This window comes from Diadema setosum, chromosome 1 (genome assembly GCF_964275005.1).
Source record: "Diadema setosum chromosome 1, eeDiaSeto1, whole genome shotgun sequence".
Lineage (NCBI taxonomy): Eukaryota > Metazoa > Echinodermata > Echinoidea > Diadematoida > Diadematidae > Diadema > Diadema setosum.
Window position 1 is genome coordinate 46,032,407 of NC_092685.1, and position 234,375 is coordinate 46,266,781.

At 38.7% G+C, this 234,375-nt stretch overlaps 12 protein-coding genes across 13 annotated transcripts; 5 read left to right on the forward strand and 7 right to left on the reverse strand.

Moving 5' to 3' along the window:
• Window positions 1–10,970: 10,970 nt before the first annotated feature.
• Window positions 10,971–65,904, forward strand: LOC140236459 (apoptosis-stimulating of p53 protein 1-like). Its single transcript, XM_072316387.1, has 12 exons — window positions 10,971–11,113; window positions 20,826–20,973; window positions 24,301–24,417; window positions 34,914–34,972; window positions 46,171–46,308; window positions 55,296–55,425; window positions 57,325–57,503; window positions 58,466–60,505; window positions 61,022–61,155; window positions 61,753–61,919; window positions 62,680–62,876; window positions 63,747–65,904. Exons 1-12 carry the CDS (start codon window positions 11,069–11,071, stop codon window positions 63,777–63,779), a joined length of 3,387 nt encoding a protein of 1,128 aa, XP_072172488.1. The 5' UTR covers window positions 10,971–11,068; the 3' UTR covers window positions 63,780–65,904.
• A 10,673-nt stretch (window positions 65,905–76,577) lies between these two features.
• On the reverse strand, window positions 76,578–85,313 carry LOC140231324 (mediator of RNA polymerase II transcription subunit 29-like). Its single transcript, XM_072311481.1, has 4 exons — window positions 84,971–85,313; window positions 81,743–81,801; window positions 79,419–79,503; window positions 76,578–77,265 (listed from the first exon to the last, which is right to left on the reverse strand). The coding sequence occupies exons 1-4, from the start codon at window positions 85,187–85,189 to the stop codon at window positions 77,047–77,049; spliced, it is 582 nt and encodes a 193-aa protein (XP_072167582.1). The 5' UTR covers window positions 85,190–85,313; the 3' UTR covers window positions 76,578–77,046.
• A 23,288-nt stretch (window positions 85,314–108,601) lies between these two features.
• LOC140239773 (uncharacterized) lies at window positions 108,602–109,573 on the reverse strand. The gene has a single exon (XM_072319629.1). The coding sequence runs from the start codon at window positions 109,571–109,573 to the stop codon at window positions 108,602–108,604; it is 972 nt and encodes a 323-aa protein (XP_072175730.1).
• Window positions 109,574–120,131: 10,558 nt separating this feature from the next.
• LOC140231334 (uncharacterized) lies at window positions 120,132–130,042 on the forward strand. The gene is made up of 3 exons (XM_072311493.1): window positions 120,132–120,406; window positions 121,853–121,972; window positions 129,593–130,042. The coding sequence occupies exons 1-3, from the start codon at window positions 120,195–120,197 to the stop codon at window positions 129,849–129,851; spliced, it is 591 nt and encodes a 196-aa protein (XP_072167594.1). The 5' UTR covers window positions 120,132–120,194; the 3' UTR covers window positions 129,852–130,042.
• Window positions 130,043–136,062: 6,020 nt separating this feature from the next.
• LOC140231347 (damage-control phosphatase ARMT1-like) lies at window positions 136,063–142,598 on the reverse strand. The gene is made up of 5 exons (XM_072311497.1): window positions 142,430–142,598; window positions 140,759–140,864; window positions 139,925–140,163; window positions 139,396–139,546; window positions 136,063–138,680 (listed from the first exon to the last, which is right to left on the reverse strand). The coding sequence occupies exons 1-5, from the start codon at window positions 142,516–142,518 to the stop codon at window positions 137,895–137,897; spliced, it is 1,371 nt and encodes a 456-aa protein (XP_072167598.1). The 5' UTR covers window positions 142,519–142,598; the 3' UTR covers window positions 136,063–137,894.
• Window positions 142,599–143,407: 809 nt separating this feature from the next.
• Window positions 143,408–146,204, forward strand: LOC140231363 (N-alpha-acetyltransferase 80-like). The gene is made up of 4 exons (XM_072311498.1): window positions 143,408–143,565; window positions 144,567–144,700; window positions 145,203–145,381; window positions 145,875–146,204. The coding sequence occupies exons 1-4, from the start codon at window positions 143,450–143,452 to the stop codon at window positions 146,202–146,204; spliced, it is 759 nt and encodes a 252-aa protein (XP_072167599.1). The 5' UTR covers window positions 143,408–143,449.
• Window positions 146,205–150,330: 4,126 nt separating this feature from the next.
• LOC140231378 (putative glutathione-specific gamma-glutamylcyclotransferase 2) lies at window positions 150,331–155,758 on the reverse strand. Its single transcript, XM_072311506.1, has 3 exons — window positions 155,059–155,758; window positions 154,353–154,388; window positions 150,331–152,829 (listed from the first exon to the last, which is right to left on the reverse strand). The coding sequence occupies exons 1-3, from the start codon at window positions 155,191–155,193 to the stop codon at window positions 152,422–152,424; spliced, it is 579 nt and encodes a 192-aa protein (XP_072167607.1). The 5' UTR covers window positions 155,194–155,758; the 3' UTR covers window positions 150,331–152,421.
• Window positions 155,759–160,321: 4,563 nt separating this feature from the next.
• On the forward strand, window positions 160,322–186,092 carry LOC140236467 (sorting nexin-6-like). Of its 2 annotated transcripts, XM_072316395.1 has the most exons (14): window positions 160,322–160,343; window positions 160,449–160,496; window positions 162,057–162,164; window positions 165,540–165,578; window positions 171,467–171,577; window positions 172,578–172,699; window positions 173,821–173,944; window positions 175,899–175,994; window positions 176,939–177,044; window positions 178,053–178,128; window positions 178,917–178,956; window positions 180,461–180,547; window positions 181,231–181,476; window positions 182,576–186,092. In XM_072316395.1, the coding sequence occupies exons 1-14, from the start codon at window positions 160,338–160,340 to the stop codon at window positions 182,630–182,632; spliced, it is 1,266 nt and encodes a 421-aa protein (XP_072172496.1). In that variant the 5' UTR covers window positions 160,322–160,337; the 3' UTR covers window positions 182,633–186,092. The 2 variants fall into 2 exon arrangements, with proteins under 2 accessions (XP_072172496.1, XP_072172501.1); XM_072316400.1 differs by lacking the exon at window positions 165,540–165,578.
• A 2,294-nt stretch (window positions 186,093–188,386) lies between these two features.
• Window positions 188,387–192,002, reverse strand: LOC140231387 (E2F-associated phosphoprotein-like). The gene is made up of 4 exons (XM_072311517.1): window positions 191,684–192,002; window positions 191,000–191,178; window positions 190,295–190,534; window positions 188,387–189,396 (listed from the first exon to the last, which is right to left on the reverse strand). The coding sequence occupies exons 1-4, from the start codon at window positions 191,767–191,769 to the stop codon at window positions 188,837–188,839; spliced, it is 1,065 nt and encodes a 354-aa protein (XP_072167618.1). The 5' UTR covers window positions 191,770–192,002; the 3' UTR covers window positions 188,387–188,836.
• A 17,598-nt stretch (window positions 192,003–209,600) lies between these two features.
• On the reverse strand, window positions 209,601–210,371 carry LOC140239876 (V(D)J recombination-activating protein 1-like). The gene has a single exon (XM_072319723.1). It carries the CDS (start codon window positions 210,369–210,371, stop codon window positions 209,601–209,603), a length of 771 nt encoding a protein of 256 aa, XP_072175824.1.
• Window positions 210,372–218,753: 8,382 nt separating this feature from the next.
• On the reverse strand, window positions 218,754–231,799 carry LOC140231399 (tetratricopeptide repeat protein 8-like). Its single transcript, XM_072311528.1, has 12 exons — window positions 231,787–231,799; window positions 228,937–229,057; window positions 228,409–228,529; window positions 227,499–227,719; window positions 227,048–227,137; window positions 226,357–226,487; window positions 225,610–225,808; window positions 224,732–224,871; window positions 223,610–223,784; window positions 222,083–222,205; window positions 221,388–221,471; window positions 218,754–220,321 (listed from the first exon to the last, which is right to left on the reverse strand). Exons 2-12 carry the CDS (start codon window positions 229,036–229,038, stop codon window positions 220,205–220,207), a joined length of 1,503 nt encoding a protein of 500 aa, XP_072167629.1. The 5' UTR covers window positions 229,039–229,057; window positions 231,787–231,799; the 3' UTR covers window positions 218,754–220,204.
• A 270-nt stretch (window positions 231,800–232,069) lies between these two features.
• On the forward strand, window positions 232,070–234,145 carry LOC140231410 (MAD2L1-binding protein-like). Its single transcript, XM_072311538.1, has 2 exons — window positions 232,070–232,254; window positions 233,621–234,145. The coding sequence occupies exons 1-2, from the start codon at window positions 232,075–232,077 to the stop codon at window positions 234,143–234,145; spliced, it is 705 nt and encodes a 234-aa protein (XP_072167639.1). The 5' UTR covers window positions 232,070–232,074.
• Window positions 234,146–234,375: the final 230 nt, after the last annotated feature.

A 234,375-nucleotide genomic window follows, 5' to 3' on the forward strand; every position in this document is an offset into this window, starting at 1 on the left:
TTATTCGAAGGTTCGTTATTCCGAAGGTATGTTAATCCGAAAATGAAATAGGGTTCGTTATTTCGAAGGTTCTTCAATCCGAAAATGAAATAATTATGGTTCGCTATTCCGAAGGTTCGTTAATCCGAAAATCAAACATGGTTCATTATTCCGAGGTATGTTAATCCGAAAATGATATAGGCTTTCGTTATTCCGAAGGTTCGTTAGTCGGAAAACGAATAAGGTTTGCTACTGTGTATTCCGAAATGAAATGAAGTTCGTTATCCAGTATCAGGATCCTTCCAAACGGGATGATCAGTACACGTACGCATGTGTGATTTCTTCCCCCCCCCTTTTTTTTTCTGCCCTTGAGTAGCGTCATAATTGTTTCTATGTCATGCATGGCTCATCCTGACGATGATGTAGAAAAAGGTTGAAGGGTTGCATACGGAGAAGGAAGAGAAAATACGTAATTTTTCACCAATATCACAAGTACACATTACGCTTGTTCATTCAGGTGTATTCCATTTCGTCAATAAGTATGTGTGTACATGTATATGTGTGTGCATGTTTTCATGCAATTTTCATTGCGCTATATCCTACCATTTTATCATTATTATTATTATTATTTTAAACAATAGCGTATTTTGTCACTAGATCACATTTATTTCATTTTCGGAATTACGAACCTTATCATCTTTATTTTCGGATTAAAGAACTTTTGGAATAACGAACCTTACTTCGTTTTCGGGTTTACAAACCTTATTTCATCTTCGGACTAACGAACCTTCAAAATTACGAACCTTATTTAATTTTCGGAATAACAAACGTTTTGAATAACGTTCAACGAACCTTATTTCATTATTCAGATTAACGAACCTTCGGAATGACGCACTGTAACCATTTCCCACCGTTCATAAATTCATGAAGCATGTGTGAACATTAGAGATAATGCATTTCATTCTTCTATAATAATGTAAAGCACGATAATCCCGACTCAAACTGATGGGCTGTAATAATAATAAAAATAGTTTCGATAGTTTGTAATATGGATAGTGAATGACAATTTCTGACAAGGAGTAGTTAGATAGGAGTGGTAATTCTTCGCAAATGTATATGCGTAGGTTGGCATTCTGCGTCATGTCCCAAACAGCTCTTCCACATAACTTTGATAAGAAATGATCCTAACTTCATATTTCAGAAGAAATTTTGAAATCCTACTAGTTGTAATGTTCATTCGTAAAGAACATTAAATTCCAGTTTTTCGTCAAATCTCGTTATTATTAATGTCCAAGGACTGAAAAAAAAAAACCCAACGCGTTATCATTTAACCATCTTACGCACATTGTGCGGAAATTTATTCTGAAGTTTAGCACGTGAATGTTAAATATTTCCGATTAAATCGGCTATAACGCTTATTTCTGCTATATTTGGTAACATATTACACTAAAAAGAAGTGAGCTTTTATGATCATTTTTCTTTATATCGTTAATATTGTTCTGCAGCGATGTCACAAACTATTCTCATCCAGTGACAGCGGCAATGAAACTTTAAGACTTCACAACTTTTGAACAGATTGTTCTATTCCCCCTCAAACTTCACTGATATATTCTACAAGTATTAGTATTGTTGCATTCACTCAATCCATGAAATGTAGGCAATATTGAATTTTATGAGCATGGTTTCTGTTGTATTTCATTATCGTTTTCGATATTATCATATTATTCTCTTCAACGGTGCTGGTTGATATGAATTGGCAGCGATAAGTATGTCAACATGTTACTTGTTGTAATCTTTATACTCTTGGTGGGAAGTTAACATGATCCTGGAACTGGCAACAGTCGTATTCCGGAAGAGACGAAAAGTTATTTCCGCGGCAAAGGGCTCGCGGATAGGTCACAGAACTCTACACGTGTATACAATTTAGACTTCTGTGCTCGTGGTATGAGCGAGGCATATGCAGTCAGTCAACGCTGAGGGCGGACTATCGAGACGCGCTGCACGGTTTCTTGTGACAGCTTATACCTTGGAAGTAGGCATTTAAAGTTATGCGTTTATGAAAATGAAGTGTTATTTCATAAGAATCCCGTTTATACTAAGATTTTCGTAAGATTATTGTTTTTGACTTGTTTGTTTTGATTCTGTTCTGCATTCTTGAGAACAACTGGCCACAGCTTTTTTTTTCCTTTTTTTTTTTTGAGAGAGAGAGAGAAGAGGGAGAGAGAATTTATATTTTAGCCTCTTAGTGGAGAATCTGCAAGATTCCAAATCTTGTGGGCAAAAAACACGGCTTGCGACGCTTGCTCAAGTTGTTTGCTACGTTTTGTGACAACATGCTATAAATCGCCACTGCGCTCTTAGTCTGTTCTTGTACATAAATGGAGACACACTACTGATAGTATCACCTCAGTGGCGGATCGGGGGTGGGGGCGCACCGGGCTCGCGCCCCCTTTAATTTTTCTTTAAAAAAGAAAGAAAGAAAGAAAAGAAAATGAAAGGGAGAGCTTGTGAAACCCTTTTATTTTCGATCATAGTGGCTCCACAGGGGCGGATCCAGGAATAAGCCAGTTCGGGGTTCCACTTTGAGCATGAGCAGAAAAAGGTCATCAGTACCGGCAGAGCATGTTGGTTTTTTATTCACTGAGATAAGCATCTGTGATGTAATGATTATTCAAGTGATCATTATGAGTGGTGCTTGCTAGTACATCCACCTGACAGCAAATGCGGTATTTGACAATATCAATAGAAAAAGATTGTTAATACATTCAATGCGAAATAATGAAATGGATGCTTTCCAAAGTGCTAATTGATGGATCATTCTGGTCACCTGGTCTACGCAAGTTCATTCTTTCTTTGAACATGACTGATGAATTCCAGAAATTGTTACGTCGGGTAAGCTGAAATACCTTCTCTCGCTTGAAAACTCGTGGAGTGCCTAATCAACTGAGAAAGAAGAAAGGTCATTTGTACCGATGTGCCCATGAGCTAACCCCGAACTGGCTTATTCTGTAAAGTGGGGGGGGGGGGGGGGGGGGGGGGGCGTGACTAATATTTCTGGTGCCACTTCCGGGTTTCATTTTATTTTTTTTAATTTTTTTTTCTTTTGTTTTTAGAAAAAAAAAAGAGGGGGGGGGGGCGTGCGCCGGTTGCGCCCCCCTCTCTGGATCCGCCACTGCTCCATTTTCAGTACTGAAAGAGATAACACTCAACGTTCTTTAAAGCATTCAAACTTCAGTTTAATTTGTTTTTACTGTAATATCTTTATGTATGAAGAGAAAATGTATCATAATCATTTCTATTAACATATCACATTTTGGGGGAACAGAATACTGATGAAAAAATCATTTGAATGTGTCATGACAGTCATTTGATAAATAACACTTGGACTAACTTAAAACAAATAAAAAATGTTAATGATAAGTTATTCGGCAAAATATGACAGAGAAATTTGGGTTCGTGAGCCCCGCTCCACTCGCGGTGGAATCCTGGACGTTCAAAAATGAGGACAAGCGGTCATATCTCTTGTCCAATTAATGGTGGACATTTTATGACACTTGCCTCAACCGAGAAATTGTAATGATTCTTGTACATGACATTCTATCTGTTGCTGATTTCAAGTTGAAGCTGTTCATTCAGCAGATGTGAGTTCTACACAGTGGCGTACCGTGGGTCAAGACATTGGGGGGCACCTCATGGCAGCAACATCAGAATTGCATAGCGTAACAATTAAATGCGAGCGAGCGGAGCGAGCGAGCTTGAAAATTTTGACATTTACAGTCCCCAAACTGCGTTTGTAGCTATATTTTTTCGCTTTGGAAATTCAGGGGGGGGGGGCACGGGTGCAACTGCTGGCAATTACTGGCAGTAATATCAGGAGAATGGCATATTAACGTTTAAATGCGAGCGAGCGAAGCGAACGAGCTTGAAAATTTTGACATTTTACAGTCCCCAAACTGCCGTTTGTAGCTATATTTTTCGATTTGGAAATTAAGGAGAGGGGGCGCACCGGGCGCAACTGCTGGCAATTACTGACAGCAACATCAGGAGAATTGCATAGCGATTAAATGCGAGCGAGCGAAGCGAGCGAGCTTGAGAATTTTGACATTTTATAGTCCAAAACTGCCGTTTTTAGCTATATTTTTCGCTTTGGAAATTAAGGGGAGGGGGCACCGGGCGCAACTGCTGGCAGTTACTGACAGCAACATCAGGAGAATTGCATAGCGATTAACTGCGAGCGAGCGAAGCGACGAGCTTGAAAATTTTGACATTTTATAGTCCCAAAACTGCCGTTTTTAGCTATATTTTTTCGCTTTGGAAATTAGGAGAGGCCTGGGCGTACCGGGCACAACTGCTGGCAATTACTGACAGCAACATCAGGAGAATTGCATAACGATTAAATGCGAGCGAGCGAAGCGAGCGAGCTTGAAAATTTTGACATTTTACAGTCCCAAACTGCCGTTTGTAGCTATATTTTTTTCGCTTTGGAAATTAAGGAGAGGGGGCGCACCGGCGCAACTGCTGGCAATTACTGACAGCAACATCAGGAGGAATTGCATAGCGATTAAATGCGAGCGAGCGAAGCGAGCGAGCTTGAAAATTTTGACATTTTATATTCCCAAAACTGCCGTTTTTAGCTATATTTTTTCGCTTTGGAATTAAGTGAAGGGACGCACCGGGCGCAACTGCTGGCAGTTACTGACAGCAACATCAGGAGAATTGCATAGCGATTAAATGCGAGCGAGCGAGCTTGAAAATTTTGACATTCTACAGTCCCAAAACTGCCGTTTATAGCTATATTTTTTCGCTTTGGAAATTAAAGAGAGGGCCTGGGCGCACCGGGCACAACTGCTGGCAATTACTGACAGCAACATCAGGAGAATTGCATAACGATTAAATGCGAGCGAGCGAAGCGAGCGAGCTTGAAGATTTTGACATTTTACAGTCCAAAAACTGTCGTTTGTAGCAACATATATTTTTCGCTTTGGAGGAGGGGGCGCCCGGTGCGCCCCCTGGATCCGCCACTGGTAGTCAAGGGTGTCGGTTTATGTTTATGATTGGGGAGGTATATGACCAGCGAGGGGCGTCGAAGTGACCAAGCGGGAGAAGGATGTCCAAAATCTGCACTTTATATAGAGCATCCCTATTTTTTTTTTTTGTGTGTGTTTGTGAGTGTGTGTGTTTCATATAGATGGAAAAGTTAGGAAATAGCCAAGGTCAAGTCGTATTATTGGCAATACAAGGCATTTTAATATAGACTATTTGATAAGTATGTAAAGCAACACTGCAAAATCAATGATCAAGCTTTGATAGCACATGTGTACAACCTATCAAACATCACATTGCGCAACATTGCAGCGACTCTTTTTGCCATTCCGATGTTCTGAGTACACTGCGCACATCCTGCTTGTATTCAAAATGCCAACCAGGAATCACACTAGCTGATCACACTGAATCACAATCTTTTGTCGTCTCCGGGCTTTTTGAACAATGTTTCACTATAATACCTCTTTAATTATATGGTTAAAAGAAATCTTAGAAAAATATCTTTTTTTCTTTATCATCCTTTCATGTCAATTTCAAAAGCAGTTTACTAACCCTTGAATTACCATTTTGGTAGGTTTTTTTTTCTTTTTTCTTCTTTTTTTTTTTTTTTTTTTACCAGCGGATTGGGGGGCACGTGCCCCCCCATGCCCCCCCGTAGTTACGCCACTGGTTCTACAACTGTATGTGTAGTGTATAACAGTCTTCTTTGTCCATTGAGGGACACAGTGAGCAGAAACATCTTGTCCTAGGACGAAAAGGCACTCGACGGGATTCGAACTCCGGACTTCCGCTTGCGAGTCAAGAGCCTAAAACACTGCGCCATAGTATATCCCCCTCCTCCCCCCCCCCCCCCGGCCGTAATTATTACTGCGGTATAAGTAAAGAGAACAACTCTATAGCACCATCTTCATGTTGACTCTGACTATACGATATAAACACACAGACAGTGAGGCTAAATAAACAAGTAGAAACGGAACTGGATCTTAAATAGGAATGGGATGTTATAATTACACGGGGGAATTTGTGCCATATATTTACCACATACATAACTTTTTAGTAAATGCAGATATACTTACTTTTATAGTAGAACACATAAGTTTTAGGAAAATCATCGGACAATCTGTTAAAAAAATTCTTACATCTTTGGTGAAATCCATGTATCACCATTGTTTGAAGCAACGGCGGAAATCCATACTGAGGAGTGGGGGGATGGTCACCATCACCACGATTACAAGCCCATAACCGGACCGGCGCAGCCTTTTTTTTTCGGGGGTGGGGGGGGGGGAGCTTTGTGCCCCCCTCCCCCCCCCCACACACACACTTTACAGGGATCGGATGCCCCACTCTTTTGCATGAAATATAAAGTGGGAGAAAAGTGGCATCAGCAACATAAAGACTTTTTGTTCTTGTTGCTTTTTTTTTTTTTTTTTTGCTTGTCAGACGACTTTCGGCGGAAAATCAGACCTTAAAAGTATGAAAACATTTTTTTTTTTCTTTTGGGAAATATCTGTGAGAGGGAGCGGAACGACCGAACGGGGGAAGGGTGTGTATGGGGGGGTATCCCTCTCCCACACGAGGAAGATTTTGCATTTTCAGACCTGAAATTCAGCGATCTGGTGCTCACTTGTGGTGAAAATTTTGTTTGTTTTCTTTAAAAAAAACAATAAGAAAATGAAGTATTCACAATATTGAATGACAAAATCGTGGTATTTCAGCTCTTGCTGTGCGACATCACTGTGAAGGCCTACTAAATAATGGGGCCTATCATCGGCGTAGACAGCGAATCTAGCGAGGGGGAGGGTATGGTAGGGGGGTTTCCCCCTCCTACGGTGAAATCTCTTTGCGTTGAAAATTTTGACATTTTTCAGTCCAAAAACTGCCGTTTGTAGCTATATTCTTCGCTTTGGAAATTAAGGGGGGCACACCAGGCGCAACTGCTGTCAATCACTGGCAGCAGCATCAGGAGAATGGCATAGCGAATAAATGCGAGCGAGCGGAGCGAGCGAGCATGAAAATTTTAACATTTTACAGTCTAAAAACTGCCGTTTGTAGCTATACTTTTTCGCTTTGGAAATTAAGGGGAGCCGCATCAGGCGCAACTGCTGGCAATTACTGGCAGCAACATCAGGAGAATGGCATAGCAGTTAAATGCGAGCGAAGGGGGCGAGCGAGGTTGAAAATTTTGACATTTTACAGTCCAAAGACTGCCCGTTGTGGCTGTATTTTTTCGCTTTGGAAATTATGGGGGCACACCGGGCGCAACTGCCGGCAATCGGGCAGCCACATCAGAATGGCATAACGATTAAATGCGAGCGAGCGAAGCGAGTGAGCTTGAAAATTTTGATATTTTACAGTCCCACATGTCCTTTGTGGCTGTACTAGTATTTTTTCGCTTTGGAAATTAAGGGGGGGGGGGGGCGCACCGGGCGAAAACTGCTGGCAATTACTGGCAGTAACATCAGGAGAATGGCATAATGAGCGAGCGAGCGAAGCGAGTAAGCTTGAAAATTTTGACATTTTCCAGTCCCGAAAACTGTCGTTTGTGGCTGTATTTTTTCGCTTTGGAAATTAAGGGGGCGCACCGGGCAAAAACTGTTGGCAATTACTGGCAGCAACATCAGGAGAATGGCATAATGATTAAATGCGAGCGAGCGAAGCGAGCGAGCTTCAAAATTTTGACATTTGACAGTCCAAAAACTGCCGTTTGTAGCTATATTTTTCGCTTTGGAAATTAAGGGGGCGCATCGGGCGAAAACTGCTGGCAATTATACTGGCAGCAACATCAGGAGAATGGAATAATAATTAAATGCGAGCGAGCTTCAAAAATCTGACATTTTACAGTCCCCAAACTGCTGTTTGTAGCTTTATTTTTCGCTTTGGAAATTAAGGGGGCGCACCTGCTCACAATCACTGGCAGCAACATCAGGAGAATGGCATAGCGATTAAATGCGAGCGAGCGGAGCGAGCGAGCTTGAAAATGTTGACATTAATATTTTACAGTCTAAAAACTGCCGTTTGTAGCTATACTTTTTCGCTTTGGAAATTTAGGGGGCACACCGAGTGCAACTGCCGGCAATTACTGGCAGCAACATCAGGAGAATGGCATAGCGGTTAAATGCGAGCGAGCGGAGCGAGCAAGCTTGAAAATTTTGACATTTTACAGTCCAAAGACTGCCGTTTGTGGCTGTATTTTTTCGCTTTTGAAATTAAGGGGGCACACCGGGTGCAACTGCCGGCAATTACTGGCAGCAACATCAGGAGAATGGCATGCTGATTAAATGCTAGCGAGCGAAGCGAGTGAGCTTTAAAATGTTGACATTTTCTAGTCCTAAAAACTGTCGTTTGTAGCTATATTTTCGCTTTGGAAATTAAGGGGGCGCACCGGGTGCACCTGCTGTCAATCACTTGCAGCAACATCAGGAGAATGGCATAGCGGTTAAATGCGAGCGAGCGGAGCGAACGAGCTTTAAAATTTTAACATTTTACACTCCAAAAACTGCCGTTTGTAGCTATATTTTTCGCTTTTGCTTGTCCCACTTTTATTTGAGAACCATCCCCCCCCCCCCAATCGACGCCTCTATACATATTAGGTTGCTTTTGTTAAGTGAAAGATCTGCTGCACACTCTTTGATGAATTAGGGACTATACGTCTATGTCAAAAGTGTACAAAGTTTATCCCTTATCCTGTATAGCGGACCTTTTGCATGTTCATGATTGCAATACAACGATCTGGTGCATAGTTCTGGCGATATTTGGACAATTTTCCATTAAGAAAGTTCGAGATTTGTCCTCATCTCGGGAATTGCTTGGGGGATAAATGATCTGTCTGTCTAAACACTTCCTTTGGGGCGGGGCAAATGCCCCTTTGCCCCCCATAGATTCGACGTCCCTGGTCTTCCCTTGGTATGTCCATAGATGTATCCTGACTGAGTCATCAGTCACTGTCGTTTCTCAGGAATGATTCAGGAAATGGAGGGGATTCAATTATGGCGATAAAGTTGTTGTTATTGTTTGTTTGTATGTTTTCGTACATATTTTGCAGATGGTCCCCAGTTACTCGCGTCATAGCATGTTTATATGTAGACCTATACTATTTGACGTTGTCAACGCCTGAGCCATACCTTACAGTGTATGTCGATGTTACTTTCTTCGCGAGCGAGCGAAGCGAGCGAGCGCTTGAGAAAATTATACATTTTCCTACAAGATAGAATACTGTTCAGCTCTGTTACCTGTCTGAAGGCCGGCGTACAAACGTCATGCAATATGCCAAGATTGATACAATCACATCTCTGCTTCCTTCATTTTTCCCCTCAAAATTCAGGGGGGGATGATTCTACAGGCCATCCCCCCCTCCTCCATTTCAGGGGGGGATATATCCCCCCCATCCCCCCCGGGATTTACGCCTATGGTTTGAAGGGATGGCCACAGCAGTTCCTGATATCACAAGTAGTACAAATGCAAACAGAAGGAAACTGACCAGAAATGAATTGTATAATTTATTAGTGATAAGTAGTACAACGTGATAAAGAAGATGCATATGTATATATATATATATATATATATATATATATATATATATATATATATATATATATATATATACATGTATATATGTATATTATTATGATATTATATACATATTATATATATGTATGTATGTATATTTATTTATTTATAAGGAGAAGTTACTGCATCTGATTTTTTTCTCCATCTAACAAAAAAGCCTTTGACTTACCTCTTACAACTGTATACAGAAGGCAGGAGAATGTGTAGTTGAGGGAATGTGTCTTTTTCAAAGAAAAAAGTGAAACAATAATAATAATAATAATAATAATAATAATAATGAGACTTATAAGCGCACATTTCTACCTAAAAAAGATACTCAAGGCGCTATAGAACAGAGTACATATTGTGTCACGTTACAACAGTATCACAGAAAATAATAAGACAATAAACCAACAAACAATAGGCCTATATACGTACACATACTATACATACAACATATACTATAACTATACTAATTAATAATAATAATAATAATAATAATGATGATAATGATAATAATAATAATAATAATAATGATAATAATATTAATAACAATAATAATGATAATAATAATAATGATATTAATAATAACAATAATAATGATAACAGCAACAACGACACTAATACATAATATAGGTCCTACATGTACCACTACCTGTACTAGGCCTACTACTACTACTTCTACTACCTCTACTAATGATGGTTTTAAGAAGAACCTCAAGACCTACCTTTTTGATTTAAATTGACAATTGTTACCTGTATGTATATGTGTACGGATATTGTTTGTTTGCTTATTGTTCTTGTTATCTTCTGTGACACTGTTGTATTACAAAACGTGATACATTATGTACTCTGTTCTATAGCGCCATGAGTATCTTTTCAAGTAGAATGAGCGCTTTATAAGAGTCTCTCTATTATTATTATTACTACTACTACTACTACTACTACTGCTACTACTACTACTACTACTACTACTACTACTACTACTACTACTACTACTACTACTACTACTACTACTACTATTACTACTAACTACTTCTACTACTGCTGCTGCTTCTCATGTAAACAATGAATTATTCATGATTTACAATAAATACTAGCAGATACAGATATCTTCACTATCATTAACGAAGATCCCTATTTTCCAGGAAAAGATAAGCATAAAACGATGTGTACAATTTTAGTGTTGAATGAATGTGAATGTCCGGTCTCTGATAAAGACTACATTCTTTAATTGACCTATATGACGTCACTCTGTATACATTTGAACGGCTTGGGGTCCGTGTGTGTGTGTTTGCCTGACACGAACTGCCTGTCCGTGGTGTATGCATCATGCACTAGGATCTCGGAGATCCCGTGCCTTTCACGTACGGATTGTATTGAAGACATACACACGCATCACTATCGTTCGTATACTACGGCACCTTTACTGTGGAGGCTGGGCATACTATTTTAACCTTCGTGTGGGACTAAAACGAATTGAAGTTTGACAACACAATCTATGAGCAGGATGCCAGATATGGATCACCTTGGCCTACCCGGTCAGGTAAGAATCGTTAAACCTAGAATGTCGACATGGCTATAAATTTCGTCTCCGTACCACCGCATGAGTTCGTAACTAACAACGTGTTATCTAGAACTTAGTAGAAGGCACCTTTCTTATCAGCATTGATTCACACAGTGCAGGGAGGTGAAACATGTCATTGGCATTGGCTATTGCATGCCACCACTACTGCACTGCCATGCCTGGCACTAGCTACAATAATGTATTTTCTTCATGATGATCTATTGTATGTGATGGAGACTAGATCTATAATTTGTATATGCATGCACAAGACATGATGATCATGCCAATACCACTTTTGCCGTTTAACGTTAATAAACTTAGAACTAGAGCCCTAGACGTCTAAGTTTACTTGAACTTGGGTTTTGGTGCATTCAGTGGTTGTGCTTCTTGTGTGGTGAAACCAGAGAATGCGAGTCCATTATTTCTAACTTAGACACTGGTTCATTCATATTCAAGTCAAGTCCGACTGGTGAAAAGTGTGAAACTTCTTTTAACGTTAAGTGTGTTCACTCACTGTAATGCACTGGCCGCGCCAGTGCATGCGCTGTACCAATCAACATCATCAGTGTCTGCATCTCTCCCTCAGTGCAGCACTGCCATAAGTATCATTAAATGCCACTGTCTCTGTGTAAATTTTATTTTATTTTTTAGCATTTTTAGAGTAGAGTCTAGAGAATCTAGTATCTCGGGGCTGCTGTGTTGTGTATAGAACATGGTGAGATTCCTAAGATGCAGTAAGAAATGTTGCTAATGTTTCTTCAACGATTGTCCAGAGAAAATGCTTGACTGAAACAAAGTGAAAGATTGGTCTGTATGTGTATCTTGTTGTAGACATTAACATAGGGCCTAGGGGATATGGGATATGTTCCGCGGAGACTACTGTCGTATTGTTTGTATGTTTGGCTGTACAGAATCCCCTCCTGTGAAGTCAAAAAGTGATTAAAAAAAAAGCAACAACTTTCATATCCATAGTTATATCTTGAATTCCTCACAATGAAATTGCACCATAATCACAGGAAATTCTGATTAAATGTTAAATTTGAACCAAGTTGCTTATCAGAAAGCGTCGATATAGCATAATGTACTTTAAATTGTATCCGTGTAGAGTCTGTGTTGACTTTCATATGGTCGCTCAAATCAACTCGCTCTTCGCAAGCAGTCACGATCGCGATGTCCGCTGACTGCACAATCTGAAATTAAAATTAGCTGATTACGTGATGTATCTTTCAAGTAACCGGGAGCTAACAATCAATGTACATTTGTACGAATTATTTATGGCAAGTTCAGTGAAGCCGGTTGAGAAATGCAGTTCCAAGAGCACACGTCAACACACACACACACACACACACACACCATTTCTCAACCAACTTCTGCCGACACGCTATAATCATTGATTTGAACAGTGATTTTTAGAGCCTCCCTCTTAGCTTTACTTGAAAGATACACTTGTACGTTGCACGTCACACAATATTGACAGGTAACTTCAATGCTCAGTTTCAGATTGTGCAGGCAACATATGCTGCGATAGATACTGTAGCTCATGAAGAGTGAGTTGTTTTGAGCAATGATATGAAAGTCAACGTCAATATCAACACTTCCTGGCAACTGATTTGATTCAAATTTTTGCAAGTGATTGGTAATTGGTAATCTAAGCTATTGAGTATTTCCTGTGATTTTGATGCACTTTTGTTTTGTAGAATTCAAGATATCTGACATGGATACAAAAGTATATAAGCACCTTGCATACTACATGTAAAGTAGAGAGGTAGGGTCTAGGAAATAAACAATGCCAGAATGTGTTTTAATACATGTGTGTATACATGTATGATATCACAGACTATTTGCAGTGCCCAATTCCCCAAAAAGACACCAACTGCAAAAGATTTGTACAGTGTATGAGTATGATGAGAGTAGAATGATAGCTGTTTTTGATGAGCAGAAACCTGAGATGGTTATTTTGGCAATTTTTTCAGTCTTTGTGTGCATGATGGAATTGTGTGATGGAATGTTCCTCTTGTCAACCCATTTTTTCTCTTGGAGTGCAACAAACACAATATGTATGGCGCACCTGTGAATTTTCCCCCCTGGCATATCTATCAAAGAACCCTTTTTTATTTTTTATTCTTTTTGTTTTTTTTTTACACTTGGTTAACTTGGTCACAAAATTCTGAGTTCAGTGCACTTCAAAGTGTGCAAACAATGTGGACCAGCATTAAATCTGTTTGACTTCCTCTTTCTTACACGCCTGCAGATAACGTACATGTAATCATAATCCAGGAATTATGATCTTGATATTTGATGCATGAAATCAATATTATTTGAGGAAGTGGTAACAGGTTCATGCATTCTTCCTCATCTTCTTCATGATATTATTATTATTATTATTATTATTATTATTATTATTATTATTATTATTATTATTATTATTATTATTTATTATTATTATTATCAAATTTTGATTGATGATGTTGATTAAAAATGAAAATATGGCTGGCAGTGGTGAAGCACACAGTTTGGAGATAGCACTTTTCCATTAAGCTAAACTGCTACCCCAAGGACATTGAGGAAATATTACACTCACATTGTCCAATGTGGTATCAAAGTATTTTGATGCATATTTCAGACTGCCTCAACGGTTGTTGTCAAGCCAATTCAGTGACTCCTGCTGTATCGAAAATACAACACAGCATGAAATGACGAAGTCCCAGTTTGACGTGGTTGTAGTTTCTCTGACCAAAGCATGGATTGGTTTACAAGTGTCAGAAATATGCAATAATAAATCAGCAGGACGTCAGTTGCATATCAGAAATTATGAATATCAGTGATACATGTACATTGTACATGTATTATTCATTGATTGTAAGATTATGAAACTTAACATTATTTTGTAGATGCATCATGCTACATACAGTACATATACAAATCACATGCACTGTTGCAGGGCTGACATCATTCCAGCAATCAAAATTACATGTAGGGGGTTTTCATATAAAGCAAAGTGCAATTTGAGAGATCCTTGTGTTTTACACCATACAGTGTACATATGTACAAGTTGTAGGGCCTACATGTAAATGTACACACATCTCGGTGGGTGATAATGAATCCCAAATTATTATGTTATTTCTGCAAGAATACAAGGATTGTCAGGTTGAAAAAAAAAGAAGAAAAAAGTATGGCATGGTTGCTTACGTACTGCTCAAAAATACAAAACAGATACAATCATAGTAAGAGCATAATGGTCAATAGCACAATCAGGGTATGCAATTGTGTAACAGGGCAAAAATGAAAAAACTTGGTGAAAATGCTTTTTTTGTTGTTTGTTGTAGCTGAGTGTTCAAATTTTCATTTCATGTAAAGAAAGAGTCAAAATTTTGCATTAAACTGCGCATAAATTAGCATTTAAATTAGGGGTGTCGAATTACATTGAAATGACTAATATATTGGAAAAATTCATTAAAAAAAAGGAGAATGCTTTTTTCATCTGATATTGCTGTTAGATATTCCTGATAAATATCCCTTTCATTCACCACCAGCACATAGCCATGACATATCACAAAATATGAATGAATTTCATATTTTCACTTCTCGAAATGGATGATCAATTTTGTAGGCATTATTTTGAATTCAAATAAAACCACTTTTACATATTTCATCATATTTCACTTTTGCCAAAGAGTGAAGAGGCGAAACTTTCAGGAATAGGTAACAGACATATAGTGGCCATTATTAAAAATTTTTATGAAATTAGGGCTGGTACTTTGGAAGATATTATATTTTTCATCTAAAAAATTATCTGTACAGTTTGACCTTGAATGTGCGCACAGTGTTTGGATCAATTCTCATATTTGTAGACACAGATAGAAGAATGAATGTGAGATTTATGATGACTTGAGTTGATATCCAAGCTGTGACACTCAAACAATGACATATTAAGCCAAAATACTATGTTTTTGCTTATGATATCTTTAGAAATTGAACAAGCATTGAAATATGAACACGGAACACTTATCATATGACCTTCATGCAGTATTACATGGGCGTGTATCGGTCTTATTTATGCTCAGCAATTTGTAAAAATATGAAAAAATAAGTTCCTATTGCTCAAATTTGCTAAAATTTTCACACAATAGATTTCTACATATGTACAATTCATGGTTAAAAAAACAAGGATATTCAATAAGGGGAAAAGATTCTTTAAAGTAGTCAAATCAGGATATACCTAACTGAAAGCACTGAAAAACGGCTGCACTTATTTTACTCAGCATTTGAAAATGGCTCAAAACTCAAAACTGGCTGAACATTTATTGGCAAACAGCACACCATATTGTAGTGTGTCTTCAGTACTTTCAGGAAAAGCGAAAAAATAAGCTGTTTCTCCATGTATAGCTGTACAGCATGGGTTAAAAGGTCACAATGTCACAAAAATAAGCCAGCATTACACTCCTACCAGGATGGGATTTCAGACCTTATAACTTTCTCCAGCTGAAAGAACCACTGTTTTCAGCTGAAAGAACCACTGTTTTTTATTGCATGCAAGCAATGCCAGGAAAAAATCCATTAATTTGATACCAAACACATAGGGGTAGACTTAAAATATGGACCTCAAATCTTGATTTTACGTAAGTTGTAAAACGCTTTTTTTGACGCATTACGTGGGTTTTGGGGGACTTTTTGGTAATTAATCTTTAATAATTAACAGTAAATGAGAAGAAATTAGCTATTGTCTTACCACATGTGATTACTGATGTCTTGGCATGTTGCATGTGAATTTTTAAGTCAGTTGGTGCATTCTTTTAGAAGTTACAATTTTTTAAAGTGAGAAAGTCATGATTGCATACCCTGATTGTGCTTATCACCTAAATTCAATAGCTATCAAATACATGTACAATTGTAGTTTGCTTAAATGCGAACTTCTGTAGTGCTTGTATGTAATACAAGTCTACTATGATAGCTATGTGACTTGCACTAAACTGTTGCCCTGATGAGTCTCTTCCAATAGTTTTATATATTTACCAAAGAATATATGAAGACGGACTGCCAAGACTGCTTTTTTAATGTACATTTGTGTGTATCTGTTGACATTGTATTTTGTTACAGACTACTTGTTCTGATTATGCTGCAACAAGGAGTCTGAAGTCTATGTTGGTACTGTATCTTGCCAAATTTATAATGTGTAAACATTTGTAACATTTAAACAGTGACAATGCTTGCGTTTGGAAATGTCATACAGCTTGTACTTTGTATTTTGGCATTGCTGAAGAAGAACCATCAAAAGGGGTTTGGTTGGTGCAGTGATAATCCTTGTCAGAACAGGGAACCTACCAAGCTGCATAGCAGTGAACAATTTTATTCTAAATGGCATGTGAATGTGCAGAGATGCCATGCCCCTCTTTTTGAGTCCCCCCCCCCCTTGTGAAAAAGAAGAGGAAAAGAAGTACAGATATATTTGAAGTAGAAAAAGCTTTCCAACCTTAAACCCAAGCATTCTATTCAAACCTGTTGTGCGGAAATGATCAACATTCAAAAGGTGTAGAATCCCACTGATCCTTCTGAGCTGTTACTTTGTGATGGTACATAATGTAGAGCCATTTGCACTTTGTGGATTATAAACAACTCTTGCATGGGAGAATAGGGTATACAGCTGTTTCATTTGCAGAATGCCTGAATTGAGCATGCCCCACTTGGTGTTGTAATTGACTTGCGGAGAGCCAGAGGGGACCAAATGAAGCAACTTATCAACCAATTGTGGGATTGGACATCTACAACAACAAGAACAACAATATCATGTTGAGACCATTGCCAACAAATTATTGATGGACTTGCTGGGTCTAAACAAAGATGGAAAGGATATTTAATGACTTGGAGAAGCAAAGTCAAAGTACATAATTACTGTACAAGTGTATAAATGCTACATGTACATACAGTCATAAAAAATGCACATACGATATCTTTCATTGCAGTTTGAGGCACCTTTGTCCTAGTATACACTGAACATGAACCGTACAGACATACATGTACAAGCTGTACGTTTGGAGAAATTTTTACATCTCTGTGCCTTTAGTCATCATAATGTTTTACAGCTGACTCAGGGGTGCTTAGTCATGAAGACCCGCCCCCTCCATAGCCCACCCCCCTGTGCTCACTCCTGTACAGTTGCTTTATTGTTGTTGGGTTATGATGAATTGTTCAGGGTATTTAGAATACTAACTACGATATGGATGAATACACAGACATCTGTGTTGTTGGCATAGTCTTGTGCTTTCAAGACCAACCTTGTAAAAAGTATTGAGAAGTAGGCTACGAGATGTAAACAGGCTAGAAATTACAGCTTGAGGAAATCATATTTTTGTACATGATTCCAGGTAAATCAGACTACACTGTCCTGAAATTACACAATTTATGTGATGAAAAGTCTCCTATTTTACAGCTCTAGTTTTGTGCAGAGATACTCGATGAAAATTACACATGTACATTACATGTACCAGGTATCTTTCTGAATATTGCATGCCTGTAACTTTACATGATATGTTTACTTTTTAGAAACAAAATTTATCCTAACTTTGAATGATTTCAAGCATTCCTTACCTTAAATTAAGGGAATAGTTCAAAGCAGACGAGCATTAATGAAGCAGGGATTTATGACAGTGTAGAAAAAAAAAAAAAGAGAGAAGAAAACCCATTGTGGAACATGGATCTCAAAGGCAGTACCTGGTATGTTGTAGTTGTCTGCTGCCATCTCCTGTGTGTGTGTCTCTGTGTGCATATTTTTCTAAATCAACTCTGAGGTCACTGGACCGGAAAAAGGTCTAGATCAATGAACAAGTTCAGCAAAAGAATTTGATCTATGATGAACGTTATGCTCAGTGGATAAACATATTTCATAAGATATAGCATGCACAAACTACTAGTATACACATTGGAAGTCACAATAATATGTTCCCTAAATTTCTTTTACTTCACCTGTATGAGGCATTCTGCATGTAGTACATCATGTCGAGCAGTGGAATACCCAGAACAAAGGGGATTTCAATTGTTTGTGTGATTGTTAACATCCTGATCTTGATTAGAATACTTTTTCATAAGTTTTTTTTTTTTTAAACATGAAATCTGTGTTTGCTTTTTTTTATTTTGTTTTTATTGCTTAAAAAGCTCTCAAAGGCCCGAATTCACGAAGGTGGTACAAATGAAACCATGGTCTAAACCATGGACAAAAACCATGGAGCGCCAAGTGTCAAACGGAATATTTCGTTACGAAATTGGTCATTTCGTCGACAAAATGACTGTTTCGTTAACGAAATTATCATTTCGTGGACGAAATGTTCATTTAGTTACAAAATGTTGTCATTTCTTTACAAAATAATCATTTCATCGACGAAATAACTGATTTCATAGCGAAATATCCCATGCGACACTTGGCATTCCATGGTTTTTGTCCATGGTTTAAACCATGGTTTCATTTGTACCACCTTCGTGAATTCGGGCCAATAAGTCCATACCTACTTGGTTCAACTAAAGCAGACCACAACCATGAAGAGTGACTAAAAATGCCGAAGGGCAAATGATACAAATGTACAAGCATTTCTTTTTTGTACTGCATACTTTTCAACGTTCATCATAACACATCGAGATATTCCATTGTTTGTACATTACAAGTGGGGAATCATTTTAATGAGGAGTTATTCCCGATTTTAAATCACAGTCTTGAAAAACCTGAGGGGGTGGGGGTGTTTGTGGAAAGCATGTGTGTATCAGCATGCTATGAAGTGTGCTACACGAACTGTACATGTACACTTACTGGTTGTGATATCACCTCTGGGGCCTATTCGTCTTCATGCTTCTTTTAGTATCTACATTGTATTTGATACAATATTATCAAAACTGTTTTTCAAGGCAAGTTATCAGTGTGTCACTCTCATTAGAATAAAGAGTCAAGTTTATGATCAAATTTCAAATCAACCTATCAACTTAAGCATCTGGATTTACCCTGTGTGAAAAGAAAGAAATACAACAATGATTTTAGTCAAATGAAATTCAATAAAATTTTTGTACTGCATTTGTACAGTGTATCAATGTGCCTGCAAAGTGTACCAGAAATAGCGTGCATGAGGAAACAGTGGTATTCATGGTATTCAAAAATTACTCATGAAGATGCAATTTTCAATGGTTTATGGCACCCAAGAGCATTGTGTGCGGATGTTATCTCTTGTGGCACCGTGAGTAATCCCAATGTCAAGGAAAGATCAAATGTCGAGCACCTTTGAGGAAACACCAGACATTGGAATTCTTGCTATCAATTGAAGGAATGTCTTTTATACACTGTAGTTATAGGGGAAAACAAAAACAACACCATTTATTTTGCTGCCATTAAAGATAAGCTGGGATATGAATAGAATGCTCAGGTTGACTACTAGTTTCGTGTGAATGATAGGAATCACAGACAAGTGTATTCCCCATGGGACATATTACTGACACATACTCACACAGATAAGTTGTTTCTAGTTGTCAGCCTTCATTACGGTGTCGTGGTGTTGTGAATAGAAGTGTGGGCTTCAGGCACGGCCAGAATGCAGCAGCAACCAAATCAGCTCAGAATGCATGACTGTTCTCAAGTCTTGCCAGCAGCGATTTGTACCCTCCATGTCAGAAAGATGTCTGTCAGAACTGATTTCAGCCTCTCAGCATGGACATGAGAGTTACATATTGTATTTGTAAAAGTTTAGACCAGTCCATTAGAACACACAAATTCCTTTTTTTTTCCCTTTTAAAACATCATAGCAATGATAAATATAGTACTGTATGATTTTGAGATAATTTTTACAAATCTATGTAGCTAGATATGACCCAACAAAAGGACCACTCAGTTGTACACATCTTTGGTGTCGGCCTATTAGATTTTGAAGTTATATTGTATATGTTTTATAAAAAGGGGAGGGGGTAATTTGCCTGAGCCATTACTCAAAATGATCAAATAATACCATCGATAAATCAAACCATACTACATTTTTTTGGCAGCCTTTAAAGTAAAAATAAAGCATTTGAAGTTTTATTTTGGTCATTGACATGGAATTTTGCACTGTAACGTCAACTGCTCAATTCTTTCTCCTTTTTCTGCACATGTAAAATTTTAATGTCCCTCCCCTCTTTGAATGGATTTGGAAGCTTACAGCCGAAGGAGAGAATGGCATTAAAAATTGTGAATCACTTGCTGAAAAGAGCAAATTGACTGTGAAATGTAACTGATGGTGAAGGGAGGGGGATAATCACAGCTACAAAGGTTCTTTGTGTAATTTCTTTCACACTTCGTCAATATCGCATCGTTGTAAAAAGCACCAGATTAATGCGACTGTCAGAAGAAATTAATTCTTTAGCATAAATGGATGTCCATGTACTGTATGAAGAGGCCTTAGCTCGTTGATTCATTGGAAGGGACGAAATTGTGTGTGTTGTGAGCACGAGATGATGGAAAAAATTTTCGTGACGAATTTCAGAAAGTAGGATGGCTGGCAGCTCGTTAAATCTTTTGGTTGAATTGTCAGCCTGTCGATGTGAGAGAGGTGTAGATCTATCCATCTCCCGATGGCAAATTACTAAACATGAATGACTCATAAGTCACTCTCCCAGCCCGGCATTCGGTATTCCCTCTCGGAGAGCATCTTCATCATCCCCCTTTCATCTTCATCCTCCCCTACAGATGATCCTGAAGGTTTACCTCAGCAACAGCCCGGATACGGTGTCGGATGTGCCCGTTACCCCGGAAACGACGTGCAAGGATGTGATAGAGTTCTGCAAGGAGCCAGGGGAGGACCAATGCCACTTAGCTGAACTGTGGAGGGGATGTGGTAAGTTAGAAAAAACAGAGAGAAAGAAAAAAAAAAATTCAAAAAGCGTCTGTACTGAAAATTCTTGTGTTTAGAAATTTTGATTGGCAACGTCAAAGGCTTAGGCTGCGTTCATGTGAAACTAGAATTGCGTTTCTAAACATGTTTAGTCGCTAAACGTGTTTGGTTGCGTTGCGTTCATGCGATTTTTCCATTTAAATGCGTTTCAAAAGGCCGATCTGAAACGCAGAAAAAAGGGCGTTTTGAATCATGATTCTGCTAGAATCACGATCGCCGAAACCGCATGAACGCAACCGTGATTTCAATCATGATTCTGTGACGTCATTGTGCGCTGTGCGCATGCGTGTCTCATGGGGTACAGTATCCCACAGCTTCTTGTTCTGTTCGCGTGCTTGTGTACGTCTTATGAATCGTGTGTTTCGGTACCATACTTGCACTTGTTTGTTTACATCAACGCCATACACCGATTCTATAGTATCTAGCTGTTTAATATTATAATACATGTAATTACTCTCCGACTGAGATGATAATAGTAATGGCTGCAGCGCTGTGTCTATTCAAGGGAAAACAATGGGAGAGACGAAGAATTAAGATTATTCCTCGATCTGTGGGCGAGTCTGAATGCCACAGCTTATTGGAAAGTATTCACCGAAATAAAAACGTAAAGGTCTATAATAAACTGACTGATCAGTTGGCATAAGGAGGTCTACTGGCTCGAGTTGCAGAGACATGGTCAAACTGCGCAGTGCACTGCGCAATGGCAAAGGATGAGCAGAGCCAGAATCAGTGTTGCGAAAGCCCGCATGAACGCTCTTCCGCCGAGACCGTGATTTGAAACGCCGTTTTGAATCATGATTCATGTTTGTGATTCTGGCTACGAAATTCGCATGAACGCGGCCTTAGAGATGGAAGGTACTGGCATCTGATATTTGACTATGGTGCTTTGTGCTTCATTCATGGAACAGCACATCCTGAAGGCACATTTTCTTAACAGATTTCTTCAAACTTTAATCCTAGATTGAAAGGGATTACAAACCTTGAATTTTCAAATTCTATTGTGTTGCATTACACATGTAACTCTTAAGGTTGAATATTGCTCTATTGGCAGCAGTAGGCATTAGGATATGTGCAGAATATCACATGGGTAGATCAAAGCACCCTTTATATTGGAAAGGGAAATTAACTTTAGACAAAAAAAAAAAAGAAGAAAAAAAGACCTGTGGCAGATGCACATGTTGCTATGACTTATCTACAATAAATGTACCGTAATACAGTCTCTTCAACTACATAAGTGTACTTGCACAAAAGTCACATCAGGATGATAAATTCAGTATTGCAATATGCTTGCACAATGAGGAATCATTTTAAGCTACAGTGAACCTCGTGCTATTCTAGCCTCCTTAGTTTGTAGACAATAAAACTGAGATTTAACACAAGTGAAACTCATTTCAATCAATTATAACATCAATTTCCAACATATATTTTACTCCATTACATAATTACATAACATGCATTATCTAAAAGGTCTGAAGGTGTAGGCTATTTCCTCATCAGTCAAGGCCTGAGTGATTCGGCCATCTCAAGAATATTATGTGCCACTCTAAACCTACTGTATACTGTAAACTTCAAGGGGTTTTGAGCCAACAGCTGCTGTGAAGACCCCTGGGTCAAACTATGTGAACTAATGGCTCTTAACTACTGCCTCCCTTTTGGTGGCCATTGTGCGGACTAATGGCTCTGTAATGAGGTCCAATTTGTGTTGGTATTTTGATGGATCTAGCAGACGTCCCATACACTTGAACTTTTCTTTACAGTTGTGTGGCTGCTGCGTGTAGTGTAGGGTTGTCAGTCTGCTGTAAGGCCCATTGCTCATACCTCTACCATTGGTATCACTATCAGTTGTTGTTGCTATTTGCGTACATGCATTCATAACTTATCAGTTCTTGAGGCAATTTTCTTGCATAAGTTGTCATTTTGTCCTTCATAACTGGCGAATCCTAGTTTTGCTGTCTATGGATCCATAGAAGAATAACTAGTGGGACTGGTCAATTTCATTTACACTGTACTTGTAGTGTACACAAATCAGAAAAATTAAAAAGAATTGCCAATTTGAGAATGAAATATATACTGTAAAAAATCTTCTCGATTGTGTTGCGTATTAAAGATGTACTCATACAGTGTAAGTGAGGAATTAAGAGGCTTTAGATATTTCTGCAACAGAAATAGACTATGACTGTGTGTGATTAAAACAAGCAACAGATAAAAGAGAAGATTAAGTCTATTTGATGAAATGCTAACAATGAATGGTAACTATCAATAATAAAGGGATATAGCACCAAACCACAGATTTATGTGATTTCAAGGTCTTGATAGGATAATGGTAGCTATCTGTCTTCTAGGATATGTGTCATCATTTGAATCATTTTCATGCTTTGATTTTTTTTTTTTTTTTTTTTTGGTGATTCACCATGTCTGTGTTGTTACATTTCTTAGACATATCTCTTGGTTTTTTGCCTGAATTTCTTTTCTTCTTTTTACTATTTAAGTGCTCTCAATGCTTCAGAAAAAAAAACCCAATTGTTCATAACCACACTTATAGACAGCATGCAGCATTGCTGTCAAAAACAGTTCTCCTGAGCAGTGGAGCATCCATGATTTTCAGGTGTTAGGCCTATATACTTTTCTCTTAGTATGATGACCGGACTATCAAATGTCATGATAGATGTACATTGTAACCCAGAGATCACACACATGTTATTGAATGGTATTAGTTACACTGTAAATAGGTCTACAAATGTGGAAGCAAATTGTTTATGAATTTAGCCGCATTTGGTCATGTAAACACTGTGTTTACAATAACATGCTTAGGTAAACCCTGTGTTTATGAGAAAGCAAATAAATATATCCTAAAATGCGGTTAAAACATTTCCTGAGAAGATATGATGGATTTGAAAACAAAAATCAAGAGCAAGAAAGGATATTATTCTGACCGTTAGTAGAGCACATATCCTGAGGAACCAAGGTCTGAGAAGAACTTCCTCCTTTCCCAAACATCAGTTCAAATTGCTCGTCTGGTCCAGTGTACACATGTGGTGTTGTGGCTCTGTGGTTTGTATGCTTGACTGGTTAGGTTGGATCTCGGGTTCAAGACCTGGCCATGACTCCAGTGTCCTCCTGGAACATAAACAACGGAGGTGAAAATAGTTTTTGCTGTGTAGGGCATTAGAACAGTTAAAACAAATGTGCAGTCATCAAGCAGAAGACCATTCGATCATATTGTATAAAAAGATATGAAATATAATGCCGTCTGTTTGTTTATATTGACAGAGCGGCCTGTTGGTGAAGGAGAGAAGATATACGACATTCTGCAGCAGTGGGGGATCCATTGCAACGAAGTCAAGTTCTTTCTCCGGCATGAAGGTGTCAGCGCGACTGATGATCCAGGTAGGTGTGGGCAATGTCAGGCAAGCCATCTTTGGTGTGTCACGAACTAGTCCAATGAACAAGTTTGTATAATAGTCATGCCCTTTTGCAAATGTGGTGTAACACTCACCTTTCCACTGGACTGTCAATTTCTTCTTGTAGAATTCTCAAATCTGTTCCACCTTCATATGGTAGCAGTAGGCCTACCTCTTGAAGTTGAGAACAGAGTTTTCCATGAGAGGCAAAGGCTTTATTTAAGATAAACAAGATTACCAAGCGTACTGGTCTAAAATGTATGAAATGATGAGCATATGATAAGTTTCCTTGTTTTACTGTCAGGGAGGCGTGGCTTCATAGCTGTGGGCGTGGTTAAGGGAGTGAAATAATGACTGGCTGTTTGTCACGTATGACAAAAAAAACAAAAAACAAAACTGCATGCCATATTTTATATATTGCTTGCTTGAGGGTATTGAGGACTTTGATAGGAGCAAGGACATAGTGGGACAATATGCCTTTCATGCAGTAATCCCATCTACTTTGTGAGGAATTTCCATTGACTAACTGAACTTGTGAACTCTAATTTACATCCTTTGTATTCAGCCTGGGTGAGTTTCTGAAGGCATTACTGTCATATCTTACTTTTACAATCCCATTATTTTATATCTCATATCCTGGTTTAACTTTATCTGAGCCTATACCTCTACAACTTTGATTGACATAAGAGAAAGAAAAAGAAAATAAAAAGATAATCAAGTGCCTGAAGCCGTTTCACATTCCTGTAATTCACATAGTTGATATATTCTATATATCCTGTTTCTTGAGACATGTTTTTAGTTAGTGAAAAGAAGTAATGCTACCTATGAGTGCGAGACATGTATGTAGTTTCACTGTAGGTGGCCTTGTCCTTGCTTAAAGCAGTTTGAACTTGGATTTCTGCTGTATAAAGTTGCAGAGCATGCATGCATGCACACTGTTGTTTTTCCAAGGTTGGTATCCAGCCCAACCCATGAAATGGGATATCTTTCCTTGGTATTGTGCTAGCTTAGGCTTAGAAGTTTACAGGTTGGTGACTCTGCGCCCCAATTACCCCCCCCCCCTTCTTCCCTTCTCTTCCTCTCCCCTCCCTTTACCCCCTTCCCCTCTCCTTCCCTGATATTAGGGAGCTTTAGATTTTAGACGCGCGGACGTTCAAAGAGAAAAAAACATGATCTGAGCGTGCGCAGTAGCGCGGATCAAGTTACTGCGCACGCTCAGATCATGTTTTTTTCTCTTTGAACATCCGCGCGTCTAAAATCTAAAGCTCCCTAATATTGTCTTTCACAACTTATGTGGGTATTTACTATAAGCAGCCTTTTTTTGACACACATTCAAATAGGGTTTTTTTTGTGTGTGTGAGCTGATGTAGTAGTAATATTCAGATACAATGCAATGTTATGCAAAATGATGATATGCAGTGAGAATACAATGGTATCTTAAGAATATCAGCAGGATTTTGAAGTTATTATTTGAATAAAATACATTTTGTAGTTTCTGTTTTGTAACTTATATAACCGCATTGCCAATAGAGAGAGGTTATCTTAGGGATGTCTTGTGGAGTCTTACCTTGATATTGAGTAAAGCTAATTTCCGGTATGACTAATCCATGAAAAACAAAAACAAAGGAAAGAATAAGAGAAGAGGTATGTCTAAAATCTGCCTTTTGGAGGGGAGACATGGGTAGTTGGTTTCATGCTAGTGTAATGTGAACTTGAGGTTAGCATAGCCAGTGAACCAGGTAATGAGGACATTTGTTAAGAATTTCAAAGTAGAATCTTTGCACATCTTACATATGAAAACAGTATCAGGTGCCGAGTTTGCCTTCTAATTAGACGCATCGGTCTTAATTCATGGTTGAACGAGGGCTTGAACGAGAATGGCACAAAACAAAACAAAGTCACTGAAGTGTAAGCATTTCCTGTATGTTCATTGTTTTTACCTTAGAATTTGTCTTTCTTGTGTGTCAGTGGGAGGGACTGAAAGATATTCTTAGGAAAGTGAAGAAGGATAAAGAAAGAAAGAAAGATAGATAGCTAGAGAACGAGAGAAAAAAGACTTGGAAACATACACAACCGCTTGACACATCAGGGGTAAATGGTAAAGGACAGTGGATTTAGCAAGACCAAAACATCCTTCTGTCAGACAAACAAAGTTAAATAGATCGATGAAAAGACAACTGTCAGATTGGCAGGTACAAGTGGATAGATAGATGGATGGATAGATAGGTAGATGGATAGATAGATGGATAGATAGATAGATGGATAGATAGATGGATAGGTAGATACATATGTAGATTGATAGATGGATGGATAGATAGATGGATGGATAGATAGATAGATAGGTGGATAGATAGATACATATGTAGATTGGTAGATGGATGGATAGATAGATAGATAAATAGATAGATGGATAGATAGGTGGATAGATAGATTGATGGCTGGATAGATAGGTAAATAGATGGATAGATAGATAGATGGATGGATAGATAGATAGATTGATAGATGGATAGATGGATGGATAGATTGATTGATTGATAGATGGATAGATAGATTGATAGATAGATGGATAGATAGATATAGATAGATGGATAGATAGATAGCTGGATAAATAGATGGATTGATAGATAGATGGATAGATAGATTGATAGATGGATATATGGATAAATAGATGGATAGATAGATAGATGGATAGATAGATAGACAGGCAAAGAGGGCAGTGACAGAGGGGGGAGGACCTGCAGGGAAAGTTTTTGCAAGAAATGAATGAGAAAACCATTGGAGATCATGGGGGGAGGGGAGGGGAGGGCAGAGGGTGGGTTGGGGCCGAGAAAGAGTGGTGAGCGTAGCAAATAATGACTTCCTCAAACTTGTTTCCGGGCCAACCAGCTGTTCCCAAATTCAGCAGCGCTTCTCAGTGGCTGGTGGGTTGTCTCCCGGTGACAGTTATGTCACCTTTCAAACTTTTGAACCAGACCACCGCAACCTTTTTTTTTTCCCTGTTCTTTTTCTTCTTTCTTTATGATATGCTCATTTTTTTTCTCTGTCATTCATACCTATTATGACATTTTCGTGCCATCTCAGGTTCAGCACACTCCCTCGGGCAACAGACTGTTTGCTATTTAGGCCTTACAAAAGGAAGTATTTGTGCAAAGGTTGTCTTTTTGTTTTTCCTGTATACTTCTTTTCCCCATCAATTTTTAGATTTTTCTGTCTGGGTGGAGACGGTCTGACTTTGCCACATGGGTTCATCAATCAAACATTTAATTTGAATGTGAATTGCAGCGGACTTGTCCTTTTATTCCGGCTGTTTACTGCATTCCTGATTCTTATCAAATACAAGGAGAAAGAGTGGCTGTATAAATAATCATTGCATATACCAACGGGCAGGGTTCTTGCACTTTTGAACTCAAGATGCAAATATTTCGGTAAATTTTGTGATATGTCTGTTATTTCGGTCCTTTTACTGAAAGGCAATGCTAGCTAATGAGACATACCTCTTTACAGTTTATGGGAGGGGATTAGCTCAGTATGTTTGAGAAGTTTGAGATGGGCTAGCTGTTATCACACATGTTTATGGACAGATTGTTTGAGAGCATGGAGAAGAAATGTTGGATAAAGATGTCTCTGATTCCTTCTGCTCAGACAGCCTCCCTTTGTATAGTTTGTCTTTCTTAACCTGTTGAGGACAAGTCCCGAGTATACTCAGGCAAGTGTCCATGGGATATGCTTGTTGTAGCAAAATTAGTCCGTCCTCCACTTGAAGAATTCCAAGCCCTGTAAAGAAACACAATTATAGATTTTCTTTTTTATTGTTTTCAATCAATTTTCTCCATATTATGTTTTGCACTTTCTCCACCCACACAGACTCAATCACACAAGAATGTTTCAGGGTAGTTTGACAAGTACTGATATGCACATTTAGCAATTTAATAAACAACCTATGAATTGAGGGTTAATTATTCAGTGTTGTACCAATGCATGTAGCCCACATCACTTTCAGCATCACTTCAGGCAACCACCAGTTTGGTCAAATCAGGTCAAATCAATCCCAACCCTGCTTCTCTGTTGTCCATCCATGACTGCAGGGAGGTGAGAGGAAAACCTCCCTGATGGCTGGTAGTGTGCCCGCCCTCTATGATGGCAGAGATATGGGGATGAGGAGTGAAGGATCAGTCATCATCCAGGGGATTTGATGTAGGATGACTCCACCTGGCATCGGTAGTCAGAGGAGAGGGGGCTTCTTGGGTGACCTCCCTGAATAAACCAAAGAGCTCCTACAGTAGCTCTTGGAATATACCAAGGAGTTTCTTGGTGATACAGAGGGTGAAGAAGTTGAACTGGCGTACCTGTATGCTGTAGGGCCTTTCAATCTTATCCTCGTCAGGTCATGTTACCTTTGCATTGCGATAATGGCTTTAAAAGTTGTCTTCTTTTAGAGAAGGAGGGAGGGGTGGAGTGGGGTGGAGTGGGGTGGAGTGGGGGTAGAGTGGATGGTTAGATGGGGCAGGGATGGATGGGCCAAGGGGGGGGGGGGGAGGGGAGGAATGGTATAGGGAGTGGGGGTGATGGAGAATGGTAGATCAGTGGAGTGGGAGGGTTGGAAGGGGAGATGATGGGGGGTGGGGTGGATTATTGGAAAGAGGAGTAGGTGATGGGGGGGGGGGGATGGGCAGATGGTGAAGGGGTTAATCATCAGATTAGGGAGGGGTCAGATAGGGAGGGAGATGGGCAGATTGGGAAGTGTGGGTGGGGAAGGGATGGATGAGTACAGTTGATAGGATAGGTTAGAGAGGAGAGTCCTTACTCTTGTTGTTTTAAAACTCCTTTTGAGCATGTACGAGTGATTTATGCTTGTATGTGGCAGACATATTGCAACAGTCATTTCCTGGTCAAATTATAACATTTGCCTCATAAATTCCACATTTTTATCCCCAGGCGAGTTGAATTTCCAAGGAGCAGTTAAAGCATACATAGAAAAAGAGACTTGCAGAATAGTTTGTTTGTCACTATTGGTGAACTTGATCATTGACTTGCACATTAACTTTTCTGACATCAAAACCATTCTTAGAAGTTTTAATTGTTGCTATAATTACCCACGTCTCTTTTTCTTTAATGTGAAGATGGCAAAATCCCCAATTTATAGGCCTACTACTCTGTACACTTGTGTTATGATTTACTATCATCTGCCAAGGGGTCTGTAAACTCAAATGGCCAATTGTATACAGTTGTGGTTGCATGAAATCCATGCGTTTATCTTTTTTATTCCTATAAAATGTCTTTATTGTATGGAGACCACCGCAGCAGGTGTTGATCAGGAGTGTTTATTTGTGTGGTATCATTGTCAAGCAAGCATGATATATTGGGAGCAAAAGGTGACCAGGAGAGCCATGTATTTTAGAGAAAGGTTGGATCTGAAGATACGTCGATGACAAACAGTATCACCTATCCTTGTCTACAGATTTTATTGGGAGTACTATACAAATGTATTACAAAATAGACTGTATAGGATTCTTTAGAGGCATTCTAGTTTTTAGATGGATGCTTTGATTTGATTGCAAGTTTCTCTGCTTTGAATTCCACTTCCTAAGCACAGAGGCATGGTGACCAAGGTTTATAAGCTCTGTGTAATTGATGCTGATGTGAAATTCCACTGGTAGAGAAGCTATAATACAATGTATGGCATCCACAAGATGTAGATAACAAAGAAATGAATGCAGTTTGAAAAGACAAGACCTTCTTGTGGTCAGTGAAATCATCTAACAACTCACAAATTTTTCACAGAGGTTTGTGAGGGGTGCCATACTGTAGCACATGCAGCCGGAAATGTTCTAGTCTCATAAAGTTCACCCGATACTATTAGGTCTACAAGAGAGGATTTCAGACTAAGTGAAAGAACTGTTTTTATTCACGTGTTTAGAATATAGTCTGAAAAGCAAGCTTGAATTTTACTTGTCCAGAACAGGCAATTCTCATATCACATTTTGTTTAACTGTTGTAATCCGGGAGTGTTATCCATTCAAGTTTGACATGATTCAGGGTGATTTGGTCTCTACAACATGATTGAGGAGGTGGAGCATAGCTTTACCTTGCATTTACTTCCACAGTAGTATTGTGCACATACTGTATAGATGTTATACACATGTAATATTGTATTCTATTGCAAGTATGCGTACACTGTGTGGATAGTGAGTGTTTGATTGACAGTTCATGACAGATGTGACAAAACTGTTGTGCGGAATGTCATTGGCAGTTCACTGTAGCTATCAGTGAAGAGACTGAGAGTGGATCATGACTCTATACACGTGACTAGAAATGGGTTTCAGAAATTCTGATCAGATCAAGATAAACTGTAAAGTTTTGTAGTCTGTAACACCCCTAGGAGGGATTTAGAGGAGACCAAAGATTTCTGGCAAGTATGTATACTACAAAGAATTCAGAAATATGGAAGGATTAGGTATTTCAAGCATAGGATACAAGTATTAGAATCTTGATGCCAAGTTTGTGGAAGTGCAGTTACCTTTTCAACAGGGGGATGGGGGGGGGGTGTTCTTCTGGGGCAGCATGGTGTCTGTTTGAATGGAAATGCTTTGTGACCTTTGACAGAATCAGCCTCACATAAGCTTGATTGTAGCTGCTCATCCTAATCCCCAGAGGGGCTGTTCAGTGAAGATGTGGAAACTTTGGCATTGAGGAGATTCTGGTCCCTTTCAAAATCTGATTTTATATGATGCAAAATCATAGGGGTCATTGATTTTGACCTTTGCCATGCCTGACCTGCATCTGTGTGATTTTTTAAAGGCTCAGCAAATTGCTAAAAACTGTCCAACTTTGAGCAAAAAGTTTTTGTTAATTTGATATCATGTTAGAAAATTCTGGTACCACGCAAGATGGAGGCCTACATTTTTTAGGACACTTAGAGACCAAAACTAGTCCAAATCTTTGTATGTTAATTTGCAAATTTTTACAACTTCTCTGTTTGTGTTCTGTAGTCTTTAAGTGTTTGCAACTACTTTACGATTGGTTAGACATGCTAAAGTCCTTCAGCCCTCTGATTTACAATACCTCTAAAATGTTTTGGAGGAAGCAAATAACACACTCTGCATTTGACCAGTGTACTAGTATTTGGTTTGTAGAGAGGTGTTCATATACATTGTAGGCCTAAGCCATGAAGTTATCTTGACTGGATCATCTTCCTCAATGACACTACTGAAGTATGTCGAATCTTGACTTCAAAATATAAACTGTTACACTGCAAGAGAGTTGAGTGACACATTCAGTTGAGTTGTACACCAGTGAGTTATCAAATAGTTTATTTTATTTGTGTTTCACACGGTAGGGAAAGCAAGGGGAGTGAGTAGATACTTAGTATACACGTATGTACACACAGAAACGAGAAGCATGATAAAATGAAGGCTTATGTCAAACCAATCAACTCATCAAAATGCAGTAGAAATTTGAATTATTATTGTATTTATACATACTGTCATCATTATGACTTTGTGCCTTAATTCCACTCCAGGTAATACAATGATTATAGGGCCAAATACAATGTGTTATGTGTTGAGTATTGTATGGTACAATACAGATTTCTAATTCAATAATTTTCTTTGCAGTCAACAAGCATAGAATAATTGACTGTTGTTTGCCTTTGTGCTACACAGACAGACCTAGCTGGTGTTAGTATGTCATGCCAGGTAAATGTGTGATAAGGCCACCCGGTAGTCATAACATCAATCCAAAAGTGTACTTCAAGCCAAAATTCATTTTCTATGAGTGACAAATATGCGACTTTGGACTGATATGCAGTACAAACATGGAATGATCTATGAACATGACTCAACATCAATGAAATAGTGACGTCACTATCAGCTTCAAAAGTTTCTCTGATGTTCAAGGCACAACTGGATGCAAGCAAGAAATCATATCACATGCACCTGACACTCAAAGGGGGCTCAGTTTTGGTTCAAATTTTAACCAGATGAAGAACTATTATCATTTGTATGCCACAGTTTAGAATACCAATACTGTATTTCTCTGAAAGGAATTGTACATTTTTTTTTTTCTATTGATGAATGGGTAGGCCTAATGCCATGGAACTAAACGTTTTGGAAGTGATGCAAAAGGCAAGGGATTGTGGTATTGGTTTGCTGGCATTGGCATTCAATGGCAATGGCATGAACGCGACATATAGCTGAAAACCAAAGAACTGATGGACCATGACTTTTATTACTGCAGGTCTCTGTGATAAGGTTGAGGGAATGTGAGTGGGTGGGGAGAATGGGGGGGGGGGGGGGAGGGGAGGGGTAGTTGACTGGTAGATGGGCGGTCCTTCCTGATCCCCCAGCCAGACTTGTTTAACCTATGAGTGAGTGAGTGAGTGAGTGTTAGAGGAATTTGTGTACTTAAATAGTGAGTGTATGGGAGGGACTTATTGGCATTGACTTTGCAAAGTTGCTGTCCCCCCCCCCCCCCCCCAAAGAAAAAGTAATGCCTTATGTCTGCGTATACATAAACAAGTGGATTTGACTGAAATCTAGCAGTTTTGGTTTGGAGGTTAGAGTGAAGAAGTGCAGTGTGGAGTCTAGCTTCATCTGTTTGAAAGACTGGTCCTTGTGTATTTGTAGAACGGTGTCAGGATTACTGCCAGTCTTTGGGATGGAAGTGTTACTGCCTGAACCGGCCAGATTCCACAGCGTCTGTATGTATTTGCCACCACGCGAGTAATCACCTCACTCGATTTGAGAGTTTATGTTCAGTTTGATTTTTCAGGATTTGTTACCTTTGAGTATCTTTCTCTCTGGGGATAGGTGCATTTCATGGAACACCAAATGTCTTTGCTTCTCGCGATGTACTAAGTTGCCATGGCTCTGAACTAAAATTGAGAAAAGGATTCTTTGTATTCATGCTGACCAGCATTTAAGCATTCTTTTTTGGTCCAAATGTTCTTGATGGCCTACATCCATTTTAGATTTTTTTTATTTTTTTTTATTTCAAACTTGAAATCTGCCCTGCCACAAGGCACTCAAGTTACCGATGAGCCATTTCTGCCTTTGCTTTGTGGTAGGCAACAAAAACCCCATCTGGAGATGAACTCTGCTCTCTACCTTTCCAAATGTTCAGAGTGAATACTGAGTTTAATCGCAGCCATGTACATAGAAAGGAGTAGGCCTATGTTGTCATATTGAATAAGGTGTGAAGGACACCGTTTTACAGGACTGTACTCTGAACTGTGCATATTGGATCATTTGGTTTATTATCTTTTCGTCTCTTTGCTGAAGACATGGATACTCTGATGATAATAATTTTGTCTTTTATAGCTCTTTTTTTTTTTTTTTTGCAGTAGTCTTTATTCCAGCATTTTTGTAATGGATTCTGTCTGATTTTTTTCTTTCTTTGCATTATGCATTGAACAATTGCATTGCATCATGATTTACAGAATGTTGCCCATACATTGTAACTGTTCCTGAGATATCCTTGTAAAGATGATGGATCGTTATACACTGTATGTTCGCAGTATTCATGTTTTACATCAAACTTGTAAGCCATGAGTGGATAATATTGTTGCAGTCATTTAGAATGCAGTATTGACTAAGGATATGATTTGGATGTCTTTCTCATTGTGATACTTGGAGCCATTATTTTTAATTTATTGTTTTACTCTTAGCCTAGGGTACTCTCTAGTGCTTCTCTAAAGTGCTATCAATTGATTTTTGTTTCAACACTTGTACACAAAATTCAGTACTTGTACAAAAGGAGGATCATTTCTTGGAGTGATAGTCAAAATGTTGTTTCAAACTCATGTGAATGAATATGTAAGCTAGATTCTTCTCTTCAAGATATGTGTTCAAATGAAGTTGTCAGTGACTTAAAAGGAACTTGTTTACTCCACCTATCACAAATCCTCAGAGACCCGCTCTTAAAAGTTGAGTGCCCCTGAAGAATTGGGAACTGGAGCAGGAATGCCCACTGCTTACAAATTTGGGTCCCGTGTTCACCTCTTTCTGCACTCTTTCTTACAGCTTCCCTTGTCCAGATTTGGTTTTTTAGCAATAACAGAAGGGGAAGTCTTAGTGACCTGAAGAGTCAACCCATAAACAGTTGTATGCAAACGAGAAGGGTTTCAGTTACAGCAAACAAGCCTGTCAACGACAGTGAATGAAAAGTGCGCTCTCCCTGAACATGTTGAGTCTCTGCCTCCAAGGATGATGGTGAACGGGGTCTAGTGCAGGGAATATTGCTTGCCAGTAGAAGCCCTGGTTGGAGTATGTTGTACAATGTCGCACACAGATTTCATGTATTTGCAGCATTTGGTGAACAAAAATATATTTTAAAAAATCAACCTTTTTACTTCAGTGTTGTAGGATTTGGATTGAGTTTGTAAAACTGTATGAATTTTACTAGGATGTGATCGTGAGTGAGAAATACTTTATATTCATGTTACAAGGTTTAAAATGTTTCTTTGATTTTCTTTTGATCTCACAGGGCGCAGACAGAAGAAAAAGCCTGGAATCAAAGATGGTAATTCTACTGAAGATCTAAAGGTAAAAACTAAATTTCATTACAACACAATACAGTACATGTATGTACACACTACCAAAAGGCCTCTATAGAGAAGAAACTTTGGGCAAGCTGGAAAATACTTGATTTCTGTTAGTTAGTTATGCTATTAATGGACTGTACCACTGAAAGCTTGTTTGGCTCTCCGGACATTGCTTTATTGCTCTTGTAACAAGAAAGCAGCCAAGAGACAATGTGACTGCCTTGATGACGTCGCCGTAGTCTTTTGTCATGATAGTAATGACCCACGGTAAGATACGGCTCTACAGCAAATCCCTGAAAAGGTTTGGAAAAGGATATTGTGAGCAACAAATCAATCTTCCATATATGAATAATAGAAATCAGGATTTCATTTCTTTGTAATTATGTGTGATGAATTACTTCCAGTACAGCATAAAGACCATGGGGGGGGGGGGGGGGATATTTCTTCCAGATATTAAAAAAAATAAAGGTTAAAAGAAACCACCCACAATCGAGCCGATTTACATAGCCTTGACTACTGACCACCCAGCCTTATTCCTGTCCACTTCGCTTTTCAATTTACCAAGGTCATACTCATCGAAATGAAAGATCCATTGAATTTGACCTTCTGTTCACAGGTATTCTGAGCATTCTTTCACTCTGCAAATTCCTCTCATTCTACTTGCCTGTTTACGTCAATTCTCTGGAATTCTTAGCGTAGCCTTCGCAGAAGCAAGGCAGTAAAGCTCATTGTGTCACAAGTTAAATTTCTGGGCTTCATTCGCTTGAAATGTTGACAAAACATTTTTTTGCAGTCCGTGCACCTCACTCAGTGCATTTCAGCATGTGCAAACATTCAACTCCGAAAGAGCGTAAGAAAAGATGGGCATAGTTTGGAGTTGACCTTTAACCCCAAACTCTCAAACACTTTGTGTGTGAAAAAGCATGTCAGAATTTCTTTCTGAGTGATCAAGAGGGTTTTATTTGCCCTCTGCAAACTACAGTGCATTCATTAGTGGCCAAGATGGTATGCTTAGCTTTGGCAAATGGCAGCTCACTCAGAGAGTTGCTGTTCTGAACTTCTGATCTAGAAAAAGAAATGGGGGAAAAAAAACCCCACAAAAATGCTCATGGAATGAGATTGTGAGTAAAGTTCGGATGGAAGAAAGCCCTCTTTTTTATGAACTGCCAATAATTTGTTCATTTCATTGGAGAGCAGTTTTCATTCTATCATGCCCAGTAGTCCTTCCTTTTTTCTTTTTTCTTTTTAATCTCCATACATACACAAATTCACACCTTAGAGCTACCATGCTCAAACACAGGCAGTTCCCTTCTCAGTGAGTCATACCTGATTTCATGCATTTCTTCAGTCATTAAAAAAAAATATTTATTATTTTTTGTTACACTGAGAAAGAGAGAGAGAGAGAGAAAGAGAAAGAAAGAAAACCCATTCTAGAGTTTTTCCACTGTCTTTGACCTAAAATAATTCCCAGTGATTGTTTTGGGTAACCGTATGGCTGCCCATTAGCGTTAAATCCTGCTGTAACGAGAGGTGAATGATTTTCATTGTGCCTTGATACTAGCACTGTTGATCGATGCCTGCACATCTTGATTAGCTGTAGGAAGATAGACTGTATGTTGGCTGAATACGAAGATACCGTGTAGGGAGATCAATAAATGGCGAAAAAGAAAGCAAGCATTGGCCAGGCTGCGCAATCAGTTGTGATAATAAACTTGGTTTAAATACCTTGGGCTGCTGTCTTTACCCTGTGGTCATATACAACATCGGTTTTTGCTCCCCTTTATCTATGCCAAATTAAAGATAAACATTTGCCATCTTGTGGTGGCAAACTTTCATTAAGAATTGCTGTATGAACTGGTAGTCACTATTCTGTAGAGATGAAAATGTGTTTGATTTTCTGATTTTTTTTTTTTTAATGTGTAGAGCTGCAAAAGCATCAATGCAAAGATGAAGCATGTATTGTAGGTGTATGTCTGAATGAGGAGGGAAGTGTTTCAGTGCATTATTAACTCAGATAAAAGACTATACAACTTAATTAAACATCAGACTGTATGAAGAGGCAAGTATTGATATAAAATTCTGCTATTGACTTCCAAATACTACTAGTTTTGTTCTTTTATCATCCAACAGATGTGTTTATAGTTTTCTTCGACAGTCGCAGCACTTGGCTTCTAAAATCATATTCCAGAGTCACTGCCTTTCTATCTACCGAACATGGGATAATAATACCCACCTACAGTTAAAGATACAATACATAGACTCGCAATGTTTGTTTTGTCACCAAACAATAATAAACTGTCCTTTGTGTGTGCATGTGTGTGTGTCTGTGCTTGTATCTTTCCTTTTCTAAATGCACGCTAGTCTTGGTTCTAAACCTCGCTTGTATGAAGCAAACGTATGAGGAGGTTTGATTACCGAGATTTATTATTCTCATTATTATTTTCACTTCAGATAAGTTTATCGAGTATCTGAAGATTGTGGAAAGATCACGTAAGAAAGAGACATCCAAAAACCAGCAAAATATGTGTTTGCTCTGTACGTGGGTTGTCTTTAACTAACCTTTATGGTGTAGTCAACTAGTCAGCGAGACCGGTGAAAACTACAGTCCTATATTTTTGTATAGCAGTCAAGCCACCAGGTACTAGGTAGCTCCAGCATATGAAGGAAAGCCCGTCTAAAAAAAAAAACGTCTTAGCATTATTCAATGGCTAAGCCAAATCCTGTGTGCTCTCATTCAGTCTTCCTGTTCCGTTTTATTTGTGGAAGTAGGGACTATTTGCATGTGAATGGGGTACAGTGTTGCCGCTCTGAAGAGTTTCATTCAGGCAGGTGCATTTAGCCTTGTGTTAATCGTGATTTGCAGCGATGCATGTTCCTGCGCATATAGTGGTCTCCCAACCAGCAAGGAAATGTATGCACACAATATGTTTATGAGCTCTTGTATGAAGAGTTTCTAGGCAGGGATGAATCAGTGCCTCGTTAGTGCTGTTCGTGTGTAACAACCATGCAGATATTAAAGTGAGAAAAGTTCTCCCTAGTGCCTTGTGCCACTGACAACCAAAAAGGCCCCATTTTCAGTACTAGTAGACATTCCCTCACGCCAAATTCCGTAAGGATTGCCTCAGTTTCATATAAATTTTGGTGGAGAGTGGCGAGAGGGGGAAAAATCCGATACAGGCGGTGGTTGATCGAGCAGCCTTTCAAATCATCAGCAGTACCAGTGATTAGCACTTCCAGACAGTAGTCTCCCTTGACTTGGGTTGTAAGCGTGGAAACCACAGAGCTCCTTTGTATAGAGTGTCAGGAGAACAGAGAGTCTTGACAGAGAAAAGCTTGAAAGGGCAGAACAGAAGGGGATAAAAAAAGAGTCAAGACAGCCAGAATAGAATATAGGTGTCGGTGTGAAACACTGCATTACTCAGACGATTGGCAGTTAGTCTGGAAAACTAGACCCCTTTGTCACATCTGTGAGAGAAAGTCAAATTGAAAAAATTCTATATTGTAATTATAGCCTATTTTCAGCATTGCACACAGGACAGGATTTTGAGAATGTCCGTTTTGTAACTGTGTTTGCAATATGAGCATTCATGATATCTTGAGATTCCTTTTCCACCAATAAGCACAATATCCACGATCAAAAGTTTACTTGTACGTTGTACATTACAATGTATAGCAAATTTTAGAGAGCATTTCATGGCACTGAGAAAGGGATATGAAGATCAATGATTTCACCTTAATTTCTTGAGAATTATCACGGCATGTGTGATTGTTACAGATATCCAGACGGAATTGTGAGTGAACATTATTTCCTTTGCTGATGAATCAAACTGAAGAGGTCTTTGGAATAGAATGGGGAAAAAATTTTATGTAGGAAAGATGCCTACTGGTATGCTTTGCACACACCAGAATCACATAGCAATATATGTGTATTTATTGAAGGACAGTATTGCAATCAGCATCCAAGAAATAAGAAAGCTCAATTTTCTCTGTGATTTTCCCCCGCTCACCGGCATCTCTCCCGCACTGCATCGTCTTTGATGGTCGCAATAAAAGAGACATTGGAAATCAATGAAGTCATTGTGTCGATTAAGTGAGCAAAGAGGCTGCACGGTGCCGGATGAAAAAGGAAAAAAAAAAAGCAGTAGATGTAGGATGGCTTTTAAAAGTAAAGTAGTTCAGCCAGACGTGGTCCTTGGAGAAAGGTAGAGCGATTGTTGGGAAGGCAAAGCAAAGAGACATGATGATTCTTTTGTGGAGTAGAGGTAAGGCCTAAGTTACCAGTAGCCATGGTGTCTTTGAGAGCAGTAGAAATTTCCATTTGATATGCTCTGAATCTCTGATCCTCTGCAAAGGGAAGATTATTAATATATTATAGCGATAACCAAACAGCAATGATACAAAAATTGAAATGAGGAGATAATTGATGCTCAGTGTGTTCTGTCTTATCTTGTGTGCACTTGATATGTTCTTAATACAATTTTGTCACAAATTCTGTGTGAGGATGATGCATATAGTGAATTTGTAGAGTGTCCATGTTTTGTGTTGTATATGAACACCTCAGAGCTGAAAGTGCCTGCAAGAAGAAGAACTGTATCAAAGTCTTGCAGTCACAACAGAGAAGCCACCATTTCTTCCCCGGCAAAATTAATTTTCTTGATTGCTTGCACGGAGAAGTGAGATTCACGGCAGTGCGTTTCGCGGCAGTGCAACTGTGATATGATGTTACATGCGAGGGTCACGAATCTACATTTCATTCATGAAGGGGGGGGGGGGGTCCCTTGTGCCCTGAGGGCTAGTGGCAGTGGGGCATGACAATCTTTTGAAATTAGCAGCCTTGGGCTTTGGACTGGCTCCCTGAGAGGTGGCTTGAGTGAAGCAAAAGAGCCTTGGTGGTTTTTGTCTGGCCTCATATTTTGCCTGTCACACTGCCTTGACTTGACACTAAAAATACACTTTGACTCTGACACTTTATGTCATTCTTCACCACTAGTTAATAAATTTTTCCCTGCTTATTTCCTGCAGCTCTGGTTTATTTTGCGGAGCTCCTTTGTCCAGCCAGCAATGTTTAGATAATATGTGCGTAATTTGTTTCTTTATGCAGTGTTATCTTGTTCTTCTATAGCGAACATGATATCGCTGGGTCAAGATCTTTCTGAAAATTGAAGGTTTCTAGCCCCAGTAGAGCATCAACAACTGTACTACCAGGAAAAAGCATAAACATACAATGTGTACTGTGTAAATCAATTCTTTCCTGCAAGCTGTATGTCACTGTGGTCTTCTTCATGTGAGCAGGTTGTTTCCCCCAAAATGGCTTTGAACCAAACATTTAAGTTTCATGTTGTACAAAGATACCACTGGTTTTGTTTGTTTGTTTTTTTTTTTTACAATGAACCACCCCCCCCCCGATAAACAAATGAACAAATGTATACATATCCATGCCAATCACTTTTGGAGTATATGGACTTCAGTAATTGTGCCTTACAAGTGGCAGGTTTCCCTTTTTCACTACTGTGCTAGGATCTGTTTGCATGGTATGTGCCGATACACTTGTGGCAGGTTCTTTGTAAACATGCCTCCTCCCCCCAAAAAAAAATGTTTTGAGGCAGCAGGATATGAGTAACAATGGTATTGCATATTTTTACCTCAAATCGTATTTCAATATCTAAAAGTTAGTGGAAACATTGGCATAGAGGGCTCAAGACTAGCTTTTTTTTTTCTAATGGCTCATTTGGGCTACCAAAATTTTAACATGTGAAATATTGGTGGCCGGAACCAAAAGGACACATGAACAGCTACAATGTATTTTGGATCCAATTGCCCAATCAGGCCATGAAAAGATAACCTTTTTAGAAGTTTGGTGGCCCAACAAATTTTTAGGGACCTTGGGCCATGGGGCCACTGCTAATCCACTGATGTTGAGCCATCTATTTAGCATCTATTAAAGACACTGGTCATATTGAAAATATATGATTACAAGTTGATTTCAAATACAAGTCTGCTCATTGCATAGATAAGTGTTGAATGTTGTACTCCTGGTATTAATTCTCATCTCTATAAAGTTTGGAGAACTGAATTTGATTTCCTGCTCATGTCTCAAAGTCTACATAAAGTCTGCATCTTTAACAGTTTTAACAGAGCTTTGTTGACATTCCTAGTTGATGAAACTGAAAGGGATTATTAACTGCATTCTTGAGGTGTCGCCCCAACAGAGAAGATGATACTTCAGATCAAATTTTAAAGATTTTTTTTTTTTTGGATTGGATTTGGAACCACACAAGTGTGGAAAAATGTGCTCTCCGTCAACGTTCAAAACTATTACGGTAAACTGTTTGGAATCGATTTGACAATTGGACAATGGATACCTATAGTGTGACTTGTGTACATTGTAATCTAACCGAATGCTAGTTCTTGAATAATTAATGGCTATAACGACGCTATTTACATTCCTTTTGAAACTTTCTTATTGATTTTTTCCCCTCTCTTCTTGCAACCATGTGGTCCATAGTGTGGTTGAGATGACATCTTGTTGATCTGTGCTGACACATTAAGCAAACATGCTTTCTAAGCTCATGTCTGTTTTTTTTTTTTTTTTTTCATTTGATTGACAAAAATTAGCCTTAGATGCAGCCTTTCATGATCAAACTTCTTGTATGAGGATTTCACATGTACAATGTAACAATTTATTTGTATGTCATTCTCTGAAGACCTCAGAACACAAAGCTGATGCCCAAATTGTGTCCAGCAGAAGCAAATGATAATAATAATTATGATAATGAAAGAAATTTAACATGATGAAAGTGAGGCACTTTAACAAAGCTAATCTAATGCTAGAGGTTCTTGTTTTGAAGATGAAGGGCTTTGTGGGGAAATTTCTCTTCCTTCCTGCTCCACCACTTGTTGTTTTTTTTCCCAATAATTATCCTCCTCATTTTACAGTCCTCATGAATATTCTATTCCACTCAATGCATTTGGGTGTAGATCTGACCTACAGTTTCTCAAGAAGTTGATGAATGATTCAAATGAATTAAACTTCCAGTGTCACTCAGAAAAAAAAAGCACCAAAAGTCCCAACTGGCAGTCTGAAATGTAGGCTAGCAGTGAGGAGGTCTACATCAGTTTGCTGCCACCAATGTTGGGCAGGATGTCCTCTCTGTTGCCATCATCCATAGCTGTCTGTCTCTGAAGGCAGGTGCAATTCTCAAAGCCTCCTAGTGTTTCACAGATGGCATCCCAGGTACCTCATAGCCTCATCTTTGATTAATGAGGCTGGCAGTGTCTCAGTCACCATGTTGTCCACTTTCTTCCAGGTGCACTAGTGACCACCCCCTCCCCCCCCCCCCAATTGACCTATAGTTAGCTCGCCTAGTACCTCCTTGAGTTAACCAGGCAGGGGAACATTTACATGCAGGAAAAAAAAATGACTGTACTATCTTTTTCTATCTTGGTGTTTGTTGCATGGACATATATGTACCACCACCAAATTGCTGCAAAGTTGCCTACCAAATTTGAGTGTGCATAGTGCATGAGCAACTGGTCTGATGTGTGTTCTGTGTGTGCCAGTATTCCCTTGTCAATATTTGCTTTCCAGAGCAATTACAATTCAAGAGCTTGCTCTTTTGAGGAGTTTGGCTGAGGTCAGTTGCATAGAGCTTTACAGAGCTTTTGGCCTGGTGCACATGGAGCTGCGGAGAGGCAGGCCGACACAACACACACACACACACACACACCCACACACACACACACACACACACACACACACACACACTCACACATACACACACACATAATGAAAGATAGATTGGAGAGACTATTGTTAAAACTTTAGAAAGGTTAAAGATGAACATTCTTTATAAAGAAAAATATGTGATTATGCTGAAGGCTGTATAGGCGCACTTGACTAAAAATCAATTAGAATGAATTTCAATGGACTAATTGAGGTGATTAACTTGTTTCTCATCAAACTGCTAGTATGGCCACTTGTTCACCATATGTAAAAACAACTCAGATCTGCAATGTTATGATTGTCAAATGGTATTTAGATGTAGGTGGTGTAGTTGCATAAAACTTTTTATCATTTTGTTGGGTAATTTTATATCCAGGCAGCCATGTTTCTGTGTCTGTTAATATTGTATGGATTCAAGGTTAATGTATAATCTGTTTTAAAGTGCTCAATAGTAAATCTGTCATTATGTTTATAAATGTGCATCTTTATATACTTGTGTTTTCATAAGGATTATTAGCATGGTGAAATTGACACAAGCAGCGTACCTTGAAGTGAAGTTAACCTCTACTCCTAATGATGAATGTCATTCCGTGGTTGATAACTGTCTTTTCATAAAGACAGATAATTTCAGTGACACAGGGCATTGAAGTATGTGATTTAACCTTTTTTTTTATTTTTAGAAGGAACTGTAGTTTTTGAAGGCTGCAGCTTGTTATGTTGACACATTTTACCATGTTTCATGTCATAGATGAAAAAAAACAACAACCAGTGACCTTAAAAAAAAAAAAAAAAAAAAAAAATTGGTATTGTGCCAACTGACCCTTTGACCAAGGGATAATTTGATAGTTTTAAGTGGCTGGTGGACAAGTGGCCTCCGTGTTTTGTTGTGACATCGAAACCGGTGACGCAGTGGTTGAAATCTAGTCAATGGGAGTGTATTGTTCATCACCTCCACCTGTATGTTACTGGCGATTGTAAGTTTTCTGTTTTGTTCTGCCCCACTGCGCATCCGATGGACTCCATCATTATGCCAAGCCTGCATAAATTTGATTCTGCGATATGAAAGCGCATAAATAGCTGTGAGCCACTTGTTCCGTGATTCGTAGAATCTTGTCGTTCAAGGTGTGGAATGTGATTAGCATAATGTGGATTGCAGTACATTTGGACTTCATTTCCAGTTTCCCTCTCTTTCTCTCCTGTTTCCTTTGTCAGGGTAGTTTCTTGTTCCCCTTTCCGAGACTCCACTGGGAGTGTGAGTCAGAGCTCCTTTGTTTTCTAACCGGTGTGTGTAGCACCAGATTGAATTACTGCATTACGTTAGCCAGCGTCTTACCACTCTCTGACCGACACAAACCAATCTCAGAGAATCTCTCTCTCCTCCTCTCCTCTCCTTCTCAACCTGATCAATGTGCCATTTGTTCTGTACCTTGACCTTATCAATCGCTAGGAAAGGATTTCTAGTTGCTGCTTTCTCCCGCAACTGGTAGCCTTCCTCATATTTCTAAGCATTACTCTCTCTATTCATTCCATCTTCCCCCCCCCCCCCCTCCATTCAGTCCCAATCCCTCCATTCTGTGTGATGTTGTGGATGAAATCCGGGGGAGTGCGCTGTTTCCCTCCCTTCCTCCTTCCTGTTTCCTCTTAGAGAACAATAGAGGGGTTTCTCTCAGGCAGTTGAGTGAGCAGTGGCAGTGGCTCGCTGCCAGGTTGGAGCTCTGCCTCCATTTCATTCTCTTGCCGGTGTGTCCCCCAGTCTAGACGTTGCATCGATAACTGGAGGAAAAAATTGAGTCGCTATGCAAGGCCTGACTTCAGCCAGGAGTATGGCTGCTCCTACAATGCATGTGGTAAGCTGGAAAGTCATGACTTGGTGTACATAGATGGTGGATATGTTGATGTTTCTGGTGGTTTCTGATCCCGGTTAGGTTTTAGGGCGCTTGTTGATGATGTGTTCTCCATCACTGGAGAGTGTTTTTTGATACAGGGGCAGATAGAATATTTGTGTTTTCATGACAAATGAGTTGTAGATTAAGGAAGGTGAGAGTTACCTCATCAACAACCCCCCCCCCTTGTGTGTTTGTGTTTGTGCGCACACAACATCATCTTTCCTGAGAAATTGAACACCTTTCTCGCCCTGAACTCTGCAGGAGGCTTCTCTCACTGCGTTGACATGACAACGAGATGCAGGGGCAGGACATGACAATAACTTTTCAGTGCTTCTCCCCTTTCCGTCATTTCCTTAACCCCATACCTGCCGCAGGAGTCCGGATGGCATGGGGGGGGGGGGAACCATCGCCGGAGGCTTGAGCTCAGTTGGTCCCTCTCTTGTTGGAGATACACAAACCTCCTCACCACCCCCCCCCCCTCCCTCTTGTGAGGGTTGCAGAGGGTCATTTTGTGTCAGCTGTCAGACTGTTTACTTAGAGTCCTGACAGTTCTTCTGTTTCACCCCAGAGCACCTCTCTTGTATCACTGCTTTGGCTGCTGCTGCTTCAGGAATAAGTGAAGTGTTCAGTTTTCTGTTGCCCCACACCCTTGTCTGGTCGATGGCGCAAAGTGTTGGTTTGGAGGGGAAGTCAACTGACCTGGCTACTCTGGATGGTGAGTATCATCCTTCGCTCATCCAGGCTCTCTTGGACCAAGGAGCTTCAAACTCCTTGCTTGGACATACATGGCCTGTGTGAAAGCGGGGTCAAGATGAGTTTGAAATTGTAGTCCTTGTTTGATTCTGTCGCATTCTGGGCTGTACATACAAGCCTTGTTGTTGTCTTGAGGGATTACCCTGGATAAGGTAGATAAGAGAATCATATAGATATGTGCCTATTATCGTGTATATCTGTGGTCTTGTTGTGGCTGATCAGTATAGCTTTGACTTTATATTCTGTTTATGTGTGAGTGTGAATGTGTGTGAGCTTCTTGATCATGTACACACTGAAATATACTCATTATCTACAGTATAGCAATGTAGCTGGCTGTCATTGTACTACATGATTAACAAACACTTCATGAAATTGATTTAATTGAAGAAAGTGTAGAAGGTTCTGTCAGAGACTTATATTTCTTTTTCGTACTTGAGATGAGTTCATGATTGTTTCTATATTTCGGAGAAGAAGTTTATTGCCCCCATGATCTTTGTTTTCCTTCTCTTCATATGGAGGTACATAAACATACAAAATTGTATTCTTCTGCATGCCTTGTTACTTAAGGTGTCAAAATATCATATTTTGCATGATGGAGTACAATAAAAATGTGTGAGTGGAGTGTATATAGTATTTGATGACATGAATTTAAGATTATCTCTAGCATAAACTTGTCAGAAGTCAGGGAAATTTGAAACTCATTGAATTTATATTTTACCCCACCAAGTATGGAGAACTGATTGTATTAATATTTGTACTTATGCAGTGATGCAGAACATGTTTGAAATTACAGGGAAAAATGATAATGTATTTATTTCTCTTTTTTTCGTATGATAGGGTGGGAGTGAGCTCAACCTGAACGAACTCAGAGACATGGCTTCCCGACAGCAGCAACAAATTGAGATGCAACAACAGATGCTGGTTGCTAAGCAACAGAGGCTCAAGTTCCTCAAACAACAAGAAGTGAAGCACCAGGTGAGTTACGTTTGGGGGTCAAAGGTTGAATTTTCCATGTCTGGAGTTCACTGGAAGTTGCTCAATCACCATAATCTGGCAGGCTGGCTGGAATCAAGCATTTTAAGATGAACCAAGTCGTCTTTCTCTCAAATCGATCAAGAGTTTGGAAAATTTTGTGACCTCGCTCCCGCTTATCAGTGGATTTTCTTTGAATAAACGAGAGAAAAATTGTGACTTCTTGTGAGATAATTAACAAAAGCACTGATTTGAGCACAAGAGGGGGGCTGAGGGTCGACACATGTGGCCGAGATTATTCAAAACAGCACTGGGTTCTGTCACTGCTCTATCAACTCCAGTCTATCCGAATGCTCAGATTTTATTGCATTGGCTATCGGTAAGGGAGTCATTGATTGACACAGAGTTTTGGGTAGAAAGTTCTTCATCTCTACTTCATCAACATGCACACAAGTGCCTGGGACATCATGCTTTGATAATCATGTGGATCTATACCATGGCGCATGATGATAACTTTTATAAGTTACTCCAAACTTGGGTCATGTGTGGTCTGTAATTGTTGACTCCAAAAAGAAGAGTTCATTCTTCTTAGCAGTCACATGTGCTGCAAAATAACCTGGGGGGTTTACTGTAGTCTGGTGTCCACATGTGTACGGGTCAAAGCTACAACGTCAAATGGTCATCTGGCCTGACACATGGAAAGTTCTTGAATATAATTCACTGAATTATTGTACATGCACTATATTTCATAGTGTTGTTATTTTGCAGATTTGGCAAGTGAACTTATATAATTGCAAAGTTGATAACTTGGGAAAATATTGCGTTCAGTGGCACAAATTCACTGTATATCGTGGTCAAAGGTTGGAAATCACTAATTTTTTTCCTGAAAAGGGAAAATACTTATTTCCCTTCCCCTCACTGTTGTTATCGACTGTGAATTCAATCACTTGCAAACTGGTCTTTACGCAGGTACTTGCAATGTTTAAAAATTTGCATGACATTGTAAGTTTCTGATTCAGCCATATTCATGATATTGAATTTCATGATAAAAACTTTCAGCACATGCAGTTGTACAGTGATCATCTTGGTATAACAAACTCCTTTTAGGACCAGTGAGATTTTTTATTGTATCAAGGTTTAAAAAAAAATACAAAGAAACTTTAAATTTTTGAGCAAGAAAGGTGAGGTTGTAGGTTCCTATAGCAATGAAAGTGCTCTGTGATATTGAAAATATTCTCCTTGTCCTTGGGTTCCTCCACATGAGAGACAGATAGCCACAGCAATTCTGTTCTTTTTTTTTAAATTTCTTTGAAGAAGGACATATGTATAGAATTGTGTGTGCAGGCGGAGAGAGTTTGTACAATTACTGAATAGTGAGGGAGATACACCATGTTCTTCTCTGATCAGGAAAGATTTTAGGTTGCGTTGATAAGAATTCCTTGTGTCTATTTAACTGATTGGATTCCGATCAGTCCTTCCTTTTCTTCCTAAGCTCTGAGCGATGGAGAATCGGATGAGACAGACTGACTGGTTTGCAAATTGAGGGGATTTATTGGTTAATTGTGGTCAGGTGGTGTAGTAATCCCTTCAAACCCTGCAAAGAGGCTCAGCATCTATAGAAAAAAAAAAAAATCATCATGTGACAATGTTTAAGTGTTTCTTCAGAGTAGTCTCTTTTTGTATGAATATCCTAGTGATCCTTAGTGAGTGCCATAAAGCTCACTATTTATCAGCATCTGCTTTTGGTCTGATTATTTATTTCTGTTTTATTGTTTCCCTGGTTTCTCAGGATCTACATTTTGGCCCTTTCCAGACAGGAACTTAAATTTGATCATCACTAGATCTGACATTTGTTTTTATCGCTACACCAGACCATTCTCTTAATTAGATGGGTTAACTTAATGTTTGAAATCTATCAAATATCAGACGTTACCTTCCTCTGAAAAATAGACAGAAGAAGTAAAACACACACACACACACACACACACTAGAAGTAAGGTCAACAAAAATATTTTGACGCAAAAAGCTAATTAGATATGTGGATTCCTAGACGTGCATCACCAGAGGGGACACAGTCGAGACTTGTTTGACATTTACAGCCGTAATAATTGTAATTTGATTGAAAAATCTGTGTAGGTGGCTTGGAGGGATGTTATCAGTAGACTGCAGCCAGGATCCATACGACTATTCAAAAAAATCACCAATTTCATGAAAAAAAATTGTAGGAGAACGGGGATGTATTCATTATGACGGAATGGATCACAATTCTTGTATGTCAATAGAGAATAGCCAAAGAGCTAATTTTCTAGTTGTCTTAGCTATCTTTTTTTTTTTTTTTTTTTCCGAGGGGAAGGAGAGAATTTAAAGAGTTGATGTGTTTATCTTCTTTGAGGGTTATCCCAAAAAGCATCGGGATTGATATGACATTTGTTGTGGCATTTCAATCATTCATATCAAATCATATTTCTACCTGGAAGCACTTCAAGGCAAATTTCCAGCAGGGGATATTCAATTTAAGGCTGCGACTCTGAAGCCTAGTCTACAGCATGCGGAATATTTGTCATGCAAGAGGATTTCTGGTTTTAATTTCTGTTGATGCAAGCATACTGTAGATAGCTGTAAGATTGCATGTTTACATGCCTCTCCTGTTTTTAAATCTCTGGTAAAAAGGAAATCTCACATGGCACTTGAAAACATGGTACAACTCGTGGAAAAGGATATTGCTTTGAAATGAAGGTAGCTCCTGAGCATCTGGGATACATTGAGCTTACTCGTAGGTCACACAGAATATAATGTTATAAAGGGCACTTTAACTGTGACTGATTTTGAAATAGGTCATGCTCATTTGTACTCCCTTTTCCTGTGAAGTTCATCTTGTTATGATATAACAACTTGCATCAGGGTGAAATATGCTAGCCTCACTACAAGAATAATGATTTGTATTTTCACCAGAAGTACAGTACATCACTTTTTGTGAGTCAGCACTAGAAGAAAAAAAATGAATGGTTGTATCATATAACATCCTGGCTATGACAGTTTGCTATTATATTTTGTAGATATGGCTTTGTAAAGGTAGAAACCCTGTGAGGCTAACCGGGGGAAATGAAACTATCAATTTTTTATTCGAAAGTTTTGCAAATGTAGCTGGGAATAGTCCTGGGTGTCTTTCCTTTGGGGGGAAAAGTGCATGTGCACTCTTGTTCAGCGTAAACCAACATACCTCACATATCCTGGGTTGATACTTTCTTTCCTCCATCCACCCCCCCCCCCTTTTGCCCTTTCTCAGCTTACCATCTTCTTTACCTTAAAATGAAAAGAATTTAAAAGCACCAACCATAATGGAAAAAGATGGGGAAGTATAAGGTGAATGCTCAAATCACGGTATGAGAAATGTACAGTCGTCCTCCTAATTTCCTCCTGTAATGACTCAGTGGTTTGATTTCATATGAAGCATACCGGGCACCGCTAGATGCATAGTATACAGATGTAAATCTTCCCATGAAGACCAAAACAAAGAAAATTGAGATATGTTTCTTTAAATACTCTACACTAGGATGTCTATAATCCATGTGCTGTTCAGAATGTCAGTGAGATGTTTGTGTAGTGAAGGAGGTTTAAATAAGTGGATTGTGGACGTAAGTAATCAATTTAAAGTGTAGGAGTTAAGTGGATATTAGTCTTTAATGGGGAGGGGGAGGGAGTAAGGCAGCTGTAGTGTGATGTGTGGTTGCAGAATAGACATGGTTCTTTGGCACGAATGGAATGATTTTCATCTGCCTCTGTGTAATGAATTCAGATGTCTGCATATATATACATTCAATTGACTTATTTCTATGGGTGCATAATCAATTGAAAGTCCTTGCTCCTTGCACCAGCCCTTGCAGTAATCTCCATTGCAGGTGCACAAGTGTACAAATTAACTCCTTGTACGCGAGCCAATCAAATCTTAGAAATGGTGCACAGCGAGATTTTACCGCATTTTCTCTTTTATCACACTGCACTTGGTGTGTGCATTCTGGTGATGGTGAGAATTACTCGTGGTGCTGGAGCAGCGCACAGAGGCATTTTATCAAATTGGCCGCTGACGTCTTGAGAGAACCGAGCTGGCAGTGAAAGGCGATAACCAGCTGTGATGCGCAGTGTATCCAAGAATTGCACAAACAGTGCTGCCCGCTGTTCCAGTCTCAATGCAATGCGAGGAGAATATTCAGGCAAAATAGCATTACCATAAGACTAGCCAGCTCCCTTTTTTTCATCCCCCTTTTTTGTTTTCTTTTTGACAGCCCCGACATCGAGATAGTGTGATGATTGCCTCTAGCAATCGTGGTTGTTATCAGCACAATGAGGTGTAATTTGTCCTGCTTGTACAAAGGCCTTTCCTCCTATATATGTTAACTGTGAGCGGAGAATTACAGTAAAGTGGTGTCATAGAAATATGCAGATATATGTATCCTGGCAACAAAACCTTGGGACAAGACTTTTCTGTGCTGCGTTATAACATTCCCAAGGTGATACCAGGCGCGGTGGAGCACCCCAATTATCTCGCAGAAATCCATCGGCAGCCGAGCCTCATTTGCATAAAGTAAACAACATGTACTTGTGTAGTTGAGAAAAAGTAAACAACTTCTCAAGCTAATAACAATTTAAGGAATCCTATTTTCGGATTAAAATTGAGTTAGTTTGAATATGAAAACATGTCCGAATATGCACATATAACATATCAAAGGATTTGACAATGATAAAATGTGAAATTTTAGCGAAAACCTGGCGAGCAAAATTACCAAAAATATGCCTCGAAAATCATCCTAAAATTCACGAAGTGTGATTGCGGAACCAAAGCGCCATTCGAACAAAGTACACCGAAATTTATTTATCTGCTTGCATTTTAAATTTCATACCGTAGTATTCCCGGCCATGGTTGTGTCGGAAAAAAACAGAAGGTGATGTCAAAGATGACACAAACGCAAAGCGTACAGGTCGGTCCCATGTATATATAATCGCGTCACTGTAGCGTTGCATGTCACAGCACACACAACGCATTGCTGCATGCAGCGTGCGCAGCAGCAGCTCAGCAGTCACCGCCGCGCGACACTCAGCAAAATTGACTGCGTCACATGCAAACCAACAATGAGCACGAAATCCTGAATCTCTCGTACCACGCATGCCCAATATTACGGGAAAAGAAATGACGTCATTTTCAATTGTTTCGCTGACTACAATTTTCTATTCCAAACCCTGTAGAAACAAGTTGATTTCTCAAAAAGTACAGGTGGAACCAAGCGAAAACTTTCACCATATATGGATTGAGGCCTGATGAACTTATGTTGCCAATTTCGGACACATTGGAGCCCGGCCATAGTCCAGTCGGAAAAAAACAGAGAGCATGTTTTGCGAGAGGGGATTTTCAAAGCGCTTTAATATCTCAAGTTCTAGTGCAGCAAATTTCATAATTTTTTCATCAAAAGGAAGGTTTTTAAAAACTTAGATAGTGTGGGAAGTTTGAGTTTACTAGCGCACACATAGCGGCACAAGGAGAAGGTAAAGATTTGACTTTTTCATGCACACAGTTTCAGGCAGCCGTGGATGCCCGTTGGAAATTCAAATAGAACGGGGCGATAATGAGATGCAAATTGGGGTGCTCCACCGTGCCTGATACTAAAGACACTTAAATACACTGTACCTCAGCATTTGCAGATGTTGTGCAGTAGTAATTTTTTCTCTGCACTCTATGGTGTCAAAAATAGAAAGAAAGAAAGACTGAAAAAGGAACATGTGTGAGGGAAATAAAGACAGAGATAAGATATGATCAGAGATGGTAAGCTCTGAGACATGAAGCATGTGGGGGGGGGGGGGACTTTGGACTTCATGTAACAGTGGTATTGAGAAAGAACCCTCATTTATGCCATCATATCAATCTTTGTTTGATACCGGTTCCTTTTCTGGCCCTCATTGTATGTGTTGTATGGGTAAAATTTGATGAAGATTACCTTATTCTTTGCCTTTTGAATATAACAGACTATTCCATCTGCCACATAATTTTCACAGGAAAGACAATAAAGCAGATATAATTAACAAAGCACATGTCAGGCAGACATTATTTTAGACAAATCTTGGCTGACTGTCTGTAAGATTATAGAAAGCAAAAACTATGAGTAGATTGCAGTGTACAGTCAAGTCTTTTGGTCATTTGGTCATTGCCCCTGGTTAAAGATATAAAGAAGAAGTAGGTATCATAGAGATGGCAAAGGAATCAGCAAGTTTATGTGAATTTGTCACATTTTACTTTGTAAAGAATTGCCATTAGTATGAAATTCAAGAGGTGGCTTTGAAGGATTTCTTTTTTCATTGTACCCCTTACTTCATGTTGTGCCGATCAGTAAAATTCTGAGCTTAATGGCTTAGATGATGTCATATGTTGTGGACATCGTACAGGCAGTAATGCCATGCAAACACTGGAACTAACACCCTTCTGCTTCTCAAACTATTTTAGTGTTTGTTTAATGCTATTTTAGTGTTTGTTTAATGCTAAGTTTGGTCATCCGGATTAGGTGTGGGCCATTTCCAAGCAATGCCATGACCGCATGACTCATGCCTTTAGATTTCCCATGAATTATTCATCTTGTGGTCAGCATCCCTAAATAGTAACAATACGGAGGGGTGGGGTAAAGTGGGGAATGTAGCATTCACTTGATCTAGTAGTCTTATTCATTATGTATGATTTCCTGTGTGAAAGGGTACATGTAGGTTGTTCAAAATGTGAAAGATTTGGAGCAGTTTTGTTTTTTCATATATTGATTACATGGAAACGTACTAGCATATACTGAAAGACAACTAGAGTAATAAATGGGTTGAGCAGTCCCTTGAGTACAGTAATACAGCAGTTTTGATGGAAGCTAATGAGCAGTACAGCATTCAGTCAAACTTTATGCAGCTTTACTTACGGAAATAATGCTTGCAACTGCCTTGGGACTATAAAGCATGCATCACAGGCAAAAATGTCTTATCATTGAACGTAATGGTGTTGAATGCATGTTTTTGGTCTGTAGATAGTTGCACTGAATATTCCTTTATTTTCTCTTAATTGCACTGATATACAAGGTGAGACTGTTGAAAAAAAAATGAGCAAACAAACTTCCAAGGATAATAGATGCGTCAAACCAACCTGCTTGAATGCTTTGAAATCACAAGCATAATACTCTTTGTTTGTTTACCTCAATAGCTACATTTCTGTTGTTCCTCATACTTCCTTGATTTTTTTTTTCTTTCCTCCCTACACATATATTGATGATTTAACAAAGCAGACATACAGAAAGACAGACAGACACACACACACACACACACAGACACACACACATTCAACCTTGTCCATGTACACCAGGATGCCAGAGTTAACCTATTTCACTGGACATAAAACAACAATTTATTATATGTCAGTGTATGGCAGGCCTGTGTACCGAGTGGTTATTATTTTTATGCCTCCGCCACGAAGTGGTGCCGGAGGCATTATGTTTTCGGGTTGTCCGTCCGTCCGTACGTACGTCCGTACGTACGTCCGTACGTCTGTACGTCCGTACGTCCGTACGTCCGTACGTCCGTCCGCTTTCGTTTACGCGATAACTTGAGTAATATTTACTGGAATTTTACCAAACTTGGTCCAAGTATGAAGTATGATGGGGCAACGATTTGATAAGATTTTGGGTGAAATCGGCTAAAGGTCAAAGGTCAAAGGTCAAGGTCAAATCATGAAATTGTATCCGTTTACGCGATAACTCAAGACTGTATGGAGCAAATTTCACCAAACTTTGTTGGAGGATGATGTATGATGGGACAATTACTTGATTAGTTTTTCAGTGAAATCGAACAGAGGTCAAAGGTCAAAGATCAAGGTCAAATCCTAAAATTTATCTGTTTATGTGATAACTCAAAACTGGATGAAGCAGCTTTCACCAAACTTGGTCCAAGGATGATGTATGATATGACAATTAGTTGAGTAGATTCAAGTGACATTGACAAGAGGTCAAAGGTCAAAAGGTCAAGGTCAAATGCTAAAAATGTTGCTATTTCCCCCATATCTATGCAATGCCCGCAGTTATTTTCTTGAAACTTAGTGTAGACATGTACTACTGCGTAAGGATTCTCCAGAGAGAGTTTCATGTCATAAGGTCAAAGGTCAAAAGGTCAAAGGTTAGGTGAAAATGTTGCAATATCACTTTTCTCGCAAATGGTTCAATGTATCTTCATGGAACATGGTACATATGCATGTACTGACTGGCAGGGATTATCTAGGGAATTTAGGGGTCATGGGTCAATAGTCAGGGGTTCAAAGGTCAAGGTCAACTCAAAATGTTACTACTGTATTTCCCTCATACATGTATACTAGTATATGCAATGATTGCATTATTAGTTTTAAAAGTGTTTAATATAATATGTACATATGTATTACTTGATGGAGATTCTCTTGGAAATTTCCAGCCAGAAGGTCAAAGGTCAAAGGTTAAGGGTCAAAGGTCAGGTTTAAATGAAAAAAAAATATATTTTGTACTGTAATTACACTCTTTCTTCATACCTTGAAAATTATACTCAATGCATAAACTTATAATAAGGTCGGTCAGAAGTCAAGTAAAAATTTTCAATTCCCCAAATATGTGTACCTGCACTCTTTAATAGACAATTATAGCAAACCCAGTTCGTGGAAAGTGAACATTCAAGATATTTCTGACAAACCTGTTATTTCGATATTTTGCCACTTATGTGAAACTGTCATCACACATTGTCAAGACATTGTACTATACACCTATTGGGAGAATCATGCATTATGGCGGAGGCATCAGTCGCCGTAGCGACATTTCTAGTTTTAATTTATTTTTTTGTGTGTGTGCTCATTGAATAGACTCGTATGATTCTTACGGCAATGATTATTTCGTTATTATCCTAAATGTGCATATTTGTAAGTTTCTTTTTCTTCCCTCTCCCTTTTGTGTGACATACAGCAAGTTGCCATAGAGAACGAGCGGCTGAGACGGCTGCGGGAGAAGGTGGAGCAGCAAGAGATGAAACTGCAGCGGCTGCGTGTCATGCAGGGGCAGGCGGACACGGTCAAGCTGACCAACACCAACCTGTGTAAGTACCGCTACACCCTCTCTGGCCGTCCACTGCTTGCTGCTGCAGGCTTGGTGTTTGTCCCCCATCCCTCTAGGATCAGCTAGGTGTGAGGACACTCAGCAGTAGAATATACCAAGTTGACTTGTGCAGTGCTATTTCGTTTTGCTGTTCATAAACCGTGGGAGGAAGGCATATGGTCTCTGTGTAGTTGTTCACTTTTAGACAAAGGCAAATGCTTTATGATCTAAATTGTAGCCTGCTCTCAATTGATCTAGAACATCTCTTAATTGGTTCAATCCTTTGTGCAATTAAAACATGTGTTTGTACATTTTCATCACGGAAAGGTATACTGTAATGGCAGCGTACATTGGATTTTACTAGAATACATGGACAGAGGCAATTGTTTTGAGACCCAAATTCAATGCTTTGATTAACAGAATTAGATAATGCAAAGATAACTGAGTGAGCTTTATTACTGAAGAGCCAAAATGCCAAATCCCCATCTTGTTTAAGAGCCAATTTTTACTGCGAGATAGAGAGACATATATATTTCATATTATTTTTGTGTTTAAAACATTTGTAGGTGTGGTTTTTAAACCCTCCGGGCTTTGTTTGTGTTTGTGTCAGTGTAAGAAGAATGGATGTGGAACCATTTGGTATTCAGAGCCATGTATGTAGTACAATGTTGCCTGGTGTGACATAAGCGGTGCTAAATGGGAGCTAAAACAATGATAGCAAGTGGTAAATGAATTAAGCAAACACAGGTGCATGTGCTGCTGGAGCATGGCTTTCAATCAAATGTAATCCTGGAGCTGGCAGAACTGTGTGTACCTGTCACATAAACTTGATGTCATCATATGGCACACCACTTTAAATTCAAGTGGGCAGGGATGGTGGGAGTGTAGTGTGAAGAAGTGGTACACACCCATGGAAAGAGCTCCATGTTGTATGGTGAGCAGAGGAATACCTGTGGTGTCTGTTTGGATTCCTAAGCCTGTTGAAGAGTGAGTAATGCCGACACATAACGGCATCCGGTGCAGGTTGCCATGGAAATATGTCACACTCCACGGCCTAGCTTAGGAGACTGGACTGAAGCCAGATTTGGAGGATTACTGGCCTTCAGTTATTTACTGGCCAGCCCTTTTTTTTTATCAGGGCAAACTGTTTCTTTTGTGGAAATCCCTTCCAATTAGCTAGTTCCGAACACGCCAACCATATGGACTAAAACATATCCTTGCAGCTTGACTGGCCAGCAGAGGCGTCAGTAACATTGTACACAAATGTCACATGCCAATTTTGAATGGGATTTTTCAGCTATTCTTTCTCACATACCCTTCCTACTTCTGTAAAATTCTTTAAAACGGCATCACGCTGAAGACATTCTTTTACTGTACTCCCTTGCGACTTGCCTAAAATAGAACTAAGTCTCCCTGATTCTCCAGGAGTCTGTCTGAAAAACCTTGGTACTGTAAAAGTGGATATTTTCGCGCGACTAATTTTTCGCGCTTGGCCGGGTAAGAAGAGTTTCGTGTGCTTTTAATTCCGCGGAATCAAGACATCACGCACAGGAACATATGGCAAGTAAAAATATTCGTGTGCTTTTAATTTTGCGCTAGTTTTTGGTTGGGCGAAATGCACGAAAATTTCAACACTGCGAAAATTTCCACTTTTACAGTATTTCTTTATGTCTGGATGAGGGGGTATAAAGATGGATGAGGGAGTAGAGAGATCTCCGTGATTTAGGAATCGTGTATGCCATCAAGTTGCATGTTACACACGGGTATCGTCATTATTGCTCTTTGAATCTTGGTAATTTTGGTGGGTAGCTGTTAGTAGCCCTGCTGTTGTTCCCTCAAGTAGCTCAAGGTACTAGAAGCATCCTGACTGTTTCTCTTCCCCGTCCTCTGCTCTCTCCAGCAGCGGAGCTGGACGACCTGCGAGGTCTCTTCAGGGAGAAGGAGCAGGAGCTGGCCAAGGCTGTGGCCAAGGTGGACCATCTGACCCAGCAGTTGGAGAACCTCCGGAGGGGCAACGGCAGCTCCCTCCAGTCTTCTGCCGCCTCCCAGGAGCTCGATCGGCTCCGCAAGGAATTGCTGGTGAGGACTTGGTTTTATACACGTAAATGTGTATATCCTGAGGGGTTATCTCACTGAGTGACGAACATTTGTGAATGTAATCAAGCACAGCAATTATCAGGTTTTGTCAGGGTTTATAGACCAGTGCAATCAAATTTGCAAACGGTTTTAATTGTCACAAATAGTTTTTCAGGTTGCAGAGACCGTATTTTCAATGTGTTGAAAAAATTCTTTGCAACAAGAAAAGCTGTTTGCAGTAATGAAAACTGTTTGCAAATTTGAATGCAACTATTTACAAAGTTGATTGCAACTGTTCACAAACCCTGAAAAAACCTAAAAATCTCTGTGTACACAAACATTCACTGCTCAGTGAGATATCCCTGTACTGCGCTTTGTTCACTAATTGGCATTCATGATGGAGCACTTTCCTCGCCAATTGGCACAGATGTCTGAAATATACTTGTCAATGAATAGATTTTACCTCATAATTCTAATCCTAACTGTGTTACCATGGCCTTCCCGTTTTACTGAAGCTTATCTGTCTCAAGTATCATAATAAAATTAAAGAGATTTAATGGAAAAGATTAGGCTCTCCGTAAGAGATGAAAATACTGTTGACATGAGCAGAGTTTCTTGTAATGTTGATATATGTCAAATGTTGATTTTTAGTATAGTCAGTCACTGTCTCTATCATCAGATTGGGCTAAAACTGTAGAAGTGAAAATTGGATTTGGACAAAAGATATGAAATCAACAAGTTTATAGATTAGATAGTGCAGAAACAACTTAGCTTTGTTTATAATCTTTTAGAAAATGAGTGAGAGTAAATAAGTTTGCTTGCCATTAAATTCTGAAGAGTATACTGCATTATTCTCTGTGCCTTATGTTCCTTGATATGATTTGATGTGAGTCTTTGTGTGTAAGTATATATTTCTGTGTGGCTGCCTTCCTAATGATGTCTTTTACTAACTGCATTTTTCACAGCATCGCAATAAGATGAATGAGCAGCAGAGCATCATGGTCGAAAACCAGAAGAAAGCCCTGGCTCAGCGCAATGGGGAGATGGTCCTTGTCGACAAACGCATTGAAGAGCTGACGGACCTGTTAAGACGTAAGAGGACGCTGCAGCAGCAGCAGCGTCAGTCACCGGTGCCCAGCAGCCAAAGGTCATCTCCTTCAAACAACAGCAACAACAACGCTATGACGAGGAACATGCCCAACGGCAACATTGGTCCCAGGCGGGCCAGTGACCATGGACTGGATCGCAACAGTCCCCACATGGACAATGGCGGTCAGTATCCAGGCCAGAGGCCCCCAGTGGCGCCACGACCCAATCGTCTTGTGAATGGTGATGGTAGTGATGCATTCCGCCAGAAGCCAGTGCCGGCCAACAAGCCTGTCCCAGCCCCCAAACCCTCCATGCTGCAGCACCCAGGATTCAAGCCCCGCACAGGATCGTCAGTTCCGGTCACAGGGCCACAGGGCACTCCGATGGTCATTCCTCAGTCTCAGATGGACGCTAGTGGTAGTGAGACATCGTCACTGACAGAGAACTCTAGTCTTGACAGCGTTCCCAGCTCCACTGGGCCATCCAGCATGCGGCAAGGTGGTAACTTGGCCTCAAGTAATCGCCCAGGAGCTGGATCTCCCAGCCAGGGCATCGCCAATCGATGGCCAGCACAGAATCGGGATGCACAGAACAGGTCTCCCATTACTATGTTGCCTGGACAAGATGGACAAATCTCAAATATCAACAAAGACCTTCGGGTGCAGGTCCAGAGGAATTTACCCATGTCCCAAAACGATCCCCGTGGGAATTATCTCTTTAATCGTCCTGCTGGTGACAGGTCACCGATGTACAGCCCAAGTGGACAGCCTTCTTCATCAGTGTGGGAGGCTTCAGAACTTGATTCTGGACCACTTCCACCCCAGCAGCCTCAGGGTGCCTTGAGGCATCCTCCTTCCCCTCAAGGCAAGAAGGCACCACCACCGCCACCCGCCAGAAGTGAGAACACGAGGTTGACTAGTTTTGGCAGCCCTAGCACAACTCCTTCTTCTTCTGTTGCTGGTGCTCCCTACCCCAATCAATCCTTTTACAGCCAGGCAACTTCCCGTGGTTCAGAGTCACCTTCTACTGTTCCTGCAGGTCCATCCACTGACAGCACGGATGCCACCAGGCCGCATCACCAACGATCTGCAGCCACTGTTGGCATGTATGCCCCTCCCCCAAATGCTCATGACCGCAACTACAATCGACCAAGCTTTGAGCAGGGCTTCTCAAACCCTCCCTACTACCCATCCAGACCAGCAAACTTCCAGCCCTCTGGTCTCTTCCCAATTAGCGACATGCAAGGAGATGAGGGTGACGACGCACCTATTTCCCCGAACAGACCTGCTAGTCCGGTCAAATTTCCAACGCTCACTCTCCAGCGCTACATGGACCCCAAGAGGATCCACAACATGCCACGCCCCCTCAAGAAGCGCCTCTCCTACACAGAGAGCAAGGACGAAAACTTCTCCTTCCTCAATGCGGAGCTGCGCAAGAAGCTTCCCTTTTTCCAGCCAGAGCATTCCCAAGCTCCTCCTGAAGCCGCCCCACTACCTGGACAGCAGCAACCCCAACAAGACCAGAAGCAGCCAGACCAAGGGAGTCAAGGGGGCGTCACTCTCACCCCAGTTGCCGCGCCAGAAGTGGATGACAACCAAAAGCCGGACGTGACTCCACCTGAGGATTCGAAGAGTGAGCCAGCACCGCCAGAAAGCAACAAAAGTGCGGAAGAACCCAGCAGCAAGTACCGCAATGATGCCATCCTCAGCCACAAGCAGTATCAGAAGGCTCTCTCGCAGTATTCCCGCTCGCCCATCCTAGACCAGACCAAGAAGCCTCAGACCAAGATCAAGGGTATTCTGAAGAACCCAAAGAGCAAGAGCAAAGGCATCAGGGTTCGCTTCGATCCTCTGGCTCTTCTCCTGGATGCCTCTCTGGAGGGAGAGTTCAGCCTTGTTCGTCAAATCATTCCCGAGGTTTGTGACTTTTGCAGCTATTTCTTCTAGATCATTTCACCTAATTACACTAGCATATCAAAGATTCCTTAGAAGTGACAATCTCTTTCTTCTAGGGGGTCCACTGTATGTTTGCCAAAGAACCTCAGCCTGTGCTCTTTTGTTTGAAAAACCCTCTAATGCACCATTCAAACAGCTTTAACAACAAACAGAAATTTTGCTGGATATCTACTCAGAAGTGTGATCTTTGACTTCAGTGAAAGGAGTTGTTAAATTATTCTGCTAGCATCTCGGTCAGTGAAATAATACAAAATCATACGTAAATGTAGCATTTTTTTGTGTTAAAGCATACTTAGACAGTAGGCAAGCCAGATTTTACTGACGTCAATGGGAAGATAATAAATTGGACCTTTCTTAATGACATATCAGTTACAAATGTATTTACCCAAGCTAATTTCATTCATGGGGCACATTTATGCTCACAAATTATGAAGCTATATGCAACAATATTTTTCCTGCTTAACCTCCACACCACAGGTGTCCAACCCAAGTGGTGCCAATGACGAAGGAATCACAGCCCTCCACAATGCCATCTGTGCCAACCACTACGAGATTGTCAACTTCCTCATTCAGTACGGAGTGGACGTTAACTCTCCGGACAGCGATGGCTGGTATGTATTTGGAAGGATAAGAAAACCTTTGTTCTTGGCTAATTGATTACGAGCTGATTTTGCCACGACATGCATTTCCTGTAGACACCTGCCCAAGTATACTCAGGACTGGTCTTCGACAGGTTGATACAGCTTTTAAGTAATGCACTTACATAAGCAGCTTATTCTATGTGATTTCAACCGTACAGACACTTTCTTGAATCTTAAATTGCAAACTCTGAATTTGCAACTGTTGCCTTCTGCCACCTTTTAACACTGCACAGTGTTGTAATCATGCTGTCAGTTTACTCTGCTTTTCACTGAACAGTTGCAACATGCTGCACACATCACAAAACAGACCTCATAAGATGCAGATGAAAATACACTGTTGAAGGGAGGATCACTGATTATGCTATATGCTATCTGCTAATATGAGAGACCTCTGTCCAATAATCTGTTGTCTGTAATGAATTTGTATTTTATGTGCTTATTGCATGGAATGGGGTGCCATGGGAAGTTCCTCACCAGAACTGGGCACTCTACATGAAGCATCAGTGCCTGAAAGCTGTGGTATAATGAAATTTATTTTTATTTTTCATGTTTTTGTATCGACTCCAGGACTCCTCTGCACTGTGCAGCCTCCTGCAACAACATCATCATGGTGCGGAACCTGGTGGAGCACGGCGCCTGCCTCTACTCCACCACCATCAGTGACCGGGAGACCCCCGCCCAGAAGTGTGAGGAGGATGAGGAAGGCTTCCAGGGTTGCTCAGACTATCTCTTTGGTAGGTAGCAGGGAACCTCTTTGGGAGGGGAGGGGATGAGGTCTAGGAAGGAGGGTTCCATGACATTTGCTCCTGCAAAAAAAAAAAATGCTCCTGTGCATTATCAGCTTGCAAAGCCAAACATAAATTCTACCCACAAGCATAACCCTAACCCTAATCCAAATCCTCAAAACTACTAAACCTGAAACCCTATCACAACCCTAACCCTAACCCTAACTCCTTGGAGAAAATAAGACCAGAGCAATTGTTGCAGGAGCAAATGTCGTGGCACTAGGAAGGAGGCAGAGATTGAGAGAGATATGAGAGAAAGCTTTAAGAAGAGAAATAGAAGAGGAAAGGGCGAGGGAAGGTAATATTGGAATTGGAGGCGCCGTGGCGTAGTGGATGAGACTCCCAACTCCCAATCAGATGTCTCAAATTTGAATTTAGCCCAGTGCTTGCATCCTTGGACAAGATGTCGTCACCCACCATGTCCCTCTCGACCTAGGTATATAAATGGGTACCTGGCAATGCTAGGGTAATAAAAATAGCAGGGCCCTCTGGTAGGGCAATGTCAACACTGAAGAGGCTACCGTGGATAAAGAAGATCATATCATTACTATCAATATCATATTCAATAAAAACCTTTTCCTCCACTAGAAAGATGTAGTTCTTTAGAATAATGTCTGTTCCTCCTTGAACAAGGAATCTTTCCGGTCGAATGATGTCTTGATACCTTGCCGAATCTCATTATCACACCACGTCTGTGTCCGTCTTGCAGGAGTGCAAAATAAGATGGGCACTGAAGGGAACCCGGTGTACGCCGTCTACACGTACAATGCCGAGAAGGAGGACGAGCTAGGCTTCCGGGACGGGGACGAGCTGCAGATCTTGCGGAAGGGTGACGAGGAGGAGAAGGAATGGTGGTGGGCCAAGATTGGAGAGAAGGAAGGCTACATACCCAGGAACCTTCTCGCAGTGAGTGTTTCTGTAGCTTTTCACGCTGGACATCATTCACCTAGTGAAAGGGCAATTCCAGACCACACTAGATGTTAGTCTGAGAAGAAAGAATATGGTTTTCATCAGTTCAACCCTGAAAATTTGATCAAAATTGGGTAAAGATTAGGAAAGATATGTATAGTGAAATTTCCTTAATTTCTGCCTGGCAGCTCTTGAACGGTTGATACGAATATGCAAATTAGTGAGCTGATGGTGTCATCATCTCACAGTTTTCCTTTGATTGTGTTAAAAAAGCTGACAAAAATTCACCTTTTCTGCTATGAAGTTGTAAATCATAGTGTTATTCCTGGTTGAATAACTTAAAAGTAATAATCAGTCAGATATAGTAGAATTTGATACTGGAGCATACTTGCATTTACAAAAAAAAAAATACTAAAAAATATAAAAACAACACATAATTTTACAAAAATTCATTTAAAAAATAAAAAGTACACATTTCCTCGACTTGTTAACTGACACATGTTCAGGGTAATATTGTTCTCCCTGCTTTGTGAAAAAAGGTTAGTCAAATGCTCATTCATTTAATAGAAATATTGGATACAGATTGGGATTTTATCTGCACACCTTGCCCTAATGATGCTGTTATAGAAAAAAGTAGAGATCATCATCCAGTTTCATCCAGTTTCATAAAATTGCCCATGTAGTCGAGGTAGAGGCACAACAGTTGCACCCATCTAAGTATTTCCTTGAAGCAGGGCCAGGCAGGTTCCAGGAGATGTGGGTATAGGAAGTTAATTTTTCTTTATATGGGAATACTGTAAGGAATGTGCCGTGTGCAGGTAGTAGACGTTCATGGCTGCGTTGCTTGTCCTCCTTTCTTGCATCTAGAGTCGCCCTCGTGTGAAGCCTCTCTACAGATGATGATGCTCCTAGCTTGGTGTGGTCTAGGAGAACACCGAAGCCCGATACCACAAAACATCTGACCATTGCTAACCATTCGTGTACGGACCCATGGATGCTCTGTGCTACATGGTTACCTGTGTGCTGAATAATCCGGACTGTCCGTGCTGAAGTGACCTACCCTCCCAAGTTGTAGATGCTTTCTGGTGCGTGGTGATGAGTTTGCTGCCCTCTCTCGCCTGCTCTTTTCCAACAAGTCCATGTTATGGAGTCTCATTTTTAGGCCTCTTGTTTCACAAGGATTACAGACAGTGCCAAACACATGCTGATTAATGAATGGACTGTTTGCATTGCCATTACTTCAGTTAATGAATTTGCAGCACTCCAGGCAATCATCATTTAAATGAGATTTGTGGACCAAGTGTGGAATGATAAACTTGTAAGATTTTTTCTCTTTTTCAAAGAATACTATGTGAATCCATTGTTGTTTTTAGGTCGGCTGTGACTAGGTTTAACACACCCAGGCAGAAGTTTGTGGAGAAGGCTTGGATTGGTATGATTTTCAAAGGATGTTTGCCATGAATTAGAAAAGAAAAAATAAGTAAAAAAGATATTACAAAAGAGTGTTGGCTAATATTACTTTAGGATGTGTATGTACCATAGGTCATTTTTGGAGTCAAGAAATTGTGAAGAGGGAAGGAGTATTTACAAGATGGAACTGAGCTCTGCTGTTGATACTTGGGATTTGTGGCATTCTTGTGATGGAAGAGAGTGGTGTAGCACTTTTTGGTTTGATCTTTGCGGGACAAACCTTGTTTATATTCAAAATGATTGAATTTGTGGTACAATCATTCAATATTTGTTATCATCTTTGAAAAAGAAAATGCAAGGGGGCAACGTGTAGCTGCCTTGTAATTCATGTGTCAGAACTTGTACATTTTGTATCATACACACCATGAAGTTTATGCACTCTAACTATGCTTTGTGACTATTTACCATTCTAAATTTTTCTTACGATTCTGCTGAAGTTGGGATGTGTATGTTACGTATGATTTATTTATTCATCATTAGTTTCATGTACCGTGAAATTTCAAGGTACATGCTTTGATATAGAAGGCCCGAGCAAAAATGCGAAGTGCTGTTGTCTACGTGGAATAGTTTAGTTTTAATGTAACATATTCTTTACATACACCACTATGATTTTTTATTTTTTTTTATTCATTCTTGGACAAAAATCTATGATCACAAATGTCTATGTGCTATTTCCGAATTCATGATAATGTGCAAAAATATGTGTTCTCCTGATTTGTTTGTTTTTTAATGATTTGTTAGCATCCAACACCTAACAACATAGAATCTTGTTCCATATTTTGTAACTATGCAACTCATGTTTTGGGGCATAGGAGAAACAAATAGAGAATAGGAGTTATGATGGGAGACCTCCCTCTTTGCTTTTTTTTGGGTTTGACATGTTCATATTCTCCTGTAAAACCGTTTCCACCCATACGTAGATTTACATCACACATTCTGAAAAACCATAGCTATTTTTATATGATTTTTATTTATTTGTATTGATAGCATTGCTGCATGTATGATTAATTTGTGTAGATTAAGGAGTTGTGATGATACTTGTATGAGTAAAGGAGAGAAATCAATCTTTCTTATTTCCTCCTATGCCCTATCTGTTTTATAAAAAGAAGCTAAATGTTTGAATTGAAAAAAAAATGTGTGGAAGGCTGTGATCATCAAATAAATGATAGACATGAATTTGTTCCAAAAGCAAGAGTTTTTTTTTTTTTTTTTTTTATTTTGATGGCATTATCAACACTTGTCATATGTATGCAGATTTGAAGAGAGCCACAATATACTGTTATATGTGATGTACAGTTATTCTAGAGAGGACTTCCGACATAGGGTGTATTTATTGACATCGCTTACAGAAATCAAATTGAAAATGAAATTTTGCTTGATAAGACCTCCTTGGGGCAAATGGAATCAGAAGCATACTTGTTTAACAATATTGTGCACTTTTAGTCGAAAGTTAGGAGAACTACCAGTATAAATTCCGTTGTATTCACAGTGTATTCATTGAATTGGGAGAAAGGTCAAGACATAAGACTGGCATTAGTTCATGCCTAATCATTTTTAGAAACAAGATGACCCCAAGTATCCCAAATGTTTTTTCGAAGAATACTGTTCACTTGGATTGTACATTTTAGGGCTAGAAATACTGTAAAAGTGGACATTTTTGCACTTGGCCTGGTGATAGGAATTGTGCTTGTTTTTGATCCGCAGAATCAGAATATGAAGTAATATCAGAAATAACAAGCAAAAAAAAAATGATTATAATAAAGTTTTTTGTTAATTTTTGTGCTTGTTTTCTGTCGCACAAAAATTTCCACACTGCGAAAATTTCCACTTCTACACCTTCGGTCACCACACGACAAACTTTATTCATCGAATCTGGTGCTCAAACATTTCAAATATCAGTGATACTTTTTTGTGCATTGTGATTTGAACTTGCATTTCCTTTGGCAGAGAAGTCAAACCCTATTCATAGATTTCGTTATCATTCCAAATGAGCTTATCCGATTTTTAGAATTCACGACTGGCCAACGCTTGAAATGTCACCTGTGTTTACTGGTAAATGCAGGTTGATGGATCAAATTAATCAGAATTACCTCACTTTATAACTGCTATGAATTTGAATGAGCCAATTTCATTCTACTGGAGTATTCTATATTTTGCGGTATTCATTATTCACTGTTCACCTTTGATATGTGTATTGTCAGCACTTTCATATTCACATTAGTCATACATAATTCAAGCGATATATTTGTTCCATGAGTTCCAGAGTATACTTTCTTTACATAATTACCTTGTATTCAGTTTGTGGAGATGTGAATCTGTGCATGCAATCAAGATGGTATTCACATTAGTCAAATTTGGTATTTATGTTAGGGTAGAAAAACAAACCCGCACAAACTGTAAATATAGCATTCTTCACTGTCTTTTCTTCTTTTTTTTTTTAAATTCTAATGTGAAATCTGCTAATGTTGGAATATGATGATAGTAATTATAATAATAATAATAATCCGGTGATACAGTTCTATACTGAAATTTGTGTTCCTGCCTTTTGTTCTTCTTTGGGGGAGGTCGTATATGATGTCCAGTCATTTCACAACTCGAGTGTGTCAGTGTTGGTGATTATGAGAGTGAGGTGGTCTTTGTTTCTGGAAACTCATTGCCACCAATGACAGTGCCGCACAGCATGAATTTCTTTCAAATGAACTCTAAGCAACTGAAGATATTTCCTTCGTCAAGCAAGTGTCCAAATGATGGCATTTAACTACATTGTTGTAATTCACCAATGAAAACAGCACAGAAAATATCAAATGACTTTACACATAGTGCCGTCATCAAGAAAAGTAGTTGTAAATATGTCGAGAGAGGAGAGAGAAGGGGAGAGAGAGAGAGAGAGTGTGTGCAACATCAAAACATGTTAGGGTACCATAGTTATGCATGTTAAAGGTTTTTCATACGGCATTATTCTAATTGTGAGGAATGCACAATCCAACACGAAAAATTTGTGTGAAGGAATCTCTGTGTGTGATGTATTTGTCTTTTGACTTTGGAAACAAATATGTGCATATATAATTATATATAATTATATCTATCTATCTCGTCTGCATGATAGATATGGTATCGGTGGTATGGCTCTTGAACTCATAACGTCATATTTTGAGAACAGGACACATAGAGTGGTTATAACTGACAATTGTAAATCTGGGGGGTGTTTCATCAACGAGTTCGTCGGAGGTTTTCACCGACGAATTTGCTATCAGCCAATCAGACGCAAGGATTTACACTGACAACTGTTAAAAGCTAATGAAATCCTTGGTCTGATTGGCTGATAGCAAATTTGTCGGTGAAATCTCCGACGAACTCGTTGATGAAACGCCCCCCAGATGCTAAGTTCTCCTCTGTCGGGGTTCCGCAAGGATCAGTTTTTGGCCCAGTTGCCTTCAGCCTTTATATTGCCCCACTATATGACATTATCTGTGCACACAAGCTAAATAGTATGATTTACGCTGATGACACACAAGTATATATTCTGGTAAAGAGGGGTAATCAGTCAGAAGCAATTTTGCAACTCCAAGCCTGTATGGTCGACATAAAACATTGGTCGGTTCACAATGGTCTTAAACTCAATGAAGATAAGACTGAAATTTTGCATTTTACAAGTAAATTCAGGCAATACGGTAGGATTGAAAGCATTTCATTTGATAGCAATTGTATACAGACAGTTGACTCCGCCAGGAACCTTGGTGTAAGACTGGATAAACATATGACATTGTCAGCCCATGTGAATCAGATTTGTAAAACAGCCTCGTTTGCTTTGCGCAAGATTGGAACAATTCGTCCTTTCCTTTCCAAAAAGTCGACAGAGAAACTTGTTCACGCTCACATAATGTCTCGTCTTGATTTCTGTAACGGCATTTTGTATGGTTTACCAAACAATGAAATCCAAAAGTTGCAGAGAATACAAAACTCTGCTGCAAGGTTGGTTACACGTACTCTACTCAATGAACATATAAGTCCAATCCTAAGACAACTGCATTGGCTGCCAGTAAAGCAACGGATTGACTTCAAGATCTTAATCATGGTATTTATGTGTTTGCAAGAATTAGGTCCTACTTACCTCCAACAGCTCATAACAAAATATCGTCCAGCAAGGAATCTTCGCTCTCAGTCCAAACTTCTGTTGCACACCCCCACAATATCAACACAATTTTATGGCGCAAGATCTTTTCAACTGGCAGCAGCAGAGTTATGGAACAAATTACCCACGTATCTTAAGCAAATTAACACAGTAGATGATTTTAAGCGTTTGTTGAAAACATATCTCTTTAACATGTCCGTGGACCAGGTTTAAAGCTAAGCAATGTTTGTCACAGCTCTGTCACTTTTCATCTTGTTCTGCCTCCTCTCTCTCTCTCACACATGTCTATTTTCCTTATTTCTATTTATTAGTTCCTTTTTTCCTTCAATGCGCATAGAGACATTAATATATTTTTGTGATATGCGCCATATAAATATGGTTTATTATTATTATTATTATCTATATATATATATATATATATATATATATATATATATATATATATATATATATATATATATATATATATATATATATATATATATATATATATATATATATATATATATATATATATATATATATATATATATATATATATATATATATATATATATATGTATATATACACACACACACACACACACACATACACACACACACACATACACATGCACAATATGCACTCAACACAACACACTTGGGAGGTCATACAACAAAACGATGGCTCTAAGCCATCTTCCTAGTATGGTAAGAACTCACAGGGCCAAATCAGACATGGGAGTCACTGTTACATCAGTCTCAGTTTCTTTTATTCCTCACAATTGAAAATATCATTTCAAAACAAAGCATGCTTCACTTGTGTCTCTAATGCTGCTATTTGATAAAACTACACTCATCATGTCTACAAAATGTATCATCACTACTGTATGAATCATCCTCAATGAAAATTAACTTTCAATCCAGAGGTAAATACAGCAGGAAGTAAGTCTGATATGCAAAGTCTGTTTGCAACATTTCGATTCTTCTCTTTCAGAAATGAAAGGGATTCAATTATAAATTCTCAGCTCTGAGCGATGTGGACTTTGTAAGTGTTTCAATCACACAGCCCTGGAGAGTCATAACAGCTGCTGTGATTCCAACAGAGTTACAGAGTGACTAAATTCCTATGCACATGAAAAATAATGATGGGAATTCCTTTGACGTGAATTCATATTTCATCAGGCTGACATGGTGGATTGTATATCACAGAACTCTTGAGAGAAATGAAGTCTAGATGCATTTCTGACGTGTATTCCTTATTTCTCATTTTCAACAGATAAAAAGAGTGTGTAGCACAATCACATGGCACAAAAGTAATACTTCTACATGAACACACAACTTTTGCCTCACAAAGAGTACAAGAGCAAGAAGAAACTTGTGAGAGATGCAGTCATTGTGTGTATAGCCAGCCATGGATTGTGCTTCAGGGTGGAATGTTTGGTCTTTTTTTAACTGCTGATTACGGAGGATGGCATGAACAGTACAATCATCCACCATATCTCTAGGCTTGTCCTAGGGAAAGGGTCAGTGACCAGCAGTTGAGGGAAAATATATACACTGCAGGCCTATACCCCAAATATATCACAAGATGTTTATTTTCACAAATTTCGTGAGTCAAGTGTCATCTTCAAATTTAAAGACATGCTGAAATATTAACTCTGACCCTAACACGAATGTGGTGTGTATGCATACATTTCCCCATTCAGTGTGTACTGTACTAGACAATCGCGAATTTAACCATTTGCAATATTGTTGGGAAGTCCCAATTTGCGAAAAATTAGACTCCAAAAATACATGGCATTTAAAGTTTATTATTCTAATTTCTAGTGGACAGGCAAACACGCACACACACACACACACACACACACACACACACACACACACAAACATAATGAACAGGAAAGGGAATCCTGAGGGCAAGAGAGTGCAGATGCTCGGATTACTGTAAAAGTGGATATTTTCGCGTGACTAATTTTTCGCATTCGCCAGGGTAAAAAAGAGTTGCGCACGTTTTTGATTCTGCAGAATCAAGACATCAACTACTGAAACAGAAGGCGAGCAAAAATATTTGCATGCTGTTATCTTTGCGCTAGGTTCTGGTTGCGTGAAAATTTCCTCTTTACAGTATTTGATAGTGACAAAATGGTTACATTGACCTCTGTATGTGCATTTGTAATTCATGATTTAGTTAAACAGGGCACACAAGGAAAGATTGGTTTTAAGGTTCCTCTTTAAGCATATCCCAGGGATAAGCGAATTTGTGTTTTGACGAGTCTCCAAGAATAGTTTGCCGCACCAGCCTGATTCGAGTTCAAGTATTTATTTGTTAGCTACAGAAAGTCATATCAGCAAGGAACTATGGATACTATCTCACGATGGCTTAGGGGGGTAATGACTCATGCCACAGCATAAATGTAGATATGTACAAGCCTCACTCCACGCGAGCAGCAACGAGTTCCCGAGGCCACGCGTAATTTGGTTCCCATGTCAGATGTTTATGTTGGCTGGAGCAGGGCTTGATTCGCTCAAGCAGTACATTGTGTACTACAGTAATTGTTCTTCTCAAATCTTGCAGATGAAGTGGACAGCCGTACTTACAATGTAGTAATAAAAAAAGGTGTGCTTGCTCTGTATCAGATTTGTTGATAATGAGCAGAATATCAGAGAGGAGTTCTTAGAATTTGTAGGACTAGTGAGAACAACTGGTGAGCACATTGCATCAGCAATCAAGAAAACCATAGAGGACATGGGACTGGATTTTGAACATGTCTGAGGGCAAGGGTATAATGAGTGCAGTGCTTTGTCCAATGAAGCAGTTGGTGGTCAAGCAGTTAGAAAGTCTTTCAAAGAACTAAATCCCACATCCAAAGATGGAGACGTATGAAACATTTCATACTGCTTTGAAGGATCCTCTGTTTGAAGCAAATAAGAATTCTTTCTCTCCATTGCCAGAGAAATTGAATCATTTCTGACAGACCAGCAGACAGTCATCCCAATGAGTCCCTTCCTGGAACAGACATTGCCAAAATCTTAAATAGCCTGATGAGGTGGTTTGTAAAAGATGATATCTTGGCTGCAGCAAGTTCATCTCTGAAGATCAGTAAGCTGGAGTTGAAAGAAGAGATTCTAAAAGACAACACACAAGCTGACAAAGGGTTTGCCACAAAATAAGCTGTCTTAAAGCCTTAAGACAAAGAAAAAAGCCAGTGACAGAGAAAGTGATAGAGTCATCTTTCACTTCAAAAGTGACTATCACAAGTTTCTACTGAATGTGATGAAGAAACTCTTAGAAAAATCACCAATCCAGCACCAGAGTATTGTTATGTAGACATATACTACTGGTGGTTATAGCGCAATAGCGCCACCTAGTGTCTATTGCATTATATCTGTGACTGGCACTACTGTTGATCAACATGAATAAAGCTATTGTTTACATGATCAAAGATCATCCAGTATTCTCTCTTTTATTGCGCAGTATACCCTTGACCACACTTCTAGAGGGACGGATCCAGAAGAAATATAGAGGGATGGAGCCACCTATGAAACAGCTCTTACAGCATGCTTGTAAGTGTTGGTCAATGGTCATTATGTGCATGACAGGGACTGTGACACAATATTTGGTGAATTTCAAGAAATGAAGGATGGAGATGTTGTTCACTTGAACAGTTTTAAGAGGAAGGACATGAGACTAGACACATTCTATGGAAATACTATTGGTGAGGGCAAGAAATTTCAGAACTTGTGGCCCATCATGAAAGTCTTTGTGTGTTTGTCACATGGACAGGCGGATGTAGAAAGGGGCTTCTCAGTAAACAAGGAGGTGGAAGTAGAAATCAAAAAGAAAGAATTCTAGTTGCTAGGAAGATAATTGTTGATAACATCCATACCTCTGGAGGAATTATGAATGTAACAATCAACAGAGATGCTTGCACGTGCCAAACAAGCAAGGCAATGGTACAGGACATATCCTGATGAACAGATGAAAAAGAAGATGGAGGACGTGAAAGGAAAAAAAAACAGAAGCACCTCGGAGAAGAAATACGTAGCATGAAGAAGAGAGGAGAACAACTAGAGAAAGATGTGAACTTCCTATATAAAGAAGCAGATACAATTGCAGAATCTGCAGAAAAGACTGGTGATCTTTCTCTCCTTGCCAAGTCAAATGCCATGAGAAGCTGGACCAGGGAGAAATCTGCCAAAGTTCATGATGCTGAACAGTTGATAAAGATGAAATAGGGAGAGCTTGCAAATTAAGTGGGTAAGTTAATAGATCACTTTGTTTCTTTGGGAATCAACTGAGTTGAATGTGTGTGTGTGTATTTTATTGGTTAGAGATACTTTAACGTAGTAAAGACTAAAGAGATCTTGGGATTTCATGAAATTACTGGAGAAATATAATCAAGGAAATTTAAAATCTTAATGGAAAAAGTCATGGAAATCATTTTTGTAAAAAGTGCAGGAATCCTGGATTTCAAGAGATCATCAACCAAAGCACTGGATGTACACTGCTACAGTCACTGCCTGCATTTAGTGCTCTCTCATAGCTGCAGACTTGCCAATGTAAGAAACATGACTGACGTCCTGAAGGAGACCTATCTGTTTTTCCTCCACAGCCCTAAGAGAAAAACTCTTCTGGAGAGAAGAGTTCAGAACGAAGTTGCCAAAAAGTCTAAAAGAAAAGCCATCCTGGACGTATGTAAAATTTGATGGGTAATGCGTCACCTAGTATATAGTCACTTCTACACAAGCTTTGTACATTTTGTAAGACTCTAGAAGCAATTGCCTACTCCCCCCAACAGGACACTATCTTCACCCATTTCATCTCAGGCTGGGACACTGACTCCACAGACAAAGCTGCTCTTTGTTCTTTTGACTTCATAGTACATGTAACACTTTTTGTCATGTACAAGATGCTGTCATATCGGAGTGGCAGGACTGTGAACTGTCAAGGAAGGTCTACAGACATACTGCAGGCATTTTTTTGATGTTGAGGAGATCAAGCCATTACTGTTTATCTTAACATTCAATGATCTCCCACAGGCTATCAAACAATGTAAAGTTTCTTTGTATGCAGATGACACCTGTTTGTATTTTTCTGCTAAGAATCCAACAATCTTAGAAGCAACAATAAATGCCAAACTTTCTTTACTCTGTGACTGTTTTTTTTTTTCATGACCATTTACTTCTCAATGTGAATAAATGTAATTTTATATTAACTGGAACAAAGGCAAAGTTGCGTCATTTTGAATCTGTTGACATAAACGTGAATGGCAACAAATTACGAAGAGTAACAGAATGCAGATATCTTGTGGTGACACTTGATGAAAACCTTTCTTGGAAGGCTCACATTAATCAGGTCAAACATAAGAGTATCAGGGGTCTTCAATTGTTTAAACGATCTAAAAGTTTTGTAAACGGAAAGTCAGCTCTTTTATTGTACAAAACGATCTTTCAACCACACTTTGATTATTGTTCCCTCACGTGGATGAATGGAAATGTGCACGACCTGCAAAGGTTCCAGACTCTACAGAAAAGAGCTTTACACATTGTGCTACGCGTTAATGCTCGGTTTAGCAGGGAGACACTATATAACACCCTGAAAATAGATTGTTTAAATGCTGGAAAAAGCACGCAGTAACTCAAATATATAAAGCCATTCATAATCTACTACCACAGAGTTTATGTTCATGTATCACATTAAGAGAATATCATTATAATGTACGTAATAATGATAGAATTGTATTTTTACCCAAACCAAGGACAAATTGTTTAAAGTGAAGTCCGTTTTATAATGCATCTAAGTTATTTAATAATTTACCCCCAAATATTTTAAATATTGATAATCTAAGTAAATTTCTAGATATTATATTAATTTTTTCTTGCCACTCATTTGTAACAAATCCCTGTGTTGTTTTTGTTTTAATTATGCATATTATTTTCATCACAGTTTGATTTTGTTGTTATCGAAATGTACTCTAAGTCATTTTATAATTTTATTCATATTTGTTCCAATTTTAGTTCTGTTCACTGTATGCTATTTATGTTGTGTTTCGTCAGTTTTTTTTAATCATCATTCTTGTACCTGTTCCTCTTTGTTTTTGATTTAGTTTTGTAAATTCTTACGCACGGCCTTGCTGAAAAGCAGCTTCAAAGCTGATAGCAGGCTTTTTTACCATGTTGAAATAAATAAATCAAAAATCAAATCAAAAGCATGTCTACTAGGAACTTAGATCAAACATTGACAACTAATCTCAGCAGACCTGTGAAAATGCTGAGAGAATGGCCTCAGCTGTGGACATAGAATCATCTCCATGGTTGAAGGGCCTCCCCACGGAAAGTACTACTTTGGGTGTCTTTTGGGATGCAGAGGCTGACAAGTTTGGATTTAAGGTAGTGCCAAGACCCAAACCTGCGATACCCAAAGAAATTCTATCAATGGTCAGCTCTCTGTATAATCTGCCTGGATCACACTCAACTGACAAGAACCAAAGATTCTATCAATGAGTTCTCTGACCAAGAATACTCTACTTGGACCGGCTTAAAGTGTGGCATGGCCTGGATACTACGCTCTATGTACTATTAATTGCTAGGTAGAGCAAGGAAGCTCAAAGGGTCCACCTAGCATGAGATCTTAGCAGTAGAGAAGCTAGTACAGACAGAGACAGACCTCGTCAGATGAATGTAGAAATGGGTTTTCCCTCAAGAATTCGACAGAAAGGATGGACAATCTTTTGAAGAACCAGAGCCATGCAAGCACACTCAGCAAGCTGAATGCAGTGTAATCTTAAATCATGTTAATTGCAGCATTGATTATGACAAATTCAATGATGTATGAAACAATGTAGCCTTGAAGTAAGGAGGACTCTAGAGGGACTGGGTTTTGAACAGTCAGCCTTACACCATTGGTTATGTCGCCCTCTTGTGTTAAGTGGCTCTATGTTCATTCCTCCAGAGAGTTACTTCACGTAGTAAAGTTCCTGGAGAACTGCAGTTAAATTGTGTGATTGTGTTCTTCCTTACTGGCATTGACTTCCCCTTCCACTCTAGTTACCTTCCGACCTTAATCAGACCCGGACTGTGAGTTTAATCTGACTGCGTGGTCACATGACTGACACATTCAACCCCATCTGGTGACTACGGATCCCCCATGACCTTGACACGATGCTTAATAACTGGACTGTATTACTCATGGATGAACTTCCCAACTAACCAAGGAAATCTGTCAGCATTGGTGCAGATCAGGCCATTTTTGAAGTGGGCGAGTACCTATTTTGGTAAAGGACGATGAATCCCACTTAACGACGTCGCCATATACAGTCTTTGCACAAGAAATTTTGTCTATTTCAAGGTTTCTGCTGCTTGCATTTTAGATTGAGTGTTAGTCCAGACATTTTTCAGTTGGATTAAAGGACAGAGTTCTAGAGGGCCACAAAGGAGCTGTTTGCACTGCAAATATCATCATCTGTGAACACACAACGGAGGAGCATGATCGTAACTTCCTGAACTTCAAGCAGGTTGCCGCTCAAAGAGGTCTTACTCTTCAAAAAGATTCCTTTGAAGAACTACGCAATACTAACAGTTTTGCCTGAACACCGACAACTACAGCTACACAGCTGAACCCTCCAAGGAAAGCACAGGGAATGTCCAACTCGAGTAAAAATCACATTAGACAGAACTAGAAATGTCACTATGGTGAGTGGCATGCCTCCGCCACATCAGATGGTTCTCCCAGTAGGTCTAGAGCACGTCTCGACAATAGAGATACTCTCACCCAGTAAAAACTAAAAAGATCTTTGGATTTCATGAAATTACTGAAGAAATAGAATCAAGGAAATTTAAACATTCCTGGGCATGTCCTTTAAAAAAAAAAAAAAATCAACAAAGTGATTAGACGCAGCAGACACTTGTTATGAAGAACATCTATAACACAAAATCTGATTATAACAGACTAGTTTTATCAGTAAAAAAAGTTTGTCTTTTCTTTGAATCTAATTGTGTTTGTCACCCTCATACACATGTCTAACAAGAACTTGGGATAAAAGAATTTATCCCAAGGCATTTTGTGTAGTCTCTTGTACTCTCTCACTTTCCACAGCAGTAAACCCTCTAACCTTTCACGTCTTTAGTGTACAGGCAGAAGTGGGTACTAACAAAGGATCAGTCAAACACTTATTTCATAATACTGAGTTGAAAAACATGTACACCAAAGACATGACTTATAGAAACAACAGAAATGTGGGTCGAGTGCTCACCCGAGCATAGCACTTCACCTTCATGGTACTCCACCTGAACCAAACTATCTACAAAATCATGAGATTCGAGGATTGCTGCAAGTCCCTGTGGCAACACCCTCATAAAAAAAGAAAATGTACTTGAAGACATTCATACGAGAATGTACGGCCGTGTTTTTTGTGGGCTGAGCAACCACGAAACACTGTCAAGAGCTTATTGCAGGTGAGTTTGGATACATGTGCTTGTTCACTCCAAACTTTCTGCAGCTGTACAAATTCTTTGCAGTGTCCTTTCCACAAAACTCAGCTCAGTTCATGCAGTTATGTACACTCCATCGCTGCCACAGCTCCGTCAAGTCTGACTGGAATGGCCTAGTTTATTGGAGCAGTCTGAGAGGGCGCTATGCACGTCGGCCATGCACTGCACCTGGGCCTTCACTGTGGCTATGTACTGTCCATAGGTCATTCCGGACTCCGTGCCCGCCATCTCCTGTTTGTGTGAGTGCATCAGTGGCACGGGAGTGTAGCGGGCTCCGTCCATGTATTGTGTGGCACAGTCATGGGCAAGTCGCTGGATTAAGTGGGCAGACACAGAAGCAGAAAAATAGATAGTACATTTCATTTTTTATCACTGAATTAATTGATACTTCCGTACATTATTCATCTGTTTGACAATGCATGTACAGAGTTACGCAGGTCATATCATAGTACAACATCATAAGAAAAGAAATGCAATTATTTGATTGATATATTGAAGGAGAGGGTTATGAACTAATGGAGAATTGTTCCTGTAAAGTGAAAGCTGTTGTGGAATTAAGGCAGTGACAAAGTTAACGACAGATCAAAAAAATTCTTGTCAAATCAGATACCGAGTTACTTGGAAATCACGACTGTCTGTCGCTGAAGTACCTCACAAGGCATCTTATAGCCAGTGTATCTTCAAACAGACTGGCAACATAAAAATACCACAAATATTTTCTTCTCTCTTAAAGACATAAATCTCAACAAGGAAAAGTAGAAATTACGCGGTGCGTAATATATGTCCCCGCCGGAAGTAGCATTTTGTAACAAAATGTGCAATATAGGTAAAAAATCAAGGTCAAAGGTCAAAGAAGTCAAAGGTCAAAATTCTGTGTAGAAGTTTTGAAGCCCTCACCTAGTGCCATCACATAAAGCAAATGGAATCGAAATTGGGTTAGAAATGGCGAAGGAGTAGCATTTTGTAGCCAATGTACAATATAGGTAAAAAATCAAGGTCAAAGGTCAAAGAAGACAAAGGTCAAAATTCTGTGTAGAAGTTTTGAAGCCCTCACCTGGTGCTATCACATAAAGCAAACGGAATCGAAATCGGGTTAGAAATGGCGAAGGAGTAGCATTTTGTAGCAAAATGCACAATATAGGTCAAAAATCAAGGTCAAAGGTCAAAGAAGTCAAAGGTCAAAATTATGTGTAGAAGTTTTGAAGCCCTCAACTAGTGCCATCACATAAAGCAAACGGAATCGAAATCGGGTTAGAAATGGCGAAGGAGTAGCATTTTGTAGCAAAATGTACAATATAGGTCAAAGGTCAAGGTCAAAGGTCACAACTGAAATTCTGTGTAGAAGTTTTAAAGCTCCCATGTAGTGCTATCATATAAAGCAAACAGAATCAAAATTGGCTGATAAATGACAGAGAAGTAGCAAATTGAACATTTTGATCACACACGGACGCACACACGGACGGACGCACGGACGCACGGACACACACACGTATGGAGCCCGTTTCATAGTCCCCTGCTCGAACTCGTTCGGCGGGGACAATAACTATGTTAAAATATCAGAATCATATTCACTTTACACACGAGTACTTTCCTTGTAATTGACATATATGCAACCTTTCATTTCAAAATAATGTATTCACAGAATACTGTGCATTCCATCTCATCACTTGAAGTGAATCAAAATCTAATGCAAAATTACATAAGAGGTCTCTGTTTACATTTTGTGAAATACCTCAAAGACAATATCTAGATGTCTCTGGAAACTACAAAATATACCAGCAGAGAAAGATGTCTTTTGAGGTAAAATGTCATGATGAATACAATTATAACTTTCTCTCAAAACTTGACACTCTACCTCCTGGTTTCACTAAGTACTAAGTATTGAACATCTTTATCTTACGAGTGAATTCTCTGCCTGCTTTTTCATGTTAGTTCAAAGGTCAAACTATTTTTTAAATGCATTACATGTAACTATTTATTCACCACTACGGGTAGAGAGAAGTAGTGTAGATTAAAGGGATCATATAGTTTTGGTTGAAACCTAATATCAGGTTTTTAACATTTTTTGCTCTGATAATAAGAAACCGCTTATAAAATGTGAAAGAGCATTCAAAAGGAATTCAATGTTTATTCGATGAAAATTGGTTTTGAAATGGCTGAGATATCCAAGACAGAGGGGTCCTAATAAAAGGTGGGACCCACCTTTTATTACAACTGCTTTGTTTTACTTTGTGTTTTTGGATGTCTCAGCCATTTCAAAACCAATTTTCATCTAATGAACTTTGAATTCCAATAGAATGGTATGCTCTGTATTATTTCATGAGTCATTTCTTGGTACCCATAAAGCAAAGTGCAAAGCAAAAAGCAAAGTGTTAAAAGCCCAATCCATCTCATCTCCACCAATACTATATCATCCCTTTAAGTCTTTTTCACAGACACTCTTTAGTTGAGAGGGGTCTACCTACCAAAGACAACTCCAGCTGGTCACAGAGTGAGTAGAATTCCTCCAGGCTCTTGTCAAACCTTGCAGCTATTTCCTCTGGCGTTTTGCTGTGGGCAGAATCAGAGCAGAGTGCTGACTACCAATTGATGCATTTTCAGGGTGAATAGGAGTATGAAATTCGTCATTCCATAGTTTGGTAGTGGTGTTGACATTGCGTGTACATGACATTTGACAAGAAGGTTTATATGATCATGAATATAAAAATGTTGATGTAAAACTATACAAATACAGTTTTGAAATGGTCCATATAAAAAGGTTTTTCAAGAGTATGGCATGACATTGCACGTCATGTGCTTCAAACGCTACAGTAGATAGATAAAGCCCAGTCATTTATAGTGCTGACATTCAATGTATGGCTAACTGTATTCAATGGCATAGTGATCAAACTGTGGGTCTGGGCATATCATTTGTATCACATGTCTCACAAGTTTAAATAGCTCATCAAGTGATTGTCATGCCTATTCCTTTTTTCCAACACCACTGAATGGGTTTCAGCAGCACAAATTATTTTGTTTTTGTTTTTTTTTTTCCCACTGTTAATCTACATACTTAACCCATTGAGGATGGGCTGAATTTGTTAAAACGTAACTTACAACATCCATTTCCCATAGACGTCTGCCCAAGTATACTTAGGACTCGTCTTCAACAGGTTAACTGCAGTGCATACTCCTTCATAGCTATAGCACCCAAGGGTGTAGTCTTCTTAAAATGTAAAATTGCAATCCCCAAAGTCCCCGATTCTCATAGATTCCTGTGCCCCGTATTGCCTTTGTATAACCTAGATGTGCTTTAAATCATTAAAAGTGATGTCAGTGTGGTTGGGGGTTAGTGGGCATGGGTGAACATTTAACCCCTGAAGGTAATTAGGTGTCGGAGTGCAATGGCTGGCTTTTACCACATGGAGATGCAATAAATGAGGCGTCAAAAGATGCTACAGCCATCAAAAAGCCATCAACAGCATGCTTCACATTGACCTGTCCATGCTTTGGAGGTGGCCAGCACTTTTGATCACATGAGCAGAGAGTCCAATGGATCTATATGGCATTTCTATTTTGGCTTGACTTGCTTTGTGAACACATATATCTGGATATGACTGAGTGGGTGCTGGAAATATTTGCTTATTTTTGCCCATCGAGGAAACTAATGCCCCCTCCTTTACAACATACTGCCTGTCATTTATAATGAGTCCCAAAATGTTTGGTCATAACTAAAACTGAAAAGCAGTGGGAAATAGAGAAAGGAAAAAAGAAAACTGTTTGGGAAAGATAGTATTTTTTTTTTATTCACTTTTAAAAGAGATGATAATCATAACGCTAACTGTATAAGAGAGGGTTGTGAACATTCCACTGTAAGGAAAAGCGAAAGAGGTTGGTGTGTAGATTGTTACACCGGAAGTTTCCCCAAACATACATGTGGATCGAGTAAATGCAGTGCTCAATATCACATAGTCGGTCACATCAGTGATTGTGGAAAAAAAATGGCCATAGTATTCAAAAGTAATGCATTTTAATAGTTTGGTGCCATCATTGCTGGATGATGAGACTACAACAGTATATGACGACATGGCAGAACAATACAAAGAAAACATGGAGAATTCCCCCAAATTTCATTTTTCAACCATAATGAAAGAGAAAATGACTTAACTTTTTCAGGAAGCAGGGTGAAAAATATTACCAGCAACATAATAATGTCAGAAGAAGTCAGAGGAATGAATGATAATTATCTTCTTAATGTAATAATGCTTGTGTGATATTTGACCTTAAGAGAAAAACTTTAGATGGTCACCACATGATGAGTAATGAATAGTGAAGAAAGAAAAGAAATGATATAATGCCAATGCATCTGCAAAAGAGATTGGTGGTATAGCCATATATGACCATGAAAAACCTTACTTTGAGCTACATGTATACATGTGTGACTTGTCATTGAAATAGTGAAGATGTACATAAAGTTGGTTTTTTTTTCAAAAACCCTTTTTTCTTTGCAGTGATTTGAAAATACCTACAAAACTTCAAGACAGAAATGAATGTCATTTTTTTCTCATTCTCAGAAAACCGTATCTGTAAATGTTTTGAGCAAAAATTAAATCACGCCATTTTTTAAGAGAACACCACTAAGTAATGCATAAATTGATCGGACAATTTGAGATGTTCATATAGGATAACTTAAACATTACAAGAAAGTGAATGTGAAGACCTACATATGTCATACTGCATACTGTATCTTCAGCCTTAAATCTGTTTGTGTTATTCAAGCTTTAGCAGTTCTCAATTCTCATATGGTTACCTTGAATTGTCTATTCCAGCAGAGTGAGCAAAGGCCTGGGCAGAAATCTTCATAAGATTCTGGTGGGATTGTGCAAAGAGACAAAGAGTGAAGAAAAATCTGAATAGAAAAGCTTTGATGGGTGAAAGGTAATATTTGTTTCATAATATGACAAAGTAGCAAATGGTATGGCTTTGGCAAAATATATTTGAATGATGCTTAAATTGTAGCAAGTGAGGGATGTTCACTGGAGTTGAAGTGTAGTTTACTCAACATCTACACCACTGTTAAACTTTCCACATGTGAACATACCGGGTACATGAAAAATAAATGAACTGTAAATAAAATGGGTGAGGAGGCACCATGTACACTGGACCAAAGACACTTGAAATCAATAATGCTTTAAAATGAATGACATACTACATTATTTTGTCATTTTCTTGAGCAAGTGAAATAGACTAAAAATCTACCTTTCTGAGGACAACTAGGAAGATTTACCTTTAGGAATCAAGCAGATTTCTGCACTTAATGTTTGTATTCAACCTAATGTTTGTATTCATAACTCTAATAACACTGGGATATGCATCCAAAAATACAAAATCTAAATTTTTCTTTACACTTGTACAATTACATGATACACATGTATTAGAGTATAAGATTGCAATGAAAAAGGTATCTTTCTTTAAAAAAAAGAGAAAAAAGTCATGATCAAATTTTGTACACACTTGCAGCAGCATGGATCAGTAAATATCTGAATGTACTGGGTATAGCAAGTTAAAGCAAATGTATGGAGTGTTTATCTTCTTTCTTTTTTTTTAATTCCTGCTTCATCGTGAACATGTTTGAACATGCCTACGTCCTCGCTGGCTACATTTGTCAAATGCCTGTTCAGTAAGAATGAATCAAAGGAAGTACCTATGGGTCTACTTGCTGCATTTCAGAGCAATCAAAATATGAAAGAAGAAATGAAAGGATTCTGACTAGTGTGACAGTAAAATGTAATGGACTGTGACAAAGTATGAGACAACAAGCACGCAGGCTCTGTAGCTGTTAATGTGTGACTACACAGTAAAATTTCATCACGAAAAACTTAACACAGAAGTCTTAGCAATATCTACCAAAAGACCTCTTTGAGACAAAAGTAAAGTCTGTTTTTATACATCTAGTATTAGCAACTTACATGTAACAATGGATTATCAAAATCAATTAAGATCATGAAATGCTATACAAATGTTTAACCTTTGATGTAGTTCTGGGTAATAATGATGGAGGGTGGAAGTGAAGTAAAATTTTTGGCACTTATGCATTCTCAAATCAAACTGCATCCAAATTGTGAAAGTATTGCACAGGTATAAATTCTTTCATTGAATTTCAGCGACTTTGGATAAAAGGGGGATTGCCGATTTTGTTGTGGTCTGCTGAAAGATTGTATGCAAAGTGCACACTTATCAATACTAACACAGCATATCAACTGTGAACATTTGTTATTGTACTAATGACAACGAATACAAAAGCCAAAATTGGCATTTTCCTTAATTCATGAGCTTCAAAGTTATGTGAGTGATTTAATTTGATATGTATAGCCATTACATGTGTTCTAAAAGACAGGGAATAATTTTCCTTCTCAAAATTGAATAGCAATTTTTGTCGATAGACGTACATTTTCAACAAAATGGTATACAAGTCTATGTAATGAAACTGCTATGCAAATTACATTTTGTATAGCAGTCATACAAAAATGCATACTGTAGCAAATTGGTTCAGCTAGAATTTAGGTGTCAGCTTTGATATCACACTGAATTAGCATTAATTTAAATGTTTGTTGAGTAATCACCACCGAACAATTGCACACAATGTCTGTTCATAAAACTATCCTTGCCCCTTGACTACTACACATACATTCTTTTCATACGTATAGTGAGTGTATTTGTCAAGACAGCACTCATGGCATACTCATGAAGATTTAGGCCAAGAAAGAGAAGTGCAGTGGCCCAAATACAGCAACTCTATCTGTACTGGGTATAGTAGGTGTCCAACACATCGACACTGTACATCGAAACTGACACCCCTCTACGCTGTAGCACTGTGCGTGGAGAACGAACTTTCATGCATGAGACTACGCGCAGTGGTTTTGCATTTTTCACTGGGGATTTGATGATGTCAAAATATTACTGAAAAAACCCCAGTAATAAACAAGATGAACAGCAAATCAATGATACCGTAGATCATGGCACATAGGAAAAGCATTACCATGGTCCGTGCATTTCACACGTATTGTCAATAGAGGGTAGGGGTGTTGGTTTCAAAATATGGCGCAACTGAGCGCGTCAAAATAGCAACCCACGTGTTTGAACTCAGTTATCTTGGAGTGTGTACCACAAATCGCATTTTCAATGCACGCTTGTGAATTCAGAGTATTTTTTTCCACATGTGAATAAAATTTCAGGCAAATTGTGAGATATTTTAATTATCTATTGATCGAAAAACATTTAATAGGGTGTTGATGTGTCGGAAACCCAACCATATATCCCAATTACCATATATTTACATTGCTCTTGAATGATGTAAACTTCAAACTGAAATAGATTAGGTAGACCCCAGATATAGATATGTAGAAGATATTTAAATATGATCAAAAGGTAGTGCCTGATTTAGGTCTGATAACAAAACGCACAAGAGGACATAGTAAAGAGTTGCATACAAACTGTAAAGTTTATTTTTAGATCTCACACCGGTACCACTACAAGAAGAGACTTGTTCTACATGCATATCAGGAAATCCTGGAATAGTTTACCAAATAACTTAATGACAATAGAAGCATACAGTGTCTACAACTTTGAAATTGCTTTTGGAACAACACACCCATTGCATAAGTTTAAGTTTGATGCCACTTCACCTGGCCATGACCCAGCTTACTTCAAGAAGGACCAAATCTGAATCTGATTATAGAGGCTTAAACACTAAGCCTGTGTTCAGAATCATTCATACGTAGGTATCCATATATAGGAAGGTAAGATATGTCTTATTATTCTTACATTTTCCTGAACAACACAACTTTGTTGACTTATAATTAAAGTTTACAGTTGGCCTACTTTACTGAAGTGAAGAGCAAATTTATTCAACCAGTTAAATTTATTTCATATTAAATTTAAATTCATTGCTAATTTTACTACCAGACAACTGCTAACATTACATGCTAGTGTCTGTGGCTCAGTCAGAACCAATAATCATGCAGTTATTTGGCCTAACCTTTAATGAATCCCGAAGAAGGGTAACCGTGGCCTTTATTTTGGCGACCACATCATGGTCTTGTTGATGATGGTGTGCCGTCTGTTGCGGCTGCTGCTGCTGCTGTGCTGACGGTTGTTGCACCGGCACCTGCGGGGCCTGCTGGCCTGCCATGGCCTGAGGATGTGGCTGCGGAACAGCTCCCATTGCGGCGACATTCGGTGGCTGCATTCCTGCCATGATCGTGTTTCTTCCGTCTTCCTTTGAAAATCGAAACGATGAAGATGCCGAATATACCCAAAAATACCGATTTTACTACAAATAAAATCGATTGCGTGTGACCATCAAACAAAATATACGGGACTACACAATAAAGGAAAAGACTGTTCTGAAGTAGTCTGATACGCTTCACAGGCGATGGGGCTAATATTAATTGTAAGATGGGATCACCACTCCGTTTCTTCTCGCACGTACCCTATTGACTCAAATCATGAACAGTTTGGTACAGGTCATGCATGTGATATTAATAATGAAGAATTAGGGAGATATCAAAGGATGAAGTTGTTAAGCAGATAAAAAGGCTGAAGAATGATAAAGCCCCAGGTGCTGATTTAATTTTGAATGAATTGTTGAAAGGTAGCTCTGACTCTTTAGTGGAAATAATTGTTAGTTTCTTTAATCTTGTTCTTGAAACTGGTTTGATCCCTTCTGATTGGTCGATATGAATGATTAAACCTTTGTATAAAGGGAGAGGCTCACCAGAGTCTCCTGATAATTATCGAGGCATAACATTATTAAGTTGTGTTGGAAAACTGTTTACAGCTGTCTTGAATGAGCGTGTAGTGAATTTCATTGAAGATAATTAGTTATTAGGGGAAGAACAGGCTGGTTTTAGGTCTGGTTATTCTACACTAGATCATATTTTTACTTTGCACTGTATTCTTGAATGGTACTTGAGAGTTAAGAAAAAGAGGTTATATTGTGCATTTGTTGATTACAAAAAAGGTTTCTTTTTTTGTTTTAAAGAATATTTTATTCTTCATCAATGGAAACATAATATACAAATAAATTGATACAAAAATCTCCGGACCAATTTTATAGTCCTTTTCAACATTGGATGCAACACTGATACCAAAACTTTACATCGGTTGAACATGTTTTGATACACTCTGGTACATTTTTTTTTCACAATCAATATATACAATCCATATAAACATCTCTTCTTTTCTGGTTTTACATTACTAATTCCTCAATCTCTTCAAACAATTTTTTTTCTTTCATTACATAATAAATTCTATTAACTGAATCACTTACCCCAAAAATATTTCTTTTCAGCTTTCATACAATCCAACCTAAAATATCAATATCCATTGATTGAAGTTTTTTGTTAAAAAACAAAACAAAAACAACCCCCTCGCCACCCCCCTACTCAATACCCCCGTCCATTCTCCCCCTTACTACCCCACCCCATCCCCCCTCCCCCTTCCAGAACCCCCATCACAACAAAACCTCAAAAGCAACTGAAACCTGTGTGTCCTGACTTACATTATAACACTTAATACGAGTGCGTGGAAAAGGCATTTCCTGGTGGATGTGCGGCAGACCATACTCTGTTAAATAAACGTAAAGCAAATTCTCAATTCTTTTTCCAGTTTTCCCACTTTTGTAAATGTATTGACAACGTATTACGTATAACTGCTAATTTTTCTTCTTCTAACCTATCCTGCTCTATAGACCTTTTAATGAAATATTCCGTTGGGGGTGTCTTATTTTTCCTTCCTAAAAAAAGCAATTTCTTCACCAAAATTATAACATGGTTAACTAACTGAGCTTTTCCTTTATCTGGTAGCTCTATACCAAAAAAGATCTCTTCCCAACTCAACTGTTGCAAATCAACATATTCAAAGAAAGTACTACATTTTCCCCAAACTTTCCTAGCAAAATCACATGTATAAAATATATGTTTATACGTCTCTTCCTCATTATGACAAAAAGAACATAAATTATCATTTACGAACTTAAACTGAAATAATTGATGATTTGTGTACACTATTCCATGCAATAATCTATATTGGAAATCCCTCAAAGCAGAACTCAAAGTGCTACTTCTTATCCTACTAAAAATACATTTTATATCTCTATTAGAAAAATCACAAAAATATAAATTTCTCATTTTTTCTATCACCGAAGAATCATCACTTACTTTCTTCACTAATTCAACATAAATGTCTTTAGAGGTAATCTTTTCCAGAGGAATTTCCTTCCCGTTTCTTATAAAAGTCATTTCATCTACATTTGTATTCTTCTCTATCTCTGTGTTCTCTGTATTCCTTTTCCAACCAACTGGAAGCGCCTCATATATCTTTTGAATACTCAAAATATTCAAATAATTAAATCCTTTATTATTAAAATATTCAACCGAAAATAATTTACCATTCCTATCCATTATATGTTCCAATCTAAAACATTTTTTCAAAAACAATTTTTCATCAAAACTGCATTTTCCCTCAATGCGAATCATTTTATTATTAAACAAAACTTCCTTCCTTATTTGATTATAATTACCCCTGAAATCCCTTGTTTTCACCCATGTTTTCAAGAGATCCCTGTAAAATTCCGGTATAGACAAATTCAAAAGATAAATAAAATAGTTACAACAAAATATAAATTTACCTCCAATATGTTTAGTAACAAACTGAAAATATTGTTTCCATTTCATTTCTTGTTTACCATAAAATAACCTTTTAACCCACATTACTCTTTGAGCGTCTATTAATGATGAAAAATGCATGTATTTTACTCCCCCGCGTTCATAATCTAATACCAACACAGTTTTTTTAATTTTTGGTTTCCCTTGCCAAATAAATTCCCAAACAACCAAATCCAGTTCTTTATATACCCATTCTGGCAAAGGAGTTAGAGACCCCACATATATCAATTTAGAATAAATAAAAGTCTTCAATAACTGAATTTTACCAACTAATGTCAAATCTCGTTGCTTCCACCATATTAATGATTTCTTTATTTTACTAAGTATTTCTTTATAATTCAATTTTTCTTTCACCTCTGGATCCAAAGTAAAATATACCCCTAAAATCTTTAACTCCGTCACTTTTTGTCCAAAAGAAAAATCATAAGCACTATCTTTACTACTTCCCAATTCCAACACTTTTATCTTATCTTTATTAAGTTTAAGTCCAGAGACCTGTTGAAAACAATCAAAAATAAATTCAATCCTCTTGATTGACTCAAAATCTTGTACCAAAAATGTAATATCATCCGCATAAAGCACTTGTCTAACTTCATTCCCTCCAAAACATAACCCTGAAATCTCCTTGTCTTTTCTTATCGAATGCGCTAACACTTCTATACATAAAATAAACAGATAGGGTGACAGTGGATCCCCTTGTCGAACCCCCTTTTCTATCTTAAAATACCCTGTCGATTTACCCCCGTTAAAAACACAGCTAAGAGCATTATTATAAAGAGTAGAAATCCATTTTCGGAATACAGGTCCAAAACCAAAATATATTTCGATCTGGTTGATCGATTATCACTTTGGTCTAAGTTACTTAATAACAGTATATCTGGGAAAAGTCTGGCTTTTTTCAGAGTAATGTTGGTGTAAGACAAGGGGAGAATCTTTCTCCTATTCTTTTTGCTTTGTATTTGAATGATTTTAATGATTTTCTTCGAAAAAGTTATAAAGGTCTAGATAATCTTTGTTCTGACATTAGAAATTCATTTTGCCAAAATGGAATGGATTATTATATTGAATTGTTTTCTCTTTTATATGCAGGTGACACTACTGTGCTAGGTGAGAGTCCGCAGGAGCTCCAACAAGCTCTTAATTCTCTTTTTGATTATTGTCGTATATGGCATCTCGCTGTTAACACATCTAAAACAAAGATTTTGATTTTTTTTTTTCACGTGGTAAGATTAAAAATATTCCAAAGTTTATGTTCGGCGGTGAGGAGTTAAGTATTTGCTACGATTATACTTATTTGGGTATTACTTTTAATTATAATAATTTATTTAAGAAGGCTATTGATAAACAGGTTTGCCAAGCATCACGGGCTTATACGCTATGAAAATGAAATTGGAGTCCTTATGTCTACCACTTGACTTACAATTACAGTTGTCTGATCAATTGGTTCTGCCTATATTATTGTATGGATGCGAGATTTGGGGATTTGAAAAGTTAACACAGATTGAAATTTTTTATTTGAAATTTTGTAAAAGTCTTCTTGGTGTTCATAGGAAGACCCCTAACTGTATAGTTTATGGTGAATTGGGGAGATATAAATAAGAGTATATTGTTGCAAGTCGTATGCTTATGTTTTGGTATAGGATAGTTCATGGAAAGCAAGATAAACTGGCTAGCATAATGTATTCGTTTTATTTTTCTCTTTTTGAAACTGGTACTTACATCCTGCCATGGCTTGGGAAGATTAAAAGTATTTTGATAGTTTAGGATTTTGTACATTTGGGATAACCAAGCACAAGATATGGAGTTTTCTGTTTTTAAGAAAATTGTGTCGCAGAGGTTGAATGATACACGCCAATTTGGCATAACGATATAAATGTGAATTCTCAATGTATTGTGTATCGAATATATAAGCAAAAGTTAGTGTTTGAAGATTATTTGGTGCACCTTAATCCATGTGAAAGGATTTTTTTTTTTTGGGGTAGATTTCGATGTTTAAATAATAAGCTCCCTATATAGTGACTGGAAGGTATGCAAATATTCCTCGAGAGGATCGAATATGTGAATGTTGCTCCCTGAATCAGATCGGGGATGAATTTCATTATTTGTTTCAGTGTCCAATATTTGAAAATGATCGTAAACAAGCCATGAAGATATTTTTTTTTTGAAACGACCTAATGTATATAAAATGGATCTTTTATTTAACCACTCTACGCAAGCAGTGATATTGAAATTAGTAAAGTTTTGTAAGGTAATTGTAGATTATTTTGATAAACTTTGAAAAGATTTCATTGTGTGTGATTATGAGCACTTATACATTAACCCTGTTAGAGGGTGATGACTATTTAGCTTACATGTATTGCAGGCACAGTGCCTGTTATAGAAAGTAGATATTCTGATGTATTCGTATATTCATCTCTATTCCATGTGCATGTATATATCTTCATTGCATGTTTTAGTATGTCATGTAGATTGTTATTCTTGCCAGTTTGTATCTTACATGTATTCATTTTTACTCACATACCCCAGGAGGGTGATTGAGTTAATAAACTAAACTAAACTAAACTAAATTAAACTAAACTAAACTAAACTAAACTAAAATAAAATAAACTAAACGGCTGCCCCTCACGTGGGCTGCCTTGGTGTGGTTCTCATCAGGGAGTTCACCTCCCTGGTGTGCTCAATGGCCGGGGACGGACACCAGCGTAGGGGGTGGGGGGGGGGGGGAGGGAGGGCGAAAGGGGCGCCGCCACCCCCCTTCTCCCAGAGATTTGGAAGGCAAATGAAGAAGAAGAAGAAAAAAAAAGGAAAATAAAGTTGCATGTATATGCATGTGAAGCCCATCCCTTTCAACCTTTTCTGAAGTAAGATTATTATTCAAATATTTCACCCCACTGCAGATCGTTGACTTTCAATTCTGAAAATGCAAAATCTCTCTTGCTTGGAATTAGGGGGCTACCCCAGGCTCCCCGTCTGTGCCAAGCCTTACTACACTTTTCAGATTGACAAATAAATTCTGAATAATTCTGAATGCACAAGACTTGTCACTTCAATTCCAAAACTCAAAAGTTCCCTCATGTACAAGGGGAATATTCCCTTTCCTTGCTCAGTTCTCGTCCATATCAGATTTAGTCCTTTTTTTTTTTTTGGACAATTTGCCGAATATTCCATCAAATATGCGTAGACGAGATATTTCAACTTCTGTTTTAAAAATGCAAAAGCTCCCTCGTATGGAAAGGCTGGGGATAGCCTTCTCCAACCCCTCAACCCCTGCTCGACCCAGCCCCCCTCCCCCCTCATGCATATAAGACTATGGCTACACTTTGAGGATTGACAATTTTCCAAATATGCCACAAAGTTTAATGTATACACCAGATCGTTTAAAGGGGAAAATCCAGTCCAAACATAAGTTAGTCTGATAAGAAAGAGTAAAATATTACGAGTTCAACGGTATGATTTTGATCGAAATCGGATGAAAAATAAGGAAGTTATGACATTTTGAAGTCTTGCTATTTTGTGGAAAACGGTTCTTGACCAGTCAATATGGATACGCAAATGGCAAAGAGATCGATGAGCATGCACCCCCTCGCAACTTACAGTTTGTGCAATGAAAATATTGAAATTTTCAGTTTTTCACTCAATCGGAATAACGCCCGAGGATCAAATCCTCGTATAAATTTCTGAAATTATTCAACCAGGAATAACATCCTGTTTCAAACTTTAATGACAGAAACATTGAATTTTCGTCATTTTCTTTTTGCACAGGACCCATGGAAAATTGTGAGGTTTTTAATATGGCATGGTTAGCTCACTCATTCAGGGGCGGATCCAGGAATTCCGTAAAGAGGGGGCGTGTTTACAAAATTAAAGGGGGGCGCACGCACCCCTCCCCCATTTTTTTCTTTTTATTTCTTTTGTTTCAACAAAAAATAAAGGGGGGGGGGGCGTGCGCCGGTTGCGGTCCTCCCTGGATCCGCCCCTGCTCATTTGCATATTCATATCCAGTGTACAAGAACTGTTTTGCATAGAACTTCAAAATGCCATAACTTCCTCATTTTTAATCCGATTTTAGTCAAAGTGCTTTTGTTGAACTTCGGTCCCATAGTTCACTTTGGGGAATGACAATTTCCGAATTTTCAAAAGAAAAATGTGCATCAGATAGCTTTATTTCAATAAAAGCTCCGTCAAGTGGGAGGTTATCCCCCGGTTATCCCCCTCTCACACCCTCCCCCTCTACCTCATTGGACCTATAGTACACAGTGATGTACGCGTGGAATAAGAGCTGAAATTTTGTGATTTAGCTATTAACACTTCACTGAAAAGGTCGTATTCATTTTCCTGACTTTTTTTTTTTGCTGAAAAAAAATAAAAACATACTAATCATCACATATCACCAAAAATTTGCCCCACATCGCTGAATTTCAGGTCTGAAAATGCAAAATCACCCTCGTGTGGGAGGACGAATACCTCCCTCCTACACCCTCGTGTTCAAGCTTTTTCTGTTTAACAGACAGTGTTCATGATATTCAATCATTGTAATAATAAATACAAGAACATTTATTTAAATCATATCCTTTTTATAGGTAAATTGTTAAATATAATTCATATCAAGACACTGCAACCTTACTCTAACCAGTTGGACTGTTTCAAGTTGATAAAACACACAAAAACATCATGCAAAATTGCACCATTTACAACATCAAAATGCTCACCGCGGGAAGGGGAGGAACCCCCTCCCACTTTCTCCCCAGGATCAAATCCTGGTTACGCCGGTGGAGTACGACTATGTTATGTTTAGTTTATTCAATTCAATTCAATTCAATTGGTCCGAGATCAATGAAACAGAGAGGTGAATTATCTTACAAAAACAATGACTGAGATACAAATGCAAAGACAAAAAGAATACAAGTAGGCTGGAATAGAACAAAAAATCAATAGGTGATCGGGCTTGTGTGAAAAAGGACTGTACGTTTACAAGCTTTGCCTTTGCGGTTCCATCATATTTCACATGCTATAGAGAATTATGCACATATAATATGTGTGTATGCTGACACACTTTCTATTCATGACCAGCTTTACATCATATTATTTTGTATCTTGCTTGTTTGTATTCTTTTTGTTTTCCTTTTGTATTATGTATAGATGTCGAGTAAAATGTGAAAATAAAATAATGTGCTGGAACTGTTCACTGCGTGTCTCGAGTGTAAGACCAGTGCAGTTTCAGTTATTCAATTCAATAAACAAAGCAAACGAAAAACAACAATAAACCTGGTACTGATGACGCAGAAAGTGAAAATATTTTCATATTGCTGGTAACATGATTATATATTTTGCTCACGTAGAGCATGATAGTACCTTGAATGTCTTTTCTTTTTCTTCGTGGATATACCTGTCCAGAGCACCTGTCCTATGCAGAGCCAACTGGACAGAAAATCTCGTATACAAGACCTATTAATATACTATATAAGGCCTACTGAAACTATTATATTATCTGTTCATCATTGTTTGGAACATTATATTCATTATTGATATCATTATCATTACCATCATCATCATCATCACATTATTACCACAATTAGCACTAATAGTCTATTTCATTATGCATTAGCACTGACATTTCATTTAATTTTTTTTATTTTTTCCGACCTGCGTATCTCAATATAACTACATGATATTGTATATCTTTACAAATGACTTAATTAATCTATATCAAATACAATATATGTAGTTATAAGAAAAAAAAAACAACCTCGAATGATATATTATTTACTCATTATTTATCTAGCGATCCACGTCCCACAAGCTTTGCCTTTTAGTGGATCACTATTTTCCATAAACGAATCTATTTTCCGCACGCCCACGAAGTATATATGCATTGTTCCTCCTAATTATTGTATATATAATGTTGTTATATAATTTCTCCCGGATACTACATGAATCTTTTGCAAATGTTTGAACAATATTATTTCATGACATGTTACTCTGTACTATGTTTTGATTTTCGTTGATTGGAAATAAACTATAATTGAATTGAATTGAATAATTATGATTATAAATACTATCATTATCATTGATATCATCATCGTTCTTAAAATCTAAATTAATCACTATTTAGGACCTACTATCGCTATTGCTGTAATACATCAATGTTCTTGTTATTGTGATGTGTAGTGGTGGCGGTCCAGTGGGTTATTTCCCTTTCATTAAAAAAGTTCGAGTCCTACCCCGAAGCAGTTTATTTGTTTTCTTTCAGCAAAGCACAATGAATATATCCACAGGCTATACTCTATACTCTACCCAGGTATATAAATATGTAACCAGACTAATTACAGTGTGGCCAGCGACCAGCGTGAAAAATGGGATTGTGATAGAGGCGGCCCAAAATTATGCCCAAATTGCCATGAAAAAAAAGAAAAGAAATATATTCACATTTTGGCCATCCGCATTCTTTCACCAATGTTGCTGACAAGCAAAAGAAAAAAAGATGGATAATAATAATAATAACAATAAAAATAAATAAGAAATAAAAAAATACTTGTTTCCACATTTTGACATTTTTTTTTTATCATGGATATTCTCGCCAAATCGGCTAACAAGAAAACAAGAAAAAAAAAAACAAAACAAAACAAAACAAAAGTTTAAGCCGCTTTCCAAGCGAAAAAAACCCCCCAAAACATGAAATGTACAAAAAAGGCCATAAGATGCTAGAATTGTGCTAAAAATAGGTATACATAATATACTATGAGTAATGCTCGATGCTTCAGTGGTCAACAATGATTATTCTAAAAAGCATGATTATGCTAACTCTGGCAACTATGAATTATGTATTCCAGTGGATTGATTTTATGACGTGTGCGCCGGAAAGTTGCAGACTGGATGGAATTCTTCGCAGGCATGTGTTATGTGCAGGCATGCGAGTCCCTTCATAAACAATGATAACATGACTACGCAGGCAGTTGATGAAGTATTATGTTCTAACTCGCATTGAGATCCACGCCTTGAGGTAGACGGGTCATGTTGACATGTATAATGATTAATCATTAATGACATGAAATTCGATGGATCAGAATGTATAGGATAAGGATCACGTGCAGGAAAAAAATATATATATATATATCAAGGGGGTAGGGGATGGCGTTAGGAGCGGTTCAGGGGCTCCTCATGACGCAATACCAATGAGTCCTTGGAAATCCTTTACTTCAATACACAATAGGTCTGCCCACTTCTCTTTCAAATTGTATATAATTTGTCCTTTTGTATGGAAATGTTTGTTATGTAGGTCATAGTGTGAATCCAAATAGACGGTATGCATGCAACTCTTGCGTTCTCGTAGGTTCTATTATTATTATTATTGTTATTATCAAGGCGGGGCAGGTGAGCATACAATGGCAAGGATATCTTCACACCTCCTATCGCTCCTCTTTCTCTTGAGCATATTCACAGTGTAACGTAGACAGGAAAATTGAACTTTTTCTTCATTAAAAAATGTATTGACGAAAGAGAGGGAATGATAACGTTAAAGTCCATGAGCCGGTGAGTTCACATAATGAGCGTTTTATGTAAGAGAGCGTTTTTGACAGAAACAAAGTGCTCATTGTAGTGATCGCTATTCCCTCCCCTGCATGGGAGCAGTATACACTCGCCACACAGGTAAACACAATCCGTGCAAAAAACTTATCAAGTCTCCGAGTTCGCAGGTTACCTACACAAAAAGTGCTAAAATTACCCCGTTTCCTGGTTATTTCAAATTTAACACTGAGCCGTGTAAAATTGTCCAGGAATTCCTGGTAAAGTATTTACCATGTTAGTTGGTGAAAGTTATGCAGATCCCGGTAATTTCCTTTTCACCAAGATATCCTGGTATGGCCTGGAATATAATGAATCAATTTATATATGCATATATATATATATATATATATATATATATATATATATATATATATATACATATATATATATATATATATATATATGTATATATATATATATATATATATATATATATATATATATATATATAATTATTAGAAGAAAGAGTCTCAAGTACGCCATGGATCCAACGATTACAAAAAATTTGTATTACAAAATTTTCGGTCTGCCTCAGACCTTCGTCAGTGCAAAGACAATTGTCTTTGCACTGACGAAGGTCTGAGGCAGACCGAAAATTTTGTAATAAAATTTTTTTGTAATCGTTGGATCCATGGCGTACTTGAGACTCTTTCTTCTAATAATTACAACATTCGAAGTCCAACACGTGGAAAATTCCAAGATGTATATATATATATATATATATATATATATATATACATATGTACATACATAATACTTTTACCATGAAATATAATTATGCTCATTCGTTATCTCACTACAGCTACTGCAGTCACCTATGGAATCGACCTAACAATAATATCATATTTCAACCAATGTTTTCGAGAAGTACTTCCATTAAGTATATTCAGAAGGTTATCTTCTTACATTCATTATTCTAATGGCATATAAATGCACACTGTAAACACTTTGTACATAAGCCTGTATTGTGTAATATACTAGGGTTCTGTGCCCTTGTAAATAATGTATATACCTATGGTGTTTTCATTTGAACACTTCGCCCTTTCTTTGATATTATTTTGTCTGTATTCTGTAGGGGGACGACATTTGTACATGTTGTAATTTTATCTAAAAAAAAATCACGATATTTTGTATATTTTATACTCTGTATAGTTATGATAATGTCCACTATGTGGAATATGAATAAATTTCATTTCATTTCATGTCATCATGCACGTGCTTGAAATAAACAAAAATTGATAAATCAAAATTTATTCTAATGCTATATTCGTCATTCATTCTCATATTCATTTCAAGTTTTGTTGAAAACATGTCACAGCATATGAATAAGAATGTCAGCAAATTTTGGTGCAAACTTAGATTCCTACACAGCCCAATGATGATGATGATACTGATTATATGATAATAACTTACTATAAAACAAGACTTTTAGGTTCCCCAATTTTTATGACATTCTTCTGTTTAGGGCTCTTTTTAGATTCTTTGGCTTCCTCACAATATCTCTCCCTCCATCTCTTCCGAATCTTTCTTTGTTTCTCATTCTATCTATATCCTGAACACTGAGCAGTGTTTTGTGTATTTTTTCCAGTAAAAATTCTAAAAGGTAAAAAAGCAACAAAAACAAACACCACAATTTTAATAATGAAAAAAAAAAAGAAATACGAAATGACTACATAAAGGTAAAAATATTACAACAAAAGTCCGAGTCACATGAACAAGTGGTTCTATGGAAGGTCTAATTTTGTCTGTATAGAGACACATGTTCTCGAGTGGGAATTAAAAGACATCAGAAAGGCGGAGAGGGAGAGAGGAAAACAGATGAATGATCCACCAAACGCATTTCAGGAGCAAGTCACCATAACCCACATTAGATGTGATTGTCATTGGGTGCATGGAAGGGGCACAGACCGGCGGAAAAACTTGCTTTCGTTCTGTTTTCTTTTTTTTTTTCAAATAAAAAGGGGGACAATTTGCATCCTTTCAATGAACCGAAAAGGTGTGTGTGTGTGTGTGTGTTTGTCTATGTGTATGTGTAATGATAAAAAAAGTGAACCAACTTTCAGGAACCGATGACAACTCACTTAGATGGGTGGAAAATGTAGTTGTTTTTATAGTTTTCAAATAAAAAAGTGTGGAAAGAAGATGATGAGGAACGTTCCTTTCATCTTTATTTGCATCATTTTCTTTGCATCATCATTTGCATCTTATTGTTCTTAGTGAGCCAAAAATGTGTGTATGTCTGTGTGTGTGTGTGTGTGTGTGTCTGTGTGTGTGTGTGTGTGTGTGTGCGTGTGTGTATGTGTGTGTATGCTTGCATAGGAGACTCTTTTCTTTAAGTCAAAGATGCGGGTGAATGACATATAGGAGAGATCAAGAGCAGTAATGTCAAGGGCACCCCCGGCTCTGCTTCGACGGAAGAATCTTTGGGTAGAAACCTCGGAGAGTCGCAGAAGTTCCCCCTCCAATTTCATATCTTTTGTTATTTTTGTGCCAAAAGTGTCTATGTGAGTTGGGGAGGGGCAAGAAGACAATCCACGGATTTCCACGAGTGCTGCTAACTTCTCAAAACCCAACTTCTGTGATATAAGCAAGTGGGGCTTAAGTCCCAATCAATGGAGCTTAAGTCCCAATTCATGGAGCGGACCCTCGGGTGTTAGGACGGGATGGTCATGGGTAGAAGAAGACGTAAACAAAATATGGAGAAATTATTGAAGTTCTTTCTTTTTCACTGATAAAAATGGGGCAAAAGAAATATGAATGGAAAACCAGGCCCTCGGACCCATGGATTTCCACTGGACCGGTGCTGCTATCAGTATGTATGGTATATGTATATGTATATATATATATATATTATATACATGTATATATATCGACCACAAAAGTGTGCGCAAAAGATAAATGGTTTGGAATTGTCAGTGGTACAGGATTTATATATAGTGAAAAGAATGATGGCCAAATAAACAAGTAAATGACTGATTTAGCACACCCTCTGAACCGTTACTGCCTCAACATCAGGGGGTTGTTCCATAAAGCTGTTCTTAAAGGGGAAATCCAATCCAATATATAAGTTAGTCTGATAAAAAAAGAGTAAAATCTTACTAGTTCAACGGTAAAAATTTGACTGAAATCGGATGAAAAATAACAAAATTCTGACATTTTGAAGTTTTGTTAATTTCTGCAAACCAGGTTCTTGTACAGTGGATATGAATATGCAAATGAGTGAGCTAACCATGTCATACCCTTACAAATTTCCATTGATCGTGTACAAAAAATGACGAAAATTCAATGTTTTTGTCATTGAAGTCTGAAACATGATGTTATTCCTGGTTGAATAACTTAGAATAGTGATCAGTTAGATATACCAGGATTTGAGCCGCACGCATAATTGCGTTTGAATGAAAAAAGAAATTTCAGAATTTTATGTACAAACGATATGGCAAGTTGTGAGGGAATGGCATGCTCACTTCGCCAGTTGCATATTCATATTGACTGTTCAAGAACTGTATCCCCCCCCCAAAAAAAAAAAAATAGTGAAACTTCAAAATGTCATAACTTCCTTATTTTTAATCCGATTTCGATCAAAATTATACCGTTGAACTCGTAATATTTTACTCTTTAATATCAGACTATAACTTGTATTTGGACTGGATTTCTTCTTTAAAGTTACGAACGACTTACGAGCGACTGGTGATCAGATTTTGTGCTGAATTATTGAAATTCTGATAAGTATATAGCACATCACAACATACTGATCACAAGTCGCTCGTAAGTTGTTCGTAATTTTAAGAACAGCTTTATGAAACACCCCCTGGAATCAGACTCTGTTGTCCTCCTTGCACAAAGCGTGCTCACTTTAAAAGTTCTTTTGTCCCGGATTCCATTCACACATAATAATGCCAGAGTATATGAGATAAGTTTTTATGATTAGTTTTTGTTGTATTTTTATTATATTTATATTATGTGTAGTTTTTTTTTTTTTTACTTTTGTAATTCGAATTTGTATTGGTAATAGTATTATGTAATATTACTAGTATTTTTTTTTGGGGGGGGCAGTTGGGAGAAAGTTGATAAGACAAGTATTTATACTGTTGTTTCGTATATAAAAGGCATTATTTATTATTAGATTAAATGTAATTTACGTGGTTGAATTATTATTATGAAATTATATCATGATATATAGTATTTTATTGAAAGATATTAGATAAGTTTTGGTATTTGGTGAAGTTAGATAAGGTTAAAAGTTAAGAGGTTAATGAAAATTATATATTGGAAATATAAAGTGGAATGTGTATTGATAGGTGAGATATTGTTTGGTGTATAGTGATGATGTAGAAAATGACATTAATGAATATATCTATGAGTTGGTATTGTATAAAGTGATATGTATTGATAGCTTTTGTATAGTTGTTTATTTGATTTTGATTTTGTTCCTGGTGTATGTGTTATTGTATGCTGATATGAGTTATTCTAAATCGCATTTCGTAATGTGTCGTTGGTCTACCTGTGATGTATTTAATGTTTATTTTGTTGTGATATACAATGTACAAAGAATTTCCAGAGTGGACAATAAAGTAATCAATCATCAATCAATCAATCATATATATATATATATATATATATATATATATATATATATATATGTATATATATATGATATTCATATACTTTACTTTATTTTTTCCTTCCGCTTGTACCCGAGGGTGTCGCGGGGAGACGTAAGCGTCTGTTTGCTGCAAGGCGGGTAGCTTGGAGAAGGGACCCTGGAGAAGGGACATGTCGTGGGCATTCGGGGTATTTATATGTGTGTGTGTGTGTGTGTGTTGGTGTGTTGATATATGTTGATGTAAATCCACGGAGCTTGTAGCTCCTTGGCGTATGTCGTCCAAGGTGACCGTAGTATGAAAACATACTTTTAACACGTGTAATCGACAGTCCTGAGTCTACACAGGATTTGATGAATAACTTATTAGAAACTTTCTGGATACGATAGAACCACTACAGAGAAAGTGATGCATGTAATCACTTTTAGTTACTTAGGTGAAGGTATGACGGTTTGCTCATTGGAGTTCCGAAAGCTCAGCCCAAAGGACTCCATGCAGCAGATACAAAATTCAACCGTTATTATAGGCTTGTACGTAGCACGCAAAAAGAAATCTGAAGACAAAATGTAATGCATAACACCTCTATCCTTCATAGTCACATTGGTTGCCGACAAGAGCTCGTATATCAAGTGTGAGGTTCTTACACTTGTATTCATATTCAAATGCCCATTCCTATCTCAGTGTACTCATTAAACCACATCAGCCCAGTCGTAATTGAAGCTCAAGTATAAAGAATCTGCTATCTGAAATAAGTGCGAATTCCAAGACATCTTAAAGATATATAGGGCTTTTGGAAAAATGGCACTAGCATTATAGAACGATCCCCTTTAACATATAGACGTTATATCACTTCTGATTACGATATCATGATGTTCAAATCTGTGTTAAAAACTCATCTTTATCAGCGTTTGCGACAATGTTTGCATGGTTTTTGTCTTTGTGTATAAAACGCGTATCGTATGGTATTATGCGCTTCTAAGAACTGATGTTATTGCTGTCATTTTGCGTTGCAGTGTTAATATCTAATGTCATAGCGGTATCAACAAAAACTATATCGTATGGTATTATGCGCTTCTAAGAACTGATGTTATTGTTGTCATTTTGCGTTGCAGTGTTAATATCTAATGTCATAGCGGCATCAACAAAACAAAGCATGAGTCAGTTTTATATATTGCTTTAGAATCATTTGCTTTTAGTTATTATATATTCATATATATATATATATATATATATATATATATTATATATATATATATATATATATGTATATATATATGTATATATATAATTATATGTATCTAAATATATATGTACATATATATTATGTATATGTATATATATATATATATATATATATATATATATATATATATATATATATATATAGGTATATATAGATAGATATATAGATAGATATTTAGATATATAAAATACCAGTAATAATTTTACACTCTCTGGACTTGGTCGTTATTGTAGACGGCAAACATCTGAACTAGATCGTGAACATTTAATAGACAAATTGAGCTTTAGACTAACTGGCCATTGATTATTTTGTGTAATAGACGAAGTGGCTATTAGACCAACTGGCCAGTATACTAACCATAGCTCAACTGGCTATTAGACTAAATGAATATTGACTAGACTGATTAAGTACATGATCTAGATTACCAATGTGGATATTAGCCACAGTAGATGGAGCCCATGAGTTGCGTATATTAGACGAACTGGTACATTTGTAACAAAAAACAAGATGAATATTAGACAAATGGGGAATACTAAGCAAACGGAAAATTAGACAAACAGGCGATTCCGCGATCTGGTAGATAGACTACGTGATAGTAGACCAACTGGCAATTAGGCAAGGTGGCAGTTAGACCAAATGACAATTATAGACGACCTAGTTGTAGACGTAACAGCTAGATGTATTAGACCATGTGGGATGAGACCAAACAGGCCGTAGACAAAGCTGGAACAGAAAAATCAAGCGGCAATATCCCTGGTGTGCGCTCACCGTGATCTATATGTCTTCTGAACATTCCTCGGAAACAGGTACATTCATGATTCATCAGCATATATACATTGTAGTGTATTACATGTACATCAAATATTTCATATATCTGCTATGACAGCAAAAAAGAAAAAAAAAAACCACCCCCAAAAACAACAACAACAAACAAACAAACAAACAAACAAACAAAAAGAACAAGAAGAATGAAATAACACGTAGTAATTTTGTGCGCTTTTTTATTATGCTATTGACAATTCAATCTTCAATGAAAGAACATACTCTAAACTTTTAACAACGACATGCTAGCTGGAAGAAATACAGATGGTTCTGTAAAAAAAAAAATTACGGATCATGTCGGGTAGAAGACAATATGTATCTCTATTATCTACACTAGGAACACAAGCTTTGGTTAAAAATATAAGACATGTACTTTCATTACTTCTCGATAAAAAGTTTGATATTCGACAAAAATGCGTAAAAAGTATCTTAAAAAAGTGGTGACAATTTGAAATCAAGTGAAGGACTACCGTGTCGGTATCGTCCTTAAGACTCTACTCCATCTCTAACGGATGAATATACACCTTTAACTTCAATATCAGTAATAATCCTCATGGCAACAATGACTGCAGCATTAGTAACTATACTTGAATTCACAACTATAAGACGAATTAGGTGATATGCAGAAATTTTCGGGTGCATGTCACGGGACCGATATGCCATCGAGTCATACAGCCCACGAGTCATGGAGCTCACGAGTCATACATCCCATGATTATGCAGCTCACTTTATACAGCCCATGAGTTCGACACTAAGCTAACAAGGGCCACGAGACCGATACATTAAGCCCCGTGTTGTCTGTCGAACTCGTGGGGTGTTTTTACCTAGTGTCGAACTCATGGGCTGTACATGACTCGTGAGCTGTATGACTCATTGACCTCTTTTCAATGTCGAACTCGTGGGCTGTATGACTCGTGGGTGTCGGTCTTGTGGGACGACCCTAAAATTTTCAATCAGTCACTCATGGGACTCGTCAATGCTAGCCTCCCGCTATAGCCCTTTGTACAACTGTGTAGGAGATATGCAATTTTCATCTGCCATCAAAATTATGATTTTCATGAATGGCACACTTAAAGGGGAAATCCAGTCCAAAAATAAGTGTTAGTCTGATTAAAGAGTAAAATGTTACAAATTCATCGGTAAAAATTTGACTGAAATCAGATATGAATATGCAAATGTGAGAGCTGACCATGTCATTATACTCTTACAATTTTCCATTGATCGTGTACAAAAAATGATGAAAGTTCAATGTTTCTGTCGCTGAAGTTTATAGCATAATGTTATTCCTGGTTGAATAACTTCAGAATAGTGATCAGTTAGCTATACCAGGATTTGAGCCTCGGGCATTATTGCGTTTGAATGAAAAACTGGAAATTCCTAATTTTTATGTACAAACTATATGGCAAGATGTGAGGGTACAACATGCTCACTTTGCCATTTGCATATTCATATTGACCTTTCAATTTGAGCCGTTTCCTGAAAAATTATCGAAACTTCAAAATGTCATAACTTCCTTATTTTTTACCCGATTTCAATCAAAATTTGACAGTTATAGAACTCGTGATATTTTACTCTTTCTTATCAGACTAACTTATATTTGGACTGGATTTCCCCTTTAAGACAGAGTGTATTTTCGGCTGTAACGTACTGAAATTCGGGATAAACGTCGACAAAGCATTGCAGAAATGCAGCTAAACGACCATAAATTTTTAAGACGTCATAGTTACAGAAATCCATTTGCATTGTTTAACTTGAAGCGAAACCACATACAGGAATGTTTGTCACGCATGATCATCAATATAACATAATAAGATACACATAATTATACAACTCATTTCCCTTCTGAATCTGATACTAAATTCAAGATCAAAATTAATATCTCGCAGGGTGAATAGCAGATCATCATAACAATGACATAATACTACCATCAAAACTAGATTTAGAAATTTATCAAGACTGACAAATTAGGTGATCCATTATTTTTATTCATGATTTAGGGCAATTTTTGGCCGTGTAATTCTTAGATGTTCACGAGAGAACAGAATCGAGAGAGAGAGAAAAAAAATCACCTGCATGGACCAATATTCGAACCCGGTATCCTGCGGGCGAAAAGGTACAGGTTCTGCCAACGCACAATATGTGTTACACAAAATCTCCCTAGATCGGAGCACAAGTTGCAATTTCAACCACATTTGAAGACATAATTGACACATTCAATCAAAAAATGAAAGGCAGATTACAAAAGTTTAAAGTGTTAGCTACATCTTACTAAAAACTGACAAAAAATCGGTTCGAGGATAAGTTAGCTATTGCTGAAGGAACCACGTCAGTTGGTAGTTCGAAAAACTGGACTGCCATACAGATATTAACTAAACGGTCAGACTTTACAAGCTTAAATTTAATCAACTTTTTTTACAGTGTTGACGTCATCAAATTGAAAAGCTGTGATATAACTCAAAAGAAAAAGCAATTTACCAATTAAGTTACAAAATACTGAAATCCGAATGAAAATTGGTCAAGGATAAGTGAGATATGGTATGTTCGAATACATATTTCAAATCAAATATGAATTTCATATTTTCCATTCCATACAAGAATTTATTTGATTTGATAGCTTTAGGCTACACTGTTTCCAGCCTCAACTACTCATCAGATGACATCTAAAAACTCCCAGGCTTTCAAATTAGGACTATGTACCAAAAATATGTGGGCCATTTTCGATTTTATCAAGCTATAATAATAACGGATTTAAATGTGATTTTTTTTTTTCACACACTTGCATTGCATATCGCACTGAATTTCAACTCTGACGGCCCGTATAGAAATTTGGTGAATATATGAAGAGCTTAATTGCTTCCAAAAGGCGTTAAATTCATTATTTTTCAATGGATTTAGCGCCTTCTGGAAGCAAGCTCTTCATATTCTCAACACATGTAATATCAATTAAGGACCAATTCTCTAAAAACAAAACAAAACAAAACAAAACAAAGCAAAACAAGACAAAAAAACCTTACGATCCCTCATATTGGTTCAAATGACGCCATCAAAATTTCAAAATGGTTTAAAACGCACGCAAAACAATTTCTGGCTCATTTCTCTAAATACAGACTGAGCGCTGCTGCAAGTGTGTATTAAAGCGTTTGCGAAGGATTATAGTACGTGGTGGTACGCCATGTTTTGCTTCGTCATCGACTGACGTCATCGACCGAAAGGTTCCGCTAATGTTATAAGTCATTGGTTCGGAGGCCGTGCGGCTGTCGGTTCTTTCGCTATATACACGACGGGAAGATCGAGAGGGCGCGGAAGCAATCAGCTGTGACGGTCCCCGCACTCGGACTCCCGTCCCCACTTCTAAGCAGTTTCGCTTCTCTGTGTGGACGGAGCCGTAGCAACGTGAATACTGATTGGCTGGCTGCTAAACCGTGTCCAACATAGGAAGGGAAGTTTTTTTCGGATTTGAGCACGCTTAGAAGCAAATCTTTGCACACAGCACGCTCAACTAGCGGCCGCGTCGTGCTTACGAAAGCTGCCTGGCAGTGGCAGCATGGCAGCATGCAGGACGTTGAAAGTGTGCCATTATGGCCAGAGCCTCTGAATTCAGCCCGTATGGAGGCTGAGCAGGCTGTCTCCCCGTCCCCGTCAAAAAAAAAAAAATGTTCCCAGAAGGACTCAAAATCAATCTTCTATCACTTAGAATCTACTTCCAATATATCGAAAGGGTCTACCAAGAGACTTACCTGCCTCTTGTCGACGGTCCTGGTCTCCTAACACGTTACTCAGACAGATCGAGGGAACCCATCTGGCTACCACCGCATCGACCGCATGTAGCGCGACACGAAGCACGGCAACAAAGGAGAGATTCTTGTTTCTTCTCCCTCTATTAAATACCCAAAACATAGTTTTCGGATGGGCTAAAAATCCCAACATTTTTATCGCTCAAAAATTACTTCAAACAAAACGAAAGGGTTTACCAAGAGACTTAGGCCTACCTTGCTGACGCGAGTTGCCAGGATGCTAGGTTGTTTTGGAGTGTTTTGAGATCAAAAGTGTAGAGTAATTTCGATTGCAGTACACGATTTTTTATTCCAGAAGAGCCCTTCCCGTTAACCGCACGTTCAGCATATCGTGGGAATTGATAGAAAGTAACGTCATGATCGATCGTACCCTTGCAATCGCATTTTTCCAAAAGATGCACGCGATTCACTTTGTGTTTGTGGAAGATCGATGAATATCGCTCTAGCCCTATTTGCCAATCACCGATGATGGACAGTGAAGAATTACGAAGCACGAATGGGTAAGCTCTGAGATTTCGGACCTCTCGCGAGCCTTTTCGGTTAATAATTCCTATTTTTGTCGTTGCCCTACTGAAATCGTGTCACACGGTCAGCGTTTTTTTTTCACAAATTTCCAATGCATACGTGTACATTGCAGAGCAAAAATTGACAGTTCAGCTGTGGCATAATATACTGGAGCTACTGTATGTTTGGCTTTAACACCTTGCTGGAAAGAGGCAGGGCCATGGGAAATTCCACCGTAGCTATCAAGCATACAACAGGTCTGTGATAGCTAATAGGTAGACCCTACTATTACAAAAAGTAACAAATACAAAAGAATGCAAATTCAATGGTAACAACTTCGTGTCAGTGAGAATGAGTCATACAGAAGCAATTCAAGTCTATATAGGGAATACAAATGGCTATAACTTATGTGTACTGTTTGTAAACTACAGTGATAATTAATCTGTTTATACACTAAAACTACACGACAAAAAATCTCTTCAATTTGTCCAGCAAGGGTTAGAAACCAGAATAGATACTATACACGAGTACACAATTAAAATTTGGGATAGGATAAATAAATGGAAATCACGGTAACGGGCGCACGCGCAGCCACCACCACCACCAATAAAATTAAATAAAGTAAAATAAAAATGGATAAAAGTGGCATTACACAGTATGGCGATATACTGGTTAATTTCCACAATATTCCTTACGTATATACATCTGTAATACAATTACATGCGTTACATATTACTTTCCATACAAGCGGTTAAACAATAAGAATAAACGTACAAAGCTTGACTGTTTTGCAACAGATATGAATATACCAACATAACATCAGTAAAGAATAAACCAAGGAGGTCCGACACGTAGAGGTATACTGCGCTAAACAGTCCAACATATGCTCGTGAAAGAATTAAAAAGAAAAGGAAGGAGAGAGAAAAAATAGACAGACCAGGGAGGTGGGACAATACATGTATACATACATTGCCTACCGTGCAAAGTTTGTCCGTGAAATGATATGTTTGCCTCCGCCGCTATTTCCCACAGGGCCGTGATTTGGATCAGTCGATAGCGCGTCCGCCTCACAGTCGAAATGATCCTGAAGCGATATCCGAGTCTAGCTGAGCAAAGCTGTGTCTAATCATACCGCCCCTTTTATAGTGATAGACGAGTGATGCATACTTAAAACAGAACTTCTGTCTTTTGTCATAGCAATTCATCAACAGCGCTGTGAAAAAGCATGTAACTTCTCTGCGGCACGAAGCATGGGTATAATGGAGAGATTCTTGTTTCTTCCTCTTTTCTGACACCATCCTGCTTGTACATACAGCGGCAGCGTCATGGGAAATTCCAGAGTAGCAGTCACACATAGAACAATAGGTAGGCCCTATATGATAACTGAGTGTTATTACACAAAAGAACAATCAAGAGAGAGAGAGAGAGAGAGAGAGAAACACACCACGTATGTTCTTATTTGTCCTTGAGATGTTCTGCCTCCGCCGCTATTTCCTACCGGGCGTAGAAAGAGAGAGAGAGAGAGAGAGAGAAGAGAGAGCGTGGGGGACCAGGAGAGAGGAGGTAACAGAAACCTACCGATACTACTCTTGCCAAATCAACTCGACGTACACACCACGTTGATACACTGGCCAGCATGCAATGTTTGTCCTAGTGAAGTTTAGCCTCCGCCGAAACTGCCAACCGTCCCCAGTTTGTCCGGGTGACGAGTTGTGCCTTCACTGCTATTTCATTGTCGACCGCGCACGATATTTGTCCTTGAGATGTTCTGCCTCCGCCGCTATTTCATAACGGGCAGTGATTTGGCTCACAATTTAAGACAGAGAGAGAGAGAGAAGAGAGAGAGCGTGGGAGACCAGGAGAGAGGAGGTAACAGAAACCTCCCGATACTACTCTTGCCAAATCAACTCGGCGTACACACCACGTTTGATACACTAGCTGGCCAGCATGCAATGTTTGTCCCCGTGAAGTTCAGCCTCCGCCGAAACTGCCCATCGTTCCAAGTGTGCCCGGGTGACGATTGAGTTGTGCCTTCGCTGCTATTGTCCACCGCGCACAATATCTGTCCTCGAGATGTTCTTATTTGTCCTTGAGATGTTCTGCCTCCGCCGCTATTTCCTACCGGACTGTGATTTGGTTCAGTCGGTAGCGCGCCTGCCTCCACATCGAAATGATCCTGGTCTGACATCCCGAGTCCAGCTGGGCAATGTTTTGTGTCACCATACCGACCTTTCTAGTAAGATGTGCAAAGTTTGTTATTGAGAAGACTTGCTTCCACTGCTATTGCCTACCGTGCAAAGATTGTCTTGATAAGTTATGCCCCCACCGCTACTGCATACAATGCAAAGTTTATCTACAATCATGTCTTACGTTCTAGTGAAACGATAGAGAGACGAGCACGTTCGATTAGAATTAATTGACGGGATACAGGTCTGTGGCAATCTGTGTCCACAAATGAAAGAATGGACTTGCCGAAAAGCGCTGCGCCCACATGAACTCCGTTAGATAGTCGCCTATCATTGCTCTGTTGCTCGGACCTTGCATTGCTTTGAACTTTGCCTTCGCTCTCTGCCACATTGACTCGACTCTGTTGGTGGTCACACCGGTGTTCGGGTCGACGAAGTTGAACGTATGGTTTACAACACCGTGTTGATATTGTTGGGGCAAGTTTGGTAAGTTGTTATATGCACTCCACATATCGGTCCACACAATGCTGCCGGGTGCTACCCATTGCTGGATGATGGGAAGCAGGGTAGCCGCGTCTCGCTGCTGGACCTCGACCAGAAAACCTATCTTGCGGGCGGGTTCGTAACCCCCGAGGACCCACTTTTCTGGTACTAAGCGTCCAACGTTGTATTTCCTTTTCGCAAACAGAGACTCATCAATCTCTACTACTACACCCGGTCCTCCGATCTGTTGCGGGTGGTTCTGGAAATACTGGACGCAGACATCTCGAAAAAACTGCATCCAGTCAACCGTCGTTTTGTTCGAGCAGACGCCGACTTCCTTCATCACTGTGTCCTGAGACATCCCTCGGGCACGACCGCAGTTTGTTGACCATATGTACGAAAGGGCAACTACCTGCCAGAGTTTAAGTTGGCTCCTCTCAAAGAAGCTGCCCTTTCTAATGTTCACCGTCTTCCGACAGCCTTGGGTTTGGCAACGCCACGTGACACCATCAATCCTGTTGTAGGGTCTTTCCTCACAACATGGTTGGCCACAGGCGGGACAGTCCATTCTTGTGGCAAGTAGTCCATGGTCCCGACACCAGCGAACCATGGCGTCGACGTCAAACTTGAATCGATGGCCAATCTCGGTGAGAGTGATTCTCTCAAACTCTGCCTGGTTAGGCAAATTTCGGCCCAGAGGTTGAGCAGCAGCCATCATATCAATGACAATATAAATCGAAGTGAAGCCCTTGATGTCTGATCAAGAAATGATCTGCCATTGCTATTCTTGAGGCTTTTATATGGAGGTGTGTGTGTTGTGTGTATGTGTGTGTGTGGGGGGGGGGGTAATTTCTTCGATATACAGTCAAACCTGCCTTAGCGGCCACCTGTCTATAGGTCTATGGGTTTGACTGTATTTTGGACTTTTTTTTTCATTCCATTGTCTCAGGATGAGGAGGTGAGATACTGTGGTAATTCTACTGTAAATATCGTCTTGAACGACGTGCACTGAAAATCGAAATGGGTGATAACACCGCGGACGCAGCGAGTGGACTACAGCCATTTGGACCCGCTCTGATACGAGAAGGGCGTCCTCGTCCACACAATCGAAAAGTTCATATTGCTTACAGGGCAAAGTAAATTTGTCCTTGAGAAGTTCTGTCTAGGTCGCTATTGCCTGCCGTGGAAATACTATCCTTGAAAAGATCTACCTCTGTAGCTACTGCCTACGTACCGTAAAGCAACATATTCCCAGAATCACCAGCACCAGAACGGAGGACAAGATGTAGTAGTTTACATTGATGAATGGACTCGCCCGCCCCTCCCTCCCCCCCCCCCAAAAAAAAAAAGGTAATGGGGAGTTACGAACCCTCTCGCAATACAGGCTTTCTGATCGGGGTCCAGCAGCGAAACGCGTTTTTCATTTGTGCCACAGATTGCCAGTCTTACATCCCGCCTGTTAATCTGATCTACCGGCTCCTCTTCCTATCGTTTCAATTTTTCGTTATGACTTTCGTTACTATAGTACAGAAGATGTTAATCAACGTGGTACACTAAAGCGCTTGCAAAAGATCATTGTATACTCGGATACGCCCTCGCTTGGCTTCTCTGGAGCGGAGCGACGGATGGGTTCGCTCTGCTACATGTATATGGTTTCAGGTTTTGATGCCGTGCGGCTGTCAGTAGGGGTTACGGGAGGGCAGAATGCGGACGCACAAGGAGCCAATCGCTGCGCCATGGCGAAAGTCACTGTGTTCGGCCCGTATGGAATCTAGCGGGCTGCCTCCCCGTGAGTCTGTGTTATATTGAACTTGGCATGTTTCATATGACTGTTCAAATGCAGTTACGCCATTGTTCTGCTTCGCTGGAACGGAGGCCTTACTATTATTGGTCGATGCGGTATAGCAGCTGGCCAATAAGTGACGTTAGTGACGGATGGGTTCGCTCTGCTATTGTTCTGAGCAGGGAGGCCATGGCGAGAGTCACTGTGTTCAGCGGGCTGCCTCCCCGTCCCCGTTGGGTGTAGCTTCATGTCGACTGCCCTGGTCCTTACTGGTACCCGTTGACAACTAACATTACTAAGTGGTCCTTACTGTGGTACCAGTTGACAACTGGTATTTACAACTGGTCCTAACTGGTACCAGTTGATATGTCTGGCCAACTGGACTTATAACTGGTACCAATTGACAACCAGTATTTCAACTGGTCTTACTGGTACCAGTTGACAACAGGTATATCCAACTGGTACCAGTTGCTCTTTCAACTGGATTTTTAACTGGACTGTGCTCAGCCCGCATGGAAGCTAAGCGGGCTGCCTCCCCGTCCCCGTTGGTGTAGCTTCATGTCAACTGCCGTACCCTCCGAACGACTGACTCAGAAAAGTGGCAGCGCGAACCCATTCGACGGGAACATAACTGGCGCAGTAACACCAGGGAGGTGGAAGAGAGACCACCTCCCTGGTACCACCTGGCACCTGCAAGCGCATCGCCTCTCGCGGACCCCGCTCCATCGCATGCATGATCATCGTGGAGATTAGAAGTTGTTTGTACGATGCGTGGTTTAAAACGAGAGGTTTACATTTCGGACAAGAGGTGTGTAAGCGCTCGCTCGCAAATGCAAACTGAGCGCTGCATGCAGATGAGAGTCTGTATTTATAGCACTTGCAAATATATTGATCTGCAGCTCCTCCATTGTTCCGATTCGTTGGAGCGGAGACCGTGATATTATTACTCGATGCGGTATAGCAGCTAGCCAATCAGTGACGTTACAGACCGATGGTTTCGCTCTGCTTTTGTTCTGAGTCAGTGGTTCGGAGACCGTCCTGCGGCTGTCGGCATGAGTGGTGTCTATGGATTTAGGACGTACAAACAGGAGCACGGAAACAATCGGTGCGCCATGGCGAGAGTTACTGTGCTCAGCCCATATGGAAGCTCAGCGGGCTGCCTCCCCGTCCCCGGGGACGGGGATGCGGTATAGCAGCTAGCCAATCAGTGACGTTACAGACCGATGGTTTCGCTCTGCTTTTGTTCTGAGTCAGTGGTTCGGAGACCGTCCTGCGGCTGTCGGCATGAGTGGTGTCTATGGATTTAGGACGTACAAACAGGAGCACGGAAACAATCGGTGCGCCATGGCGAGAGTTACTGTGCTCAGCCCATATGGAAGCTCAGCGGGCTGCCTCCCCGTCCCCGTTGGGCGTAGCTTCATGTCGACTGCCCTGGTCCTTACTGGTACCAGTTGATATGTCTGGCCAACTGGACTTATAACTGGTACCAATTGACAACCAGTATTTCAACTGGTCTTACTGGTACCAGTTGACAACAGGTATATCCAACTGGTACCAGTTGCTCTTTCAACTGGATTTTTAACTGAACTGTGCTCAGCCCGCATGGAAGCTAAGCGGACTGCCTCCCCGTCCCCGTTGGCGTAGCTTCATGTCAACTGCCGTATCCTCCGAACGACTGACTCAGAAAAGTGGCAGCGCGAACCCATTCGACGGGAACATAACTGGCGCAGTACCACCAGGGAGGTGGAAGAGAGACCACCTCCCTGGTACCACCTGGCACCTGCAAGCGCATCGCCACTCACGGACCCCGCTCCATCGCATGCATGATCATCGTGGAGAGTAGAAGTTGTTTGTACGATGCGTGGTTTAAAATGACAGGTTTACATTTCGGACAAGAGGTGTGTAAGCGCTCGCTCGCAAATGCAAACTGAGCGCTGCATGCAGATGAGAGTCTGTATTTATAGCACTTGCAAATATATTGATCTGCAGCTCCTCCATTGTTCCGATTCGCTGGAGCGGAGACCGTGATATTATTACTCGATGCGGTATAGCAGCTAGCCAATCAGTGACGTTACAGACCGATGGTTTCGCTCTGCTTTTGTTCTGAGTCAGTGGTTCGGAGACCGTCCTGCGGCTGTCGGCATGAGTGGTGTCTATGGATTTAGGACGTACAAACAGGAGCACGGAAACAATCGGTGCGCCATGGCGAGAGTTACTGTGCTCAGCCCGTATGGAAGCTCAGCGGGCTGCCTCCCCGTCCCCGTTGGGCGTAGCTTCATGTCGACTGCCCTGGTCCTTACTGGTACCAGTTGACAACTAACATTTCTAAGTGGTCCTTACTGTGGTACCAGTTGACAACTGGTATTTGCAACTGGTCCTAACTGGTACCAGTTGATATGTCTGGCCAACTGGACTTATAACTGGTACCAATTGACAACCAGTATTTCAACTGGTCTTACTGGTACCAGTTGACAACAGGTATATCCAACTGGTACCAGTTGCTCTTTCAACTGGATTTTTAACTGGACTGTGCTCAGCCCGCATGGAAGCTAAGCGGGCTGCCTCCCCGTCCCCGTTGGTGTAGCTTCATGTCAACTGCCGTACCCTCCGAACGACTGACTCAGAAAAGTGGCAGCGCGAACCCATTCGACGCGAACATAACTGGCGCAGTACCACCAGGGAGGTGGAAGAGAGACCACCTCCCTGGTACCACCTGGCACCTGCAAGCGCATCGCCTTTCGCGGACCCCGCTCCATCGCATGCATGATCATCGTGGAGAGTAGAAGTTTTCTATTCTATTCTATTGTTGTATTTAATGGGGATCTATCTATTGACAATTTTCCCCACAGTGTGCGTATTCTTTATATAAAATCATGTGCTGTTAATGAAGATGGGTGGATTGTTAGATGAAATGGGGGATGTAGCGATATGTGTTGGGTTCATAAATAACTGATAGGTTGGTTCATTTTATATATTGAAAATGTTATTCATAACAATGTATATATGGGTTCATGTTATATGAAGTTGTCTTTACGATGCGTGGTTTAAAACGAGAGGTTTACATTTCGGACAAGAGGTGTGCAAGTAAGCCTTCGCTCGCAAATGCAAACTAAGCGCTGCATTGTTGTTGTTCGTGTTTATTGGCGCTTTTCAATCAATCTGACTACTAGTATCTGCGCCACGTCTTCTCCATACTATGCGGAGTCCATGAAAGAGTCTATGAGCTCAGTTCGATTGATCACGTCACGCTCACTCTGTTCTAGGTTTCGGCTTACTTGTCAAGTGGCAGTGTGTGAGATCAATTTCCCTCCATGCCGTATGTGCAGTGTATCTATATACAAATATATATGAATATATTCTTTTTTCCCCATCTACTTAAAAGAACTATCATCATAAACTGTGTATATTTTAACAAAACGTATGAGCACACAAAGTGTGCGTATTGCTAATAAATGCTAACAATATTAATAATCAATCTTTATTACATCATTTATAAACGCTTTGTATTTTTTTAAATACACACACAAAGCCCTAAAATTGTCGTCTATACTAACCTTCATTCTTTTTCTAATATTCAATGCATCTATTTTCATCATTTTCTTTTACATTAATTTTCTTTCATTTTTTATCGTTTACATTCCAATAATTAATGTTCTAGATTGTTTCTAACACTTGGCATGAATCACATAATCCATTTTCGTGACAATTAATATCGTAAAGACAATAATTCAGCCTACATTTTCCCAGACGAATTTGATGCACTAACACTTCTTCCTTTCTACTCATTCCTTGTAACTGTATTCCCTTAGATATCTGCGATTGTATTCTGAAGAAATCTCTTCCTCTCTCAAATGTTTCCCATTCTGTTTGCCTGATATCTTAATACTACGACACCAGAATATTATATTTGGTTAATTCTTGTCTCGTATGAGCAATATCAACATCTATATTTTCTTTAAAAGACCCCCTTTTTGCTAAATTATCAGCTATTTCATTACCTTTCACTCCTCTATGAGAGGGTATCCATTCAAAATATACATCTATATCCTGCAATTGTAAACATTCCAATTTCTCTAAAATTTCTCTGCATGCTGAGAGTCTGTATTTTATAGCACTTGCAAATAATTGATCTGCAGCTCCTCAATTGTTCCGATTCGCTGGAGCGGAGACCGTGATATTATTGGTCGATGCGGTATAGCAGCTAGCCAATCAGTGACGTTACAAACAGATGGGTTAGCTCTGCTATTGTTCTGAGTCACTGGTTCGGAGACCGTGCTGCAGCTGTCGTTGTTGTTAAGGCGTGTATCACTCAGAATTGAGTAGTACATGTATTTACGCTGTCGGTAGGAGTGGCGGCAGTGTGGATACCGTTGTTGTTATTTTAGTTTAAAGGCGTGTATCATTCAGTTATGAATATTTACGCCGTATAAGGACGTAATAAACAAATTAGTAAGGACGTGTAAAGAGTAGTCTGGCTTCTAGACCCTCTGTTCATACTATTTTGACATACAGGATATTGACGCACTCAACGTCGAAAACTGGGGTAGGTTTAGGTGGATTGTTCTTTGCCTTCGGCAAAGGCGGCGACTTCGTCGTCACCGCGGAGTCCAGTTCGCAGAGGGTCTGGAAACCAGACTATATAAAGAGGAGCATGGAAACAATCGGTGCGCCATTACATGGCGAGAGTGACTGTTTTCAGCCCACGTGGAAGCTGAACAGGCTGCCTTCCCGTCCCCGTTGGTTGTAGCTTCTTGTCGACTGCCCTGGCCTCCGACCCATGCACTGACTCAGAATACGTGGACACAGTCGCCACAGCGTTACATCCCGTCAGTTAAATAAATCTAAATTGCCTCCCCCCCCCCCCTTGCTATCGCTTCTATTCGTCATAAATTCTATTTCTATAGTAAACAGAAGATATTTATGAACGTGGGAACCAGATGAGAGAAATTCATGTTAATCTATTGTCTCATGATGCGTGGTATAAAACGAGAGGGTTACAACGTTTCAGTCGCAAGTTCTGCTGCTACTAACCTTCGCCCTGCAATATAGACTAAACCCTACTGTAAGTGTGTAAAAGAGCGTATGTAAAAGATCATTCAATGCTAGGTAATACTCAGTACGCCATCTCTTGATAACTTTGGTTCAATCTCACAGGGTGTAAAGTTAACAAATCCAAAAGCGAGGGTATTTTCCTAGGTTCCCCCAAAAATACTGACAGACCTTTTCAGGATCAAGGTCTCACATAATGGAATAATCCCTCATTCACTATTTTCGGGATTAAATTTTCATTAAAATCTTCCTCAGCTTTTTGACTTAAATTTTACTTCCAAATTACTCATGATTGAACAGTGTTTAAATTGTTGGAGGTCAAGAGGTTTGTCATTGATTGGGAAAATTACAGTAATTAAGTCTCTGATTCTTCCTCAGTTTCTTTTCTTTTTCCACTTTGTGTTTAAAGATTCCAGAATCTTTCTTTTAAAAATTGGATCATCTTTTTTTTTCTTCAAATTTATATGGAATGTTGGTAATGACGGAGTAAAACGCTCCTTCTTATGCAACGATTATTCTTTAAATGGTATTAGAATGGTGGATACTAGATCTTTTTCACAAGCTCAGAAAGTGGTGTGGTCCAAACGCCTGCTTGACAATTCTGTTGATAGAGATAGGAAAATAATAGAGCTTTCAAATTTGTCAAATTTTAATATTCACCCATTAATTCTTTCTAAATCCAGTGCCCCAGAGTGTATTTTGAAGAAATTGACTTGTGAGCTTGGTGAAACGTTGAGAGCATGGTATGTGTTTAGAAACAAATTGAAACCACAATTGAACTTATATCACCCTCACTCCTCAGACTGTCTGTGGTTCAATGAAGATGTCCGTTTGAAATACATATATATATACATATATATATATATATATATATATATATATTACCCAGTGTGGTACGAAAAAGGTATTTGTTTTGTAAGGGATCTGATAACTCGCAATAGGTTCGATGAGGTTTTTTCTTTTTTTTTAATTAGTATTATACTTGAGTATGATATACCAATTTCTGACAGACGCAATTATTATTTCTTATTGAAAGCTATATCCTTGTCTTGGTTAGATCTCCCAGATACTGAAGATATATATATGACATTTGTAAGAGAAATCTTGTAAATACAACAAATGTGCCAAGATATGCATATGCCATTATTAAGGATGTGGTCACACCAGATAAGAAAATGGAGAAGTGGAGCAATTTACTCAACGTAGAGGTAACAGGTCAAGAATGGTCAGTGATTCATAAAAATAATTTTAGAAGTACCTGTGAAACTCAGCTGAGATCTTTCTATTTCAAAGTCTTAAAGCCATTGCAACAAAAGATTTCTGTTCAAAATCAAGAAAAGGGATTGTTAATTATGTGACTTTTGTAACAAGGAATCAGAATCTATTCACCACCTTTTAGCCATGTGCACAGTGGTCAATCCCCTTTGGAAACGTCTCACTTATTTCATCAAAATCAAAAAGAACTGTAATCTTTACAGTGTTGGAAGGCTGTTTGGCTGTAGTGATAATGCGAAACTTTATCCTGTAGGCCCCCTATTAATTTCTGTCCTCTGTGTACCAGGTTCTAAATCTATAGATGTAAATATAAAACATTCTCTTGATCATTAATTGATATCTTTTATTCGCATGAAAAACAAATCAGAACATCAAAAATTGCTTCTAAAAATGGTAAGATATGCTTACATTTTAAAAAGTTTGTGTTTCAGATTTAGTTCGACCAGACGCTATATACAGCACTGTTGTTATTCAATAAAAACATTTTAAAAATGGTTATGCAGGCTTGCAGGACATTCTGAGCATGGGCTTAAATCCGGGGGAGGGGGATGGGGGATGCATCCCACTTCCACCCCCCCCCCCCCCGCACTCTTGGAGGGGAGGGGGTGGGCTGTACAAACATTCCCCTCGAAATAAATATAAAAAAAAATCGGATGAAAAAGAAATGTAACTGTATTAATTTCGGCATACTGCATGGCGTTTGATCGCACGCCCGAATAGTGAGAGCTGAACAGAGCGTAACAGTATCTTTTAGGATTTGTATACATAATCTTCTCAAGCGCTAGGTCGCTTCGCTCTCTTGCAAGTAATCGACTTAAAGTATGGTTAAGATGTTGAAACGTACCATACTACGGGTCCATCTACAAATTACCTGCGGAAAACAAAACAAAACAACAACATGGCCGGCGGAACGGGGGGGGGGGGGGGGGGGGCTCGGGCCCACCACTTTTTGTGCACCATACAAAGGAATACATAAGATGTCATCACTTTGGGCCCCCACTTTTTTTTAACCCGGAAGTACGTAAGTGGCACTAAAAAGAAATAGATAGAGATCTTGAAGTGTGAGCGCGGTAAGGTTTTTTTTTTTTTTTTCCGAGCAAGGTATGACGACTCGGGATATGGACACACCAGGTATGATCAGGGACGATGATCCTACGGAGGCAAAAGGGCAGTTGCCCTCCTCCCCATGAAAATGTTGGGGGCGAACATAGGCCTATTATCATTTTGCCCCCATAAAACGCGAGATGAGGAAAATGCTCGAACTTTTTTGATGGAAAATTGTCCAAATATTCCACCAGAAGTATGCACCATATCGTTGAATTGCAATCATACATACATAAGTTTATTATGCAAAAGCTTCCACTCTCGGCCCCTTTCCATAGACTTTTTACACTTGTTAGATTGACAAGTTTCCGAATATTTTATCAAAAAGTGTGCACCAGATCTTCCATTTACCAAATGGAAAAGTTCCCTCTTATGGAAGGGGCATATTCCATCAAAAATGTGTATACAATGATCAATCCTAAAAATGCATTACCTCTCTTGTCTTGGAGGGGTTGGAGGATACAGAGACATGTGTGTGTGTGTGTGCGTGTATAGCGTGTGCGTATGCGTGTGTGTGTGTGTGTGTGTGTGTGAGTGTGTGTGTGTGTGTGTGTGTGTGTGTGTGTGTGTGTGTGTGTGTGTGTAGGCTCATGGAACATTACATCACAACTTTATTCCCTCATGTTTTTGATGGGTATTGAAACCAAATTACGGGGTACACCAACCGAGGTTGAATTTAGGCTTATTCCACTGATCAATGTGTTTTTATAGTCGAGAGTGTGAGTGTTTGTTTGTGTGAGTTTTTGTGTATCAGAAAGATTAAGTCTGCTATAGTATGAGCTCCAAATTTCATTAGGCCATACTAGATGCCAACAGACTCAGAAAGCACCCACTCCTTCACTCGCCCACGGTCGGTCGTTCACATACCACCCGTGGCTAAGCCCTGTGACGTAGGCACGCCATATTTGTCCATCGCTTGCCTAGTCTCCCGCACGCTTCCACTGATAACAATCGCAGCTTCGGAAAATTTTGCTTAAACAGTAAGCTCCTTTTGGCAGGATTTATACATCTACTCCAAAGTACACATTGCGTCCGTTTTAGTATATAAAAATAATGAACCATCACATACAATTTGGATTTTAATTAGTGCGGGTAGATTCTATGATTGCGTTGGATCAGTATCATTAGTTGTGTTCACATACAACAATGAGGGGAGAGAAATGGCGCCTCTTTATGTTTCACCACATAATAAGTATTTAATGCGATATCTTTGATCGAATTATAGAAGCTCTGTTTTCCCATAGTAATAAACAAAGAAAATAACTTCCAAACCAATTGATTTTACACATAGGCCTATTTGGCATGACAACGAAGATGGTGATGTTCACTACACAACAAATGCAGAAAAGGGGCGTCATTATATAAATTGATCGGTATGTGCTCGTTATGAAGTCTAATTCCGGTCAAGGTGAAGAATAGCATGATGGGTTGGTGTTGACCCGTCTACTTTGTCTCTGACAGGGAATAGGAAAGGTGTCACTGCACTGTATTCAATTCTGGGTTAATTCTCATCCATATCTCTGGCTGAGTTCCAAGCAAAGCGGGGTTTCTGTAACGCCGCCAATGTTGTCGGCTCCATTTTAATGAACCCCGCCAAAAAAGACGTGACCGTATGCAATTTTAGGGCATCACCCATCTCCATTTCCCCCCATGCCGTCCCCTTCATTATTTACAGGCCTGTCCCAAGCAGAAATAAACCGCCTGATGACAGACAATTACTTTTGGCCAACCCCAGAAGTGGTATCATCACCGTGGTATCGTCAGCTGCGCGCCAGGCACCCTTCGTATAAAAGTTTCCCCGCATCCCACTTTTTCCCAGACCTCCGTGAGCCAGCCTTCCTGAGGGGAGTTGTTCAGAAGATATACAAGGCAGCATCCCATGCCCACAGACTTGAGTAGAGTTCAGTTTCCATCCCGCCTGCCGACCCACTCCCGTTGCCTTAACACTGGTCCTAACCCCCTTATCTCCCCACGTACTATTAATACACATTGCATTCACCATGCATTCGTCACCAGCCCTGGAATGCTCGTTCGACAACGCGCACACGACGTACTCTAGAACTGCATTATACATCTACCTCTGTGGTGGACCTGACTTTTTCGATAAAATTCGCCCAAAGTTGACATGAAAATGCCGGAAGAAGAGAAACAGGAAGAAATGGAGGCTTGCACGAGCTACCTGATGCGGAGAAAACCGCGGAAATTCTTACTGGACTTTAGTTATTTGGATGTGATATGGGCAGAGGATACTAAACTGATTATACGGGCGGGAGAACATCCTCCCGTTGTTATCGATTCGCCGAGTAGAATGCTCTCAATTGGACGCAGGGATGGAGGGTAAAGTATTTCTCAAAACATTACTCTTCTTCGTCAATGTGTACAAAAGATGTAATAGGTATAAAAAATGAATATTATGATGTCACGTCACCAAGTTATGTTGCAATATAATACGTGTAGGTATGTATTCAATAAGATGATTGTCGAGTGTTGAGAAGCATTCTTACCCGGTACACCATTTAGACACAGTTGACCTTTTCTCTGCATTGTTCTGCTGCCTTTGATGTGTGGCGCTCTATAATCACAGCTTACTTGACGGACAGAAAGCTAGAGAGAGACAGGCTCCTCTATACACTAGCGTGTTTTGTCTGGTGTGAAACGCGGACACTGTCCAGGGCTGTGTTCATGTAAAACACGCAGAAGTATAAGTGCAATCTGATGGGGATATAAGATCACCTGTAAGCTGTTATTTGAGAACATTTGATTGATAAACTATATAGCACAAACATATTTATGTATTACATATTTCCACCACACCATTTACGAATGCACTATTTCCGAACCATGACCGGTGAAGGGTGTTTTTTTTTTGTCTTCAAGAAATGTTTGTATAAAATCGAGAAAACGATCGAAGCAGCGACCAATATTTGCACAGGGATGTCCACAGTCACGTGTATGGAGGACTGTTTTATTAATAACGTGAGGATAGTGCTTAGTAAATAACATTTGGCTCATTTTGGCCCTATAAGAACATGAGCAACCTTTCAAAAACTATACGATAACAAGTTTTTACCAAATTTAGAAAAGATGATGACCTGCCACCACATGCCGATGATCATAGTTTGGTTAATCATGTAGTTGATCGTATACTATAATAAACCAATTTGCTGTATACAGCAAACCAGTATTTCGTCACAATGACATGTAATGTACTATAGGTGTACACTCTAAGAAAAATAGGTTCAACTTTGCACCTTTACGTGTGACACAAGGATAACTGTAGCACCATACGGGTGCAACTGTGCACCTTTGGCGAGCACCTTTAATAGGTGCAATTTTGCACCTTTGTGGTCTGAAAGGTGCAAAATTACACCCGTAAAGGTGCTACAACGTTGTGTCACACGTAAAGCTCCAAAGTCGAACCTATTTTTCCTAGAGTGCAATCTACACCACCAACACCAACACCAAAAAAAAAAAAAAAAAAAAAAAAAAAAAAAAACAATGTTTATTGTACTTTAGCTGCTATACGATGTGTCACCAGTTTTAATGTACATTAAATATTGTACCACATGTAGTAACATGCAAAGCGTTGTCTTTATAGGACATTGTTTATGGCCTCTCATGTGCTACACTGTTTTATGTTGATGTTGTCTTTACCAGGGTTACACCAAGATAACTGTAAACTATAAAGTGAGTAGTTTACCTTGTTGCTGTGTGACATAGTGTCGTGAATGTCCTCCTACATTATTTTATTTACCAATAATGTTTCATCTTTTCCCTGATCAGCGGATTCCAAGCCTGCGACACGGTAGAGCTGAAGGCTGACAGGGGCTATCTCCTCTGGACCAACCCACGGGGCTCGATTGAAGTGCGTTTCAAATACGGCATACAGGGAGACGATTTCAGGTGACAGTGATTTTGTCAACTGTTGTTGCTTTTTATTTATGACAACAACAACAACAACAAGAACAACAACAACAACAACAACAACAAAGCAAATGGGGCCCTATAAAAAATAATTTGCCCAGCCCATGCTGATAGCAAATCGAGCGTTATCATAAACAGATCACATAACGATTGTTATCTATTTTAATGAGAATGTCTCCACGAGGGAGCTCATAAAACTAAACTTCTCCTGAGAGGAGTTTAGAATAAAGAAAGAAGGGGGTGGCCCGGGGAGTATCCACATGGTAGCTCATTACACAATAAATGAAATAAGATTTTAGTAGTCTCCACATCTGTGTCACTTAAGACGACACGGATTCTGTGTATACGCCAAAGGTGTTATTCATGAAGGAGGACTTTCAGATAAAACGTTTCAAAAAAAAAAAACGAAAAAAACGAAAAAAAAAGGAAAAAAAAAGTTAGCTAGAGTGAGGCTTGATGTTAATTTCGACTTTTTCTTCGAGCATATTTGCTATGCCATTGATTTCCCCTAAATTGTCAAATCAAGCGACTGTCGGTAAGAATGTCTTAATTGAAGAGATATTATCATACACACCTTTCAATCTTGTACTCCGTCACTTTTAACGTAACCTCTGGTTTATTCTTTAAATCAAAGCCATCGTAATATTTTAGCGACGCAAAAACAAACATTTCACATGGGAATATGATACGCGCTTATGGCCTTTGTATGTCGCTGTCGCATAGCATGATATTTTCTAAACAGATGTGACATATGATTCAAAATGTGTAAAGTTCATACATTGGGGGCATTCCAAAGACATCGTTCTATCCATATTATAGGGTGTGTAACTCTTTTTCTGACCCAAGAATAAAGGGACAGGATGGTGACGTAATCCCTGCTGCATGTGTTCAACGTGAAGACCCGAGGTTAGAATCTCGATGAAAAATAGAGAGCTCGTGTTTATAGAGCGCCACTTGCTCCTATTTTCATGACAGAAGTCATGCATAATAGAGAATTGTCTTTTTTATTGTTATCGTAGTATTAGTCCATCAGGAAGATGGTAAATATATATATATCTTATGCCTATTTACATTACAAGACCTATAGATTCGACAAAATACAACACATGCATTCATATACGAAATACAAAAAAAAAAATCAATGCGCGTATATATGTATATCAAAGTATTATTATATAATACAATACGAAACAAATATACGTAAGAAGGTTAAAACGATTCGTGATGACACATGTATTGAACCATGTCAAGAAAGTAAACATATTTTCACACAATTTTCATTTTTTACCATGATGAAAGAACACTTAATTTACCCATTATGATGATAGGAATAAAGATAATTCCCCGTATCGACGTCGGCAACAAGTTGAGGAAATGACTATATTGTGTGGTTTCTTAAAGAATTAAACTTTCGGGAATTCTCTCTGCAGTCGTTGCACCACTGTGAGTCACAACGAGTTGTTGTAGCCTTCTTTTATCCGGCCCTGGCGCTCCATGAATTATCCGGAATGAAAAGAAAAAGTCATAACTTTTGAGTGTGGCTTGTCCATCCAGTTACCTCAAACTTTGCTGATGTGTTACGCTGATACATTCGCAACACAGTCATAATTTTATATTTGGGGTTTCCCCTTTGCCGTTTAAGCGTCTATCACTCCTGTTCCTTCGCAACAAAGGCATCACAGCGAATAATAAAAATGATGTTCGCTAAAAAAAAAAAAAAAAAAAAAAAATAGATAAAAAAAATCAACCGACATGTACGTTGTTGTCTAATCATCGCATGGAACAAGAACAGGCTGTAGTAAAGAGACTTCTGCAAGTTTTGTTCCGCAATTGGCACGCCCTTATACGACTCCCTTGATTACCTAAACATCAGGATTTAATCAGACTCACTATGCACATTTCAAGTTCTGACATTAATGGAAAATTGGCCAGACACGATCAATGGCGTTCTTTGCAAGTTGTTATGCAATTAAGCATGTTAAGACCAGTGTGAACGGTCAAACATCGCCATCTTTTATTCATTAAGAATGCGCTATATGAATCCAATCAACTTAATAAATCGAATTTCAGACACCTATGATAGGCGAGGCGACGCTGTAGGATAGATGTATTTTCGGTCTGACACAGTCCAAGAAGAATTGAGGCTCGCAGAAAACGGCCCAAAAATAACCGCCCGACTGGCGAGAGTGGCATTCCACGAGGTACCCCGTGCTGGGAATGGAGTGACCACTAAACGACATTCCAACGTGCTTTCTGTGGACACAATGAACGGATAAATCAGGATAATTGGCTTCAAGTGCTACAAAGATGCTTTACGATCGAATAAAGATATATGCCAGGCGATTTCATTTGGCAAAGGAGAAGAAGAAGAAGAAATAAATATGAAAGGTTTCTTGCAGAGAATATAATCAGAAAAGTAAGTTACAATATTGTAGACGAAGACGAGGATGTTGGACAAGAAAATGTTGTGCAAGAATCCTTCTTGCACCGCGCCACAACACCAAGGGGAAGCGTACACAGCGTTTGCATTTTAAACGACGAGATAGCAGTGTCAAACAATGATAAACTAGTGAATCTACAGCGAAAGAGGATCTCAGACGTTTACAAGACAAAAGCTGCTCTTGCTTCAGTCATTTTTATCTAGTTGTGATGTATTTAGTGAGAACCGCACAACATTCAGACATCGGAAGACGTATAGATTCTATAATGAGGGATAAAATGTATAGTGGTGGTATAAGGTATAGGAGAATAATGCGTCATTAATTTCGACTGCAAACTAAAAGATCTCAGTATCATTGGAAAACAAAGATGCACTTCGCCCATTAACTCCTTCAGCAAAACTGCCTAAATCCATGATAGTGTACTATAGAACAGCTTTGGGATCTATATGAACTCATACAGTCTGTAAAAAGCCGACCTATACGAAAGAATGATGACTTGACTGTGGCACCACCAAAACGATTTGTGGTTGTTGTTGTTGTTGTTGTTGTTGTTGTTGTTGTTGTTGTTGTTGTTGTTGTTGTTGTATGTTTATTTACCTTAGCCTCATAACCATCCCCCTTTCCAGACATGTCAGAATTAAAGTTGATGTCGATTGCATCCGCGACAAAATTGCAAACATTCACCTCAGTTCTAAAGGTATAACTTCGTTTACAAAAAAAAAAGGTGCATGTTACAGAAGTCATTATCATCACGATGCCTCTTTTGTTAGTGCAAAGAACCAATCCGCTTGATTTCCAGTGTAAAGATGAACAAAGTACAAAAGAACAATTTGAAAGCTACCCAAACATGCCCATATAGAAAGTGTCTTCCGTATTGTTCGAGTATGAAAGGAATGCTGAACTACTTTTCCAAGATGGCCTGTCGTTATGAAGTAATGACCAATTTCTGTTCTAGACGCCATCAACTGGAGGGTTGAAGGGGAAGGGGGGGGGGGGGGTATGCAAGGAGGGAGCAGTCTTCAATAGAGAAGTGTCCTGGCCTAGCCATTTTCCCGCCATCCAGAGCGTCGAAAGCTCGACAGCATCCGCCCATCATCTCTGATTTATTATTCTGCTTGAGTGCAAGCGATTTCAGAAATGCTTTATGCTCTAATGTTAGACGGACTCGCGCGTGCGTGTGGTCGAGGCCACGGATGGAAATGCAGTAAACTGTGAGACTGGTATGCATATTATAACCCCATCTCTCAAACACTGATAAGCAGATGGTATGATCTAGATTTTTGTAAACACATACATACACACGTACACACGCTGACACACACACACACACGCACACATACACACACTTTTTAATGGTATTTTTATTGGAATTCTGTTTGATGTCACCATCGTGAAACGAATACAAACGTTCAACTAAATCAACGAAATCAAATCTGAAAAAAAAAACCTTCTGCTTAATCGCACAAATTAAACAAACGAAAGGACAGTATGACATGAGAGCCTGCAATAAACTAAAGTCTCATAAAGCATACTTGAATTTTTACATCAACCCGAATCATAAGTCATGTCCCTAAATCCACCCTAACCACCAATCCCCCACCCTCTTTCATGCATATCACTCTTATATTACCTACCTAAAAACCCATCCTTGTCCACCTACTTGTAAAGATAAGGTCCATGAATGCAGATATTTCAGGAGAATACATTAAAAACATCGGTTAACATGCTCTCTCTAAAAAAAAAAAAAAAAAAAAATCGAGTGAAAATATTCACTCTTAAAGGAGTGAATACAAAAAAGGGATCACTCCAAAATCTTCGAGTGATCCCTGAGGTCACTCCAAAATGAGTGAAAATGGAACATTTTCACTCAAAATTCACTCCAATTTCACTCTAAATTCACTTTTTTTTTTGTATTCACTCCTTTAAGAGTGAATCTTTTCACTCGATTTTTTTTTTTTGAAAAGTGCGTTCCAGTCAAGCATACCATTGGTTCCTCTCACAATGCACTGCCTTACGTTATTCTTCAATCAACGATAAATCAGATTTTTTTTTTTGCTCCCAAACGCGCACACACTCGCTCTTAAGCCACCCCTCCCCACACACACACACACATACACACTACCACCACCACTTGTACCAATACAAGCAGCAACACTGGGCCTGCAATGTGTGGTCGCGATTTGTTGTTATGTTGTTGTTTATACAAACGCAGGCTATGAACCACGAACGGCGGGGTTTGATGTCTTAGCCCTATCGCAGTTTATCGGTAGGCGTACCTTTAGCCCATAAATGGATACACCACGCCTTTGATCCTTCAAGGTACGCTGCGAATTCGCTGAGCGATAATGAAATGAGATAGCACAATACTTGTACGACGATATGATGGCTGTCCTAGAAGGATTAATAAATGTCAGAATTGATCTTCCACAGGCGGTGGAGAATTAGGAGACCTGGAATTCATGCGATGTAATAATAGGCCCTATACGCGCAGCACTGATTTATATCATCTCTATACTCTACTCATGTTACTCTGCTTACCAAGTGTGAATCTTGTTCATTGCAAAACCATATAAAGTAAAATTATCTCTTTCTGATCTAATTATTGCCGTTTTGCAGTAGACCATATGATGACGAATGCCAAATGATGACCAAAGTCATGTGATATTGATTTATGCAAGAAGTCATTCTTTCACAGTATCATATGGAGAATTCGTTTTTTCTTATTTTATGTTGATTTAAAGAAATCGATCTGACATAAACTTCTCTGGTAACTTTATAGGCATATGGAGTTGTATACATAGCAGCACAATCGAAAAGGCCACTCCTGATATCGCTTATATAACGCAGTGTAGTTGTGTGTATTTGTGTGTGCGCGCACCTGTTTCTTATGTTGTCTTAATGTTTTATGCCTCCCGTGATTCCTAGCTTTTGTTACTGATACTGAATAAGGCTCGTTTCTGATTCTTTCGAATGTTAATTACTTGCTCTGACGAGAAAGATGAAGATTCCATTATCATACCACTGACTATGCAAGAACATTATACATTATTGTTGTTTCGGGCAATGTCGCGATCTTCGTCAGATGTGGAACTATCGATAGAGCGAACGCAAAATTCCAGGATAGCATAGTTGGCATTCAAGCTGCGCCTACTGTCTCTATGTGTATAAAAGTTTAGGTGATTTTTTTTTTTTATATGTTTAGGCCTAAATGGGCAAAATTGTATTACCTTTTTTGGAGTGTCACCGGATGAATGCCCTCTGTAAAAGTTTAAGGATTGCAAAGAATAGCCTGCTGTTCTTCCATTGCAATTGGAAAGGTAATGAATATACACGATGCTAGAATATCTCTTATTTTCTAACTATTCATAAATCCTTTTTACTGAAAGATACAGCACATAATTTTATGTCTTTCTGGTCGAAAATTGATTAATTTGTATAATCAAGTCAAGAATATAGCATAGATTATGCAGCATAGATTGGCTATTTAAAGTGCAATGTCAAAACCAAAGAAAATGAGAGGTCATTGAGAAAATGTGGATATTGTCGGAAAACAAAATAAAAAACATTATGGCAGACAGCTCTACCCAAAAGGAAAAACAATTTTACCTCTATTATACTCTGGCATCTTAATGATAACGAACATTCTCTTGGATCACAGATCTTTGTATGGATCATTGTTTTTACTTAAAAAAAAATGTTGTCGAACTTAACAAATTAAATGTTTTCCTCTAGCCAGCTTATAACATGGGGAGCAAGCTTTAACGTTTGATCCCTGGTTCATTAGTTATTAATAGTAATAAGCTAAATGTGTTAGGTCAAGTTAAGTTTCCGCTCACCACCGACTGTTTGGCAATGCTACTTGAAGCATCTTCACTCATCGCTCTTCCATTTCAAAGCGTGATGCTATAAATATGAAACCATCACGTTTGTATCCATGTCAGTGCACGTGCGCATATCCCGCAGACGCAACGGTATGGATTGCATTAAAATCTTTTTGAAATGTATGCTAGGCTTCAAAGGACCGAACAGACAGAGCGTCAACAAGAACATTAAGGAGGGAGACGTGATGCCTCAAACTTTATTTGACACTTGGGGTTGGTTTGAACACCCCTTGAGTATAGTTGACGACGCCATAAACTGCAAACAATACGCCAGGGCGCCAGCTGCGAACTGTATATTAAACGTTGGTGGCATTTCGTCACGCGCGCGAAACCGCGCGACGCAGACAAAATAAAACGTCAACGCCAGAAAATAGCTGGAAAATGTGTTTATGCAATGCACATTCAACAATTCCGCAGAAAGGAAAATAAACGAGTGGTGAACATATATAATATTACAGGGGAATGAAGTAGAGAGAGGGGTGGGGGGGGGGGGGGAGAAGGGGGAAGGGAGAGGGGGAGGGGGAGAAAGTGGGGGAAGAGACGGGGCATAGACGTCAGAAAATCCCATTCTGGATTGAGATGGTTTACCAATCATATCACGTCGTGTTTATTCAGTTAATGGCATTCCTCTTTCAGACACGCCATGTTTTCAAATCCCCAGCCACACAGTGGTACTCTAAATATCCACCCTGCTTGTCATCCATCCGTATTTATCACGATCAAGGGTGTGATTTAAACCATTAGGAGCCTATACTCTACTTTTTTCGTCGTAAAACTCTTTTGGCTGCTCATATTATAAACGCATGATCTCAGCATATCGGCATGCATGCACCCTGGAACTCCATGCGTCATTAAATATCCCGTAAGATTCATCGAGCGAGGACACTGCAAGTTCAAATCCTTCCAAATTATGATCAGTTTCATTGACAATGACGATATATTAATATCAGTGTATAGGTCCTGTGACACAAAAGTTGTCGGCACGAAAAGGTTTCCAAAATGAAGAGAAAGCAATATTTGCAGCATTTAATAGCAATTGCTTTCACCTGCGGATAAAAAAAAAGTATATAAAAACGAGTAAATTGCAGTAATGTATAAATCTCTAATGCATACAACCCTTTACGCAGGATCGTAACTATGTGGATCACAGTTTATCTAATTTGACTGAATCTTTCTGCCATTGCTCTATAATACTCCTTTTTAACATGATATTTCGTGTATGACGCCAATATCATAAAATTGTTATTTTTCATCATTTTTGAATTTCTTTCTTCCAGATGCTACATAGATCCTCAGCACCTTGGGGTGAAGGTTTACGAGATTCGGGGCTACCACAAGAATCTTATTCTCGACGGCAAAAAGCCCATCTCACGGAGTACGGATCCCCACCACATGAGGACCCCAGTCCGCCCGGGGGAGAACAACTTCGAATTTCGCTCACTGAGTGGAGCGGTGCGACTGGAATTTGAGGTCATTCGGGACCCAGATTTCCCCAAACCGCAGGCCTTTAAGTTCAACTATGTACTCGCTCTGTAAACTGTCGTGATCGGCCTCTACAGTCGGCCAAGAACTGTTGCGATTTCACAGCTAACGAACTGCACTCACAGGCTTTGTATTCCTGGACAGTGAATTGTTAAAATAGGTTAATGTTGTATTTTTTTCTTTAAGACAACCAGTTGGTGTCGTTTGGGGGATGCGCAGTCCGTATTGTTGTAATGCATTCTAAGAAAAAAAAAAATAGGCTCAACTTTTCACCTTTAAAGATGCAGACCAATGTCACACTGCAAAATGGGCGCACCTTTACTGGTTCAACTTTGCACCTTTGAGACCAGAAAACCGACGGTTCAACTTTGCACCTGTAAAGGTGCTCTCACTGTGGCACTGGGTCTGAAAGGTGCATGTACCCGTCAAGGTGCTCCCAGTGTGGCATTGGTAAAGGTGCTAAGTTGTGCTGTTTTTTTCCTTAGAGTGTAAAAAAATTGGAGATGTACGACAATATAAAGTGATCGTTTTGTTTTGATTATGTACGGTACTTTGCCTCATGTGTTCTAGCCAGCTGTGTCTTAAAAATTGTGTCGAGAAAATTAATGCTATGCACAACTAGGAAAACGCGGTTTTGTTGTAAAAAAAAAGCAACAACAAAGATTTATGAGAAAGTGCATGGACGTGGTTAGTCTCAATGTCAAAATTTGTAATTGATTGCACTGACGAATGGAAAAAGTCCAATAATGCATGTACGTGTGGCTATAGATGGGAAGCTGTACAAATCTTTACATCGGACGTGCCTTTTTGGTGTCTTTGACTACTTTGGCAAAATATACATTTCAGGAAGGCTGTCAGAGATTTCAAAAAGTGACTCTTAATTCCCAACTTTCGTCGGCCATCAAAGGTATCAAGCCACGGCGGAAATTTGGAATATATGAACCGATGCCATTCCACTCCAAACTATTAAATTAATTAATTACAACATAACAGTACCCTTAACGCTAAACTTTAAATGAAATTTAACAGATATTAATAGTTCAACCCGTAGATCTTTTGTTTTTATATAAAGCAATGGTCTTCGGAGTATGAATGATTATAAAAAAAATACATAAGAGAGTATGTCATAACGACATTTTAATATCGATCAGTTTGCGTTCTGACATATAAAACTTGTTATTTGGTATAGAAATCGAACAATATTATACTCCATTTTGATCCGATTAGCACAAACTGGAAGATGTTTGTTCTAATTTTGTGGCCCGAGTGCATCTGCAGAATATAAGAAAATGCAGTGTTAGATTTGTCTATCGTATATTAGAATACTCCGATGTGCATACAGCCATGTTTTGTACACACAAGGCCTTGAATTCCTTTTCTCACTGTTAAAATTATATTTATCCTATATTCTTTAGTTTATAAGCAACTTCCTACGTTCCTCTCGGTAGGTATACATCTAATGTAGATGTGCTTCCATTTTCATCTAAACGTGGTCGTGTGAATTTCTAAATTCTCCATCAGTTATGAATTATTCAGAGAATAACCTTTCGTAATTCGGATCGTATCGTCGGACCTAATAAAAATGTTAAGTAATAATCATTTTGGTGTGAACATAAGCAGCAGCTTGACTCTCAAAAGGCATATGTACGGGCTATTTTTTTTTTTTGTGTGTGTGTGTGTGTGTGTACGAACACACACGCACACGCATGCACATGCACACACACGCAGAAACAAACCCAAGCATGGGCCTTACAACTTTTTTTTTTTTTCATACATGGGTATGAACAGTGCATGGTGAATTGTGTGCAGAATTACGGCTTATAGGTAAATAATAAAAAAAAAAAGAATATTGAGGTCAAGCAATAGTGTTTGCAGTTCAGAGCATAAAAGAAGATTACTTAGTAGATTTATCTACCCAAGCATTCCCTGCATAAAATTTGAGCTTCAGTATTGCTATGAAACAAAGCTTTAAACTCTTGTTTTGCTAGAACACACGCAGTATTTCCTAGGTTAGTAAACAATTGGTGCTAGTAGACGTTATCGTGCTTTTCAAACCTCGCTTATCATCTGCGTTTAAAAAAATAATATTGAATTGACTACGAGAAGTATGTGCATAGATATTCTATGATAGTAACAGAATGTTCAGAGTGTATGCTTTAATGGCTTGGGTATGACTAGTTAATTTCGTTTCTGCGATGTCGGTTTTTTTTTTCTTCCGAGGTTGAAAAATTAAATACGCCTAAATGTCCCTTAAACTGTTCAATTTCTTGTCTCTTCTTTTGACGATATAACTATTCAGAGATGATGTTATTACAATATATGTATATCTGTATCCGAGTGCAAACGTTGGGTTATAGTGTATAACATTATATGGATGATGACTGGCGGGGAGGGAACATACCGAATGTTCCATCCGAAGGGTTTGAAATGCTATTGAGGGAGGTTATAAGTCCCGAGACGAAGTCGAGGGACTTATAGCCTCCCGAAATAGCATTTCAAACCCTGAGGGTGGAACGTTTGGTACATGTTCCCGACAACAAAAGTCATCATCTGTTATAATACATGTATATGGGTCAGTCAAATACGTCAACGTCAACCACCAGCACAACGCACTCGATCGCTCGCGCAGAGCCAAATTCACTGTGCGCGGGTCCATCTGTCATTTTGTTACGTGAAAACGTTTTCCCATGGGAGAACATTACAAAAATGTTCTCCCATGGGCGAACATAACCAATGTTCCTCCATCACGTGACTGTGTTTAGCCAATCACTAATCGGTATTTGACTAACCCATTTAATATCATATATCTCTCTCTCCCTTGCTATATGAAAAGTGTCAACCATCTTCCCCAACACTTTACTATTGAACTTTATTGTCTTAATGTGTGATCGCTGACGAGGTCATTTTTTATTATTTCTCTGCAATATGCGCATTTTCTTATTGCTCTCCCCCTCTCCATCTCTCTCGCACTCTCATTTCTGTGACGTTTAAACCGGCGTTTGATACAACCCGACATCGTGCTGATTTATTATTCTTGACTGTGTATGTCATCATAGCTTGAGTTGCACATGAAACCACACGAAAGCCGACACAAAGACATTCTCATCCTTAACACAAGTTGTCAATAGACATACTCTTCAGTTGATATACATGTACATTCACTCTTCTGTGGAACGTGCATTCAGTTTGGCAAGTCTTCACATTAAAGGTAGGGGATACCTTTTACAGACCTCCCAAAATACAGCAAAACATTAAATATGAACCTCAGGGGACTTGTTTAGGCCACTGCTGAGAAATTTGGAAGTCAACAGTTATCTACAATTTGAATAATGCACAAAACTCACCTACTCAGTAGTTCTGTGTGTCAGCCACACTTAAGCCTTTTTGTTGCAGTCTTCTGTATCTTTTATCTATAAACACAAATCTAAAAGTATAAGAGCTGATGTAATAACATAGTGTGTGGCAAGAATGTATATAGAAATGTTTGTAAGTTTTGATGAACTTTCTTTACAAATTATTATGATGGACACACATGCAGTGCATGGGTCTGCAAAGGTAGCCTAGTAATGTACTGGAATCTACGGTGAGCCCCGAAAAAAATTCAATTCAAAATCTAACGGTCAATAAAAATGTACTAAATGTTACCTTCCACTTTCAATACTTTATGAGTTTCTAAAATGATACTCTCTTCAACATACCACTGTATTTATACAACTCTTCATTTAAGGCATGCAAATGGGATTCCCTACCCTTAAGAATCTGTGAACATCTACTGCTGCTGTCATAAATTGAGCTCACTTTTCACTTGTTCATCGTCTGAATCTACACCGCGACTACTGTTGATCGGGATGTCATATCTTTGCCCTAAAGGTGAAATTCCCTGCATAAGTCTGATTATCATGTGTTTCCGTTTATGTTTGTCATTCCTGTTCAAGTTGTTGGATATAACATTATGATGAGCAGTTGGTGAAAGTTTGAAACTACACTTTGTATGAGTGTCAGATACACATGTATGTAGAATGTGATCTATAACCACAGTCACAATGGGAAAAGATCTTGGAAGTATAGATCGCGATTTTTAAGATCTCGATCTTTTGCCAGTGTGGCCGCGGCTAGTACACAAGACAAGGACGCCCTCATGTGGAGAGTACCCTCAAGCTCACTAATGTTGAACACGAGTCACTGATCTCTACTCTCGATGAGACTAGTAACTCAAGTGCACCAATGGGTACAGGCGCAAAAAATTATATGCGCGTGTGCGCCCACACGCAGACAACACACACACACACACACACACACGCACAGAGAACTGTACTAGCTTATGAAGGCCACTCACTCATTGCATGAAGTACATTAATTTGTAAAAGCTGCAAAAACTTTTTAATTCAGCTCCCATGTACTCTAAGACCCTGGTAACAACTAAAACATGATTGCAGAGCAAAGAATAATGTCTCATCAATCTTCATTTTTCCCCTCACAAGAAATGTAATTATATTACAAAAATTGTCTAAACTTCAATACTGTAATTTAGATTTTTTTTTTCTATGTGACCAGCATTTGCTTCTCTCTCCTCGCAATGGAGAATAATACATGTATGTATTACTGGTATAGATACATATACTGCACGTTGAAAATGTATATGAGCTTATTAAAAACATATGCTGTGACTTGCAACTTTTCACACTTTTGAAACCTTGCTCTTTTAGAGAACAAAGCCATCATTATTGGCACATCAAGACGAGATGGGAATATTTCATCCGGGAACCCATTTCCCTTAGAACTCACCAGCCAACATCCATGCAGCAGTAAAACTGATAACTTCCTCTCTGAGCTCATATCTCAGTGTGACGATCACAGAGAAGTACAAACATCACACTATAACATTCCTTGTGCACTGTTGTCACAAGCATGCATCTATATATATTCTGACAATCAGATGCATTGAAACAGATATAGTTGTTATATACCTCATAAGTGAGATTCTTATCACTGATAAGAATATACATATCACATACCTCATAAGTGAAATTCTTATCACATACAGACCCTTCTATCAGCCCTCGGCTAACGCCTAGGGGTGATAGAAGGGTCGGTATAAAAAGCACCTTGGGAATGATAATTTCCATCATCATCCTCATGAGCAGTCAATATTTGTAAACTAAAAGAGATGCACATGAAAAGATGATACCATATTCTATTGATGATGTAAGAAGACCAGGGCCCTGTTTCATAAAGCTGTTCCTATAGTTACAAACGACGTACGAGCGACTGGTGATCAGTTCTGTTGTGCTATACTTATCAGAATTTCCATAATTCAGCACAAGAACTGATCTCCAGTCGCTCGTAAGTTGTTCGTAACTTTACGAGCAGCTTTATGAAACATCCCCCAGTAAGGATATACATCATCAACCCTGCAACCACTTAACCAGCATCTACTTACAATGACACTCTATGATAAACACTAACCACATTATGTATGAGTCAGACACAACTTACCAGTTGTTGTTAACCCTTTACGTACCAAGACACTTGGCTGTAACTTGGTTTTTCACCAGCATTCAGATATTTTCTCCAGACTAGACCTAACTGTAAGTTAGCCAGCCCAGCAGCAAGAACTGAAATCAACCTTGCTTAAGTCGACCTCGCATAAGTCAAATAATCGCCTAAGTTAAGGTCTCTACAAGTCCTCTTCTCTTTATATTCTATTGATTTTAAACCTGTAACTCGAATTTTCTTTATGTGGAAGCTATTTCTTCAGTCAAAATAGATTTGTCTGTGTGTACCTCAGTCCAGCAGGAAGGCAATGGTGACACTAGAGGGATTAAGGGGATTACATAATCTCTTTTCATTGGCAAATCAGTTTCTGGACATCTGTGCTAATGGGGAAAGAAAGTGCTCCTGCTGATGTGCCAATTGGTGAACAAAGCACAAGTAGGGATTAAATTACTACATGTATTATTATTATAATTATTATCATCATTATCACTATTATCATCATTATTATTGTTATCATTATTATTATTATTAATATTATCGTTATCATTATTACTATTACTATTATTATAATTATTATTATCATTATTATCATTAATATTATCATTATTATTATTACTATTACTGTACGAGCTGAAATTTTCGCGGTGGTTTTATTTTCGCGAATTTCGCGAATCGCCTTTGAACCGCGAAAATAACAACACGCGAAAATAACAACGCGCAAATAGTTACGTTCATTTAGACCGTCGCAACCGCGAAATTAACAACACGCGCAAATGTCCTCCTAGTAGTAATTCGCGAAAATATCTGTACGCGAAAATTTCAGCTCGTACAGTACTATTATTATTATTATCAATTTGGCATTTCAACATGAAGTATGAATAGAAAAACATATTACATGATCTAAAGAATGTGGTAATTCTAGGTGCATACTGCTGCTGGTTGCCAGAGGAGGAAAAGTTAAACATCACATTATGGTGTATCTCTGTTATATCTGAAATAACCTATCTACCAGGTAATCATTTAGTACTAATCCAGAGTTTATTTTGTGCAGTAGACACAGATTTAAGCTTTATTCTGCACATGCAAAGGATTGCATCCAACACTAGACAGTGTGAATAGAATTAATCTATTACTATCCACTACCTTGTGAAGTTCCAGGGAAAACATACCACTTTTTATATCTCTTGCTTGTATTTAACAGGACATACTGAGAGATGTAGTATGTTTATTAAGATTTTTACACAACTACTTCATTCAAAGTCAGAGTGAATGTTTCATACTTGAAGGTCATTACAAATGGGCAGATTGTAATAAACCTGTAAGATAAAGGTGTGTAAAATGCTCATTTTCCAGAATATTGGGATTGTGAAAGCACATTAACAAGCTGTATCAGGAAAAATCATATCACTAGAATAATGAAATACACTGTATAGTCAGTTAACACTTCAAAGAAATATTGTAAGCCATAATTCACAAAGCTCATATTGGCACTGATGTTATATTTGATTTGCAACTTTATATAAAATCTATGTCCATAGAATTTATACATACATGTATGCTGTGGGTAAGATATGTGTAATTCATACACAGAATTCAATCAATTCCTTCTGAATTCAACACTGATGTGAAATAATATATTCCTTACACTTTGCATCTTATTACATCCCACCTATTGATATACACCACATGTACCTGCTATAAATGCCCACACTTTGTGCTCTTTCAATGACATTTTATGTTATTTCATTTGATTTGATTTATTTGTTCTACTATATTTGTTACACCATAGTCCTATTGCAAGTGGACAAAATCTGAAAGAAGAAAATGCCTGAAACCAAGTACCATTTTGTGGCATCTCCAGATACAAAGTGTCATTGTGCATATTGAAATCATATAAGACATGCGGGAAAAAAAATGCTTTTCAATGAGTATTCTCTTATATTTTGTATCAGTTTTGTATCATAATTGCTTTTCTGCATTTTTAGAGTAAAAGTTAAATGAAAGCAAATATTTGAATTTTACAATACTTTTCACATTGTTATCAGCAGATGAAGAAAATATAGCAGTGTGCATGTTTACACAGAAAGGAAGAATTGTTAATTATGTTGCCAGCAACAAGCCCTAGAGCTTCTTAAGTCACTGGGTCTGGTATGTACATACTACCACAGTGTCCAAAAGAATGCATTGTGAATGAAAAAAAAAAAATGTGCTATCATCGTGGAAAGAGTAAATGTTGCCAGCAACACTATGCTAGAGTTTCTTAAACTTAGTAGATATGGCATACAGGAATACCACATTATTACAATACTGGTATTGTGCATTGTACGTGGAAAAGAAAAACTGTTAAAAAGTATTACTTACTACTGAATAAGAAGAGCTGGATATCCCCTGCTCAGGTGACTTGATTTGTGCTTTGAATGTATCATTTCCTACTAGGGTCCCAAATGAAAAGGTGTGAGCATATTTCTTGCCTCAATGATTATCATGCAATTCACGCCATCTGTGCCATTTATTGTGCGTGCCATTTGCTATCAAATTAAATCACACACATGAAGGAACTAATACAGCATGTGCTTACTGTACCAGCTCTTCAAACATACATCATACAGACTCAACTGTTTTGCCACTGAACTGTATGACGGCGTGCTCCCCAGTGACCATCCACTTCTCATTGGCTGCCCCCAGCTGTTCAGCCACACCCTCCCTAAGCCCAACCACCACGTCCGCCTTCAGAGTCCTGAGGGCACACAGCGCAGCGGGGTGGAAGCCACACAGAGCCTCGTCGAAGGGCGTGGTGTGCGGCCAGTACCGGTCAGCCACCAGCTTCCGATAGTTCAGGTCACCCTTGAATAGAATGAGGTCTGCCTTGCTCAGCTCGGCATACAGATCTGGTGCCACTGTTGCCATGCTGCTGAACTCACAGTAAGTCGTCCAGAACGAATGCTCTTGCAGTATGCAGGTCCCTTCGGCCACACGCTGCTTGAAGCGCTGCCCTAGAGACGTTATTGAGTCATTCACATTCCCTTGCAGCACATCCAGTGTCCAGTCGAAGTCGTACCGGATGACATCGCTGATAAACCACGGCATGGCCTTCATGTGTAGATTAGCCTCCTTGATGAGGTTGGTGCGAAACAGGAAATCGACCAGGACCAAGTCTGTGAACAGCTCAAAGCCGGCATTGTCCAGGACCACATCAAGTCTAACCTTCTTTCCAGTAGTGCTCTTTGCAGCCTCACCTGCGATACTCAAGACTTGCCAGAGATTCTGCAAGTTGTTAACCAGGATTTTGGGTTGGAGAGAAGATAGCTGAGCGACAGGACTCAATTTTTGGTACTGTTCTCTTCCTGCTGAGATGGAGAGGTCACACTTGTTTCCCCAAAGTGATATCTGAAATGCAAAACAATTTCATTTATTATGATTTAAAAACTCGATGGCATTCAGGTATTAGAGGTCTGATCTCTGCGTCATTATCTTCATAGTATTACACTTCGCATAACTTCACCAAAAATTTGTACAATTGAGATTTAATTCTTTTACTTTAAAGTCTCATTCTGCTATCATATTGACAAAATGTTTGTGCAGATGTAAGTGTATTAATTCCTGCTTTACCCAAGCCAACACTGAAACGTTTACACCAATGATTTATGAAACTTTGCCACTTCTGAATACCTTATCTACCCTACCACATCTGAATCTCACACAATGACATTATCTTTTCAGGGCATACCAACATACTAACCAAAAACTTGAAATAATCTACATTATGCTTATAAGTATATATCTAAAATAGTTTGTTACAACATTTAGTTATTTTTGAGGTAGTATAATTCAAAATGTGTTGAGACTGTTCATATGCATGTGTACATGTAAGACATACATGCTTTGATTGTTCATTACCTGAGATAGAATCAAATTGGCTGCTAACCTGTACACAGAGGCCACAGATTTATAAGGCCAACTATTTTTACTTTTCTTGAGCAATTGCTGTATGGAGGTTTGACCATATCTGATAATCTTGTGCACAAAATTCATGCAGATCAAGGATAAAGAATAAACAAGGAAATAACAAAACAAAGAAAAGGTGTCTGCATTTTGGCCTTACCTGGACAAACTCAGCAAAGCTTTCAAAGCAAGCCCCTTTCTCAGCCACTGCCTGGTCCAAGTATGCTGTCAAGGTGACCATGGCATCCTGAGAGGAGTGAAGGGATGCCTGCTTCTGGTGCCTAAACTGGTCAAAGTCCTTCAGACACTTGCTGCAAGGAGGAAAGGGATAGCAATGGAAATTTGATCTAATGTTGTCCTCTGTAATGACTTTCGGACATTGGAACCATAAACAATTTCTGAACATTTGTTCACTTTGCTTTTATTTTCACTCTCTCTAGATGATGCTGCTTCTCTGCAAACAAAAGAAATATTGAAAAAAATGTAATTTTGAGGTGAATTATTCTGTAAATACTTTCAAACATTAAATGATTTGACATAAGTTATACATGTCCTTGTGGAATAAATGCTACCATGAGTCTGGCCATTACATCGTATATAATAAAAACTTTTGACACGTCAAATGTTGACAATCAATTTAATATAAATCCCTTGATTCCAAGCAGTTTGAAAACATCACTATCACCAACCTGAGATGAATGGCCTCATTGATGGCTCTATACATGTAGCATTCAACGTACAGCCATGCCGACTTGAACCAGCTTGGGGCCACACCATCACATCGCTTTGTTTCCTCCTCAAAGTACTGATTCCACTGAGGAACGTCTGATCTACTGTCCTTGAGTAGAGCCAGGGGCTTGTCCGTCTGCATGTAGTTCTTCAGGGCCGAGAGTTTGCTAACAATCTGCTTGCAATCCTCTCCACCTTCCTGTGAATGCAATAATAGAAACGCTGTTGACCACTGCTTCCAGCCTAGTAAAACAGGACCAATGTGTATCAAACTGTCTACAAAGTTAGATGGAATACAATTGGAAAACAATTTGTGATTACTGTGCTACTGTTTGAAGTTTAACTTGAAAAGCATGAGGGAAATTATGAGAGAGATATTAAGCAAGCTTTCCCATTTATCATTGAGTCCCCTTATGCACCAGATTTGCATTACATGGTGCTCATCATCCTACCATGTGTGTTTAGAGAAAGGGTAAAGGCAACTCCAAAGTTTGCTATGCCACAGCAGCTTTATGTTCACTGACTATCTAGATTCAGTGTGTCTGTGACTGAAAGTAAGTGAAATAAAATCAACAAGTTGAACTACAGGAACATTCAACTTCTAATCATAAGATGAAAGGAAGGAAAGAAGGCTTAAGAATTGAATTATTTGTTGCAAATTACTTGCCAACTACTTGGGAATCACTGAAATTCTGAATGCCTTTGAGGTTGCCAACAGTATGTGTGACTCCTCATTCCCTTACAAAACATGCAACTTCAGCATTTCAAAGGTTTTAAACTACTTTGGATCTCACCTGACCATGCAGCTCAACCGCCTCCTTGCGATACTTGTAGACTGTATCAATCACTTGTGTTAGAATTACTGGTAGACGGCCACTTACAGTATCAAATGCAAAGCTCCTGTGCAGAAAAAAAAATAAAGATGAGGAAAACATGAGGAAAATAGTGGTTGACTACAGTTCCAGTGATCAGCTCTCTAAATTCCATTTGTCCCCCTTTTACAAAATTCTAATTCTGTGGCTTGTATTCAGCATAAACAGTGAAGAATATCACTTTGTTTTGGCTCAACTTGGCAGACAGCTGTAAATTGAAGCCCTCATCACATCTTTCTCTCTCTCACTTTATTTTTTGCTTCTGCTAAATTGTCTTTGCAATAATCAATTTGGCAAGTGTCAATCTAAACAAAAACTTCTGTTTCCTTCACTCCTAATAGCAAGAATACAACATGCAATATTTACCGAGTTTACTGAGACAGAAGTACCAAACGACCAAACTGTTAGTGTTGGTTGACTGAAATCTTAAACATTGATTGTGTTACAGATTGTTGGTGGAATGACAAACACTATGACAAACATTCTGTCCTTAATGACATTTCAATGACGTAAATGTTGAGAATTCAGTCTCCCTACAATGAAAATGATTTTATCCCCGTTACTATTCTTTCATGGAGGAAGTTCCCACAATGGTCACAAGAGGACATGAATATTTCACACTACGTAATTAATAGTTTGTGAGGACATGAATATTCCACACTACATAATTTATAGTTTGTTTGAAAAAACAATCAAAAGAAAGATTGCAGATAACAACTACATAAATTCCATTTTTAAATGCTCCTCAATAGTCAAAGAATGAATAAACAACATGTTCAATTCTGCTAAGATTGCAAATTGAAGTTTGAAATATTCATCTTTCTTTGAAATGCTGCTCATCTGATCTCAGCGATCCCTTTCAATCAGAATTGTTTCTTACCCACACTCCTTCCCTACAAGAAGTTCCATCTGATTTTAAAAAGAGCCGTTCTTGTTGCAGCTATAATATCCACTGTATGGCCGTTGTAGTGGCATAATCCCATCCCTAGGTAGCATTCAGCAAGGCCCCACCTAACCGCAACGGCAATCCCAACACATTCGTGTCAGCTAGATTGTTACTGGTTACAGCACCCTGTAGTTAGGCCCAAACTAATCCTTTTAGCACAAAATAGTTGTACAGAGCCTGGCCTCCCTGGGCCTAATGTACTACACTAATAAGTGGAAGTAGGGGCAGATCCAGGAATTCATCTGTAAAGGGGAGGTGCCTTCACAGAATTAAAGGGGGGTGCATGTGCCCCCTCCCCCAATTTTTCTTTTTATTTCTTTTGTTTTTAAACACACACACACACACACAAAATAAAGAAGGGGTGCACGCTCGGTGCGCTCCTCCCTGCTCTGGATCTGCCACTGGGAAGAATATAATTTGTAAGAGTTTATGGCACAAGGAAATACAATTTTCATAATATTAAGAATATAGGTCTATTCACTGCACTGATAAATGACGCAGTATTGACGGAGTGAGTTGACATTGATGACAGTTTACTGGTACAATATTAAAATATTCAGACTTTTCAAAGCATCAAGCAAATGGAATAGATTTCTAGACTCATATTCTAGATATTGTGCTATCAGTATCATACAACTGTAACCTACTCCCTGTACTTGGCAGATAGTCTTTCTGGTAAAGGGATCTTCCCCTTGTCTGCACATCCGTGGGCATGATCTCCTGTTGGGGCTTCCATGTTCTCCACCGACAAGATCAGACCTGGGAGTCTTCCTGTTCAGATATCTGCGGTTAAATCTATTGGAATGCAGATGAAGGCTAATTTAAAGCCAAGGTTTAAACCTGCATGAAATGAACAGTGGTGATGCGTTGTGCTACCTGCTGAATAGAGACCAGAGATACGCCGAGAGCGTCCGGCCGTGGATCTACTAGGCTAGGTAGGGAGCGAGGAGAGGCCACACCGTCCGGGGTCCGTGCGTGGTGAGTGCAGCGCGCAGCCTGCCGCATGTATAAATGTATAGTAGCCCTACTACATATCGACCACCCTTATTGAAACCGACCGCGTATAATTCGCGCACTGAACACTTAGTACGCACTTCTCTGCGCGCAAAGCACATAAAAATGGATCGGCTGTGAATGTAGATTAGGATGGTGTGGGAAAACGCGATAATTCACTGTTCATTAATGGTTTTAATCAAGGACAAAATTTCGAATGAATATTTTCACCGAATCGTAATGACAGCACAGTGTAATGTCTATGGAAGTTTCTAAAAGGCTTCTAAAAAGCTTCGTACAACACGGTGTTCAATACAACTCGGTTTACGTGCATTGTCAATGCAAAATCAGCGGTCGATCCTAAAAACGCGATTTACCGCGGGGAGCTGAAACGAGGCCACGCAAGTTCGTCGGCGATATTTTTGCACTGAAACTTCGAATCGAAAAGGGAACAACGGCATTTGATAGAGCTGGATTTTCTCAATCACGTAGGTCAAGTTTTTTACGTGAATTTCAGTGTTAAATATTCTTATCAAGCAAATAAACATTAGGCGGTCGATTAGTAGTAGGTCCAACCCTACATACATCCCATATGTACGTGATATTCCCCTGTCTGGAGAAGAGGTTGGGAAGACAGCAGACTTCTTTATTTGATTTGATGAAAACCTGTTGTGATGGGTGCTGTAAACTTTAACATTTTCACCATAAAAGCTTTACACGAAAACAAAGAGCTAACAGATGACTGCGTTCAACTTTTGAATGACGAATGGCCTCGAAGCAAAGCAGCAAGGTAAGCGTTTAAAGCGGTCCGGCGGGGAGATGACTGTCATCACATTGCTGTAGTCCCATCTATGTATATTTACGTTTTACATCTAGAAGCCCTACTACTCTCGAAAAATCTCAAAAGACCAAGGAAATTCATGATTACTTCGATCTGGTTACTTACAGAATCACAGGGCTGTTGCCCACTACCAAGGATTATAAGTAGATCAGATGTTCAAATACCCCTCTCCTATTAAAACTGGCCACTTCCAGACTCCTGTGAGACGTGTGTGTGTGTGTGTGTGTGTGTGTGTGTGTGTGTGTGTGTGTGTGTGTGTGTGTGAAATTGCCAGACATGCATTTGAATTTCAGTAGGTAGGCCTACGTCTCCGGGGCTAGCCTAGGGGTGTCTAAACTTAAAGAAAATGGGTGTACCAGTACGTAAATACTGTCTCAGTTGAGTCTCGTGTCGATGTGGGTATCTCAAGTTCTGTTGGACCAAACTGCCTCAAAATGGCACAAAATATTTCTCAAGATAAATTTATATCAAATCAATTCCTCATCAGATTAAACTCAAAGAGGATCAGAACTTATGCACTAAATTCATCTTCTGTAGTAGGTGTCCATTCAATGTCACAGTCACTTTGATTACACATGGTCAGTGTCAGTATGATTCAAGCTTATGAAGTGTCCAGCATACTAAATGCATAGTTTGTAGAAGTCTGAAGCTGTATTAAAGTGAAGTGTCTATATTTTTATACAAGCAAAAGTGAGTACTGTATATTGATACAATTTGTATAAAGTAAACCCATCATGAGAGACTGATATACTATAATACTAGTGTGTTCTAAAACCCAGATATCAATTTGTCCTTCTTAAAGACTGATATATGTCTAATCTCTTAGTCTTCTACATTATTATGGTCATTATAACTTCTTTAGCAATCAAGTATATGTTCTCATACACTGTATTGTAGAACTAGAAGACATTTGCAAACTTTAGTAATTTGTATCTATTGTTTTGTTCCAGATTGTTTTCAGTCAGCAAATCATGTTCAACTCTACCCTACTCCCTGGTCCTTGTTGAGCATGAAGACACAGTTGTTGGATACTGCAGACTAGCCAAGGTCATAAGTGATACAAGTAGTGTCCTTGTTGAATCAGGTAAAATGCATCTGACACTACAGATAAGTCAGATAAAATTTTTGTGTATGTGTACCAGAAACTGCTTAAATTCAATGAAGTATATTTAAGAATAGAAGATAGTAGATACCAGACCAGTCATGAAAGGAAGGAAATGGAATTCACTCATTTTGTGACTTCAAATTGAATCAGTTAGTGAGTTTTAAAATCAGTGATTTTAATTTTACCGTTTGGCCTTCATTGTTTGCTGTGTGTATGTTAACATGTCCTTTGTTTAAAGGGTCATATGGAAATGCTTGCATAACAATGGATATCATAAGAAAGTTTGCTTGTGAGTGTTATGTTACACATGATATATACAGTGTAGCTCCTCTAGAAAATACAGTAGGAACATGCGTAATGCTGATGTGCACACCCAACATTAAATACTATGGTACAATTTGTGATGAATCTTGCATTGTGATGTGTTAAACGCTGCACAAGAATGTGAAAGCCCTTGTGACCTTTGCCCTCATTCATTCAGTTGTAGTCGACAAGAACCGAAGGGGCCAGGGCCTTGGCAGACTTTTGATGGAGCTCTGTGAGAGACATGCCTCTGCATCTGGCTACAAGAAAATGTACCTGTGCACCAAAGACAAGCAGGGCTTTTACCAGCACCTGGGCTACTCATTCTGCAAGGCAGTAAACACACTTGGAGCACAGGTGAGTGCAAATGCAGATGTCTGTTCCAATAATACAGTCAACCTTGCTCAAGTCGAATCTATTTGGACTGAAGAAATAGCTTTAACTTCGAGAAAATTCGACTAATGAGGGATTTAAAATCAATAGAACATAAAGAGAAGAGGACTTGAAAAGACCTTCGACTTCGATAGGTGATTTACGTGTTTGACTTATGCAAGTTCAATTCAAGCAAGTTTGACTGTATGTGTGTATAAAACAGGGTACTGTGTTCCTTGCACTGCATGGCTTGTGTAAAATGTACAATTGTGAAGAAGCCAGCAGCAAAAAGAACTGCACTTTGTGATTTGTGACATGTTCAAGATTGCAAGAAGAAATGTTTATTGTGACCAGATATTTTTCTCATTATTATTCAAGTGAAGTAATTTTTCTCTTTCTGTAGTGCTTATCTTAAAAAATATAGCACATATTACAGTTTATGTATTTCAAAAACATTTCTCCATCAAATCATTTTCAGATGCTTGAAACCTGTGACTGCTTGCCATCAGAGACAAACACTTCTCTACAAGAGCAAGTGAGTTGTTCGAGCAGCTGCAGTGATGGGTCTTCAGGCTGCAATACTAAAACAACAATTGCATCAGATCGTATATCCTGCGATCCTCAAGCTGCCGAAAAACCCAGCGGCTGCTGTGAAAATCAAACTCGGGAGACAGTCAAATCTCAGTGCAGAGAACTTACGTCCTCTCCTGGTGGTCCTCCCCCTCCTCCGCCCCCTCCTCCCAAGTTGCTTGCATCTGCAAAGAACCCAGCTACTGTTGTATACTGGATGATGAAGGACATTGCATAGTGGCAACAGCATGCCGAACCAGACTATAGTTTTGGTAAGCAATTCATTTGTCATCATGGCTGAGACTGGTCAGATGAAACGTCAGTAGGAATTAGTAAACCTTCACAAAAATAACAGATTTTACAGTAGGTGGATTAGACCAAGTCACTTGGACAAATATCAAGGTTTCATACTGTCACAGTGATTGCATGTTTGTCACAAAGTTCTGCAATCTTCCCTATGTAACACCAGGTTCGCTGTACGTTACACTCGAGTTGGTGCTCACCTCAGTTCACTGTGTGCAAGCAGAATTAGATCAGAACACTACAGGGAGTTACATTCTCCCCACACTGGACATTCATTATCGCTGGTGAATAATGGAATGGGAGACAATACATCTGGAACCCTTGTACTATGCAGTTTTTCGGTATCATCTGGGCCAGCAGCTGCCCATTTTTGGAGGTTTCCAAGATGTGGAGCCTCCCACCTGTGCTCTGGTTGAGGTTCTGATCCTGACCAATTATGGCTGTCGCCTTGCTGCTCAATTCAATGTTAAGAACCTGACTCCATTTGCATTACGCTGCACTCTCTATGCCATTGATGACCTCTGGCAAGATCAATATCTCCTCCATATGGATTTCATAATCCCGAGCAACCAAAAGTATGGCCTTTGACAACACTATGTCCTTTTTACATACCTGGGTACATCCCTAGCTTGGCTAAAAATTACAGTCTTAAACTCAGCCATGACTGACCATAATATGCATAAACATGGATGTTGGCTCCTGCAGTTGTGTCAGTGATATTTAATTGACCCTATTAGCACTTCAAGTAAAGGGGCAAAGGAAATTTCCCTATGATGCAATAAAATATTAACAACCTACCAAGTCTCATGCAGCAGCATAAGGCCTTTTTTTTTTTAATGAGAATAAGCCACAATATATAATATATATACATGTATATACATATGCAGAAGGTCACACAATTCATAGCATAGATACTAAAGTTAAATTATAACCTTCCCCCGAACACTCCCTAAAAATGTTTCCCTTTCCTTTGAAATTATCATTTAGGATCTGTGTTATCAAATAGGCCTACCACATGTAATTATTACAATACCAACATGAGTTGTAGTTATTTAAGGTATTGGTGTTAAATGCAATTTATAATGTCTCAACTACATTTACTTCAGGGAAAATGTTTTCTGGAATACCTCAAATGCTTTGCAGATGAGGGTTTTTATAAGTTCGTAAAAGTTCAGAGCAAATACAGTACAAATGAAGTCTTCCAGTTTCTATGTTACCGGTATATAATACATGTATACTGTACTCTTGCTTTCTCTTCTGAAATACAGTACAAAGCAATTATTTAGACAACTATTGAGTAGTATGGGAATCATGGATTTATCTACATATGAATTGATTTAAGAAAGAAGAAGTAATAGCCATAATGTTGTAACCTCAAAATTGTGTATATTTCCTACTTGTAGGCCTCTGAACAAAATATTGACCAGTAACATGCAAATTTGTGATAAACAGAGGACAACATAAATCATGCCAATACTTATGTTCTTTTCGTGCAATCTATTAATGAATGTGTTGTGAGGCATGTAAACCAGAAAAATTGATATTTTTGGCCGGACTGTACTGTAGTATGTTTCATCTGTAGGACAGATTACAACATCTCACTTGCAGTCATAGCGGTGTGTGATTGCAATTGATATTCATTTGTGTGTATGTGTGTGTGTGTGTGTAAAACTGTTACTTGAGGCTTGCACTGGTTGTGATTGACTTTGATAATCATTGGTGCTCATAATTACTCAATGTATATTATGCAGAATTTTATATGATTTACTATAAACAGGTATTTTAAAATAAATGGTGCTGGTAACTTTCATGTAATGCATCTTTTGTTGGCAGTTGGTGTAGACACTGGTAAGTAAAATTAATCATCTAGTAGACTAGTAGTAAGACATGTTGATCACTACATACAGGTGTACAGAAAGTTTCAGTTGGTTTGTGTCTGTTGTAAAAGTGGAAATTTTCTTGTCAGTATTTTTTTTTTCCCTCAGCCGAGATAAATTTGTGGAATATTGACTCTACAGACTCAAAATATAAAGTACATGTATTATTAAGGATAACTAGCACAAAAGAAAAAAAATCTGCACGCTTTAATTTTGCCCTAAAACAAAGTTTCATGTCTTGCAAAACACGCGAAAATTTCCATACTGCAAAAGTTACCACTTTTACAGTACATTTGTACTGGTGTATTCATGATGACCTTCATATCTGAAATTTTAGCCAATGTAAGGTAACCCTGTTTGTATGCTGTATTGTTCTCAAATGTTCACTTCAGTATACAGTACATGTAATACGGTATTAAAGATGTCTACTGTTTATGAATAAAAGATGAGCAAGACTGCTTGAGATTTATTACAATGGCCGTGTCGACTATTTCTAAATACAGTGCGTACCGGCAAGTCCATAACATATTTTTTGAGTCCGATGTATGAGCATACTTTCTGTATGAAAGGTGTACACGCTTACACTGCTGATGATAATACTGCCATAACTATTATCCTTGTCTGATGAAAGATTTCCATGTTTGATATAAGTGATCCATGTTTGATATAAGAGATCCATGCCGGTATCACCAAGCGTTGTGGGACCGGACAGGTTGTGGGACCGGACTAAAAATTTTCTTCCACAAACACAATAAAATCCCATGAAATAAGCAAAAAATACAATGGCTTTTGAATAAATATTTCATACCAATTTTTGAGGTAACTTCTCTAAAGCAGAATTTGGCGATTTGTTTCATGATTAAAAGTCAACCAGAAGAAGCGTGCAATATTCTATCATGCACGCGATGTGAAACTTGTGCGCGAGTTTAAGTCAGAAACAACAAACTTCAGTGTTAATCCATTACCATAGACAATACACGGAGGCTGGCTACAACATTCAAAATATATTTGCAAGGGTTTCAGTTAAGTTCTCTAATTGCAACAAAAATGGATTTTGTTCGCTTTGCTTTGGAAGAACTGTTAAGTATCATTTTCAGAACCTCATCATTGTGTATTGGAATATTCTTTATTGAGAATGGCAATGTGAAAAATTCATCTAAATCTCAACTTCTTAAGTGTCCGGGTACACAACCCCCCCCCCCCCCCCCCATCATGCTACATTTGTACAATATAATATACCATTATACATATATTAATATTATTACTGCAATCTGCTGAAAATACAAGGAGATTCTCTGAATAGGGAATGTAACAAGAGTCTTGATTTTCTATGTCTCTTTGTACATTATTGTTCTCAAACCCTGATACAATGTACAGTGTATGACAAAATTTCAAGATGACCATGATTTCTCATGTCCCAAAAAGTTTGTTGGAAGAAGAGTCCACAGGACATATGTGGATTGAGTGAATATAGCAATATTAGATGAACACATCAGTGAAAGTTTGAGGAAAACCGGCCAATCCATTGAACAATTATGAATTCTTTAATTTTGGTGCTGCAATTGCATTACATCACATATGGAAAAATATACAATGTATAAAGAAAATATGAAGAATACGATGTACTATATTCCACAAAATTTTGCATGAAAGGCGCATATTTGTTTCCTCGACTTCATACTGACATACGACATTAAATGTTATGGGTAATATTACAGGTGTATTCCCCCTTTTCTAGAAGAGGTAAGGCATGTGATTTTACATTATGCTAGAAATGTGAAAATATTGTATGTATATTTTTTTTAATAATTTCTTTGTCATTTTCCCTGTGACATTACAAAATGTTGTAGTCTTTTCATCCAGCAATGGCTGCATCAACACTAAAAATTCGAAACATTTCAAAAGATTGTCATACATGTATAGTATGTTAGCAATATTTTTACATCTCTCAATTCACTTATACATGTATTTTGGTTTCATTTTCCTTTGTTTGGCACTGCCAGTGTATGCAAAAAACAGTGCAGAGTATAATGTTTTGTGATGTACCTGAAGTGTCCTTCAGTGACACTATTGTGTAAGGTGAGTTGGGTATGCATTGTAACAAATATCAATTCTTTCTTGAGATATTATTCTGAACTTTCAGATTGTCTAAGGAATACTATCACATAAAGTAAAATTGACACATTTAATGATATGTACTGATGTGTGGACTGTGAATTTCAAACACTTGTATCACCTTAAATTGTGCACAATTTTAGAAATACCAATGACTGCATCTGAATCACCTATAAAATATTTAGTACGTACCTCACTTGAGTTTGACAGTACGTGTGTTTATATCAGTTGTTATTCTCTCTCCCACCTTCCTGATTAAATTGTAACACCTAAGATACAAGATGATTTAATACATATATATTGTATACATTACAGTTATCAATATATTTGTTCTCTCACTTCAGCAGACACAATACATTCATATAACATATGATTTATTTTTTAATCACAAAGTCAAACATACATACATGTACCTCCATCTTCTAATAAAGTATTTCTTCTTTCTTTAGATTAAATAATGCATACAAACACAGTCTTATCTTCAATGTGCAATATGTCATCAATTATTGCTAATTAATTCATTGCTGTAATGCTCAATAAAAGAAATCATGTAAGCAAGAAAAAAAAAATTAGAGCAAACATACATTAGCATTTAATCAAATACTCAAATATGTGTAGCTATTGCAATCAAGTCAACTTGGATGTTGGATATCAATTGAACAATATCTAATGAGTAGCATCTTTGACAAACACCCAGTAGAATACTGTCGGAGCCATGAGGTTAGGAAGACAAGGGCCACTAGAACTGATTGGGTTCCAATGACAAATGCCATACTTTGGAGGTCTAAAGGTACACCAGCACTCAACATCACAAACACTGACAGCAACTCATTAAGCCGTTGAGGACGGACTGATTTGCTACAACACGCATTTCCCATAGACCCCTACCCGAGTATACTCGGGACTCGTCCTCAACAGGTTAAGTATATTAACCACTGGCACATTTTCTCCATCATTTTTGCCAAAATATACACTTGGTATTAGAAATATAGCACGAGGATGTTCATTTATATTCCCTCAAGTTCTTTTCATTACTTTCATCACTACTAGGGTCTTCAGAATACCACGCAATTAGAACATTTTACTACCATACCTTTCTGTCACTTTATGTGCTTATTGTGGCTTGAATGTTATTTGCCTGCCAACAGTTGTCATTCTCAGCAACAGTGTTTTCATTCAAGAATGCCCATAAATACCTGTATATAATATAACAGCAACTCACTTTGTAAGTACAGCCTTAAAATATACTGCAGAGTTTGAATACACACATACCATTCAAGCAGCCTTAGAAGGGAGACTAGCTTTGACAAGGAGACAATTTACATCAGATGAGTGACTGAGCAATTCAGTATTGACATACTGAAAGGTACATACAACTGAACATGTATTTCACATGAACAACTACCTGAAGAAAATGTTTTTACCCTGTCTTTGATACACCAATACCGAGTTAGACACTGCAGTCAACTTTGCAACAGTCACATCCACTTTATCCACTGCGGATGAGCTAATTTTGCTTTAACATGTTCCAATAGACAACTGCCCGAGCACACTCGCAACTAGTCGTCAGCAGGTTAATTTGTATTTCTGCATAAGGTCAAAGTAAATGTTAAATGTACATAAATAGTTAAGCCTGTGGTGATTACAAGGTCTTATATTGACAAAGTTGAAGCTTACGCCAAGTTTCTGGAAGTACAGCTGTACTTGCAACAGTACATTGTAAAATAATTTTTGGTACCGATACATTCAATTTCATTCAACAGAGAAGGGTAATATTTTTTGTCTGCTGCTTTTTTTTTTTTTATTGAAAAAAAAATTCCACCACATCAGTGTGATGTCTTGCTGAACAAATATATCTTGACAAAGCTTACAAAGTTAAGCTGAATGTGTCAAAATTTCTTCATAAATTAGTCTTATAGAGTACTGTTTCATGCATTTACTCAAATTCTAGATCAACCATGTATACAATATTTGTGCTCATCAGTATCCATAACGTCAAAGTCAATTACAGACGATACTTGAGAGGCCAAAAATTGAAGAAAATGCTGTCATGGATATTTCAGCTCAGCACCATCATTTTTATTCCTCCCTTGTTCTATATACAGCCGTACTGTTATAGCAATTCTGCACCTCTGATTTAAACAAATATAAACAAAAATTTCAAGTTCTTGTTGTTTCCATGCTTGAAATGTTGTCCTCTTGAGCTAGTCTCTTCACAATAGTCTCAAGTTCAAACAAATGGGGGTCATGACAGTTGGGCACAAGCTCCCTCATCGTGGTGGCTAGGTGAAGTACATAGTCCCGGTTCTTGCCGCTGGGACCTTCTGACCTGACTATCTGATTCGCAATCTCCTCAAGAGAGGCTGGTCCCAAGAATGCTGGGTTGCCAGGGGTGGCGATGTAGACCAGGACCTGAAATGGCTCTTGGACTGATTGCTGCTCCCGCTGCAGGGGGTAGAAGGTCAGCGCTTTGGTGGTGTACCCATTTTTCTCCCTGTAGTCCAGGTACTTTTTCACAGAGGCTATGTCACTCTCTGCAACATGGTAAGCAATTCCCCACACTTTCTCCTGTAAAGAGATACCAAAACAAATGTGAATCTCAGCACAATTGACCATCAGATATGGATTGAATCTCTCCCTCAACAAAGTAGACCATCAAATATGGATTATAAATCAGTAAAAGTTCTGTTTACGTACTACAAGTGTACTTACAAATCAATACACAATACACTATAATCATAAAGAACACTAATTAAATACATGTAGTAATAACCTGGATTTTTCAGATGTCATATTCTTTGTGGGGGGGGGGCATTCCAATATTACAAATTTACTGTGAGGTGCAATATGACACACACACACAAAAATGAAGTCTTTACCATGAACACAACACAAAGAAAGCTAGGAATGGACCATGTGATTGTAAAATTGTAGTCAACACTGAACAGTAATAACGGTTGCCAAGGCTGAACTTTTGGTTCCTATGAACATTACTTTCCTCCTTCACAAAGATCCCCCATAATCATCCCACCATTGCAACAAAATTCCTAGACAGTCAACCTCACCAAAGTTGAATCTAGATCGATCACAGAAAATTCTTTGATCTACACGAATTTTGACCTGCACAATAGAATTGACACATATTCAATTGGGGTATTTATAGCTCTTCTTCCACTTAGCCAATTTCTTGATGACTTGTGCAAGTTTGATTTGGATGAGGTTGATAAAAGCTAATCAATATACCCTTGAACATGGCGGACTGGTTCCAGTGAAATATTCATGTAAACCTTGGTTCTAGAAGTGGCAGTAAGATTCCCTCTTTCTTTACAAATTCTTTGAAAAAAAAAAGAAGGAAGAAGAAGAAATTGATAGGAAACACTTAAAGGGACTGTACAGTACTGGGTGAGGAAGGAATTCATGTTTTGAACATTCCTAAGTGAGATAATGAAAAGCCTCCTATGAAATATGAAAGAGAATGTAATTTTAGGAGGGATTCGACTTTTATTTGATGAAAATTGGTATTCAAATGGCTGAGATATCCAAAAAAGTGCTAATAATAAAAGGCGACATGCCCCAACTTTATTAGGATCTCTTTGTTTCACCTTGTTTTTGGATATCTCAGCCATTTCAAAACCGATTCTCATCGAATAAACTTTTGATACCCCTTAGAACTGCATGCTCTTTGACATCTCATAGAGTGGTTCCTGAATATCTCACAAAATGTTAAAAGCTAAATCTACACCTCGACCAGAACTGTACACACCCTTTAACACATGTAAGGAATACACAGCTGCCAACACTGGAAACTAGTTGAGAATGAGACTCTCATAGGCCAATGCTATAATTTAGGAGTCAAAATGAGTGAGATCAATAGAAATGCATGCAAATGAAATAAAGTTTTAGAGTGAGAAAGGACCAAAATGCGTGAGAGTTGGCAGCCCTGGGAATATGACCTTGGATGATTAACACTGTGAGCAATATTGGAACAGGGAGGTGGGACGCCACCTCCCTAATTGGAAGCAGTCAGCAGAGTTATGAACTCAGTTACTTTGACTGGATAATGCGCTCCTCGGGTCACAGTTTACACTTACCTCTGGATTCTCCACCAAAGTAACCACTCTCCCAGGCTGCAAATGAAGATAAAAATAATCATAATTTTAATTGCTCTGTATGTTTTCCATGAAAGATGTTGAAAATTAATTACCCGGTATAGAATGCCTGGCACTTGGTCAACATCATCAAGTTTAATACATCTACAGTATACATGGTGTTTCTATTTTTATTTATTATCATTAATGTAATACTACTAATTCACTGCAACCTACTTCCGGACAAGAATTAGCGCCACGCCACTCCTGTCTCTGCCTGTAAACAGCATGCTTCAAGTTACTAAAGATGTGTTAGGATTTAACATGTTGCTAACACTCTAACAGAATGATCAAAAAGTAACATTCTGGAGTCATTACCGGCTATTACCTTTGGCCCCTAAACTCCTGGATTCCCCGAAAATTGATGAAGCATACAAGAAGCAGTTATACATACAAATTATGTGCTGGCTAGAAAATATGATACTGACCCTTGTGATGATAGAGCAACTGACATGTTACTGTACTTGATAGTGTTGATCATTCACATTCATGTACACTGTAGTTGTACAGCTCGAGCTTAGGAAGGTACATAACAAAGCCAAAGGGAATACCGGTACATCACATATCATGATATAGCACATGGAAATTTACCATAGAAATATGCTTTTCAATTTATACCATAATGAAAACATGAATATGATGTATGTACTTTTTCTGGAACCCCACGGTGGTCCATGCTTCCCTGCCAGAACCTGCGTGCATAACCAGTCACACATCCTACAACTTTCCTTGTGAAAGGAAAGTCTGTCTTCCATGTGAGTGATCCATAGCCAAAAATCCACATTCTGTCTTGAACCTTCACTTCAGCACTAGCTGGGTTTTGCGTTTAGCTTAGAAAATCGGGATGATTTGCGACGTGTTCATCACAATCAGGAAAAACTCAGCGATCTGCAGCATGCAGACATTTATGACGCAACTGAATTACAGTACCACACTCCAAACTGACGGTTATCACATCGCCTCAGTATACCACTGATTACTACGCTGTAGTTTATGTACCAGTCCGGTAGCAAAGCAGTCGGCTGTGTTAGCTGTATACAGTAGTAGAGTACTCAGTAGACCGAAGCTCGTCCTTTCAATACCGGCGTCCAGTCCTCAGCTGGGCCGACACAGCCCCCAGTCGCGGTCGGTCACCGGTGGTGTTCATGAAATTTGAGTTCCTATTTATGACCGATGATGCACTTTTGATTCAATTGGCCGCCTCTCCTTAGCACTGCTTTGAGTGGTGAATGGTGTACAACAATGGTAAACAACTAGAAAAGTCCTTGGTCACGATCGAAGCTAGCTCCGTACAAGTTCTTGTTGTGCAACTTGATAATTATAGTGATCATGCGATGATGATGATGCAGCTAGATTTCGAAAGAGTACAGTGCACGTGCCTGTGTGTTTAGTGTACGTGCGTGTGTGACGTGTGCATAGTGAGACGCGAACGTCGAGTAGAGGGCTTGCTGGGCCATGGGGGTGACACGTGCATTCAAACGAGGAGGAGGAAGAGGGCATCTCTCCGCGGGCATCCCTCGAGTCCATGCTCGAGCCACCAAGAGCTCTATAGATCTCCCATCCACCCTTTTGCTGAAGGTGTCCGGGGCCTATATTATAAATATGAAATTAATATTTATCAGTATGTTGCACATAGTGAATTTAATTCATTGCAATATTGAAAGTGAAATCTGAGGTTTATACCTCAAAATGACTTCTATATTAGTGTTGATAGTTTTTATCAAACTTTCAACCAATATATAGTGTACCTATCAAAAGATAATAAAGTAAATCAACCTAAAATAGATGTATGATCCACTAAGACAAAATAGATATGGATCAGAAAAGCTGTTTCAGTGCTGTTACAGTAACCTTTCCCGTCTATATCTATACACTCATAAAACATATATCACACGAGAATAAAATATATCATGTTGAAAATCGTTAAGCTCGCTTGTGGAAGGCTATAGTTAACACGTGGAATCTCCTTATATTTCCCAAACCAGCTCCGTCTGCAGTTCGTTTACATCGTGTTCATTATATCCAGGGGCACTTTGTAATCTGCTTTTAATTACCAGTTAGATCTTCATTCACGCCTTATTGAAGAATTTGCCAACAATGGTTTGGGTTTTGTGAGGTCAATGTGTTGTATATATCTGTCTCCTATATCATAACACTGGCTGCAAAAGTATGTCCAAAACTTCGCTTTGTAAGAAAACTCAAACTAAATTATAAAGGATGCAATCATCGCTAGCATTAACGGATATCGGACTAACGTCCTGCCTATTTATGCATTATTATGCAATGCAGTATAAATCATTATGCAGATGGATACGACAGCGCGTATATTCTTTGGTCATCTTCAAATGAAAGGGTTTTTAAAAATATGTGCGTGTGCTCAAACTATAAAAGAATTGGGAAACGTAGACTATGAAAGGGAGAGAGAGAGAGAGAGAGGGGGGGGGGGGGGGAGGGGGAGAAAGGGGGGAGGGGAACTCGAACGAAAGTGAACGAGAGAGTCAAATACAGGCAATGAAATGCAGATGAAAGAAGACAGTATTCTCATTCGCATGCAGAGACTCGAGAGTGCCCATGTCACATAGTCCGTTAACGTTATATTTTGATAAATTATATTACCAGTGATGAAACTGCCTGGGTAAGCCCTAAACATGACAATTTTATGTCGACATTATAATCTTACCATGTATAGGGTATATAGATCTTTCCTTGAAATTAATAACGGCATATAGGATTCTTGTTTTTGTTGAGTATGCTCTTGGGGCCCGCGGAAATCCGTTGTGTGTGCGTGTAGAGAGAGGGGGGGGGGGGGGTCATGAGGGTCACTTTGGATGGAAGTGCTCCCCCTTTTTTTTTTTTTTTTTTTTTTTACTGGAGGAATCCTCAGACGGAATGGTTTATTGTCCTTTATGTTTCATTTACCCGATCTTTTATTTGTGTTTGTGAAAAAAAAAAGTGTTCGTGTGACATCCGCGGCCCCTGATCGTAATTCGTGTACTATATAGGAAAGTGACGAAAACAGTAAAGAAAAAAAAAAATCATTCAAGAACTTCGTTGTTGACACATTTCGGTGCCAATGGTGGTATAAACAACAGACAGAAGCTGATTGGTTATGATTAGTTTGAAATGTCGATGAGTTACATCTACAAAATATCCCATGTTATTCGTTATGCTGTTAAAACAAAATAAACTGGAGTACTACCATGACCCGGACGATAATGATGAGACAAAAATAACTTTATGAGATCAAATCAACCATTACCCCTAAATTACAAATTGAAGCATGATGTCATGTATGGTTTTAACTATATAAAAGCAAGGCTCGACACGAACTTTTTCTTTTGGTTGCCATTAATACAATGAAATTTGGTGGTCCGATCGGGCCACCAAAACATAACTTTTCTTGAAAAGTGCATGTCATGATGACCCGACATCTGTATTTCTTGTTGTACCTGGAAACCACTAAATAATGTTGAGCCTTGGGATTAAGACCATAAAATATCACACGAAGCAAAAAAAAAAAAAAAAAAAAAAAATGTCGATGATGTATTCAAAGTAAAATTATGTATTATTCCATGGCAAATGAGAAACTGGTAATAGCTACCTTGGCAATAGCTGAAATTCAGTTGCTAGAATTGACAGAAAGCAATGACTATGATGATCATCATTAACAGAGAAATGACAGCTCTGGGTTAGTCAGAAATTGTGATAGCTCTTGTCTTAGTATACACCCATACTCCTTATGGCCCTTACTTGGGAAACAAAGCAAAGCAAAGACAGTTAGATTGCAATGAAAATAGCAACACTCAGTCACTATTGTTACCAAAGAGTACAGCAGGGACGATAACCGGGGAGGTATTATGCCTACTGTTTACGTGACCCTCCTTGCCATCACGATGCACTATAAAATACGATAACATAATATTATCATGCACACCATTTTCCAGTCCTTAATGCCAATACATGCATCAGAACATTTCATTCAGAATGGACGTTATACCGCACGTGATCAAGATTTTTGAGATTATTTTGAGATTATCACACTAAACATGATTATGTGGATATACCCTATACACATTAATGAGCAATAGTATACTCTCTAAAAAGAAAATCGAGTGAAAATGTTCACTCTTGAAGGACTCTTATGAATGAAAAATAATTTTGGAGTGTATATACCTCAATGTGCAGCAAGGGATCACTGTAAAATCTTCGAGTGATCCCTGAGGTCACTCTAAAAATGAGTGAAAATGAACATTTTCACTCAAAATTCACTCCATTTTCACTATAAATTCACTCTTTTCTGTTATTCACTCCTTCAGGAGTGAACATTTTTCACTCGATTTTTTTTTTAAGAGAGTATCAGGTTTATTTAATGTATAATGACCGTATGTATATAATGGTGTCAAACAGTGCCGGACAGTCTTACTTTAATATGGTGTCAAACAGTGCCGGACACATAGCCTTAAAGAAATAATATGTATGTATACGTTTTAGGGTAATCAAACTATTTACATCCTATATTTAACGTGTGTTTGAAAATGTGTTCTACACGTAAAAATATACATGATACCAGTAGAACAGCATTCTCTCTAAAAGCGAAGGAAAATTAGTGGTTAATTTTCTTAGCAAGCTGATATATTTTTGAGAGTCTGATATTTATTGATATTACTCAGGTTCTGTATGAAAGAAAAATATTTACACACCGAAATAAAAATTAATATTCCATAGGGCCTATAAGCTTCATGTAAATACGGATTTCGAGTATATTATGTAACGTCCGAGTTTGGGTTGTTGTGAGTGTATCATGATTGTGTGCGTCCGACTTTTTTTTTTCGTTTTCTCTCTTCCTCTTTACAGGGGAGGATTCAAGAATTCCGTAAAGGGGGGGGGGGGCGGCACACACACCCATTTTTCTTGTTATTTCTTTTGTTTTAACAAAAATTAAAGAGGGGCACGCCCGGTACCCCCCCCCCCCCCCCTCCGGATCCGCCACTGCTTTATGTAACACTCTTCCATTTGTTGGGGATTTAAAGCTCCTGATGGCAATTTTATCATACATAACAATTTTATACGAGTAACCTTTATTTGTCAGTACACTTATTCCCACATCATTTCCATTAACTGTACTAAACATTTGATTCTACCTGAATTATCTATGATTTTACGCCCAATCCTGGACCTGGAAAGCACGGTGATGTATCCATCGGGTGGTCACACTTAACGATATAATAATATTATGATAACTTTTCCTGCCAACGCCGAATGATCCCTGTAAAAATCATGCTCTTTGGAAATCATCATTCAGGGATGAATGAATGTGAAGCGCGTAATTATAAAACATATCACGAGAAAGAAAAAAGATATTGTAGGCCTATACATACCACTGTGTTACTGTAAATTGAAATCAAGGGCCTGCTGGTGAATGGCAAAGCAGAAAATAAGAATAGAACATAAATTATATTATTGAAAGGATAAACATGAGACAACATTCAGGTCTAACATGATCATCTATATCATTTGTGTTTTTATCGCCAGAATATGTCAGAGACAGAGACTCCAAACTCTCCCGTTTTCGACGGGAGATCTCCCGCCGAAAGCCCATTTTTGCAGAATCTCCCGTAAGAAAATCTTAAGCGGGAGAACGGGAGATTTTGCGAAAATTTAAAGCGGGAGAGTTGAAGTCTCTGCAGCTATTAATTGCTTACAGAAAGCTTTATCATGGGAAGTCAGCACTTCAGAGGAAAAGAATGTTCACTGAAAACATTCTCCCGGAAGGATGGAGGAAACGCTGCTCGAGTTTCTTTTTAGCGTTTTCCAGCAGAGGAATCGTCCGAGACCGGCCGCGCGCGAGATGCTGGAGTTCATGTACACGCCCCCAATACGCGCTCGCACCTGGTGATGATGAGGAACGCGCACGTGTAACCTGCAGCCATGATGGTGGGTGTACCCTCTTTGATCCACTAGAAATTATAACAACATCCTGCTAATTGTGCTCATGACTATTGCTCTAACTGTGTTTTTCTAATCATTTTCATTTCACAGGACGGAATGGAAGACAGCCAAGATCTCTTGGCAGAGGATCAGGGGAAGGTAAGTGCTATGGTCCTCTTCCCGATGTCTCCACACACGAACTTGCCGTAGAACTAACAATGTTATGTACCTATGACTAAAGCTACAGTAACATTGCGGCTCACACTGCCGATAAATGTTTTGTGTGCTATCGTATGGCCGAGGTCTCTATCTATCATGAGTGAGTGACTCTTGCAGCACAGAGCCTTTACAGGCCTTGAACACTGTTGAACCAGTTCGGTTCATTGCACTGATCATGTTGATAGGTCTACACCACGTTGGGTTCTAGTCAATGCATGTCATGAGTTCTACATAGATAGTATAGATTCTACTACCAGTGCCAGTACCAGTGCAGTAAACATTGGTAAAAATTTAGAAAGAGCTAGCAGAGTAGCCAACCAATGCCATGGCAATACAGTACAAGTGGAGCTAACTATAGACCCTAGAGGTCTATCATAGCTACATCTATCTGACTGTCTAACGTTGATTGAAATGCACAAGTACTAGTCTAGACTTTGTCTAAAGTAACTCAATGACAATGTCTCAATGGATCTAGACAACCTGCAGGCTGCACCAATCCAAGGGCAAGGTTTGACTGCCGACCTCACGTACCAAAATTTAACCACGTCCACGCGCGCGCAAAAGCATAGATTCTTAATAGTTTCAGCTAGGGCCTATCTAGAAATCTGAAAATCATAATTTAAAAAATGAAATAAAGTCGTTATTCAGAAAGTCATAATAAAATATTTAAGTGAAATTTGCTGAGCTATTCCTCAGAAATGATGTGTAGCACAGGGAGTGCATTGACTGAGCGATTCCAATCGAGGCCTATTTGTATTGAAACACATTGAAATGCTAAATGTTCACCTATTCATGCATGTTTGTTCTGCTATTGATATATAATTCCGTAAGTGATCTGCATTTTAATGGAGCACATTTCTTTTGTTTTTCTTTATCAGTAGCCCTTAAATGGTAATAAAGTGGCATCATTATATCGAGAAGTTTTGTCATAACTGTGTTCGTTTTTAGCAAATTTTTTGCCATAAACTTCATATCTATTTCATGTCTAACTCTTTAATGATGATAGTTTTGGGACCTGAAAGTGAAAATGTACTGAAATGTTACTTCGTAGGAACAAAATTTTGTTGTATTAATGGTGTTTGTTGTAATGGGAGTGCACTGTACAGTATGTGGAAACCTGTCCTTGTGATTTATATTGCATAATGCTGTGCAGCATGTAACCAAATATTGTTATGATAATAATGCACCATGTTATAGCCATGCATCCATACATGGGGAGTCGAGTCTATGGCATAACATTGGCATATGTAGCAATTTTTACATCTCCCATCTGGAATGTTCAGTATAGTGTACTGTAGATGTATCAGGTTTACAGAAGTTCCTTCAACCATCTACAGTACATGCTGTATCCTCAACTAAAGTCATGAATGCTTGATTTATCATAGAACCACATATCTAGATTCTAGAAAAATATTCCAGCCATATGACAAAGCTCTGGTTCAAGCACTTTTACTAGTTTCAGATAAAGAATTTTAGATGAAATCCTTTCATTTTCCACAGGCCAGGACAGAGTCCAATGTGGACCTGAACACGGACACTTCCCTCCTGGTTGACATCTCCGATGCCCTCAGTGAGAGAGACAAGGTTAAATTTACCGTCCACACAAAAGTGAGTATGACGTATCTGCTTAATATTGATGACCCATTCATTGGCACTCTGTACCATGCATTGTTCTATTTTAATGTTTTTGTTTAAAAGAAAGTCCTTTCAAATTATGTGCAATTTTATACATGTATGACAAAAATGTTATGGTTAATCAAAGCTGCATACTCTTTTTTTAGTGGTATTTTAAGGACATTCAAGATATCAACTCCAAATTCAGAGACAGTAAGGTTTCCATACAGGTAGACGTTCTAGAACCTGTACCTATTAATTCATATTTGGACCTGCTCAAACTGCTGTAGTGTAGACGTACACCCAGGGTAACTCACCGGTTTTATAAGGTTTGCACGCATTCACTGTGTTAGCAGCACACTTGCACCCATACGTAGCTGCTCACAATTTGGATGATAGGTGATACTTCATACAAGGTAGCCATATCGCATGATGATGCTGATGCAGCATAAAGAAGTTCTGACTAGCAATATTGAATCAAAGGACTATGGGCTTTAGAACTGAAAAAGCCAGATAAAATCAGATCTCATTAGAGAAAGAATATGCTTTAAATTTAAGTGATACGTGTACTGATTTTCCCAGTTATCACCAATTTTGTAGTAGTGCTAAGGTTATCTGCTGTTTACAATATTGATCTATGCATACAATTTTTAGTGGCATGCTTGCTTACATGGTGAAGAGTAGAATCTGACAACCAGAATGGCTGAAGTTTATTAAAATTGGACATACCTTATTGGTTTTAATGCAATAGGACATTCAATATTGGTACAATCATAAGATAATTGTTCTTATAGTACACCAGTACATGTTAGGAGGATAAGAGAATGAATGTACATGTAATATTTTGATACTTCCTTCAGTAGTGCCGATGAATGGGTCACTTTCTGTACTATAAAACTCCTGACAAAGTGAGTGCGCTTAATGTCCATTTCCAGTGCTAACATGCTAAAACCCAAAACCCCCCTTTGCAAGCCTGCCAAACTTCTAAAAAGTCTTGTTTATAGATGATAAGTTGCATTTTGAAAGCTTCAATGGAAATTTCTGGCAATTTACCTACATGTAATAGATATAAGCAAGTTAATAAAACTTATGTATTCTTTTAGGACCTTAGAGCATCATGATGTAAGAAATCATCTCTGTAAAATTGTAAGTCCCTCCATATCCAAAGTTAGCAAGATTATTGCAAATTTCAAAGGTGACAACAGGATGAATAGTTTTGCACACAAGTGAGCTAAAACTGCCCCTGGTACTTGCAGATCAGAGCTACCACATTTGCAATTTTAATTTGCTATTTGTTGACCCAAACATCTTTCCTTGTTAATGTTTTAAAGTCATCACAATATGAGTGATAACCAGGCAGCATAGACTCAGTGACATCACAAGCAGTTTTAGTTGTTACATTGTTATCTTTAAGTTACATCGTAAATATTATGATCATTCAGATAAAATGACAAATTGAGTGTGGGTCATGGCAGAGTACTTTAAAGGGTAGAACGGGTAGCCATTGTGATCATGAGGTTGCAGTAATAGAACTTTTTACATGCCGGTAAACATTTCCCCCATTTTTCATTTTTACCAGTGGTAATCCAGTTAAAGTTCCACTTTCTTTGAATAGCTGCCATTCCCAGGCACACATTTTTTTATTTTTTTTTTAATCTATTAATTGTATTTTTTTTCAATATGTGGTCAGCATTTCGTGTACACTTAGACCCAGTTTACAGTGCGGGGCTGGGCCGAGCCGCAGCAGAGCCCGGCCTCAATAGCATGGCCGAGCCCCGCAATTCTGTCCGTTTTAAGTGCCGGGCTTGGCCCAGGCTTTTAATTCAAACCTTTCAATATTTTGTCATAGTGGCACTCTGCTTGTAAACAGTCACTATTCTTGGGAGGGCGCTGATCGCAATGTGGTATAGTCTGGTTTCTAGACCCTTTACCAACTGGACTCCACGGTGACAAAGTCGCCGCCCCGTGACAAAGTCGCCTCCTTTGCCAAAGGCAAAGGCCTCTGCAGGACAAAACCACCTTAAACTATATTAGTTTTCGACGCTTAGGGCGTAAATATCCTGAATAGTGAAATAGTAGGGCAGAGGGTCCGGAAGCCAGACTAAATTTGGTACCGCATTTGGCCCAGTTTGCGTTCACAGTGAGAAAAGGCCGGGCTTGGCCGTGGCCGAGCCGCGGCCGAGACTGCCTCCAGAGCTTGGCCAAATGCACGGCCGATTTCGCATTTGGCCTTTTGCGCATTTACAGTGAAATGAATGCCCTTTCACTCACTGTAAACAGGGTCATAATGTTGTATTGCAATGTCTAGTGACATACCTATGGTTATTGTTTGTGAAATCTGTGTCACTGTTGTAAAAATGTGGTGTAATATTATAGTTGAATTTGTTCATCTTATATGGCTTACCGTACTATTTTAGGATGAGGAATTTTAGAGAGAGAAAAAAAAGAAGATGCTCCTTAGGCTAGATTCATGTGAATAATTGATAACAAAAAGGATTTTTTCTTATGGGGGGGGGGGGGGTTGTGCAGAGACTCCATCCCTTAACATATTTTTAAATGGGAGATTCTCCCGCCTTGACCCTCCCCCTAGCAAACTGGAGACTCTGACACCTGAATATGTGCACAGTATTTTGTGTGCGTAGTGCAAATCACGAGCGCAAAGTGTGACATCCCGTGTCAACATGTGATGGATCCGGGTTACAGTATAGATACTGTCTGATGCTATCTTGGCCTTATTTTTGAACACATTTGACAATAATAAAGTTGGCCGGGAGAAAGCTAAATTTCAAGCTGAAGAAAATATGTATATAATTTGTAAATTTAAAGAGGGAGACACACAGCTCAAATGGGAGAAAATCAAACTTAGATGGAAGAGCTGGAGATTTTGAGAAAATAGCCTCAAAGAGTGAGATCTGCCACTGAAAGTGGGTAGGGTTGGAGTTTCTGGATATGTGAAAAGACTTCTAAGCTTAATATGACCTAATGTCAAATGTGATTGATATCTGCCATCCACAGCTAAACTTAGAGAAATGAGTTGCAATTCAGTGACTTTTGGATTAGCTTTTGAATGAATAGCTTGGATTTGCAATTACAATGTCATCTGTTTAGGTGCAAGAAAGAGTAAGGGCTAAGATCTGTCTCATCTGAAAATTTTGTGGATCTTTCCATTTACCCGTTTGGTTTATTGTTGTTTTCGTGAGCTGCAGGATATATGCATATTATACGCAAATGTGTTGGCTGTGATAAGTCAGACTGTATGGTGTAATGTCAAGTTTTAGAAAATGCATGGTTTTGAATGTTGTCCCAATGTCATGATGCTTGAAAATGTGTACATATATTGTGTGTAGATCTTTCTCTTCTTTTTTGTAGCGTCCTGCAAGACCAAATTTGCTTGATACCCTATCTTTAGTAAGTTTTAATTTTTATGTTTGTAGTCAGTGCTAACCCTGCTTCTTGCACACTGTCTGATTTTTACCCCCTCAGATTTCAGCCGTTTGAAGATTTATTATTATTATTTTTTTTTTTCCCCCAATGATTCTGAAATGCTATTGCAATAATGTAAAAGCTACTCCTCAACATTGCAAAGTGCTGGCATCCTATAGCTTGTGTGAGCAGCTCTCATTTCATTTTAGTTGTGGCAAATTTTAATCCGTGAATGTACCAAGGGGCGCCCAAAAAATAAATTGCTACTTTGAAGTGGCTGCATGCCAGCAAATTGCATATATTGTGCATTTGCAAGCTGTAAACAAGAGATAAATTGGTGTGGGTGAGGACAACAATGTTGTTTTACAAGTATGTCTTGTAATTCATTTCATATGCTTGACCAAGAGGACAAGATGACAATATTCTGTATCTAGGATTTAAAATGAAATATGACTGAACAAGTTCTTTCTGTAGAGAGCTAAATTCTCAGCAAGTGATCCCTAAAGTTCATGCTCTTGTGTGCTATAAATACTTTTTTAGATTCCTCAGTTGGTGTTCTTCAGCTATTCTGCAAGAATGTTGTAGTTTGGAGATTCTGAGCGGAGTAGGCACTTGCTACTGCTTACAAGCACGATTCGCATTGTAGGAGAGCTGCTTTTCTTTCTCTGCGCTGTGTTTATTGTTTCTACGTAGATTGCATGTGAAAGTAATCAATCATTTGTCCTGTCCTCAATGTCAGGTGGCTTTGTTGGTTGCAGCATGCTCTTTGAAATGCCAGTATTGACATGTAGTTTCCTGAGATCAAGATAAATGTTTTAGAATGCCTGTTTGCATCATATTACCATTCTAAATTGTTTTCTACATACCTGGGTGAATGCATGAATATGCAGTTATGTTCAAACGAGCAAAATATGAAATAGTCTTTTTTAATCTTCCTCAGTAGTTCTCTTTTTTTATTTGACATTATTCATGGATTGTGTTTGAAAACTTCACAAGATTGGCAGCATTTGTTCTTTTTTTCCCCACTGTTTATTTGTTTTGTTTTGTTTTGTTTTGTTTTGTTTTTTGGTAATATTTCTGTGTACATGTTTCTGCACAGACAGTAAAATGAATATTTCCAAGTCAACTGTCATTACAATGTCTCAGCTTGACACTCTTGCCTTTGGTCAAGGGTAGTGCAGTGGATATGTTTTTTGGTCATCTTTCTGTCAATTCATTATCATTTCTCTGAATGATATAGATAAATGCAGCTTGACATGAATGGGGTTGTGATCTTACAGAGATTGTGATCTGTCAGAAAGAAGTCTAGGTAATGATCAGTGTAGAGTCTGTAATTTGTACCCAATGACTTTAGAAGGAATGTTATACTGGTAGTATTCAGTTCTGGTACAGATCAAGAGATACTTAGTTGGGGTATTTCTTTCATAGTTATTTAACATCATGTTAAAGGTTAGTGACTAATGGGATCAGCCTGAAAGCCACAATCTTGGTGATAAATCAGTCTTTTTGTTTGGTTTATAGAAGAGATCATGTGCTCAAATGTGTACCGTGTCTTTTTAGCACTGTAGGGTATACAGATACTTTGTAGCAAGAAGGTTTACCTCCTTGTACTTTATAGTGAACTTTGCCATATATGACACTATCTGGAATATTGTAAAACGAGGAATGTTTGCATGCATTTTAATTTCGCGAAAATATCGTTCTTTACAGTATCTTTTTGTGCTCAACTGCATCGTATTGTGCAAATTTTCTGTGTTAACAAGCAGTGTATTCTTATGTTCCTTATTTAGAATAAAATTGAGATATTTATATTTAAATAAAAGAGGCATAATCTTCATAAAAACAGTCAGTAGTATGTTGGTAACTCATCATCAACAAATTGTAGGATGATCATAAATGGTTATGCTGGGTTCCCACTGCCATGCAATTTGCTATGTTAATACTGAAGCTAATCGTGGAATTTTGTTTATGAGTATAATGATTTTGTGCCATGATCGAAATGGTGGTTCTACCATGCCCAAATTTGAGATGGTGTATACATGTTACAAGCAAATTAATTCTTGATTTTCATGATGACCAAAAGCTTGATGAAATCATGGAGTTATACTGTATGTATTGTAGCTCCATGACGGATTGTTGAACTGTAGACTATGCACTTCTACCCTTGATCACCAGTGAGCATTACCATATTCTGACATTAAAATTAAATTTTAAAATTACTCATGCAGGCAGAACAGTAAACAAATGTCACAGCTCTGTACTCTATAGATATTTCAAATAGTGTTAGTCGCCAATAATGCTAACTTATTCTCCACCAATGTTACCTGTTCGTTGTCATAGAGATCTTGTTTGATAGTTTACAGAAATGAATCTTTAGTGGCTGCGTATCACATCTTATAGAGCAAGCCCCATCTAGACTTTGTAGTGAATGGTGGATTGAATGTGCCTTAGTGGACATTAGTTTTTGGTTCCTTTGTGGAATCCCTTTGTTACCTGCTTACTGTCAACTTCTGCATCATATAATTACATACTAACTATCACAAAGCAAGAGCTTATAGTATGAATAAAGAAAACATAAATGCAGCAATGACTGTAGTGTAACTGAATGATATGACTCAAAAAGTTTGTGAACAGTATGTACGAAAGGTTGTCTTGGTATGACCTTTTGAGCAGATTATCTAAAGGATAATTTGTGGGGAAGAAATGTTAAAGTTATGTGCCATTGACATGTTTATTTGGATTTTTCTTTTAATTGACAATGATTTCTCATCGTCATGACATGTGTCAGCTACGGTGAGAATTCTGAAGATTTTAGATGATTGTATTGACATGTATGCATAATTATTCTAGTATTTTCCTCAGTGTTTGATTTTCCAAGTAAATATAATTCCCTTGAAACAAAAGATGAGCATAGATACAAATCTTTGTTCAATAATTTGTACTGTTTGTTTTTTAAAGTGTTGTTCAGGGGCAAAGTGGGTCAAAGCAGATTACACTTTATTAATATGCAATATGCGTAAAAGGCATAAATTGAACAACCTTTGTATGTATTTGGCAGAGCAGTTCTTACTTTTCCCACATCATGCTCAGAGGAAGCATAAATCTGCAATCAAGACATTTTAATGCTCTCTTCAGATACCTGTATAGTCTCACACAAATTTGCAGACACATGAAATGACATTTAACCCCCTCCGTACCACCATTTTAGAATACTGTTTACATCTTACTCAGAATTGTTGCCATTGTTAATGAGTGAATTAACATTGGTGGTGGCTCTGTTTTCTCTCTTGGCAAGGGAGTGGCTTGGATATGAGTTCAAAGGTATATTGGATTCTTCCTGTCCAAAACTTAATAATAGGTTGTTGAATCATTTTGTGCTAGAAGCCCTAATGAAGCATACTTCCCGTATGCTTTATTATGATCCTGCCAGTTCTAGCATGGAATGAGCTGCTAGAGGTGTAGTAGCTTTTGAGTGTCTCAATATCTGAATTTATTCTAGTAAATTTCTAATTCATTTGATATTGATAAGATTGGGACATGAGAATGAAAAGAGTCTCAGTAAAGCTGTGTGGAACAAGAAACATGAAGTATGATAGCATCATATTCCAGAAAGGTATCAATTACATTGTAGATTTTAAAAACAATGTTTTTATGTGTCCAATCAAGGAAAAATTATGAGAAATTCACTGATAATACCCCTAAGATTTCTTATAAAGTTCTTTAGCCCAAAAAGAAATATGACATGTTAAAGGGACAAATTGAAGAGTGAAAAAGAAATTATTATGTCTTCAAAAATGAATACAATGGATTTATGGAGAAGATTTAAGGTGAAGGCACACAAATGTGTCTGATGCTGATTGGTGCTGCCCTTTCTGAAGGAGACTCTACTTGCTTAGTTTCGTTTTCAAAGCACTTGACATTCTGTTCAATGTGTACAATTTTGTAGCTCCTTTGTTTTGAAGCAAAACTGATGCACTCTGAGTATGCACTGTGTCAATTATTCAAGTTTTCAATGGGGTTTGGATGGTAATCAGATGCATTCAGGTTTAGAATGCCATGATATTCAAAGCAGAGAGACAATGGCTAAGCATTGTGCAATATACAGAGTGGTGATTGAGGTACTGGCCACATACTACCCAGTAGATGTCTCACGTAGTCGTAGACATTCTTTTTATAAAAATTTATGTATTTATTTTTTTTTTTCAGGGGAAAATGCTTGTATCTTTCTTGTGAGAATGGTGTTTTGAGTCTGAGTTGCATTTGCTGGTGATGGCTTCAAGAATATCCATGTTTGTTGAATTCATTTTGTTTGTTAAGTGCTTTTCTAGAGCAGTGATTTTACATTACTTCATTTGTTGTACGTTTACCTGCTTTTTCTGATGACTAGAAGATGCGTTATAGATATTGTGTGAGATCCTTCGTCTTGTTCATAATTATAAACCAAGTATGCACATGATGTAAATGGGATAGGGCTTCTTATGTTAGAGTGAGAATGCATTTCATCACGGTGGGTTATGGTCTACAGGGTTTTTTTTTTTTTTCTTTCTTTTTTTAGTTCAAAACTCAAGGATTATGGATGATTGCGATTCATGGGTGATTACTCATACAATTGTAGATGCCTTGGCATTTGTGATGCATAATTTATGTCATCATTAATGATATTGACTCTTGTGATTTGAGAATTAGTAAGGACACACAGCATTGAAATGTCCTGTAGTGTGATCATTGCATTTCAGTGGTGTAGCACATGCTGTAGTGTTGGCATTAGTGTTGTTTTGTGTGCAATGCCAAAAGGGCAGCTGAGCTTGTATTTGCAGTAATGAGTGGGACTGACTTCATGCATTCCTCCAGACTCTTCATTTGTCATTTCTTCTATTATATAATGCTATGAAAACTAAGAGGGAGGATGTTCAATCAACTTGTATTTGAATACATAAGCAAAGTTTGGTGAGATTAAATGGCTATTACAATCAGCCACAGAATCACTGTCCACTACAGAAATAGAAGAACACAATTGGAAAATGTAATTTCTTGAATTAAAGAGTAGGTTTCTTCATCAATTTGACCAAGATCATACAACTTTGCCCTTTATGTACTCTCAGTTTACAGAGTACGTACATACGGCACGCATAAATCGCACAATGTACTCGTAGTACTTATTGTCAATAGAGGTGTATGCTGTGGAGGTTTTAAAGTCGTGATATTTGACATGAAACACAACATTACAAACTGTGTGAGAATTGAGAACAGTTCTTATTAATTTTTTGTATCTGGTGTCCTCTGCACATTGTGTCTTTTGCACCATCCTGCAAAACAACTGGAATTTTGTGAGGTGTCTTTTAACCTGTTGAGGGCAGACTGATTACACTACAACACACCTTTCCCATAGACACCTGCCGAGTATACTCGGGACTCGTCCCCAACGGGTTAATGCAGGCCTGGAAAGACCTGTTGTTGATGTTGTTATCGTTGTTGTTGTTGTTGTTGTTGTTGTTGTTGTTGTTGTTGTTGTTGTTGTTGTTGTTGTTGTTGTTGTTGTTGTTGTTGTTGTTGTTGTTGTTGTTGTTGTTGTTGTTGTTGTTGTTGTTGTTGTTGTTGTTGTTGTTGTTGTTGTTGTTGTTGTTGTTGTTGTTGTTGTTGTTGTTGTTGTTGTTGTTACCATCATCATCATCGCTGTTGTTATTACTAAAACTCTACTTCAGTTGATATGTTTTCATGTTCATGTGTATCCAACACTTGTATTCAATTGTACATAAATTTTCCTTGTGCATGGAGAGAAAAAGACAAAGAAATCAAGAAGAGGCCAAGTTAGATATTAGTAGGCCTACAGTATTATCTTTACAAATGTTTCTGCTTTGTTCTCGCTATACTAGACAACCCTTCCTGAGTTCAGCGAGAGTGAGTTTTCAGTACAGCGAGAACATGAAGAGTTCATCTGGCTCCATGCTATGTACGAAGAGAACGAGGACTACGGGGGAATCATTGTAAGTTGCCATTCTCCCACTTCATGAGCACTTTATATCTTCCTGTGGTCATTGGAAGTGTGACTTTTTTGCTGCACAGAGAGAATCGTTGAACACAATACCCTCGTTAGATGCTGATATTGGTTTTTATGCGTCTTTTTGTTTTGTTGTCCCCATGAGCAACGAAAGGCTGTTTTGCTTTCACTCTCATTACCTTTGATTCAGCTTGATAGAGGGAATAATGTAGCCTTTGTATGATTTATTTGATCCTTTTCAATGCTTACCAAGTGCTGTGTCATGGTGCATGGAGTAGTACAACTTATTGCCATCCATATATTACAGTAAATGTAGTCAGTAATAGATATTTTTGTGACTTATTTAAGTAACGTTTATTTCATGTGATGTTGAAATGCCATGCCAGTTATTACCATAGCATTGAAAAGCATAGCAGGGAGAAACACGAATGACTGTTAAATTTCTTTTCATTTCATGTGTTAGTATCCAAATTTCCAGGCAGCCTGTAGAAAGTTTCTGCATGAGAATAAAATATGATGAAGACCAAGCTTGATATTTGATTGACGTGAATGTTTCATGTCATTTGTGGACTCCCGCTATAATGAACATGCTCCCAACAAAATTCTGGTTACAATGAAATGAAAACTCAGGCCACAACGTTATCCACTCTATGTATTAATTTTTTCATTTAAAACGAAATTTCAATATAATGAAAGACAACTGCCGGCCCTGAAGACTTCGTTATAACTGGGGTCCTCTGTATATACAGGCTCTGTCAGTGTAATGTTATATGGATGAACTGTATACATCCTTTTCAAAAAAGAAGATTTATTGTTTGATTGTTTGAATTGTCTTATTCAGATACATTTATCTATTTGATTGTTGATATGTAACAAAATGTATTCATAGCATTTACAATGAACAGCTATTCTTTATCAACAGCTAAGGTATTGCGAATGTGCATTGAAGTGTCATCATGATCTTATGTGATTGCTCATGAAAACAGATTCCTCCAGCGCCACCAAGGCCAGACTTTGATGCATCAAGAGAGAAGCTCCAGAAGTTAGGGGAGGGTGAGGGCACCATGACAAAAGAAGAGTTCAACAAGATGAAGCAGGAGCTGGAGGCGTAAGTCTAAGCCACATTACTGCAGAAAGTGTTGTCATGCGGTAGGGGACTGGAGGCATGAGTCTAATCCTTTGCCATGTTACTTTCAAGCTGCTGTATGCTCTGGTACTATCACACTGTTGGGGGGGGGGGGGGGGGCGGTAGATATATGCAAGTCTAAGTCCTTCAGATATTATCAAGATGCTGCATTATTTTGTGTTGTACACTTGAAACCATAGTGACTTGACAGAACTTTAAGTAGTGCTTTTAATGGGTGTAGCCGAAGCGTATTCTGTCCAGTAAGATTTCTTCAGTATTTGTCTTATTTTCTGGCAAGCAAGCTAAGGCGTAAGCTTTACATTTATGTTTACCAGTTACAACATGGTCCTTCTCAACCAAACTGTGAAAAGTTACAAAAGAACATCAGATTAAATCAATACCTAATAGTGGGTGCAGGCAGTTCTCAGAATGTTTGTTGTTGAGGCAAATTTTTCTTTTTCTTTTAGTTCTGATTTTGTATGCAAGGTTATAGTTTATATTGCTTGGAGAGGTTTTAAAAGGGTTGATGATGTACTAAGCAACTTCTCATATTACTCTCAAACCCCTTTATCATGGCTTGGGGGGGGGGGGGGGGGGGGAGGTCCGGGTGGAGAAGAGAGAAAATAACCTTTCATTTTCATACTTTTATGAGATGCTGGCCAAAACAACTAAGAGTACACACCAAGAACATAGACGCAATACTGGACAAGGAATACTTCACCCAATATGACACATTTTGACATTTAGATGTTATATGTATTTAAAATCATGACTTCGTGTCCAAGTTGTAGTTCTGTGCATTTATTTGACCTAAAAACAAACACAAATTGCAAATGACTGTTGAGTAGGTTGTGTTTATGACATTGCTTCAGCTACTTCCCAACACTTGGCCGTAGATACATAAGTTTGAAGCTGAAGCAATTAGTGAACGTTAAGCAGATTGGATGATATCACATATAATTTAATATGGCACACAGTACATATTGGAACAAATTACTACAAATATTGGGGAATAAGGAGAAAATCTCTAATGTCATGTTCACATTCTCTTCGATTAGATTCTTTCTTTCTTTCTTTCTTTTTTCAAAACTGCGTACCTACAGGGAGTACTTAGCAACGTTCAAGAAGACTGTGGCTATGCATGAAGTGTTTCTACAGCGTCTAGCAGCCCACTCCACCCTGCGAAATGATCACAACTTCCGAGTCTTCCTGGAGTACAAGCAAGAGGTGAGTGCAAGTTGAGTGCATAGGCAAGGTAAAAAAAAAAAAAAAAAAAGAATAGTGAAATGAGTTGTACACATTCATTCAAAATACAGATTTCACCACACATTGTAAATGTGTTTTGTACCCTGTCAGTGTTCATTTGTATGTGATGGCCCTCATTTTGGTGTCAGTGGGTCAGAGGTAGATTTCTACCAAACGTCAAGGTGCAATTTTGAGATGGGGAGAGTCACCACGATGCCACCCAAAGTAACTGAAAAAGACCACTGTGAGAGAGATAAAATGTCTTTGCAGAATACTTTCCCCAAATTCATGATCATCTACTTTGAACATATGTACAAATATGGTCAAAGTGTAAAATCTGTCACAGTGTTTACAGTTTTGCTTGTATGCTTTAGAAGGTAGACTGATGTAAATTCTTCTCATTCATCCAGTCGAAGTACAAAATCACAAATTAGTTCAATCAAGTAACTGGAAATAAACTCACTGTTTGCAACGTTTGGCTTCTTCGGGCGAATGAAGCTCCCAATGATGGAATGGCCCTTAAATAGTGTGAGATTGTGCAAAGCGCACTGGACCTTGTCCAGCGTGCGAAAGACGGCTTGGGATTCCAGTCACGTCACCCCTTGGTTCACAACCTTGCAGTCATCAGGACCCTCTTCCACAGAGCAGACATTATAGTTCACAGTCCACCTGAGGTTGAAAAAGAAAAGACCAACATCAAAAACGCCTTAGCTGGATGTGGATACCCAGACTGGGCCTTCTCTAAAGCCGACACCCCAAAACAACCAAGCAAGAACACACGGAGAACCCACTGTGTACAGGGGCGGAAAGTCACCATCAATATCCCGTACGTGCATGATCTGTCAGACAAGATCAAAAGGCTGTTTCAGAAACAGGGCATCACTACTGCTTTCAAGCCCCAAAACACATTAAGGCAGAGATAAGTTCACGTCAAGGATCGAGTCGCCAAAGAAAAACAGAGAAACGTAGTCTATGGCATCCGATATTCCCATGAGGATTGCCATGACTTCTACATAGGGGAGACCCAACAATCACTAAAAGCTCGCATGAATCAACACAGAAGACCCAGCAACTCAGAAAGCATTCCGGATTCGGCGGTATACACACACATCAACGCCAGCCAACACTCTTTTAACACCAATGAAGTGATTATTCTGGATAGGGAATCCAGGTGGTTTGAGAGGGGCGTCAAGGAAGCCATCTGGGAACGTGTGGAGAGACCTACACTTAACAAGAGAGGAGGTCTCCGCTTCAATTTATCGCACGCGTGGGACCGGGCCGTTTGCAAAATCCCAAGCCGTCTTTTGCGTGCTGGACGAGGTCCAGTGCGCTCTGCACAATCTCGCACTATTTAAGGGCCATTCCATCATTGGGAGCTTCATCGCCCGAAGAAGCCAATTGATAATTGGTGAAACGTCGCAAACAGTGAGTTTATTTCCAGTTACTTGATTCAACTAATTTGTGATCTTGTTTTAGAAGGTATTTCATTTCAATTTGCAGTGTTCAAATTATTTGCTTTTTCTGATGCAGCAGTGTTCGGAATTAAGAACCTCTTTACCCCGTGCTTTATTCTTTTGCTGATGCTGAACATACTTAAATGGATATGAGATCATGCGGCATGATCCTTCAACTTTGTTTGATCCTTAATTTATTATGCATTTTGTTTTACTAGACCCAAGCAAGTTGTGCAAAAAGATCGTTTGGCACCATTTGTATCGCACACTTTTCACAATATTTTCGGCATACTTATAACTCGACTACACATTCAGGTTGAATGCACTACCTCTTTGAACTAAAGGCAGCAGTATAAATTTCATATGTAGTATTTCTGTTCATGAGAGTAGTATAACCATAATTGTGTAGCCATAATTGAATGATTTTGTGATTATTACCCTTTGTGATAAGAATGTTCTGGGCCTTATTTCCATGTTTTCAGTTAAATGTGCGAGGGAAGAACAAGAAGGAGAAACTATCAGGCCTCATGAAGTTTGTCACCAAGTCAGTGGATGAAGTGCTCGTTTCTGGCCAAAAGGTAAGACAATGAGGGCAGTGGTTCTTTTTTCAGCTTTTTGTGAGATCTTTGCTTTTAGCCGGGTTCAGACACTTTTCCTAGTGCGTTACAGCAGTTTGAGGTGTGTCCGTCTTTTTTTTTTTCTTCTTTTTCTTTGGTGACACATGTAAATGACACAGAACCACTGTTTACCTCTCAAGTGTCTTAAACTTCGTAATGGATTCTGTAATTATAAAGTGACATTCCCTTTGCCAGAATGTGATGTGGTGTCTTGATCTGACAGTTGCCTGTGCCTGTGATAGTGATGATCAAGAGTTTTTGTCTCAAATTCCCCGTATTCCACTGTGTATTAGTCTCTCCTGTATGTATCCTTGCAGTCAAGACACATAGATCTCTCTCCTGGTTTTCTCATCCCTTCAGCATTAAATGCTGTTTGTCATCTGTCTTGATATAGCTCATGTCATGTTCAGTCCGACCTCGATTATTGGTCCATTTCTTATCCTGACTTGTCTGTCATCCGGACTTGCTCGCGCAGTGAAGACAAAAATAAGAAAAAGAGAAAAGGGATTTCAAACTCTATTACATCTCCTAAAAAATTCACATGATATACTTATAATATTCCGATAGAACGTTTTGAATTTTTACGGTGTAATGTTCCAATTTCCGTAAAAAATGGACTAAGATTTTGAATAGGCCAGTATAGATCCAGTTCCAGTGTAGGCTAACTGCCAGTGGGTTGGCAGATACATGTACATGTACAGAAACATTGTTTCTCCCATATCTGGCCAAATTGCTTATATGGACAGGTTTCGGTCCCTATGTGGCCGGATAAGAGCGGTCGGACTGTATACATTGATCATCACTCTTAAGAGCCTTACTATATGTGTACTGACTATATGTGGGCATGATTCTGATGATGCACAGCGGAAGCACTTTAATAGCGCTCCTCGATTTATGTCCTGCAGGACGTCGATACCTTTTTTGAGCATGAGAAGAACTTCCTGGTGGAATACCACAACAAGGTGAAGGATGCCACAACCAAGTCGGATAAGATGACACGAGCACACAAAGGTACACATTCAGTCCCCTCTCAGTTTAGTTTGTTGTTGTAGTGACCTACATTTTGCGAAGCATTGTACCGAATCTGACCCAATCCAAGAAGCACATTAAATCTCTTAGATATTGAAAATGAGATGAATCTGTGGACAGGTTAAATGGACGTAACTTCCAAAACATATGACCACCTCACTGGATGGCTGGATGAACAAAGCAGCATCGTGACTACTCTGCTTCTTACCTGAAATAATTCCTGGCCCATTCTTTGTAACAAAGCCATGCAATGGGTTTGTGTCCTGCATTCAGAGAGCAGGGCTGTTGTGACTCAATACATAATATCACAGATGTACAAAACAAAGATAGGACAAGCAAACACTTAAGGATTTAATTTGCAAAACCTGTCTTATGTATTTTGAAGGAGTCACAAACTGAGGCATAATTTCTGTGTGTGTGTATGTCTTTGTGGTTGAATATGCTGTAAAAGTGGATATGTTCGTGCGAGTAATTTTTTACGCTCGGCTGAGTAAGATGAATTTTGCGTGTTTTGAATTCCGTGGAATCAAGACATTACATAGTGGTACATATAGTAAGCAAAAATATTTGCGTGCTTTTTTTTTCACGCTGCCTAGTCTCTGGTTGCGCAAAATGTGCAAAAATTTCCACACCGCAAAAATCTCCACTTTAAAAATATTGCTTGATACCCAAGTAAAAGAGATATCCCTTCTTTGCTGAAATAAGAATAAGAGTAGGATTGATGTATTTTCATGCTGAGGTAGATCCTTCATACAGTACCCAACACTGATTCACCCATCACAATGACAAATTTTGAGAGTGGTCACAGTCTGCATTTGTATGTACTGGAGTATTGCGTGGATACCCCATTCTTAGCATCTGTTTAGCGATTATATTCATTCAACGTTATGAATGTCTCTTTATTTTATGTAACGGTGTAGGAAAATGAGCAGTCTGTTCAGTAACTTTTACATACGCTGTCTTTGTTTCTCACATCTTTGTTTCTTGCAGATGTTGCAGATATATATATCAAAATCTCGTCAGGATTATTAGGTCTTGGAACTATCGATAAAACAGATTTAGACAAGTAAGTGCACTCAAGTCGTACATCATGTGTATCTATTTTGTTGATCAAATATGATGAAGGTGAATCGCCATGTCATATTATGTATGATTGTGAGAGCAGGGGCTTGCAACATTAATCATTAGAATCAATTCCTAATTCATAATTTTCAAGTCATTCCAAGTTGCCTAATCAGAACCGAGTATTAGGAGATGATTTATGGCTTTATTACATGATAAATATCCCTGCATCTGAAGTGCAATGGTTCTTACAAAAACTGTATGTGATATCCTCAAATATGAGTCTTCTTTTAAGTGCAAACGTCTAAACCTAACAAGATGGAGTGTTGATCATGTACACCAATAAAGGGAGATGGCAGTGTGCTAGCCAAATTACTGATTTGAGCATAAGACTTAATATTTGTGGGTTCCACTTAGTGTAATGCAATGAGTGATTTGTATGGTTGAAGAGATGTGAAATGTTGGCATTATATGGACATTTTTTTTTTTTTTTCATGAAAGGTCAGCCATATTTAGCAACATCAAAACATTACATCAAGCAGTATTCAGGTTGCTTGGTGGAATATTACCAAATTGTCACAAGTGATGCCCTCGATGGATGCATGTGGAGATGTTCGAACCCTGTCTGTCCCAGAGACTTTGGGCAGTGTGTACAATGCTATGGGGCATCCTGCGCCAAGCGGCAAGCAAAGCACATAAAGGGTTAATAAAGAATGTCAATTTTGCAATGTCTGTATGACGATACTTGATTGTTGCCTTTCATTTAATGTGCCTACACATTTTCTTCTATAGATTCTTCAACAAGATTTCAGAGACATTTGAGAAACTGAGGGTAAGTTCATATTGCGTACAGTTGTACCCATTAATACTCATGTCAGTGTAGCTACCCTGTATAAGCACAAACATCTCTGAATGTTAAAAATGAGTAGCATTTTACTTCTGACCAATATCCTGACCAGTGTATGTTTTGGTTTTTTTTTTTCAAAATACAGAGGTTAAAGGCAGGGAAAGAAATAACCAACAACTTCTGTTAAAATCATAGCATTGATTTTCAGGAAAGAAAAAATTGTCCCTTTTTCCGAAGGTTGGTTTGCTGGAACTAGCTGTTTCCATGATGATCAGTCCTTTTTTTCCTTCAGTGTATTGATAGCCTTGATTGATATATTAGTTTTTTTTTTTCTATGTGAGCATTTTTCCTTATATAATAAACAGTCAATTGAGATGTTATAGTCATACAAAGATTCTCTCCATCATTACCCTCTCCCCCAGGGCAACTAAGCCTCTCTGTTGGACAAATGAAATGAAATTGGCACTTGCCTTTTCAGTTATAGGCACTGTTGATATATGCCCATTTTTAGAAAACGGGAAAAATTCATTATCTCTTGTTATATACCTTGTTTGCTTAATCCTTGATTCTGATTGGTTGAAATCGGGGACATGAATTCAACTATTGCCTTCAGTGTCATTATACAGAAACTATCCCATAGTGCTAAACTGCCTTCTATTGGCGAGTGCCGGTATGTACCGGTAGATACGTGTACGTGCACTGTACATGTAAATGCTTTGCTTCCATAGCACGGGCGTGACCTGTGTCCAATGTGATTGCAGTGCAACATCTATGGCAGCTCTTAAAGGGGAAGGCTAGTAACTGATCAGTGGGAATCAGTGGAAATGCTGGGAGATGATTGTGGCAATCCTTATGGGATTCATTCGAGAGTTCATTGTATATCTATTGTTGTGTGAAAATGATTTGCTTCAGAATGGTCTCATATTCAAGTAATGTGCGGTTTAATGCTTCCAGGTTAGCGTCCCTGGTCAGTGACGGAGCATTAATCTGCACATTACTTGAATATGAGACCGTTCTGAAGCAAATCATTTTCACACAACAATAGATATACAATGAACTCTTGAATGAATCCCATAAGGATTGCCACAATCATCTCCCAGCATTTCCACTGATTCCCACTGACCAGTTACTAGCCTTCCCCTTTAATGTATGTTCACTTTCGACGAAGTAATTTTTTTTTTTTTTTTTTTGTCAAATTCTATTCAGTATATCAAACAGATACAGGTTGCTTTTATTCAAGAATTATTGATAGTTTTGCCCCTCAGGATCTTAACTCCATGCTATGACCCTTGGTGTGCAAGCATCTCGGGTCATAGCATGGAGTCGAGATCCTTTGAGGGGGGGGGGGGCAATAATATCAATGATGCCCCAAAAAGCAGTCCATATTATCTGTATGCTATGCCCTGCCCACAAATAAACTCCACAGCAAAAGAGTAGAAAAGTTTTTGTAGCGTGAAAATGATGTTACCCATAACTTTACTTCTCACAGAAATTAGAGGCCAGAGTGGCATCAGATGAGGACCTAAAGCAGTCGGATCTTCTGCGCTACTACATGAGGGACTCATCAGCAGCAAAGGTTGGCAAAGCTGTTTTGTGGAATGTTTTTTGTTATTCGTATGCGTCACCCGAGTGACAAGATCTATTCAAAGATCTCAAAACCTATGTAAGCACATGAACAAATTCATGTGACATTAAGTCTCATATAATACTTATGAATTTGTTTCTATGGATACAGCCTCTGAAGTTGTTGTTGTTTTTTATTTATTACTATGTTCCACTCTTATATTGGCCCTGACATGAAAGAATGTAAGGAAAAAACAGCACAAATTAATTGACTATATGAAGATAACCATTTTCATGATATTTCACAAACCCATCTAATGTGAACTACTTTGATATGACAACATAACGAAAGTATCTTATGTGTGGAATAGGTTTAAGCCAATTTGTCACCTGTCAAATGTTATACTGTATATACCATGTACACATATTTAGCGAGTAAATTTGTTTTTTTGCAACTCGAGACTTCCGAACAATTTTGGGAGTGATTCCATTCGTGATTGTGGAGTACAGTAATGTACAGAGAAATGTTTGGGTGCACTTCACTTTAATTTTGGGATCAGACCTTGTATTTTTCGCTTGTTGCCAAATTCACGACTAGTGCCCGCCTCACGAAATTCATGAAAATAACAACCAAACAAAATAATCGCTTCTACAGCATATGGTTCATAATCTGAGCATACTTTGCCCTTGGTTCAGAATCTGCTATACAGGCGCATGAGAGCCCTGGTCAACTACCAGAATGCCAACAAGGCTCTTGAAAAGGCCCGAATGAAGAACAAGGACGTCCACACGGCGGAGAAGAACCAGACGGAGGCCTGCGAGAAGTTTGAGAAGATGTCGGAAGTGGCGAAGGCGGAGCTGTCGGACTTCAAGGCACGGAGAGTGGTGGCGTACCGGAAGAATCTCACAGAGCTAGCAGAGCTGGAACTCAAACATGCTAAGGTATAGATGGAGCATCATATTGTGGGGCATGCATCACTAAATGTATGACAGATATTAGCATTTTTTTTTTTTATTTTAGAGTTTGAATAAGTACACACCCAATAATCAAGAACCGCTTTTAAATAGGAACACTGCATAAGTGTTTTCCATAGGAAAGAAAGACAGATCATGAAGATGCGAGTCAATTTCTTTTAGGTGACCATCACCATGCTTCATATTTTCAGCGATTTTTCCACTGGTAACTAAATGTTAGATTTTTCCCCGACTCTGGAAAATTCTTTTTATTGATGGGAAAATAGTATGTCAGTGGTAACTTTTACTTTATGCTTAAGTCATCAATACCTTTTACGAATAGTGGATTGTGGTTCTTGTAAGACTCAATTTTGTTGAAGCAAGGTTTCATTTGTGATGGTTCAGATTCTGTGTGATGTCTATCTTAGGTACACATGGACTTTCATTGAGTTCCATGTGCTGATTTAGAAAGATTTTGCCTTTTTAGTGGGAGAGTAGATGTTGCTTTGTACAGCTGCATGTTATTTCAAACCATGGTCGAAACATTCTTACTTCTGCAACAAGGTTGGAGAGGCACGCCCAAAAGTCCAGGATAGGCCCCCTGTGTGAACTGATTGGTGCTCAGAGATGGACTGGTTACAGGGAGGGGCAAGGAGTGATGAGTGTAGTTGGTGATGGGATTCATGCTTTTAGTAGCCATTAAAGAGATTTCATAATCACAAGATGTGTAGAGTGTGATGTTTTTGGTGTGGTTTTTTTTTTTTCCTTCTTCTTTATTGAGGGGAGGGTAACAGGTTTTCCTGATAGCGTGCTCAGCTTTAGTCATGAGAAAGTCTTTGTATTTTGATCTGGGCCCTGTTGCATAAAAAGATGAAATCAAGCATAAGTGAGAAAATCAAACTTAAGTCAGCAATCAGCCAGTTGGACTTGAATATTTGGAAAGTTATGTTTGATTATCTCACTTACGTTTGATCTGGGCTCTCATGCAACAGGACCTTGGCTCCACAAAAAGAGATGTCTTCCCTTTTTGCCCAACTGTGTTCTTTATGTCTCCTCCATCCTTTCTGTCTCTCCCGTCCATCTTCAGGCACAAGTCCAGCTGCTGAGGAACTGCCTAGCATCCTTAAAGGAGGAGATGCCCTGACTCTACACTCTTGCTTAGAAGAAATCATCCACAATTATTCCTACTCTTTTCTGTCTGAGAAGAGAGAGAGAGAGTTATTTTATTTTGCGATGGTAACTTTTTGACCGGCATGCATTATTTTGCAAGTCTCAACAACACTCTAAGCCTCTCAATGCCTTGTATCATGTAAGTTGTACATAGAAATCTAAATCAATCGAAGTAATTGAGAAAAATCAACAAAAATATACTGACTTTGGCAGCAGGAATGGGTACTTTGTCATAGTTCTGTAATATATTCTCTACCTGAGATTTATTTTCTATGTGTGAAATATCTGTTCATGTCCTAACACAGATCATATCTCTTTTTTCTTTTTAGTTGATAGATTTCTTCACCAACATTAAAGACATAAGAATAATTCTGCTCTGCTAGTCAACAAGTCAGCAAATAGTGAGAATGAAGATTTTAAACTGTGTTTTGAGTACTGGTCAAACTCATGAGTTACCAGGTATCCATAGTTAGGACTTTTTTTTTAATTTCACTGTGTTTGAACCAAAGCATGCATTTGTTATCAGTAGGTTGCAGCAATGTGACGATGATTAATTGAGATTTATGAAAATGATCTATTACAAAGCAAGGGCAAGTAAGTTTTGAAGAACTATCATCCAAAGTGCAATTATTTGTTCAATTGCAGCATGCTAATACTTCTGTTCTATCAAACGCATTCTTTTCTCATGGACATCTAGCTTATGACCAGTCTGCCCTCCCCATGCAATAAGACAAGAGAACAAACTTTTTAAGTGCAACAGGAAAGATGATGCAGTTCAACTGAGCAATTTTTTATTTCATTTGAAGCAGTGAATACAGAAAAGAGCCCATGTAAGGAAGAAAGGGATTTTACTCAACAAAACGAAAATAGAAAAACAGGAAAAACAGTTCCACAAAATTCAAAAATAGAAATGAATGAAATGCTTGCTAGATAAAAAGAAAATTTCTTACAAGGAGCAATAGACATATCATTCCTTACTGGTTTGAAAAAATGATGTATTGTATGTTTTTCTCATCATTCTTGCTTCCATTAGTGTTAAAAGAGGAATGACTATCGAGTGTTCAGATTATGATCCAAGCTTTTCCTTGTAATGTTACCCCACTTCATCCCCTGGAAGGAACATACAGCACCCCGCCATCATTGCTGTGCAGTGTTCACAACTAGTCATGCTCCCTGATCGCTTTCCCTCCTCTAACAAGCCGAATCATACACTGCATCAGAGTAGAGTTCTTACGGGTACAAATGAGAAGTCCAAGGTCACGACACCAGACTGGTTCGTAAGAGGTATATTGATTCTTTCCTGAACTGCTCATTGATTGAACTTCCCACTAACTACCTGAACCAAACATGGCCCACACCACGGCTCTCCAAGAAGGGAGCAAGGCTCATTTCGTGGGTCTCAGCGACACCATTAATGCCAAGGGGGTCATCATCAGCCCTCCCCCCCCCCCCCCCCACCATCACCAAAGATTTGGTATCAATGGACAAAAATGAATGAGATGTGAAGTCTTCATGGTATGTGCCACTAGTTTGACTGGCATTTTCAGTGGCCATGAGGATAGACTCCAGTAAGAGTGTGGATTGGTCAAAACACAGTATTTTTGAGATTCATTTCTTTGAAACAAAAGAAGACAAGATTTGTATACACCTGTCTGTTTGCCCAAAGAGTGGAGCCAATGTGCATGTGATTTATTGATTAGTTATTAGTGAATTGATATTGAAAAACATTTAAATAGCCTGACATTGGATTGTCCTTGAAAGTTGTACTTTCAACAAATGTATCGGCATGTGCTTAAACATTTTAGCTGTATTTACAAAATTTGTCGATGGGAATGTCCTCTGTCTCCAAACAGTTCAGTCAAAATGTGTTGTAGAATGATATTGCTAGTCTACCATCTACTTCCTCTACTTTTATCAATCATATAGGTTTATCTCTTTTGATATTTTTGATATGTTAAATGTACTTTATACGTTTGTTATGGTAAAGTCCGTAGAAATATTCACAATGTAGAAACACTAAGCTATTTCATTTTTATTTTTTTCCCATAGCCACAAGTTACTATTGCCATCTGGTGGTTGGATTTGCTTGTAATATGTATGGCATGTGTGAACGTGTTATTGAATGTAAACGTGTAAAACTTATAGTGTTGTATTAGCTGTGGCTGCATTGATATTCTTTTATTTCTACATTTGTTCATATGTAATGACATTCCATTTGTACATCCTTACCCTCAAAAGGTTAAATTTAGCAAGAACTGTGATTAGGTCAGGAGGGACTTGGAAGGAAGTACTGTGGTACATTTATACTTACCATGTGTTAATCTTCTCGTCAAGTGTTGTTTGGGTTGATCCCTTCTGTTACCCAACAACATTCATGCTCATTTAAAAGTAGTAGCCACTTTTTTTCGTGTCAGTTGAGAGCAAGTACATTAAACCAGTGTAATGGTACTTGCCCGAGTTAACTTCAATGGCATGTTTCAGCAAGATGCATGATGGAAGCAAAAATTATTTTTTACTCTTCCTTACCTTGATCTTTTGACACGTGTCATATTCTTGTGAAATTAATGGACACTGTTCTATTATGTTGTCTTTCAGGATTGTTCTCTGTGTTCGGTCAAAAATGCAAGTCTGGTCAATCTCACGCAAGTCCGTGTCACTCGCCCTGACTCTAGGCACTCTGGAGTTTTGAAAAATGCCTGTGTAGATGAAATACCCTAAAACACATGGGGAAAACCAGTTGAGCACTGATATTTTCCATGATCTTGTCAAGTGAGTGACTTGTGTGAGAGTGACTGTACAGAATTTCAGTTCACGCCATTTGGATTTGACTTGGAAAGAAGTACAGTCTGTTTTTTCCAGCATAAACATATTAGTCCAAGTTGTGGGACTGACATAGCAGGTACAGTCATGTTGCTGAAATAGTGCAGGTAATAGAGTAGATGCACTCTCGCCTACCCAACTTCTGAGTTTCCTCCCTAATTTTAGTGTAGGAACATCAACCTTAACTGCACCCCCCCCCCTTCAATAGAAAAAAAGAAAAAAGAAAAAAAAGTCCAAAGCAAAACCAGAAAGGGGACAAGCTTTAATAGTGAAGACCAAAATCTAGTCTGTCATGTGGCATTACACACTCTGTAAGATAAGACTAAAGAGATAAGAGTAAACAAAGCTGTGTAAAGCTGAAGCTTTGACAGTTGTAATAAAGTTGACTGCTGTGGCTTGTGGCATGCCACCAGGCATTACAAGCTTGCATGCCTCAACCCCAATGTTGTGTCAGTGTGCACAGGATGACATAGCACCTTGCTGTTGATCTCTGGGTTCCAGCTTTCCATTTTCTGAATGCACCTGCTTTGTTTGTACATTTATCTCAACAAAGTTGATTGTGAGCTATGTGTGACTAAACAAATGAAAAAATAAATAATTGAAGCTATACTTGATGTAATAACTGTTGTTGGTACATCTTTTTATTGTCTTCATGAACCTTGCACACAATTTCTACCTTCATGACAGCTAGGGTACCACACTGTAATTGAGACATGTACTGTCAAACCTGTCTGTAGCAGCCATGTCGTATGTGGCCACTACTGAAAGTTGCTGTCTATAACGGCCATTTTTTTTTTTTTTTTTTTTGGGGGGGGGGGGGGGGGTCTCCCTTGGGTAGCTGCTGTAGACAGGCTTGACTGTAATTAGAACTGAGTTTACATGTATGCTACAAGTATTTCCTGATGTTTTGATAGCCCCTCTGAAATGACACCCCCCCCCCCCCATGCCTAAATTATTTAATAAAATAGCATTCTCATGATATTAACCCATAAGGGGGAAAAAAGCCAATGAAAAAATTCTTTTGTCTTATAATTTTGGAAGACACACACAAAAATAAACATGTATCCCTAATAAATATCAGTGGAGTCAGATATTGATGCATGAGAAGATCTAGCTAGAGACTACTCTGAAACAGAAATTGATTCTTTGTAAGTGCTGCTGCATTAAATGATTCCTGGTGAGTGCTGGTGAGTGCTGCTGCAGTAAATGAACAAGGCAGTTTTAAAAGGCAATACCATGCCACATCACGCGACAAGCTGACAGTGACTATCTGTCGGTACGTTTGAATTTGCCGATATCTTCACTAATCTGTTGCTCTTTGTTTTACTGCTTCAACCAAACTATGACCCTTACATGATTCTCAATGAATGATCACATATGATTTTACAGTCAATTTTGCTTATTTTTACTCACAGTGAGTTACACAAGAGCAAAACATTTGAGTGTAATGGTCTTAAATGACAGTCTGGATATGCTGTGTGAAGCACCATCCGGGGGGAAAAAAAAAATGTGAATAAAAAACAAAACAGAACATTAGTCTGATCAGAATACAATGATACAGAGCACACCCATTATAATGAACATGGTTATAATGAAATTCAAAAAGTAAAAAATCAGACCGCAACATTATCAGCTCTACATTTTTTTATTGTTTATCATATATTACGAAAGAAAACTGCTCATCCCACGGACTTCATTATAATGGGAGTCCACTATATTTGACATTGGCTATTTGAAGATCAGACATGGATGTACACCATATTTCAGCACAGATATTAAACAATATGTCAGTTGGCCATGGAAAAACAAAAATGCCCAACAAACACCAAACAAAACCTTGGAGAATACAGAATGATGTATTACCCAGGCATCATTGAACATCACACAAATTTTAACCCAGAACTAGTAATGATGCAATGTACATGTATACGTCGTTGGGTTGACCATAAATTTTGATTCATCCATGCTCCTTGGGGGCCAAAATAAGAAATTTTCCCCTCTATCAATAAGTACAAGCAGCAGTCCCAAGGACAGAAATGATATGGTCGTTATTTCACTTCATTGCAATCTGGCATAAAATGAAATGGGGGAAAAATAATCACATGATTGATCATCTTGCAAACTATTGAAGCCACAAACAGATCTGATTACCATTCATATCCAGTGTTTAACCCTATTCTAACTGGGGGGGGGGGTCAAATTGACCTCCCTCTCGACGTTTCGCGCCATGATTCCGCAACGCGCAAAGATTTTGCCGCGTCGTTTCACGACTTTTTTCATTGAAGTCTTCCGCATATTTTGAGACCAAATTTGCGACGTCCGGGTACACCGCTCTGAAGTTACGTAATGTTATGCATGTCAACCCGAAAACAGCTCAAAATCATGATATCGTGTGCAAACTGAATGCAAATTGTGTTTTTTGGTTAAATTGATATAAATTAGATTATTTCAACTTTAAACCATTGAAATTAATCAATTCTAGTGTAGATAAGCCTGAAAAAGTGCCTACAACAAATTTTGGCAAAAAACAATAGAAAACAAAAGGTCGAAAAAACAATAAAATAAATAAGAAATTAACAAAACAATAAAAAACAAAAGAAACTGATTTTGATTGTGCTATTTTTTTACATGAAAATTGTTTGATATGTCTTGACGAATTTTGACACAAAAATTTAGCAATACTTCAGTCTTTTTCAATGGAGTTATAGGTGAAAATATGATTTCATGCACAAATTTGCATAATTAATTTATCAAAAATAGAAAGGCAATATTTTTCTATTGTATGACCATGTAATCTTGTAGTTGACATCCAGCTCTATCAAAATTTCGCAGCAATCGCGCGATCGTTGGCCGAGATCTGAAGGGGAGGGGGGGGGGGGGGGGGGTCAAATTGACCCCTCCCGTAAAAACTTGGTCTTAAATAGCCCAGTTAGAATAGGGTTAAGAATTCTATATGAAGTCAAAAGTAGAATCCAGTCCATAGTGCAATATATATATATATATTTTTTTTTTTTCCTTCAAATGTGGCTATTAATTGTTGGTTTGTAACAAGCATGAAAAGGATAGCTAATAAATGGTTTTACATGTTGGCATATGACTAATGATAAATCCATTTCAAATATAAAGCAAAATTCCAGACACTTGCAGACAGTAGCAATGAGATCTAGCATCTTACGAAACTGTTGACACTCAATAGCACAGAGTTCTTATAAACATCCAGCTAACTCAATGGTCTGAAAAGTCCATACTCTGGGTTTTCGCTCACATTGCATCAACATCAACCAATATTAATGTGTTCATATCTCATGAAATGATGTTTCATTTACACTGCTTAAAAAAATAAAAAGAAGAGGTCTTTCTAAGCTGCACTTGATAACACATTGAAAAAGTGGAAAACGTCATTCTTGTCCAGCACTGCGACTTCCGTGTTGCATATTGAGCACTTCACAGGGTGGTAGAGCTCGTCTGAGGCCGAGCTGCCCCCAACATCTCCTCCTGCATTCTCTCCCTCATCATGCTTTCTCTTCTTCCTCCAGCGCTTCCGCTTGGAAGCGGGATATCGCAGTTGCTCGCTCCGGACGATGCAGCAGTTCATGACGAACATGGCGCGGTACTGGTTCGAGTACACTTCATGTCTCTGGCAGTCGATGCACAGTGTGGTCATGCACGCCGGACAATTCAAAATGGCGTCTGTCTTGTGGACACCTGCCCCTCCATCTCCGCCACCTGACGACTGCCCAGTGGCTTGGTCAGTCCCACCCGCACCTGACCTCCCACTCTCGGACTGTCCCTCCCCTTTCCGGGGATAGTAATAAGCTCTCTGCTTGTCAATCCAGTTCTGGTTTTCAGTGTCGATATTTGGGTCATATAACAGTTCATCATTGCTTGGAATGGGGCGTTGCTTCAGTTGCTTGTTACCTGCAAAGTGAAATCAGAATAACGAACATTTGAGATGTACAATGCCACCTCTGTATGATTTTTCTCTCTGCCCTTATTGCTCTCCTATAAGCCCAAACCAAAAAGCACTCCAAGATCCCTCTCTAACTAGAGCCAGGCATTCACAAGGGAAGATTTCCTTTCCATCATGAAGAAATAGCCTAAATCAATTCCAACAATAAAATATTTCTAATAAGCCAACCAAACATAATGACATATATACATATTAAGCATGTACGATGCTGAAAATGAAATTATTCTTTCATGGGAAACTCTACGTAAGACAAACAAGCTTCTGAAAAAAACAACAGTAACTTTCAGATGATATACTCCTCCCTTCTTTTGTAATTTTTCTACACTATTTTCATTCCATTTGTTAGCGGCAAAAATAAAATGTGAGTTTCAATCGTTACCTTTGCCAAGTTCCACTTCCAAAGTGCAAAAATATAACACATTAAAGGATCTATTTCTGTTTGTGATCAATGATGATTTTTTTTTTTTGTTACCTTGTCCAGTAACACTAAAATGTATTGCTGTCTCCGGTATTACTTTAAAACGAGGAATGTTCACATGCATTTTAATTTCGTGAATTTCGCGAGTGCCAAGATTCGGGAAATTCACAATACATGCGAAATTTCTTGTCTACACTATATGCATTGAACGCTAGTGGCAATTCATGAAAATTTCATGCCACGAAAAAGGCTGTCGGCTCCAATTCACGAAAATTTCGTGCCGTGAATATATCATGTTTTACAGTATTTGAATGGAAGTTAATGAAGAATCATAAAAAAAAACCAGTGTCCTCACAAAAATCAAACAAACACCTCAAAGGACAGAGGTTAAGCCCTTGAAATAAAAGGCTGACATTATGGTTACATACTCTTCTTGCTCTTGTCTCCCTCGCTGCTCCCACTCGCTCCAGCTCCACTGGCAGACGGCTTGTCACCTTTTTCTTCCTCGTCGGAATCGAAGTAGATGTTGTCGTAGAACTGCTGTGCGGCTGGATGGGAAGAGGAGGCGGAGGAGGAGGGAGGGGGTACTTCACCTGGGGCACTTTGTGTGGAAGATGGTTCTCTCTGGGATGTAGCGGCCCCTCCTGAAGATGTCAACCTTCTCTCAACTGAAAGGAAGCAAAAAAGAAATAATCATATGATTGAGACAGTGCTCTTGCAAAGTGGTCAGCAGTTTTTGAGTTTCTGGAGACTGCCACAGCACAGGCTTTGCCATATCATTACAATTAATATTCTAGCACAATCACATCAAAACACACCACAAAAAGCTGCAAAACAGGATGAGTAAATTTTGTGATTGCAAAGCTTACATTAGTTGAATGATAGTTTGATACATTGGATGTAACTTTGGGTCATTGATTCAGTCACAACTAGGTAGACTTCTACATTGACTGTATGTTCATTCACCATCCTTGGGAAAACATGTCAGGGATACTACTGTAACAAAAAGGTCCATAAATATACCACTGTGTAAAATGTTGTAGTGCAATTGGAAATAGCCATGTTCTCATTTTGACCATTCCATCTCTTCTTTAAATTGTTTTTGAAGCCTTGTTCAAATCAAGGTGATTTACCATTTGCCACAAACTGCTTCTCATGATCTCTCATTGTCTTATCCAGTTCAAGCTCCATCTCTTTCTCAAATTCATCTTCACTGGACGACATCTGCAGGCTTCCACGACTCAGACTGCGAGTCAAACGGCGCTTCTGCTCGGGAGTTCCATGGAGGATTATGTCCAGTTCATCCTCCGAGCTGAAGACAAAACAAAATTCACATATGTTAGTTTGAATGCGAGGATTAGGATAAAGTTTAGGATTATGTTCGGGGTATTACCCCACCAGGGCGCTGAACCAGTAACGGCAGGGTCGCCAGTGTGGTCAGGTTAGTTTGTGAATGTGAGTAGGCCTACGTCACGTGTAGGCGGCTAGGGTTTATGTTTATTGGCTTAGCACACAGATATATACATTTCATGGGAGCAAATGTTGCAGTTCAAGCAAATGTCATGGAAACATATTCTTGATTAGATCTAAAGTTCTTTGTCTTTACAGTGTGACATTATTAACTTAATAACATCACAGAATTTTATCTTCTTCAATCATATTCATCAAAATTAAAAAGGCTCTTGTCTTGGTAGTCTTGAAAATTAAGTTTATCATACTTGCAGTTGCACAACTGATCTTGAATGCTGATGATGGCTAGTTTAGTACATGTAGTAGGAAAAACTACTCTTTTAATAAGAAATCATACGTTCTCCTACCTCCCATCGTCGTCTTCCCCGTAATCATTTGAAGCCCTGGAGGATTCTCTGCAAGGTTCCCCGAAGCGAAATGGTACACTGTCCATGTTTGTTGAGTTTGACTTTGTGGTGTGTGCAATTGGGGCGTGCAGTTCACGACAGAGTTAGCTAACTGCTGGAAGGCCTTTTTCTGGTCACGCTTTCACTTCAGTTCAGGGTCACCTAGTCCTAGATCAGTCTATCAGTTGTTATCAACATAACACAGATCCATCTCGGCCTCCCTTGTTCCATTTACTCAGTCCCAGTCTTGTATTAGTTGATCTCTTGCCTCACCAAGCAAGGTGAGCGTCGTCTGCACGTCAGTCAATCCATCTGAGCATCAGTATCTAACACCGTTTACGTGCACACATCGTACCTTCTTATCTTGCAGCCGCCAGCCACGGGCAGGCAGCAGGCAGCCGGCCGGCGCCGCGGCGGAGGGATAGGGTTGGTTGTGCAAGTGGCGTGGGTGCCCAAAGAACACGAAGTCATACGTGTAGTGATTAGCGTAAAAGCTGAGGTGTTTCCGGTCAATCAATCACGTACAACATGCGCGCGCGCGCGGGTAGGGTACGGTGTACGGTACGGTACACTGCATGTGTACGTGTGACGTGAACGCACGTATTCCGGGTGGCGATTTTTTTTTCCGTAACCCTAACGCGTCGAAATTGCCAATTGTGGCACTTGAGCAAAGACTATTAGTGTACTACATGTAGTTGGTTGCGATACTTGTGTTGCTTTCTTGTATACAGTACCATGGTCGTCTGCTAACCACAGAATCAGATTAGAATGTGAGAATGGCACACCGCCTTGTGAACTGTCATAACAACGGCTTTGTGTGTGTGTGTGTGTGTGTGTGTGTGTGTGTGTGTGTGTGTGTGTGTGTGTTGTGTGTGTGTGTGTGCGTGTTTCCACTTCGCCATCGGCATCGCGTTCTGCTTTGCCGTCTGCTTACACTACTGGTATTCCTGTGGTTTTGTTCGCCGTCTGCTGACACTTTTCCTTTGTCTCGCAAGAAATATCATTTATAAAGCGCTTATTACAATGTTTCTAATCGCTGAGTGTCTCGATGAAAACATTAGAAAAGAGAAATTCAGTCATGGAGTACAAATTGTTGTTAAGATGCAAACTCGAAGTTTTCATCAATATCTTGCAAAAGTAAATTGGAAATCTAAGCTTGGAATGAATTATGATATCAGTATTATATAGGCCTAGGCGTACAACTGCAGCAATTGCTATTGTTAACATTGATCATGTTTATTAAGCCACACAGAATCAGATTCAAAGTGGGCATTAGGTCTAATTGGGTAACATGAATACACTACTTGGTTAATTTGGGTTTATACTTCTCCAACCTCACGATGATTGTGCTTAAAAAAAAAATGATTCAGAAAGGCGTAGTAGGCTCCTTTTTAGTTCAGGTTCATGTAGATCAAGATATAATTATGGTTAAATTCTCATGCACTAACATCCGAGATGAAGATGGGGAGGGAAGAGAAGCTGGGGGAGAGTAATCATCGATTTCGATCAATAAAATCTCTATATTAATATATTAATTCAATCAGCTTTATAAAGGCATTTTGAAACAGCGTTTATAAAGCAAACAGCAACTCATTTTCATTCTAATATCACGTACGGTTTGAATTGATCTATCAATATAGATATATAGGTCTATATTTTTTGATGTTCACTTTATCATTGCCAAACCTATAGTTCTCCTCATCAAGTGCCTCGTTACCTCTACCGAAACGACCATCAGTGAAGAAAAGCCAAACCCAAAGAGAAATGTGGATTGCGTGAAAGCAGCAACATTAGTAAAACACATCAGTGCCAGTTAAAGGAAAATCGCACAATTGTAAAAGATGCAAAAGTTATGCATTTTTAACGTTTTGATGTTGGTACAACTGGATAAGGGGATACTATAAAAACCGCTTTCAGAAAGTAGGGGGAATGATTACTGCCTTTAACATAACTTATGTCAGTATCAATTAAGTTGATGGAATGTGTAATTTTCATGAAAAATGATTTCTTTGTGGAATTCTCTTCATGTTTTCTTTACATTGTTGTCCACACATGACGTCATGGACTCTAGTAGTCTCCTTCTCCAGTGATTACAACACCAAAACTATAAAAATGAATAATTTTTGCATCGATTGTCGGATTTTCCTCAAACTTTCACTAATGTTGCTGCGCTCACTCAATCCATATTGCTCTTTTGGGTTTTGGTTTCCTTTAATATCAAGCAATCATCACTACCATCATTGCTTCAATTAGATTATAAAACTGAGGGATCGATCACAGAAAAGAGTTCTGTGGGATCGACCATAAACATCATTACTATCATTTCACAACTGGATATCATCTTATCATCATCATCATCATCACCATGATTGCTACTCGTATTTACCATCGTATACAAATTACCACAAGCAATCTTCCTCCCCCATATTGCACTTATCAATACTTTTTTTTTTCATGTCACCAATCCATCAACAACTTCACGAAATCTCTTGTATATTTTCAGCTTCATCATTTTCATCAGTCTAATTAAGCATTGCGACTATCAATATATTCCTACTCGATCCCTCCCTTCAAGGGGGGATTAAAGGAATATCGATTCCATTTGGTTGTATATCGATTTTATTTGGGTGTATATTGATGTGTTAAATATTTTTTTTTTTCTTATGACGCACTGTCATGCTGAAAGTACAGCTCCATTTAATATAAATATTCTTTTTTTTTTCTTATGAATGCACTATCATGCTAAAAGGACAGCTCCATTTGATTTTAATGAAAGTAAGTAAGCAGTGTATGTTGTTTTTTTGGGGGGGTTTTTTTCGGTGAATTGTATATTCTTTACGAATGCACTGTTTCTGCTGAAAGTACAGCTTGGTTTGATTTCATTATAATTGTGTTTTGTTGAATCGTGGATTCTATGATACATGTGATTTGATTTATCATGAAACTGTATTGAATATGGAATCAATAAAAGATTACGGGAAAAAAAATGCCCACATGGCCTAGCACCCTTATTGTTAGTCGATTCAATGGATGATGAAGATAAATGATTGAATATTAAAACACTGATTTGTTTGTTTGTTTGTTTATAAGAACATTAGCCGCATTCACACGTGTTAAGCTGGTTACCGAGCGCGCTCCAAAACTCGAGTTCTTGTTATACTCGTAACTTTTTATGAAACTTCATGATCGATATATTAGATATAGAAACGATCACCTGGCATTAACCGGTATCAGATTCCCAGGTGGGTTCATGAGTTTATGAGTAATACACATTAAGGGAAGCGACTTGAAACGATCGTTTTATAATGTGTTGTTATTTGGCACAAATTAATTTCATTTATTCTAATGGTGAAGGATAACCAAAAGAAAATTAATGTACCCGATATTAGCCAAATTTAAGGTCTTTTCATTAAGTTGGAACATCAAGCATCTGTTCAGAGTCACAGACGCTACTTTTTATAATATGCATTTATAGGAAACTGATATACGTTTAAACGATGTTAGCCATCATATTATGGTGTCCTATATAGCTCTATACCAAGCCTGGACAAAAGTACGGAATCTATCAGCAATGTTGCAATGTGTGTGTGTGTGTGTGTGTGTTTTCTTTGCACCGAAAACTCGATGGCGGGCGCCTGAAAGTGCAATGATTGCACCTTCCATGCACTTTGTGTGGTGTGTCTTTGTGTGTATGTGCGAGTGCGTGCAATGTGTGTTGTGTGTTTGTGTGTTTATGTGTTTGTGTGGGTGTGGTAGGTGTGCAGTATATCGTTACTTGCAAAGTTTCGTGTATGCTAACGTAAAAATCGTAATCAAGACTTATTCTGAAAGAAAATGAAAGCGAGGTCACAGCTGGTCGTTGTTCACGTCTGAAAAAGTAAACATTCTGGTTATAATCATAAAAGTGTCAGAAATTGTGCACTCTATTGTTAAAAAAATGTTTGTTATTCAAACTTCAGCGTGTTTTATGAACACATATTTATATATTTCAAGATTGAGCCTGCTGTGACCTAGTTTAGCAACCATGTCATAAAGCATTACAAATTTTTCTGATACAATAATGCTAGCAACTATATAGACGTAGATATAAGGCTTAGGACATTTGCAGGAGTAGGGTAGGTTAGATTTTTATCATGATTTGTACCTTGAGGTGCTCACAAGCGCTTTATTAGATCTTAAACTGAAATACTGATAAACCAACTAGCCACGACTTCAAAATGACGTCAAAATCACGTCCATTTCCCTTGTTCTTGAAGAAAAGGCGTCTTTCAGATGTATTCCTTGTTTTCTTTTCCAATATACGTTAAAAAGTCATGAATTGACGTGTAAACGACGTGCTCATGACGTTCTGACGTACATCTGGTCTTTAGAATTGTGATTTACATGTCATTAAGACGACTCCTATGTGACGTCTTTTGGACAACTTCCTTTTGAGCAAAAATACGACATATTGACGTCAGTTTGAAACGTTAATATGACGTCCAGTATCTTTGTTTATTTTCGTCTAAAAGATTTTTTTTTACGTCAGTCTCGTCTTTAAATTAGTAATTTACACGTCTTTATGACGTCTTTGTATAACAACCCAGACGTCAGAAAGACGTCACAAATATGTCGTCTTTTAGACGTCATCCATTTGAGCAGAAATACGACTTTCTGGCGTCAGTTTAAGACGTCTGAATAATGTCTGCTTTCTTTGCTTATTTATGTTAAACAAACGACAATTATTGCGCCTTTCTGAAGTCTAAACAATGACGTCATTTTCATATCTTCCATTTGAACAAAAATTCCTCTTATTGTTGACAGTTTCGACGTCTTTCTGACGACAGTAATGACGTGATAATGTCGTCATTCTGACGACAGTATGTCGCAAAGCAAACTGATATAACTCTATAAAACTCTATAACTAGTAGGCCTAATTACATGACGTTATAAAGACGTCGAAAAACTTACGTAAACGTAACGTTAATATGTCGCTAATATAACGTCATATTAAAATAAGTCGCAAAACAACGTAAATTTAACGTCATAATACGTCATTGATATGACGTGATAAATACGTTGCAAAGCAAACTGATATAACTCTACAAAACTATAATTCGTAGGCCTAATTATATGACCTCCTGAAGACGTCGCAAAACTGACGTGAACATAACGTTCATATGTCGTTAATATAACGTCATAAATACGTCGCAAAACAACATAAATTTAACGTTAATGCGTCATTAATATGACGTAATAAATACATTGCAAAGCAAACCAATATAACTCTATAAAACTATTCGTAGGCCTAATAGAATGACGTCATAAAGACGTCACAAAACTGACGTGAACATAACGTTCACATGTCGTTAATATAACGTCATAAATACGTCGCAAATCAACGTAAATTTAACGTTATGATACGTCATTAATATGACGTGATAAACACGTTGCAAAAAAACTGATATAACTATAAAACTCTATAATTCGTAGGCCTAATTATATGACGTCACAAAGACGTCGCAAAACTGACGGGAACATAACGTTCACATGTCGCTAATATAACGTCATAAATACGTCCCAAAACAATGCAGCCTAAATTTCACGTTATAATACGTCATTAATATGACGTGATAAATGCATTGCAACGCAACGGTAATTTTACTTCACTTATGCGTCGTAAATACGACGTGAATAATACGTCACAAAATTGACTTGAATTTTACGTCTTTAGTTCGTCGCTAATATGACGTCATAAATACGTCGCAAAACTGAAGAAAATTTCACGTTAATACGTCGCTCATATGACGTCATAAATGCGTTGTAAAACAAAGTATATATTACGGTATTAAGACGTCATTTAAATAACGCTATGAATACGTTGCAAACCAACGTAGATTGCGTCATTAATACGTGTTAATGACGTAAAAATTACGTCGCAAAATTGACGTAAATTTTACGTCATCAATATGTCACCAATATTAGGTAATAAATACGTCGCAAAACTGACGTAACACATCAGGAGGTCCATAATATGACGTGATAAATTCGTTTCAAAGAGACGTTGAAATCACGTCATTTTCTGGTCATTTTCAGACTTGCGACAACTTTGACCATGTAGTTGCGACCAAATTGAGACGTCTTTTTGACCTCCGTCTGCTAGCTGGGATGTTCATAAAGTTTGTTCCATCCCTTTCTGCCAATTCAACCGCTCATATGACTACTTTAGTATTAGTGATATATGTTTTTCCTAACCAATTTCTGTGCATTTTCTGCACGCATCCTAATGCATCCAGGCTGTAGAAATCGACAACTTTTGCTGATCTGAGATACAACGTCAAACGTTGAAATAGATGAATTTACAGGTCTGAAACCTAAAGTTAGGGGAAGTCCAAACTAAAGATAACTTCTTAAAAAAAAAAACCCTTGGCAAATAGAAAAATATTGTTGGTTAAAGATTGAGGAAAACTTTCTTAAGAAAGGTATCATTCTGATTTTCAACAAATTATAATCGATCAAGAAAATCAGGCAATCTATGACGTTTCCAGCGACTTCCTATACAAGAGAATAGAAAAGAAAGTACATGGTTGCAAAATTTCATATTCTAACGTAAAGGCATCATTTACCTTTTGCATATGAAACAAAAACCCAGCATCGGTGCTTCAAAGTAGTTCTTAAATGTGCGTTAGGGATAGAAACAACTAATGTAAATATTTGAACCATTATCATCGATGTTATGTATTTTTAGATATACAAAATGTGTACAATAGTTATAATAAAAATGTTTCCAGATTAAACCGTCTACAGTTATGGTTTAGTGAGAAAAATAGTGATATCTCCTTATATTTCATGCTTTATTGAAAACGTTTTATATGGTGGGATTTGAAATGACCTACACATGCATCAAAAGTGATATCTTGAACATTTTTTTAAATCACTGTTCTCAACGGTAAACAGGACCTTTAAAATACATGTTTGTATTCCATTTTAAATTCATCCTCTTTAGTAATCACTCCAAATATTTTACAAATAACCTCTGTGACATCAGTTCTATTACTTCATCAAAACATCATGGAAAATACATTTCAAATAAATTTCTCAATGATATCTTTACAAATGCCTACGAAGGAGAAAATTATCAAAATACTCTTCATAAATTAAGTGACGAGCACATCAAAACACCACTTTTCTGCGGGGGAGGGGGGCAGAATGAATTTTTGAACACTGTGTAGGTGATTAATTTCTATAGTGGAGCACATCTTGGTTTCGAACCAATGTTGGCTCAACCTTATACATGCACGTAGTTATGTCGTGCCACGCTGGACTAACCATTCATGTAAACGTCACATGGATGTTGGCACAATGCTTCATTGCATACTGTCATTTCTTTTACCATCTTTAAACCGTAGATTTTTTATGTTATACAAATGCGATCCTATACACTAACCCTTCACAGACAGCTGTTAACGCCATCCTAACAGTTGACTAGCAAATTACTATATCATACACTATCTAAGCTGTGGAAAACAAAAACAAAAGAACAATCGTATGGATGTAATTTATACGGTTTTGTCAAAAAACATAGACTTACATTTTTGTACGTTCACACACGTATACACATATACACGCACACACACGCACGTAAATAGCCTTCGAGATTTTTATATATACAATCACTTATTTAGACGTAAAGATGTATTAATTTATATTGTTTAAAAGTTTTATATAGTTATTATAAATCTGATACATATTTACACACTTGTGTATGTTAATGCACACCACACCCAACACAACGTTGATTTATACAGATTAATATTTCTTTAATGTTATATTTTGACAATGACATTGACATTGTATTGCTGTATATCTCTTGTGTGTTTATCATGTCTATGTATCCATGTTAAACGAGTTCTCTGTATATTGTATGTATCGTTGTAACTTGTATGCATGCTAACAAAACAAATTTCCAGAAACGGACAATAAAATCGAATTGAATTGAATTGAAATGAAATTTCTTTTACCTCACGGCCTATGTATACATCATTATATCAATCAGCACTATTATCCTACCCCCCCCCCCCAAAAAAAAAGAAAAAAAAAATCATTCGTGGCTTGTCAACGGACACCACCTGACGCTCACTCCACTTTTGAGGCTGCCGCGTAAGGCAGCCCATAAATAATCTGAACACAAGTGAACGCTGTCTGAAAGTGACCAGTGATTTGTAACTTAGCTTGAAAAAGGCACCCTCCCGTGTACCAGGGAGGTGAGAGAATTTTAGTCTCACCTCCCTGCTAATATACCAGCAAGGTGAGTCACCTCCCTGCTTATGTTGTACACGATATACCGAGTGCCGAGTTTTGTAAAATGATATACTGTACTGCGCTTGCTAAATGGCTTGCTCATGTGAACCGTCTTCGAATAAAGCTCCAATTTACCATGTACGACTTGTGTCCTCACTTCTCATTTTCCTCTGGAACTTCGATTAATGGGAACGTGTTACTGTTGAGTGTGTACTTGTAGTGCGAACAGAATAATACACACACAAAAAAAAAACTTTAAAAAAAATTATATTCTTCATTAGAATTTCATCAATATCAGGCCCATGTTTCAATACAATGAAATTAATTTGAACAAAAATAAGCAGCTGAATTCTTATCTCTTGTGCTTCTAAATCGTATTTTTCTTACACACAGTACAATATAGGCCTACAGTGTATATAACCATGCGTAGCGTATTACTTGACTTAGAATTCTGCATGAATATCTCGATCAGAAAAGGCTTTCTGATTACTTTAGTAACTTCAAGCCAATCCATATCTGCCTTACGCACACACTTGTGCTGCTGAATCACCTTCTTTTTTAAACACACACACACACACACACACACGCACACACACACACACACACCTACACACAAACCCGTTGTTATGTTTGAAGGGCGTGCCATTCACATTCGAATCTGATTCTGTGTTAGCAGACGACCATGCCACTGGTATATGTGTACATACTGTACAGCAGTAGAGTAAGTCCAAGCGCATGCGTACAAAACCAGCCAAGTACACTGATAGTCTTTGCTCAAGTGACACAATTGGCAATTTCGACGCGTTAGGGTTACGGAAAAAAAAATCGTGCGTGCATATACGTACGTCGCCATATTGATTATGACGTAATCGAACTTGACAACATGAACAATTCGTCGCTGATGAGCTCTGCATTTTTAATTACCCCTGTATTGAATGGCCACTGGAAAAATAAAAACAGAATTAGGGTGGAAAGTATAGGTCTCCTCACTTCATGCATATTCATATATTCAAAACACTACATTCGTAGTTGCAAGATCTTATTAAAATTTCCATATAAGTGTACATTTTTGTAACCCTAATTTTATGCATTAAATATGACTTTATGCAAATTATTTATAGCCTATCAATAACATGTCAATAATAATTTTTTGACAATTTTTTGTATCTATTCCTTTTAAATTTGAATGAAAGAGGTCATGTCTACCTGTTTCATGCAGTCGGCTTCCATCCTACAGTTTTTTGCTCATTGACCCAGCCTCCCGATTTAGGGGTATAATAAGGTTTCGTGAACCCTGAAGGCTACTGAAATATGACCTGTTGCGTTGCTAGCGTCAGATTTTTATTATATTGAGGTGATATATTTATGATCTCGTGTCAAGTTATTGTTTCTGTTATAACGATCAAGTAGACTGCCCTTGGTATTGCATTTTTTCTCTTTAGCGGAAAAAATATAACATTCTTTCCTGACAAAATAGCCGCAGAATTTTATTTCTATCGGTGTGGCGCTCGCGCTTCCCCCTTGTGCGTAGGCGCAGCGATTTGGTCCCACGTCGTACATTGTTCGATGCGTGAACGTGCATTTTGGGAGTTCGCGCATGCCTGTGGCCGCTGCATTATGTCGTGCTATTTTGCTGGTTTATAGGCTAGTTTGCTGCAGAATGCATGTTGTACTGCATGGTTCATTGGTCAATAAGTTTTTATTATTTAAAATAGACCAGAAATTAAAGGTCTAGGCCTATGTTCCTATGTGTAGCCAGCTAGAGTGCTATTAACTGCTAACAATCGCTACATTAGTCAGACAGCAGTCTGTCTATAGGTCTAGACGTAATTTAAATCAGATCATCAGTAATAAAATAGTCGGCCTACATATCAAACCTAAGGTTTTAATTCGTGCATTTACACATTGGCTTTGCAATATCTTGTATTGAGTGTAGCCTGTATATAAACTAGAAATAGTATTTATTTTAATGATAATATATCTACTAGACCCTAACAACACTGATAGATCTACGTGTAGGTTGCTATGGGCAATTTGCAACATATGTCTAATAATTTACTTGCCATACATGGTGCATCATGTGCCAAAAATGAAATAAAAAAAAAAGTACCTGGTACATAATTTTTATATCAAATATACATGATACGTTACGTGATATATGTGTCTGAAGTGACAGTGCATGTTGTTTACTTTGTATCTTTGTTGATGAATTTGACAAAATGCACAATAATAATGTGACGTGACCTGAAAAAGTACTGGTATTAGCTACTGCTATAGTGATGTATTGACTTTCCATCCAGTGCATGCTCATCAAAGAATTACTTTTTTATCAGTGTTGCACAGAGAGATGTAATTTCCTCGTTCTTTGTTGAAAGTACAGATTTTCTCGCTGCAAAACCATGCAGTTAATGCAATGAAAGTTGGTCAAGTTTTTTTTTTCTTTTTATTCAGTGACCAAAGAAATGAAAGGTGATGGTGTTCACTATATTATATAGGGGTAGGAAAATAGTGGGGTACCCAGTGTTGAACAAAAGTTGCTTCTAGCAAGCTACTACCACACAAACAATCACAGTCAATGGGTTCAAATGATATTTGTAGCATAGTCAACTGTTCATAAGTTGTTGACATACTACTACCACACACAAACAATCACGGAATCAATTGGTTCAAATGACATATTCATGATATTTGTAGCATAGCCAACTGTAAAAAGTTGAGATACTACTACCACACAAACAATCACAGAATCAATGGGTTCAAATGACATATTCATGATATTTGTAGCATAGTCAACTGTTCATACGTTGTTGAGATACTTCTGCCACACAATCATAGAATCAATGGGATCAAATGACATGACATCTGTAGCATACTCGACTGTTCATAGTTGTTGAGATGTACGTACAATATAATGTGCAGCAACAAACAAATAATTTGAACTAGGTGTACTCGTATGCCAGATGAAATTATATTCCACTGTATCTATCGATAAACAAATTAATCAAATGACAGCTACCAGTATTTTCTGCTTTCCTGTAAATTTTCTGCAGTCTCAATTTGATAGTGATACTGGTAGTGGTACCTACATATCACTTGTATTGTGATGACAATGATAACAGCATGGCAATAATGAAGTTATGATTTCAAAGTAGATTTCACTTGCAGTCTTGTATAGTGTCATGTGCAATCCAGTCTTTTTTAATTGAAGGAAGTTTGATTGATTGTAAGCTTGTGACGGCAGTAGCACAATATAGGAAGTAGTGTAACGAATATTGACACACTCCTTTGATCCATCCTCCCTCTGCCTGAACGCGCCCGGCCCGGCCCGGCCAGCCCGGCCCGGCCGCGCCCAGCCCCGCTCCGCTACCCCGCGGGCCCGCATGATATCTGCACAACCCGTGTCGGGCGTCTGAAGCAGAGCCCGCGCGCGGTGACCATCTATTTGATTTGCCGTAAGCGTGAATCGATAGCCCTGAGCAGTAACACAAGGTCAAATGCAAGGGGCATAAATGATTCACAAAAAAACTGTAGGATGAACAGAAACCACAGATAATTGTCAGAAATGTCCTAAATTATGTCAAAATCACTATCACATTTCACAAAAAATTGCAACTTAAGATATGAAAAAGTCAAGAAAATGTGTTGAAATCTGATGCTAACTACGATCCTGTCTGTGTGTCCCATGGGACCGACTCATGCATGATATCGACACATGGTTAAAATATCGAGCATTGTGAAGTGAATGTTCAGCTAGGAACGTTCCAATTTTTTGTGAGAGATCGTGTATGTGTTGCTCCTCTGGACTTTAGTCTTAATATGTTTGATAACCACTCTGAACTTTTTTAATGACGTCAGATATTGAGTCATCATCTTCCGTTAGTGAGTAGTTTCGAAGGGAGACCGAATCAAAGTATTTTTAATGTAAATGCTGAAGTGAGCCCTCTCTCGACGGATTGCCCAATGGCCGCGCTCTACGTACGGCGATGAAGCGCCTATGACGACCCCACATACGTGAACGCTCGACACACAACTTCGTTCATGAAAAATGGAACAAACATCGCCTCGTCGTGTAAATTTAGTCGGTGCACGTAGCTTGTAAGTTGTAGCAGGGGGCAAAGTAGCCCGACACTTATTCATCTCAAGTGAGTACAATTTACAATACTAGTATATTGTATTGCTGGAACCGTATCATTCCTCATGTAAGTGATGTAACGTAATTTTGTGAATTTGGTGTACTGAGTAGTCGGTAGTCCCACCCAGCTGTGTAGCTGTGGTGTGATTTGTAGACTAGTTATGTACAATAGTCAATATGTTTATTGTTGTGTACGTAACAACGTGCTGCATGTGCATCAAAAGATCATGAGATGGATCATGGAGTTCCAGTAATCCTGGGCAATAAATGGGGCTGCCATGCCACAACACTATGCACTCACCAGTGCGGTTTGACCATACGGTTTGTTGGTGTTGGAGTTCCAACTGGCTGTTTTTTACAGAGCAATATTTGACACAGCTGTCAGTTTTCTGTGGATGGACAGAAGAAAATTTTCCACAGGTAAACGGTGCATTTGATATTTGTGCCTTTGAATATGATCGAGGTTCGATAGCGTCTTTGAGCAATCTGATGAAGATTAAGTGCACTCCTCTGCCTCTGGGCTGGGGGTGCTTTGTAACTGTTGACTAAAAATTAGAATCTATGGACAACATGGTAGTAATTAGTAGTATGGTATGCCATAACCCTGGGATGCTCCGTGTACACAGTTACACACTGTGGGAGCGTCCTGAGTCAATAGAGTGCTATATCGGTAAGCTTGAAAAACATACACTGTACACAGTCTGTCACAGATTTTCGCGCCTCCGTAAGTTTCGAATTTCACTAGAAAAAAACTTACTTTTATAGTATACATAAGATTCTTATCTAATTCCTACCATACGTTCACCTTGTTCTTGTTCACACTGGTCCAATGATCTTGAAAAAACTTTTTTTTTTTACAGGTCCATCTTCTAGCTCCCCATCCCATTCACCATTTTCGAAATCAGTATGCAGTACACTGCGCACGTAAATATTCATGTGCTGGGCGAAGTCGCAATGCTTTTAGCCTTCTGACAAGGCCTGCGCGCGCGTACCCACCCAGAAAGCAACGCAATATACAGCGAGAGGGTTTGCCACAACAGTATGATACGGCCTTGCCATAAAGCTACAGCTGTACAGATGAATTGACGGCCAGCGCATGCGCACAAGTTTCAAATCCATTGACTGTATAAGATGTCGTTCTCCCAAGTTCCTTTCGACCGAGTCGTATTTAACTCATCAATTTGAGCAGAAATGGAATATTGGCAGGACCAAAAGTTGAACGCAGTCAGTCTTCAACATTATAACTTCACCTGTAAGTCTTCATATTACAGAATTTTTGCGATTTCATATTGATATTTAGGCGCTATACTTCGCCTGTCATGATCATATCTGCTACAATGCGCAGCCCCGACACTGCGTGTTGGGGCTGGTCGCAGTTAGGTATGCCACTGGTTTCCCTGTTCAATTTCAGTAACTAGTTAACCTAATCACCACCCACTTCAAATTATCATTAGAATTAGAATCTAATGTTTACGAAATAATTCTTTTGTTATATATTTTATCTGTAATTTGTATTAAAATCTATCATTTATCAATGGCTATTAAGAAAGGTCTCCAAAATCTTCATTTTCATTAAAAAGTTGAGCAACATTGAAGAACACAACAGCATAACGGTACCATAACATTTAGTTAATCTTTAATAAGTTCGACTTAGATCTAAATTCTTTGTGAAGCACCCCCAAGCAGGGCCAGGAGATGTTTGGGAGGTATAATAATTGACTGTATATTTAAATACTCATCCAACTATTCCAAGATTCAAGATTTATTTTGAATGCTAACATTGATTGTTAGCTTTATTTTGCTTTTATTTTATTTTATTCATTAACTGAAATGAAATTTCACCTGATGGATATGACAGAGCTACCAAGGCCAAGTCTCGCGCATTCTGTGCAAGACCCACACATTTAGGGTTCCGTCTCATGATCTCATGCATGGCACCCATTTTTCTCACGCATCGGGAGCATATAGGTCAAGGGATTAACGTGATAGTTGCAATTGAAGGTAATATATCCCTTTTGTCTGTCAAAATAAATGAAAGATAGTCACTTAAGTATGCACCAGATCGTACCATTAACAGCTAAAAATTGAAAAAGCTCCGTACCGTGCTCCTGATCCCCGGTCGGTTGCTTCGCTCCCTCGCTCGCATGCATGCACCTGCGCCGAGGACGCTGAGTCATGAAAATCTCATGCATAAAAATTTTGGGAACTTGGCATCTCTGTGATGATGTCATGACATAAAAGTAAAGTTTAAATCCCTTCCATCCAGAAATATGTGCAAAAGTATACAGTAACTCTAACCCAAATCTATTCAAAGCCATACCATGTTGTTTAAAGTAGATTCTATTTGAAAATGTAGGCCTACCCTCACTGGAAAGCTGATTTATTATTATTTTTCGGATCTTTCTCTACAAAACAAATGAAATTGATATTAATCTTCAAGACAAGTATGTAAATCTACATTGTATTTGTCAGATTAGTGTAAAGTCATGTAAACTTAAGTAATTTTGATTCTTATGTCATCAAACTTGGAACAATTTTTATTTGCGCATCCCTATGTCTGTACCACATGTATCGCTCATCTTTTATTAGAAGGGATGGTGAAAAGTACCCATGTTAAATTACCGTCATAAAGACATACAAACTTGTCTTGATCCTTAAAGAGAGAGGCTGATCAAAAGTGGCCATTATGCAATGACACATGAATCAATTGTTCTTCTATCTGTGTGACAGTTCCAGTTTGGCACATACTTCAAATGTTTTTTAGTGGCGGCATCAAACATAAGATCAAAGGGAATATGACTATTGTGACTCCAACTCTTGAACCTCCATGGTTGTACTCTACTTTTTTTCTTTCTTTTTTGTTTTCCTTGATTGTCTCTCAGGTATCTATTTTACTGGGTGACTGTTGGAAAAATCTATCCAGAAAGTTCATCTTTGCCACTTTAGAGAGTCTACCACAAGTATCCCTCACATTGTCGCATGTGATGTTTTAGCACATTTGGACTGAAGGTTTGGCTGCACCATGTGGAAGTATCTCCGATTTCTGAACCGGAGGCTGGACAGGAGCAAGAATCCTTTGTGGGGCAGGAGAGTGTCGCTGTTGTATGCATTTGGAACTTGGACACTACTCGGTGTTTTCTTCGTCAAGTGGAGACAGGAAGGCCTGGACCTGAACGCAGCAGTCTCAACGGCAACACCAAATCTTTCTGACGAGGAGAAGGCAGAGCTGAAAAGGGAAAGGATGTTAAAATTGAAATTACGTGAGTTGCTCTTCTACTGTAGTTGCAGACTTGCAGTCCCTTTTTGGTTTGGTCGACAGTTTAATCTAGACCTCGAAGCTTGGTTTCGGTGAAGGGCTACACCACTGGTTTGGTAATGCCAGCTTTGTAGTTGCAGAAGAAAAAGACCTGGAAAATGGATTGGTCTGTACAATATGAACAGAACAGGAAGTCTTCCCACCATATCCAACTCTCCCTCATTATATAGTAAAAAGCAAACAAACTAACAAAACAAAGAAATAACAGATTTAAGATATGGTGAATGGGTACAGCATCATATTTTTTACTATGACCCTTGAAAGAGGAGTATAGAATATCTTTGAGTAGTATATTTATTTCAATAGATTTCTTATTTTGCATGCTCTGGAAAACAGTGGTTATCTTTTGAGTGGAATGCTTACATGCAAACCAACCTTTAAAATTATTGCAGTTCAGAGAAATAATCTATTGTTGCATCCAAATACATGTTCATATAAATACTGTTTACGCCTTCAATTTAGCCATCTATTTTCACATCATTGAGTTGATTTTGTGATTCAAACCCCTACATATTTCAGTGACACGCATGAATCAGTATCATATGTTTGAAAAGGTCTTGAAGAAAATTGCAAGCAACCTGCCTGTACATAAGTACTGGGGCATCTGACGTGGAATCGTATATTTAGTACGTACTTTCATCAGTCAATACTTTGATGCCAAGTGCTCTTGCAGTTTCAGATCCCAAGTTTATTTGCCTTTGTCAAGATAATCATGTGCTGCTCTACACATCTTTTGACACTTGAATTTCTTAAATGCCCTCTTCTGTATATGATGTTATTCATTCACTTGTGATTATTTATTTATTCATTTATTTATTTTTCTTTTCATCTGTCCATTTTGCCATCACAGGAAATGAGGAGACAAGTTTGTATGTGGCGGAAAATGTGTACACCCCCCTGGACTTCATGGCGTAGCATCTCGCCCAGTTCCAGTGGAGGACCTTGATATGAATGTGTGCAAACACGTCTTGGACCCACTCCTATATAAACATGTGGACAGAACATAGACAGACAAGGATTGCCTGAAAGCAGTGTGCAGTGAAAACTTCACTTGTTGTCTTCGATGCCAGCTGAAGTGACGGTGACAAACTTATATGCCACCTCTATTTTGGGGACACCACATCAGTTTTTCAAGGTTATCTTACATATGGAGTGTTATGGAGCACTTCTGGAAGGATGCGCTCCATTGTTCCTTTGAACTCTATGAATATCATTTATGTTTCCTTTTACTATGATTAATGCATGATGTGCTCTTGTGTGCTTTGTCCAGAGATGATTTGAGCTCAGATTTAATTTACATGGCCACTACAGAAGTACAGTAGTCAAATACTTATAAGGACACTACCCCAGGACAGATTTCTCCATAGGCAGCCTCCAAAGGATGAGGGAGTGAGAGTGCTGCTGCTGCCAGCAAACTTGAACTGGCAACCTCATGAGTGTCCATTGTCTCATCTCTTGAGTCACAACAGCTCCTTGTGAATGTGACTGTGGGGCTGTTACAATCCTTTGGTTTAGATAAAGATAAAGATTTAATTTTTTGCCCATCTGCCAATGTCGACGGCCGTTGACTTATACAGTGCACTCCCGTTATAATGAACACGGTTATAACGAAATTCCGGTTACAACGAAGTAAAATTTAGGGAAGCAACATTGTCAACTCTATGTATTTTTAATGTTTATTCATTCGGTTATAACGAAATTTCGATATAACGAAAGAAAATTGCCGGTCCCGAGGAATTCGTTATATTAATGGGAGTCCACTGTAGTTTGATACCTCTTCGTCCTCTTGGCTTCTTGCCCTGTAGACCTTCCTTAGGCATCGAAACTTACTTAGAACTGATATTGGGTGTTCCTTTCGTTCTTCATTTGCAATGAGCTCCAAGAAACATGATTCATTTTGATGATTGAAGAGCTCCCTGGCAAAATTGCCAGGCATCTTCAGGCTTGGCGCCAACCCAATCCTTTCACAAACGTGGTCATTCAACCGCTTCTCGGCATCATCCAGGAGTTCCTTTACGTCATGTGTTGCCTCCCACACCTGCGATCTCTCTCACGATCAGTTTCTCAAAAAAACTGACCCAAATTGATGTCAGCATGCGTTGAATCTAGAAGTTTCATTCCGGGATGAGCAAGGAGGATGGGCCTGCTTTTCACTCCCTTGACGATGTCGCCCAATTCTTGCCTGCGAGTTTGTCTGGATTGATTTCCACATATGATACTAGGTCTGCAGTCTCCATGTATGTCCAGTCAATCTTGAAGTTTCCAAGTTCCAACTTGGCTGATTCTCGAGTGGTGTGGCATAAAGTGCAAAGGTATTTGAAGCCACTACCTTGCAATCCTCCGTCAGACCTATCAAGTTTTTCATCAATCATGGAGTTGTAAATTTTGAGGCGATGCAGACGTGTGGAGTTTGCAGTGTATATTTTCATCACTTGGCCTTGCATGAGGTTTCTTTCGAACTCAATGTCACGCAGTAACTCAGCAGCTGTTGATGGCGAGTTTCCGTCTCCGATGGCTTCTAGAATCGGCCTGTTGACGTGCACGGCATTGGACTTCTGCTCCTCGAAGACTGTGATTCGAGTGCCATCCTTCTTCACCACCTCTGACTGAAGAACTGCAAATGCTGCCCTGAAAGCCTCGTCAGGCAAATAAGTGTCGGAGGAGCCCTTGTGAATTGAAATGTCCCCCATTCCGTCTGCACCATCTTTGATTGTTGTCTGTAGGATAAGCTCTGGATCATCAAGTGAAAATCCATGCTGGGCGAGCCCTTCAGTGATGTCTTTATCCAGCTCCTCCAATGTTTTTGCGACAGCCTCTCTGTAATTCCACATCACACCTACGCAGTTTGACTCGGTAAACTCTTGAACAATGGCAGGCCCCCCGATCACCTGTGGCTCAAACATATTACTGATGTGGGTCATTTAGAGATCCTGTCGTTTGACGGGGATGTGATGCACGTAGCTGCCGGTATCCATCTTGCCAAAGCGTGAACTTCCAGGCATGAAAGATGGCTCCCTCTATGGGGAATTCAAAGTTTTTGAAGAAATTTGGTTTTGAAATGGCTGAGATATCCAAAAACAAAAGAGGTCCTAATGAAAAATGGGACCCACTTTTTATTAGGACCACTTTGTTTTCAGATATCTCAGCTATTCAAAACCATTTTTTTTTTTTTAGATAAAGTATAAATTTTGAATTCCTCTTAGAATTGTATACTCTTGAATATCTCAAAATTCTAATTTCAAAATATCTCGTAAAAGTTAAAATATGAATTCCCCATCTCAGCTAAACCTATACCATCCCTTTGAACTGTCTATACTATTGTTGCTGTGAGGTATTCATATGGATAATGCTATATCAAGGTCTGAATTCTAAGACTATACTTTCACTCCTACTGACTCGCTCTCTCTCCATCTTTGTAAAACACTGACCTCCTTGTATCCACACTGTCTGCTACTTGGGTACTGGTATCCCGCATACCAGAATGATGATGTGGCAGCCCCAATAAAATAAATCCTGTGAATGCAGTTACAGAATACACAGGTATATTATTGAGTGTGCTTCAATTCTACTGGAAATCAGTCAAATACTGCGAAACTTTTCGTTGGAGTGTTCCATTTTCCCCTCTTGCAGAAGTTAATGCAGACGTCAGCGACTGCACAAAGCGCTCAGCAAGTCCATTTGTGGATGGGTGTATGAGCGGAATGATGTGTTTTACTCCATTGCGTGTCATGAAATCCTTGAATTCGGCTGAAGAGAATTGTGGCCCGTTGTCGGAGACAGAATTCAGAATTCCCTGGAGGACTTGGTCCATTGTCTTCTGCCAGATGGCAGGGGCTGATGCGACTCCAAATACCAGCTAGTTGTATTCATACAGCCCTTTTACAAGTGGTGATGGTCAACAGTTTCCGCGATCCGTTGTCGAGTTTCATTAATGCCTGGCGAAGATCATTTTTCGTGAAATGCTGTCTTTCGGATAAGTTCGCGGAAATGTCCTGAATTTGTGGAAGCGGATACTGCTCCATTTCCAGGATCGGGTTGACAGTAACTTTGTAGTCACCGCAGAGCCCAATACATATGTATTGTCATTTGGTTTCATGACATGTCTGATCGGGGTTGCCTAGTCTGTATGTGCAACTCGAGTGATGGTACCGTCTTGTTCCGGGTGGTCTAGTTGCTTTTCAACTTTTTCCCTCATGGCTCAGAGTACTTGACCAGCACGGCAAACTTTAGGCATGTTATTTTCCTTCAGTGATAATTTTTGCTTGGTGTAGCCCTTGCTGATTTTCAAACTGAAATATTCAGGGATATTACTTACTATTACTTTATTCATTTACAGCTTATATTAAGCATTGCCATTCAGAATATGCTGCAAATGTGTGTTCTGCTTAATTTATTGTCTCAATAAATTTAAGCCCTGCTTTAACAGACCTTACGGTGGCAACATAGGGACAACATCCGGAGAACAAAATTCCTTGCCTCAAGACGATAAAACAGCAGGAGATTACAAAAGCTAATAGCAAAAATTACCACAATAACGTCCGACCAACAACCATTTTAACATGCAGGGTGAAAAAAGATTACCCAGATGCTGTCGTAGTAATTTGAGTTTGGAACGCTCTGTTAAAACATGGTGCTTTAGATTTATATCAACCTTTGGAGCCACCATGAAATTCTGGGGTTGGTATTTTTTGGTGTTCTTTTTTTTTAATTCCTGTGTATGCCAATTTTCCTGTTCCAACAATTTTTGTTTAGCATACAGAAGCTTGGAGCAGTTGTGCAATATGGCAAATTCTTTCTTGTTTGGAGCTCTATTCTCTCACCAATTACAAACGTGCATATATTGACTTTGGTTGGACTTCAGATAGGCTTTGCTTCTTGCTGTGTTGAAGAAATGTATTAATCAAATATTGCTGTCAGCTGTCAGAGCTGTGATGTAGCAAAGTGCGTGTTGCAATGAGTGACATCTGGGCCCCGTTTTATCCAAAGATACAGTATACAATGTAATTTATTATAAATTTCCTTACCACACAGGCTGCCATAGACTTGTGATAGAAATCAACTATATAATCAATTATAACTCTTCATAAAACAGGGCCCTAGTAAGTTAACAAATAACAAACACATTGTATTTCTATCATTTCATTGCAGACTATTGCTCTTATGTGTTCTTGAATTTGTACGCCTGGAGGTGTGATGAAACATCTTCCATGGAATGTGGTTTTGATAGTGCATAACCTAGAATTGTGCATGAACAATAGAGAACTTGTCATTTACAAAGGAATGTGAATATAAATCATATGTTATCAAAATATACCATTTCTCTGGAGTGTTGTGTTCCCAAGTCAATACATGTGGATGTACTGCTAGTTTGGTCTGATGTGATAAATGACTTTTATTGTAAAATGCAACAACTCTCACAAATACACCTGGTAGAATAATCCAACCACTGCACAGATATGCTCACAAACACACAAACACACAGAGGCAAAGTAGATGTAATAGACCATATGGACACCACATATGGCATTGAGACAGACAAATCATTTGACTAATTTAGTCGCATTTAAGTTTGAAATTTAATCATAATTCATTTGTGTCAATGTACAGCTAGTTTACACACCATAGATATTTACAAATCTACATTGTACATAAGGGCATATTTGGAAATAAGTGCACATCTATAACACCAATTGACATGGATTAGAATACATTGTAGCAATGCTGAGAAATAATATGTCACATACTGTTCAGAGACACATAGGACATTTGCAGCACTCGTAAGTTATTACAAATATCTATAGTGACATGGCTTTTATTATTCTGAACGTAAAGATGTGAAATACCGCTTCCTTATTCTATCACAAGATACAGTATTTTCTGAACCTGCCAATTACATAGATGATCAAGTTATGAGAATTTGGATTAGATAAAGAATCAGGTCAACCCCATGAGAGTCTTTCCTGATGGGACTAAGGAAAACCATCATCCCAAGGTAATAATCAACTTCTGCATGTACAGAGGAGTAACACATGTAAGGCTAGGAATGTAAATAGGAATTTCTCATTTTCATTTACTTCGACTATTTGACATACCATAGTACACTGTATGCACAGCCAATTTACGCTGGGTTGACTGTTTTTAAACACCATACGTTTGGTGTGTGAAAACCCCAAGACCATTAATGGTTTCTTTGATATGCACACACACACACACACAAACATACATCATATAATTAGACCTAGATTAGATGACAGTCTGTTGTACTCAATCATACCTTCATTTTTGTGTGCACAGTAATACCATTGATAGAAATGACATTTGCTCCAATTTCTTTTTCTTGCTAAATTATACAAGGTACCTTTCCTATAAAAAAAAAAAAAAAAAGAAAAGAAAAAAGGTTTCATCCTCTGAATCGTACAGTTTACATGATTGAATACAGAGTACATCTTGTACTTACTTCTAAAAGAATCAAGGTGTTAGAATAGGAGCTGTACAGTTTCATTATCTGCACATTTTCCTTTGGACGGACACACACACACAAAGACTTCACGACTACAGACAGTATATCTACATACGGGTCTAGGACTTGTCCCCCGGAGGACAACTCCCCCGGGGACTACTCCCACCTGACAACTCCCCCGGAGGACTACTCCCCCGGAGGACGTCTCCCCCGGGGGACGACTCCCCCGGGGGACGACTCCCCCGGGGGACAACTGCCCCGGGGACAACTCCCCCGGGGGACAACTCCCCCGGGGGACCACTCCCCCGGGGGACCACTCCCCCGGGGGACCCCTCCCCCGGGGGACAACTCCCCCGGAGGACCACTCCCCCGGAGGACCACTCCCCCGGAGGACCACTGCCCCGGGGACGTCTCCTGGGGGACAATCCCATACTGAACAGAGATTTTTGTGTGTGTGTGTGTGTGTGTGTGTGTCCTAGAAATTAGAATTAAATTCATCTGTGTAAAAACAGTATTCTTTTTAAATACAATTTAAATTAAAGTTGGCGTTACCTAAGACACGTCCATCTTTATAACAATGTTTTTGAAATCTCAGCACAAAGTTTTTACCATTGTACACGCTACATGTAATGTCGAAAAAAAGTAGAAACGCAGGTCCATTTTATCACTGAAAATTGGTCAAGAGATAAACACATTGACGGATACACGCTTTTGAGGGGAGAGTTCATTCCTTAGCATGTACCTGTTATTCTTCATTATTTTATAATATTTTAAGAAGTCCATTCTTTGATGATTTTCTTTTTCTTTTTGCAATTCATGATTATAATAAGGAATATGTTAAATGAAAGAAAGATATCATTCAGAGGGGCGAAGGCTCAAGTTTTTGAGTTTCTTCAGTTTGTCTCCCTCTACAAAGGAATATGTTGTTAGAAATACCCTTTTAATGGGGTTATGATTTTTATCTTAGATTCTTATGATAGTTACTATCCTGTATGTCACTGTCAGTAATTTCATTGTGCAATTTTCGTTTGTTATGTTGACTGTGAATTTATCTGAACATCATTACAATTCTTAATGTCGGAGAAATAATTGACAGAAAAAAAACTGAATATTCTGTTCCTGAAAAGCCTTGAACGTGTAAAAAGGTAATATCTTCCAACCGGCATTAGGCACTATAATGCAGAAACAGTATTAGCACTGGTTGCACAGTTACCATGCATCCTGAATGCACCAGCCACATACCGGTATCTGCATGACACACGTATAACATAACCCTTGCTGTACTATTGTTGGTAGAAAACACCAGATTGATAGCTAGAACTTGTTATTAAGAGTATGGTAGTCAATACTACTTGAAAAATTACAGAAAAAATGCAAAAATGGCAGTTGGGGTAGGGGTAAAAGGCAAGGAAATTTTATGCCTAAATATGGGCAAAAGGTTAGTATCATGTGGAAGATTAGGTTTTACACTAAAATTATCATTATAATCCATTTCCTTGACCCCCAAAACATGGGGTTAGACACCAAAACCATCACAATTGACCAAAAAATAGCCGAGTTATAACCAGAAATGTCTTCTTAAAGCCGAAACGGCGACCTGCTTTTCGGCCGGGGCACCCTGGATTTCGCATTTTTCGTTCTTTTTTTTTTTCAAAAATGGTGTCAGTAGGCACAAAGTCATCAAACTAAGGTGTGATGAGCATGTTCTGAAAATGTCATCCTCTTTAGCCCATCTCTAAGAGATATCAAGGGATGACGACTGTAATATTTAGCCTGTTATTTAGAGAGTTCCTTAGTTGTTTCTTTAATCAGTCAGAATAAGCACACGATCTTGGCAGTAATTTGTTGTATTACAATCATGACGAGTTTGAACAATGCAAATGCTTTAGCGATATCGATTGCATCGGATGCCCAAGGGAAGAAACGGACACTGGTCAAAAAGTATATGTGCACATTTTGTTAACACGCAGGTGATAGGTTGATGTTTTTATTCTTCTAGGTCTTGGGTGCAAGTAAGGAAGTTTGCTGAGGTCATGCTGAGGTATAGTACATCTACCTCCGGGGTTTCTCGAGAGGGGTAACTATAGAGCATAGCAACAGCATCATCTCTGTGGGCATTGGTTGGTGCTGCAAAGCTAGGCACTAGTCTCTGCGTTCAAACTGTACTAATTTCAAACATTTGGCATCTCCCTTTTTTCTTTTTTTTTTTTTTAGAAAAGTGAAGTTTCTCTTTTGCACACAGATTTTTTCATTTATCAACTACCACTGAAACTTAATTAATAAGCCATTGTCTTTTTAGGATTATCATGGCAATTATTTGATACGTTGTTCACACAATATACTTGTCCTATTTGAGTAATAATGGAAATACGTCTTGTATGGGCGTGTTTGACTTGCCATATCTTATATCTTACATTCAACTTAACTACATGTGTAATCATATCAACACATCTTATAAACACAAACATTACTGATACTTGTAAAGTGAGTAACACTTCACTTCAATATTGAGATATCACGGCTTTGTATGACACATTACAACGCACTCTTAACGACGTAAGTTCAATCTCGCTCTTCACACTTGGAGGAATACTTGTGATTGTTTTGTAAACTGTACTTTTGTTCACTTTTAGAAATGTGTTATTTTGTCTTTGAAGAAACGTTAATCATTGTTTCTCTTATGATAATCGACAAAGCTGTTACTTTTGATAAGTTAGATGAAACACTTTTATTGCACTCAAAATGTAACCAACTCTACTCTCCAGATGAATAGTTCAACATCTAAACATTATCACAATCCCGTGATCATTGTCATTTCATTTCCCGTCAAATTCCGGTATCTATCCTATAAAATAGATAAATTTTTACACTGGTCCATATTTTTGACCTGATCTTGTGATACGATATTATGTTGAGTCATCTAGCTTTGTTGCATTAAGGATTGTTTTCCGCTGTACCTCTTCTGATGTCAATTCTGTTTTGACAGGAGCATTTTTCCTTCACATTCCACTATGCAACTTCTTGGAAACTTTGTCTTTCAAACAACAACGCTTTTCGCTTCGATCAAAGTAATTTTACTGCACTTTTGTTTCTTGGTCAGCTTTGTTTGCACATTCTTTATTACTTTTGGTTTCAGCAGCTGACTAGCTGTTGGCAGGGTGGTCCTTGTCCTCCTCTGCATCAACAATTGTGCAGGACTAGCATCTAGCCCATCGATCGGTGTGTTCCGATAGTCAAGAAATGCCAAACCTGGATCTGTTCCATCTCTCATTGCCTTTTTCATTAGACATTGCGATTTGTACTGTCGTTTCAACTTTCCCATTGCTATGTAGAAAGTGATGAAGACGTGACATGCTTGAATTGGTACTGGCAAGCAAACTCTTGTAAACTGTGTACCATTATCTGATACCACAATCTCCGGTATACCATTACGTGCAAAAGTGTTGTTTGCATACTAACTTCAATTACTCTTGCGCTAGACATTTTTTGTTTTGTTTTTGTTTTCCATGTTCAAACGTTATCAAATAAAACTGTGTGAAACAAAACTCAATTTTCAATTAATTGAAACTGGAATCATCCCATCTTTGTGGTTGAGAGATTTGTGTTGGTCGTGCGGGTGTGCTTTCCCAGGGCTGTTATGGAAGATATTAGGCCCTACCTTGTTACACGTTCAAGTCTTTTCAGGCACAGAATATTCATATTTCTTTTTTCTGTCAATTATTTCTCCGACATTAAGAATTGTAATGATGTTCAGATAAATTCACAGTCAACACAACAAACGAAAATTGCACAATAAAGTCTTACTGACAGTGACATATAGGATAGTAACTATCATAAGAATCTAAGATGAAAATCATAACCCCATTAAAAGGGTATTTCTAACAACATATTCCTTTGTACAGGGAGACAAACTGAAGAAACTCAAAAATTTGAGCCTTCACCCCTCTGAATAATATCTTTCTTTCATTTAACATATTCCTTATCATAATCATGAATTGCAAAACGAAAAGGAAAATCATCAAAGAATGGACTTCTTAAAATATTATAAAATAATGAAGAATAACAGGTACATGCTAAGGAATGAACTCTCCCCTCAAAAGCGTGTTTCCGTCAATGTGTTTATCTCTTGACCAACTTTCAGTGATAAAATGGACCTGCGTTTCTACTTTTTTCGACATTACATGTAGCGTGTACAAAAGTAAAAACTTTGTGCTGAAATTTCAAAAACTTTGTTATAAAGATGGACGTGTCTTAGGTAACGTTAACTTTAATTTAAATTCTGTATAAAAAGAATACTGTTTTTACACAGATGAATTCAATTTTAATTTCTAGGACACAAATAAGAAACATCTCTGTTCAGTTATGGGATTGTCCCCCAGGAGACGTCCCCGGGGCAGTTGTCAGGTGGGAGTTGTCCTCCGGGGGAGTTGTCCCCCGGGGGAGTTGTCCCCCGGGGGAGTTGTCCCCCGGGGGAGTTGTCCCCCGGGGGAGTTGTCCCCCGGGGGAGTTGTCCCCCGGGGGAGTTGTCCCCCGGGGGAGTTGTCCCCCGGGGGAGTTGTCCCCCGGGGGAGTTGTCCCCCGGGGGAGTTGCCCCCCGGGGGAGTGGTCCTCCGGGGGAGTGGTCCTCCGGGGGAGTGGTCCTCCGGGGGAGTGGTCCCCCGGGGGAGTTGTCCCCCGGGGGAGTTGTCCCCCGGGGGAGTTGTCCCCCGGGGGAGACGTCCTCCGGGGGAGTAGTCCTCCGGGGGAGACGTCCTCCGGGGGAGTGGTCCTCCGGGGGAGCTGTCAGGTGGGAGTAGTCCCCGGGGGACTAGTCCTCCGGGGGAGTTGTCCTGATACGCTACATACAACACATTCACATTTTGTGACCAGATTCATAAAGGTTTTATGAAGGCTGTCTGTCTGATACAGTGTACAAAACTAATCTTCATAGCATGCATAAGATTTGATTTGTGTATTTTTCTTAGAACAATGTCATGCATGGTGCAGTGCAATTCAGACAAATCTGTTGAAGCATGCAAAATTCAAGCACTGTATCTTCTCTTAGCAAACTTTTTACAATACAATTACTATCATCACTGTGATGGTTATGAAAATTAATCAGAGAAAGTAAGTTGAATTCATATGGTTTCTGTCTTGTTATACTACTCTCTTTTTTTTCTGAATATTTCTGTCTTGGGTACATTCTACCTTGATAGAGTCAGATACCTCTGCATGCATTTGCAGTACAACATAAGCTTACAACAGAAAGCAATCTCTGTATCTCTCTGTAACCACTGAAAAACAATCGGTATCAAGAAGTCAAGCATGACACTATGAGTCCATTGCACGAAAGTTTACTATTACAATCTGTGAAATCCATGTCCCTCATGTCTCATGTCACATATGACTATATCACATCACCACAACAAAACACTGAATTGTAAATAGTTGTATTTCTACATGTACTCTATTATTAAAGGCCAGCCTTCAACAAAATTCATGCTCATTGGCTCACATCAAACCACACTTGCAGAACCGCTGTCAAGGATGGTTCTTATAAAGTCTCAAATACGATGAAGTTCATATAGTATGGGTCAAAATAAAAATCGCTGATAATTACGTCTTCTAATACTCTGCTACACCAGACGCATGCAAAACTGCTACCCATTTCACACTGACTAAACATAATATAGTCACCCCTGACGATCCAAAGAAGCAAAATCTGCTTGTTATCAGCGATTAACACTGATAAATTTCTCCATCTACGTTTCATGCTGAAAGGCAAAGTAACACCCTGTCAAAATTATGAAGGTGCATCTCCAACATCGGCTAGCTCTTCTAGACTTGTAAGCACAGAAGCAGGGAATCCACTAGTATCTTAGCAGGAGAGCATTTCAGACTGAATCAAGTCTATTGACAAACCGCCACTGAAGTATCTATAAGGAAATGATTAGGCAACTGCTTCTAGCATGAATGGGGGAAGGAGGGGGTGAGGACACAAACTTCACTCAAAGTTTCACTCAGGGTTCACAGGAGCAGGGGTGGATCCAGGAATTCTGTAAAAGGGGGGGGGGCGCAAACAATATTTCTGGTGCTACTTCCGGGTTTCATCTAATTTTTTCTTTTCATTTCTTTTGTTTTAACAAGTAAAGAGGGGGTGCGCACCCTGTATGCCTCCCTCTGGATCCTCCCCTGCAGGAGAGAGATACTGTTGACTAGCAATTGAAGAGGTGAAGGAGGTCCCCTGGAATATTGCTTGGTCAGACATACGGTATGCCGGTATGAGACCAAGGCCTCATCCTTTGCGGATTTCCTTCACAACAAGGCAAAGTGTTTCTTCAGTTGGGAGAAGAGCTCCTTGGAGTCGCAGTGCTCGGGATAAGCCTCCACAGCTCTTTTGACTGACCCGTAGCTGCTCTGTAAATCACCAACCTATACGGCGGTCGCATGGTAAGAAAACAGAAAATGGAATGAAATCAGACTACGATGTGCATGGTAGGATATTATAATGGGAATATAGTTGTTACACAATAAATTTGATGATAGTACCATAACTTCATTCTCATCTTGGAACATAACATCATGTTGCTTTATGTTAAACTACAGTGGAAACTCAATATACAGAGAACTGATATAACAAACTAATTTCTCTGGTCCCGAAGAAAAAAAAAATGCTTTATTTTGTATTGTTTATTGACAACTTGTGTTAAAAAAACATCTAACATAACAACTGGTCCCAAGGACCTTGTTATAACAAGTTTTCACTGTATCCTTGAGTTTCAAAAAGACATCAGTTAAAAACCATACAGTAGTTTAGGCTGTGCAATGACTAAATCGAACTTGTCAAAGTGAATGGTTTGATTTGATTCAATTTAATTTGATGCTTATTTCCAAGGATTTTTTTCCTCCCTAGATTACAGAATCAAATCACAATTAAATCACATGTAACAAATCACTGTAACTAATGAGGTTTATGCAAACATACCTAAATCATTAAATCATAAAAAATACTCATCACAATCACTCACAACATGCTGCACTTAGTCTTGTTCACTTGTGATATATAAAATCACACTCCATGGCAAAATATCAGCATCTACACTTTTTGACTTGAACATGACAACAGAAACTAGGCATGAGAATTTCAGAGACTCCAACCCAAAGCACCTTCTGATCTGGAGATTCTCCCGCCTGAAACCCCTAGCAAACGGGAGACTCCAACTTGATGTGTGCGAAGTTCCTAGGGTTCTAGATGCTCTCTTGTGCTATCTAAGGCTTATTTTTTCAACATACGATAGAAATTAGTAAGAAATCCCTTCAAACGGGAGACAAAGAGCAAGGGCGGGAGAAATTAGATCTCAAACGGGAGAACGGGAGATTTTGCAAAAATGGGTTTTCGGCGGGAGATCTCCTGTCGAAAACAGGAGAGCTGGAGTCTCTGGAATTTAGATAAGGTGCAATGTAATACAGGGAACCAGCCATAGCAATGGAAACAAACCTGGTCGGAGAGGGAGGCGAAGTTGTAATGGGGCTCAAACATATGGGGCGCCATCATTTGGGCTGCCTGGAAAAAGGCTCTGGCCTGTGGGAAAAACACAAACAAATGGAAAAAAAATCAAGCAAACATCATAAATGTTTATCTCAATGTACTGAACCATGGCAGACCTTATGCACTGACAATTCCAGAAACTTGTGTTGCTATGCTAAGTGGCATGTGTACATAATTGCCATCTAGGAATCAAGCATTTAAGCAGCAAAGTTGAGGGTAAGCACATTTCAATTTGGATGCTAAAAAAAAATCTTAAAAGGTTAACATTAGAGATCACAACCAGCCTTTAATAAAGTCTTTGAAATATATTGAAGTCTTCCTCCCTTTTGTTTGTTTTTTTATTGTTTGTATGTGTGTAATCTTCTTGTGGCTTTTTTACTTTGAAAACCTGTAAGTACACTGTGTAAAAGTGAAGTGACTGACAGACTTATGATACTCCTTTGATAAGAAGGAAATCAATAAAGGTCATGTCATGTATTACAGTAATATTTTTCTGTCAAATGAGATCTTGTTAAAGTAGTATTATCTGGTCATGATTAACAGTCCCTTAATTGTGAAGGGTCACTGTCTAACATGTAAGGGGATACCGACACTTCATTGTAAAGTGAGATTCACACAACTAACTTCCAAGATTGACCTCTCACCTGATCAACATGACCTTTCCGCAGCTCCAGCACCCCGAGATTGTTGTAGGCTTCCGGGTGATCGTTATTTGATGCCAGGCACAACCTGAAGCACTGCATTGCCAGACCTGTATCTCCAATGCCCTGAAAACAAAAGTGTAACACACATCACCACATGATGCTAACATTACAGCTAGAAAGTTGCTAGAAAGACAGGAGGGCATTAACACATACACATGCACACACAAACATACTCTTCCCCCCCCCCCCCCTCTCTAAAAGAGAACAAGGCAAGTGCCAAAATGTGTCTCGCCCATTCGCGTAGAAGAAATTAATGTTTAGAAGTTCATTGACCCTGCCTATGACCTTTGACCTTGTGGTGACCTTCAACTTCCCAAGGGACATCTACCATCCAAGTTTGGTCACAAACGGATTTGGGGATCAAAAGTTATGAGCCATAATCAAAACGCGCTGTAAAAACTTAACATTGGGCCCTAAAAGTTCATTGACCCCTGTCTGTGATCTTTGAGCTTGTGGTGACCTTCAACTCCCCAAGGGACATCTACCATCCACATTTGGTCACAAACAGACATATATATCAAAAGTTATGAGCCATAATCGAAACGTGCTGCAAAACCTTAACATTGGGCCCTAAAGTTCATTGACCCCTGCCTGTGACCTTTGACCTTGAAGTGACCTTCATGTCTGGTAAAATGTGTAACTTTGTATAACCACTCTTCCCTCCAGTTTGATTGAAATTGAAGTCCTCAGTAGAGAGTTAGTCAAGTTTTTGTAGCGTTACAGATGGATGACTGACGGACGACAGATGAAGGACGGACAGACGGAAGGACGTAAGGACGGACAGACAGATGCCGCAGGTGATCCCTTAGTCTCCCCTCACCTCCAGTGGGCTCGACAAAAATCATATGTAGTACATATGCCTTTCAATTTCCCATTTATTGAAAGAAATTTTGTCTCAGCATCAGCTTTAATTTTCAGATGTGACATTCAACTCAAGCTAATAGATCAGTCACTTTATGCTATCAACAGAATTAATTCTCTCTTATTCCTGCCTACCACTCCCCAAAACAAATGTATTGAATATCTAGAATCTTCAGATATCGCATTCCTATAATTTTCCCTTGATCTCATCTAATGACATCTGAAACAGAGAATTTGTGATCATAGGGACAACTGACGATATTTATCTGAGCTTCATATTAGCTTATGAAAATGCTACCAATGTTTGAATAAAGAGTTCCAGCCTGTTCTTCCATCTAAATTTTATACCATTTTATCACATAATTTCTGACAATGGAAATACGATGCAATTTAAGTATTAAAGGACAAGAATACAGTGCACTCCTGTTATAACAAACTCTTCGGGGCCGGCAGTTTTCTTTCGATATAGCCAAACATATAAAGTACATAGAGATAGAGAGATGACAATTTTGAGACCTGAAGTTTTACCTTGTTGTAATGAGAATCTTGTTATAACCATGTTTGTTATAATGACAGTGCACTGTCATAGCAGAGTGCAGAACATACCATTGCTACTTGACCAACGTTGTACCACACTTCAGCTGTGGTGGCATCATCACTGGAGAGAGATAGTGCCCTCTCAAAAGAAGAGAGGGTCATGTCGTACTGCTGTGCATAGAAACAGCACAAGCCCAGGTTGTTGAAGAGTTCCGCATTGTAGACACCCATCTGGAGCAGTCTCCTGTTGGCCAAACGATCATAAAAAGATTGACTTTATACATGTGGTAGAAAAAAGTACCATTCAAGTTATAAATATCATAGCAGATAATCCTATGTACATGTATCCTATGCATTCTCATCATTGCAAGTTGGTATTGATTATACTGGCATCAGTTTTCTCCCCATCTAGCTCAACAAAAATTTGCCATTATACAGAAAAGGCCTCTTTTTCTCTTGGGTTAGAACTACTGCACAATGCATGCTGGAGGATTGAATGATTCGATATGTAATTGAATACACACACACACACACACACACAAATACAGGTACAACAACCTTTTATTGTTAGTTGTTGTTGTTGTTGTTGTTGTTGTTTTGTGACATGTCGACATGTGCAAATACTAGTATTTTCTGACTTGGTCAGACATCCCAATTCATATCTCACAGTCACAAATTACCAGGTCTCTAGGTGCCTAGTAAGAAAAACGATATGCTGTATTTATCAACACAGTCATGATGGATTGCACACGATTCCTGCAAGCATGAAAGTCTACCGTTATGAAGCTGCCTTCTCTTTTGGTGAGAAAGAAAACCAAAGTAAGTACATAATTCATCATTTTTTCATCATAATTATGTCACCCAGCTAAACAAAATCAGCTACCTACTTTGACGAATATATGATGGTTACACATACAGCTGATGTACATCATAATCCATCATATTTGGACCAAATTCAGTCATCCACCTTGCTACAAAATGAACCTATGATACCCTGGGTCACATCCACTGGGGTCAAAATTTTTACATGTGAAAAGAAAACATCCATGCCGACATAATTCAGATGTCGATCTCAACCGTAGAAAACAACGGCAAACAAGGCGTCCTATTAACATTCTCTCTCTCTGGTATATGATAGGAAGAGGACTTACATGGGGAGGGCTAAGTGTGAAGACACTGCCCTCTTCTCACCTGTAGTATCTTAGCGCTATTTCCGGCTGGTCGGAGTAGAAGTGGAAATTTGCGATGCAGGCGATGGCCTCCACGTGGGTGTTGTCATGCTTCAGGACTTCCTTGTAGTACTTGACTGCTTTGTTTAGATCATTCATCCCCTGAATCATCATTAACAATATCAAAGTAGCTTGTAGTTAGTATGTGTTGTTGTTGGACACATTATTGATATACATATATATTTAATATACATACCCACATACATGTTGCATTCGTAAAGCTCATGTTTATTTCTTGCCAGATATATGCCAAAGTACAGTTCTAGATGATGTCATAACAGGAAGTCAGTTACCATCAACCGCATGGTATATATGCTTGCCTGGACTGCAAAAGTCAACAGTATCAATGGTAATGACAACAGCAATAAAACTAATAATGATTTCTTCTAAAATTTCATGACTGCAAAGCTGGAAAAAAAAAAAAAAGAAAACTGGCATGAAAATACCTTAAAATAACATGCAGAAGAAAATTGTTTCATTTCTTCGTGAAATTGTATACCTGGGATCATGATCTGAATGTTGCACCATGTGCGACATTCAAGTCACCATCATAATGAGCATGTACCTGCTCAAGATCAGGGCCCTGTTTTACGAAGAGTTATAACTGATTACATATAGTTGATTTCTATCATGTCTATGACAGCCTGTGTGGTAAGGAAATTTATAATCGATTATATCTTTTGATAAAACAGGGCCCAGTATTTACAAAGAGGGTGGGTAATTAGAGCAAGTTAATCTATTGAAAGAAATGTTCCATCACACCATCTTCAATTCAATTCAGTCTATGCATAAAGTTATCAAATTTTGCTAACTTATCCACTGCCATGACTGGGCAAGTACCTCGTATATTCTGGCTATGCCGGTCAGCAAGGTCGTCTCGTGCTCAAACTTCTCCAGCCCCTGCCCGTAGATCTCGATGGCGGTCAGCGGCTGGTCAAGCCTGACATAGACCTTACACAGATAGAGATAGATGTCAATGACGTCCTGCTGCTTCAGCGCAGACTTGAACTGGCGTTCGGCGTCGCGGTACAGCCCCAGCCTTATGAAGAATTTAGATATGGACAGTGCGTGAGTAGGTGGATGGTGTGAATCTACTTCGATAGTATCTGAATATGTGAGTTTAATACTCTGTGATATGAATGCATCTCAGGACAAAGTTTGATTAACACAAAATATGGATAAGTTGATGTTCAATATTACATCTTCAAAAAGAATGAAGCAGAAACAATAAAAACTAAAAATAAGCAAGTAGATCCCTTGATACATTTGTGACCTGACTACCCTTTGAACTTTGTGAGTCTCATAGTTGGCTTGTGGAAGCAAGACATTTCATCCACTTGAACCTCACACATGATGTATACCCAAATGCATTCCAGAGTTTGCCAGATATGTTCACATAAAGCATCTCTACAAACATCTTCCTTGCCTGCTGTAAACATATAACGTCAGCAAGCATGCCCCATTTGACCCAAGTGGGTAGCAGTGTTCAATGGCGAGACAGCTAGAAGGATACCTGCCTTACCACTTCTCCGCTGGGCTTTTATTTCAGTTTCTTTTTTTTTTTTTTAACTTGGTTCTAAGGGATACCTGTAATAGCATTTGCCCAGCTGAACTTTCCACCACCAGTCTTTAAACTGACAGGCTTCTGTGGCCTTGGCTGCTAGCTCCAGAGCATTACGCACATCATTCTCATGGTGAAAGATGTACTCAAACAGTGCCTGTGGAAGAAGAGAAGGAAAATATCTTACAATTCTGCGATAACTTTTTTCTTCTTTGTCTTTCTTATTTTTCCAGTTCACTTAGAGTCACACACACATATCCATTGAGAACTTTTTATACACTTTTCTCTCTCATAACACTTGAGAATGAGTTTATCTTATATCACATAGTCTTTAAGTATCTTACCCTGGTTTGGCTTGCTCTGGTTAATACTGCTGCTTCTTAATAACTATCTTTTTTGTAAGACACTGTCAGTCAATTACAACAAACACTGCTTGATTGATAATAAAAGCTCTGGACTTGGCCTACATATTTTCCCTTTCTTCCCTCTATAATGCTTGATTAATGCTTAATTTATGATTACAATAACATCATTCTTCTAATCTTTCATATGCATTACTTTCTAAATCTTATACAAGACCACCCATATGGGTAAATTAACTGCAGTACATAAGAGGAACAACAATAGATTTTCATAGTGACATATGCACAAGCTTGAAAGATTATCATTTGACAAAGAAACACCAATATATTGACAGCAATGAAAACAATGCACTACCTTTGCTAAGTTTGCTCTTGCAGCATACTTTGAAAAGTTCAATCGAGGAATGTTGATGAATGGACCGTCTGGTGTAGACAACATTGATGCCTGAAAACATCAAAAAAGAAGAAAAATTCATATTTCCAGTATGAAACATGGCAGTATAAGCCTTATAGTATGCACACTGTGATATGCCTCAATGTAAAACCTGCTAGCATACAAAACAATTTCTAGTCCTTCAATTAGGAATCAGAACAGCGCTGATGATGAACAACAACTGTGAAATTAATATCCCTTTCTGGTTCCAGACTAATAATGATATCATCTACGGAGAAAAATTCAACACTTTGCCAAGTTGAACTATCACACAATCAAAACTGACATGAGGGTGAAGACAAAAGAAATAATCCAAGTCAACAGCTCACAATTTTCTCTTCAAGTTTCAGAAAAAAAAAAAAGGTAGCATTACCGTTCCCAATCTGACGAATCGGCCAGAGGCGCTCGTGACTGGACGAGCAGTGTGTGCTGTTCGGGGTGCCTTGATCGCCTGCTCCATGGTCCCAGGTCGGCCACCCTGCGTACCGGGTCGCACGAATCCGCTAAGAGGACGTCCCGACTGTGAAGTTGGCCGAACTCCAGCACTTGGGGCCCCTGCACCAGTACCTGGCTTCTTTAGTGATGTTCCTGGCCCTATGATAAGTGATACAAAAGGAGGAAATAGAATAGTGAAAACAACTACAAAATTTGAATAATTTCTTGAATAGGTGTTGTTGCAACCTATAAAGATAACTCAGCTGACTGTTATCTGCTGAGACTTGCATTGTGTAATATTCCTATCACTGTAACTAATCAACTGTACTACATTGACACTTTTGTGTTAGCCTGGATTAAAGGGCACAATGAATGTCTGGCCATAGCAACTGCAAATACTGCCATAGAGAGAGAGAAAAAAAAATGGGCCGAGCAGTTATTCAAAGGTCTGAACTACCAGTTAGACTATGAGGAAATTTTGCAGATACAGTCAACCTTGCCTACATTGTAAGTCCACCTCACATAAGTCAAATAATCATCCAAGTCGAAGATCTTTTCAAATCCTCTTTTCTTTATATTCTATTGATTTTAATCCCTCATAAGTCAAATTTTCTCTACGCCAAAGCTATTTCTTCAGTCCAAATAGATTCGACTTTAATGGGCAAGGTTGACTATATTACATATTTCCCACAATTATCAGTCATGCATTCCTCCTAAATCTAGGACTTCCACCTCTCCATGCATTATTTGACAAATATGTAAAAATAATCACGTCAATTACACAACTGGTAATTCAATTGGTTTGATATTCCAAACTATCAGTAAATCTAAAAAGCAAGCTGACATACTCGTGACTTGGGCTATGGCATTGTCATCCATTAGCATCTCGGCAATTCCCTCTTCATCTACATCCACCTCGTCGACATAAACCTGAGCAGTAAGAGCTTGCGTCTTCAGAGACCATGCAGCCTGTTCAAAGAGAAATGTTTAGACATTGTATGATAGTAGTTACGCACTGACAAAAACATTTAGACTGATTGAACTCCCACAAAGTTATCTCCCATGATATTCAATAAATTTTTGACATATTTCAGTGGTATCATATAATCTAACATATTGATTACTTTGATTACCTTGAATGCACCGCTGTATAAAACTCACTTTTCTCTGTAATACAGTGATATTAACATCGTCTTTTACACAAAACATATATCACAGCCCTTGTGAAGAAAATCTTATCTTCAGCTACTCTTCAGTTTGTGCCATAGCATAACAGTAATTGAATGGTACAGAACTGAATATTAGTTTATGACTGAATAACCAGTGTTTTATGATCAACATGAAAATCATTGTGAACATTTGGTTTGCTTTCTTACCTGATCATATGGATTTTTATTCAACATTTCAGTGCAAATGGTAACACAGTCTTCAAATTTCCGTCTACGGTAAAGACTCATGGCCATGAAGAGGGGATCCATGATTGTGGTAGTTGGCTTACTGCAAACAAGATTAGGAAGGAAAACAATCATGACACATTCAAGAAAGCCTGCTTAGGAGGATTGAACTACACAATCAAATTATGCATCTTAAAATATATTTCTATATTCTGTAAGAATTTTCTACTCAAACAACCACATTCTCAGAAAGAGAACTTGTTGATATATGGATCTCCCAACACATTATTCTGTATGTAATAACACTAATATACAGTCAACATCTTTTCCACACAATCAAGCTATAACAACAACTTACATTTACAAGGAATGTGGTCTAGTTGACCCTTCCATTACTGTATCAGGGTAGGGAGGAGAGGTGACAAAGGAAAAACAGATTGTTTAGAATAGTGTTGCACACCATCTGGCATTTGGTACTTGGTAATGATTCTCCCAAAGACCCAAGCGGAGTTTAAACTGGAGGTGGTGGCAGAGGGTGGACTCAGTATGGGACAAAATGATATAAGACAGCAGTCCTAAAAGGGGCTGAATTAACTTGGGAGATTACACTTTGAGGCAGGCTGTTCCATGTCCTTGTGATTCGAGGGAAGAAAGAAAATACAAATCCTGTATGTGTCTATCTGTGTTTCTAAATTAGTACCTCAAATGGATTTGAATGTCCCTGTCTGCTTTTTTCAAATTTAAGACAAAATTGCAAGCACCCTTACTTAATTATTCATATTTGATTAGGTTACCTTTAACTCAGTTTGATAACAGATATTTACATTAATACACAGAAAATCTAGAATCTACACATATATGTAACCCGCCACAACAAAAGGATCTGAAAGTCGCGGACCAAAAATGGAGTTTGAAGTCAGATCATTAAAATCGGTCAAAACCATCAAATTTCTGTTTTTGGCATAATTTTGTAGTGTAATGTTTAGTCTATCCTCTGCTGAAATTTCAAAGCTAGATGATTACAGAAAAGACAAGATCTTAGTGCTTTTCTGGGCCATGATTTTCCAATTTCAACGAAACAGAAACGTGTCCGAAGATTTGAATTCAGCGCCTCAGATAGACTCCGCCCCTAGCAATGAGGGAGTGATCTCATTGGTCATTGCGTGGCATCCTGGTTACTGATTGATCATGCGTAGACAGCTGGTGCTAAGCTTGAATGAACTCGCGGAGGTTGCTAGGAGCATACCTTCTATTGTCTTGCCTTACTTCCCCTTGGATCATGATTGCGTCAGAAGGAAAACTTTTTTCTCGAAATGCCGATTTCCTAGACCACTCAACATGCTCTCATAAAGTCATCGATATCTCCACAACCGAGTACTTTTATGACTTGTGTTATAGAAATGTGAAATTAAAGCAGAAGGGTAAGGGAATAATATCATGCCATTTTTCAGAAAATCGACTTCCACCGACTTTCGGATCCATTTGTTGTAGCGGGTCACATATCATTATGTGGGTCTACACAGTCTGAGTGATAGGGCGACCTACCACCAGGTTCTATGTAGGCCTACTGTACTGACGTACATTCAACCTGTAGTAAAGTAGGTGTTGAAACCGACACCCCTCTATTTATAGCACTGCGCGTAAAGAACAAACTTTCATGCATGAGACTACACGCAGTGGGTTTGCATTCTCCACTGGGGATTTGATGATGTCCAAATATTACTAGACACCTGATAAATAAACAAGATCAACAGCAAACAATGATACCATACTAAGATTAATGCACATTGGAAAAGCATTTTGTGCATTCCACACGTATTGTCAATGGAGGGTAGGGGTGTTGGTTTCAAAATTACGGTGCAACTGAGTGCGTCAAAATAACATTACAACCCACATGTTCAAAGCCATTATCTTGGAGCCTGTACCGCAAATCATATTTTTACTGTGCGCTTGTGATCGAATTAAGGCTAAGAGCATTTTCTTTACATGTGAGTAAAATTTCAGGCAAATTGTGAGATACCTTAAGTATCTGTTGATAGAAAAACATGAGGGTGTCGATGTGTTGGACACCCAACTAATATAAAAATAGTCAAATAGATTTACAATACAACATTTCAATTTTTTGAGTGACATCCCTAATAGCTATAAGCCATGGAACAGTTCTCACTTCTCACTTCATCATCATTACTAGACGGTTATTCAATTAAACCTTGGCCAGGCAATTGCAATCCAGGGGGTTTAGGGGCCATGCACTTGTGACTTGGGACCTAGCGCTAGGCCTACTGAGTTTAATCATGTAATGATACTGGACTGCACTGGTAGTGGTACTAACGTTACTGGTATTAAGATGTTTTACACCAACAGTCAGCTTTTCAATGATGTCATTCAACTGCGAACCAAATTTGAAAATCACCTGATTCAAATATCATTAAGTTTAGGCCTATCTAATTTAATATTAATATTATTAATGAAATAAACAGTCCTGTAAAAATGATACATAAACTTATTCCAACTTCATTTGATCTTGAAACTGAATAAATTACTCCTCATAAACAACTGATCATGTTTAACGACTTAACCTTAGGCTGTTAGACTGGGCTGCATTAGAACACTCTAACAAGTTAGATAGGCCCCTAGTATATGAAAACATTTTCGATCAAGACAAGATTCAACTTCCCAAGTCCCAAGTATTTATTATGATTGGTGTCGGGAATCAAGTAGCAAGAAGAATGTATGATGCAGATGGCAAAATTTGTCTCATTTAATCAATCAATAAGATATAAATTGTCCCTATACAGTCGGTAAAATGTTCTACAAATGATGAAACATTACCTCTTTTTCAAAAAGGTGTTTTGCCTGACAGATCAGATCTTGCAACTCAGGCTACAGATTATGCTTCACGTCGTCGCAAGATTGTCCACCACAATCGTTTACACACGAAACCATGGATTCGATTCGGGATCCCCATCGTCCACCTCCTTTGCTATGCATCGCAAAACTATTCGTAGTGTATGGCGCCCTCTTCTGTTTCTTCACCCACGGACCAAAAAGATGGGAAGAAAGCGGTAGTTTTGAACGCCAAGGATAAAAGTACAGTACCGGTACGGCGAACGAACCGCAATGGAACCAAAGGCTGTTTCTGAAGATCCCGATACCGAGTGCAATATCAGTCTCAACGGTTTCATTACACAAACAACGAAAAGTAGAATAGTCGTTGAAATATTGAAGTATATTCTATACCACCGTGAACAAATCCCACTGCCTTTCGATCAACTTTATTTTCAGTATCAACGACCGGAAGTAAGTAGTAATTGGACATGTGTAGTCCCACTCGCCTCATTTTGTGTTTTTGAAGTATTATGTCTTAATGTACAAATTGTACCTAGGCCTATGTTGGGTAAATTACACATCCTGCTGAACAGTGCTGTGTACAATGTATACGCAGATACGTGTAGAGACAGGGCAGGGTTGTGCTTGTGTATGTATGTATGGTAAGGCACATCAAAACAAGTAGTAGAGCTCTTTAGTACATGTATGTGTCCATATGAGCCTTGTAAAAGCTAAAACTTAGTTGGTATTTTTGACAATATTAGTGTGATTACAAATTTTGGCTAATTTTTGCGCTGAGGCTAGTTCACTTCCTGGACTGTATTCGTAGCATTATGACTGTATACACTGACATGCAGTGATGTACGGACGTACGTAGATGGTGTCTGTATGTACACTGTCACTGTATTACACAAGATCACCCCTCTTCTTCGATCTTCGGGAGTACCAATTGGTGGAGTGTCGCAATCAGCGGTTGGGTGCACTGTGTGGGTGCATGCATGTGAATAGTGTGCTAGTGTTGGGAATACGGACGATTAAAATCGTTCAGTATCTGGACTACGCTGAGGCCTGATGATGAGCTGAGCTGAGCAACAGATGACAAAGTAAAAAACATTGATTTTGTGGGTTTGTAAATTTGTACTGCACTGCGCATTTGCTAACTTGTATTGTATGTTTTCATGTTTTCATATACATGAAAATCAATGCAAATGTATTCACTGCCCACGCCCGATTGCCCTGAAATTTAATTATGAATTTTACTGACAAGTGACGTTTGGAGAGGAAACAAGACTTAAAAAAAAAATCTTGTACAATGCAATGTCCATCAAAAGTTTGAATACTAATACTGCACACATACACACACTTGTGCACACACAGATAATAGGGTGTCTAATACTATTGTAATATTATGATTAAACCCATTCAAAATGTCTATAGAAAATCATGACAATACTGTATCTGTGCTGGTTTTAGAATTTGCATTCAAAGCCAGAAGTAGTGTGAAGAAACCCAGAGAAATTGTATAGTGTAAAAGAAAACTATTTCTGCATATACACATTGTACATTGATATAGCATTAGACCTATGTGTTCACGTAGTGAAGGTATAGGTATCAGGAATTGTCAATTTATTTTTGATTGTTCACAACTTCTGTAAAAAAAGATTTTTTTTTTTTTTTTTATTGGAATTTGCTCAAGGTTTTACCTTTAGTTTCCTTCGTAATTTTTCTGCTTCTGTTAACACAAACTAATTTTCAGGGTCCCACTTCCCCTTTTAGTTTCAAACTCATCAAAGTGTATTGTCTATTGGTTGTTTTTTTTTTCTGTCTGTGCTCACAGGTGTGTTCATCAGGTAACAAGAAAAGTCTCTTCAAGAAACGGATGTGTCAGGTAATGAAGGACTTTCAGGAAGTCTTTGACAATGTTGACACTCTCTTCCAGGACACTGATGTATCCGATCTTATCATTCTCTTGGGCTCCACATGGATCAATCCCAAAGAAGTCTTTCATATACGCTTCTTCAATAACGAACAGGTGAAAGAGACACTCTCATTAAAGCACTGTGTGCGGAACGTGGCCCGATCCCTGATCACCAACGGACCCCTGAGCGATGTCTCCCCGCCCCCCATCACCAGCCTACTCTGTCTGGCCCACGCGCCCCGTTCTTACAAGCCGACATGGTTCAAACCCAAGGCAAATTTCAAGGTTCCCTCGAAGGGGCGTCAGTGTCGCATCAACGTAAGCTGCGGGATGGTGCACAGCAGTTTAGCTGCCGAAGACCACGTCTGGATGCAGACACCATCCGGGATCAAAGGAATCAGAGACACCGTATCGGAGCATGCAGCAGACCTGTGGAGCAGTTGATGAAAGCTTTATGGGCTCTCTTCTATCTGCAGAGCACGTTCAGTAGAATACATCCCTGGGAGGACCATGGAGGGAGTTACTGCATCATGATACAGCCAATGACATGAACACCAAACTCCATTCTTAATAGTGTAGTTAGACTATAATTGTGACTTATTTTTTATGAATTATATATTAGCAACATAGGATACAAAATATCAATTCTGAGAGATTTTATGTAGCTAAGACTT

Coding starts and splice junctions, on each gene's coding strand:
- LOC140239876 (XM_072319723.1), bottom strand. CDS start 210,371: ATGACCCACATCAGTAATATGTTTGAGCCACAGGTGATCGGGGGGCCT.
- LOC140231399 (XM_072311528.1), bottom strand. CDS start 229,038: ATGGATCCCCTCTTCATGGCCATGAGTCTTTACCGTAGACGGAAATTT. Junction 227,138..227,498: donor GATTCGTCAGATTGGGAACG/GTAATGCTACCT, acceptor TGATGTTTTCAG/GCATCAATGTTGTCTACACC. Junction 221,472..222,082: donor GGAAAGGTCATGTTGATCAG/GTGAGAGGTCAA, acceptor TTTTTCCCACAG/GCCAGAGCCTTTTTCCAGGC.
- LOC140236459 (XM_072316387.1), top strand. CDS start 11,069: ATGAGCAGGATGCCAGATATGGATCACCTTGGCCTACCCGGTCAG. Junction 20,974..24,300: donor TGAACTGTGGAGGGGATGTG/GTAAGTTAGAAA, acceptor TTATATTGACAG/AGCGGCCTGTTGGTGAAGGA. Junction 60,506..61,021: donor TTCGTCAAATCATTCCCGAG/GTTTGTGACTTT, acceptor TCCACACCACAG/GTGTCCAACCCAAGTGGTGC.
- LOC140231324 (XM_072311481.1), bottom strand. CDS start 85,189: ATGGCAGGAATGCAGCCACCGAATGTCGCCGCAATGGGAGCTGTTCCG. Junction 81,802..84,970: donor TTCTTCGGGATTCATTAAAG/GTTAGGCCAAAT, acceptor CAATCCCACCAG/AATCTTATGAAGATTTCTGC. Junction 79,504..81,742: donor GCTGGAATAGACAATTCAAG/GTAACCATATGA, acceptor TTCTGCCCACAG/CAAAACGCCAGAGGAAATAG.
- LOC140239773 (XM_072319629.1), bottom strand. CDS start 109,573: ATGGCTGCTGCTCAACCTCTGGGCCGAAATTTGCCTAACCAGGCAGAG.
- LOC140231387 (XM_072311517.1), bottom strand. CDS start 191,769: ATGGACAGTGTACCATTTCGCTTCGGGGAACCTTGCAGAGAATCCTCC. Junction 190,535..190,999: donor GAAGCAGTTTGTGGCAAATG/GTAAATCACCTT, acceptor GCTTCCTTTCAG/TTGAGAGAAGGTTGACATCT. Junction 189,397..190,294: donor GGGAGACAAGAGCAAGAAGA/GTATGTAACCAT, acceptor TTCACTTTGCAG/GTAACAAGCAACTGAAGCAA.
- LOC140231378 (XM_072311506.1), bottom strand. CDS start 155,193: ATGTGGATTTTTGGCTATGGATCACTCACATGGAAGACAGACTTTCCT. Junction 154,389..155,058: donor ACCGTGGGGTTCCAGAAAAA/GTACATACATCA, acceptor CTTCATTTGCAG/CCTGGGAGAGTGGTTACTTT. Junction 152,830..154,352: donor CTTTGGTGGAGAATCCAGAG/GTAAGTGTAAAC, acceptor ATCTCTTTACAG/GAGAAAGTGTGGGGAATTGC.
- LOC140231347 (XM_072311497.1), bottom strand. CDS start 142,518: ATGGAAGCCCCAACAGGAGATCATGCCCACGGATGTGCAGACAAGGGG. Junction 140,164..140,758: donor CGGTTGAGCTGCATGGTCAG/GTGAGATCCAAA, acceptor TTGCATTCACAG/GAAGGTGGAGAGGATTGCAA. Junction 139,547..139,924: donor AATGAGGCCATTCATCTCAG/GTTGGTGATAGT, acceptor TCCTCCTTGCAG/CAAGTGTCTGAAGGACTTTG.
- LOC140236467 (XM_072316395.1), top strand. Junction 160,497..162,056: donor TGGCAGAGGATCAGGGGAAG/GTAAGTGCTATG, acceptor CATTTTCCACAG/GCCAGGACAGAGTCCAATGT. Junction 181,477..182,575: donor TGGAACTCAAACATGCTAAG/GTATAGATGGAG, acceptor GTCCATCTTCAG/GCACAAGTCCAGCTGCTGAG.
- LOC140231363 (XM_072311498.1), top strand. CDS start 143,450: ATGGGTGCTGTAAACTTTAACATTTTCACCATAAAAGCTTTACACGAA. Junction 143,566..144,566: donor CCTCGAAGCAAAGCAGCAAG/GTAAGCGTTTAA, acceptor GTTTTGTTCCAG/ATTGTTTTCAGTCAGCAAAT. Junction 145,382..145,874: donor TAAACACACTTGGAGCACAG/GTGAGTGCAAAT, acceptor AATCATTTTCAG/ATGCTTGAAACCTGTGACTG.
- LOC140231334 (XM_072311493.1), top strand. CDS start 120,195: ATGAAAATGCCGGAAGAAGAGAAACAGGAAGAAATGGAGGCTTGCACG. Junction 120,407..121,852: donor ATTGGACGCAGGGATGGAGG/GTAAAGTATTTC, acceptor TTCCCTGATCAG/CGGATTCCAAGCCTGCGACA. Junction 121,973..129,592: donor ATACAGGGAGACGATTTCAG/GTGACAGTGATT, acceptor TCTTTCTTCCAG/ATGCTACATAGATCCTCAGC.
- LOC140231410 (XM_072311538.1), top strand. CDS start 232,075: ATGGAACCAAAGGCTGTTTCTGAAGATCCCGATACCGAGTGCAATATC. Junction 232,255..233,620: donor TTCAGTATCAACGACCGGAA/GTAAGTAGTAAT, acceptor CTGTGCTCACAG/GTGTGTTCATCAGGTAACAA.